Source organism: Neoarius graeffei, chromosome 2, assembly GCF_027579695.1.
Source record: "Neoarius graeffei isolate fNeoGra1 chromosome 2, fNeoGra1.pri, whole genome shotgun sequence".
Taxonomy (NCBI): Eukaryota; Metazoa; Chordata; class Actinopteri; order Siluriformes; family Ariidae; genus Neoarius; species Neoarius graeffei.
In genome coordinates this window covers 88,335,595-88,623,952 of record NC_083570.1, presented here as the reverse complement: position 1 = coordinate 88,623,952, position 288,358 = coordinate 88,335,595, and the positions used below count along the sequence as shown (strand labels likewise).

Sequence of the window (288,358 nt, the reverse complement as noted above, 5' to 3'; positions counted from 1 at the left end):
GGATGTAAGTGCAGGAAGAGTGTTTACTAGCAATACACAAACTAAACTGAAAGCAAACATGGCTAGAAACAAGCGTGACCATGATGATACTTCACAAAGCCTCTGTGTCCTTATATGTGCATGTTGATTGTGCTCAAATCAGCATCAGGTGTTTCCCATAACGACTGGGTTCTGTGAGCGAGCATGGCCGCTCGAGCGTGCGAAAGCGTGACAGTCGAGCGTTCGTCTGCTGTGTGACCATGACTTTTAGCTCACCCGTCTATCGCCATGCGTTGCCGCCAAAACGCCTCATTTCCCACCGATAATCCATTGCAAAGCATCGCGAGCTGTAGTGTGACCATAACTTAACCAGCAAGCCAGAGGCAACAGCAGCAAGGAAAACCTCCCCGAGACAACATGAAGGGAAATTCATTCAAAAAGGAAACCTTCCTATTCTGGGAGGCACCAGATAGAGGGATTTTAGTCATTACAGTAGACAGTCATTTCGGGTCAGGGGCTGCGGTTCAGTGATTAAGGTTCTGGGCTACTGATCAGAAAGTCGCGAGTTCAAATCCCAGCCCCACCAAGCTTCCACGGCTGGACACTTGTACAAAGCTTTTAATCCGCTCTGCTTCAGGGACACCATATCATTTCACCTGGAGCTCTGACCACAGTTTCTTAACAAGCTGGGATGTCTGAAGTACTCTATGTGGAATATGCAGTCATGAAGGTCTTTGTCAATGTCAATAGAGAAAAGGCAAACAGCACTACACAAGCCTCAAAATATGATCATAGTATGAAAAAAAAAAAAACACCTGGGTTGAGCATAACACCATCATTATGATTACAAGAGCAGTTCTTAGTGGATACAAACCGACAGCATCCCGGCGAGACTATGCACTGAAGCAGGAATGGAAGTCTGAGGCATACACTGTTTTTGAGAAGTGATAGGAAAAGGTTGCATCATGTAGGGACGACGCCTCACACAGGGCACCAATAATGTTGGGGCGGTGCTGTAAAGTTGGTCCATTATTAAATATTAGGCATATGTGATGAATAAATGGTGGTACAAATTTATGACCATTTGAATCATGGGAATTAAAAAAAAAAAAAAAAAATCGTGATCATCAGGCCCACTTGGAAAAGTCACTTCATTTTTCCAAGCTGCAATTACATTTGGACAGCAGAGGGTGCAATAACACCCCCTTTTTTTTTGCGGTCTGGTTTCCATCAAATCATACGCTCTGATCGGCTTGCGAGCGGTCCGGAATCCTACGATCCAGACCCCGGCTACGGACCTTTAGCGACTCACTCGTTCACAACAACAACATAGTAGCAATTTTTTCGCATTTCTCAGTGTAACAGCATTAATTTTACAGCATGGATAGCGATAACTGACAGTCTTCACAGCGAAAGTGAGTTTTACTACGCTGAGGAAGATGAAATAAAAGAAAACATTTTCAGGAGAAAGCCGAGTAGCAGGTTTGTTTTAAATATGGTTTCCCTTTCGGGCGCTCTCGTTTTCTGTTAGAATTTGGTAAAGAAAAAAATAAATATATTATTTACCAGCTTAAGGTCGGTCCGTATGGTGAAATACCGTGACCTCGGCCTTGAATACTGACCTCGGCCCAGAGGTCCTCGCTCAGTACTTTCAAGACCTCGGTCACGGTATTTCACCATACCGACCTCCCAGCTGGGAAATAACATATTTCTTTCCAATGTATGTGACACAACAGCGCTAATGCCATGAAAACGCAAAAAACACAAAAACAAAACCCAAACAATAGATCCAAAATGAGAAAAAGCTGCTGTGCGACTGACTAAAACTAGATCCAACAAGAAATGGGAGCTCTCTTCACAGACTGATGAAAGCTAAAGGAAAGAGATGCAAATGGAGGTAGGTGATTTATGCTTAAAGGAACAGTCCACCGTACTTCCATAATGAAATATGCTCTTATCTGAATTGAGACGAGCTGCTCCGTACCTCTCCGAGCTTTGCGCGACCTCCCAGTCAGTCAGACGCAGTCAGACGCGCTGTCACTCCTGTTAGCAATGTAGCTAGGCTCAGTATGGCCAATGGTATTTTTTGGGGCTGTAGTTAGATGCGACCAAACTCTTCCGCGTTTTTCCTGTTTACATAGGTTTATATGACCAGTGATATGAAAAGTTCAGTTACACAAATTGAAACGTAGGGATTTTCTATGCTATGGAAAGTGCGCACTATAATGACAGGCGTACTAACACCTTCTGCGCGCTTCGGCAGCGCATTGATATCTGAGCTCCGCATCAATGCGCTGCCGAAGCGCGCAGAAGGTGTTAGTACGCCTGTCATTATAGTGCGGACTTTCCATATGAACCTATGTAAACAGGAAAAACGCGGAAGAGTTTGGTTGCATCTAACTACAGCCCCAAAAAATACCGTTGGCCATACTGAGCCTAGCTACATTGCTAACAGGAGTGACAGCGCGTCTGACTGCGTCTGACTGCGTCTGACTGACTGGGAGGTCGCGCAAAGCTCGGAGAGGTACGGAGCAGCTCGTCTCAATTCAGATAAGAGCATATTTCATTATGGAAGTACGGTGGACTGTTCCTTTAAGCCTGACTACAGCCTTCAGAAATATTCATAAAAAAAAAAAGTTTAAAACATCATATCTTTATTTTTAATGAAAGGAATTTTAGTTAATAGGCTTATTTTACTCCAACCTTTAAAAATGCAAGTTATAATTGTTGATAATTTAAAAAAATGAAACCAAAATGAATATCTACCGTATTTTCCGGGCGATAAGGCGCACCGGATTATATGGCGCACTGTGAATTAACGTGTCTATGTTCACACATAAGGCGCACCGGATTGTAAGGCGCATAAAGCAAAACAACACAGTCCGGTAAATCAAACTTTATTCCACTCAGTTGTAACAACAAATACCGGTACAGAAAAATACACTCACTCACTTATTGATTCATTCATTCACTCACTTATTGATTCATTATATTACAGTACACAAATGTACTATAATATAATGATGCACAGTACGTATTACGTATAAAAAGTGGCAGGGGTAAGCGTACTAAATACTGTTCTCTGATTGGTTTATTGCTCAGGGGTCCTGTTACGGGGCCGATCAGGTAGTGACACAGCGTACCGTAATGCTCCGAATATCCATTGAGCGGAGCAGCTTCGTTGCTTACCAAAGTCGTACTTACACATTTCGACAAATTTTTGAGTGCATTGTACCACATAAGGCGTGCTGGATTATAAGGCCCACTGTCAATTTTTAAGAAAATTTAAGGATTTTAAGTGCGTCTTATAGTCCCAAAAATATGGTAAATTTTTTTCTTCATTTAATTCTTTTTCCAAAAATATCATAGGAAAATTGAATCGTGAACCTGACATCATGAATCAAAAAATCAATCATGAATCGGGTGAATCATTACATCCCTATTAATTACATTTCTTAAATTTCTCCTTCATTAAAAAGCCAATTTTTAAGCTGCGCAATTAACGAGGCTGGTTATTTAATGAGACAGTTCCGCACCTACAGATTTTTTTTTTTCCCCCAACTAATGGACAGGACCCTGTGCAATTGTCTGCATCCTTAGCAGTTTGCAATGTCGGTGTCAATTTATGTTCACATTAGCTTAAGGATCTAACTAAACTTAAGCTCTGCAGCAACTGGCTGCACATCCCCAACTGCACTCAACACCCCACTGACCTGAATACTGCACCTCATCACGCTGACCGAGAGAAACGTATGGAAAGAGACAAACGAAGAGAATGATAGACTGATGGATAGAAAACAAAAAGAGAAAGGGATGAAAATCAGAGAACGAGTATGACAAAATGAAAGGTAAAGAAGCGGAGTGAAGTTGCAGTCACTCGGCTGTCAGAGCTAAAGCGGCTCTACATTAGAGCACGGCCGAGAACGTGTGTTTCACTCAGCCGCTCTAAAATCGGCCTACATTATTCATATTCATCTAGTGCACACTGGGCTGAACGCAGGTGGAGAATGAGGGGTTTAAATGAAGCATAGATCTTCACCCATGACAACAAGACTCACTTTAGCACTTAGTCAGAGTGCATATTCATCAGAGGTGGATAAAATACCCGACTTCATTACTTAAGTCAAAGTACAGATCCCGCTGGTCAAACGTTACTCCGGTACAAGAGAAAGTTGTAGTCAATTTTTTTTTTTTTTTACTTAAGTACTGAAGTACTTGCTTTTAAAAATACTCAAGTATTAAAAGTACATTTTCTGTCAACGCATCGTTGTATTATTGCCACAACGCTTACAAAACCTCATGCCGCTACCAAAGACAGAAATGTGAATTCACAAAATGAACGCATGCTGTGCATCATGGCGGCTTAACATTAAGCTAGCTAGTCAGTGAAACTCCACCTGACATGCTAGCAAACTCTTTTCAAACTCAAAATCATATTGGGTCGCTAACGCTACTAGAAAAGAAAGATTTCTACATCGTTTATTTGGCAAGATTATGCTAAAACATATTTCTGAAAGGACTTCAGATAAGTTAACGTTATTCATGTTTTTACATGCTAGCTAACAGCGTCCAAGTTAACTAGCTGTGTGTTAACGTTAGCCGTGGACAAGGCTACGGCAACTTATTGAGCAAATCCATAGAAAGTCATGTGACTAACCAGACTATACAGCTATTGCAACTTTATCGCTAGCTCTAAAAGCACAGACAACTTCGTTGCAAGCTTTCTCTTGGAATAAAACGTTTACAGACCTCAATATGCTTCCGCAGGTTGGACGGTGAGTTTTTGTAGGCCGTGACGTGGTTCGTTTTCGGCAAACAAAGCAAACATTTAAAACGAAACGAATCTTTAATCCTTTCAGAAAACTGAAACATGGGTTCTAGGTATAGACCCCTTGCACTGACGTCACCCGAAACCGGAAGTAAACAAACCCTGCGCCATATTGGAAGACCAACAAACTCGTGATTAGGGGGAAATAATGGCAGCGCGCGGTATGTGAACCGACGAGGCACTTGGTTCATCAAAAATCTACAATGGTAAACTTTTGTGCTGTGTTAGGGTGTTCTAACAAAGCTGATGGGAAAGGTGAAAAGAAGTCTTTCTTCAGAATACCAGCTGTGATTGAGACACAAGGCGAGCAAACCAAGGAGCTTTCTGCCAGGAGACAGAGTATTTAGCTGCTTTATGCAGAGCGGACCTGAATACTTCAAGTCTACAACAGTACAGAATATGTTCGGACCATTTTGTTACTGGTAAGTCACTAGGCTAGAGTGTTGTAGAACATTTTTTGAAATGTCTACTGAATAAAAACATCCTTAATTTTATCACATTTATGTTATACATTTCATTTCTTTCTTTTGTTTTAATTTTCCTCCCTCCATCCCTCTTTGGATTTTAAATATAGTTTTTCCCCATGTCCAAATAATTCAAAGATATATAAATAAAAACAGATAAGTAGTAAATTAAAAATAAATTACGAAATAAAAAAATCAATAACAGCATGAATACAGATTGCAATAGTGGTCAAGTGCTATAATTGTTTTAACATGATAGTGGAGAATTTCATTTAATCTGCACTGATTATTATATGAATGTTTACAATGTCTGGGTAGCAAACAGATGGCAGAATTGGTGTCAGGCCCTCCTTATGTTTCCATTCTCCCTTGCCGCGAGTCTTATCATATGGGTCAAACCCATCAATCACAGCCAGTTTCTCCACATACCGTGCCCTTTCTGCAGCTGGTAATGTACTCACATAACCCGAATTATCAGCCATCGTGTCACTTCACTCTCGCTCGTAGTTTGTTTTATATTGAGTATGTATGCATGTATGTACTTGGTCTTCCAATATGGCGCCCTAACAAAATCTCGCGGTACGGTGACGTCACGCGGTAGCCCTCTATAGCCATGAGTGCATGCGTTCTCCAGAAGAACCGCCTCCTTCCATTCTGCCATCAACTGATCGTGTTAAATAACGCTGCTGAGAAATCATTGATCTTGATTTTATCCAGTCTATGGATGTGACGTGACCCTAGTGACTACTGATGGGCTGCCTCAGTGTCACCTGCGAAAAAAACAATCACTTTTTAGAAAAGAGAAAACGTCCACTTTCAAAGCCGCTTCATCGTAACGAGGACCTTGATAGAAACGTAGTGGAGTGAGAAGTACGATACCTGCCTTTCAAATGTTAAAGCCAGAAGTTTCAAAAAAAAAAAAAAATTAAAGTACAGATACTCAAGTAAACATACTTCGTTACTGTCCACCTCTGGTATTCATCGAGTGGTGGGATGACAGTAGAATTCACTAGATTGCATCATGTTCATTAACGGGACATGATGAATGCTGCACGGGGAAAACGGTGTCCAAACAAACCCCAAACAACATTCTGATAAACTGAAACCTTGTTTAGGGTTTGATCAGGTTATAGTAAAGCAGATTACGAAACAAACCGTACATTTGGGTTTTCTGTTTGAGTAATCATGACGTACTGGATTGGCAGCATGTTCATCCTTTAAGACAGAAATGTAATTCTTTAGCAGCCGTACTGGCAAGCTGCTGCATCGTCCCTTCACCGTTTGACCAAGTGTACACTTGTTTCAGAATTCGCATCGAATAAATATCAAATAATGAAGTTTATTTTCACTGACTAACTCCGTGAGGTAGCCAGTGATGAGCAATATGGTAATATCGATACAAATGTCATTATGTTTGATGTCGGTGCCTATTAGTTCATTTAATACCTACAGTTGTGCCGTCTCCATCGAGCGCGTTAATGAAACACATGCATCAAAACCCTCCACCTCAACCACAAGACGCACACCCTCCCCACTAATGTCAGAGCGAGAGGGAGAGAGAAAACGAGGACTGCGAGAACAAAGACTCTGAGTGGGCGTTAAAAAAAAAAAGAAAGAAAGAAAGATGACAAGATGAAGATGGACTGACAGAGACAGATGCCTGCTGAGACCGAGAGAGATGAAGCACGGAAAAAGTAAAACAGATGAAGAAATGAAAAGAGGAGAAATAAAAGGCCAATAAGAAGATGGTGAAAACGGCAGAGATGAAGTGAAGGGAGGGTTAAGATTAGAGAGACCCAGAAAGCAATGAAATGTGAAAGCAGAGGAGGAGGGAGCGAAAGGGTGCGAGTGCTTCAGCACCAGCAGGCAGATTAGAGCTCGAGGCAAAACAACCGTAGGCAACGAGTGCCCTCGATACACGCGCGCACCAAAAAACAAAAAATCATTAAAAAATGACTACGACAGACGGCAGATCAGCGTGCGTCTTCTAACCAGTTCTGCTCGCGTGAACATGTAACCGAGTCTGTAAGCAGCCTGAAACGTTCAGAATTGGCAACCTTTTGTCACAAATGTTAACCCGGTCTGGGCGATGGAGGAGTTAATCAGCTGCGCATGGTGCTTATGGAGTTATCTGGCTGTCCGAAGTGATCACAAATGCAATCACGAGATTGTAATTTGATGCCTCACAAACCCATAATCAAATTCGTAAATCCGCAACTGGGTTTTACAATCCTCGGTTTCCGACACGCTTTACAATGTTTATGATGCAATTACCAATCTCAATTTACACACTGACAACAGGCAGGTGAAACAGTCTGGCTTGGGATGGGGGATTTAAAAAAAAAAAAAAAAAAAAGGAGTACGAATGAGACTCTTAAATATACAACACTAAATACGAGTGGTCTCAGTTTGTCTGCATTTTTATGAATGCCCAAACGGCTGGTGCTTGTTAATATTTAATATCATAAGCAAAACTAATAGCTGATATAAAACCTGGAGTCATGAGGGTGCCATGACAGCAGTGTGTCCTAAACACGGACAATCTTAACGTCCGGTTAAATAATTCATAATGGCGATGTTTGTGGTCCTCTATCTGCTGATTGATTCATAAGCCACCTGTGGGTGAAGATCTATCTTTATACGGTAAGAAGAGTCTACAGTATGTACACCGCCGAGTTCAGAGCATGGCTGAGTAGAGCCGTGGCTTGTACGCCACATGTATTTAATTTTTTATTATTTGTTTTGCAGGAGTGAAGAGAACGGGATCCATTTTCACCGCAAGCTGTCTCCTGGACATTTCCTTTTAAATTCACTTGCATCACTTTCCAACACTCTTTCCCCTCTTCTGAGGCCATATGGTACAACATCTAAGGAGAGGAGCAGTGTTTTCTTTTAGTTATGTAATACTTGCTCAAGTGAAAATGCTGGAGGAAAAAAAAAAAAAAATGAATAAAGTGTCACTCTTTCAACTTAAAAAGTGAAACCCAAAGGACAAACTGAATGTGTGAATAATTTTTCTGTTACAAGTCACAGAATTACAAATAACCGTTATGGACTTTCTGCAAAATAAATTGCATTGCATATACAATATGTATACTGTTCCTACTTATTCAGGTGACATTGGGCATACCTAACAACCTGGGTCCCCCCCAAATCCGTCCCTCTGAGTTACATGTCGGTCCTCGGACCTGCCTGATCCATCCTGGTGCCCTGTGTCTGGTTGGAGTCTCATCGCGTCGCTCCTGTGGAGGACGGCCCCGTGTGGACAGGTGGGGGTCGCGCCTGGAGGACGCTCTGGACTCTTGCAGTGGTGCTTTTGTGGCTGGGGACTGCAGCTGACTTTAGGACTGCGGTTGTCATGAACGGTTTTGTGCTCGGGTTTCCGTCATCAACGAAGCTGACTTCATGTTAAAACTGTTAATGTTATAGTCATGCTGTCTGTTGTTGCCCAGATGAGGATGGGTTCCCTTTTGAGCCTGGTTCCTCTCGAGGTTTCTTCCTCATGTCGTCTGAGGGAGTTTTTCCTTGCCACCGTCGCCACAGGCATGCTCATTGGGGATAGATTTAGCTCATGTTTTAAGTCGTTCGAATTTTGTAAAGCTGCTTTGCGACAATGTTTATTGCTAAAAGCGCGATACAAATAAATTGCATTCATGATCACCTTTAGTAGGAACATACAGACTATGTCCACGCCACTCAAAAAAAAAAAATTTTAAATTACATCTTACACACAATTATTCCACCCAATCTCATCATACGAGCTCACAGTACACCTCGTCAACGATAAGCCATGTACGATGCGATTAAGTTGAATAATTATGATATCCACATTCACTGGATTTTAAGAAAAGGAGCATTTTTATTGTTAGCAAATGTGATAAAAACTTTATATAAAACGTCTGACAATCATTTCCGTTTGCGCAGACTTCTTAAAAACCTATCGATGGCTGCACGAATTAACTTTTTTTTTTTTGTAGAAAGTGCTGTCCTGCTGAGGTATAGAATAGCTTTAGACATTTATTTAATTCTTCCTTGGACATTTCAGTTATGTAATTTTCAAACCAGTCTTAAAAAAAAAAAAATTTAATGCTTAAAAATGAAGAATGTAAACAAAACGGTGGAATGACGGTACAAATTTGTGAAAAATGTTAGAATTTTTAAAACACGTTCTTACCATCAAGACGACGACGACTTTGTCACATGCACACTCAAGCACAGTGAAATTCGTCCTCTGTGTTGAACCCATCTGAAGCAGTGAACGCGCGCACAGACCCACAGCAGTGGGCAGCTACGCTACAGCACCTGGGGAACAGTTGGGGGTTGGGTGTCTTGCTCAAAGGCACTTCAGCCCAAGCCCATGTTATCCTAATGCTTTCATTCCGTATTTTGTTGCGTTCTTGTATTTTTCGAGGCTTTGCTTTTGAGTTTTCATTTCGTCCTTGGCTGGTTCAGCAAAATGCTCCACCATTTTCTTTTCCTCTACTCACAGTATATGAGCCGATATCCTAGTAGCAGCCAATCAGAGCACGCCATTGTCCATATCCAGTGAATATGGATATAGCTCATGTTTCTTTCTGGCTGAATATTCCTTATTTAATTTATATTAAAAAAAAAAGTGTGCCATATTTCCACAATTTAACCAAGGAGTCATTTAGAAGTGTGTGAAAAACAGAGAAACTAAGTATTCTTGACCTGCAAGTGACGTCAAAGCAAAACAAACCCGGATGTCAGCCATGCTGGTGGAGATACAAATGCGGGGTCAAGCTACATTCCATACAAAACAGTCACATGTGCGCAACTCTTTATTTTTCCACTGTTTAAGCGTTCTTTTAGCTCTGCCATATCTTTGTGCTGTATATGGTTGTGGTCACAACAGTACTCGTGACCGTGGCACGTTCCGATTTTTTAGAATTCCGTCCGTGATTCGGAAAAAGGGCGAGGAAACCGAGGCTTAGTGCGGAGAGGAGACGAGCACGGCCGAACAACAACGGCAGGGCTGATCTAACAGAGGCTAAAACCAGAACAGCTCGTGTTTGCAGAAATCATTTTATCTCAGGTGAGATTCAAAAGCTCTCTCAATAAGATCATGGAAGAATTTTATTTCGTGTTGCTAGAATTTTGCTATAAAACGAGTTCACTTGCCGTGGTTCATTCAGTTGTTATAATTTTAGCACGTGTATTACCATTTCGCTTCTAGGAGCGCCAGCAAAATTATACGACAAACAATCCAGACTGGGCATGCACTCAGAACACGGGCAATGTTTCATCCAAGGTCGGACTTGATTCTTCGCCAGCTGAACTAGATAGAACACGATATCTGGGTACTCGATGGTTGGTAGAAGCGTCTTCAGAAAAGTCTGACTTTTTAAAATATGGGTCAAAACCACACATATCCATCTTCTCTAATGCCGCTTTTCCACTACAAACACGGCTGAGTCGGGCTGAGCCGTGCCGTGCTGAGTCGGGCTGAGTCGAGCTGAGCGGGGCTGTTGGAGTTGCATTTCGACTACAACCGCGCTGAACCGTGCTGGCTGGAAGTGGGTGGACACATCAGGTGGAGTTAGCGAAAGTGGGTGGACGTCACGTGATGTCGTTAAGCAGCGCAAACAGTGACATCAGTGATCTTTTAAGCGGTAGTCTCACGACCCGGATAGTAAACAATAAACATGGAGGACATGGAGTCGTTAGTGTTGCTGGTCTTGGTGCTGTGGCTTGTTGTCACCGACAACGCCAACAGATACTGGCAAGAGCGTATAGATGAGGCGAGGCGCATACGGCTTCAGAAATTCTCGTAATTCTTCTTCTTCCGGGTTTACGGTGTTTACAGATCCCAGCGTGCTCGCGGGGCGTGTGTGGGTGAGTGAGGACACTCCTCCTCACCAATCAGTGCACAGGGGAGTGTCTGCTCACGCCCCCAGCCTCACTCAGCTCGGTTTGGCTCGCTTCAGCCCCACTCCAAAACCGTGTGAGTTTTGGGTGCTAAGCAGGGCTGAAGCGAGCTGAGTCGTGCTGTTTTGAGATAGTCGAAACGCGAGCCGTGTCGGGCTGAAGTGAGCTGAAAAAGGGTAGTGGAAAAGGGCCATTTGTATCAAATCTTCGCTGGACCGTTCAAATCGTGGTAAGAGTGAGAAAATTCAGCACTGTTTACAGACACGCTTTCAACGGCTGCCATCCGAGTTGCTTTGTATATCCACCATCATGGTGGACGCTCATGACGTAGCACGTTTTGATCACGTGGTTGCATCTATAAAGGAATGTTACATTCATGTAAATCGTCTCGAACAGGCATTTACTGCAACCCTGCTATACATTTTTCACTTATATTAAATATTTATAATTCGTTGATGCTTGCACCAAAAACGTCTAACGACTTGCGTTTAGAAAATAAAAGGATCCGATTCAAAAACACATGTATATATTAAAATCAAGATATAGTTGGTAAAAAGTATAGGACACGCAACAAAGCAGCAAGCGTCCCAACCGAGACCGTCCTTATCCACCTGAGTCAACCTGGCTTCATAATCAGTCAGTGAGATGAACCAGGTCCGTGAGAGTCGGGAAACACCACACTACTGCATACGGCAAAGCGGGAGCGTAAAAGCAGACGTCACTTTTCAATCTCGTTTATAAAGGTTTATTCTATCCTTCTCGTTTTTTAATCACTACTCTGTAGACACATAAACCAGCAGCTCTGTCATGTTGTGGGTGATTTCGTTGCCATGGTTTGATTGCCCTTAGAAGAAAGACAGCATGACTGCAAAGTGATTCTGCCTGATCACCATCTCTACCCTGATTGAAGCAGTCTCTGTGAGAAAGACCCCACTCCACCGCACACGTCTCAGTGAATGGCTCGAGTATAAATATACATCATACGCATTGGCTTTCTAGCTACCAGGGTCTCGTTTAGCCACCTTGCGTACACATAGCTCTGTGCAATTCCAGCGTATATACTAGTGCATCTCAAAAAATTAGAATACCATGAAAAAGTTCCTTTTTTCATAATTTAATTCAAAAAGGTAAACTTGCATATATTCTATATTCATTACATGTAAAGTGAAATATTTAAAGCCTTTTTTGTTTTAATTTTGATGATTATGGCTTATAGCTCATGAAAATCAGAAATCCAGTATCTCAAATTATTAGAATATTCCCTAAGCTCAATCAGAAAAAGGATTTACAATACAGAAATGTCCAACTTCTGAAAAGTATATTCATTTATACACTCAATACTTGGTTGGGGCTCCTTTACCATGAATTACTGTATCAATGCGGTGTGGCATGGAGGTGATCAGTCTGTGGCACTGCTGAGGTGTTATTGAAGCCCAGGTTGCTTTGATAGCGGCCTTCAGCGCATCTGTATTTTTGGGTCGGGTGTTTCATCTTCCTCTTGACAATACCCCATAGATTCTCTATGGGGTTCAGGTCAGGCAAGGTGGCTGGCCAATCAAACACAGTAATATCATGGTCAGCAAACCATTTGGTAGTAGTTTTGGCACTGTGGGTAGGTGCTAAGTCCTGCTGGAAAAGGAAATCAGCATCTCCAAAAAGCTCGTCAGCAGATGGAAGCATGCAGTGCTCTAAAATCTCCTGGTAGATGGCTGTGTTAACTTTGGACTTGATAAAATACAGTGGACCAACACCAGCAGATGACATGGCACCCCAAATCATCACAGACTGTGGAAACTTCACACTGGGCTTCAAATACCTTGGATTCTGTGCCTCTCCACTCTTCCTCCAGACTCTAGAACCGTGATTTCCAAATTAAATGCAAAATGTACTTTCATCTGAAAAGAGGACTTTGGACCACTGAGCAACAGTCCATTTCTTTCTCTCCTTAGCCCAGATAAGACACTTCTGACATTGTCTCTGGCTCAGGAGTAGCTTGATATTAGGAATGCGAAAGTTGTATCCCCTTTCTTGAAGATGTCTGTTCGTGATGGGTCTTGATACACTGACACCAGCCTCAGTCCACTCCTTGTGAAGCTCTCCCAAGTTCTTGAATCAACTTTTCTTGACAATCTTCTCAAGACTGCGGCCATCCCTGTTGCTTGTGCACCTTTTCCAGCCACCCTTTTCAGCAATGACCTTTTGTGGCTTACCCTCCTTGTGGAGGGCATCAGTGATCACCTTCTGGACAACAGTCAAGTCAGCAGTCTTCCCCATGATTGTGGTTGTGTGTACTGAACTAGACCGAGAGATACACTGTGTTCATACTGTTTTACTCAAACTCCAAATGAAATATTCTAATATTTTGAGATGGTTTTTTTTTACGTTTTTGTACTGTATGCCATACTGATTAAAATAGAAAAATGCTTGAAACATTTTAGTTTATGTGTAATGAGTCTATAACATATAACTTTCACTTTCTTAAATAACTGATGGAAAATATTGAACTTTGTCACAATATTCAAATTTTTTGAGATGCACTAGTACACATTTCTATGCACAGAATGCGATTTTTCACATTATTCTGACGCCTGAGGATGTGTGTCTATGCAGAACTACTCCTCAATGCACACACACAAAGCCCTAGTGGTAGAAAAACGTAATCAGTAATAAACTGATTATGATGCGCTCCCATCCAGCTTACTGTCAATCATGTCTGCGTAATTGACAGCAATTATTGACTGCGGTGCTCACAACAAAGTGCAGACAGGTGTGACAGAGGAAATGTAAAGCAAAATCATAAAAGGCACTGTAGGGCATTCAAACACTGATTGGATGATGTCTTGGTTAAAGATCGGGCTCACGCAGCTTTGCACAGGGAACATCTTTTTAAAGCCAGCAGGAAACTTTTTGCTGAGAGTGACTCAGTATTTCATTTGCAATGTTTGTTGTTTCATCAGCAATTCATTTCGCTTTTAGAGAGGCCAACGAAACAGCAATGACACCCGTGTGCAAGCGCAAGTCCACGTTTCAACACCAAACTGGAGACAGGTCTGGCATCTCCCAATTAACTGTGAGCCGAATAACACCACATCTTACACGCATTCATGGTAGTCACATCCTACTACTACTGCAACATTTCATGTCATTAGGGAGCTCTTAATGTCTTGACGTTCTGATCGTTTCAAGAGTCTGTAATATGACTCGGGGTCCTGTGGCAAAAGACACCATTAGCTGCAGGACCAAGACCGTCTGTGCATGGTGAAGAGCCACACCCTGCCCGAGGTGACCCTGCTATGCTGACTTGACTCAGACTGTCCTGTCAGGAAACTGTACACTCTAGGGGAGCATACACCCCGAGAAAAGAAAAAAAAAGCCAGGTGCTGAAGACCCTGCCTGTGATGACTGACTATACTTCCTACACAAAGTGTCTTCTTTCCTCCAGTGACTGGTGTAACAGCTTAATCGTGGCTTCAAACAGAACTCGTTCTATTGGTTCTCCCAATGTTCCAGTGGCGTGGCATTGGGAGTGGTCCAAATCCACCTTATGAAAAGATCAAATGGACACAACCAACAGCTCTAGGACTCAAGCTCCAAACTTATCCTAAGCGTATAAGCTGCTGTTCTGGGACCTGGAGAGTGAGGACGCAGACGTCCTCACCTTACATTCCTTGACATGCTTTACAGGGACACCGAACTTGACAGATGTTGCTGAGATAGAGAGCCTGACGCTAGACAGATGTGTGGAGCGGTGTAAAACAGCATCTCAGATGATGAAGCCACCCTAAGTCCAGCGGTAAGTCATTAGTTTACCATATACAGTATGGTGATTTGGAGGCGTTCATCCATCCATCCATCATCCGCAGAAGCTGCAGCCTATCCCAGCTGACTATGGGTGAGAGGCGGGGTACATCCCGGACAAGTCACCAGATCATCGCAGGGCTGACATGTACGGTAGAGACAAACAACCATTTCACACTCACGGTCAATTTAGAGCCACCAATTAGCCTAACCTGCATGTCTTTGGACTGTAGGGGGGGAACCCAGAGGAAACCCATGTAGACACGGGGAGAACATGCAAACTCTACACAGAAAGACCCTCACGGGCTGCTGGGCTCAAACTCAGGACCTTCTTGCTGTGAGGCGACACTGCTAACCACAACACCATTGTGTCGCCCCGGAGGGTGTTCAATTAAGAACATATTGGATTTACCAAATGTCCATTGTGTAGAGCTGAGCTTATACACATGGTCATGTTTTCTTGTGTGTACTGAAGGTTCTTACATACACGCACAGACGCGAGGGAACAGAATTGTGGACAGATGCATTAGACAGCACTCTCCACCACTATCATTTTAAAAGTGCATACCCTGGACCAATTTCGTTTTTTTTTTTTATATGAAAGTACGTCCCTTTACACACTCATCCAGAAGGGTAATTTTGCACAAGGCCGTCTGTCTACAGCAGAAAAAAATAAAACACGTCTGGAAAAATCCCAAGGGAGTCTGGAGCCAGATTCGTGACGTCACGTGCGGAAGCGCCAGCAGGCTGCGCGAGCTTTGCACGGTTTCAGTGCACAGCCTGTGTAGACCAAGCGCTCCCATTTCTCTCTCATTGTCCGGTCTTTTGGGAAACGATGAGTACTAATCCCATCGAGATTGGTGTTGCTACACCCTCCTACGATACATCTGTTAACCATTTTAATAATTACGCGATGACGTTGAAGAAATTTGCAGAAAACCACCAGGTCGTTTTCTCATAAACAAACCAGCGCTTACGTAGGATTCGGAAGGAGGCGTCCCGCACGCGACGTCACGAAAATCAACGTTTCCCAGGAAATCCAAACGCCAAGTTTTTTCAGAGGCGGACCAATTCACCTCAAATGGCTTGATTTCTGGTACTGCGCAAGGTAAAAAAAAATGCAGAACGTGACCGATATTTGACCAAAGTTTAACATAAAATAGGAGAATTGCACTGATCTTGCTCCTGAATTTAACCCCAAGAGGGAATACTGTCTGGAAGAACCTGTTCATCCCTCCCTGACTCTTCTGGAGGCTCATGGTGGCCAAACACCTTCAAAGTTGCTTAATAATACTTTTTTTTTTCCCCCTTTCATGTGTGACCTGTAGCTTTCTGTATACATAACCTCTGCCTTTTATTCTAAAGCCAATTTTGGTTTAAAAAAAAAAAAAACACATACAAAAACTAAAGTTTTAAAGTTTTTAGCTCAGTCTGATTGAGACAGACAGGACAGAAGGCTTAGGATTCATGGTGTGAAGGAAGGGGAGGATTGTGGCAGGGCCTGCAAGCTGAGGATAAATGTTTAATTACACATTAATAAAAACCGTATCATTAGACACAGCTCCTGTCTGCCTGTCTGAGACGTACACACACACACAAACACGCTTACTTGTGTAATGATCCCCCCCCACACAGAGAGACAAAAGCACATGGCTTGCTTCACTAATTCAAAAAGACAAACCCATTAATGTGCACCACCAGAAATAAAGCCATCACAGAGGCACCCAGCGCAGCGGCTTTGTGTCTGTAACCGGTGACTGCAGCTACCAGGAGAATGATGGACACAGTGAGCAAAAGAGAGATAATGAAAGAGAGAGAGCCATATCAATTGTGGGGGGTGGGGAACGAGGACGAGGAGGGAGGGAAAGAGAAAGTTGCCTGGTGGAGTGAGAGAGATAGCTGAGTAGATCTAATTCTGTGCGCGTGTGAAAGGTTTGGAGCCTGAGGGCTGGATATAATGAGACTCGCTGAGCAAAAGTACGATACCTCACACACAGCCTTTACACACTAGCCTGGAAAATTCTCTCCTCCATTCTCTCTCTCTCCCTCTCACACACACAATTAAACAGCCGTCACTGGCAGCTGACCATCACTGTACGTCAGGTTTACCCATTACCTGAAGCCGAAATACCCACTTTACACAATAATCCCAACCACAAACACATACAAGCATAGAGTCGGTCACAGTTAGCGCTTTCCCATCAGCAAGGTGCCGGTGGCGTTCAGGAAACCGACAACCCTTTTTCAAAGCCAGTCCATGTTCAAAAGGCCAAACCGTCGGATAACCGTACTCGTGTGCGAGAGCGTAATATTAGGGGCATTAAAATAAACCATGGAGAGTTTTACCTCTGGCTTTGACAACACATTGTACCAAATCCAGGCACAAATCCTTTAAGCTTCTACCATATACATCACAGAAACATTGTCCCAGACGATGATTATGTACGAGATAAGAGAGATTGCTTTTAGCGGTTTATTCTCAGTGCATCACTGCACAAATCAGCTTGGAACAGAAAGAAACTGAGCCGTTCGCGTCAAAGCAAACTCGCCGACAAAATCTCTCCCTACTATTAATCCATTGTTTGTAGAGCTGCTGTCCTTCGGATAATCAATAAAATGCTCTAAACTCCTCACGTCAGCCGCATTACGGAGTCAATTTTAGTAAAACAGAACTCGTGGTGGAAAAGCATGGAACTGTTGCTGGAGCCAAAGGAGAGGGGGAGGAGGAAAAAAAAAGCACTAATAATCAGCTTTATTAAAACTCCAAAATCTGTACGCAGGATCAAAACGAAAAGAAAGATGGCTGCTACAAGGATTAGTCCAACCTGATTACAGAACAAAATCCTAATTAATGCAGATTAGCAGGATTACGAGCACAAAGTGACGACCTTGTTGTCCAGCCCAAACACAGACGCTCGCGGTGTCTGAAATCACTCGCTGCTTGTTATATAATGGACTCTATAGAGAGTTCGCCATTTTGTAGTGCTGTCCGAGAGAATTATTACACCCTATATATAGTGGACTCTCAGTATCCTACAATGCATCGTGAAAAGTAGTGTACAACCGAGGGTCACTAAGCAATATATACCATCACGCATTGCGGCTGCACTGAAAGAAAAGCTGCAAAAGCAGTTTCGGAAGGACCGTTAAGTATTTATTAACTATTGCAGTAGTTTGTTTTTCCTTAGGACAACAGGCCTGAGACAAATTTATAAATTGTGGTGTGAAAACAGCAGTAATACTGTCGTGCGCTGGGGTGAATGAACGGAGGAAGAAACACGTTATAAAACAGACATTCAAGTACAATTTAAAATGGTAAGGGAAGAGAAAATAAGCTAAAACAGAATAAGACAGATAAAATACAAGAATAAAAGTTCTAGTCCAGAGCGAGGAATTAATCAAAAGCCTCAAATTTGGTTTAATAAAAGGCAGCGGCGAAGAAGAAAGGATTCAGCCTTGATTTAAAAGAACTGAAAGATGCAGCAGACACAGAGTACTTTGTATTGATTAATGTGGGACATACGCTCAGTATAATATGGATTTATCACAAAAACGCATGCACGTATTTATTATTTTTGAAAACCCGCCAGCCGACTGATCTGGCACGTTTTAATTGTGCAACAGAGTCATCTATATCCCCCGCCCTGTATGCCAACTATATACGAAGTTTCAAAATATTACTTGTCACATTTTTCAAGTTGTGCTGCAGTAAAACCAACCAACCAACCCTACCTCTTTACACTGATCTCAACAGCCCATGGCATAAACCCACCGGACCTTTGGTCCAGGTGAGCTAAAAATTAACATTTATCACATTCCTGAGTATCAAAAGGCACATATACATTACTTAAACAACACGTACACCAACTTTCAAGACCATACCACTCATAGTTTTCAAGATCTGCTCCGGAAACACAACCTACGCCTGAAGCCTCGGTCACAACCGGCCGTACATGCTCCTACGGCCGGTCTACGTGCAAAAAACGCAAGAAATAGACAGAGGGCGTGCGTGTGACGTGCTGATTTTCAAGTCGTAGACTGGCCGCAGAGGTTCGTCATGTCAAACAAACTCTACGGGCGCTTACGTTTTTTTCAGGTTGCAAGACAAACTTAGGGCCAACGTGCGTCTTTCTCCACGAACAAAAAAAACGCAGCGATTTGGGAAACGCCAAAAATCGCACGGCCAAAAAATCGTACGTCCGGTTGTGACCTAGGCTTAAGACTAACCTGAGAGACTAAGTCTGAAATTGTTTCCATGGAAACATGGAAAAGTTTAAATTTCTTAAAATGACGAGGCACATCTGCATCACCTCGTTAACATGTATACCAAGTTTCAAATCCGTATCGTGAATAGTTCTGGATGTATGCTCCGGAAACAAACATTGCTGTTAGAAAACAGATTTTGACTTCGTTTCCAGAGCATACATCCAAAACTATTCATGATGCGGATTTGAAACTTGGTATACATGTTAACGAGGTGATGCAGATGTGCCTTTTAGAAACTGGCTCGTCCATCTGTCTGTCTGTCCGTCCGTCCGTCCGTCCATCTGGTCACGTTTTCGTTTCTGGGCCATACCTTTAAAACTACTGAAGATACCTTCATGAAACTGTGTATACATATCAAGCAACATGTGGAAAAAAAAAGTCTTTCAAATTTTTACATACAAAATAGATTTGTAGTGAAAAAAAATAGATGGTGTAGTGGTTAGCGCTGTCGCCTCACAGCAAGAAGGTCCGGGTTCGAGCCCCGTGGCCGGCGAGGGCCTTTCTGTGTGGAGTTTGCATGTTCTCCCCGTGTCCGCGTGGGTTTCCTCCGGGTGCTCCGGTTTCCCCCACAGTCCAAAGACATGCAGGTTAGGTTAACTGGTGACTCTAAATTGACCGTAGGTGTGAATGTGAGTGTGAATGGTTGTCTGTGTCTCTGTGTCAGCCCTGCGATGACCTGGCGACTTGTCCAGGGTGTACCCCGCCTTTCGCCCGTAGTCAGCTGGGATAGGCTCCAGCTTGCCTGTGACCCTGTAGAACAGGATAAAGCGGCTACAGATAATGAGATGAGAATGAGATAGATTTTGACTTCGTTTCTATGTAAAAAAAAAATGTGAAAAATCGTGACCGGACAGACAGCCGGAACCCGTTTCTACAGTATATCCCCTGCCAAACTTTGTTTGGGCGGGGGATAATAACGGCATGACGGAGTAGCGTCCGAAAGTGTTTTTTTTTTCTTCCCATTTTACCAATGAGCTCACTATATAGTCCTCCTATATAGAATTCCCTAGACAGTGAGTAGTGAATGAGCGAGTGATTTTGGACACAGCTACTGAGAGACTTCAGCTCTGTATCCCATGTGTGCCAGCAGTTGGGGCTATATGATGAGCTGGATAATGACTCAGGGTAAAACGTGCACTCCGAAGTACTGACTCCGAAGGGAAACCCGTGGCACTGAAGTGTGTCATACAAAGTATCCTGGGTCGGGATATTTTCTCATGTCTCAGTGATGCTGGGACAAGACAGCGGGAGTGATGATGCACACGCGGAGCTCTCCAGTGGCCAGAACTGTAACCAGGCTGAATGAGTTATATGCCAAAAAGAGCTGTGTGTGGAGAGGTGATCTTGGTCATTAAAGGGCTGATGGCATGTTTTTGACATCTTTGGCGATGTTTTATAACATAAAAAGTAATTCCCGATGATCCATATATTGATTCACAAAGGCGCCTATTTTACAAGTTATGATAAAAAACGCGGCTATTTGGGCAAATTTGATGGGGCTGCAGCACCCAGGAGACGAATGAGGAGGAGGGGCTATATGACGTCAGCGAAAGAATCTTCCTCCTAACTTACCAGTTTGTTGTTGATGCGAGAGGTGTTCAGTTTATTATTATTATCAGGCTTTCGTCTAAATGGGGGAACAGGGGCGCTGCGCCCTCTTACTCTCGGCGTGCGCCCCCTTACCGACTCCGTGAAAACATCCCAGCAACACTACGTGACAATGTGTCTGATCATCAAATACGTTATAATTGCTCCAAAAATATTCCAATCATAGTAGATACACCGCCAGACGGTGCAAAAACAATCCGAATTGGCGTTTTCCAGACTGAGGCGCCATGTTGTTTAGTTGTTTACTTGTCGCGGCTGCTCTCGCGAGATTTGACATGGGTTACATACAAGGTCGGCTGACTTGTAGAGCGAGATTTCTCGAGACTGAATGACCTTTCACCCACCGGCGCGGGAGCTTTTGACAGAAGTAGTTCGCGAGTTGTTTTTGTTGACACTTGGGCATTTAAAGATGTCATCCCGCGGCACGAAGCGGAAGAAAGCCAAAGACTGTCCGGGGCAGAAGAAGATTACTTCTTTCTTTTGCAATGCTGACAGACAATTTGTTACAATTTCCCTCTCAGATAGCCTCAGAATGTCCCATTGGAGCCTCAATTTTTCAAAGGCTTCGCATGGCGGGGGGGACAACCGGCACCATCTCCCCCCCCCGCTATGGTGAGCGCCCTCATACTAAATTTTTCTAGAAAAAGCCCTGTTAGTATTATTAATATATATATATATTATGCCTTCGCGTTGTGTTGCCGGCTTTTGCTCCAAAACCCACAAGGATGGGGTAAGTTTATTCAAGTTTCCCAGAGATCCCGAGCTGCATGCGAAGTGGGTGAAGCAAGTCAGGCGCACTCGTGACAAGTGGGAGCCCTCACCAACATCCGTCCTGTGCTCTGAACACTTCGATTTGGATTGTTTTGACACCCTTCCCAGCTTAAAAGAATCTCTTGGGTGTTCAGTTCAGCACAAACGTGTGCTGCTACCATCAGCAGTGCCTACAGTATTCCGGAGGGGGTCTACTAGTAGCTATGCCGGATCCAGCAGTCGCCTGGGACAAGCCGACTCCTCCAAACACAGTCCAACTGTCAGAACATGTGTTGAGAAACGAGATAAGATAAAGGTACGTAGAGCTATAGAGTGCTCCGACATGATGCTAAAAATAGTAACCATGCGGTCTGCGCGGCCATCTTGGAAGTGACTCGCTCCAGAGCGCTCATAGAGTACACATCATAGAGTACACATTCATGATAATCATAAATGTAATCATAAAGTCGGCGTGATATCAGTCTTGTGAAAGCTTGCACTGTCTTCGATGGTGTTGGATGGTTTGTTTACGTCGTCTTAGTACTAATACAAAAAAACCTGATCTATGGGTATGGGCATCATATCGCCTAGTCTTCCTCCTCACTTGCTGGTTTGTTGATGTGACAGATTTGTAGTAGCAGTTGTAGTATTTTGCCTTTGCATTGTGGTCTCTTATTGCCAAGTTGAAAGAATTTGTTTCTCAAAGCAAACACTGAGGGAAAGCTAACTTAGCCAGACAAGTAGGCTACAGATTGTCATTTGCTTACGCTGATGTAGGTTATCAAATATTTTGCTTCATTCAAGGATAAAACTAAGAAGCCATAAACTAGAAGACGTGCCTGCCAATATTATCCTAAATGTATCACGGATCAGGCATAGTCGTAAGCTTATTATGTTAGCCGTTTGCATGCTCCATTAGGAACTATGTATTCAGTGTAGCATACGGCTTACATGATATAAGCAATGTTTCAGACCTGTTTACCCCAAATTTGCCCTGTCAGTAGTCTTGGAGTATCTTGTCAGTAGTTTTGGTAAGCTGTCAGTAGGAATTTTACTGGGGTCCAATCTATGTATTGTATCGAAGACAAAAAGTAGAAAGCAGCCTATTAGATAACAGTACTTGTTCAAGTTGAAAGTAAGTGATCGATTACATGAACAAAATTTTAAAAATTTAAATCTAGCACTGGTCTTATTTTTTCTGTCAAGTTAAGCACCTGTGAGAACCAAAAAGCAAACCCATGTAAGATTCTAGATCTGCTCCATAATCCTCATATTACCAAGCCTAGACTCTAAGGTCTACTTGTTGACTCCTCATACATTTCATTATTTCAGTATCTCTGAAATAACCAGAAGACTAGCAGTAATACTTATTTAGGATGCTACAATAAGAAAAAATATTTCAGAGACCATAAGGCATGGCCACAGATCGTGATAGGAGTCTTTATATTTTTGCGATGACTTCTGGTATTTCTTTGCAGGACTACTAATAATGCCAATCGGCCTTTCACTTCGCGGCCGCCATGATTGTGTGCTCAGAAACCAAAGTTGAAACAATGGAACCTTCCCACAATGCAACGTACGGTAAACGTGGCTTAAACGTGATTAAACATGGCCGCGCCCATGACTATACGATCGATGTTCGATTCCCACAATAAATATGATTATAAAGTAAGTCATGAACAGGGTTTTTTCTAGAAAAATTTAGTATGAGGGCGCTCACCATGGCGAGGGAGCGAAGCGGGGGGGGGGGAATGGTGCCGGTTGTCCCCCCCGTCGTGCAAAGCCTTTGAAAAATGCTCCAATGGGACATTCTGAGGCTATCTGAGAGGGAAATTGTAACAAATTGTCTGTCAGCATTGCAAAAGAAAGAAGTAATCTTCTTCTGCCCCGGACAGTCTTTGGCTTTCTTCCGCTTCGTGCCGCGGGATGACATCTTTAAATGCCCAAGTGTCAACAAAAACAACTCGCAAACTACTTCTGTCAAAAGCTCCCGCGCCGGTGGGTGAAAGGTCATTCAGTCTCGAGAAATCTCGCTCTACAAGTCAGCCGACCTTGTATGTAACCCATGTCAAATCTCGCGAGAGCAGCCGCGACAAGTAAACAACTAAACAACATGGCGCCTCAGTCTGGAAAACGCCAATTCGGATTGTTTTTGCACCGTCTGGCGGTGTATCTACTATGATTGGAATATTTTTGGAGCAATTATAACGTATTTGATGATCAGACACATTGTCACGTAGTGTTGCTGGGATGTTTTCACGGAGTCGGTAAGGGGGCGCACGCCGAGAGTAAGAGGGCGCAGCGCCCCTGTTCCCCCGTTTAGACGAAAGCCTGATGAAACATTTGGCAACATTTCGGCCATAAATTGTAGTTTTTGGACAAGAATTCGTAGTCCGTATTTTGTTTTGAAAAATCGTAGGAACTATGGACAAATCGTAGGAGTAAACAGGTCTGGTGTTTACACATGCAAGACGACAATACACAATATTAAAATATTGATTCCGTAACATTTTGAACAAATACGGGTGGACCTACCAATCCTTGTTATCCAACCTTGTGGTGTTCAATGCTGGGCTGTCTGCCTGTCCGCTGTCTATCTCGGAGTCGGAGTCGCTCTCAGATTGCACAGTAACAGGTTCAAACCTGTACAGTTGGATGCACCCGTGTTCGTCATCACTTGATTCTTCCGATCTATCCCACTCAACACAATTCTAGACTCCCAGAAGAGGAAGAGCTAGAGAGTTCACCGGCGTTTTCATGCGCCATTTCCATTGAGTAGACAGCCAGTGAACCGCAGCGTGTTCTTCCGCTGACGTCACAACATGGCCGCGAGCCACGGACCCAGTTTTCTTGTTGGATATTCGCGTAACAACAGCTTCTTTTCACGTAATTATAACAGAAATCTAACATGTTTGCCATGTTGTATAGTTTATTTAAGAAATTTCATAGAGTCATGTTCATGTCATCAGCACTTTAAAGCTCATCTCAAGTTTATTGACAGGACCCAAGATCTACAGTCCGCACGGATTTTTTTTTTTTTTTAAAAGATTCATAAAATTAAACGAAGATGCTCTAAATCAGAAACCCACACACATCAGGGGTGTCATTCCTCCTGCTGGGCAATTTGTTAAAAGAAGTTTGGCCAAATATTTAATATCCTAGTTGATCGATTACATTTGGGGTGAAGGGAAAAGAGCAAAAATTTCATTTCGGACCATACCATTCATTTTTAAAATCCCTTAACTTCACAAACATCATCTTTCTCCATCAGCCTGTGCACGGATCACAGACGAACCTGCCTTTTTTATTCCGAAAACCCATCTTCTGCTAGATTTTTTTCGACTCTCTTCATACCTCATTCTTCCCTTTACTGTCTTTCCCCACAGCCAGTAACTGAGAGGATGTCAGACTGATGGACAGATGCATTAACATGCTTTATTCACTCCCCATCTTTCTCTCGATACATCACTGAAGACTTGTTCATGTTCAGCTCCGAGTGGCATGCAGTATTCAGCACGTCTCTGTGGACACATCTCACAGCAGGTGTGTGGGGGGAAATGCTCTAGAACACCTATGCACATATACCTGAATCCTATTAACGTGTGCATGCAGCTATGTGTAAAAAGTCTGCATCCCCCGTGGACCCAAAGTAGACAGGAGAAGGGGGGGGAAAAAAAAAAAAAAAACAGAGGGGGGAAAAAGCGCACCTCAAGCTTACATAAGAAAACAAAATCAAAAGTAAAAAATGAAACGGGTCTATTTTGATACAAGACACTAATCTGACAAAGAAAAAACAATTGTTAAAAACTTTGCCATAACCCTTTCAGTCTCCCCAGACCCAATTTGGAAAAAAAGCACTGTGGACTGGCTGGCTGAGCTATAACAGATGTGTCCAGAATAAAATGGACAAAAAAAAAAAAAACCCAACAACGATGTGCCAAAAATATGGTAGCGTTAGAACAGAGATGTCAGGAAGAATTTTGATTACGACAAATATTCCAATTGTAAAAAGACCATAAAGCTGCTCTGGGGACACGGAAGAGGTTGGAGGTTGTTCAAGTCAAAGGGTGAACAGAAAAAGTTTTCAGAGAAGATACAGAATGAGATGTAAACTGGGCAACTGGCAAATGTTTTCACGTTCACGAATAAACAGTTTCTTAAATCTTTGTTAGTTTTCTTCAGACTTAAAGTGTACACTCAGGACTGATTCGGAGCTCATTTGGTAGAGAAGCTCAATCTCAGGTTGGTTTTTTTTTGGGGGGGTGTGGAGTGAAGTTTTCCCCAATTTAGTCTGGGCGTTTCCCACCTACTAGCTAACTGTCCTTTCTCAAGGCTGATGTATACTTCTGCACAGAATCTATATTATTCGATCCACATTTACCGGATATGAGCAATCACGTGCTCTGATCGGCTACTCCACTACTAGGCTATCAGCTCATATACCATGGGTAGAGGAAAAACAAAATGGCAGCGCACGTTGCTGAACCAACTGAGGATGAAATACAAACGCTACTCGAAAACAAAACCCCAAAGACTTTTCAAGTATTTAAAAGAAACAAATAGCTAAAAGAATATTAAGCTGTGTTCACATATATACCGGTACGATAGTATTGATGCAAAGTATACCGGTACAGTTTAGTGCATCTGTCCACACTAGCGAGAAATGTTTGCGGTTTTCTTTCACGGTAGTTGAAATGCGCGCACGTGAAATGTTTCCGTGGTTACCGAGTAACTTCCTTCCGAGAATATGGCGGATGAAACGACATGTGTGCGCTTTTTGTTGTCAGTGTACAGTCTGTATTTCTGGTGGTCATTTATTCAGTCGAATCGTATAAAACGCGCGAGGCAGTTGAGAAAGAAACAAAGAAAACGAATCTCCGGTCTTCACTATTTTATTCAGCGAAGACATCGATTGAGGTGTGGGACTTTGCGCATGCGCATTATATTTGTATCGATACAGAGCCGCTTCATCTGTCCACACTACAGCGAAGCGCTACAGTACCGATACTGTACCGGTACGAAACCCATACATTTGTGGGTTTCGTACCGATACAGTTATACTGCTACAGTACCGGTATAGTTGCTAGTGTGGACAGGTGTTGCGGTACGAAAGTAGTATCGTATCGGTACAAAATCCCTAGTGTGGACAGGGTATTAGTCGTGTCCCCATCCCCCAAATATCTCCTGTTCCACACTCCACCCCAGTCGGTGGCGGTAATGCACCTTGAAGAGTTGATTTGCCAACCACCAAAAAGCCCTAAAGAAGGAGGAGAAAAAAAAAAAAAAAAAAAAAAAAGTATTTCATGGTAAGAACTTACCTTTTTTTTGGGGGGGGGGCAAGAATTATTATTATGGCATTTTTACACAAATTGCTACTGTCATTTCGCCGGTTTGTTTACATTCCAAGCGGAAATCCTTTTGTACAAAGTTTTTATTTATCGAATTTGCAAAAAATAAAAGTGCTGTTTCTCAAAATCCAGTAAATGTGGATATAATAAAACAAATTATTCCACTCACTCAATTGCGTTGTACATGGCTTATAGCAAACTCGGCGCTATGCCCTCGTCGGCTATCAGCTCACGTACGACTCGATTTCGTGGAATAACTTAAATGTGGGTATGGCGGAGACGAGCACCTCCCCAGAACCGTAACTACACATCATGGCGCTGCAGATCACAACAACTCTGATGGGTCCGCATGGCAGCACTGGAATTCCTCCTATGGTATGTATTTTCGGCTGCTCCTTCATCTATCGAGTGAGGGGCTCTATAGCAACCGTAGATTATAAGTGCCAGTTTAATCCTGCAGGATCGCACACTTCTCTCTCTCTCTGTCTTCGAACAGTGTCAGTGGTGCAAACCATAACTCAATAAAAACAAATAAATAAATAAAGCATCCATCAGTAACTGAAAGAACCGTGGATTAAAACACTAATTACACTGAAGTGCTTCGAGCTGCTCATCCTGCTGAATACAGACGAGTTAAAAAACTTCAGAAAAGCTTTCAGTGAGAATTCACTTGGTTTATAATTCATCATACAAGCCTTTTTTCCACCAGTAACTTTGTTTCAAAACATTTTGTCCATGTTATTTTGTTTATTATTTCTACAATGAAACACCAAAGTTTCTTTTTTTTCCCCCTCGCTCTTCAAGGTCAGTAAAGTCTGGTGTCTCATGTGACAGCGCCTCCTAGAGACAGGCTTGTAGTACTCGAGTCTAACTTCATCTCATTTCATTACCTCTAGCCACTTTATCCTGTTCTACAGGGTCGCAGGCAAGCTGGAGCCTATCCCAGCTGACTACGGGCGAAAGGCGGGGTACACCCTGGACAAGTCGCCAGGTCATCACAGGGCTGACACATAGACACAGACAACCATTCACACTCACATTCACACCTACGCTCAATTTAGAGTCACCAGTTAACCTAACCTGCATGTCTTTGGACTGTGGGGGAAACCGGAGCACCCGGAGGAAACCCACGCGGACACGGGGAGAACATGCAAACTCCACACAGAAAGGCCCTCGCCGGCCACGGGGCTCGAACCCAGGACCTTCTTGCTGTGAGGCGACAGCGCTAACCACTACACCACCGTGCCGCCCGAGTCCAACTTATGCCTCAATTTTAAGGACTTGAGCACTGAGGACTCGGACTCATACATTAACTGCATTCAGACTCATAAATCGGAGGCGAGGATGGGGATTTTTTCTTGTAACGTGGTATAATAATTTGGCATAAGATATTTATATCTACATTAACTTTTATACTAACTTCATGCGGGCGGCACGGTGGTGTAGTGGTTAGCGTTGTGGCCTCACAGCAAGAAGGTCCGGGTTCGAGCCCCGTGGCCGGCGAGGGCCTTTCTGTGCAGAGTTTGCATGTTCTCCCCGTGTCCGCGTGGGTTTCCTCCGGGTGCTCCGGTTTCCCCCACAGTCCAAAGACATGCAGGTTAGGTTAACTGGTGACTCTAAATTGACCGTAGGTGTGAATGTGAGTGTGAATGGTTGTCTGTGTCTATGTGTCAGCCCTGTGATGACCTGGCGACTTGTCCAGGGTGTACCCCGCCTTTCGCCCGTAGTCAGCTGGGATAGGCTCCAGCTTGCCTGCGACCCTGTAGAACAGGATAAAGCGGCTACAGATAATGAGAATGAGACTAACTTCATGCAAGAGAATGCACATTCACCTGTTCATACGCCTTGTTCAGGAACAAGCTAACATTAATGGTGCTAAAATGCCTGGAGAGAAGCCCCTAGTATTGTCTGCTTTGCTTTACAGACTCCTCATGCAGTGGGGGGGGGGGGGGGGGGGGGGAATGCACTGTTGTGTGTTCCATATGTAGACGAACTATTGAGGAGACGACAGGGACGACCTCGAACTTCAATCGTCATTTGGCAAGACTCCGCCCAGAGAAGGAAGTGACACACTATGTTCATTGCTCTGTTGATAGTGGGCGGGGCTTGCTGAGCGATGAACAAGCTCGTCATCTGTAGCCTGTTCACTAAAACGGGGCAGTCGAGCAGGAACGTTCGTCCAACAGTAGCAGAGACGCTTTCACATAAAGGCAGCAACAGCCACCGTCAAATGGTGCGGTTGGGGTCTTGTCCTCAGACTCGAAGTTTAATGACTCGACTACAACACTGCCTCGAGGACATGCACACCTTGCATGCAAGTATAAATACTTCACCCTGTGAAAGCATCTATGCACGAGTATAAACTGGCCTTCACACAACAGCGACCGCCTGGGGAGAGGAGGGCAAACGTGCTTCCTCCGAGACACATGAAGCCAACCTCTGCGACCTTTCAAAATCGCTTCTCATGCTGTATCTCAGGGCAGCGTGACTCCGAGGAAAGCATTATCCACCCTCTCCTGCACACACAAGCTCACAGATGTCTGTGATTGACAATATGCCATCCCTCCCATCCACAGAGCATCGCCAGTTTAGCTCCCTTGGCTCCAGGACATGAATAGCTGTTGTCATGATTCATTGTCAGGAATTGAATTCGCAACAGGGAGAAAGCTCTTCTGTTGTACCACTTGGGAGCCTCATAATCTGAGGTTTGCTTTCCCATTAAAGGATCCTTTCTGAACCGAGGATCGATTGAACAATTCCGTGTCACTTCTGTACATGCAAATTTGCGAAACTGTGCATTCGTCTGTGTGGTTTGCATTTGAATGCTTTTTGCTCAAATCGATAAGGCGCTTTGTCTCCATAACAACTCCTTTCCAACAATCATGAAACAACGTGACGAGGTGAAAATCATGATCATCTTCACGCGTCTTCCAGTACGTCTGGAGCAAATCTCACACCAGTGTTTGCTGGAAAGGACCAGAACCAGTTTCCAACAAATGGAACTGGTCCAAGAAGGTTTCATCTCATCTCATTATCTGTAGCCGCTTTATCCTGTTCTACAGGGTCGCAGGCAAGCTGGAGCCTATCCCAGCTGACTACGGGCGAAAGGCGGGGTACACCCTGGACAAGTCGCCAGGTCATCACAGGGCTGACACAGACACAGACAACCATTCACACTCACATTCACACCTACGCTCAATTTAGCCCATGTTTACATTAGACCGTATCAGCGGATCATCAGATTAACGTTTTTAAAACGATTAGCGTGCACACAGCAACACCAACACACGGATACGCTCGGCTCCGCAGGCATCCTGCGCTCCAAATCACTCCGCCCTGAACAGCGAGTGCCCTCTGGAGGGTGCGCACTCCGGCCCTGCGCAGCTCACAGAGCGCGCGAGTGTAGTGCACGAGCAGTGATTCGGGACTGAGCCGCTGTGTGCATATCACTTACCACTTGCAAGTGGAAGGATGGCAAGCCTAAAGACAATCATAACTACACAATGGGCAGTATTTGCATCAGTATTTGCAGTATTTTCATACTTTTATACTCTTTAATGAAAGGTGATACAAGGCGGAAGTCCGCGCCGTTTTTCAGCAGTCGCGTCACATGACCAACGCCAGCGAATCAGGAAGGTGGATGTCACAGTGACGTTGTCCAATGAGACGCCAGCTAGAGCTCAGCACAGCGTATCCGCGTATTCTCAATGTTTACACAGCACCGGACCAGACACGATCTGGATTGAATACGTGGACGCTGGCGGATTCCCGTTTCCCGGCGGTTTAATGTAAACGGACAGTGCATCCGCGAAGAAAACGAGAGATACGGTCTAATGTAAACGTAGCCTTAGAGTCACCAGTTAACCTAACCTGCATGTCTTTGGACTGTGGGGGAAACCGGAGCACCCGGAGGAAACCCACGCGGACACGGGGAGAACATGCAAACTCCGCACAGAAAGGCCCTCGCCGGCCACGGGGCTCGAACCCGGACCTTCTTGCTGTGAGGCGACAGCGCTAACCACTACACCACCGTGCCACCCCCAAGAAGGTTTTTAAAAAAAAAAAAAAAGTCCCCGAAGGGGGATGCAAACTTTTGCACTCACTTCTTACACAGCCTGATTACAGGCAATCCAAATGAAGTTTAGAACATATTAAAAAAATAAACCGCTTAATAATCTTTCAAACAGAAGAATAAATCAAGTAACCTTTTGAATTCAATAACTTTTCAATAAGAACATCTGCATGCAGGCCTGCACGTGTTCTCGTCGCTGTGAGGGAAGAGTTCGTATTAGGTGTTTTAAAACATTCATGTGGTGAAGGGGGAATGACGAGAGCAGAATGATGAAAAACATCAGTTAACCTGACAGCATCTGTGTGAGAAACTCATATCCTCTGCTCTCTCCTTCTCCACCCCGACTGTCGTCATGGTGTTTAAACTCTCTCCGGTGAGTATGTGGGATGGGAAATATGACTAAGGAGAGATAAAGGAATGAACTGTCTGCTGGTTTGTTGATTGCACTCGCTCTTTATTCTGCTCCGTCGCTCTGAGTCTGTGTGCAGGTGGAAGTCAAGTCCCAAATGCGCAGGAACAATCGCAATCAGGCTGCTGCCACGGCAACGCACATCACACACCAATGAGTGGTGAGCCATGCTCTTACATCCACTGGCAGGCTCTCTCTCTCTCTCTCTCTCTCTCTCTCCCCCCCCATATCACTCCATCACCACCCCCTCTGATCTCTCAACCTCTTCTTCAGCATCGTACTCATTTATCACTTTAATACCACTGGTGCATCTGATGCACCAAAGACCTTTTTTTCCCTCGTTTTATAATCACCAAAGTTGTTTTGAAGGTTCTACGGTGCCATTATTTTCTTTCAGTTAATGATGTACTTTAACGGGCTGAAAAGGACAAAGGTGACTCGAGCTGGGCGATACGATTGGATGATATCGATACTGTGATGATTTGGGTCATAATACACTTCTCGGAAACACTGACTATCACAATACATTTTTATTCTTTTTTTTATTATTATTTAAGAATTGCAACCTGACTGGAAGTAGCTGATGTGATCTTAAAACCGATGTTAATCTCATCTCATCTCATTATCTGTAGCCGCTTTATCCTGTTCTACAGGGTCGCAGGCAAGCTGGAGCCTATCCCAGCGGACTACGGGCAAAAGGCGGGGTACACCCTGGACAAGTCGCCAGGTCATCACAGGGCTGACACATAGACACAGACAACCATTCACACTCACATTCACACCTACGCTCAATTTAGAGTCACCAGTTAACCTAACCTGCATGTCTTTGGACTGTGGGGGAAACCGGAGCACCCGGAGGAAACCCACGCGGACACGGGGAGAACATGCAAACTCCGCACAGAAAGGCCCTCGCCGACCACGGGGCTCGAACCCAGGACCTGTGAGGCGACAGTGCCAACCACTACACCATCGTGCCGCTGCGATGTTAAACTTTTGTACATAATCTTTAAAGGTCCACTAAAGTGACAACGTCGAATTTTTTCCACTATGCATCTGAAACAGTGCATTAATGAGACGCGACCCTGACTTACGGACAAACCCGAACTCTTGACCTGTAAAACGAGGCTGAAACCATGCGTTATATTACACTTGTACGGAAAAAGGCGGAACTATTGCCGGAAACACCCGAGCTGCTTTCTGAATGGTTTCCGTAAAGTGTGACGTCACTCACAGTACACACAGCCATGTTTGAGAGAAGAGAAAAGAGCGAGGATCATTTGCATCTGTATTTAGGTTTATTTGAGGTAATGGTTGGATCCAGGTGTTGTGTGAGAGTGGAGTGTAGAATATCCCAGCCAGGTTAAAGGTTTCTCTCCTCCCCTTTTTTTAAATTTTTTACGTTCGTTAATCCAGTGGTGCCACCACTTCCTACAGGGATGTGATTGGCCAAGGACCAAAAAAGCAGGAAAATATATAGACCCATAATGCGACACGGCAGCAGTGTGGTGTGGTATAATCAGACAGTTTCAGAGAACTTTACCCATGAGGTGTTATAATGACTCAGCACCCCGTTAATGGCCAAATGGAATTCAAGGTGAGCAGTTTAACTCCGCACAGAAAGGCCCTCGCCGGCCACGCGACTCGAACCCAGGACCTTCTTGCTGTGAGGCGACAGTGCTAACCACTACACCACCGTGCAGTCTAATAATAATAATTATTATTATTATTATATAATATCATATAATTATCATCATGATTATGAACAGGCCAAATCCCAAACGGCTCCTGGTTGAAGACGGAGTGCACTTTTTATACTTTCTATAGGGCGGTTTTGGAGAGAACTGGGGGGCATTTGGGATTCAGTTAATTATTATTATTATTATTAACAAAAGAGCAGCTAGCTGCGGCTGAATCCCAAATGCCTCCCAGCTCTCTCCAAAACCGCCCTATAGAAAGTATAAAAAGGCTTCTCCAGTAGTGCACTCCGTCTCCAACCAGGAGCCGTTTGGGATTCGGCCTGTTCATACGCATGCGTAATAGCGCTCGTTTATAGATGTGTTACTAACTTACTACAATTTCCAGTGAATTCAAACTGGGACACACTTTAAAACTACTACCTGGAAAACAAAACTGTTGATGAATTAACAAACTGATTAATTCCGAACTTCACTCGTGTGTACTTATGTAAAGTATTAAATTAGTTTGCAAGCTAACAGTGTAATGTGTTTCTACATCCAGGCTGCTTTAGCGCGCGCGCACACACACAGCCAACATGGACTGAGAGAGGAACCCCACACACACACACACACTCAGACACTCACCCTGAAGTTTCTTCACCTCATCTTCACTCATGTAAACGTTGACCCTCGGGTGGTTGTTATGGCTGTTGGTGCTCGCTGGGTCTGGCGACGCACAGGGCCGCCTGGAGCAGCAGGAGCAGCACGCAGCCCCCGAGTGTCCTGAGGGCTGGAAGCGGCCGAGCGCGGAACTCCGTCCGGCGACCCTCAGCGCCCCGCGCCGCCTCTTTTTGCCCCAGCATCGCACCTTCACTCTTCCCTCACACTGCTTTAGCAAACCCTCAGGCTCTACCCTCATCCAAAACTTGAGTGGCCTCCGGTGGGCAGCATTCCTATAGTAGGTGTTGATAACGACGCTCACAAAAACCCCGCTCCGTCTCCAGCCTGTTGTCCGGTGCTTCCTGGCCGAGCTAACCGTAACGCTAACGACGCCAGCTAGCTAGCTAATTTTGTTCAAGTCTTCAAGACTCGGGTCACATAAAGGTTACTCTCGCGTTATGCATAATGGGCTTTTTTTTTTATTATTACTGGTACCGCTTAACCTAGGGTAGGTTATTATGCGCACGCGTGGCTCATTCAAGTTGCCTATGGATAATGTGGTCCTACCCCCGCCCCCCAAAAAAAACAAAACAAATTTGCATGATTCACGAGGGTCGCATTTTCATGCCTAAAAATCCGGAATTCCGGAAAAATCCGGAAGAATCACATCCTCGTTCCTACCACTACGCTCTCGACTCATTCATAAAAACCTTCATCAAGACGTCACCAGGCTAGCCGACCGTAATTACCGTGGTAGACAGTCCAACCCACATGGCAACGCAGAAAGAGGGTAAACAAACACTGAGGATAGGATAGTGTTTCTTTACCCCCTTTCTGCATTGCCGTGGGGGTTGGACTGTCTACCACGGTAATTACGGTCGGCTAGCCTGGTGACGTCTTGCAAGTTTTTTACAAATGAGTCGAGAGGGTAGTGGTAGGAAGTGGTGGCACCCCTGGATTAACGAACGTAAGGGGGGGGGGGGGGGGGGGGGGGGGGCCTTTAACCTGGCTGGGATATTCTAAGCTACACTCCCACACAAAACTTGGATCCAACTATTACCTTAAATAATCTTAAAAAAAAAAAATAAATACGGATGCAAACGATCCTCACTGTTCTTTCCTCTCAAACATAGCCATGTGTACCGACAGTGGCATCACCTTTCGGGAGCTCACGAACATTTCCGATCAATGGAGCAGCGATGGCGTGTAAAATATGCGAAAGTAATTGGCTAACTAAAAGCTGTTTATCATAAACAAACAGTCAGAAAATGGGCTCTTGTGTGGTTGAAAACAACTATTTGCTTGTTTAAAATAAGAAAAACAGGTAGGGTAATTATCTTAGTTGGCCTTTAAAGCTGTATTTGCTTTCTCTTCCAGTAGTACATTTGTTTTATCTATATAAATAAAGTTCAATATAAATGCTCTAGGCGGCACGGTGGTGTAGTGGTTAGCGCTGTCACCTCACAGCAAGAAGGTCCGGGTTCGAGCCCCGTGGCCGGCGAGGGCCTTTCTGTGCGGAGTTTGCATGTTCTCCCCGTGTCCGCGTGGGTTTCCTCCGGGTGCTCCGGTTTCCCCCACAGTCCAAAGACATGCAGGTTAGGTTAACTGGTGACTCTAAATTGAGCGTAGGTGTGAATGTGAGTGTGAATGGTTGTCTGTGTCTATGTGTCAGCCCTGTGATGACCTGGCGACTTGTCCAGGGTGTACCCCGCCTTTCGCCCATAGTCAGCTGGGATAGGCTCCAGCTTGCCTGCGACCCTGTAGAACAGGATAAAGCGGCTAGAGATAATGAGATGAGATGAGATAAATGCTCTAATTAATAATAAACAAATGTATTACCATTTCTAAGTTTTGTTTTAAAGCAACACTACTGTACTGCTGGCAAACTTCTAGATCGATCGCAGAAATGTCAGCCGGAGGAGTTTAAGAGGTTCGGAGGAGTAGTTTTGAGCCGCAACACGTACAACAGGCTGGTAAAAAGCAGACTCGGATTTAAATTCAGAACCCACTCGCGTGGATGTCAACATGCTAAAAGCTAGCAGGTTAGTCCTTTAGATACCTCAGTCTTTGGTGGAATCCAATAATTCTGCTTCTCCTGAGACTCGTCTTTAGTTCTCTAGTTGCACACTTGTGTATGTACACGCACACAGTACCAGTCAAAAAGTTTGTACACCCCTACTCATTCATAGGTTTTTCTGTATTGTGACTATTTTCTACACTGTAGAACAACACTGAAGACATCAAAACTATGAAATAACGCATGGATCATGTATGGAATGTTTCTCATATTTTAGATTCTTCAAAAAGTAGCCACCATTTACCTTGAGGACACTTTGCACACTATTGGCATTATCTTAACCAGCTTCATGAGGTAGTCACCTGCCCTGTGTCTGAAATCGCTCACTCGTTCGCTACTCCCTATATACAGTAGGGAATTACTATATAGAGGACTATACTGTACAGCGAGCTCATTGGTAAAATGCTTTCGGACACTCGTCCGTCGCGCTGGTGTTTACGTCATTACTGTCGCCCAATTAAAACGTGCCAGGGTTTTCAAAATAATAAATACGTGCATGTATGTATTTTTGTGATAAATCCATATTATACTGAGCACATGTCCCACATTAATAAATACAAAAGTACTTTGTGTCTGCTGCATCTTTCAGTTCTTTTAAATCAAGGCTGAATCCTTTCTTCTTCGCCGCTGCCTTTTATTAAACCAAATTTGAGACGTTTGATTTGATTTCTTTCAGCGCGACCGCAATGCATGATGGGATATACTGCTTTGGTTAGTGACCATCGGTTGTACACTACTTTGAGTGCACTATATAGGGTGTAAATAATCCTCACCATTATTTCGGACAGCACTACGAAAAGGTGACTTCGCTATATAGTGCCCTATGTAGTGAGTAGGGAGCGATTTCGGACACAGGGCTGGAATGCTTTTCAGTTAACACGTGTGCCTTGTCAAAAGTTAATTAGTGCAATTCTTGCCTTCTTAATGTGTTTGAGATCAAACAGTAAAATAGCCCTATTCCACAACTGTAGTAATCAATACTGTCAAGAACCGCTCAGCTAAGGCCAAGTTTACATTAGACCGTATCTGTCTCGTTTTCTTCGCGGATGCACTGTCCGTTTACATTAAACCGCCTGGAAACGGGAATCCGCCAGGGTCCACGTATTCAATCCAGATCGTGTCAGCTCCGGTGCTGTGTAAACATTGAGAATACGCGAATACGCTGTGCTGAGCTCTAGCTGGCGTCGTCATTGGACAACGTCACTGTGACATCCACCTTCCTGATTCGCTGGCGTTGGTCATGTGACGCGACTGCTGAAAAACGGCGCGGACTTCCTCCTTGTATCACCTTTCATTAAAGAGTATAAAAGTATGAAAATACTGCAAATACTGATGCAAATACTGCCCATTGTGTAGTTATGATTGTCTTTAGGCTTGCCATCCTTCCACTTGCAAGTGGTAAGTGACTTGCGCACAGCGGCTCAGTCCCGAATCACAGCTCATGCGCTTCACTCGCGCGCTCTGTGAGCTGCGCAGGGCCGGAGTGCGCACCCTCCAGAGGGCACTCGCTGTTCAGGGCGGAGTGATTTGGAGCGCAGCCGCTGAGGAGGAAGCGATGAGCCGCACTGACACATTTCAACTTGCGTGCCGAATTAGTCATGTGATTAGCGTATCCGTGTATTGGCGTTGCTGTGTCCACGCTAATCATTTTTAAAAACGTTAATCTGATGATCCGCTGATACGGTCTAATGTAAACCCCACCTAAGTAAAGAGAAACGTCATCCATCATTACTTTAAGACAGTTGAGTATACACAGGTGCGATGATGGAACTGCCCTGTGCCATCACCAGTTGATCTGCCACCTGTCCTGGGGAGTTTCGGCCCTCTTACGATAAAGACTCCTTCGAGGTGGGGCGCCAGCAGTGCAAAACGGAGGGCACCACTTCCCGCTGAGGAGCTAAAAGATGATTATTTACTGTGCATCAAATTTTCTGCTCCTACAGCTGGTAATAACTCCTTTAGCGTCCATTCTCACACCAAGTAGATCATCTTCAATAAAAGGCGGGGGGGAAATAAAAAAAGTTATTTTGCAACCGTGTGATTTATGCTAATGGTGTAAGTGGTACAGGACAGTGTGCTTGTGAAGAATCTCAATGATGCTACGAAGGATTTGCATACAGTATGTTGAGAATTCTGGTGACAGAATGATACACTGAAGTAAACAACAACAACAACAAGCATAAAACTGTACATTTGCCAAGGGGGGGGGGACGCAGGAGACTGCTGTAGGAAAAAAAAAAAAAAATCAAATGTTAGTTTATGCAGGAAAGCCAGGAATTATTTCTGAGATTTGTTTATCAGAGTATTTTAATCGGGTTTATGATTAAAGGGATCGAATGAGAAAACACCAACCCTAATATGATCCAGCATCTCATCTCATTATCTGTAGCCGCTTTATCCTGTTCTACAGGGTCGCAGGCAAGCTGGAGCCTATCCCAGCTGACTACGGGCGAAAGGCGGGGTACACCCTGGACAAGTCGCCAGGTCATCACAGGGCCGACACACAGACACAGACAACCATTCACACTCACATTCACACCTACGGTCAATTTAGAGTCACCAGTTAACCTAACCTGCATGTCTTTGGACTGTGGGGGAAACCGGAGCACCCGGAGGAAACCCACGCGGACACGGGGAGAACATGCAAACTCCGCACAGAAAGTCCCTCGCCGGCCATGGGGCTCGAACCCGGACCTTCTTGCTGTGAGGCGACAGCGCTAACCACTTCACCACAGTGCCGCCATCTACTATATATTAAAATACAAAATAACGATAGCTTGTTTCAGGTACTGAAGCTAGTGTGTTTGTTTGGGGTTTTTTTTGGGTGGGGTGGGGGCGGGGGCGTCTGGTATTTCCCTAGCCCAAATCAGATCTCGGACCTTAAACCAATTCTCTCACCCATCATCGAGGAAGAAAGGAGGAGTGAGAATATTCCAGAGCACGTTGTAGAAAGCAGTCGAGACAGCATGTAATAAACTTTCTACACCGGGCAAGTCAAACACCAGAGACGCCACCGCGTCAGGGGGAGACAGCGGGGAAGAGCAGGATCGAGAAAAAGAGACATGCAGCATCTATAATTAAGAAGATATGGAGTTCAGGTTGTGGAAATAAATGTTAAAAAAAAGTGTGGTTCGATAGAACATGAAGGCAGGGGATATATATTAGTCCCTTCATCTCGCTTTCCCTCGCAGATGAACTGCTCTTGTATTTTTAATTCAACCTCCAGAATTAAAAATTAAAAATGCAGAGCTCATAGAAGAGGAAGGAAAGCAGTGTGTAGCTGTGCAGCCAAACACCAGCAGATACCACCGTGTCTCTGGGGTTTGACAAAAGTAGCTGAAAATGGACAAAATGAACACATTTTTTTGGGTTTTTTTTTTTAAGGGGATTGAGCAAAGTCAAGACTAGGTGGAAAACTTGGCTTGGATCTCTGGGTGTGTGAGAGAGATGAGAGATGAGAAATGTACTGAAATTATAGTCACCAAATGTTTATGCAAAAGAGCAAAATGAGAAAATTCTGAGAGTCCATTTATAATGCATCACCACGAAGTCTTGCTGTCAGAGTACTGCAGTCTCTCAATTCTTGCAGTCAGAAAGATGAAGTTTGAGATATCTTCAGCTAAATAGAGAGTGTCGATTTCTCCCGTAGTCAAACTGTCACATGGTGTAGTAGACGCGCCGCCCTGCTGTGAGATACACTGCCTGATTCTATTATTTTGCACACAGATCAGTTTTCATCCATCCTCCACCCTGTGGGGCATCGCAGACTTAGAAAGTGACTATTTTGAGCAACGTTTTTCAATCTTCTATTTCCGCTAAGCTCACCACAGTCAGTCAGGTTGGTGCTTCACATGGAATCAGAGTGCGTCTTCTGACTGACAGGAGAAACTTGATCTGACTTCAAGATGTACACAATATCCAAGGCCTTAAAGTGCATGTTCTGGACCAATTTCTTTTTTTTTTATATATATTAGTGCTGTCAAAAATGTCGCGTTATTAACGCGTTAACTTGACTCAATTTTAACGGCGATAATTTTTTTATCGCGAGATTAACGCTCTGTGACATGATGCCACGCCCCGCACAGCCAGAGTCCTCTGCCCTCCCCCGAAGAGCTACGGTGCTCGGTTTAGGTTTCGTTTTCCCATCGGCGGCTCCAGCCCCACTTTGCAGTGGCTGTGACAAGACGTGTTATGCTCTGCAATATAATTAAAAAAAAAAACCACCATTGGTACAACCAGTGTTCGAACTATGCCGATATTTTCGGGGTCCCTTTTTTCCCCTTGGGGGGGTGCTTGCGCTTGTCTCAGAGCGCGGCTCTCCATCGTGCGCTCACTTCGGATATGCAAACGCTTCCCGTTACACACGATTGCTATGTCAATAAACATCATTTTGCCAATATTTTAGAGACCCCCAACATTTCCCAAATCATGTTTTCAAGGGATCTCATGTCTGTTTCAGGGGATCTCGGATCCCCCGAGTACCCCCGTAGTTCAAACGGTGAGCAAGCCCATTCACTGTTTTATGCTGATAAGAGAATTACATGGTTTTTCATGTGACAAAAATGTGCGATTAAATTGCGATTAATCGCGAGTTAACTATGACAGTCGCGACAATCGCGATTAAATATTTTAATCGCTTGACAGCACTAATATATATATGTATGAAAGTATGTCCCTTTACACACTCATCCAGAAGGGTAATTTTGCACAAGGCCGTCTGTCTACAGCAGAAAAAAATAAACTAACAAAACGCGTCTGGAAAAATCCCAAGTGAGTCTGGAACCAGATTCGTGACGTCACCTGCGGAAGCGCCAGCAGGCTGCGCGAGCTTTGCACGGTTTCAGTGCACAGCCTGTGTAGACCAAGCGCTCCCATTTCTCTCTCATTGTCCGGTCTTTTGGGAAACGATGAGTACTAATCCCATCAAGATTGGTGTTGCTACCCCCTCCTACGATACATCTGTTAACCATTTTAATAATTACGCGATGACGTTGAAGAAACTTGCAGAAAACCACCAGGTCGTTTTCTCATAAACAAACCAGCGCTGACGTAGGATTCAGAAGGAGGCGTCCCGCACGCGACGTCACCAAAATCAATGTTTGCCGGGAAATCCAAACGCCAAGTTTTTTCAGAGGCGGACCAATTCGCCTTAAATGGCTTGATTTCAACCGAATTTTTCTGGTATTGCGCAAGGTTAAAAAAATTGCACAAAATGTGACAGATATTTGACCAAAGTTTAATATAAAATAGGAGAATTACATCGATCTCGCTCCTGAATTTACCCGTGATATGCACTTTAATGCAGGGACAGAAAAAGGTTAAGATTAACTAGACGACATGGTCATCACTATCCCCCGCCACGAGCATTTTATGAAGACCTCTTAACACTTGCGCCCTTATCAGCCCATTGCTTTAATATTGACTTATGTCGCCGTAAGTGCTAGGACAGCTTCATAAAACGCTACCCAGCTTTATTCAGTAGTATGAGCATGCAAACTTTCACTGATGGAGTTTCTGAGAAAACTTGCCCAGATCAAGTCCACTTATACAAACTCCAATAACCAAATCAAGGACCATAACTCTGAAAATAAATTTTTTTGTAAATGATTTTCAAACTCAACTTGGATCATGAACAGTATGTGCACAAAAAGTGTAATTGATGTAGCTTATATAGTTTGAGAAAACTTTGGACAAACAGAGTCTATCTGGACAAAGGCCAACAGCATAAATCAAGGGCCATAGCTCTGAAAATAATTTTTTCTTGTAAATGATTTTCAAACTCAACTTAGATCATGAATAGTAATGCGAGTATGCAAAGTTTCACTGATGACGTTTCTGAGAAAACTTGGCCAGACTGAAAATGACGGATGGAAGGACGGAGGGACTCTATTCCTAGCCTATATCCCCCTGCGCAGCTCATGGCAGGGAATAATAAATATAATGCAATTTCTCAGGCAGACTAAAAACCAGGGGTGGAAAATATTCACTCAATACTAATATCGGTAGCAACCTCTCTCTCATTTCTTTGCAATCAAATCTCTGAAATCAATACCCATCACCAGCTCATATTCTAGTTAGGTTAGAGACTGAATTAGTTAGTGCCCCAATATCAAACCGCCTTTCTGACTTATAACTTTATTTATTTATAAAGCGCATTTATATGTAGTACTCTAAAGTGCTTGACAAAATACTAAAAGATCCTACGGAGGGGAGAAGAAAACAAAACGCCACATTATTTTTTATACATCTCAAAAATAAAAAATAAAGCTACATATTATACAAAATTCCGAAAATAAACTAAAACAAGAGTGCTCGGAGAGCACAATATCCCCTGCTGGCAACTATACTATACCATAACTCTGGTAAAATGTGACTGAATTGAAAGAAATTACAATATGCCTTTTACCAACATATAACAAAGAATCCTGCCAAGTTTTGTGAAATTCCTCCAAAAATTGCGAGAGGAGTTGATTTCAGAATGCGAGTACCCTTCCTGGGACGGTTGGACGGACATCGCCACGACTTTCCGAAAGACACACGACATCATCTTGCCAGCCAGTAATTCTAAATATTCTTACTAAAGAGATGTGTCTAAAGGGGTGTTCACACGGCAACTTTTACTCCGGTGTAGCACCGAGGCTGCCCCGGTAGAGCGGTCACACGGTACAAAGTTATACCGGTGCAAATCTCACCCTGCTCGGGAGGTGGTTTAAGAAATGTACTCCGGAGTAAATGCTAGTTTGCGGGGCAGCACCGATATAAAATGGGCCGTCTGAACGCTACAGGGGTAGACTCGCTACGCGGGAGGAGAGTTGATTACATACGGGCATTGCATAATTTGCATCCTGGTATTTTGCGCTTCCAAAATGGCGAATATCAACAACAACAGAACTGCGTGTCTTCCAGTGTTGCCAGATTGGGCGGTTTTAAGTGCATTTTGGCGGATTTGAACATATTTTGGGCTGGAAAACGTCAGCAGTATCTGGCAACACTGGTGTCTTCATCCACGCTGTTTTCCCGGCGCTTGGTGATGCCATGACAACCGGGAAAAGGAAGTACATTTTCACGCATGCGCATATTTCATTTCCGCATTATTACTATCGTATAGCACGGTCGCAAAAACTGCCGTGTGAACGCAAGTGGGGCTGCACCGGTGCTAACACGCTTCTCTCTAGTAAGCAGGGTTGTGACGTGTGAACGCTCCACAGAATTTACACCGGTGTAAGATATATCGCAACAAAATACATCGGTGCAGCATCGATGCAAATATGTGCCGTGTGAACACCCCTTACGTGTTTCTTAAATAACTTAGTTTCAAAATGAAGAACATCCGGTAGTTCATTCCAAAGTGTTGGCGATGAGTAACTAAAACTTCGACCACCAAATGTCGTGCCTCTTTACATTCGGAGCTTTGAGGTCGTTCTTGCCGTCAGCTCTAGTGCCCTTGTTACAGCGCTTGTAAAGAAGTTCCATAAGGTAAGTGGGAGCAAAGCCATGGATGCGCTTGAAAGTTAATAAGATGATCTTGAATTCAACATCTTTAATGCAGTTTACGCAGGGCCAGGGTTATATGTTCATACTTCTTAGTCCCTGTTCCCAACCTTGTAGCAGCCTTCTGAACAGAAGACAGGCTCTTTAGTGTAGAATCTGGCAATCCACAGAAAACCGCATTGCAAAAGTCCACCTTTCATATAATTGAGTGAACCATTGTCTTCACAACAACTTCTGTTATGCATCTCCTGATTTTGAACATGATGTGAAGTTTCTAGAAACATCCTTTCACTATATTGCAGATGTGATTTTCCAAACACATGGTACCGTCAAGCTCTACTCCCAGGAGGGTAACTGAATTAGAGGTCAAGGCTGATTCAGGTCCGATCTTTAATGGTGGCAAGTCAATATCAGGACAGCGTGTGCCATTCAAGATGATGATCTCAGTTTTGTCGTCATTTAATTTGAGCATGTTGCCAGTCATCCGTGACGTAATATCACTGACAAGATGTTCCATCTTAGACGCAGTGACCAAGTTGTTATTTCTCTTAAAGGCCATATAAAGTTGACGATCATCAGCGTATAAATGAAAGTCAACCCCATGATTATGTGCCAAGTCTGCAAGAGACAATATGTATAACAAACGAGTTGGGGCCCAGCACTGAACCCTGAGGGATGCCATATCTAAAGTTTCTGGCTAAGACAAGTCTCAAGTTAAATACAACTTGTATACCTCAAATATCCTTAAAATGTACTTCAAACAGGAAGAAAACGATTGAAGAAAAGCCATTTTAAACCTCTGACTTTGATTCTGTTTGGATCAATTCTAAACTCTAATCAGGTCATCAGTAGTCTGGTTAACACCAGACCATATCACAAGTGAGATATGGTCTGGAATCCGCCTATTGAATTTCTCGTAGGGGAGGTGTGGTTTACGATTGTCAACGGCCGTTTATTGGACGTTGCGAATGTCTATCATTTGTCGTATACGTAGCCCATGGCCAATCATGGCAGTTGTACCCGGTGACGTAGTTAGAGCGACGAAGAAGCAACTCTTGATAGCATTTTCCTGCTCTGGACCAAGCTGTGCCGCAGAAATCCCGAGATCGCCTGCCTCCTTTACCTGGTCTTCCACCAAGGCAGTCAGTGGCGAGACTACCGCAACGACCGGGGTTTGGCTAAACCCCATCTGCTGAGCCACTAAGGGGGCTAGTTGGTAAATGAGACTTTTACCAAACCCTGTCGGGAGCAAGGCAAAGGCATCTGTCTTCGTGTCAACGAAAGACTAACGCCAAACGCTGTTCTTTTTTTTTAAAACAAACTTTCGCTCTAAACTATTCAGAACAGTGTGTAAAGCTTGACCGAAAGTTTGGTTCGTATCGCTCGCCGCCATGTTAAATGTGATCCGTAAACAGTCCCAAATAAACTACAAGCTTCCGTTTGTCGAGTAGTACACGTCACCGTCTTTCCACCCCTCCCCACTCTCTGATTGGCTCCCTAACTCAGGCGAGCCTTTAGACCATAGTTTCCCATGCTGTCTTTTCAGATCGGAACGATTGTGCAAAGCAGCATGGGATTTCCCAGGCTAGGTCATCAGCAGTGATGGGAATAAGGGCGTTAGAAATAAACGGCGTTACTAACGGCGTTACTTTTTTTAGTAACGAGTAATCTAACTAATTACTTTTTACATCGTTATAACGCCGTTCCCGTTACTTACAATAAAATACTATGCGTTACTTTATTAAAGCTGTTCTCATCTGGCACGCTGCTCGCTCAGCCTTTCTTTACTCTGCTTTAGTGTGGGGCGGGGAGACACGAGACAACGGCACAGTAAGCCAATCAGAGTAGATTTGGACAACATATGTAGGTAGGCCACGCCTACTGCACTACTGCGCGCTGTTTCAATCGGAAGACCCAGCGATGGCGAGCGGTCAGCCCAGCACTGCGCTTTCACACTGGAAATACAGCCATTACTTTTCATTACTTGAAATAAAAGGCAAGAGTGTTTACGTGCAATGCACATTATGTCGAGGAACAAAGCGTTTGTCCTCGTCAGTGGCCAGTAATTAGTAACATAATTTTAATAACTGCAAAAATATATTACATTTGATAGATGTCTTATCTCACATTGTCCCACAAAAATATTAATATAGTGTAGATAATGTTACTAACTGGTTCTGTTAAGTGTCCATTTCAGTCATTAAACACATTTAACATTCACTTTTATTATGATTACACTAATTGAATTTGATTTTTTTTTTGAGGGGGAACAAAATGTAACGGAATAATTACTTTCCCTGGTAATTAGTTACTTTTATGACAAAGTAACTCCGTTACTAACTCAGTTACTTTTTGGGAAAAGTAACTAGTAACTATAACTAATTACTTTTTGAAAGTAACGTGCCCAACACTGTGATCGCTCCATATAAAGCTGACAGATGTTCAACCACTCATTCTTGAGATCCTGTGCTAACAGGAATCTCTGACAAATTCACAGGCAACCTGAAAGCCTTGTACCCGGAGACATAAAAACAGGAAGACAGTGTGCAAAATACAAAAAGTGAGACAGGCAGACAAAATCGGGGAAAACGGTGGAAGGAAAAAAAACAGCACAATTTCATGCAACAGCAGGGAAACGGTGAGAAATTAACTGTAGCTGCAGGGAAACAAGAGGCTAGAGATGCTAAAAACACACACACACACACACACACGCTTTTCAATTTGACGTCACTGTAGCACGCGCACACAAAATCCAGTGCCTGTAAAGGGCAAAAATTACAGGCAGAAGCAAATGGAAATCACTTTAAATACCGCATGTGCCTAATGTGTGTTTCAAAGGGCACCGAAGCGGAGTTTCTGGGAGTAGAGTTCAGCTCTGAGGACAGATCCGCTCCACTTACCTTCCTCACCAACACACTCCGGCTTTACAGAACGCATCTACCTTAAATCACTCTACGACAGCCCAAACGCTGCTCTCTAATTTGACCCATCCATTAAAGAGCGTCGTGAGCACAGGACTGACTTTTTTTCCCCCCTATATTAGAAAACCAACAGTCAGAGTGAAACTTTTTTTTTTTTTTAAATAGCGTTCCCTCAATCTTAGAAAGTTTTGAGTTTTCCTGACTGGAGACAAGATGCAAAAGTTGTTTTGGGTTAACTTCAAACGTGTCTTTAAGAAATCATCGGTTTGCAATACCCTGTCTCGTTACATTTGGGAAAGGGTTAGCTGTACCGTTATGAGCTTATAATTGCATTTTGTCTGTTTTGCCCTAAAGAGGCTTTCTCACACTACAATTACAGATGAAAAAGAGAAAAAGTAATAAAATAATACAAATACATCTGGGAATGAAGAAAAATAAAGTATGCTGGCAGCTTTCGGCAACAAAAGCTCTAATTTCTCTGAAAATGTAAATTGGTTTAACTGTGCTCGTGAGAGAGAGAGAGAGAGAGAGAGAGAGAGAGAGAGAGAGAAACTATGCATGAAGCGACTGCACCATATCTTGGTTATATCAAATAGAAAACCATCCCATAATACTAAAGCCGCATCCTTTACTTATATTCCTCTAATCGTTTCACTTTCCTCTCTCTCTCTCTCTGCTTTAATTGCAGGAGTATCAGCACTACAGAGAAGCCGTGAATCCCCCTCTCTTCCTGCGATAAGAAAGCGCAGAGCGAGTGAGGCGAGGCGAGGCGAGGCGAGGCAAAGGGCTGTTAATGCTGCTATCTTGGCACTGGTTTCTTTGAAGAAGCATCCCCCTCTCTCCCTCTTCACGCTCTTATCGGTGGCATCAAAGCGCAGGCCATGAGAGAAGCTATGGTGAGCTTAAAGCCCACAGGAGTACCGTGGTGCAGCTAATGCTCTTGAAATAATAATTAAAAACAATCTCATCATCAAAGAGAGCCGAGGCGAGGCCTAATCAGCTCCACGTTTCATGTTTGTGCCGCTTCCTGACATGAGACGCACACGTTCCATCTTCACTCTGTTCGGTTTCTTCAGTTCTTTCTCTGTGCCGCTTTCTACAACATACTCCATAGACGCGACATGCGTCCTGTCATAATTACTCCGACGCCCAAAAGCATTCTATATGGCGAGTGACACGCACAGTAAATAACATTCGTGTTGAGACTGATCTGTAGGTAGGTCACATCCCCACACAAGCATTTACACTCGCTTTTATGTTCTCTTCGCTCTCCCTTTCCCTCTCTCCGAGCCGTGGCAGCTATAATGGAGCAGTAATGTAAACCATAGTGCAGCTCTATGATTAGAAGCTCAGCTTTGCTCGGTGCCCTTAACGCCATTTCACTAAATCCCTATTAAATATCTCCCCCCTTCTTTTCTCTTCCTCTCCTCCGCCTCTTTAATGGTAATGAGCATTTAAATGGTAATGGACCCTCTCTCTCTCTCCCTGTGTGTGTGTGTGTGTAACTTGTTTAAAAACGTGACTAGTTCAGCAGATAAAGTTCAGATTAAAACGGCTGAGCTGCTGTAATGCATGGAAGGCTCGAGTGTTCGTTCTGAATTTGCATGTAAACGAGAGCTGGAATAGGAGCGCGGCAGTGGTACAAAAGCGCAGCCTGTTTGGGTAAATAATCTGTTGCGTTTGGCAGCGGCGCCGAGGCAAGCCAACAGATGTGTTTGAGTGTGATAAAGAGGAAATGAATGCAAAGAGACATGCTCAAACCAACGTGCTCCACAATGCTCAGAGAGAGAGAGAGAGAGAGAGAGAGAGAAAGATGAACAACCACCGAGCACAGCAAAACACTTAAAATTACTGTCAGAGCAAACTTCACCTCTTAGAGAGATGGGAATATATAAACAGCCACTCCTTATTATACTGAAATGAACAGCTCCTCATTTATATTTGGTCTGTACTTCACTATGCAAACGCATGCAAATTTACAAGTTTAAACAAGACTTTATAATCAAGTCAAGCTTAGATCTCAAAATCCTACAGTACAGGCACATTACAACAACCACCAAAAAAAAAAAAAGTCTCAGTGGTGCAAAAGAAAAGGAGGGATGTAATGAAAATGGAATTCAAAGCCATGGGGGTTTAAAAAAAAAAAAAATCCACTGTAGACTACGGAAGAGCAACGGAAAAGCTGAAGTAGATGGATAACTGGGTGGCCTCACCGACCTGTGCATTAACCTCACAAAAATAAGACAAAATAACAGACAATGTTGAAGGAGGACAGAGGTTTCTACGGAAGCCGCGAGAGGCCCTTCATATAATCTTTTTTTATTCTCCTTGTTATCCCGAGATAACGACATAATTAATTCAGGATCTCGAGAAAACACCACAACTAATTCGAGATCTCGAGAAAACAAAACCATTGTTTCGAGATCTCGAGAAAACAAAACTATTTCATGATCTCAGCTGGATCACTGTATCTCCGTCGGTAGAGACGAAGCCGGGCCAGTCTTCTGCGGAGGTGCCGTGGACTCATTTTGAAATTATCCCTTATTAAAAGGCTTAATGCAATCTCTCCCTGTGTCAACCCCTGATCAAAATATTGCCTTATTAGGTGATCCAGACATTCTAATGACCAAAGTTGCGTCTATACAGAATGAGAAACAGCCCCAAAGTCAGCATATCACAAGTCTCTTGGCGCACCTGAATGAACCATTTCTCAGCTGTTTACTCGAGATCATGAAATAATTGTTTTGTTTTCTCGAGATCTCGAATTAGCTGTGTTGTTTTCTCGAGATCCTGAATTAATTATGTCGTTATCTCGGAATAATGGTTTTGTTTTCTCGAGATCTCGAATTAGTTGTGTTGTTTTCTCGAGATCCTGAATTAATTATGTCGTTATCTCGGAATAACGGTTTTGTTTTCTCGAGATCTCGAATTAGCTGTGTTGTTTTCTCGAGATCCTGAATTAATTATGTCGTTATCTCGGAATAACGGTTTTTTCTTCTCGAGATCTCGAATTAGTTGTGTTGTTTTCTCGAGATCCTGAATTAATTATGTCGTTATCTCGGAATAACGGTTTTTTCTTCTCGAGATCTCGAATTAGTTGTGTTGTTTTCTCGAGATCCTGAATTAATTATGTCGTTATCTCGGAATAACGGTTTTGTTTTCTCGAGATCTCGAATTAGTTGTGTTGTTTTCTCGAGATCCTGAATTATGTTATCATCTCGGGATAACAAGGTTAATAAAAAAAAAAAAAAAAAAAGGATTATATGAAGGGCCTCTCTCGGCTTCCGTAGGTTTCTGTCCAAGTGCGATATGATTAATTCACAAGCAGGACTGTGTACGACAAAAAGCTCCCTTTATCTTTTCTGGTTCTGCTGAGCGCGCACGCACACGCCCCTCTCTAACCGGGCGATTCTTCACACATGCATGCACGTGCTTAGAAAAACTCCCAAAGAGCTTCAAGATAGCTCATGCACGTAATGAGAACAGCCCAGTTCTCTTTTGTACGTTTACTTAGTTTGAAATATTCCAAATCTAATCAAAGAAAAAACACAAAATACCCAACAAAAGAAACATGCCTCAGTGCCCACACTGCATGAAACTACTGTCGAGTCGAAACTCATTTCCTCCTCCCAAAGCAAACATAGCGGTTCACACTCCAAAAACAATGACTGCAATTTATTACTCCATAAGCTGTTTACACGTAGATTTTATAACCCGTCTCTGGAGAAGGAAATAATACACAAACCAACATAGGACGAAATGAATCGAAACACCGAGCGTAACGCTCGTCGCCCTGTATTCCTCCCTTTTTGCCCACCATCAGCAAGCAAATGTTCTGCGATGAACCTCAATGGCTTCCATCATGTTCAGATGGGAATAGCAAAGACGTGCATGCACACAGACAGCTGGCAGAGCAGAGAGGGAATAAATTACAAAAAGTGCAAGGAAGGATGAGAGCAGAAATCTAACACATGGGAAATCATTAAATTCCTGAGATTCACTTCACATTTCTTCCCAATGTCTGGTTTTTGAAACTAAAAAGCATTTCGTATGTCCCATTTGGTAAAATAATATGAGCCATTAAAGTGGTGCCCGTGTGATGAATAGCAAAATCTAGGGAAAGAAAATCAACGGGGGGGGGGGGGGGGGAGACTTCAGGGTGTGAGGCAGACAGATGGATACCTGTAGATAAACAAGCTTAAAGAAGCCATTTTAAAGTTTCAGCACAAGATAGCAGTGTGTTCTGAAAGGTCTGCTAGAGTAGAAGCACCGAGTCTGGACTGGTCATAAAGACACGCATGTGTGTCAAGTCAAGTTTATTTGTATAGCACTTTTAACAATAAGCATTGTCGCAAAGCAGCTCTCGTGTGTGTGTGTGTGTTGAGGGGAGTCACACAGCTGGGTATATGCAGTTCAGACTCCGTCACGAATATTAAAAATGGCCTCAATGAGGCCGTAGCTCATACCGGCCACTGCTGTTGTGTGCGAGTTTGAAATCTGATCAATCCTGTGAGAGGAGTAGCGATTTTTGTGAAATTGCATATGACCCCTACGTAGCCGCAGCCATGGCAGGTGGCGCCACCTGGTGAACAATTCTTGTTAGAATATGTCTTTAGAGTCTTCTGGGCGAGTTCCAGTGAAAACATCCTAGCAGTTTACGAACAGTAGTGTTTGGTGTGATGAGTCACCCAAAAATTTAAAAACGCCCATAAAAATGTTAAATACGACAGGTGGCGCCACCATCTTGACAATTTTTATGCATCCCAACCCGGGGAACATTCCATAGGAGTTTGATCAAAATCTGATCACTCCTGTAGGAGTAGCAGCGATTTTTGTCAACTTGCCCGTGACCCCTCTGTAGGCTCATCCATGGTAGGTGGCGCCACCTGGTGAACAACTCTGGCTGGTATAATGTCTTTGGAGTCCTCTGGGTGAGTTTCAGTGAAAACATCCGGGCAGTTTCCGAAGAGCATCGCTTAAGCCTAGGTCACAACCGGCCGTACGTGCTCCTACGGCCGATCTACGTGCAAAAAATGCAAGAAACGCACGGAGGGCGCGCGTGTGACGTGCTGATTTTCGAGCCGTAGACTGGCCGCAGAGGTTCTTCGTCATGTCAAACAAACTCTACGGGCGCTTACGTTTTTTTCAGGTTGCAAGACAAACTTATGGCCAACGTGCGTCTTTCTCCACGAACAAAAAAAACGTAGCGATTTGGGAAATGCCAAAAATCGCACGGCCAAAAAAAATCGTACGTCCGGTTGTGACCTAGGCTTTAAATGTGACGAGTCACCCAAAAATTTCAGACGCCCATAAAATTGTCAATATGACCGGTGGCACCACAATCTTGGCAACTTTTATGCACATCCACCGGGGGAACATTGAGAGTTTGATTGAAATCTGATCAATCCTGTAGGAGGAGTAGTGATTTTTCCAAGTTGTGGATGGACAACAACAGATGACACGCGATCGCTTAAGCTTATCCGGCCTGGCCTACAGCTGGATGAGCTAAAAATCAGAGTAAACAGTATGTTTAATGAAGACTGATGAGATTTTATGAGTAAATATACTACACATAAAACTTTATAGAGGCAATTAGTTACAAAAAAAAAAACACACTGTGTGCTAAAGCAAATACAAAAAGACTAGAAGCCAAGTCCTTGGGAAAACCAAAAAAAAAACAAAAACCAGTTCATTATAATGGAAAGTGTCGTCTTGCACAAATGCGTATGTGGGAAGAAGGTAACAGCGTTACCCATTTGTGTAACAAAATACTAAACTGAAGATCATCTCCTCCTCCATTCCCACGTTGTTAAAGGAGTCCATGTAGGGGGGGAAGGGGAAAAAAAAAAAAAACACTTTCACAAAATAGAGGCAGAAAATTCAGAACTGAGAGGAGACTATATAGGTGTTGATAAACTGCAAGACTACACTCGCAGATCTATATGATTACTGACCTGCAAGGAGAACAAAAGGAACCTTTTCAGACAGACAAATGCTGATGTATTGTTGGAGGACATGCCCACGTGACTGCACAAGACCAAATACTAAATTACTCTGTGTGTGAGGTACTGCAAATACAACCCCGATTCCAAAAAAGTTGGGACAAAGTACAAATTGAAAATAAAAACGGAATGCAATAATTTACAAATCTCAAAAACTGATATTGTATTCACAATAGAACATAGACAACATATCAAATGTCGAAAGTGAGACATTTTGAAATTTCATGCCAAATATTGGCTCATTTGAAATTTCATGACAGCAACACATCTCAAAAAAGTTGGGACAGGGGCAATAAGAGGCTGGAAAAGTTAAAGGAACAAAAAAGGAACCAAATTGCAACTCATTAGGTCAATTGGCAATAGGTCATTAACATGACTGGGTATAAAAAGAGCATCTTGGAGTGGCAGCGGCTCTCAGAAGTAAAGATGGGAAGAGGATCACCAATCCCCCTAATTCTGCGCCGACAAATAGTGGAGCAATATCAGAAAGGAGTTCGACAGTGTAAAATTGCAAAGAGTTTGAACATATCATCATCTACAGTGCATAATATCATCAAAAGATTCAGAGAATCTGGAAGAATCTCTGCGCGTAAGGGTCAAGGCTGGAAAACCATACTGGGTGCCTGTGATCTTCGGGCCCTTAGACGGCACTGCATCACATACAGGCATGCTTCTGTATTGGAAATCACAAAATGGGCTCAGGAATATTTCCAGAGAACATTATCTGTGAACACAATTCACCGTGCCATCCGCCGTTGCCAGCTAAAACTCTATAGTTCAAAGAAGAAGCCGTATCTAAACATGATCCAGAAGCGCAGACGTCTTCTCTGGGCCAAGGCTCATTTAAAATGGACTGTGGCAAAGTGGAAAACTGTTCTGTGGTCAGACGAATCAAAATTTGAAGTTCTTTATGGAAATCAGGGACGCCGTGTCATTCGGACTAAAGAGGAGAAGGACGACCCAAGTTGTACTGCATCAATTACAGCATCATGGCTGCATAGAAGAAGGGTCCGGGTACTGAACTGGCCAGCCTGCGGTCCAGATCTTTCACCCATAGAAAACATTTGGCGCATCATAAAACGGAAGATACAACAAAAAAGACCTAAGACAGTTGAGCAACTAGAATCCTACATTAGACAAGAATGGGTTAACATTCCTATCCCTAAACTTGAGCAACTTGTCTCCTCAGTCCCCAGGCGTTTACAGACTGTTGTAAAGAGAAAAGGGGATGTCTCACAGTGGTAAACATGGCCTTGTCCCAACTTTTTTGAGATGTGGTGTTGTCATGAAATTTAAAAATCACCTAATTTTTCTCTTTAAATGATACATTTTCTCAGTTTAAACATTTGATATGTCATCTATGTTCTATTCTGAATAAAATATGGAATTTTGAAACTTCCACATCATTGCATTCCGTTTTTATTTACAGTACAATTTGTACTTTGTCCCAACTTTTTTGGAATCGGGGTTGTAATACACAGTGTATTATTAATGAATTCTTGCTATAAAAATCTCTGTGTAGTGACTTCTGCAGGGAAATCTAGACATATTGTGCATCATGACAGGAGTTTCGTGTTTAGGATAAGACTGCATTGAACTCAACAGAAAAACTAGCGGATATTAAAACCCATGAAGCCAGACACCAGATCTTTTCAACCTGCTCATCGTGTCACAGGGCAGTTGAAGACATTTGGAGGAAAGTGGCCAGACACCCACAACTGGCTGATATCACTCTGACATGAAACAAAGTAATGCCATCACCTCCACCCAGGGAACACAGACAGTGTTGTTTCTCTTGAAGTGCCTGGCTGTGGCATCGCCCCTGACTCAAACTCTTGAAGGAAACATGTGTTCAACATCAACCTTCAACATCCCTGGACAGTCGCTGCAGTGTGACACGACAGAGCTAAATAATGGATGAGAACTGGAGAACAACAAAATTGGGAATGAAACGGTTTCATACAAAACGTCAAGAGAACACGCGGCAAATTGAAGGTTTATCCAAGTTCACTGACAAATAACATCACTCCACTGATCACACACTTTCAGCTAAAGACTGGTTATAACCATGTCTTCTCGTACATTTACCTGACACTTTCATCAAAAGTGACTTACCATTAAGGCCGGATACAACTGAGCAGTTGAGGGCGAAGGGCTTTGCTCAAGGGCCCACCAGAGGTAAGCTTTATGGTACTGGGATTTGAACTCGAAAGCTTTCAATCCATATCCTAGTAGCTTAATGCCTTAACCACTGAGCTACGACTACAACCATGTTTTAGTGCAACACAGTGATATTCAGGTGGTGCAGAAGTAACAGCCATTATTATTAAACAAGAGTGCTTCGAGAGCAAAATATCCCTCGCTGGCAACCATGCCATAACTCTGGTAAAATGTGACTGAATTGAACAAATTTGCAATATGCGTATTACCGACAAAGTATCCTGTCAAGTTTCGTGAAATTCCTCCAAAGATTGTCAGAGTTGATGATTTTAGAAAGCGAGCACCCTTCCCAGGACGGATAGATGGACATCGTCACGACATAATCCCCCTTCGGCATAATCCCCCTTCGGGCCTTTCAGCCAGTGGGGGGTAAAATTGTGAGGGAAGTTGATTTCAGAAAGCAAGCACACCTTGATGAAATTGCCAAAGTACAAGTTTGTTAATAATCAAGGGCATAACTCTGGGAAAATCTGCCCAAATTAAACAAAATTTTAATATGCGTATAACAAAGCCTTCTGCCAAGTCTGGTGAAATTCCTCCACAAATTGTGAGAGGAGCTGATTTCAGAAGAACGTACAGCCTCATGAAATTGTCAAAGTTAAATCAATCAAGGGTCAAAACTCTGGGAAAATTTTCACAAACTAAATTAAATCACAATGTGCGTATTACCGTCATACAACAAGGCCTTTTGCGAAGCTTCAAGAAATTCGTCCAAAAATTGAGAGAGGGGTTGATGTCAGAAGGCGAGCACACCTTCGTGAAAGTGTACAAGGTTGTTAATCAAGGGCCACAACTCTGGGAAAATACAACCGAACTGAACAAAATATGTGTATTACCGACATCTAACAATGCCTTTTGCCAAGTTTGGCGAAATTCCTCCAAAAATTGTGAGAGGAGTTGATTTCAGAAGGTGAACACCCTTCCCAGGATGGACGGACAGACATCGCCATGACAATCCCCCTTCGGTCCTTTCGGCCAGCGGGGGGTCAAAAATAAGTTTGGTACAAACTTGGACACAAGTGTGACCCACCCTCACACCAGGCTTAGGATGATTGATGACAGGACTGTATCAGGAATCACTGATGGATTCCAACTATTGCTCTGGCTATTAAGATAGATTTTAAAAATATCTGTTGAAAAACTTGACGCTCAACAAAATTAAGCGTGCTCTCTCTCGTAACAGGTTTCCTTTTGGCCAGTTTTGTATCCTATATGAACCTTAATAACCTGCTGTCCGACATCGTTCTCTGATGCATCCTAGCTTACTGTGTCAGATAAAACATTTTCGCTCTCAAAACATGAGCGGAGATTTAAATTAAGAAAACAGCATGTTTATCAGGGTTACTTCACTATACGACAATTCAGTGGTCATCTCTGCTGCTGTCCAGCACAGAGCACATGCACTTTAGTGGATCATCTCATCTCATTATCTGTAGCCGCTTTATCCTGTTCTACAGGGTCGCAGGCAAGCTGGAGCCTATCCCAGCTGACTACGGGCGAAAGGCGGGGTACACCCTGGACAAGTCGCCAGGTCATCACAGGGCTGACACATAGACACAGACAACCATTCACACTCACATTCACACCTACGGTCAATTTAGAGTCACCAGTTAACCTAACCTGCATGTCTTTGGACTGTGGGGGAAACCGGAGCACCCGGAGGAAACCCACGCGGACACGGGGAGAACATGCAAACTCCGTACAGAAAGGCCCTCGCCGGCCACGGGGCTCGAACCCGGACCTTCTTGCTGTGAGGCGACAGCGCTAACCTTTAGTGGATCATTTTATTTAGATTTTATAACAAATTTACAGCGAATAACTCATCACCTTTATTTAAAGTCTTGACTTCAGATTTTAGCTAAAAAATATATATATCTGGCTAAACGCTAATGCTAACGACTGCAGCTACAGCCAACTTGTAACTAGCTTCCGATTTTGTAATGATGTCATGTGTACATGACATGCCCACTTCTTGTCCCCTCTCACAGCCACAGGCGATACTACCGTTACTCAGTGATGGTTAGAAGGCACAAGAGTACAATGCTATATTAGACATGATCTCACAAGCCTATCTCTCAGAAACACACACACACGCACACTAGGGTGCATCAGTTGCCCTCACTTTCATAAAATCTGATGCATTTTTGTTTGGGTGTTCCTTTTCACCAATAAAGACATCCTGTAAAATTTTTTGACCATATTCAAAAGTCTAATGGTGGCACCATGAGGTTCATTTTTTGCCAAAAAACGCTTATTTTATGTTTTCGCGTAAGGTTTGAATCACAATGTTGGACTCCATTTATTGATTTCTTGTGACCCAGAGATCATGTTAAAGGTCCCATGGCATGAAATTTTCACTTTCTGAGGTTTTTTAACGTTAAAATGAGTTCCTCTGACCTTCTTAAGTCACCCCAGTGGCTAGAAATTTCATAATGTGTAAACCAAACTATGCCCAATATTTGAGAATGGCGCGTCAAAACGGCGTGTTGATAAGCTCTTCCCTTTACTACGTCAGCAAGGGAGATGATCCCCACGCCCCCCCTCTGGATTCCCACCCACCGTATGGATTGCCCGCCCAGTTGTAGTGAGGAGACCATAGAGGACACAACAACATGGCATCACCTAAGCGAGTGAAACATGGAAGTTGTGCTGTACATGGATGTGACAACACAGAAAGGAGTCTGTTTTTACTGCCGACGGGAGAGCCCCTGAAGACGCAGTGGCTTAATTTTATTTACTTCAATAATACGCCGTCGAGTCTACCCAAGACGGTGTATGTTTGTTGGAAGCATTTTCCTGAGGAATGTTTCCACAACTTGGGACAGTACAGGGCAGGTTTTGCACATCAACCGTCACTGAAGCCTGGGTCCGTACCAAGCATCCCTGCCGCATCAGCAACAAACACCGAACAAGTAAGTGTATAACTGGTCGTTTTGCCGTGTTTTAAAATCGGTGCGTTAGCCTAGCAATGGCTACATTAGCTGTGCAGCTAACCGCTTCCTGCAGTTAGCCAGGTAATCTGCGCTACAAAACTAAAGAGCATGCAGCATGCTCTGTTAAACTGAGTTTAGTCTGGAAATTGACTAACTTATGAGCTTATGTTTGACTATTGCTCCGCAATGCATGTCTTCTGTTGGATAAGCGATATGTTGCTGTAGTTGCTGCTTCTATCCTCTTTGGTTATGGAGTGCATGTTCAAGCCTAGGGTATTATACGTTCGTAAAGTACCACTCCGAACACTCTCACTCTCTGTGTCACGTTGAGTTTACGAAAGGAGTCCGAGGGAGAACGGGGTTTTGTCTTAGCAGCGTGGCTACAGGCGCTGATAGTAGCGAGTATGTGTGCGCGCAGCTTGGTCAAGCCCCTCCCCCCATGGCCCGCCCCCACCCTCTACCCTTCCCCACCTCCTGCTTCTCATTAGCAAAACGACGCACTGGGAAAAGCGCTGAAATGGGGCTTTCTCCCAGGAGGCTATATTTACGTGCCGAGGGTTCATTTCGAGAAAGGCTGCGGATATAACATCCGGAAGCCTCCACGAGCCCGTTTAAAGCATCAACAAACCACCATGCCATGGGACCTTTAAGAACCTTTGCAAGGGATTGAGAAGCATTAATGTGATTCATAATACATTTGTATTGTTTAAAAGTAGTTGAACAATGATTCAATGAACAGCTAAAACTCAAACTGTGCTTGATAATATATTTAGAATATGGACTAAAAATGTGGATCCAAGATACTTGGCATACTCTATAAGGTGCCATAGGGTGTTTTCACACGGTCCCTTTCAGCCATCTAACCGAACTCAGATCGATGACTCAGCATTTTTTGCGCATATGTGAACACTCCAACCGTACCCAGACCCCTTTAAAGCGAACCGAACTGAGACCACCTCAGGAGGTGGTCTCAGTACGGTTCGCTAAAAATCAACGGTACGGTTCGCCTAATCTGCGCATTGTGAACAAAAAGCGCACCGGGTTCACTTCGCCTTTTTCACTGTAGTTTAACCTTCTTCATTTGCCGTAGTTGGTCACGTGACTGTAGCAGGGAAACTCAACTTCCTTTTGGAACTTAACACAGCCGCTGGAATAAATTTATTTTCCTTAATCCGCACTATTTTGATCAAAGAATACAGCAGGGCAAGCATGACAGCAGACATTTTGATTCAAGAGAAAATTACCCAGAATTCTGTGCACTGGGGGTCTGAGGGCTCTAGAGGACCTGGTGTGAACAGAAAGAGGACTGAGGCCCCATCAAAGCTTAACTGGACCAGAAAGAGAACCCAGTCCTCTTTGTAATAAATTCACAGTGTGAACACAAAAAGAACCGAGTTCTTTGTTGGTCCACTTTTTGGTCCACTTAAAGAGGACCGAGTCTGGTTCCTTTAAAGGGGACCAGGTGTGAAAACACCCATAATGCTTCATGAAAAGTGATCGAAATTGTCATAAAATAGCAGCTTTTTCCATAACTTTGAGCTCCCAGTGTGTTTTCTTACCGAAAGGAACATAAAAACAGAAATGCATCATGATTGGAGGAACTTTTCAGTTTTAGGGGGCAACTGATGCACCCTAACACACACAGTTATGTGGTGCCTGAGTTTTATTCCTGTTAAAGAATCTACATATAAAACTGACAGCAAACCAGAACATCAAAGAAAGTAAAAGCTAATTGCCGTCACCCAGGAAGGATCTATGCTTCGTTATTTGGCATTGAACTTCAAAATCAACGTAAAACGGATGTGACCGCTTCAGAATTTAAAAATGGGAGAGAAAAAGAAAAATCAAATAAATTCATTCAACACATTTATTGAGCAGTCATCGCCGACTGTCGCAGTCAGCCGCATGCGCTCAAGTCCGCCGCATGTGCCTACACCGCCAGCATGAACTGAACGTGAAAGTCTGGCTTTCCTGAAACATCAATTTGAGCAGCGTTTTATTTGTGTACATGCTTTGACCAAATTCCTCAGCTTTGGCAAGCGTACATAATTCAGTCATTAAATGTGAACATGAACAGATATTCAGAGCCTGTACTTTAATTCTTGTTTAATTGCTGACTGCATGCTTTAATTTGCCATTACATCTTTTTAATTGTTTTTGCTATTTTGGCTGATATCATTTCTGTACTGGTATCTGTAATTATGAACATTAATTTAAAAAAAGACTCAATTCTTCTGTTACAAAGCACTCCTGTTGTGGATGGTACCGCATACTTTTTTTTTTTTCTCCAAGATTTTAATTTCTCAATTATAGATTTCTAAGTCTCACTCCTTCAATTAATTTCATGTGAATCCTGCAGACTTGTACCCAAGAACTGCTGCTGTAATAATCATGGCGAGTCCCCTCAGGCAACTACCGTACAAAAGCATGTCACACACTGTAACCGAGCGTAATTCTGCTGTGGATTCAAGACCCGTGTCCCTCTTAAGCTGATCAACGAACGTCAGGAACTGTTCTCTTTGCGAGGCCCGACCGTGCTTTGGCTTCCAGAGCACCAATGATTTTGCCGAGATATCTTCATGTCTTATGCAGCGGCCAGCTAATTTAAGCCTTCGGGCTTAATTTTAGACGAGAGCTTGGCTGGGTTTCCATAGAGAACTGAATTTCTAATCAAGTCTCTTCACGTCACACTCAGGACTATTCGCAGCATTCTGGTAGAACATCCATCCAGTCTGCCTTCCTGGTCTGTAGTTAGGGTCCAAGCTTCGCAGCCATACAGTAAGACTGATTCGACTGTGACAACGAACAGGCGACGTTTCAGCTCAGGCATGGAAGATTTCCAGATCTGCTTCAGGTTATAAACAACTATACAGGCTTGAGCCTTTCTGACTCTGATGTCTTTTTCAGACAAACTTGTGCATGACCAAAGATACTTAAAATCAACAAATCTCAAGAGTCGAACTCTCAAAGGTATTGCTGGGTTTCAGTCATGTGACTTTTCTCAGCTATTTTACCAGAAGTGAAATAGCTGGTGGTCTAAACGGCTGCCATAGCACAAATAACTAGCGATGACTTATCAGAGTACGCTCGTAATCTAGAAGCCACTGCTGGCTTTAGATCTATTCAGAAGATTGCTATGTGCAATGGAATCGACCCCTACAGTCTGGGAAAGAAGGATTTGTCATACGATCTCGAAAACTACCCTTCAGTCGAGTTCCCCGACATCTCGAACTATCTGGTGTTGCAGACGTCCTTCTACACTGCAAAACAGATGAAAGCGTGGAAGAGTATGGAGGCTTACAACTTTTTTGTACGTGGCTGGGTAAAGGACCTCGCTATCAAGTCGCTGCCGAATGAATCCTGTATTGTTTTTGCCCATGTAAGCATGTTTTGTTTTCTTTAAGCTTTTCGTTTGCGTCTTTACAACAAAGCGCTCCAAGTTGAAGTGCAAACAAACAGTTGGCTTGATTCTCGCTTGCATTCGCATTCACAAAGATCATCAGAAACCCCTTTAAAGACCTGGATCTTAGTTAAACAAGACGGAGAAGTGATCACGGCGCATTGTAACTGTACGGCTGAGGAAGGATTTTGTCACGACCTTCATGCATATGGACTTTGAGGAGGAAACAAAGAAACAGCTGGGGACTTTGGCGCTTCGTGACTAAAAAAAAAGTACCATAAAATAACACACAGCAAGAAAAGTATTTGGAAAACACTAAAGGCCAATTTATGCTGACAACCCAGTCCTCGCAGATGGCGTCGCAGATGGCGTCTGCGAAGCCCCCCCCCCCCCCTTCGCAGACGCTCTGCGCGCACCTCCCAAAAATTGTGACCACCGCAGACAGTGTCGCAGACAAGAGGGCTCTGATTGGTCCCCTCTACATCCGCTGTACACGCACTTCCGCTTCCCTACTTTCCCGGTTTGGTTTGTTTTCACGACCGCCATTTTTAAAAACACGAGCGAAGATGGAGCAGCACGAAGAGCGGTTGATCGAGGAAGTGAGGAAGTACGTACATCTATACGACTCCAGTTCTAGTCATTATAAGTAACCGGAGGATAAACACTCCACTAACCACACCCACCAACTACTCCTAGCGATTTCGCGACTTCGCGCCCCCTTGCGTCGTGGCGGTGAATAACATCGCGCACGCCTATTACTTCCCGCTCAACGATAAATTACAACTGTCTGCGAAAAGCTATCTGCGAAAGCCTTGTCGCAAGAGCATGCAGAGGCCTTAAGGATGTAGCTGAGAGGGAAATACAAACCTTTCATCAAGTGATCACTGCAAACTCGAGCATGCTTTGACTCGGCTCCCTTCGATTTCAGTCAGAGGTTCAAAAGCCACCTTTCTCCACGTCTTTTTGTGAAATCCTGTTTGTTCACCCTTTTTTTTTTTTATTAGTTCACGCTGAACCCCGAAGAAACTTATCAGTTTCACGGTTTGATCGATTCGAACAACCTAAAACAACGCAAGCGTAAGGCATTTTTCATGCGAGCAATGCAGCTTCTCCGTACAAACGCTTCATCAACTGAGCTTTGGTAGACCACCAGCTAAAGTTCTGAATAACTAATGAGGCGGATGTGACGTCACATGAAACCCAGCAACATATTGCAAAACTACTGGTCAGGTCTAGTCTGGCTAACGCGACTTCAAAGCTCTGCGAGCATTTGGTCTGGCAAAGATATTAAGCCCAACCGTTTCCCAAAGTGCGTGGTTGACCCGCCTCCCTGAAATGCCTCGGTTTGCTACTAGTCGAAGCCAGAAAAGGCTGTGACGAAGCTTAAACCAATCACATCACTCTTTCCTCTGACGTATGTGACGCGACGGAAACTGCTTGAGTAACAGGAAGAAGATAAATACCTCCAGGGCTGCTCTTTGCTCCGTTTTCAATGAGAACTTCCCGTTGAATGCTTTCAATACAGCATCTACCGCTGTGTCAAAGGCTTGCCGCTGCTCCATGTTCGTAATGTTTCTAGTGAATGAAGCGCTTCCGGCATAGATTCTGTAAACAATCTATGGCTTCCGGTCGCAGTTCTACCATGTCAGTGCCTTGAACACGCCTCTACCCAGGGCCGTTGGAGATGCTCAAAGTTGATTGGCTCCCGATTTTTCAGGAGCTTGGAAGAGCTGGAGATAGCTTGCCTTGCCAGACTAAGCTCGCAACAGGCCCTCGTGTTGCGTCACACTTAGGATGGGCGGGCCCAGGCTAGGTCAGGTCACAGATTGTTACCAGTAGCAGAAATACCAACGGGACCCAGTATAACCTGCCGCATGGACGGGTGGTCGGCATCTAAACCAGCTCCCCCGCTAGCTGGACGAAAAACAAGACCGGTCCAAGTTTGTATGAGCTCCCTGTGAGCGAACGGCCATCGTGCAAAACCTAAGGATGGGTAGCAGTGGCGACCCCCAGCCGACATTAGCTACAGAAAGGCCGTAATAATAAAGAGTGCTGGGTATTCATCTCAAACTTCCTATTTACAATATACTCAGACAGAGCATCCTTTCAACAAACTTAGTACTATTCGTCTTTAAAGATTCCCTTTCAAGTCTGATTCGCCTCAAAGTTTCCTCCTCACATCGACGCTGAGTTTTTCCTTCCCAGAATCATCTCTGGTTTGCCTGTTAATGAACAAAACCTACATCTGTATTTCTGTAAAGCTGTTTTGTGACCATGCCTATCGTTAAAAGTACTATACACATCAAATTGAACGGATATGGCTGTGCGCCAAATGCTTTAAGTATAATTAGAGAACATAGCTATAGTTTAATGTGGTATCGGTATCAAGGTCAAATAATAAGGGGGAGGAAAAAAAAAAAAAGGAAGTGCCACGTTTCACTTGTTCCTGGGCAGAAATGAGCCAGATGAAGCAGAAAGATGTTAAGTGCAGGAGCAGCCACATGGCACGGCATGCAGCTCACCACCGTATTTCATTCAGCAAGTGTCTCTCCGAGTCTCCGAGGAACAGAATGGAATAAGAAATTAGACAGCAACAGATGGCAAAGGGGTGACAGGCAACAGCTAAAGCCCTAGACGCTACTGTACGTATGGATACTGAGGATATAAATATGCAAGGGTAATAGACAGAGATGTGTGTACCAGTGGTGGAAGTGTGCACGTGTGTGCGCTAACGTACGAACGTGACGTGATTTAGTGAAAGTCCCTGTGGTGCTGGTCACTAAGGTAATGAAGTACACTGCTAGATGCATCACAGAAGCAGTGCGTCTCTGTGTACACGCACGCATAAGCGGAGGTGAGGGGCTGGGCCGAGTCGGCTGGCTGAACGAGTTCCGTGGAGAGCTGCGAGTCTCAGAGGAGAGCTGAAGAGCAGGCTGGCAGAAGAAGTGAGAGCATTAAAGAATGCTCGTCATAATGAGATACAGCAGCATCAAACACACGCGTGCGGCTTTCCGTCTCCATACTCTGCGTTAATATCCTCCCCGTCTCCTTCTCGCTCTATGGATCATGCTGGCTAATTGGGCTGTGGTAGGTGTAGACTTCAAACAGCAACTGACTCACTAACAGTCTACTGGCATCCTGCATCAAAATGGAAACTCGCAGGAAAGTGAGGCGAGGAAACAAGTCTACATGTTTATAAAAAAAATTAAAAAAAAAAACGCATTTTTGAGTCAGAATTCACTTATCAATTGGAGCAGCTCAGGTCAGAACTGCTTAAAAAGGGGAAAAAAAAAAAGTCTCCAGTTACAAGACAGTGCTCACAGTTACAATAAAAACCTAAAGCGGAAAAAGAATGACCTATTGAACACAAGTATACCGTTGAGGTTGGATCCTTATTCCACGCTTGTGCATAATAAATTACAGATCGTTTTTCTCATCTTGTCTCATTATCTCTAGCCGCTTTATCCTGTTCTACAGGGTCGCAGGCAAGCTGGAGCCTATCCCAGCTGAGTACGGGCGAAAGGCGGGGTACACCCTGGACAAGTCGCCAGGTCATCACAGGGCGACACAGACACAGACAACCATTCACACCTTGTTAGGACTGGGGACTGTTTTGGCCTCTAGAGGCCGCTGTTATTGCTTTATCTTGTCATGTTTGTTTTGGCCTCTAAAGGCCGCCACTGCTTCTGTGTTTGTTGTGACAGCCTTTGTTTTCATGTGCTTTTTGCCTCACCTGTTCTTCTATTCCTGCCCCGCCTAGTTTCTAATTACCCTGTGTATAAATACTTCCTCAGTTTGGTCCCTAGTCACGGAGTCTTTGTGCTGTTATGTTATCACCTGAGATCTCTGTTCCAAGTTCCTTGCCTTTGTCTTTGTGGTCTTTTGTACTTTGTTTTCTTGCGGACATTTTGGACTTTGTGTTTACCATTTTGGGATCTTCTGAGCATTTGGATTTTTGCCTTTTTTCTTTTCTTATCTTCGGCTTTTTGTTTTGACTTTGAACTTTTGGATTTGTTATTTTTTTCGTATATCTTCTGAGCGTTTGGATTATACTTTTGTTTTTGCCTGGGATTTTGTATATTGTAAATAAACTTTTTTCTACTCTACTTTCGCCTCACTCCTCTGCACTTGAGTCATTCCCCTGGTGGCCTAGTGGGGGTTTGCTGGATCACGACACCAGCGACCCGGGTTCGGTCCCCAGCAAAACCCTAACACACCTACGGTCAATTTAGAGTCACCAGTTAACCTAACCTGCATGTCTTTGGACTGTGGGGGAAACCGGAGCACCCGGAGGAAACCCACGCGGACACGGGGAGAACATGCAAACTCCGCACAGAAAGGCCCTCGCCGGCCACGGGGCTCGAACCTGGACCTTCTTGCTGTGAGGCGACAGCGCTAACCACTACACCACCGTGCCGCCCCAGATCGTTTTTAAAAAGAGAAATGATTATGCAGGGGTGGGGGGGTCCACCTATGGAAAGGCTGCAGGGAGTAACCCGAGCATCATGACTCAATCAGGTGCCCTGGAGCCACGAGTCAGCAACAAGACCCACACCCCACTGTAGACAATATTTACACTGTATTATTCCCTCTGGAACCCTTTGCATCCCAGCTACTCATTACCACCACGGCTTCCTCAGTCTGCATTCTTGATCAAAATGAGAGAATTTTAAATATTGTAACTATTTGATTAAATACGTAAATAGTTTGTTGCCGACACTGCTGCAATCCATTTTATTTTTGTATTGTGACCATTTTCCTACATTGTAGAATAATACTGGAGATAACAAAACTATGAAATTGTGTGGTAAACAAGTGTGTTTCATATTTTAGAGATTATAGGGGTGTTCACACGGCACATATTTGCATCGATGCTGCACCGATGTATTTTGTTGCGATATATCTTACACCGGTGTAAATTTTGTGGAGCGTTCACACGTCACAAACCTGCGTACTAGAGAGAAGCGTGTTAGCACCGGTGCAGCCCCACTTGCGTTCACACGGCAGTTTTTGCGACCGTGCTATACGATAGTAATAATGCGGAAATGAAATATGCGCATGCGTGAAAATGTACTTCCTTTTCCCGCCTTGTTTGTGATTGATATATCGAAAAACCATGGTTTATACTTCTCCAGACAAACTTTCTACGTTGTGGTCTATCAGACACCGTAAAAAGGTAAAAGAGAGAAAGGAAAGGTTGCGCAAGTACAAGAGAGCACGAAAACAACGCATTCTACAATTCATTCGGCAACAAATCATGGCCATGTGGACGGTTGTCATGGCATCACCAAGCGCCGGGAAAACAACGTGGATGAAGACGCGTATGCAATGCCCGTATGTAATCAACTCTCCTCCCGCGTAGCGAGTCTACCCCTGTAGCGTTCAGACGTCCCATTTTATATCGGTGCTGCCCCGCAAACTAGCATTTACTCCGGAGTACATTTCTTAAACCACCTCCCGAGCAGGGTTAGATTTGCACCGGTTTAAGCGGCTTTCAGGGGCGACACCGGTATAACTTTGTACCGTGTGAACGCTCTACCGGGGCAGCCCCGGTGCTACACCGGAGTAAAAGTTGGTGTGTGAACACCCCTTCTGAAGAGCATTGCCAGCGTTTATGTTGACTCTTTACACACGATTGACATCATCTTCACCGGCTTCATGAGGTAGTCATCTGGAATGCCTCGTCAGAAGTTCATCCATGTACAGGGTCGCGGGCAAACTGGAGCCTATCCCAGCTGACTATGGGCGAGATGCGGGGTACACCCTGGACAAGGCACCAGATCATCGCAGGGCTGACGCACAACCATTCACACCTACGGTCAATTTAGAGCCACCACTAGGGTGGTCCCGAAACGTATGGGGAAAATTTTCTTTTTTACCAAAACATTCCGACCACCCTACCATTTTTTTTTTTACATAGGCTAAAAGAAGGCAACAAGCAAAATTTCAGAAAAATTGGTTAATATTTAGAGGTGCCACACGAGGTTGCAAATCGGGTTAAGCCATTAACATTAGCTGGTGCGTAGACTGTTGCAGAGAAGATCTCAAACCCCCCAAAACTCTCAGTTCTAGAGGGAATATGCCACTTCTATGAAAAAGAAGAGGCAGGAAGAGTTTATAGACTGATAGAAGGTTAACTTTCATGCACTAAGGGGTTCTTAAACAATGAGCACTGATCGTAATATGCTGATGAAGTTGTGAATGTTTTTCAGATGGCTAGCAACAGTAATACAAGTAGTACCAGTGGTGCAAAGCACAAAACCTGAAAGGACAATTATGTTTGGTTAATTGGTCCCACTTCCAAGGGACTGTCTGGGAGAAAGCTTCCTTCTGCTCGGGAAGTCCTTAGTGTGTCCTTTTATCTCCACAAGATACCAGAATACCGAAGGGTTTAGAAAATCACAGACAAGTAATACTTTGAACACAGGAAGTTATATTACTGTATTGTTTGTATTAATATGAAACAGTTAATAAGCCATATTATTTTATATTGTGTCTTGAGTGAAAACTTTAATGGCTTTGTGGCACCTCTAAACATTGTTCAATCTTAACCAAATTTTGCACAAACTTCTTTTAGGCAATGTAAAAAAAAAGTAAGGTGGTCGTAACAAACTCCTTAAAAAAAAAAAATATGTTGGGACCACCCTAGCCACCACTTAGCCTAACCTACATGTCTTTGGAGCGTGGGAGGAAACCCATGCAAACTCCACACAGAAAGGACCCCGTCAGCCACTGGGTTCGAACCCAGAACCTTCTTGCTGTGAGGCAACAGTGCTAACCACTACACCACCGTGCTGCCCTTTGTCAAATTAGTGCAATTTCTCGCCACTTTAATGCAATTGAGATCAAACAGTAAATAATAATTAAAAAAAAGAAAGTAAATAGCCCTATTCCACAACTGCAGTAATCCATATTTATGTCAAGAACTGCTCAGCCAGGCAAAGAGAAACAACATCCATCATTACTTTAAAAGACATGAAGTGTCTGAATTAATAAAAGTAAAGGAAAAACTATTGAATTAGAAGGGTGCCCAAACTTTTGACTGGTACTATATACGGATGTAAATGGAAAAAAAATATATTTTCAAAGCTTTGTGTGTTGTTCATGGTACACAAAAAACTGCTGAGATTCCAAAACTGTGTTACAAGATATACACGTTTGTTGGTCTTTAAAGGAGATACGCAGAACCATGGCCTCACTTTCGTTTATAAATGCCTTGGGACCTCAAGAATGGCAGAGGAATAGTTTTAAGCGTTAACACTAAATCTAATGGTAATTTTTACGATCAAAATGATTCATACAGGTAGCGGTCTGAGTGAATGACCTTGACATCTGTGATGTCACAGCAGGAAGTCTATTGGTCTCATCGCAATTTCCGCGATACTAAAAACACAGCGCTAACTTCAAGCTCATTTACCGCCATGCCACGTGGATGTGTTGCTGGTGGGTGCAGCGACACGACAGAAGGTGGATTTACGTTGCATTCATGACCCAAGAATGTTCAAACTGCAAAGATTTGGAAGTATTTTGCGAGAAGTTCACGGGCACATTGGGCGCCTACGACGTGGTCTCTCCTCTGCTCTGCACATTTTACTGAAGACTCGTACGAGACCTCTGATCTGTTGGAGCGCTGGCTATAAGCCCGTACTGAAAGAGGGTGCAGTATCAACAATTAAAGAAAAAGAAAGCTACAAGAGAAGGAAAGCAAGTTCAGTTGCACCAGTCCTCCCGGAGTGTGAGCCGAGGGTTGTTGCTAAAACCCGGGACGGGACAGGACATCATCACTCGGGCAGTGACCTCCCTGCGGTTGTTGCTAAAACCGGTGATGTCCCATCCCAGGTTTTAGTAATTGCCTGAGCCGCCGAGCAGTAATGGCGGAGTACTCAGCATGGAGAAAATGGAGAATGAGTGGACCAGCCGTCTGATTTCTCCGCTGGATATGCTCGCCTCAGCAGCAATATCTCGCCCTTACGTGGAAGAAGCGAACGAACTGAGAACTGAACAAACAACTGAAGGTCAGATCGTTTTAAAAACAATCGGCCTTCAAGAAGCGAGAACACAGACGGGTAAGAAGCGACTCATTTGGATACAAAACCAACACCACTTCTTGTTTACCTGCGTTTAGATTAATACATGTAACTTGTATTGCGTGTTTAAGTTACCGGTATAAAATTATTTAATCTGCTTCAGAATGTGATTGTCTCAGTTCATCTGATTATTTAATTAGCCTTTTACGTTTTATCAGTGAAAATGCATGCATGTACATGTCTGTTGCATAAGTAATAACACCCATCCTGTTTTAATGAAAGTCAACCCACAATCAATGAAGTCAAATCAGTGTTAGTTGAGCAAGTCGGTAACGGCATTTCTTCTTACTTTCACCATCAATTTTTTTTTTTTAAATATATGATTTTGATCTATAGCTGTAAAAGGCCTCAGCCTTAAAACCGGTTCCTGTTGTATCGTCACGCGCTCAGGGCTGGCTGGCTCAGCGGGGCAGCTCGAACGCCAACTTTGCGGTCGATTTTAACTCTCAAAAATATACATTTTTTTATTCCCATTTATGCAGCATACAAGAGTCAAGGATGGAGATACTATCCACTCAGAAATGCATTTAAAAATAAAGGTTCTGTGTATCTCCTTTAAAGTTAGTAAAACAAGGTGGGCTGCGATTTTAATAATTAAATTCAATTGCAACTCATAAGGGTGTTGATTTCTTAACTGTACATTTCATTGCTCCCTTTAGTTCAATAGTTTGCTTCACCAGGCCTAAAATGCGACTTTTTACATGAATTTTAATAAAATTGCTCTCAAAAATATTGTTGCATGTATATTCATCTGTACATACACAAGCGCTGTGCTTTTGCGGTAGATTTTCATGAACGTATTGCCTATAAATATCCAAGGACAATAGCCTATTAACTCCATACCCCACATAATTCTTCATGCATACTTTATAATACTACACAGAAAGTAAAAGAGAATATACTTCACAATATTCAGCAGGAATTTGCAGGACATAATGGGCTACAAACTGGTCAGAACAACAAAGCAATTTATGAGAGATGAAAATTTGACCCCAGTGTCCTCCCTTTGTACAGGCCGATTGTGACCAGGCCATATAGCAGTTATACTGTACAAGTCACTTCATCGCCCGCTGTTTTTTGCTCGTCATGTTACCAAGGAAAAAAAAAAAGGCACAAAATCCTGCCCTACTCCAGAAAACTTGCTACGAAGTATTGACACTGGAGACTGTGTTCATAAATGTTAAATAAATGTCTCCTTCTAGAACCCTTCACCATATCAACAATTCTGAAGTTGTCTTTCTAAAATGAAAACTATTAATCCATTTATTAGGTTTAGAAAGGCATATAAGGATGTATTGTGCAACAATAAATCATGATGACAAAATATATACTATCCACTCAAATTTATTTAAAAATAAAGGTTCTGTGCATCTCCTTTAAACTGTACGGCACGGTTACGCTGGATGCATCCCCCGATCCAATTTTTGTCAGCTTTCATGCCAGTCTCCATTTCACCAAAGTGAAAACCATCAATGAGCAGTCCGAAGTGAACGGGTTGGTTCAGAGAAGTTCACTGCCTCAGTCTCTTAATCATACACGTCTGTTAAGCAGGAAATCATTGCCATCAGTCCATTTTTCAGTAGCGAATCTTCTCTGCAAGTCTCCTGACGCGCACACATCCAATATGTTCAACTACACGACCTGCATATCAACGTTAAGCTTGTTCAGCTCATCGGACACACATGCAGGTCCCCTAATCCGTGTTGCACGCTTGAAGTGTGCAGAAAATCATTTGCGAGACAGAAGAAAACTGTGGAAAAGCAGGACCATTTCAGCACAAAGCTGAAAATTCTTTTCAAAGGTCACAGCTTAATGAAATTTACAATCTTAATAACGGAAACCGACACTTCATTCAAATCAGCAGGGGCTTCTCTGTGATAAACATGCTACTACAATATTACGTGCCACTTGCCATCTTCGAGTCGGTCATTGCCTGAGCGGTCTGAGTTTGCGCTGATGGACCCAAAGATGACTTTTTGATCTTCGGAATCCATTCAGCATCTCAAAAATTAATGCGATTGTCTGTAGCATACAAAAACGACCAAAATAATAAAAGGCAAAAGTTGGGCAATGCACATGACTGTCCATTTCTCAGCCTATCTACTCTCTGTGCCAAGCAACACGTATGGCAATTACTGCTTTACTCTTGAGCTTTTGCAGCAGTTTTGAATTATGCAATCATGCCTTTGGAAAAAAAAAATTTTAAATAAAAAATAGGTACCCTATGGGTGCATGTGGCTACTGCTTATAAATAAAACTGTTTTCTGATACCATGTCCATACAGCAAATATAGCATATAAGGGTCCGTCTCAGAAACTGGTCTCTCATTTGGGACATTATGGTCAAAAAATAAATTTTCTAATTTTTTTTGCATTTACCGAACACTCAATGTTTAATAAGAATAAAGACAGTATCTTGCTTTATCTGGCCTCCACTGTGGAAAATCTTTTTGATTACGATTCAAATGCTTTTGTAAAATTGATTTCCATATAAAATAACTCCATCATGAAGAATTAAAGCCCCTCCTTCACAGATGAGTGAAAATATTGAATAAATTTCCTCTTTCTGATTGCTTGGGTTAAAAATGCCAAGTTATGATGACTGAATTGATTATTCACTTAAATATGAATAATGAGATACATTTTGGGTATTTGATATGGCGAAATACAGTAGGACGCAATGGAAAAATCAAGAACGCACCGGAAAGATGAGAATAACGGTGGTGGTAAAAGAACAGCGACTGTACCGGCTGAAGGTCGCGCGGGTCTCTGCTGCGGCGCGCGAGCATAGGGACGTCACTACCGCACCGGACGGAGCGCGAGGGGGCGGGGGCGGGGCAAAATGACTGGCCGTGGATTCTATCAAAAGTTCGATCTAAATTGACCATGGTTGCAAAATATTGGCCAAGAATACATAAACACTACGAAATATGAAAGTAAGATGAAAAAGAAACGTTCTATTGCCTTATACTGCAAGACTAAAACAAAATAAAACTGTCAAAACTCACCTTTTCAGCGATAACGTCCGAACAGATCACCCGCGTAACAGAGAGACCGCAAATGGAAGGACAGTCAACTTTTAACTGTCGGAGTGGAAAATTCCATTCTACACATGCAAATTGTTAATGTGTGTCCTTCCCCGCACACAAATAACACGCTACGGTAAAAAATAGACCACAACTCATTTTATAGCTCAGAAATTCATACAGGACCAGCTACCATCGTAACATATTCTGTAAGAAACAGATTCTATACCTAACTTTCAGCTTTCGTTTTAAAAAACAAAATCGCAGATTTATAACTAAATTTTTATACGGCGTAGTGATTTTAAGTTACTACTTTTGGTGAGGTAGTGACCTTGACCCTGAGGCTTTCCGTTTAGATCAAAACACATGATCGTATCGGTTTTGGGTATGTGGAAAATGGAGTTACAACGATGATCAAATATTTTGCATGATGTTTTATTACGGTTATGATTATTCTGTGAGCGCACCAATCCTTAGGTGTATAAAGTTACAACTTAAAATACAATTAGTGATAACTGTAGACTTTTCAGTGGACTACAACCTTTTTAAGTGAATGCGATGTAGTCAAACGTTTATCATGTCTGAGATCAAGCCGCCATTTTTCCACAAATTTGCAGAATTTTCGCCAAATTCTGAATAGAGTATTCACATCAAAGATTTAGTTTTATCTGTATTATTTCTTTCAGCATTTTATTTCAAATTAAAACCAACATCACCATTCAAAACCGTATAGTTTATTGACTGAGTATACAACCCCAATTCAAAAAACGTTGGGACGCTGTGTAAACTGTAAATAAAAACAGAATGTGAAGATTTGCAATATCATGGAAAGCCTATATTTCACTGAAAATAGTACAAAGATGATGTCAAATGCTGAAACTGAGAAACTTTGGTTTTTTGAAAAATATATGCTCATTCTGAAGTCGTCAGCAACACAAAAAAGTTGGGACAGGTGCATGTTTACCACTGTGTTGCATCACCTCTACTTTTAACAACACTAAACTTTTAGGAACTGAGGAGACCAATTGCTGTAGTTTTGAAAGAGAAATGTTGTCTCATTCTTGCCTGATATTCAATTTCAGTTGCTCAACAGTTCAGGGTTTCCTTTGTCATAATTTTGTGCTTCATAATGCGCCAAATGTTTTAAATGGGATGCAAGTCTGGACTGCAGGCAGGCCAGTTTAGCACCCAGACTCTTTTACTCCAGAGCCCTGCAGTTTTAATATGTGCAGAAAACAGTTTGGCATTGTCTTGCTGAAAGAAGGAACGCCTTCCCTGAAAACAATTTTGTCTGGATGGCAGCATATTGCTCTGAAACGTGTATATATCATTCAGCATGAATGATGCCTTCCCAGATGTACGAGCTACCCATGCCATGTGCACTAATGCACCCTCATACCATCACAGATGCTGGCTTTTGAACTGTGCACTGATAAGCTGGATGGTCCCTCTCCTCTTTAGCCTGGAGGACATGGTGTCCATAATTTCTAAAAAGAATTTCTACTTTTGATTCGTCAGACCTCAGGACAATTTTCCACTTTGCCTCAGTCCATTGCAAAAGAGCTCGGGCCCAGAGAAGGTGGCGGTGTTTCTGGATATTGTTTATATTTGGTTTTAACTTGCATTTGTGGATGCAGTAATGAACTGTTTTCACAGATGATGGTTTTCTGAAGTGTTCCTGAGCCATCCAGTGATTTCCACTACAGACATGTGTCTGCTTTTAATGCAGTGTCTCCTGAGGGCCTGAAGATCACAGGCATCCAATGTCAGTTTTCAGCCTTGTCTCTTGCATACAGAGATTTCTCCAGATTCTCTGAATCTTTTAATGATATTATGTACCATAGATGATGTGATTCCCAAATTCTTTGCAGTTTTACATTGAGGAACATTATTCTTAAATTATTGCACTGTTTTCCCACGCAGTCTTTTACAGAGCAGTGAACCCCTCCCCATCTTTACTTCTGAGAGACTCCATTTCTCTGGGATGCTCTTTTTATACCAAATCATGTTAATGACCTGTTGCCAAGTAACCAATTTTTTTTTTTAAGCATTACACAACTTTTTCAGTCTTTTGTTGTCTCTGTCCCAACTTTCTGGAAATGTGTTGCTGACATCAAATTCAAAATGAGCATATATTTTTCAAAAAACAATAAAATGCATCAGTTTCAACATTTGATATGTTGTCTTTGTACTATTTTCAATGAAATACAGGGTTTCCATGATTTGCAAATCTTCACATTCTGTTTTTATTTATGTTGTACAGTGTCCCAACTTTTTTGGAATTGGGGTTGTATTTAGTGGGGTACCCCCACAGTACCCAGTTTCTGAGACAGACCCACACACACACACACGTCATCAATTATACTCGCCTCATCTCTTGCAAGTATCACCAAGCTGTGAGCAGCATCCGGGCTTTGTTCAAAATACAGCGCTGTGAACTGTATCCATTTTCAAAATAGTAAGAAAGCACTTGTTCATGAATCGTCTTAGAAGCATTATTTAATACTAATAAGCATTAAAATAAAATTTAAGCGAATAGCAGAAGTTTGACCAATTATACTTTTAGTTTTCATGAAGGAGCTGATTTATTCCCACATGGGACTTCTGTAATTGCAAACCGAGCGGATCGCTCAAAAGATTCCAACAGTCTTCGCTGCCTTCGAGTTTTTGTTGAATGGCTGGAATTCTCGGCGTAAATATCTGCCAGAAAGCTCAAAAACAACTTACAAAACCTTTCAGAAGGACCAAACAAAAGCTGTGATCATCAAAAGGTACACTTTCTGAAAATAAACACCACTTGCTTGATATTGAAATCGGTAGCCTTGGCGAACCGCGAGGAGAACTTCGTTTATCTTTATATCTGCCGATTATCTTCTGGTATGATGAAGTTATAACGAGGTTTCTCTTATTTCGTTTCTGGCTCGGATTGGCTCTGAAGTTTATCAAGAAGTAGAACGGGTAATCGAACTTGATCAGGATAAGTGCTGATTGGTTACGAAGTTTTGCTATTGTTACACCCATTCTTACACCACGATGACATAGTGGCTCCGCCTCTACGAGGCAATAGCCATAAAAAAATTTGATTGGATTTAAGGCCAGGCTTTCATGATTCGTTTCCAAACGTCTTCAAGAAAGCTGCTCCAGACAGACACTTTCTGTGGTGCCACTATCTGTATATGTACTGTAAATCTGAATTTCACATACTTCTCCCTGATGATCTGTGCTTGAGCATCTCTCTTTTACTGACAACATACCTACTGCCATTAAGTTCTAAATGTGATCATGCTTTTAGCCCAGAGGTGGGCAAACTACGGCCCGCAGGCCACATCCGGCCCGTTGGCGTTTTTAATCCGGCCCGCGGAAGACAATCATATAAACGCGATTGAGCAGATCGATAAACTATAAGCGTCAGTGTTATCACGTAGACAGGTGTTCTAGAGATCCGTCTTTCCAGTCAGTCGTATTCACGCGAGATTACATTTGCTGAGTGGTGCAGCGCGTGCCATGGAAGGCATTCTGGCACCCGTGCCACTCATGATCTCGAGAACACAGGATAAAACTTTACAATGAGTGGTCCTAAAAAAAGAAAAGTGGACAGTGAGTGCAGGGTGTTCAATAAAGAATGGACAACTAAATTTTTTTTGCTGAAGTCCGATCAAAGGCTGTATGCCTTATTTGCAAAGAAACCGTTGCAGTTTTAAAGGAATATAACATCAAACGGCACTTTCCCTTCAAGCATGCTAATTATGCTAACAACCAGTCAGCGCAAGCACGGACGAATACAGCTCAGCGGTTGCTGAGTGAATGTGAGTATTAACACTTTCGCTTTTTAAAACTATGTTGGAGCTGTAATAAGATGGTAGTCACATGTTTACAGACATAATAATATAAAAAGTATAACTCTTAGTAATTTTGGTTGTCGTGGGTGGCTGCTGTAGTGCTGGTGTTTGTTTTTAAGTACCGTGTGCTTTTGGGTGTCTGCTCCGCCCCTCATTTATGTCCCTGTCTGCTATTATAGGTGTATTATGAGCAGCTGACCTTGCTTCTGCTTGTATCTGTTCCTGGACTTTTGCCTGTGGAGGTTATTCTGATCTATGAGAGGCCTTTTGGAATATGAAAACCTGTTTGGAACCTGTGTTTTGATTTTTTGAGGACTGGAAATATTTCAGTGAGTGACTTTGAACCTGAAAACCAGTTTGGAGTTTTTTTGCTTTCTTGAGCCGTTTTGTTTGATTTTGTGGGCTGGATAGATCCAGTGCCAAACCACTGAACTGCAAATATGTTGGCATGGTGTGGTACCCAAACTGTTGAACTGCAAACATGTTGGCATGGCGTGGTACCCAAACTGTTGAACTGCAAACATTTTGGAATGGTGTGGTACCCAAACTGTTGAACTGCAAACATGTTGGCATGGTGTGGTACCCAAACTGTTGAACTGCAAACATGTTGGCATGGTGTGGTACCCAAACTGTTGAACTGCAAACATTTTGGAATGGTGTGGTACCCAAACTGTTGAACTGCAAACATGTTGGCATGGTGTGGTACCCAAACTGTTGAACTGCAAACATGTTGGCATGGTGTGGTACCCAAACTGTTGAACTGCAAACATTGTGGAATGGTGTGGTACCTCTCCTACTAATGGTGGTTGGTTGTACTAGCAGGCTGGAAGTGGATGGTTAAAAAAAAAAAAAAAAACCTCAGGTGTAAATCTACGAGTTCAGTGAAATGTACAAAAATGATATGTACTGATACGTAATTTAGTTCAATTTAATGATATGCAATTTAGTTGTATGTATAAAATGATACAAATATACAAATACACTGGCATCCTACTCATCCTGGCAGCTCAAAGATGTAATTTAAGAATTAAGTGTGCTACTTTTCTTACTGTCACGTGTGTGTGTGTGTATTACTTTTCTGGATGGATCCAGTGCCAATCTATTGAACTGCAAACATTTTTCTGCTCTGCCTTTGTTGACTGAGAACTAAAATAAATGTCAATCTGATCTGCATTTGGGTCTCTGTCAGTGAAGGCCTTACAATAACACTAAAGCTTTTCCGGTTTATGTTCGATATGTATGAATTTGGTGTTGGCCCGGCCCGCCCGGCAAATTTCAAAAGTCAATGTGGCCCCTGAGCCAAGAAGTTTGCCCACCCCTGTTTTAGCCCATCGACTAAGTATCATTTGGTTAGCTTACAAGTAAAATGTTATTTAAATTTAAACGGCCACATGCTAACAAGTATGATTTGATATGATGCATTCAGCAATTTAAAATCACAGGGGTTGGGGGGCACGGTATTTCTAAAAATAAAAACCCTGCTGCAGGGCAGTCAATGAAATCAGCAATAAGCCCTGCGACCTCACTGGTGACATCGACCCATAACCCTGCCATCAGCATGCACAGAGACAGACAGGAGGACAAAGGGACAAGGAGAAGCGAGAGGTCGGATTTGGCTGGCGGTTGTGTCCTTTCACTTGGCAGGGTAGGAACAGATGACCGAAGGAGAGCAAAAGCGAGGTCACGAAAGCCTGACAGAAAAGATCAGCAAAATGCAAAATACCACTAACACACACACACACACACACACACACAAACACACACATTGTTTTTATAGGCAGGATTGGACAGATGGAGAATATGAAAAGGGCAGCATTCATTTACAGACAGATATCAGAAAAGGTTATCCTGCATCAAGCCAGACAGATGAATGAATGCACACACTCATGGCTCAGATGGTCCAAGACAGCTGACAGATATGACATTTCAAGCCTTCAAACTTTTCACACACAAAAAAAATCCCACAGCCATGTCGGTGTGTGAGCATATAGTTGGCAAACACTCCCTCGTTAAGCTGGAGGATATTGCATACTGAATCAGGCACATAAATATGGAGGAGACGGGGACATGAAATTCTGACAGGACACACACACACAGACAATGGAGGGGGGGGGGGGGGGAGAGAGAGCGCGAGAGGAGAGAGCAGAATAAGAACACGAAGGAGAGAGGTGATAGAGGTGACGATGTATGCAGGGGAAGACGGCTCTGACTGCAGAAGCTTCTCTCACACACATCCCACAGGGACATATATGACAGTAGTTTGACACTCGGTAGACTTGCACAGAGGACAAAGACACACACACACACACACCTCAAAAAGGTCATGCTCATATTAAATTCAGTATGAGAGGAGTTTTGCATATAAAGTCCAAAGAAGTACGATGGCTATTCTACAGAGATGAGCACCACACACACACACACACAACCAGGCACACAGTCGCCTCTCCCCCCAAAATCTCTGGATAGCAATGAGCTTTCTCTCTGTCCTTCTACTCATCCACCTCTCAGCATTCATCCATTTTTATCAACATGCATCCCTCCGCTCCTGAAATGCTGGGTTTCAGTCACGTGACTTTTCTTAGCGGTTTTACCGGAAGTGAAATAGCTGGTGGTCTAAACTGCTGCCGTAGCGCAAACAACTAGCGATGACTTAGAGTACGCTCGTAATCTAGAAGCCACTGCTGGCTTTAGATATATTCAGAAGATTGCTATGTGCAATGGAATCGACCCCTACAGTCTGGGGTGGTGTTTACATTAGACCGTATCAGCGGATCATCAGATTAACGTTTTTAAAACGATTAGTGTGCACACAGCAACACCAATACACGATTCGCGTGCACACAGCAACGCCAATACACGGATACGCTCGGCTCCGCAGGCATCCTGCGCTCCAAATCACTCCGCCCTGAACAGCGAGTGCCCTCTGGAGGGTGCGCACTCCGGCCCTGCGCAGCTCACAGAGCGCGCGAGTGAAGTGCACGAGCAGTGATTCGGGACTGAGCCACTGTGTGTGTGATCCCAGCGCATATCACTTACCACTTGCAAGTGGAAGGATGGCAAGCCTAAAGACAATCATAACTACACAATGGGCAGTATTTGCATCAGTATTTGCAGTATTTTCATACTTTTATACTCTTTAATGAAAGGTGATACAAGGCGGAAGTCCGCGCCGTTTTTCAGCAGTCGCGTCACATGACCAACGCCAGCGAATCAGGAAGGTGGATGTCACAGTGACGTTGTCCAATGACGACGCCAGCTAGAGCTCAGCACAGCGTATCCGCGTATTCTCAATGTTTACACAGCACCGGACTAGACACGATCTAGATTGAATACGTGGATGCTAGCGGATTCCCGTTTCCCGGCGGTTTAATGTAAACGGACAGTGCATCCGCGAAGAAAACGAGACAGATACAGTCCAATGTAAACTTGGCCTGGGAAAGAAGGATTTGTCATACGGTCTCGAAAACTACCCTTCAGTCGAGTTCCCCGACATCTCGAACTATCTGGTGTTGCAGACGTCCTTCTACACCGCAAAACAGATGAAAGCGTGGAAGAGTATGGAGGCTTACAACTTTTTTGTATGTGGCTGGGTAAAGGACCTCGCTATCAAGCTGCTGCCAATGAATCCTGGATTGTTTTTGCCCGTGTAGACTACTGTTCAAAAGTTTGGGGTCACCCAGACAATTTTGTGTTTTCCATGAAAAGTCACACTTTTATTTCCCACCATAAGTTGTAAAATGAATAGAAAATATAGTCAAGCCATTTTTCTGGCCATTTTGAGCATTTAATCGACCCCACAAATGTGATGCTCCAGAAACTCAATCTGCTCAAAGGAAGGTCAGTTTTATAGCTTCTCTAAAGAGCTCAACTGTTTTCAGCTGTGCTAACATGATTGTACAAGGGTTTTCTAATCATCCATTAGCCTTCTGAGGCAATGAGCAAACACATTGTACCATTAGAACACTGGAGTGAGAGTTGCTGGAAATGGGCCTCTATACACCTATGGAGATATTGCACCAAAAACCAGACATTTGCAGCTAGAATAGTCATTTAGCACATTAGCAATGTATAGAGTGCATTTCTGATTAGTTTAAAGTGAAAAGAACAGTGCTTTTCTTTCAAAAAGAAGGACGTTTCAAAGTGACCCCAAACTTTTGAACGGTAGTGTACCGTAAGTACGTTTAAGCTTTTCGTTTGCGTCTTTACAACGAAGCGCTGCAAGTTGAAGTGTAAACAAAGAACAGTTGGCTTGATTCTCACTTGTGTTGGCTCTTATCTCTCGGGTAAATCATTCACAAAGATCATCAGAAACCCCTTTAAAGACCTGGATCTTAGTTAAACAAGACGGAGAAGTGATCACGGCGCATTGTAACTGTACGGCTGGGGAAGGATTTTGTCACGACCTTCATGCATATGGACTTTGTGAGGAGTAAACAAAGAAACAGCTGGGGACTTTAGCACTTCATGACTAAAAAAATAAATTAATTTTTAAAAAAGTACCGTAAAATAACATGGCAAGAAAAGTACTTGGAGAACACCAAGGACGTAGCTGAGAGGGAAATACAAACCTTTCATCAAGTGATCAGTGCAAACTCGAGCATGCTTCGACTCGGCTCCCTTCAATTTCACCGAGAGGTTCAAAAGCCACCTTTCTCCACGTCTTTTTGTGAAATCCTGTTTGCTCACCTTTTTTTTTTATTAGTTCATGGGGAACCCTGAAGAAACTTATCAGTTTCACGGTTTGATCGATTCGAACAACCTAAAACAACGCAAGCGTAAGGCGTTTTTCATGTGAGCAATGCAGCTTCTCCGTACAAACGCTTCATCAACTGAGCTTTGGTAGACCACCAGCTAAAGTTCTGAATAACTAATGAGGCGGCTGTGACGTCACGTGAAACCCAGCGATACACCCTCCGTCCCAACACGCATCCCTCTGCTCCCGAATATACCCTCTTTCTTCGCATGCATCCCTCAATCCATCCACTTCAGTACCTATCCCTCCAACCCTGAATCCACCCGCCTCTCTCGGATGGCATAATATAGACAAAGTGCTGGATGTAATGGAGTTTGAGCAACTTTCCATCTTTTAAACACTGCTCTGATCACTGCTTAAAGTAAAGGTAAAGGATAGGATTTATTGTGCAACCCTACATCTCAGTATTCATCCATCAACTTCAGCATCCATCTATCAGTTTCAGCATTCCGGCATATACACATCCATTTCAGCATCCATCCACCCATTTCAACATCCATCCTGCTTAGCATCTACCCATCCATCACAGAAAAACGTGACTCTTACTGCAGAGAGTGCTCGAAAACCACACACACAGAGACAGCACTTACCTTTTGAGGCTGTGTAGGTGGGGTCAACAACATGTGGGAGAGAGAAAGATAAAAAAAACAAAAAACAAACATGAGCTGGTGCTAGTGATCGATCTATTCATTCATGGAGAAAACTGAGCATGAACACAGTAACACACTGCAGTTACAGCACTCACGCTTGGGCTGGGAGGAGAACGCCAGAGCAAGTCTGGAGAAAAGCTCGTTACTCTCAAAGCGGTCTTCTTTCGATTTCACCCAGAAACTGTTCTCTGAAAGGTCCTCAGCTTTAATCTTCAACACAAAAATAAAGCAGTCAGTTCATCCATCCATCCATCCATCCATCCATCCCTCCCTCCCATTCAAGCAATCCATCCATCCAAACAGTGAAAGACTGGATTACAGAGCCTCCAGTCGCATATCCGAACACTAATCTTGTTTTTGGACCGAGTGCACACACTTTGCTTGGGTTTAAACGTTAGAGCTCGAGAAGGTTGTGAACATTTTTTTTTTTTTTTAATAGTGACTGTGGAAGATCTGCCAATGCACAAACTGGCAACTACAAGAGCACATTCTCGGAAAGGTAAAGTGGCACTCGTCTTTTTGGTCTGATTATTAAACCAAACATATCAAAAATATTCAGCGATGTGATCATTTTATTGAGTAATCACATTATTAATTTAAAAAAAAAAAAAATTACATATCTACCAAGTCACAAACCGCAGTTGTCTTGGACACGAGTGGTGTGCGAATTGTTATGACTGTCTTCTTGATAAAAACCGAGCTACTTCCCTACTGATCAGAGTTTCAGCAGTTTGGTTGAATTTTGTGTTTTTGCCCTGTTGTTAGTTAGTACACCAAGTGGTTTGCATGTAGACACGGGTTATAACATCAACAAAACTGACTTCATATTAAAACTGTTAATGTTATGGTCATGTTGTCTGTTGTTGCCCAAATGAGGATGGGTTCCCTTTTGAGTCTGGTTCCTCTCGAGGTTTCTTCCTCATGTCGTCTGAGGGAGTTTTTCCTTGCCACTCGTATTCTTCATACGAACTACAGTACATCCGGGACATCAAGTGACAAATTTGGGTACTTTTTGTCCGTGAATGTGTCTATATAATAATAAAAAAAATCGCAAGCTGGCTTAAAGATATGAACTTTATTTTCTCATGTTGAAAAACTCGTCTTTCAGACAAAAAACACATTGTGGATCCGAGTGACGTACTGTATTTTCCGATATTTCACTCCGATGAGGTCACTCCGAACGTTTTCCTGCTGACTAGATGCGCGTAGTCAAAGACTACGTTCAGACTGCACCCTGAAACGACCCATATCCGATTTTTTTGCCCATATGCGACCTGTATCCAATTTGTTATTGACGATCTGAACGACACAGATCCGATTTTTTCACATGCGACCCAGGCTGCTTGGATATGTGGTCCTAAATCTGATGTATATCCGATATTTTCACATGCAACTGCAGTCTGACCGGACAGGCCGCATTCATGCGACCTACACGTCATCAACAAGAGACAAACGTCACTATTCTGCGTTGGCTAATCCCGCCTCAAACACCATTTGTACAGTTTTCAGAATTTAAATAGACTTTTATAGAATTGATCAAGCTAATGGTGGATTTGGTAGGGACCTGGATGTTGATCTGTTAGCCTGATTAAATAAAACAGTTTCTGTAACTGATTTATAACTTAAACCATCCTGTATTACAAGATTATAAGATTGTTCTGGAAATTTCCAGTAATTTGACACCTTCGGTCTCATTAGTCTGCTGCCCACATTAATCAGATTATTGTGTGAGTTCCGCCGCCGCCACAAAAACCGCATCGACAGGTACCGCCTCATCTGCAGAATTCAGCTGCCTATAAACAATCTAAATAAATATTTATAAAAATGTAGAAAAAGTTTATTAATATGACGAAATAAATGTGTGCAAATTATTAAGCCTGAATTAAGAGTTTGGTAATACAGCGGCCGTATTCCAAATGACTGCCTACTGAAGCTCGAGTGCACTATATAGAGTTTAAAAATCCATTACTTCCTAGTAACATGTAGTTCACTTATATAGAAATTAGAGAGACATTTAGGAGTCAACCCTCGTTACCAGGCTACACATTTTCATTTCAGTTCAGAAACAAAAACACACACGAGACCTCACACTTTAACACTAACCAGATAATTAAACAAACAAACAAACAAAAAAAAGAAATCATTAAACTTGGAGTGCGCTTTTTTTTGTTTACGTATTACGTAGATGTGCTTATTACGTGTCAATTTGCGCATGCGGGACACTTTTGGGTCGTTTTCCGTTCATATTGGAGATCGCATACAAGTCTCATATAATTGGTAATGTGAACGGCCTAACAAAAAAATCGGATTTCACAACAAATCGGATATGGGTCGTTTCAGGTTGCAGTCTGAACGTAGTGAAAATGGCGAACCGGTTCAAAATTAATATCCTTTTGATTAACTTGCGCGTTTTTTTTTTTTTGTGGATGTGGCTACATAATATAAAGAAACATTACACGGTGGCGCAAAGATATGAAGTTTATCTTCTCATGTTGGAAATATTTCACTCGTTTGCTTGGCTCACTTGAATATATTCACCACTCAGAGAGAAAACTTCACATCTTCGCACCACCATGTAATATCTTCTCTCTCATTCACATACAACACACAAACACCCCCCACAATGACTAAGTTAGATTAGTAGTGGAGTGACTTAATAAAATAATAAAAATAATAATAATAATAATAATATTTTATGCTATATTCCATCACAACGGGGTGTGCGATGGTTTGTTTGAAGGGGAAGGGAGAGAGAGGATTGTGCCTTTCCTTGTTTCTTACTAAAAGAGGTGGACAGCCCAACTGTCTGATCTACCGCCCCATTTATCTGAAACGCGGAGTATGAACTTGCCAGACGGCCAAATACTTACGCATCGCAACTTTAAATCAATATGGGGGATTACAGCGGAGACTAAACTGTATTTTTTTTTAAAAGCCTTTAAAACGATGCAGAAAGGTAAACCATGTAGTGTTGAATCCTCAAGTAGTATTACATCATATATAAACTCGCATCCTATGACTGTGTTTCTGAAACGGCAGAGCCCGAGTTCACCAACAATTTACTCTGAACGTGCAATATATTGCAGCAAACAAGATCAGTGCTGTTGTAGCTGCTCGAAAATCCTTTCTTGCTGCAGAAATAATAACTGCCCTGCCAGCTGCAGCGATTCCCAATTAGGGGTTTAATGGATTATCACGAGTGAATGCTTTATCACCAACGACATGCTATTTTAGCTCGAATGAGTTTCCCCTTTCAGAAAGACACAGCGCCCCTGAAACTTGGTCCACGCTACATGAACACAACTTTAAGTCAATTAATCTCTGCTGGCGGCAGGGTGAACCGTCAGAGCTGCTGAAGGCCTCTGAGGAGCGCGCGCTGCCGCTGCACAGGCCGCTTTTCAACAGCAATAATACACAGCCTCATGCCAACAACCACCATCCGAGAGAAAACGAATACGCAAACATGAATAGGGAAGGATTACGGAATAGGAGAAAAGATGATGGAAGGTGGAACTGGGAAAAGAAAAAGAGGAGAATGAAACTCGTTAAAATTGACCCTGAATTTACCCGCACCAAGGACCAAAATGACAAAAGGTTCAAGGAGAAGGCAAGACCTATTATTTCCCCATCGTTTTTATAGTTTTTTAGTTTAGGCCCTTAGCCTACAGATGAGCATAGGCCATCGACGACCCTCCGCCAATGAACTCGGTTCTGGGCTTCTTTTGCTGCTTCACTCCAGGTGATCCCATGCTGTCTCAGTTCTGCTTCAGTGTCTCGCCTCCAGCTGTTTCTGGGTCTGCCACGTTTTCTCTTCCCCTGCGGGTTCCAAGTCAGGGCCTGGCGTGTGGTGCTGGATGATTCCTTCCTGAGTGTGTGCCCTATCCAGCCCCACTTCCTTCGCAGAATCTGCTTGGCCACTGATTCCTGTCCCGCCCTTTGCCACAGGTCTTCATTTCTGACTTTGTCAGGCCAGCGTATCTTGAATATCCGCCTCAGACAGGTGTTCAAAAATGTCTGGATCTTCCGCAGCATAATTTTTGTAGTCCGCCAAGTCTCAAGCATAAAGCAGAACCGATTTTACATTGGAGTTGAAAATGCGGAGCTTGGTCTTCATGGTGATCTCCTTAGAAGTCCAGATGTTCTTCAGCATGACAAAGGCTCCTCTCGCCTTTCCGATTCTAACAGTGACGTCACGGTCGGTGCCTCCCAGATGGTCAATCACACTTCCAAGCTATACAAAGGTCTCTACCTCTTTGATAGGGTCTCTGATAGTTTTTATCCTTCACCATTTTTCCATCCATCTTTCTCTCATTTCACTCTTGGTAATGCTTTCTTCACCCGTTTCATTCTATCCTATTAAATCAGCACCAACACATTTCTCCTTTTTGAACTGGTACTAGAAAGCCGGATTGAACAAAATTAAATTTGAATAATACGCATGTAATATAAGGAAAGGTATAATATTAGAAAAACGGACATAACGAAACAAGAAAGACTTCAGAAAGGAGGTAGAGACTTCTCTGATCCTAATTTCTCATTACTTTGCTTGCTGATCACCGAGTGGGAGCATTAGCATTTGAGAGTGTATGTGCACGCGTGTTTTAGGGAGTGTAGGATTGGGAAAAGCTGCGGATGAGAGAAAGAGCAAAAGAGAAAAAAAAAAAGGTGTTAATTTAAATTACAAAAGAATAATGTCCTTTCTAGCAGCAATTTAATTATCTTTCACAGCCACAGTTAAAAGAAGCAGGCTTATTAAAAAGCAATTTCACTGACATCCTCGTCAAAGAGCTCTCACCACGAGAAGAAAGCAAGAGAGGAAGCGAGAGTGAGACAGACACACTCATGAAGTCGACTGCAGCCATTAAAGAGTAGCTTTAGGCTAATAGAGGAGACAGAACCGTTTTGATGTTTTAAGTCCTTCTGAGGGCGAGGGAAAGTGAGAAAATGAAGTGAGGGAGGAGAAGAAACAGATGAACAAATAGTCACAAGTAATCCAAATGCAGGTAAAACGCTATTAGGCTCCCTGTACTTCGGCAACACACACCGGCAGTTTTAGTTGCCTGGAAACCTCACCTTTGGTTGCTTGGAAACCTAACCCTTCAAATAATTTACCACAAGTGGACTCTAGGCAAGTTCTAGTGACATCTCCGTGTAACAAAAGCAAACAGGATGTACCCGAGTGCAATCTGGAGTGCCTCGACCAAGGGTCTGAATGCATATGTACAACCCCAATTCCATAAATTTGGGACACTGTAAAACGTAAATGAAAAACAGAAGGACAACTTAGAAATAATGGAAACCAGATATTTCATTGAAAATAGTTCAAAGACAACGTATCAAATGCTGAAGCTGAGAAATTTCATTTCATATACATATCTCTCACTGTGTTGCATCACCTCTACTTTTAACACACTAAACTTTTGGGAACTGAGGAGACCAATTGCTGTAGTTTTAAAAAGAGAAATGTTGTCCCATTCTTGCTTGATATACAATTTCAGTTGCTCAACAGTTCAGGGTCTCCTTTGTCGTATTTTGTGCTTCATAATGCGCCAAATGTTTTAAACGGGAGACCCGTCTGGACTGCAGGCAGGCCAGTTTAGCACCCGGACTCTTTTTTGTATTGTCTTGCTGAAAGAAGGAAGAACTTCCCTGAAAACGATTGTGTCTGGATGGCAGCATATTGCTCTGAAACGTGTATCTATCATTCAGCATTAATGATGCCTTCCCAGATGTACAAGCTACCCATGTCATGTGCACTAATGCACCCTCATACCATCACAGATGCTGGCTTTTGAACTGTACACTGAGAACAAGCCGGATGGTCCCTCTCCTCTTTAGCCTGGAGGACATGGTGTCCATGATTTCTAAAAAGAATTTCTACTTTTGATTCATCAGACCTTAGGACAAATTTTCCACTTCGCCTCAGTCCATTGCAAAAGAGTTCTGGCCCAGAGAAGGTGGCGGTGTTTCTGTATATTGTTTATTTGTGGTTTAACTTCCATTTGTGGATGCAGTAATGAACTGTTTTCACAGATGATGGTTTTCTGAAGTGTTCCTGAGCCATACAGTGATTTCCACTACAGACATGTGTCTGCTTTTAATGCAGTGTCTCCTGAGGGCCTGAAGATCACAGGCATCCAATGTCAGTTTTCAGCCTTGTCTCTTGCATACAGAGATTTCTCCAGATTCTCTGAATCTTTTCACGATATTATGTACCATAGATGATGTGATCCCCAAATTCTTTGCAATTTTACATTGAGGAACGTTATTCTTAAATTGTTGCACTGTTTGCCCACGCAGTCTTTCACAGAGCAGTGAACCCCTCCCCAGCTTTACTTCTGAGAGACTCCACCTCTCTGGGATGCCCTTTTTTAAATCCAATCATGTTACTGACTTGTTGCCAATTAACCAAATTAGTTTTTTTTTTTTAAGCATTACACAACTTTTTCAGTCTTGTCCCTGTTCCAACTTTTCTAAAATATGTTGCTGACATCAAGTCCAACATGAGCATATATTTTTCAAAAACAATAAAATCTCAGTTTCAACATTTGATGTCGGTGTACTATTCTCAGTGAAGTATAGGGTTTCCATTATTTATAAATGATCACATTCTGTTTTTAATTTAGTTTACACAGCATCCCAAATTTATGGACTTGGGGTTGTATTTTCAACATGAGAAGATAAAACTTCATATATTCACACCATGTAATTTTCTTTATATGGACACATTCCCCCCCCCCCCCCCACACACACACACAAGCTAACGAGGAAAAAAATACCCAAGTTAATCAACAGAATTTTAATTCTGAATCACCATTTTGACAAAACGCGTCTAGTCAGCAGGAAAACACTAGAAGTGACGTCGTTGGAGTGAAATGTGTCACTCTGAGCCGCGATGCATTTTGTATGAAAAATGCAGTGTGATCTGTCTCACAGTATTGGTTCTCCATGTCCTGGATGTAGCGTTTCACTAAAATGACAAATCTGAAGTCTTGGTGCTATAAATAAATCACATTCTGGCAGGAGATCAATTCCTAGAAATTCATCATGTGGCTAAGTGATTTCATTGCAACTCTTGTGTATCATTTTGACATAGGAACCAAAGTCAAAGACGTTGTCTTCTTACAATAAATGTTTTTGGGAACTCAATGCTGGCGTCATCTGCCAGTCAGCCGTATCCTTTGGCTCTCACTGGTAGTCACCTCAAAGCTGAGAGCTGTTTAACTACATACCCGTCATGTCAGTCGAGATTATTTCACCTATCATTGCAACGTTATTGAATTTCATTGACATCACGTGGTTACTCATCGCCACAAAATGCGTTTTCTGTGTATGCCCCTTAACAGTGGACTGCGGTCGCGTCATCTACCAACAATAGTCTCACTTCTCAAACTCACCTTACTCCAGTTAGCCCTCTTAAGCTGCACCTCTGGTTTGTACTCTTTCTTGGGCTGCAGGCCAAATGGTAGTTGCACTGGAGCAGCCCAGGCTCCAAACCCTCCTGGTGGTGGTGGGGGCATACCAGGAGCACCGAATAACGGAGGTGGTGGTGGCATACCAGGAACACCAGGTAATGGAGGTGGTGGAGGGGGCATACCAGGAGCACCAGGTAATGGAGGTGGTGGAGGGGGCATACCAGGAGCACCAGGTAATGGAGGTGGTGGAGGGGGCATGCCTGCTTGGCCAGGCAGAGGTGGTGGCGGTGGGGGCATGCCTGCTTGGCCAGGCAGAGGCGGAGGTGGAGGCGGCATGCTTGCTTGGCCAGGTAGAGGCGGTGGTGGTGGTGGTGGTGGAGGGGGCATGCCTGCTTGGCCAGGCAGAGGCGGTGGTGGTGGGGGCAAGCTTGCTTGGCCAGGCAGAGGCGGTGGTGGGTGGGGTAACGAGGCTGGTGCTGATGGGTCAATGGAGGTTGGCACGGGCACCTTGCTGATTTGTGTCTTGGCTTCCTCAAGATCCTTAGAAAGTTTTTCGATCTGAGAGAGAGAGAGAGAGAGAGAGAGAGAGAGAGAGAGAGAGAGAGAGAGAGAGAGATACCGTACACTGATCATTTCTCATTAGGTTTGCAAAATTAAATGCATTTAGGTCTCCCCCCCCAAAATTTCCTTGATTAAATCAAAAAAAGTTTGACTGTGATATCAGTACTCGGGTAAAGGTCACTGGTTCTTTTTACTGACTCTGTTACATTAAATCACAAGATCTCCACTGATGCATTTAATATTTCAAAGACGTATCCAATTAATTTAACGAAAGAGCATTCATAACACAAAGATTTACAGATGTAGTTTAATACACACACACACACGTTCAAAAGTTTGGGGTCACCCAGACAATTTTGTGTTTTCCATGAAAAGTCACACTTTTATTTCCCACCATAAGTTGTAAAATGAATAGAAAATATAGTCGAGACATTTTTCTGGCCATTTTGAGCATTTAATCGACCCCACAAATGTGATGCTCCAGAAACTCAATCTGCTCAAAGGAAGGTCAGTTTTATAGCTTCTCTAAAGAGCTCAACTGTTTTCAGCTGTGCTAACATGATTGTACAAGGGTTTTCTAATCATCCATTAGCCTTCTGAGGCAATGAGCAAATACATTGTACCATTAGAACACTGGAGTGAGAGTTGCTGGAAATGGGCCTCTATACACCTATGGAGATATTGCACCAAAAACCACACATTTGCAGCTAGAATAGTCATTTACCACATTAGCAATGTATAGAGTGCATTTCTGATTAGTTTAAAGTGATCTTCATTGAAAAGAACAGTGCTTTTCTTTCAAAAAGAAGGACATTTCAAAGTGACCCCAAACTTTTGAACGGTAGTGTATATATGCTTAGAATGTAGAATAAGAAGGAATCACCAACAATTTTAAACCAATTTAAAAAGGCACAATGATAAAATGCAGTAAAACTATTGGTGTTCCTAAATGGAATAACTATTAATGAAAAAAGCACACACCCCCACGTGCACACAATCTTGGTTTGAATACTCAGCAAATTATTGCCATTATGGCGAACAATTGAGTCATTATGTACAGTCCTGAATCTAAAACGAATAAAGAGCAACAAACTAGAAAACAGGAACGCAACACTGTCCTTCAATAACTTCTCTCATAATCCCTGTCCAATTTTAGATCTAACTGGAATGCCAGAGGCACAAACCAAAATATATATATTTCCAAGTTCCAAATATAGTTCAAGGTCAAAGTTGAGTTGACGCAAATTACCAAGTGATATGGATTACACAGTCGCACTGTCGTCAGGCGAAGTTCTCTCAAAGAAGCAGGGTTTACTCAAGCCCCTGGGACAAATAATGAGGTTAGACAGGGAAAGAGGGAGAAAAGGAGAGGCAGCAGATGTAGAAAGGTCAGAGCTGAAATTGAAGAGAGATGAGCAGGGTATAAATCCATGTCTAATTAAAAGGATCATTTAATTATCCAGAACTCGACACAGCTCATTAAAAATGACCAGTCTGCTAATTTCACATCAGGGAAACAGGAAGCCTGATGGAAAAGAGGAGGAAGTGCAAGACAGAAGAGTCAGACATTTCTCACTCCGATTAGCCCGAGTATCTGAAGCGCAACAATTCCACTGATGCTGCAAAACCCAAAGTGTGTGTGTGTTGGTGTGCGTGCGTGCGCGCATGTGCAGGTGTGTGATTCGACAATGACAATGTTTGACGGTTGTTTCTCTGTTCCACATTAAAAGCAGGTTGAGGTGGCAGGCTATGTTTAGCTCAGCAAGTTTCTCCCTCACTCCGTCTGGCTCTGTCACATCTGTCTGTACTTTGTCTATAGTCATCTCCGCCTCCGCGTTTCTCCTCTCATCCACTAACTTCTTTACTTTTGCTGACTGCTGCTTTTCTCCTATTCCCATCAACTTTAATTATTCCTTTAACACACAAACTCGCTGCTTGGAGGAGTGTACTGTCTGGGGGCGCCACCCCCATCAACAGGCAGGTTTCCATGGAGATGCCAGAATCCTTTGAGGAAGTCAAAAGTTCAAGAGCTTACTGTATGTATTTTTATATATATATGAGTGATTCCACACTTATGGGTACTGAAATGGGGACATGAACTTATTTTTAAAAATTCACCTAAAACCATTTATTTTTTTTACCATCAGGTCACAAAACATGTAATCTTTAATGAATGATATGTTAAAAGATAACTTTAATTTTCTGAGATGTAATAAAAACATATTTATATGCCAAAGTCAGAACGTAACAGAAGTGTTGTGGACATATATATTCTCAATTTTAACAATGTAGAATTACTTTTTGAAACATAGGAAGGTGATGTTTTAGCAAATATAATTAATAAACATGTGTAGTAGAATAAACATACACATTCTTTCAATAAGATTAACATGGTATATAGCTAGATTGTAATTAATTTGTAACAGACGCGAGATGGACAATCGTAACAGAAGTAATGGAACAGACATCATTTTGGAACTCATAGGCTTGACTTTGGCATATAAATATGTTTTTATTACATCTCAGAAAATTAAAGTTATCTTTTAACATATCATTCATTAAAGATTACATGTTTTGTGACCTGATGGTAAAAAAAGAAATGGTTTTAGGTGAATAAGTTCATGTCCCCATTTCAGTACCCATAAGCGTGGAATCACTCATATATATATATATATATATATATATATATATATATATATACATACACACACACACACACACACACTGTATAAACACAGTAATGTGCAAAAGTCTTAGGCACATGCGTGTTTAAAAAAAACAAATGCTGTAGACCAAAAATGGCTTTAAAAAAAATGAAAGGTTTCAAAAAAAAAAAAATTTAATTGAAAAAAAAAACACCCTATAAACAGCAGTAAGCCATAATAAATGAAACGGTCAATATTTGGTGCGAAGCGACTTTTTTTTTTAAAGCAGTCATCTCCGGTACAATCCATGCAGTTTTTATAAGGAAATGAGCTATAGGTTTTATTGAGCATCTTGCAGAACCAACCACAGTTCAGGACACTTCGTCAACACTTGCTTCTTAATTTTACAGCAAAACCCAGTAGCCTTCATTATGCTTTCTTTAGTCATCTGAAAAGTGCTCTCTGAGGTGACATGCTGCTCAGAAACAAACTAAGATTTAATTTTGTGCTGGAAAACAAACATTTGGAGCTCTCAAATGTTTTTGTGCTGACTCGATAACGTAGAAGTCATAAAATAGAAAACTGATAAAGTTTGGATAGGGGAAAAAAAAAAAAAACAGTACCTCAGATTTTTGCACCGTACTCTATATATAAAAACTATTTTTCAACCATTGCTAATCAAGATCTAAAAACAATATAAATTGTGATTTCAGAGATTTGTTTCACACTGGTAGACATCAAATTCTCATATCATCTCATTATCTGTAGCTGCTTTATCCTGTTCTACAGGGTTGCAGGCAAGCTGGAGCCTATCCCAGCTGACTACGGGCGAAAGGCGGGGTACACCCTGGACAAGTCGCCAGGTCATCACAGGGCTGACACATAGACACAGACAACCATTCACACTCACATTCACACCTACGCTCAATTTAGGGCCCGTTTACACGAGGACGCTGTCGGGTAAAAACGACTAAATATTTTATCGGAAGTGCCTTTCGTCTACACGGGGACGGCGTTTCCGAGGCTGAAAAATGGAAAAAATTGAAAACGCCTTCCAGAGTGGATAAGTTAAAAACAGCCCCCGTTGCATATCCGTCTAAACTACCCAATACGCCAAACTCTGCTCGGATCTGCTCACGTCGGGTACGCGTTTACGTCATACATGTGTCATATACTGTACATGCCAGCCCGGGAAGTAAGAAAGTAAGTAAAAAAGTAAGAGCATGTCTGATTACATCGATCCAACGGACCTTCAAGCTGCTCTGGCAGCTTTAATAAACGTCCAGGAGTCCTTCGAACATCTATACCGAATCTGCACATATACCGTTAATGAACAGAGGCGGGTATAGTATGCTCTTACTTTTTTACTTACTTACCATAGCCAGAGTAGTCAAAGTTTTCGCGGCGCAGATGTGCAGATCAGACAATACGGAAGACGTTGCGCATGCGTGCAGACATAGCGGAGGTCTTTCACAGCACCACCTAGCCGCCTGGCATGCACATCCAATTGAATTCCACACGTTTATGCGTCACCGTATAGACGCAGATTTCCTCCTTGAAAACGGTCATGTAGACGCGGAAAAAAGTGAGAATGAAAACGGACTTTTGCGTTTTTGTTTCAGACCGTCCCCGTGTAAAGTGGGCCTTAGAGTCACCAGTTAGCCTAACCTGCATGTCTTTGGACTGTGGGGGAAACCGGAGCACCCGGAGGAAACCCACGCGGACACGGGGAGAACATGCAAACTCCACACAGAAAGGCCCTCGCCGGCCACGGGGCTCAAACCCGGACCTTCTTGCTGTGAGGCGACAGCGCTAACCACTACACCGCCGTGCCGCTCCAAAACATTTTAGATTGGCATAAATATAAACCTGTCATTTAAAAGTACTGCTGGCACGACTGACCGAGCTGCTGTTTTTAAAAAAAGAAAAAGGAATCAAATCAACACCTTCATCCTGACACCCTTCTACTGCAGTGGCTCTGCTCACCCTCCAGGTCGTCCGGATCATTCCTTTGGCTGGGAGTTTTCTACCTGTGAGACTCACTGACTCGGACTGTGGATGGTTTCACACCGATAGCAAAAAGATTTGCACTTCCAAAGCATCAGTTTCATCTTTCCACAAAGCCTGACCCTTTCTTTAGTGGATAACCTCTCCTGTAACCTTTGTACCCAAGAACTTCTGCTGTAATTTTAAAGACTAGGATGCCCAGACTGAAGAAGCAATCTCCATCTTAATTTATACAAAGCTTCACGAGCTATGCAAATAAAGCTGAACAGAATCGGGCAAGTCAGAATTTGAGAATTCAGTGGCGCTGTGGTCCAACACACTTCATGCAAACTGGCTGACTGGGACAACGCTCAATTTCACACGTGTTTATTTCCGTCCTTAAAGCAGAATAATTTTTAAAAAGCATTTACAAAACATACTTCCACAGGATGGGGCGGCACGGTGGTGTAGTGGTTAGCGCGGTCACCTCACAGCAAGAAGGTCCGGGTTCGAGCCCCGTGGCCGGCGAGGGCCTTTCTGTGCGGAGTTTGCATGTTCTCCCCGTGGGTTTCCTCCGGGTGCTCCGGTTTCCCCCACAGTCCAAAGACATGCAGGTTAGGTTAACTGGTGACTCTAAATTGAGCGTAGGTGTGAATGTGAGTGTGAATGGTTGTCTGTGTCTATGTGTCAGCCCTGTGATGACCTGGCGACTTGTCCAGGGTGTACCCCGCCTTTCGCCCGTAGTCAGCTGGGATAGGCTCCAGCTTGCCTGCGACAGGATAAAGCGGCTAGAGATAACGAGATGAGGTGAGACTTCCACAGGATTTGGCTTTTGTGAAAAGAATGAACGCGTCACAAAAATGCTCTACTGCAGTTATAAAAAGCTTCAGCATTCGTTTGTGTTTTCAGTTCAATGTCTGGTCACCTGCTTACTCTTGAGCAGGAACTGAAAAAGGTTTCTAAAAGTACAGCTCAGAAACTAAAATAGGTGCTGGTTCCCTTTTTGCCTGCCCACTTCATTATTTCACAGATTCTTCCCCCTCCCAGCACTCAGTTCTTGGACTCGGGTAGAAATGTACCTAATGTTCTTTTAAAAAAAAAAAAAATTCCTGGATTGCAGAAAAAGTTCTCACTGTGCGTCACACAAGCTCTACTCATTGATTACTATGACACGTCTCTTTTCCCTTCCATTCTTCTATCTTTCAGTTATTTTCACTTATAACCTTATCACAAAAGTGCTTCATATATTTTTCTCGCATACAAGTACAGGGTTTTTAAGGCAATAAATCATTCCCTGTGCATGCCCTTTAAAGATAAACCCCATCTTCTTTAAGGGAAAAAAAAAAAAAATCAATATGTACAAGTCCCATTACCGTACCAGGCTTGCGTGCTTATTTATTTATTTCTAAAGCCTGCACTTCTGAGCTCCCTACTGCCATGGTCTATTTTAGTCAACGCTGCCATGATTCAGTGCCGTGTTGTTTGTAGAGATGAACCCTTTGTTAACAGTCACAATCTTGTTCAATCTGCCAGGCCTGGAAAATATCCACGTACTTCATTATAAAGACAAATGTTCATTGTGGCATACTTCTATGTAGCTTTTTTTTAATCTAAAATCATTGCCACCTTTAAAAGCTACTCTTCACCAGAGAAGCAATATGGACACAATTATAAATTAGCCAGACATAAAAATATTGCAAATAAAGAAGTTTGAGAGACGCAATGAAATTTTCCTTCGTGTAATGAAATTTAAAAAAGACGCTTTCTGAAATAATGGCATGAAACCTTGTGTATAAAATAATTACTCAATTAAACGGTACATCACAGAACGACATCAACATTAAATCAAATCAGAATTTGCCTTTGCTATTACGACTGCATAAATCTACACTACCGTTCACAAGTTTGGGGTCACTTTCACTACGTTCACACTGCAAGGCTTAATGCTCAATTCTGATTTTTTTGTGAAATCCGATTTTTTTGTGAGGTCGTTCACATTAACAAATATATGCGACTTGTATGTGATCCTCAGTATGAACGAAAAGCGACCTAAAAGTGTTCCGCATGCGCATTGCAGGATACGACGACGTCACACGCAGTGAGCATGGCCAGTGTTTACGGAAGTAACCTAAAGTTTCCTGTGTATGACAGTAGCCAGCATGGAGTACCTGGCGATGATGCAGTTGTTGTTGCGACGGAGCCAGAACATGCACAATAGCCTGATGTTAAGGAGGAGGTTGAGAAGGAAGAGAGCAAGGGTTTTGGCTCAGGCGTTCTGCGGGGTAGTGACTGCAACCTCCGTTCAAAGGAACGTGTGGGTGCGGAGTCGCATTGATGTCATGCGCCATGTTGTTGTAACTTTGAGAGACCCGCCGCCTACTTCAGCGCAGAATAGTGACGTTTGTGGCTTGTTGATGACGTGTAAGTCGGATGAATGCGACCTGGCGGTTCAGACTGAAGTCGCATATGAAAAGATCGGATAGGAATCGGAATTAGGACCACATATCCAAACGGCCTGGGTCGGATTTGAAAAAATCGGATCTGTGTCGTTCATATTGTCAATAAAAGATCGGATACAGATCACATATGGGCGAAAAGATCGGATTTGAGTCACTTCAGCCTGCAGTGTGAACGTACAGTAGTGTTTGAAATGTCCTTCTTTTTGAAAGAAAAGCACTGTTCTTTTCACTTTAAACTAATCAGAAATGCACTCTATACATTGCTAATGTGGTAAATGACTATTCTAGCTGCAAATGTGTGGTTTTTGGTGCAATATCTCCATAGGTGTATAGAGGCCCATTTCCAGCAACTCTCACTCCAGTGTTCTAATGGTACAATGTGTTTGCTCATTGCCTCAGAAGGCTAATGGATGATTAGAAAACCCTTGTACAATCATGTTAGCACAGCTGAAAACAGTTGAGCTCTTTAGAGAAGCTATAAAACTGACCTTCCTTTGAGCAGATTGAGTTTCTGGAGCATCACATTTGTGGGGTCGATTAAATGCTCAAAATGGCCAGAAAAATGTCTCGACTATATTTTCGATTCATTTTACAACTTATGGTGGGAAATAAAAGTGACTTTTCATGGAAAACACAAAATTGTCTGGGTGACCCCAAACTTTTGAACGGTAGCGTACAGTAATTTCAAAATCCTAACTGGTACTCTGTTGGACAGTTTCCTAAAGAAATCAGCAAATCGGTTCAGAATTATTGGAGAACGGCTCTTCTCTCTCTATATGTGAAGTCCGGGACAGCCTTGATGATGTTTATAAAAGGCAGGATATTACTGAACAGTGTATTATTTAGCAAAATAAATAAATAAATAACCTCTGAAATTAAATAAACGATTGATAGTTTAGTTAGCTCAAGTCCTGGGAAGGGCAAAGGGCTACAAGTTCTCTCCATCTTCCTCTGTCAGCTGCAAGAGACTCTACTGAACTCAAATGTTACATCTGTTGAGATCTTCTTCAAATATGGCTCTCCATGTCTTTTTTTTTTTTTAAGACGTCCTCTCAGGCGGTTTTCCACGTCATGGAGTCCAGTTTCCGATGGTCTGCTGTCTGGAAGTCTTAAAATATGGCCAGCAAAGCACAGCCTGCATTCTATGGCAATGTCATCCAAGTTGCTCGGTGTGGTCTGTCCAGTGTATACCTAGAATTTTTTGAAGGCACCGTCTATGAACCATTTAACTTCTGAACCATTTTTGCTGTCACTTTCCAAGTTTCAGCAGCATAGACTGCTGTAGGTACGACTATCGCAAGATACAGGCCAACTTTGGTAGAGATACCAAATGACCACACTGACTGTAGCTGGTTAAAAGCTGTGGTTGCTTTACCAGATGGGCACTTTAGGTCTATCTCTGCATCTCCATCTTTTGAAAAGGTGCTCCCTAGAAATGTGAACTGGTCTACTTCAACTGGTGTTCCATCTACAACCCCGATTCCAAAAAAGTTGGGACAAAGTACAAATTGTCAATAAAAACAGAATGCAATGATGTGGAAGTTTCAAAATTCCATATTTTATTCAGAATAGAACATAGATGACGTATCAAATGTTTAAACTGAGAAAATGCATCATTTAAAGAGAAAAATTAGGTGATTTTAAATTTCATGACAGCATCACATCTCAAAAAAGTTGGGACAAGGCCATGTTTACCACTGTGAGACATCCCCTTTTCTCTTTACAACAGTCTGTAAACGTCTGGGGACTGAGGAGACAAGTTGCTCAAGTTTAGGGATAGGAATGTTAACCCATTCTTGTCTAATGTAGGATTCTAGTTGCTCAACTGTCTTAGGTCTTTTTTGTCGTGTCTTCCATTTTATGATGCGCCAAATATTTTCTATGGGTGAAAGATCTGGACTGCAGGCTGGCCAGTTCAGTACCCGGACCCTTCTTCTACGCAGCCATGATGCTGTAATTGATGCAGTATGTGGTTTGGCATTGTCATGTTGGAAAATGCAAGGTCTTCCCTGAAAGAGACGTCGTCTGGATGGGAGCATATGTTGCTCTAGAACCTGGATATACCTTTCAGCATTGATGGTGTCTTTCCAGATGTGTAAGCTGCCCATGCCACACGCACTAATGCAACCCCATACCATCAGAGATGCAGGCTTCTGAACTGAGCGCTGATAACAACTTGGGTCGTCCTTCTCCTCTTTAGTCCGAATGACACGGCGTCCCTGATTTCCATAAAGAACTTCAAATTTTGATTCGTCTGGCCACAGAACAGTTTTCCACTTTGCCACAGTCCATTTTAAATTAGCCTTGGCCCAGAGAAGACGTCTGCACTTCTGGATCATGTTTAGATACGGCTTCTTCTTTGAACTATAGAGTTTTAGCTGGCAACGGCGGATGGCACGGTGAATTGTGTTCACAGATAATGTTCTCTGGAAATATTCCTGAGCCCATTTTGTGATTTCCAATACAGAAGCATGCCTGTATGTGATGCAGTGCCATCTAAGGGCCCGAAGATCACGGGCACCCAGTATGGTTTTCCGGCCTTGATTCTTACGCACAGAGATTCTTCCAGATTCTCTGAATCTTTTGATGATATTATGCACTGTAGATGATGATATGTTCAAACTCTTTGCAATTTTACACTGTCAAACTCCTTTCTGATATTGCTCCACTATTTGTCGGTGCAGAATTAGGGGGATTGGTGATCCTCTTCCCATCTTTACTTCTGAGAGCCGCTGCCACTCCAAGATGCTCTTTTTATACCCAGTCATGTTAATGACCTATTGCCAATTGACCTAATGAGTTGCAATTTGGTCCTCCAGCTGTTCCTTTTTTGTACCTTTAACTTTTCCAGCCTCTTATTGCCCCTGTCCCAACATTTTTTGAGATGTGTTGCTGTCATCAAATTTCAAATGAGCCAATATTTGGCATGAAATTTCAAAATCTCACTTTCGACATTTGATATGTTGTCTATGTTCTATTGTGAATACAATATCAGTTTTTGAGATTTGTAAATTACTGCATTCCGTTTTTGTTTACAATTTGTACTTTGTCCCAACTTTTTTGGAATCGGGGTTGTATTAATATAGGCGCATCTTCATTTGTACCGATCTTCTCGACTTTTTTTTCCTACACTCTGCCGTTGCTGGTCTCAAGTCCAGTTGAGAAAACAGGAGGGATGGGCGTGAGGCCAGTAACCTCACCCTGTACTACAGAATCTACAAGAAACAAATGATTGAAGACATTTCTTATGATGTTTGGTGTGTCAGTCCTGACACACTTCCACTGATGTGGCTCTTCTCAGTCCACTGTATTTGCCCGATTCATCCTGATGCTTGAAATCTGCTTGTAGCTTCTGCATTTGTGACTCATCGTCTGCTGTTGTGGAAGATCCTACACAAAAACCCTAAAGCTCTACACTTCCCAACCAGTTTATTCCCAAGTCTCACCTTAGCCTTAAATGATCATAAACTCCTGCTGGAATCATGAAGACGATGATCCTCATATACTAAACATCCTTTCAATCTGCTGAATACTGTTTGGCTTTAGAATACACAACTGTGGAAAAGTAATGTGTTATAGTCTCGCTATCTGATGTCACCCAGAAGACAATGGGCTTCTCTCAAGCATTCCTCCTCATGTCGTCTCAGAGGATTCCTTTGCCACTCTTGCCTCAGACTTGCTCAGTCATGATCTAAATCTAAAGGCTCTTTGTGATCATGTCTACTGTTAATAAACAAATTCTAATCAATTTATCTTTTTTTTTTAAAACCGGCATGTAAGGAAAAAAAACAACAAAAAACCCAGTACTGTGCGAGTCTTGGGCTCCCTTTTTTTTTAAAATTATAAGCTTTGTCTCATCTCATTTCCTGTAGCCGCTTTATCCTGTTCTACAGGGTCGCAGGCAAGCTGGAGCCTATCCCAGCTGACTACGGGCGAAAGGCGGGGTACACCCTGGACAAGTCGCCAGGTCATCACAGGGCTGACACATACACGATGTTCACACTGCAGGGCTTAATGCTCAATTCCGATTTTTTTTGTGAAATCCGATTTTTTTGTGAGGTCGTTCACATTAACAAATATATGCGACTTGTATGTGATCCTCAGTATGAATGAAAAGCGATCTAAAAGTGTTCCGCATGCGCATTGCAGGATACGACGACGTCACACGCAGTGAGCATGGCCAGTGTTTACGGAAGTAACCTAAAGTTTCCTGTGTATGACAGTAGCCAGCATGGAGTACCTGGCGATGATGCAGTTGTTGTTGCGACGGAGCCAGAACATGCACAATAGCCTGATGTTAAGGAGGAGGTTGAGAAGGAAGAGGGCAAGGGTTTTGGCTCAGGCGTTCTGCGGGGTAGTGACTGCAACCTCCGTTCAAAGGAACATCAAAGCCATGTTGTTGTAACTTTTTTTGAGAGACCCGCCGCCTACTTCAGCGCAGAATAGTGACGTTTGTGGCTTGTTGATGACGTGTAAGTCGGATGAATGCGACCTGGCGGTTCAGACTGAAGTCGCATATGAAAAGATCGGATAGGGATCGGAATTAGGACCACATATCCAAACGGCCTGGGTCGGATTTGAAAAAAATCGGATCTGTGTCGTTCATATTGTCAATAAAAGATCGGATACAGGTCACATATGGGCGAAAAGATCGGATTTGAGTCACTTCAGCCTGCAGTGTGAACGTAGTGATAGACGCAGACAACCATTCACACTCACATTCACACCTTCGGTCAATTTAGAGTCACCAGTTAACCTAACCTGCATGTCTTTGGACTGTGGGGGAAACCGGAGCACCCGGAGGAAACCCACGCGGACACGGGGAGAACATGCAAACTCCGCACAGAAAGGCCCTCGCCGGCCACGGGGCTCGAACCCGGACCTTCTTGCTGTGAGGCGACAGCGCTAACCACTACACCACCGTGCCGCCTATATGCTTTGTCGTCATATATATATTTATTTTATGATTTCTTAATTATCAAATTAGCACAAAAACACACCGTAGATTCCCAAACATCAGTTTTCCAGCACAAAGTTAAACGTTACAGAAAAACGTTTGTCAGTTAAAAAAAAAAAAAGGCTCCTGGGTTTTGCTGTAAAATTAAGAAGCAAATATGACAAAGTGTCCAGAAGAACTGGTGACCGCTTCTGCGGGATGCTCGGTAAAACCAACAGCTCATTTTTCCTTATAAAACTACACTCACTGTACCAGAGACCATTTTATTTTTTAAAGCAAAGGGGGGTTTCACACCAAACACTGGCTTTGTTTCATTTATTAGCTCATTCGGCCGACCGGCGATGAGCTTACCCCATCATGCGTTGACCGTCTACGTTTCATGAAAATCGCTTGTTCTCTCTTGATTCTTCACTGATTTTTATTCTTTTTGGCAGGAAGGTACAGTAGGTCTGCCTGGGGTGCATATGGCTTCTACCCAAATTTGCAATTAATAACGAAGACACTGAGTAATTAAGCCCTCGTGAGCAGTTTTTCCACACAAATCGCTTCTTCTCAGATTTTGATTCTTTCTGGCTTGAAGGTAGGGGTGCATAACACTTCTACCCAGATTTGCTTAATTACAATTATTAATGAAGTCATGGACTAATTAAGCCTTAAGAAGTTCAACAAAAATCGCTGCTTCTCTGTCAGTTCCTCGCCGTTTTGGATTCTTTCTGGCAAATAGGTCGGTATTCCTAGGGTGGATATCGCTTCTATATATAGCTTGCAACATTCACTGCACAAGACGGCCCACTTTAGATCATTCCTTTTGGACTAGACAGGGCCGGAGTGAGCGATGCAGTCATGACAGGCTCGTTACTGTTTACTGCCCTTTATAATGTTTTATTAATACAGAAACATGTAATTTCATTATTTTTGAAGACATCTTTGCTTTACAGCAATTTTTTTTTTTTGCACAGCTCTGTATACACTGAAATAAGGTGCCTAAGGGGTTTTGTGCTCGGTGTATGCCGTCAGCTGTCTGGACCTAGAAAGGGTCAATTTTCTGGTAATTGAACAGAGCTGCTTTCATGTCTGAATTAGTTTCTGTTTTGTCCTCGGATCAAAGCACTGACTCGGTCTTGAATGACTTTAAAGAATGGCTCGTTATTGTGGTTTATTTCAGACCGTGTTAGAATATTGACGTTCTGATATTCAGAAATGAAGCACCGACTATTGTATGGATCGAGCCTGAAAATGATGGTTATTGATAAGAGAATGAAAACTCGAACAAAACCGCTGACGGAATATCAGCCTGTTGTTAGTTGGTGGTGTGGTGCAGCATACAGATGAACCAGTTGAATACAGTGGCCTGTTAATTCCACAAGGCTCCACGAGATGTGAACTCGATGCGAATTTCGTACCTGTTCTTTGAGTTGGCCGATTTCTCCATGCAGCCCTTGATTCTCCTTCTCTTTGTCCACTTTCTCGTTTCCGAGGGCTTCTTTCTCGGCACTGAGATCTTGGACTTTCTGTTCATAATCGCTCTCCATCTTCTTAAACTCCACCTGCAGCTCATGGCGTGCAGTCAATTCTGCATCCAGCTACAACACAAAAAACACAGTCAGTTTAAGAGTTGCGTTGGAAGAATTTATCGTGACCGATAGATAGATACACTACCGTTCAAAAGTTTGGGGTCACCCAGACAATTTTGTGTTTTCCATGAAAAGTCGCACTTTTATTTCCCACCATAAGTTGTAAAATGAATAGAAAATATAGTCAAGCCATTTTTCTGGCCATTTTGAGCATTTAATCGACCCCACAAATGTGATGCTCCAGAAACTCAATCTGCTCAAAGGAAGGTCAGTTTTATAGCTTCTCTAAAGAGCTCAACTGTTTTCAGCTGTGCTAACATGATTGTACAAGGGTTTTCTAATCATCCATTAGCCTTCTGAGGCAATGAGCAAACACATTGTACCATTAGAACACTGGAGTGAGAGTTGCTGGAAATGGGCCTCTATACACCTATGGAGATATTGCACCAAAAACCAGACATTTGCAGCTAGAATAGTCATTTACCACATTAGCAATGTATAGAGTGGATTTCTGATTAGTTTAAAGTGATCTTCATTGAAAAGAACAGTGCTTTTCTTTCAAAAAGAAGGACATTTCAAAGTGACCCCAAACTTTTGAACGGTAGTGTAGATCACAGTTGTCGTTCAGCATCCAGGCAGCTCTCAGCCATATGGCTGTGTGCATGCTAGAATACACCGAGCTCAACAAGCCATGTTGAAAAGTGCTGAATATGGACTGCAGTCACAGGCAACGTGAAATGTCTGCTGGAATCCGCAGCACCCGCGACATGGGTCAGCAGCAACTTGATGCATCTGACAAGCTACGTGTTCATGCTGCATCTGTCTGCCATGAAATATGAAACCGAGCAGACAGAACAATGTGGAAAGCAGTGAAGCTTCCAGGCCTTTTTACCTCCTGTCACAGCGTTTTACCAATCTCTCCCGCTGTATCCCACCATTCTGGAGGTTGAGTGCGTTTGATAAATTGCTCCTTTCACTCAGAGATGCTAACTAAAGGGGGAAAAAAAAAAGTCTGTTTTTAAAAAAACACATTAAGCAATGGGCCTTAGCAAAAACTAGTAGACTAATATTGTTGGATTTCTGTTTCGGCAATTGTCGTGTCAAACGTGGAAAGTAAATTACTTTCTCAGGCGATTTTTTTCAGCTGACTCCTACCTTACTCCATCCAGTAACGGATGTGTATATTGCCTGTCGACATGGCAGAGTGTTTACTTATAACCAGTAACATTAAGCACTCCCCCCCCCCCCAAACCACTCATGGCAGTCAGTGAAAACCTGATGGAAGAGATGACCATTAGAGAAAATAAATACGGCTGTCTATCTCTAATCTGATAAGGACCATACGGAACATACTGATAAATGTACACGGCCCACCAACACTAAAACCTCATTCCAACCGCATGCTGGAGGAAGAGATATATTAACGCAAGACTAATTTGCTGCCTCTGGACCTGGACAACTTGCAATTACCTAGGCAGCAATGAATTATGATTTGTATCAGGAACTCCTTAAACATACTGTCAGTGTATTTATGTACATGTATATATATGAAAGATTCTTGAATGGATGGAAGAGCCTTGTAAGATGTCAGTGACCCAAATCATGAATAAATATATGAAAGCTGATATTTTAGAATAAACGGGTCAAAAATTCTGTCCTCAATACCTTTGAGATGCTATAGCATGATCGGTTTTAAGCTGGGATTTCCTTTGTATAGAGGAATACGCTGATCACTGTGCTTGATCAAAGCAGCTACAGTCAGAAATCAGGGTACAGGAGGAGTCCATTTCAGTCCCCCAAGGTACAATCTACCGTACACTAATGTTAGCCTGGGCCCGCCCATCCCAAGTGTGACTCAACACGAGGGACTGTTGCGAGCTTAGTCTGGCAAGGCAAGCTATCTCCAGCTCTTCTAAGCTCCCGAAAAATCGGGAGCCAATCAACTTTGAGCATCTCCAACGGCCCTGGGTAGAGGCGTGTTCAAGGCACTGACGTAGTAGAACTGCGACCGGAAGCCATAGATCGTTTCCAGAATCTATGCCGGAAGCGCTTCATTCACTAGAAACATTACGAACATGGAGCAGCGGCAAGCCTTTGACACAGCGGTAGATGCTGTATTGAAAGCATTCAACAGGAAGTTCTCACTGAAAACGGAGCAAAGAGCAGCCCTGGAGGTATTTATCTTCTTCCTGTTACTCAAGCAGTTTCCGTGGCGTCACATACGTCAGAGGAAAGAGTGATGTGATTGGTTTAAGCTTCGTCACAGCCTTTTCTGGCTTCGACCAGTAGCAAACTGAGGCATTTCAGGGAGGCGGGTCAACCACGCCTTTGGGAAACGGTTGGGCTTAATATCTTTGCCAGACCAAATGCTCGCAGAGCTTTGAAGTTGCGTTAGCCAGACTACACTAATGTACCCCTAGAGCTCATTACTGGTCCTTACGGTAACTGTGTGTACCTTTTTAGGGACAAAAAGGTACACATGTTCCCAAGTACTATCTAAAGGGTATAAATAAGTACCTTAGAGGGTACTGCCTGAATGACAAGCTGTTGTACCTCTAAAAGGTACAATAACGTTTGAGTGTGTGCATAAAGAGCGGTTCTCAGATGGTTTCATTAAATACATCTTGGCATAAACCATCTGTTCAGTAGACTTAAGACTGTCTAGTCGCTATTATGACTGGCTTTTACGATGAAATCTTTGCTACACAGCAACACATCCCAGAAACTATACCTACACCTGAGTGACTTGCATTACATTTAGCAGATGCTCTTATCCAGGGCGATGTACAACACACCCAGAGCAACCTGGGGAGCAGTTGGAGGTTAGATGCCTTGCTCAAAGGCACTTCAGCCATTCCTGCTGGTCCAGGGAATCAAACCAGTGACCTTTTGGTCCCAAAGCTGCTTCTCTAACCATTCGGCCATGGCTTCACCATAACTTGAGCTATAGGCAACCTTTTTTTTTTTTTTTGAAAGACTCTCTCCGCATTGAATTTCTAAACTAAAAAAGCATGGATTTGATAAACTAGTCTCCTAACGAAATTGACACAGTTTCTGGGTTCGGGGGAACCCACCTGTCCTGCTGGAACATCTGTGGAGGACATTGGAGATATCTACCTATTCGGAACCATGATTACCAGACTTTTGCTGATTGGATTAGGCATTGCCCTGGTATATCGAGGAAATCAGACAATGGTGACAGCTGTTCAAAGCCCCACAAAGCTGCCCGATATGATTGAGCGGTGGGCAAAGCTGTCAGCACTCAGACTGTGGCAGAACTTGAACCACAACATGGTTGTCATCTTGGAGACGCTTTCGGCTTTGCAAGGAATATGTATTTAGGAGACCAAATGGACAGATATGGACAGACATGGACGAGTGGTGTGGACGTGTAAAGACTGCATCTGTTCGAAAGACCAAACAATCGCTATATCTTCTCAACATTCGGCTCCCTGAACAGCACCGGCCTCGATCAAGGCCGTTGCTGGGACAACATTTCCCCCAGAAGGTCACTGCTGGGAGACACTCTCGCATTCTTCGTATTCCTTCCCCAATTTTCCGCAGTCGCCGTTTTTCACCCCCAGTGTGACAAGCGGGTGCGTGACCAGCGCCGCTTGCATGGCTGCAGGAGCGGACGGCTGCTTACTTGCGCTGGGTTACCTCTACCTCCTCCCCTCCTACCCCCTTTCCCCCCACCCCTGATTGCACCTTCCTTCCCCCCTTTCCACCCTCAAGTCCCATGTTTTAAAGTGTACTTGTGTTATTGTGTGCTTGTGTGGAGGTTTTTAAATGCTCCCACACTACTCCTGATTAGGAGCATAGTGGGGGGGGGTCCTCATGTTACTACTGTGTTTCTTTTCTTTTATCCCTGTCCTGTTCCCCCTCTGTAAGGACAGGTTGATGGTCAATTTCACTGGTAACAGTGACAATAAAGGGTTCATTCATTAATTCATTCATAAAGAGGAGTCTTTCCTGAGGTGCTCACTGCAATATTAGGCCTACAAGTGCTTTGAACTTTCCTTGCTGTAAGACTGGCATGGTGCTGCATCAAGATACACTAACAGTAGAATAAAGCCAACTTCGAAAATGACCCACTGTCCAAAGGTAATGTGGCAAAAACGTATCATCTTGAAAGAAAACTCTATTGGACCACTTCAAACTGCTAGTTGAATGTAAGCTAGGGCCTCCTGTCTCATTGCAGACGGGATTTCTCCAGACAAGTGGTGCTGAATCCCTCAAAAAAAAAAAAGGAACGCTTAAAATCAATGTCAAAAGTGAGCCACTTCTCACCATCTCATGTACAGCGAGTGCAGTGAAGACCGTGCCAAATGGCACCAAGAGTGAATGTGATCGACTTAAAACACAGCATAAACAAGCCTGTGAGGAACGCCAAGGTAGTAGTCCTGTCAGAAAAACAGCACACTCTTCATAAGAAAAATATCTGAAAGCAGTCTTAGGAGAGATTCTCAAACAATACAAAAAGTCTACACAAATTTAAAAAAAGCCTTGCATGCACTGCCAAGTCGAAAACGTTGACACATGCTTTTGGACTACAGGGGTCGTCACCTGGAGAACCGTGATCCAGCAGAGTATTTCAGTGGATCAAACCAGGCATGTGAAAAATACCTGAACAGAACTGATCAGGCTGCACAGTGCACATTTACGCAGCAGGTGTTTGAGAAAATCTGTCAACTGGCCCTAAAGTGTAATAGTTAATGTCAGCTGGATAACATTTGTGCTTTTTTTTTGGCATTTGTGATGTTTAAGGTTTACCGATTACACTGGGGAACAATTTGAAAAAAATTTCTGTTGAGTTAGATTTTTATGCTGATTAAAACTAAAATTGGCATGCTGATTCCAAAATTGCAGTCAGTTTTTTTCTAGCACGTCAAGTTTTTTCTCCACAGCTTACCCTCCAGATAAGCAAAATTCCACTGTAGTAAGACTATTTGAAGGTCATGGAAGAACGTTATCAGGGTAGATGGGATGTACATATTGTTGGAGCATCAAACGCGATAGTCCTCAAGTTGAACACTCCAGAAAGAGCTATAAGCATAAATTTTTACCTTAACTACTTGCACGGGCGGCACGGTGGTGTAGTGGTTAGCACGGTCGCCTCACAGCAAGAAGGTTCCGGGTTTGAACCCAGCGGCCGGTGAGGGCCTTTCTGTCTGAGGCCCGTGTCTGTGTGGGTTTCCTCCGGGTGCTCCGGTTTCCCCCACAGTCCAAAGACATGCAGTTAGGTTGATGTGGGGCTGCCTTGGGCTGAGGTGCCCTTGAGCGAGGTACCGAACCCCTGACTGTTCCCCGGGCGCTCTGGTGTGGCTGCCCACTGCTCTGGGTGTGTGTGTGTTCACTGCTTCAGATGGGTTAAATGCAGAGGATGAATTTCACTGTGCTTGAAGTGTGCATGTGACAAATAAAGGTTTCTTCTTGCACACAATTATAATTACAGTAGCCATATCCTTTGTAAAAACATGTGTTAAATAAACATTGCAGCCATGCCTGTTTCTTTCATATTTCATTGTATGTCAATATTTGTAAATTTTTATAAAACAAGCACATATCTGTTAAGTACAGTATTTTTCATATTTTTTAAGAAAATGGGGATCCTATAGTTCAAAAACTTGACGTGATGGAGAAGAACTGAGATCAGTTTTGGATTCCGCACCCAAAAATTAGTTAAAAACAGCTGTCAGACCTAACTCAACAAAAATTGTGTTCCCCAGTATTATTCTACTCTTGAAAGTAGGCATGGTTTCGGAATGTGTGGAATTTTCTTCAGGTTTGCTTCAGTTTTTTTTTATTTTCTCTCTCATACATCTGACTGTTTGTTGACATATCTCTTCCCTCCTCTCCTCTCATCGCATTCTTGTTACCTCACCCCAGGACAGAGTCCACCAGAGGGCAAGGTATTGTTTTCGGCCAGGTTTCTTTGTGTTTTTTTTTTTTTGGAAACGATATTACAGGAGAACGGCTCGATGAATCTTCATGAAACTTCCGGGATAGATGGATATTGGTCTCAAATAGAACCGCCAACATTTTGAGGGTCATCCGGTCAAGGTCACCAAAAAGGTCAAAAAATCGTTTTGGTTGTGTCTACTGCCTCATATAGAAGCGCTAGCCACCATCATCGTGCTGGAACAATTTAAGAATGTAACAGTCACTCACTGCGCATACACGTGTTCCGATTAAAATGGCCGGTGAGCGTATACAATTTGGTTCACCATTCGAAATAAATGGACTAGAGTAAAGAAACTGCTTTCAGACATGTTTATGCTTATTACAGAAGGAAAGTGCGTTCCACTGAGCTCTAGCGCCGGGCCAGTTCCGGGAAATAAGAGTGTATGTATTTCAGATGCTTTCTGTTAAATAATTTAATATTGTCTTCTTTTTTTATAATTTTTATTTTCTCTGCATGTTTTAAATTTACTTTAATTTTAACTTTATTCTATTTTATTCTTTATTCTATTCTGCTTGTTTTTTTCTCCTCCTATTTCTACTTTATTTTAGTATTTTATTTCTACTATTGTTTAAATTCCTATTATTTTCTTTTAATTCTTTTAATTAATTTAGAATAAAAATAAAATTATTTTATGTAATTTTATTTCTCTATTGTTTACTGTTTTTGTTTTTACTTCTGTAAAGCACATTGAACTGCCATTGTGTATGAAATGTGCTATATAAATAAACTTGCCTTGCCTATGTCAGCCTCGGTTCGGAGGCTTCAGTTTCAAAAACTGCAAGAGGTAAGAGTAGAATAATATAAAAGTACATTCTCTGATTTTTAAATTACGCTTCATTTTTGTGGCTACTGCCTCACAGGGTAAAAAAAAAAAAAAGTTAAAAATTATATATGCGCATACATGTCAACCTTTGGTCAATCAAACCTGTATAACCAACCTCCAAAATCCGTATTTCCCTTATAAAATCCGTATAAGATGGAAATTAAAATAATTTACCTAAAATTTGAATGATAATTAACAATGATATATCCCAGTTACTTTTTTATTCAATATTAATAACAATAAACCTTCAGAATGAACACAAAGCTCCAATGTTTGACAAAAACACAAAGTGTTATCAGCGTAGTTACGAAGGAAATACTTCGTTGCTTGGAGACAGGTTTCACCGAGCGGCTATTATGCGCGAGACTTCATATTAGCTACAAAGTCAGAAAAATCTGTTCATAAAATTACGTTATAATGACCAAATACAATGAAAAGTATTTTTCCAGTCTCACCTGTGAAAGGTAATCCCATGTGATCTCGTTTGGACGGTAAACCTGTTGGTACAGGTAAACGCAGCACATGAATGAGGCATCTTTATTCTCGGCTACTGTCTAGACGCTATACCAGAGACGGCTGAAGAATCTCCACTTTGCCACATCCAATATGGCGGCGAGGATGACGTACGATTCTACGCAGAAGGCGGCGTCTATGTTTATATGTCTATGACTTCCTGGTTGGCGGGATTCTTGCAATGCGGTGTGCGCATGATCAAAAGTGGAATGAAGTCTCGCTACCACAAGATAACACGCGATTTCATAAGACTCTTTACTGGCTGTCTGTGGTGTACAGTACATTTGTAAATGTTATGCGCTCTTTTATCATCGTGGGAATTGATTACATCTCTAAATAAATATTGAAGTTTTTTTAAAGAATCCGTATAACTTTATTTATACGCCCGTATACTACGTTTATTGAATCAAATCCGTATAAAATACGGACATTTCGTATAGGTTGACATGTATGTATATGCTATATTTACTGTATATGTGGTATCAGAAAATTTTATTTATAAGCAGTAGCCACATGTACCCATAGGGTACCTTTTTTTTTTTTCCTTTCATGATATCTTCCTTCATATTCATCGTAAGTGCTACTGGGCGAGATTTGTTTTGCCCGTCAACACTTGTTTTTGTTTTGTTGTTTTCGGATATCCGCTGCGATATCTTTTTGTTGCTCTGATCCCTGTGTCGCACTCTTCGGCCCTGTCTTTGCTTTTCTTCTTTTTTTGAACTTGGGGAAACTGTATACTCGTGATTTTGCTGGTAATATATTTTTTTTGTCTTCTGCTCTCTCCATTTTATCTTTTCAACATTAGAAGTTGTGACAATCTCCTTTGTGTTACTCATTTTAAAATTAATATTTAATGCATGTCAGGCCACACTGCTATCATGTTGTGAAATGAAATGGAACGCAACTCGGCGCAGCACTGTCGGACTTTGATCAAGCGCGGGATTTTCTCATTAAACCTTTAATATTGATGAAAAGCGCTCTGCATGAGACCAGGGAAGGTTCTCCAGTCTTCCAGGACAATTTCGGGAACGAACAGAGAGAGAACTTTAGTGAAACGTTGCTTCATTTGGCTTTGGACTGGATTATTTATGCGAGTGTAATCGGATCACTACGCTTCAATAAATACAAAGCAAGACAGCAAGAAAGTTTCCAAAACTGTTCATTGATCCTTTTGCCATTTTTGATACCCAGAACTCTACAAATTTGAGGAGAACTGAGTTGTTCAGGGAACAAATCATCATGTTACAATATTTTCACACTCGGTATGTAACACCATCCGAGATATGGACCGAAATATAGGAACGTGATGAGTTTTGATTGAAATAGAGGTGTATTAAACTGGCTTCTGAAATAAATACTTGGTCATAACTCGATTGTTTAACATTCTGGAAATAATGTTCTACATTTTCGTAATTGTGATAATGAACTTTCCTTGGACTAGTTGACTTGCTTCTGGACCTTCGCCTAGCTAGCGGCTCGGTTTAATAGTTTTCTTGTTCCCTCAAAAACTTACAGAAAGTTCAGTTTTAACATTATTATATTCAAACTGGCATTGTTGCATTTTGAAAATAGCATAACTGGAAAGAAAATAAGTTTCTTCAGCGCATGTAAATGCGATTTTACGCGTTACGAACATTTTTTACATAACCTAATAATCCAGGATTCTGCGTTATGTTCAAATTACGATCTTCACATTTTATAAATAAAGAGTGATCATTTCTATATTAGACTGCCAAGTTCTCTCTTATTCTGTGAAATGTTTTAGTGCGTACATGCAATTTTGAATGAGTAGCATTAAACGTACATGGTGATTGGGCTACAAGTCGCCAACATATTAAGTCATGCATTTAAGTAAATTAATATATAATTTAGCTTACGGAGAAAGAATTTGCTCAGGCTTTTTTTTTTTTTAATTTCTCTCTGATCAGCTCAGAAGTGAAGACCTCATGAATGCTTTTAAATAAAAAGTTGACAGAGAAAACTGTTCACAGATTACTGGACAGAGAAGTGTGTGTTTGAAGCACTTCTATGAAACAAAACACACCCACTTCAAACTGTCATTTACAGCTACGAACTTGGAGGTCAAGCATTAAAATATGATCATGGTCATCATTCAGCCACATTAGCAGCTTATCCAGATCTTTATAAACAAGGATGTATTTGGACCTTCAAAGTATTACTTGGATACAGACGACAGTAGTGACTCATCCAAAGCCCTTATAGGCAAGTCTTGTTCCTTGGTAGCTATCTTGTTAACACGCACAGGTTAACCAGATCACGCGCCTATCTGAACGAATGGAGAGACAGCAATTGCTACGATGTCGCCATCCTTCTACGAATGCACAACTGTACGTTTTCATCAATGCAACAACATGATTGGCTTAACACGTTTCCTGGCTTGACAGAAGATCGGCTATTTGGGGAGAGGGATGGGATACGGCCATACAAACACCATCTTTGGCATTATGGATTTCTCCTCTCGATTTCTATTCTTAAAGTGGGATGTCTGCTCCCTTATCTCAGCATACATGTCAACCTATACGGATTGTCCGGAAATTATACGGATTTTAGCTCATTTCAAGGGCGTACAAACAAAGTCTTACGGATTTTCAGTATTTTCTGACCTAAATTTATTTTGTGTATCTTACTTGAACATCGTCAGCTGATCGTCGCAAAAACATACAAAAGCTCGATTTATAGACAAAGACCAGCGTGTATGCAGGGGCAGATAACCCAGACTATGTGAAACCGGATGTTTATTCCTCAAGCCTCGTGCAGTATCGCGACTGCGAAACTTCGCTCGTTCCGGTCATGCGCACGATCTGCATTTAAACGCGCCAAACGGTCATTGTTCGAACGATTTCCTCATTGTGCAGAGCGACATTGTTTACACCTGAGAGATTTTGAATAGCGTCTGCTGAGTGAAAGAATGGGAACACCGAGAAAGAAAATGAGATACGGCGGGCGGTATCTTCCTGAATGGAAGGAGACATTTAATGGCATCATTGTTCAGGCGAAAAATGAGGAGTACGCGCACTGCACAGTTTGTGTGCGAGATATAAAAGTTGCGGCGTCTGGAGTTTACGACGTGAGGGAACACATGAGGTCCAAACTACATCAGCGAAATTTGCACCAGAAGCAGAATCAGCCGCAAATGACAATGTTTGCAAAGCCTAAGACCGATGATCAACCAACAAGTGTAATAAGAGCAGAAGTTACGATCTGTAACTTTATTGCTCAGCACAATTTGCCGCTAGCCGTTGTGGACCACCTGACAGAACTGTTGCCGCGAATTTGCACGGACAGTACGATTGCGAAATCTATCAGCTGTAGGTGCACCAAAACAATGCAAATAATCAAAAAGCGCTTGGCCCCCGAAGCTACACGACCGATCATCCAGCACTGCCGGACGTCGCCATTTTCCTTGATGATCGACGAATCCAATGACAAAAAGACGGACAAGCGACTGGCCGTTTTGGTGCGGATCTTCAACATAAACAGAGGGGCGAAGTCAAGAATCATAGACATGCCCGTGTGCAATATCGGCATGGGCGAGGCGATTTTTGACATGCTGGACGAAGTTCTCAGGCAAGTTATATTTACTTAAGTTTGGTGCGATTCAAAGGCTATAAGGATTTTATGGATTTCTTCCTCCGATACTACAGGTGGACGCCCAAAGGGGTTGACATGTATGTCTCGGACTCATCTTCCTTCTTGCTTTAAATGTGTTCCCTGACTGCATCCATTGATCGATCATCATCATCTGTGGTGTATGTGGGAGAAGATTCTATGTAAATATGATATTTGACTTGCGTGCTCATATCCCCTACCTAAATCCTTTGCACTCAAAATGACAGCGCCGTGTGAACACATACAAACGAATGAACTGGCTTGTGATGTGTGTTCAAGTCTGTGCAGTGTGACTGACTCCAGCAGTGCACGTGAAGAGAATTTGAGAAATCTGTTCTGCATTCTGACCAGGAAGACATTTCTGAGATTGTTTTAGCAGCCTCCGAAATTGTCCGACCTCTGCTCGAGAACGTCGGAGAGGTCGCAGACGAGAAGCAAGATGATTAAATCCCTCATTCCGCCGACAAGGTTTCAGTGCTGCTTCACAGAACCAGCAAATTGATGGAGAGAACCGCTTTGAGAACTTTATCCGGCATCATCTGTACACAGCACAAAGAAGTCACTGTAGAGAACTCGTACGAGCATAACTAATACTTTTTACTGCTCTTCGCGCGCAACCTTTCTTCTTAATAGCAAGTGGCGACGCAAGAACGAACCGGTCATGTTTTCATCATGACGAGCAACAATTACATTCAGATTTTCATCCAGTTTTATTTCAAATTTGGTATAATCTAAAAAGTCAAGCAACGAATCCAATCGATTGGCTGGACTGAATCCTATAGCGCAAGAGAGCAAACATTTCTTGTTCCCCACCCGCAGCTTTACTTCCTGTTTACTGTCTGGCATGCAAAAATGGAAGAATAAACATGGTTTCATCTAGTCATATACAACCTCTCATTAAAATGTGCATCAGGATATCTATACCACTTTGCACGTGGATTGGTGACACCCCAGAGAGGCCCAAGACAACATTTTCGATTTTCCAAAACATGGGATTAGTGCTAATCCAACACACTATTCATTTCCCATAGGCTACATGCTCACGCTAACACACTGCGCACTGCCTCGGCAGGGGATCCCCTCCCCGACTCGCCCGAGTTTCGATTGTACGGGACCTTGCAATCAGCGCTCCTCGCCAGAGACTTCCGCTAGGGATGAGTCTACGTCACTGAAGAGACGCAGGGAGCAATATGTCATTTTGACAGAACGCAGTGAAAACATATGCGATCACACGTGTCTGCTCAACCCAATGCCAGGCAGTTGTATGACCAAACGCTAAGACCAACACAGCCCCTGTGAAAAGCACCATTCAGAGGAAATCAGGTTCATGGGCAATAACTACTAGTTACAAAGAAAAACAAGTGTTGCCAGGCAAAACAAACCTCGCCCGGTAGCACTTATGATGAATATGAAGGAAGAGATCACGAAAAAAAAATAGGTACATGTGGCTACTGCTTATAAATAAAATTCTGATCCCATGTCCATACAGTAAATATAGCAGTGATGCCCAACCACTGTGCCACGGCACATTAATGTGCCGTGAGAGATCATCAGGTGTACCGTGGGAAATTATCCTATTTCACTTAATTGTTCCGAAAATTATTATTTATTTACTGCAAATAATTTGTCTTCGTTCGTCTATGCCAGCGACGTATCGTGACAGGCAGAACAATTAAATACTCTTCCACTAGATGGCAACAGGTCGCTAATTAACCTGTGTATCTACCTGTTGCCATTCAAACAATAGAATTAGTAATGCTTCGGGGGTGACAGCGGTGATAGCGATGGATAAATATTTGAAAAGAAAAAGTACACAATCCAAACTGGGTCCTGCAGAAAATTCTGACCCAGATGAAGGCCCTAGTATGAGTAGAGGTCAGAAGAAAGCACAAAAAAAAAAAAAAAAGTGATTTTCCACAACCTATCTATGCGAGCTGGGCTTTTCAAGCATGACTGCTATAAAAACTAAAAAAAAAAAAAGGAGAGTGACTCAGAGCTGTTGAGGAAGATCTTCGTGTGTGTCTTTCTTCAATTCCTGCGAGTATATCAGCTTTGTGTTCAACTAAACAGGCCAAGGTTTCACAATGAGTAAATTGAGACTAGATGATCATATTTCATATACTTTTTGTGACATTTTTGTTTGCGTGGGATTTTTCGAATGTAAAATATGTGCCGTGGCTCAAGAAAGGTTGGGAAACACTGAAATATAGCATATATTTTTACTCTGTGAAGCAGTAGCCACAAAAATGAAGCGTAATCCAAACACGAACAATTTTTTTTTTTAAATCACAGAAGTAAAATATACCAAGGGTCTGTACTTTATATTATTCTACTCTTACAGTTTTTGAAACTGAAGCCTCCGAACCGAGGCTGACATACACACGCTGTCGCCATGACCCAAACTCTTATTTCCCGGAAATGGCCCGGCGCTAGAGCTCAGTGGAACGGACTTTCCCTCTGTAATCAGCATAAACATGTCTGAAAGAGATTTCTTTAGTCTAGTCCATTTATTTATTATAATAAAATCACAGACATTATCGTCAATGGGGTTTAAAAGTGGGCGTGGTCAAAACCTCTTCCTTTGCGTATGAAAATGAACCAAGAAGCCATCCAATGACAGCAAAGCGCATGCAAATGAGGCAAGTAGTGATCTAATCAGCGTGTTTGTGGGAGGAGTCTTTCCGAGGAAGCGCTCCTGCAGTCTTTCTTTTCTAACCTTACCTTTTTGATCACTGTGACCTTGACTGGATGACCTTGAAAATGCTGGAGGTTCTATCTGAGACCAATGCCCATCTATCCTGGAAGTTTCATGAAGGTTGATCCAGCCGTTTTCCAGTAACATCGTTAACAAAAACAGTGAAACCTGACTGAAAACACCGCCTCACCCCCTGGTGGACTCCATCCCGGGCGAGGTAACAAAGCTTGGAAGGAAGTAGCAGAGATTGCTGATGCCTTTGGTCGGAGTGCAGAGCTAGTAGAGTTGGTCTGCTCTGCTAATATGCTAATACGGCTAATTAGAAGCCCGTTATGTAATCAAATTTTTTTTTTCAAGTGATTTGCATGAATTGCATATTTAGCTTTTGGTGACAATTTGGCTAATAACCCTAGTCTATTTTCAGGGTAAATTTCACTATGTTTATCTCATCTCATTATCTCTAGCCGCTTTATCCTGTTCTACAGAGTCGCAGGCAAGCTGGAGCCTATCCCAGCTGACTACGGGCGAAAGGCGGGGTACACCCTGGACAAGTCGCCAAGTCATCACAGGGCTGACACATAGACACAGACAACCATTCACACTCACATTCACACCTACGGTCAATTTAGAGTCACCAGTTAACCTAACCTGCATGTCTTTGGACTGTGGGGGAAACCGGAGCACCCGGAGGAAACCCACGCGGACACGGGGAGAACATGCAAACTCCGCACAGAAAGGCCCTCGCCGGCCACTGGGCTCGAACCCAGGACCTTCTTGCTGTGAGGCGACAGCGCTAACCACTACACCACTGTACCGCCCCCTAATGCTTCCTATTGAATTAATTCACTGCAACTTCCTGTGAAAGGTTTCTTCTTTTGTGAACCACTGACTCATGGTTTCAATAGGGTTCTTTCTTCTGTCGTGTATTAACAAACGTGGTCATGGAGTTATCTTAAATCAGCGAATGACTACGGACCTCTGATACGGGCAGTTCAAGACTACAGTGCGGAAATTTTCCCACCTGAAAAAGGCAGGGACGGCTTGCCCTCGGCGCTGTGGATATACAGCACAGTGCCGTCGCTTTGTCAGTGGGAAATGGCTATTACTGATGCTAAAATGAGAATTCCTGAAAAGAGGACCTTCACATTTTGGTCCAGTTCATTGCAGACTTCCTGTAATTTTATATTTATTTCAGTTCCCCTCCCCTTCGCCATCTCTCCCTCTTGCATCCATACGGACGGACAGAAAGGCACCAACAATTTCTGGGGACACTGACAAGGATGTGTTTGCAACCTAGACATGTAATTATGTGGCATCAGTGGAAACTGAAAGGTCTCTCTCTCTCTCACACGCGTGCGCGGTCTCTCTACATGTGCTGGTAATGAGGGTCTGTTTCTCTCCTCTCCTACTTCGCTACACAGCTATTACTCCAAATTAGACAGAGAGGAACAAGGAAGAGAGGCAGAGAAAGAGTAAACACTTGTGTGACAGCCTCCTGATGGGGGTCATACTCCCCATACGCGCGCACACAAATTGGTCAGCGGGCATTTCCTTATGCCCTGATGGAAAAATTGCTGTATATGGAGATTGCTTTCAAACACACACACGGATAATTGTGGAGTGTGTGTGTGAGTGAGTGCGAGTGTGAGAGAGAGTGTCTTGCTGGGAGGGATTAGGAGAAAGCCTGTCAAAGAGGAGGAAGAGGAAATCTCCTGTCTGCTCCCATCTCCTCTCACAAATTACACATCTGCCAGCTGACAGTGTGTGCGTGCGTGCGTGCGCACACATTTCTCAGGTGATGTGCAAGTGTTGAGAAAGTTCGATTATATGAAACCCAGAATGGTTGAATAGTGGGTGTGTGACCTTGGGAAAGGGAGAGGAGCGGTGTCTGAGAATGTGCATGAGCGTGTCTGGGTTTACCTTTTTCTCCAGCTCCGTGGCCTTGGCCTCACTGATCTCTACTTTTGTTTTATCCACCATGTTATCTAGAAAGAGAGCGAGAGAGAGAGAGAGTGTGTGAGTGAGGTGGGTGGAGATACACACACACACACACACACACACACACGTGTGTGTGTCACATTTATCTGGCTGTGAGGATAAAGTGCCCTTCACTGTGATGAGCCTGTGTCTCCTCTGATTCGTGCTCTGATTACTGAGCAACCTAATTAAAAGCCCATCCTTGGTTCTCTTTCACACACACTTTCACAGTCAAAACTAAAACTCAATCTAAATTCCATCCCAACCATGTATAAAGAACCAAGCTAAGAAATCATAGTAATCCTAAAGGAATTTTCTAGAATCAATTCAATCTCGCACGTGTGCAGCGCGTGTGATTATCCTAGACAAGAACTGACATTTCCCTGAACCGCAAAAAGAAAAAAAAAAATCTGTTTACTCTGAACTTATAATGAAAAAAAAAAACAAGACCTCATTCTTCCTTTCAAAGAAGGCTTCTATGGTGAATAAACATCAGCTTCCACCTGATAAATACCACAAGACCTTCAGGAAAGTTACCGGTGAAATGACTTAATATACAGCTCCAGTACAACTGTGCTCGGACATTCAACCATGTCTGTTGCTTCATAAGACCTTGATTGCTGTGTCGAGTTCATATTACCCGAGCCCTATTTAGACGGGATTAGTTTTACGTGGAGAGTGTATTTATTATCGGATTTCAATTCTATCAGAACTCGGTCATGCCAGTAGTTATTTTGAACTCCTTAGCCATGCATCTGGTGAGCTTAGGCTGGATTCAACCTTCTACACAATGACCGTGGGAGAAAAAACCCAGGTAGAGTATATCCCGTCAGAAATTACACATCAGTGAAGGTTCCACGATATCATGTGGGAAAAGAACTTTCGCACTTTTTAAGTGTCGACACTCTGAAAGAGAGTCTCTCCCTCGCGCCTCTAAATAAATAAATTATTTTATTTTAAAAAAAGTTGTTCACGTTTAACTTGACAGATACAAGTTTGGAAATCCAAGTCTGAACAGCATTATAATTAACCCTATGAACCCTAGTCTATTTTCAGGGTAAATTTCACTATGTTTATCTCATCTCATCTCATCTCATTATCTCTAGCCGCTTTATCCTGTTCTACAGGGTCGCAGGCAAGCTGGAGCCTATCCCAGCTGACTATGGGCGAAAGGCGGGGTACACCCTGGACAAGTCACCAGGTCATCACAGGGCTGACACATAGACACAGACAACCATTCACACTCACATTCACACCTACGCTCAATTTAGAGTCACCAGTTAACCTAACCTGCATGTCTTTGGACTGTGGGGGAAACCGGAGCACCCGGAGGAAACCCACGCGGACACGGGGAGAACATGCAAACTCCGCACAGAAAGGCCCTTGCCAGCCACGGGGCTCGAACCCAGGACCTTCTTGCTGTGAGGCGACAGCGCTAACCACTACACCACCGTGCCGCCCTTTAATTTAATTTAAAATAAAAATAGCCTCAATGAGGCTGTAGCTCATACCAGCCAAGACACCCATAAAATCGTAAATGACGGGTGGCGCCACCATCTTGACAACTTTTATCCACACCCACCTGGGGAACATCGTATGTGCGTTTGATCGAAATCCGGTAGGAGAAGCAGCAAATTTTGTAAACTGATAGACGATGCGGGATTGCATAAACTCAATCCAGCCTGGCCTGTAGCCAGATGAGCTAAAAATCGTATCCTGGTCATTATAAGGTCTAGCCATACATGCTGCGTTTTTTTTATTTCCCCCCCAGTCTAAGCTATCCAGATCTTCCATCACTTGATACAATAATTCATATAGTGCCTTTCACCAAGCCAAGGACAGAGTAATACCACTGCAGAAAGAGAAACATAAAATCAACCAAAAGAAACCACCAGTAGGAGACACAGAAAACAAAACGACAACTTGCATGAGCATAAAGATAACAGGCTAGCTTAAAGCGTTGAAAGACAGAACTGTTCGTGATCAGGACAGGAGGGATAGCAGAGGAAAGAAAAGGATGGGAGATCATTTTTTAGTTTGGGAAGAGATGTACAATCCAAAGATGCCGAGGAAAAGAATTCCACAGCTTGGAGTACTTGAATATTGCTTATATTTAACAGTTATTCCACGGAATTGAGTCGTACATGAGCTGAAAGTCGATGAGGCGCGTTGCATTGAGTTGGCTATAAGCCAGGTAACACTGAAATTGAGTGGAATAACTTTTATTCTATCCACATTTCACTGGATTTTAAGAAATGGAGCCTTTTTTTCCCTTCCAAATTCAATAAATAAAAGCTTTGTACAAAACGTCTGACCGAATCATTTCCGCTTAGAATATAAAACTGGCGAAATGACAGTAACAGTTTATGAAAAATCGTTTGAGTGTTTATTTCGTCCTCGGCTGGTTCAACAACATGCTCCACCATTTTTCCTTCTTCAGGGTGTTTTTTTTTTTTTTAAGAGGTTGGCAAACCCACTTAAAAAGGTGCATTACCGCTACCGACTGGGCTGAAGTATGGAACGAGGGGAGACAATTCCTTTAGCCATTTCGGTTTCTTTTAAATACTTGATAAAGCGATATATCTGACTTCGTGCGCGCCGCCATTTTGTTTTCTCCTACTCGCGGATATGAGCTGATTAGTCTATTCGTAGAGGAGCCAATCAGTGTGCGATTGCTCATATCCAGTGCATGTGGGTAGAATAATAGCCTTTATGTAAGCAGTTACAACAGAGGATGTTCTTTCTTAGGAAACTCAAAGATTTTAGATTAGACTGCAGTATTCTCCAACTGTTTTATAAATCACTTTTACAGAGTATTTTATCATTTGGGCTAATCTATGGAAATATGCACGTACGGGACCACAAAAAATTGCAGCGCATCATTAAATCAGCCAGCCGGGTTATTGGTGTGGACCAGACATCTGCAGTCGAGCTCTACAATGAGCTTATTTTAAGAAAGATGGATCAAATTTTAACTGACCCAACACATCCTCTGTTCCCAAAGTTTTTAAGAAGCACCAGGTCTAATAACAGATTTCTGCAGAGGCCAATCAGGACAGCGAGGTACCACAAATCATTTGTACCCACAGCAATAAGACTATACAATAACAAACCAAAAACATCTGTTGCACTTTAGTTCACTCATCTGTACAAATTTCCTTTTATGCATTTTATTTATTTTATGTAGCGCACAGTTTTTATCTCGTTTTTATCTTACATCACACCTTTCATCACAGATTTTCACTACGTTCAGACTGCAACCTGAAACGACCCATATCCGATTTGTTGTGAAATCCGATTTTTTTTCGTTAGGCCGTTCACATTACCAATTATATGAGACTTGTATGCGATCTCCAATATGAACGGAAAACGACCCAAAAGTGTCCCGCATGCGCAAACTGACACGTAATAAGCACATCTACGTAATACGTAAACAAAAAAAAAAAAGCGCACTCTTCAAGTTTGCAAGTAAAGCATGGAGATGAGGCGAGACCTGGCGATGTGGTTTTTGCGGCGGCGGCGGAACTCGCACAATAATCTGATTAATGTGGGCAGCAGACTAATGAGACCGAAGGTGTCAAATTACCGGAAATTTCCAGAACAATCTTATAATCTTGTAATACAGGATGGTTTAAGTTATAAATCAGTTATAGAAACTTTTATTTAATCAGGCTAACAGATCAACATCCAGGTCCCTACCAAATCCACCATTAGCTTGAGCAATTCTATAAAAGTCTATTTAAATTCTGAAAACTGTACAAATGGTGTTGTTTTCCACCAAAGAGGCGGGATTAGCCAACGCAGAATAGTGACGTTTGTCTCTTGTTGATGACGTGTAGGTCGCATGAATGCGACCTGTCCGGTCAGACTGCAGTCGCATGTGAAAATATCGGATATGCATCGGATTTAGGACCACATATCCAAGCAGCCTGGGTCGCATGTGAAAAAATCGGATCTGTGTTGTTCAGATTGTCAATAACAAATCGGATACAGGTCGCATATAGGCAAAAAAAAAAAAATCGGATATGGGTCGTTTCAGGGTGCAGTCTGAACATAGTCTTATTTTAATGTGGTATGTCTATTGTCTGTCTGTCTATGTGTCTTTGGTATGTTTTGAGCAGATGTGCAATATGGACCACTTGAGTTTCCCCCTGGGGGATAATAAAGTTGCCCTTGACCTCACATCAAGGAGAAGAGGGAAAAGAAAAAAGGATTGCGTCTTATGAAGCTAAAGTTAACATGTACCATATCTCGCCAAGAACTGCTGGCAGTAGTGAAAGCTTTCCCTAGTTGCATAGGGCAAACTGTCTAGAATCTGGCGATATCAGAACCGTGATGGTGCGATACTCTATGGCTTAGCAATTTGCAAAAAACGTGCTTACTGTCTAACAGAAACGGAGGTCATGGATTTATTTGCTGTGATTACGTGACCATGCTTTGCCACACACAAACTTTTAGTGTCATCAGAAAGGCTACATCCTGCCGTTTATTTAGTTATGCGCTGCGAAACGTAAGGACTTCGTGACTTATGCCCCTTTTCCACCAAAGCAGTTCCAGGGCTGGTTCGGGGCCAGTGCTTAGTTTGGAACCGGGTTTTCTGTTTCCACTGACAAAGAACTGGCTCTGGGGCCAGAAAAACCAGTTCCAGGCTAGCACAAACTCTCTGCTGGGCCAGAGGAAAGAACCGCTTACGTCAGCGGGGGGGTGGAGTTGTTAAGACCAACAACAATAACAAGACCGCAAAAGATCGCCATTTTTAAGCGACGAGAAGCCGCAGCTGTACAAACGCAAAGTCATATATTATTATTATTATTGTTATTGCTGTTGCTGCTTCTTCCGTGTTGTTTTTGCTTCAATGTTCGCGCCAAGGTTTATGCAAATGTAGCGACGTAACTGACGTATACAGCGACGTAACTGACGTGGCTTCCCTTAGCACCGTGAGCTATGGAAAAGCAAACTGGTTCTCAGCTGGCTCGCAAGTTGAACGAGTTGTGAACCAGCACCGGCCCCGAACCAGCCCTGGAACTGATTTGGTGGAAAAGGGAGGCGGGTCAACCACGCGCTTTGGGAAACGGTTGGGCTTAATATCTTTGCCAGACCAAATGCTCGCAGAGCTTTGAAGTCGCGTTAGCCAGACTAGAGGGGTGTAGTCCCCATGTCCATATGGTCTTTGTGTCCTGCTTTGTCCTCAGTTTCTATCTTTATCTTTAAGTTTCCTAAAGCCTCGGTCACAACCGGCTGTACGTGCTCCTACGGCCGGTCTACATGCAAGAAACGCACGGAGGGCGCGCGTGTGATGTGACGTGCTGATTTTCGAGCCGCAGACCGGCCGCAGAGGTTCTTTGTCATGTCAAACTCTACGGGCGCTTACGTTTTTTCAGGTTGCAAGACAAACTTACGGCCAACATGCGTCTTTCTCCACGAACAAAAAAACGCAGCGATTTGGGAAACGCCAAAAAATCGTACGTCCGGTTGTGACCTAGGCTTAAGAAAGGACCGTCAGTCCCGAGATTTTTGCTGGTTTCTTAGCCAAGAAACAGGAGTGTGAAAATGGGTGAAGAAATTCGGAAAGATTTCTTCGCAAAAAAGTTCCATCTGTTTTCATTAAGTGATTGCTTGGGTGTGGAGAAAGACTGTATAAATAGGAGTAGCATCACCGCAAAGCCCCAGTTCGCTCCGTGATACAGGGTCCAGATCAACACAACGAGGAGTTCAAACAAGAGGAACGGGTGTGGAGATGGACAGAGAGCTGTACGCGCATTATGATTAAATTTGATGCAGGTTCGAAGTGATTTTCCACACAAAACGCTTTATTTCACAGATAAGCAGCCGGCATTGCTGGAAAGGTTACTTCGCACCGCTTCATACGATGCACGCGTCAAATCACTGAAATGAACGCTGAGCGGTTCGACCGAGAAGAAGGGATGTGAATTTGGGTCGAAGGGTTAAAGCGGTCGACTCCTATTTGTGAGCTGTGGATATTTTGCACGCTTGATTCCTGTTACAAGGAGAAACTCTTGTTTGTAGTAAATCACACGTACACAACAGACAGAAATGAAATGCCTTCATGTTACAAGTCCCACACTGAAGCGTCTACTTCTTGCCCTCATAGATCACATTCGGGTGGCAGTGTTCCAAATGACTGGAGAGAAAGGGAAAAAAATAAATCTGAAACAGCCTGAAGAAGTGATGGAGCTGTGGATTGCCTTGTAAGTTAAAGGCCAACAAGAATAGCTTATGAGCAAATATGATAATACAGGAGCGCAGGTGGCAACGAGAGCCTGAGGCAGAGACGATGTGTAGGAGATGCCCATTTGCCATTTCATGCGTGCACGCACACACAATCGGAACAAAAGGATTGCAAAGCAGAAGGAAGAAAACAAAACGGAAATATGCTAGATGATAGAAAACAACCAAAACCAGCAAAAATCTTGGGACTGACGGTCCTTTCTTAAGCCTAGGTCACAACCAGACGTACGATTTTTTTTGGCGTTTCCCAAATCGCTGCGTTTTTTTGTTCGTGGAGAAAGACGCACGTTGGCCGTAAGTTTGTCTTGCAACCTGAAAAAAACGTAAGCGCCCGTAGAGTTTGACATGACAAAGAACCTCTGCGGCCGGTCTGCGGCTCGAAAATCAGCACGTCACATCACACGCGTGCCCTCCGTGCGTTTCTTGCACGTAGACCGGCCGTAGGAGCACGTACAGCCGGTTGTGACCGAGGCTTTAGGAAACTTAAAGATAAAGATAGAAACTGAGGACAAAGCAGGACACAAAGACCATATGGACATGGGGACTACACCCCCCTAGTCTGGCTAACGCGACTTCAAAGCTCTGCGAGCATTTGGTCTGGCAAAGATATTAAGCCCAACCGTTTCCCAAAGCGCGTGGTTGACCCGTCTCCCTGAAATGCCTCAGTTTGCTACTGGTCGAAGCCAGAAAAGGCTGTGACGAAGCTTAAACCAATCACATCACTCTTTCCTCTGACGTATGTGACGCGACGGGGCTAACTGGTAGATTAAACTCTTACCGAAGCCGGTCGGGAGCAAGGCGAAAACGGCCTTCCTTTCAATAAATACCTCCAGGGCTGCTCTTTGCTCCGTTTTCAATGAGAACTTGCTCCATGTTCGTAATGTTTCTAGTGAATGAAGCGCTTCCGGCATAGATTCTATGGCTTCAAACAATCTATGGCTTCCGGTCGCAGTTCTACTACGTCACTGCCTTGAACACGCCTCTACCCAGGGCCGTTGGAGATGCTCAAAGTTGATTGGCTCCCGATTTTTCGGGAGCTTGGAAGAGCTGGAGATAGCTTGCCTTGCCAGACTAAAGGCCAATTTATGCTGACAACCCAGTCCTCGCAGACGGCGTCATAGATAGTGTCTGCGTAGCCCCCCCCCACCTTCGCAGACGCTCTGCACGCACCTCCCAAACATTGTGACCACCGCAGAAGCCTCGCAGACAGCATCGCAGACAAGAGGGCTCTGATTGGTCCACTCTACATCCGCTGTGCACGCACTTTCGCTTCCCTACTTTCCCGGTTTGTTTTGTTTTCACAACCGGCATTTTTAAAAACACGAGCGAAGATGGAGCAGCACGAAGAGCGGTTGATCGAGGAAGTACGTACATCTATACGACTCCAGTTCTAGTCATTATAAGTAACCAGAGGATAAACACTCCACTAACCACACCCACCAACTACTCCTAGCGACTTCGCGCCCCCTTGCGTTGTGGCGGTGAATAACATCGCGCACGCCTATAACTCCCCGCTCAACGATAAATTACAACTGTCTGCGAAAAGCTATCTGCGAAAGCCTTGTCGCAAGAGCATGCAGAGGCCCTAAGCTCGCAACAGGCCCTCGTGTTGCGTCACGCTTAGGATGGGCGGGCCCAGGCTAACACCCCCCGCCTTTGGGCTTTTTTTTTTTTTTTTTTTTAACTTTTTAGTAATACAAAATAGGACAAGAGATAAATAAGAGAAAAAGAAAGAGGCAAAAAAAACCCTATAAATCCAGCAGTGTTTAGAGTTTAAAGGAAATCTTTAAATAACTCAAGCAGGGCAGAATTAGGCTGCTCTCCTTTGGCTATAAGAGGACAGAAGAAAAAAAAAAAGAGCAGCACATTTATGAAAGAGTTTAAAATATCCCCGAAGCGTACAACCCTAGAGAACAGCATGAGCACAAGCGCACACATACTGTACAGACCACAGTTAAAAGCACACACCTAGTTTCTCTTTTACAGAGTGCTCTCAGACTGGCAGGTTTTTCCTCCTAACTGCTGATATTGAAAAAGCTCTGCTAACGCATCATAACAGTAAGGCTGGGCAATTTCACCGTGTGGTCAGAGAGACGAGATAAACTCGTGGTATTTGAGCAATCAGGGTATTAAAATCCATGTTGTGACAAGTGTGCATCAGAACAGAAGAGGATCGGAACAAAGGGGGCGTGGCGTAAACAGCTTGACATGATATGGGAACTACGGAAGCCGCGAGAGACCCTTCATATCTTTTTTTATTCACCTTGTTATCCTGAGATAACGACATAATTAATTCAGGATCTCGAGAAAACAACACAACTAATTCGAGATCTCGAGAAAACAGCTGAGATTTCTAGCAGAGCTGCGCCCCCTGTGGGTCAGACAACGAAGACTTAGAAATTGGCGGACTGGATCACTGTATCTCCGTCGGTAGAGGCGAAGCCGGGCCAGTCTTCTGCGGAGGTGCCGCGGACTCATTTTGAAATTATCCCTTATTAAAAGACTTAATGCAATCTCTCCCTGTGTCAACCCCTGATCAAAATATTGCCTTATTAGGTGATCCAGACATTCTAATGACCAAAGTTGCGTCTATACAGAATGAGAAACAGCCCCAAAGTCAGCATATCACAAGTCTCTTGGCGCACCTGAATGAACCATTTCTCAGCTGTTTACTCGAGATCATGAAATAACAGTTTTGTTTTCTCGAGATCTCGAATTAGTTGTGTTGTTTTCTCGAGATCCTGAATTAATTATGTCGTTATCTCAGGATAACAAAGTGAATTAAAAAAAAAAAAAAAAGGATTATATGAAGGGCCTCTCTCAGCTTCCGTAGGGAACGATTTTTTTTTTTTTTAAAGACGCGAAGCACAATCGTGCTGCTCTCTGCACCAAACTGCCAGGCATGGATCGTCTCATTGATTTGCGGCAGACGGAGGGTATAATAAATCCCCAAACAGTCATTTCAGTGTCTGAATACCGGTACAGCCACCTCAAATGGTGCACAGATTAAGATACAAGTCAGTCTGCCTCCTGCAAGTCTCAGAGAGTACTTAAAGCAAAGTGGCTCAAAACGACCATGTCAAGAAGATAAACATTACGTGGTTTACCCATCAGGTGGAAAATATATCCAAAGTGCCTTCCCACGCCATTTGGCGCATAGGGCGGCACCGATCTCCGTTTCCGTAGCCCTCGGCCTCTCGCCTACTACTGTACATAGCTAGGGTTACAGTGGGGGGGGGCTAGTCCTCTTGACTCCCCACTCGCATCTGTATTGCAGCGTGCCTTGCCAGACGGCAGCAGGTACCATTTTTATGATGGTCTTTGGTATGACCCGACCGTGAGTAGAACTCCTGATCGAGACACGGACGCGCTAACCACCAGGCCAACTCGCGGTTAAAACGTATATCTAACATGCAAATAAAATATTGTTTCTAACCGCAGGGATGAGAATGGGACATTTAAAAAAAAAAAAAAAAACTCTGAAATGTCTGCCAACTTTCCCACATTATATATGAATGTTTTCAAATTCAATGACGTTTAAAAACTTTAAGATAACAAATCCCTACAGATATAATTTTATATATATGAGAGTGATTCCACGCTTATGGGTACTGAAATGGGGACATGAACTTATTCACCTAAAACCATTTCTTTTTTTACCATCAGGTCACAAAACATGTAATCTTTAATGAATGATATGTTAAAAGATAACTTTAATTTTCTGAGATGTAATAAAAACATATTTATATGCCAAAGTCAAGCCTATGAGTTCCAAAATGATGTCTGTTCCATTACTTCTGTTACGATTGTCCATCTCGCGTCTGTTACAAATTAATTACAATCTAGCTCTATACCATGTTAATCTTATTGAAAGAATGTGTATGTTTATTCTACTACACATGTTTATTAATTATATTTGCTAAAACATCACCTTCCTATGTTTCAAAAAGTAATTCTACATTGTTAAAATTGAGAATATATATGTCCACAACACTTCTGTTACGTTCTGACTTTGGCATATAAATATGTTTTTATTACATCTCAGAAAATTAAAGTTATCTTTTAACATATCATTCATTAAAGATTACATGTTTTGTGACCTGATGGTAAAAAAAGAAATGGTTTTAGGTGAATTTTTAAAAATAAGTTCATGTCCCCATTTCAGTACCCATAAGCGTGGAATCACTCATATATATATATATATATATATATCTTGAGCGATAATGGAGGTAACCGTAATGATATATTAGATTCCTCCTGACTCTATCTTTGACAATTTAAGTAAAACGTACCTTTGTGCTTTTTTGTTCTGATGTGCTCCTGGATGTTTCTAGCTCCTCTGTTTCTATAATTGATCATATCTGAGCACAGAATACACAGAACCTTTCCCGGCACGGCCACTTTTCGGATATGTTCCGTCAGGCACGTCGTCACAGTTTGTGTCCCTATCTGCACGGTAACGCTACTGTCGAGCCATGCCCATCGGAAACAGTTCTTTATCCCGTCCGATTTATCGATTTCCCTGGCATGATCCTCATTTTTGCGGTCCAAAACTTTCGCCATATTGGCGAAGTAACTTTGAAAACTAACCAAAATAACTAGAACTTAAGAAGTGATCAAAACCGTGTACGTATAAGCTTATTTCTCCACGAATTGTAGAAGTGAGATGAAACTAGCGCCAAAACGTTGCCGGAAATCGTAGTTAGCATAAATATTGAAGAAAGCAATGACGATTTCCGTTATCACAGCTGCAACTAATTTTGCGATGAGCGTTGCCGAAAGATGCTGGCAGGCGGGCGGGCGGGCGGTCCTGCCTGCTTGTGCCACCACAAGCCTCGCCTCGCGCCGACCCCTACCCCCCCGAAATTTTCTCAACGGATTTACATGTTTCACAAAAATGACATTTTCAGCGGGAAAAACTCGGAATTCCGCAAATCCGCGGAAATTTCTCATCCCTGTAACCGAGCTTCTCTGGTTTAACACATCTTAACTGTATCCTCATCGGTGTCTTTTCTTTTAAACTGAACATTTTATTGTAGGGTGCGTCTTCTGTTACGGTGCTTGTATTTACCGTAACTTTTTGCCCCCTATCTCGGCCAGGACTCCCTGGCAGAAGAGATATTGTCGCTCAATGGGACCTTCCTGGAAAAATAAAGGCTAAATAAATAAACTGGCTAGATTGTGTCCATTCCGTGCTTTTTGATTTGCAAGTAATGACACTTCCCACTCTATGATAAACGTAGTGATTCATGTGGTGATGAATGCATTTGAGGAGACGTGGGCGGGCACATCTGCCTCCCATTCATTCCCACGTATCGGATCATCACTGAGGGGGTGGATTGAGGAGTGCTTGCTGTCTGAATGGAAACAAAATCGGGCACATTTCAGGAAAAACGAACAGATAGTAGCTCTTGGATCATTTCTACCTGGGATTTGAATTAAAACAAGTTCGGATATCAGAGTAATAATCGAAAGCATTCAAGTTCGTGGTACTGCCAACACGTCGCAGCTTTCCAACCCTTTTCCTCTCAGCTTGGAGTGTGTGTGTGTTCTCAGCTGTAAGCTGGATAAACGAATGAATAAAAGTGTAAATTTCATGAGCACTGGAAAGACTTTTCTCTGGTGTCCTCTTAACCTTGAATGCTCGGTGCTGCCACCGTGTGGAGAGAGCTACATGTGCTCGAGTGAGTGAGAAATGTGCATTACCAATGAGTGCTTCGATGTCCAGTTGCAGGTTTCTACATTTGAAATCGGGATCGCAGCCATTCCTGTGGAGCACGATCTGCGCTATACACTCGTCCATCAACTTGTAGTACTGGGGCCTGCGACAACACCAAGACAGGGAGAGAGAAAAGACAATACTTTTAATATGGTCCAAGAGCAACCTTGAGAGACAGTCGGATCACGGCCCGGAGACAACGTACAGAAGCCATTATTAAAGAAAGACAGACAGTAATGAGTGAATTAATCAATAAAGAAATAGAAAGCATTCTGGCTTTGACCTTGAGCTCGCTAAGAGAACATGAGCGCGGACAAACCCGGCACAGGCCTGAAGTTTATACACACACGGAGTATACAGCGCACAGAACTGTTGTGCCTGGACCTTCATTTAACAGTGTCAGGTGTGCGTCTTTTTCCACCTCTCCCATCTTTCCACACAGTCTAACACATCTCGGTCTCTGTGCGTGCGTGCGCGCATGCGTGCGTCCTGATGGTCAGATATTTGATGGGCTTGCAGACGTACTCCATTTGTGGGGAGCCTGGCATCATGACCTGGTGTGAAAATAATTCAATACTTTCATTTTACGCTGAGCAGTTTCTCTCTCTCAACTTTATTTGGTATCGGCCTTTCTATTTTTTTTTTTCCTGTCCATGTCTCCCCCTCCCTACTTTCACTCGTTTCTTTGGTGGAGCAAGAGAGACATCTACTGACCGTTTTTTGTTACAAATCTCCCCATTGTCTAGGAAAGTGTACAATATCTAGTATTGTAAATTGAAAAAAAAAAAATCTCTCTTCCACTGACCTTTTTCTCTTTCTAGCACCCCAATTTTTTCCTTTCATTACAACCACTTTGCTACAGCCTTACATTCCTGCCATTTTACATCCTTTTCGCTTCTACTACCGATCCTTCAAAATTGTGTTGGGTTATGGCATTGTGCAAAATACAAACCTGGCGAGAGAGAAAGAAATTGGACTGGGTGAGAAGAATGACACGGAGAGAGAAAGAAAACATAATGGAGACTGAAGTATAAAGTGTCGAAGGTGAAACTCGTCAAACAATGTGTGTATTCACATTTTGCGAGTGTGAAGAATCGTCTATGCTGTTTAACCCTCACTCGTTTGCCACAAACCTTTAGGCGTGCGTGCGTGGGCGCGCACACACACATACGCCCCCAGCCCCCACCCCCTACCACCTGGACGGACAGAGATGCTTCAATTTCCTGCCTGTCAGATCACATCAAGCTGACGAGGAAAAAGCAACAAGTCTGACAACCTAAAACCATTTACCCCTCTCTCCATATCCTTCACTGCCTCGTGCTCACATAATAATCCTCCTCGAAAATCATCATTTTAGCTTTCTGCCTCTTTACGCCCCTTCGCTTTAAAGCAGTCTCGAGTGAAAAATCGTGCGAGTGACACGTCTATGAATCGGAATTCTATTTCAACCTGTAATGCACTGAGTGAAGATGTCTATAAATACAGAGCCAGACACATTTCATCTGCTTACACAACTTCGAGTGTGTGTGTGTGTGGTGTTTGCATGTGCACAGTACAGCTAACAAAAAAGCAAAAAAAAAACCACCTTCTTTAAATCATGTAGGTGTGTTAATTGTTACATGGCACAGTTACCTTTCGAGATGCATTTATAAACGGTCACCGATGGCAACTGCACAAGCCTCCCATTAGACATCAATCAAGCTTTGTCCCTTTCATTTCCTCTCCTCGCTCAGTACATCGATTCCATTTTTCCCCACTCATCTCCTCGCTCAGACAGGCTGCAAGTCTCGCAAATCGCGCGGCGACGAGACCATTCTGCGCCGACGCTTATTCAAAAAGTTGTGCTTTGTGGAAAGCACAGAGCTATATAATTAAAGCCTACATGTTTTCTTTTACGTTGCTCCAGCTTCTTTCATCCAACCATTTACTTTGCACTCCTTCGTGAGGCTAAGTGCAGACTGAAAGCAAGCTCATTTTCTGAAATGCTATTCTGTTTCTTTTTCAGCAAGCGTGGAGAAGAAAAGTGCAAAAGATTACAGGATTGCCAAGTCTGAAGAACTGGGACCTGAAAACGTTTAGCTGGTCTCAAGCTGATGCAAATTACAGCAGCTGTCTGATGATAAATAAAGCCTGGCGTACGGTTCACTTTAGTCTGGCAGAATATTAGTTATATTGGGTTTCTACAGACTGGGAAAATAATAAGCAAACATGTTCTTGCAGAGGGTGGCATGGTGGTGTAGTGGTTAGCGCTGTCGCCTCACAGCAAGAAGGTCTGGGTTCGAGCCCTGTGGTCGGCGAGGGCCTTTCTGTGTGGAGTTTGCATGTTCTCCCCGTGTCCGCGTGGGTTTCCTCCGGGTGCTCCGGTTTCCCCCACAGTCCAAAGACATGCAGGTTAGGTTAACTGGTGACTCTAAATTGAGCGTAGGTGTGAATGTGAGTGTGAATGGTTGTCTGTGTCTATGTGTCAGCCCTGTGATGACCTGGTGACTTGTCCAGGGTGTACCCCGCCTTTCGCCCGTAGTCAGCTGGGATAGGCTCCAGCTTGCCTGTGACCCTGTAGAACAGGATAAAGCGGCTACAGATAATGAGATGAGATTTCAACATGTAGGGCTTAATTTTGTTAGCGTTAAATAAGCATTGCTTGTACAGTAACGTTATGTCGTTACAACGCTGACCCACTTTTAACGTGCCGAGTACCGACTGTAGCCGCGAACAAATGCTAATTAGCTTGCTGTCGAGTTTTTCCTTTGTCGAGCTTTAAGCGTAAGGTCATGGATGTTCCTACTGCTTGTTCCTGCCATATGATACGTGCTGTTCTCTGTTCATAGCCACTTTTTTAATCTCTGCAGTTAGCATTGTTTTGTTACTAGCATTGTACGCTTCTTTTTGCTGTTTAACCGAAGTGTAACTGCTGCCATCCTGACGAGATCACCATCGCAAGAGATTTTCTCTCACTGTTTTTGGCGTCATTACAACATTAACATTTACTTTTATTCATTTTCATATACATGCTAGTATATGTTCCATTTACAGTCAAACATTTTGACGTACTCCAGGCTCAATTCTGATTAATCAAAAATCTGCGTAGTAGTACAGTCTGAAGATGCTCTTGCACATTCGGCGTCAATTGAACAAAAATGATGGGAGGATATAGGTTTAATAAGTTTTACAATTTTTGAAGTGAGTGATGGATTGATTAGTTTAGATGTGTTCAATATTTTCTTATCTTCAGACATAACAGTGTAGGTGTTTCTTTACCTGCTTGATAGTTTCGACTGAGACTCCAATCTTCCTCAGAAGAGTCATTAGTCCTTAAATTAAATTCATTATAGACGTGAACGTAAAATCATTGTTTTATTTTATGGCCTTCGTGCCCTCAAAAAATTGACAGCACAAAAGGCCAAGTGGCCCTGCCCCTAAAATGACAAAATTCCAGGCCTGATATCCACCATCGTGGCGGACGCTCAGGACGTACTGCATTTTGATCACGTGGTTGCAAGTCATCTATAGGTGTCCTAGATACACTACCGTTCAAAAGTTTGGGGTCACCCAGACAATTTAGTGTTTTCCATGAAAAGTCACACTTTTATTTCCCACCATAAGTTGTAAAATGAATCGAAAATATAGTCGAGACATTTTTCTGGCCATTTTGAGCATTTAATCGACCCCACAAATGTGATGCTCCAGAAACTCAATCTGCTCAAAGGAAGGTCAGTTTTATAGCTTCTCTAAAGAGCTCAACTGTTTTCAGCTGTGCTAACATGATTGTACAAGGGTTTTCTAATCATCCATTAGCCTTCTGAGGCAATGAGCAAACACATTGTACCATTAGAACACTGGAGTGAGAGTTGCTGGAAATGGGCCTCTATGGACCCTTTTCACGTGACGTCACGACAAACGCGGCCGCCATTTTGGACGTGTACTACCAGTAGTTTACCACAGCCAACATTGAGGAACGGCAGCAAAGAAAGTTTTTACTTTCAGCAAGACTTCCATCATGCCACTATATTGTTGTGCACCTGGATGTAGTAACCATCAACAAACAAGGCAAGGGTTATCATTTTATCGGATCCCGACGGAGAAGATGGATAGCGGCCATTAACAGGAAAGATTGGCAGCCCTCGGCATACCAGCGCTTGTGTAATGACCACTTTGTTGGAGGTAAGACGAATAAAATTAGCCAGAAAAGGCATTACATTGCTGTTAACATTCTGTGGCGGCGAGTGTGTAACCAAATAGGTTAAAATAACTCATTGTAACCTCTTTGTTCTTCTGTAGTAGCTATTGTTGACTAGCTAATGTCAACAACATAGTAGCTAGTATGTTACTGTAGCAATGTTAACGTTCAGTCATTTGGATGACTGTTAAAACCTTTCAGTCTCAAGTTTTTCCTTTACTGTATTTACTAGTTTACTGTAATTATGATCCGGCAGCTATTTACACCGGATCCAACGTCCGAGGTTCCAGAGCGTGCTCCGGCTTGCTCCCCCTCAAATTAAGCAGCGCGCTCTGGCTTGCTCCCGGAGTGCTCCAGCCGAGGTTCCGGAGCACGCTCCGGCTTGCTCCCCCTCAAATTAAGCAGCACGCTTCGGAAGCCGGAGCGCGCTGCTTAATTTGAGGGGGAGCAAGCCGGAGTGCGCTGCTTAATTTGAGGGGGAGCAAGCTGGAGCGTACGTGAGTGAACAATCCTGGTGAAAGCAGGTAAACGTCGTTCTCTAAGCCTGCTAACCTCAATTTTTGCAAAATACCTCTCCCTCTGCTCGCCCTGTAAATGCCCTACGTCGCTGGATAGTGAAGGTGTTTTCTGCATCTCGCTCCTTTTTCTTTTATGTTTTTCGTTTGTCGCCTTCCTCGCATTCAAACCGATTCGAGCCGAAGTCCACTACATGTCCAAAATGGTGGTCGCGTTTACGAAGGTCACGTGACTGAAAAGGGTCTATACACCTATGGAGATATTGCACCAAAAACCAGACATTTGCAGCTAGAATAGTCGTTTACCACATTAGCAATGTATAGAGTGGATTTCTGATTAGTTTCTGAAAGAACAGTGCTTTTCTTTCAAAAAGAAGGACATTTCAAAGTGACCCCAAACTTTTGAACGGTAGTGTATACAAGTGTCCTTCACAGTAAAATAGCTCGTTGCTATGAATTTTCAGCTCGGTGCATGTTAAACTGAACTGCCGTTAAATAAGTACACCGTTAGCATCAGTTTACTGTATTTATTATACAGTGACTGGCAATTAGGCAGTCATTTTAAACATCGCTTGCTGGCTTTGCTCTCGTGTGACGATCAAGGACATGAATGCAGTTAATAAAAGGATTATACTGAAGCTGCGTTGTTATTCTTCTACCTGTTCACCACCTCCTGCTGCTGTTTTAGAACACACGCCAGTGAAGACGTTCCAGAAATGCTTTCAGTGAGACTTAACTTGGTGTATAAGTGATCGCATAACATTTCTTTGCCTCCCCCAGCACTTTTCAAAGCAAAATCATGCCTCTGATGCGTTTTTTTTACCATTACTCTCACAGTGAAATTCCTACTGTGTTTTTTTTTTTAACTCAAGACTCTACGCGAAGATTTTATTCTATGCGAGTGTCTGTGCACAAAGTTTTGACTCGCGTATACACGCTTTCAAAGGCATAAAATCAACTCTTACACCTCCTTTCATCGACCTTCTGGCTGATCGCTGAACCACAGAAAGAAGCAGTGCATTTTCACAGGCAAATATGATCATGGAAAGATAAAATCAGATCAACTTCAAATGGGACACCTGCTAAAAATCAGTACAGGACTGGCATTTAATTGCACTTCAGACAATGACGGAGGAAAACACTTGGGGTACATTTAACGGGACTTCTGCTCCTAGTTGAAATACACGTCCCTGAAGCGAGGTGGCAGAGTCATTGCTTTTTATATCAAGTATTTTGTGCAGGTGAAGCAGCATGGTGAAACACATTGCTTAATTTTCAGCTGGTTGGTCAGCTTGTTTATGTGTCACACAGATCCGTTGTTCACAACATTTGTTAATCAAATAAGTCGTGGCGCTACTTCCTGGTGACACAGCACACGCCCCAAGTCTAACACCACCACCACAATGTTTTGGAAGATACACTAAAAGACTTATCTAAGAGTTTAGACTTTTCTCTAAAAAGATATACTTTTTAAAGCAGATATGCAGAACCTTTCTTTTTAAATACATTTCTGAGTGGATAGTACCTCCATCCTTGACTCTTGTATGCTGCATAAATGGGAATAAATATAAATATCCAAGTTAAAATCGACCGCAAAGTCGGCGTTCGAGCTGCCCCGCTGAGCCAGCCAGCCCCGAGTGCGTGACGTCACAGCAGGAACCGGTTTTAAGGCCGAGGCCTTTTACAGCTAGAGACCAAAGTCATATGTTAAAAAAAACAATTGATGGTGAAAGTAAGAAGAAATCCCGTTATCGACTTGCTCAACTAACACTGATTTGACTTCATTGACTGTGGGTTGACTCTCATTAAAACAGGATGGGCGTTATAACTTATGCAACAGACATGTACACGCATGCATTTTCACTGATAAAACGTAAAAGGCTAATTAAATACAACCCCGATTCCAAAAAAGTTGGGACAAAGTACAAATTGTAAATAAAAACGTAATGCAATGATGTGGAAGTTTCGAAATTCCATATTTGATTCAGAATAGAACATAGATGACATATCAAATGTTTAAACTGAGAAAATGTATCATTTAAAGAGAAAAATTAGGTGATTTTAAATTTCATGACAACAACACATCTCAAAAAAGTTGGGACAAGGCCATGTTTACCACTGTGAGACATCCCCTTTTCTCTTTACAACAGTCTGTAAACGTCTGGGGACTGAGGAGACAAGTTGCTCAAGTTTAGGGATAGGAATGTTAACCCATTCTTGTCTAATGTAGGATTCTAGTTGCTCAACTGTCTTAGGTCTTTTTTGTCGTATCTTCCGTTTTATGATGCGCCAAATGTTTTCTATGGGTGAAAGATCTGGACTGCAGGCTGGCCAGTTCAGTACCCGGACCCTTCTTCTACGCAGCCATGATGCTGTAATTGATGCAGTATGTGATTTGGCATTGTCATGTTGGAAAATGCAAGGTCTTCCCTGAAAGAGACGTCGTCTGGATGGGAGCATATGTTGCTCTAGAACCTGGATATACCTTTCAGCATTGATGGTGTCTTTCCAGATGTGTAAGCTGCCCATGCCACACGCACTAATGCAACCCCATACCATCAGAGATGCAGGCTTCTGAACTGAGCGCTGATGACAATTCGGGTCGTCCTTCTCCTCTTTAGTCCGAATGACACGGCGTCCCTGATTTCCATAAAGAACTTCAAATTTTGATTCGTCTGACCACAGAACAGTTTTCCACTTTGCCACAGTCCATTTTAAATGAGCCTTGGCCCAGAGAAGACGTCTGCGCTTCTGGATCATGTTTAGATACGGCTTCTTCTTTGAACTATAGAGTTTTAGCTGGCAACGGCGGATAGCACGGTGAATTGTGTTCACAGATAATGTTCTCTGGAAATATTCCTGAGCCCATTTTGTGATTTCCAATACAGAAGCATGCCTGTATGTGATGCAGTGCCGTCTAAGGGCCCGAAGATCACGGGCACCCAGTATGGTTTTCCGGCCTTGACCCTTACGCACAGAGATTCTTCCAGATTCTCTGAATCTTTTGATGATATTATGCACTGTAGATGATATGTTCAAACTCTTTGCAATTTTACACTGTCGAACTCCTTTCTGATATTGCTCCACTATTTGTCGGCGCAGAATTAGGGGGATTGGTGATCCTCTTCCCATCTTTACTTCTGAGAGCCGCTGCCACTCCAAGATGCTCTTTTTATACCCAGTCATGTTAATGACCTATTGCCAATTGACCTAATGAGTTGCAATTTGGTCCTCCAGCTGTTCCTTTTTTGTACCTTTAACTTTTCCAGCCTCTTATTGCCCCGTCCCAACTTTTTTGAGATGTGTTGCTGTCATGAAATTTCAAATGAGCCAATATTTGGCATGAAATTTCAAAATGTCTCACTTTCGACATTTGATATGTTGTCTATGTTCTATTGTGAATACAATATCAGTTTTTGAGATTTGTAAATTATTGCATTCCGTTTTTATTTACAATTTGTACTTTGTCCCAACTTTTTTGGAATCGGGGTTGTAATCAGATGAACGGAGACAATCACATTCGGAGGCAAATTAAATAATCTTATACCGGTAACTTAAACACAATACAAGTTACATGTATTAATCTAAATACAGGTAAACAACGAGTGGTGTTGGTTTTGTATCCAAATGAGTCGCTTCTTACCCGTCTGTGCTCTCGCTTCTTGAAGGCCGATTGTTTCAAACACAATCTGACTTTCAGTTGTTCGTACAGTTCTCCGTTCATTCGCTTCTTCCACGTAAGGGCGAGATATTGCTGCTGAGGCGAGCATATCCAGCGGAGAAATCAGACGGCTGGTCCACTCATTCTCCATTTTCTCCATACTGAGTACTCCGCCATTACTGCTCGGCTCAGGCAATTACTAAAACCCGGGACGTCACCGGTTTTAGCAACAACTGCGGGGAGGTCACTGCCCGAACGATAATGTCCTGTCCCGTCCCGGGTTTTAGCAACAACCCTCGGCTCACACTCCAGGAGAACTGGTGCAACTGAACTTACTTTCCTTCTCTTGTAGCTTTCTTTTCCTTTAATTGTTGATACTGCACCCTCTTTCAGTACGGGCTTATAGCCAACGCTCCAACAGATCAGAGGTCTCGTACGAGTCTTCAATAAAATGTGCAGAGCAGAGGAGAGACCACGTCGTAGGCGCCCAATGTGCCCATGAACTTCTTGCAAAACGCTTCCAAATCTTTGCAGTTTGAACATTCTTGAGTCATTAATGCAACATAAATCCACCTTCTGTCATGTTGCTGCACCCACCAGCAACACATCTATGTGGCATGGCGATAAATTAGCTCAAAATGGAGGATCGGAGCTGCAGTCAGCTCTGTGTTTTAGTATAGCGGAAATGGCGATGAGAACGATAGGCTTCCTGCTGTGATGTTACGAACGTCAAGGTCATTCACTCAGACCGCTACCTATATAAATCATTTTAATAGTAAAAATTACTATATATTAGATTTATTGTTAACGCTTAAAACTATTCCTGTGCCATTCTTGAGGTCTCAAGGCATTTATAAACAAAAAGCGAGGCCATGGTTCTGCATATCTGCTTTAAAATATCGAACTAACAAACAAGCCATTTTAGAATTAACAAAAATGTACATGAGCACTTGCGTCAAAAAAGTTTGACTCCCCACCACCACAGTGCAGTGCGCGTGCGCGCACACACACAATGCTGCAAGTTGAAGGAGAACGTCGAAGGATATTTGGTCATGTCGACTGCACATGTACTATAACATTCCCCCATCTCCTCCTCACACTGCTCACACAGCTCTCAAGGTCACAGAGTAGTAGTTACAAAGTAAGGAGTCAGAGATCGTACCTAATCAAGTAGTCATTGCGCACCAGCAGCAGGTGCTGCATGAGGGACAGGAAGTAGCCTTCAGCCTTGGAATCCTTCACAGTGTTCAGCAATATCTGGAACACCTCCGATACGTCAGTAAACGTGCTGTTAAGGAAGGCACCAATGCAGGATAAAAACAAACCAGATATCCAAACATCAATAATTATAAACCCATGTCCTCTATTAGGAATGGAATGTACTCGCAATGTTCCCAAATGCACTGATTATTTTTACATTAATGAGTTTTGTGGCGATTGGAGAAAATTACAGGCAGATCAGGGCATCAGTAGTTTTCTATGCGCCACCTGTTGGCTCCAGGTTCCGAAAAATAAATAACTTCTCAGTGGTGTATAAGCAGATCATTAAATTCAAAACAAACAGTAATAATGCAGGATGAATAAATGCTTTATCACATTAGTTTTAAAAAAAAAAAATTTCTTTTTTAGCTTTTTTTTGGAACCCTTGAGACACCTGGTGGTTAATCCAGGAACTACACGAAGACTTAATTGTGCTGCACTTTCACTACACAATAAACAAGGACTGGCTCAAAACAGGAAAGTACGGAAGCCCAGAGAGGCCCTTCATATAATCCTTTTTTTATTCACCTTGTTATCCCGAGATAACGACATAATTAATTCAGGATCTCGAGAAAACAACACAACTAATTCGAGATCTCGAGAAAACAAGCCAATTATTCCGTGATCTCGAGAAAACATAGGGTGACCATTTCCATAACACCAAAAAGGAGGACATTATTTGGATGGGGGGTCTGGGGGCCCTCCCCCAGAAAATTTTGTATTTCTTAGATGCAATTTCCTGCATTCTAATCAATTTTAGGGTGAATAATGGCAAATCCCATCTGATTCATAGCCCTCAAATTTTTATGTAAACCACAGTGGCAAGATTGAGAATGGATTATTTTTATGCAAGTCACTCAAGTTTGGTGAAATCAACATCGCAATTTTGTAGGGTTAAAGATTATGATTGTGGGGAAAAAAAGAGTAAGGTCAAAGCATTCATAGTATTTATTATAATTCATGTATTAGCTCTTAATTGGCTAGAACACCATATTTGTATTTATTAAAAACATTGTGGAGTAACAAACCACTGAAATTAAACTTAAGGTAGATATAGTAGATGTGCATTTGCACTGTCATCCATATCCTAACAAGTTAAGTTGTGAGCAGCTGGTCTACCGGACAGACTCGTGTTTCCAAGTCCCAGCCAGGGCCAGGGGGGCGGGGCACTAGGCACGCGCCAGGAAGATCATCAAAGGATAGAGCGCAACGCGTTCTAGAACGCAACGCCTCGCGGTGCGGAGTTCGCATTGCATGCCAAAAAACATCGAGCCATAGACTCTTTATTGTAGATTACTAGTGTGCAGCACAGATCTGCAGTTTCCCTACAAAACGTTATTCTAGAACTCTGCTCTTCCAGTCTGGCAAGTCGATATTATATAATTCCGCTCATCGTCTCTAAAAGGAGGACAAATGTGCGTCCGGCTTGATGCTGCGCCGGACAAGACATTGAAAAGCCGGACGTCTGGCCACCCTAAGAAAACAAGACAATTATTCCGTCATCTCGAGAAAACAAAATTATTTCATGATCGCGGACTCATTTTGAAATGATCCCTTATTAAAAGCCTTAATGCAATCTCTCCCTGTGTCAACCCCTGATCAAAATATTGCCTTATTAGGTGATCCAGACATTCTAATGACCAAAGTTGCGTCTATACAGAATGAGAAACAGCCCCAAAGTCAGCATATCACAAGTCTCTTGGCGCACCTGAATGAACCATTTCTCAGCTGTTTACTCGAGATCATGGAATAACGGTTTTGTTTTCTCGAGATCTCGAATTAGTTGTGTTGTTTTCTCAAGATCCTGAATTAATCATGTCGTTCTCTCAGGATAACAAGGTGAATTTAAAAAAAAAAAAAAAAAAAAGGATTATATGAAGGGCCTCTCTCGGCTTCCGTAGGAAAGAATGAAACTTGGGGTACTATTTTTTCAGCAACATGAGAAAAATCGTGTCGCAGTGACACTTGAGAACAACCGCATAATTACAGAGCAGAACATGGAAAAAGCCTCTGTACTGTATGTCAAGGAGTATCGGCTTTCTGGATAATCAGGGCGTATTGCATGCATTACTGACTGAAGATCTGCTAATAAAAGTTTCATTTTTGTCAACGATATGGTACGACGAGGACAGAGAATAAACTGCTCATGAAAAGAAATTTAAATAAAATTGTAAACGCTCGTTCAATGCAAATAAAACCCGTGTAGTCACATCCCATCTGATGTGTTTATGCTGGTATGGTTCAATTTAATTCCGGCTCATTTTGAAGGCCCTCACCGTACAGTATCCTGTCCATTTATCTACCTTTTTTCTGTTTGTCTGTTACATATGATGCACGTAACCAGTCAGTAAGTACCGTAACAGTGCTCCTAGCCCACCCCTCAGTGCCCTGTTAGCACCAATCTTCAAGTGCCAAAAACCTGAAGCCTCCATTACTGGTCCGGATGCGGGAAGGAAAAGGGAGTGTGGGGGGGGACGACGCTCACAATTCCACTATCATGATACCAGAAGCTGCAATCATTTGTCCAGTTCAAAAAGCCTGGTGTGATCTCCTGGCTTATAACCTATGACCTTTCGGAAGGATATTCCATCTCCATGCGTACATCATCAAGACGGGAACGCAGGTCTTCCGAGTCCTCTTCAGCCTGCTCATCAAAGACCTGCAGCTGCACGCGGAGCTCTTCGTTTTCTATATTCCTCACGTCCTGCTCTCACACACAAGCAGTTTGAGATTTAAAAGGAGCTATACGTATGAACACGAGAATATATTATATTCATACAAAACTTTTTTTGAATGTAGGAAAAAAAAAAAACACATTAAGACTAGTTAAGTATGAAATGCAGACTAGCTATATAAAAAAGGTACAGTGATGGTTATACTGGCCAGCAGCACCTAGAATACCATTAAAACCCAAGACTGCTAGTCTAATTTGCATATTAATACATATTCATAAATCCTGGCCTTTCCAACGAGATGTGATCTTAAGCCATTTTAATATTGTATTAAAGGGCCCATGGCATGGTGGTTTATTGATGCTTTAAACGGGCTCGTGGAGGTTTCCGGATGTTATATCCGCAGCCTTTCTCGAAATGAACCCTCGGCACGTAGATATAGCCTCCTGGGAGAAAGCCCCATTTCAGCGCTTTTCCCAGTGCGTCGTTTTGCTAATGAGAAGCAGGAGGCGGGGAAGGGTAGAGGGTGGGGGCGGGTCTTATCATTAATATTCATGACATGTAAACGTGTTACCTCTGATTGGCTAACAGCACTGTGACGCTACCTCCAGTGGGTCAGAACAAGCGGATGTGGGTGTCTTACTATGGCGAGAGAGAAGGAACAAACCGCGAAGGGAAAAATACCGTGCGCTGACGTCATTAAGGTGCGACGCGAGGAAATAAAATAAATTCAACAAATGTTTGGGTTTTTACTGAACAAACAAACAAATAAAATGAACGAGTGACTTAAAAAAAAGAATGTGGGTGTCTTTGTAAAAACTGTTTTGATTGGCTATTATAACAGAGCATGCTGCATGCTTTTTGGTTTTGTAGCGCAGAGTACCTGGCTAACTGCAGGAAGCGGTTAGCTGCACAGCTCATGTAGCCATTGCAAGGCTAACGTGGCACCGATTTTAAAACACGGCAAAACGACTTAACAGTTATACACTTACTTGTTCGGTGTTTGTGGCTGATGCGGCAGGGATGCTTGGTACGGACCCAGGCTTCAGTGACAGTTCATGTGCAAAACCTGCCCGGTACTGTCCCAAGTTGTGAAAACATTCATCAGGAAAATGCTTCCGACAAACATACACCGTCTTAGGTAGACTCGACGGCGTATTATTGGAGTAAATAAAATTAAGCCACTGCGTCTTCAGGGGCTCTCCCGTCGCCAGTAAAAACAGACTCCTTTCTGTGTTGTCACATCCATGTACAGCGCAACTTCCATGTTTGGTGGCAACTTTTGAGCTGGGCGGGCAATCCATACAGTGGGTGGGAATCCAGAGGGGGGGCATGGGGATCATCTCCCTTGCTGACGTAGGCAAGGGAAGAGTTTATCAACGCGGCGTTTTGACGCGCCATTCTCAAATGTTGGGCATAGTTTGGTTTACACATTATGAAATTTCTAGCCACTGGGGTGACTTAAGAAGGTCAGAGGAACTCATTTTAACGTTAAAAAACCTCAGAAAGTGAAAATTTCATGCCATGGGACCTTTAAAAAACATCCAGTATAGATTATTTTAAAACACTTTCAACAAGCGAGTCATATGGCTTCACACAGACACTTGAGTGTACATACAATACTGGTGTTAAGTCTCAAACCAAGAGGAATGAGTCAGTTAAACTCACAGCAAGTAGATCCCTCAGGCCCAGTCTCATGAGCTCAGAGCGTATATGAATTCTGAAGTCGAGCTCCTCTCCTCTGCTGATCAGAGCATTGATGAGCTGCATACAGCCTCCCTGAACACACACAGACAAGTGAGACAGGCACAGATCGTAACTCTCAGAGGCTCACACAGCAGCAACTGAAACTCAAGTTGACTCTCCAAAAGAAAACTTAAAAAAAGTAGGCTGCATAAATCTTTGACTTCATTACACCTGCTCTGTAGTTCTCTCTCATTAAAGCACGCGCGCGTGTGTGTGTGTGTGTGTGTGTGTGTGTTACCTTGAGAGCAATATTGGACTTGTGCATTCCAGACAGCAGTGGCTGAAATCTCTCAACATCCCTCTCCTCAGCCAGGGCAGTGATCGACTCCAGCACTCGCTCATGACTGCAATACAAGTCAGGCATGCACACTTTACAATTCAAGGCCTTCTCCACAAACGCAGACATTTATAATATTGATACACTGACAAAAAATATCACCAACGTTCTACTAAAAGTACTGGTGTCCTTTCAACTTTTCAACACTTCTATTGCCCAGTATCAGAATTTTAAGCAAATACTTAAATATATTTGCTTTGAAATTACAACCCCGATTCCAAAAAAGTTGGGACAAAAAGTACAAATTGTAAATAAAAACGGAATGCAATGATGTGGAAGTTTCAAAATTCCATATTTTATTCAGAATAGAACACAGATGACGTATCAAATGTTTAAACTGAGAAAATGTATCATTTAAAGAGAAAAATTAGGTGATTTTAAATTTCATGACAACAACACATCTCAAAAAAGTTGGTACAAGGCCATGTTTACCACTGTGAGACATCCCCTTTTCTCTTTACAACAGTCTGTAAACGTCTGGGGACTGAGGAGACAAGTTGCTCAAGTTTAGGGATAGGAATGTTAACCCATTCTTGTCTAATGTAGGATTCTAGTTGCTCAACTGTCTTAGGTCTTTTCTGTCATATTGATGCGCCAAATGTTTTCTATGGGTGAAAGATCTGGACTGCAGGCTGGCCAGTTCAGTACCCGGACCCTTCTTCTACGCAGCCATGATGCTGTAATTGATGCAGTATGTGGTTTGCCATTATCATGTTGGAAAATGCAAGGTCTTCCCTGAAGGAGACGTCGTCTGGATGGGAGCATATGTTGCTCTAGAACCTGGATATACCTTTCAGCATTGATGGTGTCTTTCCAGATGTGTAAGCTGCCCATGCCACACGCACTAATGCAACCCCATACCATCAGAGATGCAGGCTTCTGAACTGAGCGCTGATGATAACTTGGGTCGTCCTTCTCCTCTTTAGTCCGAATGACACGGCATCCCTGATTTCCATAAAGAACTTCACATTTTGATTCGTCTGGCCACAGAACAGTTTTCCACTTTGCCACAGTCCATTTTAAATGAGCCTTGGCCCAGAGAAGACGTCTGCGCTTCTGGATCGTGTTTAGATATGGCTTCTTCTTTGAACTATAGAGTTTTAGCTGGCAACGGCGGATGGCACGGTGAATTGTGTTCACAGATAATGTTCTCTGGAAATATTCCTGAGCCCATTTTGTGATTTCCAATACAGAAGCATGCCTGTATGTGATGCAGTGCCGTCTAAGGGCCCGAAGATCACTGGCACCCAGTATGGTTTTCCGGCCTTGACCCTTACGCACAGAGATTCTTCCAGATTCTCTGAATCTTTTGATGATATTATGCACTGTAGATGATGATATGTTCAAACTCTTTGCAATTTTACACTGTCGAACTCCTTTCTGATATTGCTCCACTATTTGTCGGTGCAGAATTAGGGGGATTGGTGATCCTCTTCCCATCTTTACTTCTGAGAGCCGCTGCCACTCCAAGATGCTCTTTTTATACCCAGTCATGTTAATGACCTATTGCCAATTGACCTAATGAGTTGCAATTTGGTCCTCCAGCTGTTCCTTTTTTGTACCTTTAACTTTTCCAGCCTCTTATTGCCCCTGTCCCAACTTTTTTCAGATGTGTTGCTGTCATGAAATTTCAAATGAACCAATATTTGGCATGAAATTTCAAAATGTCTCACTTTCGACATTTGATATGCTGTCTATGTTCTATTGTGAATACAATATCAGTTTTTGAGATTTGTAAATTATTGCATTCCGTTTTTATTTACAATTTGTACTTTGTCCCAACTTTTTGGGAATCGGGGTTGTACATAACATTTTGATGCATCTTAGCCCTTAACTACAAAACTGCATTTTACTAGTTTAAAGGTCTGTGACGCATCATAATCACGATAGTGTGATTAGGCATGTAACAGTATTTATTTTTAGCGCGGTCCAAATCCTGCGCTCTGATTGGCTGGCGAGCAGGTCCGTATCCTACGATACGGACCCCAGTTACGGACCCTGGTTACAGACCTCTGGCGACTCGCTCGTTCACAACAGCAAACATAGTAGCAATTTGTGTCAACATTTATTTTCGCATTTCTCAGCATAATAGCATTAATAACAGCATGGATAGCGATAACGACAGTGTTCAGAGCGAAAGCGAGTTTTACTACCCTGAGGAAGAAGAAATAAAAGAAAACATTTCAGGAGAAAGCTAAAAACCTCTAACTTGCTAACGCCAAGCAAAAACATGGCTGAATCCTGAATGACTCCTATTTGTATAAATAGGGGACTACATAGGCGGCAAAATGTAGTTTTTTTCCTGCCATGGAAGTGCACTTGTATACCGAGGAGGAAGCAATTTGCATTACAGTCGTGAATGAGGATTCAAAATGGCGGCTCGGCCTGGTTTTCCCTTTCGGGTGCTCTCGTTTTCTGTTAGAATTTGGTAAAGAAAAAAATAAATATATTATTTACCAGCTTAAGGTCAGTCCGCATGGTGAAATACCGTGACCGAGGCCTTGAATACTGACCTCGGCCCAGAGAGCCTCGCTCAGTACTTTCAAGACTTCGGTCACGGTATTTCACGATACGGACCTCCCAGCTGGTAAACTACATTTATATCGTCCAATAATAAATCACAACACACATGATGTTTTGAACTGATATTTTATATATAAAATCATGATTATCAGGTTGTAACACATCTTAGTTTCTCCTAGCTGTAAACTGTGTTATTTAGACAGAGGGCACAAAAATCACAGGAAGGCATGTGACTTCACCCTAGGCAGAAGTAACACAGCGCTAATGCCCAAGAGAAAAACCAGACCTAAAATGGAAAAGAGCTGTTGTGTGATTGTACAAACAGATTTAACAAGAAATCTGAGCTCTCTTTTTACAGACTGCTCAAAGCTAAAGAAAAGAAAAAAAGCTGATTGAGGTAGTACAAATGTTTATAAGAAGTTTAAGAAAAAGCCTATTTGTTAACAGTTTTTCCATTTTTAATTAAAGGAATATATTTTATTCCAAAAGTTCACAAATTCAGGGAAATAATTAGTTGTTTATTAAGAAAAGGAAATATTCCTTTTGTTAAAAATTATTTACAGTAAGCTGATAAAGAAAAGGAAAATAAAATGTGGTTTTTGGGAATACATTTTTAATCATGGGCAAATTTAATTCTGAACCCAATACTGTGAAATCAATCAAAGTGAATTGTTACATGCCTACAATTGGTGCATCATGGGTATTACTGTACTTCAATAACACTTAACACTGCTGCTTAGATCATGTAGTTGGTTAGATGATAAAATACTTTTTTTTTTTTTAAACTGAGTAAGCAATAACTGAAGTCAATCTTTTTTTACAATGTGGCACTTGCTTCAGAAAAACTGAATATTGTAATTTACAACTGTGTTTTGGTCTGTATTAGCCTCCCCATTATAGTAAACACATATGTGGTATCCATACACATGCATACAGACCCGCAGAGACACTTACAGGTTTTCAGGGTGCTCGAGAATGCAGATGGCGGACAGCAGCTTGACAGCATCCACCATCATATGAGGGACGCGGGGATTTATGGCTCGGACCAGGAGAGGAATGCCATCAGTCGACGCCAACATGGCTTTCAAACCGTACTGAAAAACACAACAGCATGACTGTCCAACACCATTCAAAATTTATACATGTAACGCAAATGGCTTCATCCAGCACGCAAGGCATGCCCTGTAGAAGTGCACTGACCTTCGCCCTTACACGCTGAAATACGGATGTGCATTTCAAATTTATACAGAGCACCATAACTCATTTCATTGAATTTCTTAAGTTGAAATGATCTACAACTTGTAAATATACACTACCGTTCAAAAGTTTGGGGTCACTTTGAAACGTCCTTATTTTTGAAAGAAAAGCACTGTTCTTTTCAATGAAGATCACTTTAAACTAATCAGAAATCCACTCTATACATTGCTAATGTGCTAAATGACTATTCTAGCTGCAAATGTGTGGTTTTTGGTGCAATATCTCCATAGGTGTATAGAGGCCCATTTCCAGCAACTCTCACTCCAGTGTTCTAATGGTACAATGTGTTTGCTCATTGCCTCAGAAGGCTAATGGAGGATTAGAAAACCCTTGTACAATCATGTTAGCACAGCTGAAAACAGTTGAGCTCTTTAGAGAAGCTATAAAACTGACCTTCCTTTGAGCAGATTGAGGCTACATCCACACGACAACGGCAACGAGATTTTTTTTTTAGCGGGTAAAAAAAAAAAAATCGCGTCCACATGGGCAACGGATCAGTAAAATATCAGGTCCATATTGCAACGCAACGCTTGCTGAAAACGATGCAATACACATGCCACACCACTACATGCGCTGTAAGACGGTCCCATCGGAGACACCAGAACAATAGAAGTAGTAGGACGCATGCGCATGTAACGGGTTTATTTTTTTCCACTTGCCATTGTGTGTAGTGGTGGGGAAATTCTGCGCTGGCCCTTTAAAAGCGCAGGTAGTTATGGGAACGAGGCGCTGGCCTCTTTCAGTTCGTTTTGGAAATGTAAGCGCCAATGCCACTGGACGTTTGCAGCCCGTCCTCAGCAGTGTATTTGTGTCTCATTTCTTCAGAATAAAAAGACTGGTGAACAACACAACGCAACGTCTGTTACACGCATAAACCCCTTCTTCTACCCAGTGTGAAGCACTCACAGGAACAAGCACATAACAACAAGAAGATGGCTGCGACTACGCGAGGAAATCGTGCCTTCTGTGTGTACAAATTAGTTTTATTAGTGTGCATAGTTTTATATAACTTAATTTTCTTATTGTGTGTGAACATTTTGAAAAGCAGTCTTATCCAATAAAAAAAAAAAAAGAAATTCAAGAAATGGTTCAGTTACTTGTTTATTTAAAAGAAAAGCTGTATACAAAAGTGAATGCAATGCAGTGGTTCATACAAAACAGTCTGTTGAAGGGTCTTCTGAGCCTTTTCCCCTCTGCCTCCATTATAGTCAGGTAACTGTTGCTTTGTGTGGAAGGCTGGACTTTCTGTTCATCAAAGCAGGTGGAAATTGTCTGTCTGGCAGGTCAGTCAGGTTAATGTGTAAACAATTTCAATTTCTGTTGTTACGAATGATGCGCAAGAGTGCTGCTTGTTCTAGTCATGTGGTTGTGACGTCATCGTAAACAAACCCGTTCTACTCATCCAGACGACTTCGCAACGGCTCCGTTGCCAGATTTTTTCCACTCTGGAACCCGTTCTCAAAAGATTGCGTTTTGGGGCACCCAAAACGCCGGTGCCGTGTGGACGCCAGGCCGAAACGATAAACAATTTTATCAGATTCACCTGAATCCGTTGCCGTGTGGACAGCGAGTTTCTGGAGCATCACATTTGTGGGGTCGATTAAATGCTCAAAATGGCCAGAAAAATGTCTTGACTATATTTTCTATTCATTTTACAACTTATGGTGGGAATGTTTTCATGGAAAACACAAAATTGTCTGGGTGACCCCAAACTTTTGAACGGTAGTGTAATTTAAAAAGAATGCTTTAATAAATACATCTCAAATGTGGGCTACCTAGAACAAATACACACCAAATATATATTAAGCAATTTTCTATATTGATTTATAAAAAAAAAACACCAGTTTGAGTAATCACTAAGTAATAATTTAGAAAATTGTGCCACAGTGGCACAAATTACTGAAATATAAATGAAGAAATGCGCAAAATGCGCACTGATGGGAAACCTGCCAGCTAACTGCACTGATTTCTGACTGGGGTTTTGAAGTGCAGGACCATAAATTCTGCCTCATACACAGCCTATACATTCATACAGCAAGTGTCCACGCTGCGAGCCGAAGGGTCGCAGTGCATCAGTTACAGACTCTGCAATCCACCCACCAAGCAGCGAGTTTATCCTCTCACCTTGTTGTTCATGAAGGCTTTGAGGCAGCGAATGATCTCATGTTGGCACTTCACTCCAACACCAGAGTTCCTGTAAAGGAGGAAATCACCAATGAACATCAGTAACAGTATGGCCGCAGTGGCAGTGACATTAAAAGCAGAGGATTAAAGGAGAACTGAAGCCATTTTTATTTCTTAACGTGTTATTCAATTACGGTTTCGGTTTTATTGACGTTATATCGTGACTCGTATTGGCATATTACACTTAGTTGTGTTGAATGTAATTCGTTTGGTCCACGGCAGGTGTCGCTTATCCGCGCGACCTTCACGAGACTTCAAACGTGAAGTGTCAGCGCTACCATTTTGAAAACTGTTTACACAGCGGCCAGATCGCCATGTCATTCCGATTTAGATTATACTGCAAAAAATAAAAATCTTAGGAAGTTTGTCTATTTTCAAGTCAAAACATCTAGCCACCCTTATTATAAGACATAATTGCCCAACAAGCAAAACCTCATTTAGCTAGAAAGGCTAGTTTTTAGACAGTTCATCTTGAAAATCTTGTAGAGACAAAATGTCTTGAAAAAGTCTTATTTGGAGCACCTTTGAAAATAAAACAAGGGTTTTTTTTAAAACAAGTAAGTACATTTTGGACATTTGTCAAAGGCGGTTCATCTTGTTTCAAGAAAAAAAAAGTATGCTTGTTTTGGGAATTAATGAACTTTACTGAAATCTTTGACTCTTGCCCCCAAAATGCACTGTTGCTTTGGCGTTGTGTAAGCACTAAGTCAAAATGCGTAGACTTTTTTTTTTTTGGTGCCTGAGGTCCTGGGGAAGTGGAATCTTAAGAGATGTTTTAATGTTTGAATGTTGAAATGGGGAAAAAAAAAAAAAAAAAAACTTGTTGCAATGCTACACGTGTCATCAACTTGATTCAAGATCGTCTCTGGTCTCGTATCTAGAGTAATTTTACTAATTACAGGTCACAAAAGGAGAATCTTTTAAGCTAGCAATGCTTGGTTGCAGAATTTAACAATCCTAATATTAGTATATTTATCTTAAATTTAGTTTTCACTGCTAAGACTGTGTCATGAATTTAAGTGAAATACCCTTAAAATGAAATAAATAAAAATGACTTGAAAGGCTAAATGTAAGAAGTACGATCTTGTTATAAAAGCTATTTTGATCATTTTGAGTTAATCAGATCTCACAGAATAAGTTCCCCAATCTTATTTTGGAATTATTTCATCTAAAAACAGGTTCGATTTTTCATCTTGCTTTAAGAAATCTTACCAAGTCAAAATTTGACTAGTTCCATTGGCAGATTTTTTTTTCCACCTGATTCAAGCAAAATATGCGTTGTTTTAATCTTTTATTTCTTATTTTTGAAAGGCCATTTTTTGCAGTGTAAATTTCGAGATTTGCCAGCTTCATCAGTGATGGCATGTCAGTCCTGCGCGCTGTAGCGCGTGCACCTGAAGGCGCGCCTCGGGCTGCGCGCGCTGAGTGGACTCCAGTACGCATGCCGTGAACAAGGCACACGCGAGCTCAATTAAGGAACTGTGTTTGCCTATTTAAGGACTGTGCTGATGCATCGAAGTATTACGATATATGCATGCACGCATTACCGAGCCTTTCTACCCGTTGTCTTGATTTCCTGTTTCTCGTTCTGGTCCTCGCTTAGCCTTTGATGTACTGTTTGCGCCTCGACCGACCCTTTTGCCTGTATTCTCGTTTTTGGATTGTTTGCCTGTGTGTGTGTGTGTGTGTGTGTGTGTGTCTATATATATATATATATATATATATATATATATATATATAGATATATATATATAGATATATATATATAGATATAGATAGATATATATATATAGATATAGATATATAGATAGATAGATAGATAGATAGATAGATAGATAGATAGTCTCACTCGTTATAGGGAGGGAAAGTAATCTCATCACCCCCTACTGGACGCGTTCCAACCTCTATGGCAAAATGAATGGGAATATCTTTTCAAAAAATTACATTTCGGGTTACACTTCAAAGTTAAGACAATGGCTTCCATATGTTGTGCATGTCGGGCAGCTCTATCGATCCTGGTGATCATACTTTATTTTTTCCACCGATTTGAATTGTTTTGAATGTTTCTTAAACTGGCGGCACGGTGGTGTAGTGGTTAGCACTGTTGCCTCACAGCAAGAAGGTCCGGGTTCGAGCCCCGTGGCCGGCGAGGGCCTTTCTGTGCGGAGTTTGCATGTTCTCCCCGTGTCCGCGTGGGTTTCCTCCGGGTGCTCCGGTTAAAATGGAAAGAACCTAAATGGTCTGAAGGTTCAGAGGGATATTTGCACTTTGTAAACAGTTTTAATGAGCCCTTACTTAATGAATTCTGTATAATTTGAGCTTTGAGACACTAATTTCCATGGAAGCATGTTTTTTTGGCCCCCCCAAAAAAAAAAAAAAGATCTGAAATGTTTGGCGGTGTTGGCAAAGGCAGCAATGTTTGTGGATATTTGTGCTCATATCTACAAAACTGGGGCGGCACGGTGGTGTAGTGGTTAGCGCTGTCGCCTCACAGCAAGAAGGTCTGGGTTCGAGCCCCGTGGCCGGCGAGGGCCTTTCTGTGCGGAGTTTGCATGTTCTCCCCGTGTCCGCGTGGGTTTCCTCCGGTTGCCCCCACAGTCCAAAGACATGCAGGTTAGGTTAACTGGTGGCTCTAAATTGAGCGTAGGTGTGAATGTGAGTGTGAATGGTTGTCTGTGTGTCAGCCCTGTGATGACCTGGCGACTTGTCCAGGGTGTACCCCGCCTTTCGCCCGTAGTCAGCTGGGATAGGCTCCAGCTTGCCTGCGACCCTGTAGAACAGGATAAAGCGGCTACAGATAATGAGATGAGATGAGGTTTCTTAAGCTGATCAAAAAGACTCCACGGACCCGACGTCGCCGCAAGTCTAGCGCCTTTCCAAATCTGTAGCAGGTAGCGGCCGGTGAGTAGCCTACATCAACATGCCGATTTGTATAGCGTGGTTGGCGGAGTATTTCTGTACCAATAAGAAATGCATCCCTCGTGGGGATAACCATTACAGATCAGGGCGTGTAGTCAACTGCCGCTATTCACAGGGAGAGCTGTCAGCACTCGTAAGGGCTAGTATGAAGAACAAAACTTATCAAGCCTACTGCTGACGTAATATGAGCGACTCTGACTAGACAGTTTGGTTGTCGTCCGTTTCTGACAGGTTAGGCGCAATTTCAATCTTTTAAAAGACAGCGAAATTTCACCTGATACTTTCACAGTTAGTAGATAATCCCAACATATACAACAGGTTTTTTGGCGGTGTACAAGTTCCACGTCATAACTTCGTGGGATTTTTTTTTTACAAATCGGGTCTATGGGATTTTCAATAGTATGGCTCTCGGCTTAGAAACGCTACGTTTCACTTTCCCTCCCTATACATCCTGCACTTTAGTAAACTGTATACTTCTGCACATACATCCGCCTCCCTCGCGTACGTGACATGGAGATTATTCCATACGATTTTGAACCAACTGAGAGGAGTTGGAAAGATGACAGGATAAGGACGAGTCCGTCGCGCTGGTATTTGCGTCATTGCTGTCGCGCAATTAAAACGTGCCAGATCAGGCGCCTAGTGGGTTTTCAAAATAATAAATACTTGCATTTATTTTTTTCATGGTCCGGTTTCCATCAAATCGTGCGCTCTGATTGGCTCGCAAGCGGCCCTGAATCCTACGATCCAGACCCTGGTTACGGACCTTTGGCGACTCGCTCATTCACAACAACAAACATGGTAGCAATTTTGTGTCAACATTTATTTTCGCATCTCTCAGTATAACAGCATTAATTTTACAGCATGGATTGCGATAACGATAGTGCTCACAGCGAAAGCGCCTGGTTTTGTGTCGCCTAGATCAAGTTTTTTTATTTTTGGAAAATTCCGAGCTGACATAGCTTGCCAAACAGGTTTTTGACGAGCTTGTAGCAGGTTTGTTCTAAATATGTTTTCCCTTTCGGGCTCTGATTTTCTGTTAGAATTTGGTAAACATTATTTATTTTTTTCTTTACCAGCTTAAAGTCGGTCCGTATCGTGAGATACCGTGACCTCGGCCTTGAAAATACTGACCGAGGCCTCTAGGTCACAATATTTCACGATACAGACCTCCCAGCTGGTAAATAATATATATTTATTTTTTTCGCGGTCTGGTTTCCATCAAATCCTGCACTCTGATTGGCTGGCGAGCGGACCCCGGTTACAGACCTCTGGCGACTCGCTCGTTCACAACAACAAACATAGTAGCAATTTGTGTCAACATTTATTTTCGCATTTCTCAGGAGAATAGCATTAATTTTACAGCATGGATAGCGATAACGACAGTGTTCACAGCGAAAGCGAGTTTTACTACCCTGAGGAAGAAGAAATAAAAGAAAACATTTCAGGAGAAAGCTAAAAACCCGTAACTGTTGCCAACGCCGAGCAAAAACATGGCTGAATCCTGAATGACTCCTATTTGTATAAATAGGGGACTACATAGGCGGCAAAATGTAGTTTTTTTCCTGCCATGGAAGTGCACTTGTATACCGAGGAGGAAGCAATTTGCATAACAGCCGTGAATGAGGATTCAAAATGGCGGCTCGGTTTTCCCTTTCGGCGCTCTCGTTTTCTGTTAGAATTTGGTAAAGAAAAAATAAATATATTATTTACCAGCTTAAGGTCGGTCCGTATGGTGAAATACCGTGACCTCGGCCTTAAATACTGACCTCAGCCCAGAGGGCCTCGCTCAGTACTCTCAAGACTTCGGTCACGGTATTTCACTATACGGACCTCCCAGCTGGGAAATAACATATGTATTTTTGTGATAAATACATATTATACTCAGCGCATTTCCTACATAATCCTCACTAAGGTTTTGAACAGCACTACAAAATGGCGTCTGCACTATATAGTGCCTTATATAGTGAGTAGGGAGCGATTTCGGACACGGGGAAAACTTCCGGCTTGATTATGTCAGCGTTCGAAAGAGGGCGCGTGCGTCTTTTGACAACGTTGGCAGACGTCGGTCACTTTGATTTCCGCTGTACGTTTTACTTCTGTCCTATGAAGTCTCGCACAGGACTCGGCGAATCTCTTGCTCTGACATATGGACTGATATATTTCAAACACTCATAACTTTGCTATAGCAGTGACAAAATAGCTGTCAGAAATACATTTGTATATTTAATAAAATGAAAGAAATAGAATTTTGACAAAAAATTTGCCTTCAGTTCCCCTTTAAACGCATAATACAACTGCAGTGTTTGCTATTTTTGATTCTTAAAACGTTTGCACTGTAATGTCTGCAATGAAAAAACATTTTGCTCAACATTAAGGATGCACACTGATCCTGATTTTTTGATTTCCTGCAAAATCTCAAGATCAGAGCTTTATGTTTTGGCTGATATCCAACTCCACTCGGACACCACCATGCTCACTGCCAGCATGCGTGTAACGTCACATGACACAGATGGTCTTAAAAATCAGGTTGCAATCTCACTTGCGGTATAATGCCTAATCTGTCTCAGTTGTCCTAACGCACATTCACAGAATAAAACACATCAGCAAACTGGATCAGAAAAAAAAAAAAAAGTTTTATTTTATATTCGCATGACCCTGGGTTTCGGTCTGCCTTCTCAGCACGTTCAAACCCTAGTTCGCATTCATATGACCCTGTTGTACATAATTACACTAACAGACGTGTGTGTGCATGTATGTAGGGGTGTCTTACGGGTACTCCTCTCTCTCATCCTGGAGCTTCTTGAGGAAGGTGAGCAACAAAATCAAACCCTCTTCTCCAAACGCCTGCACCCAGCTGTGACACACACACAGAGTTAACATGCTTATACCTCATAAGACACGCATGTCTCCATGTCTGCGAGCGAGTGTTACCTGACAGGATTGTTATTAAGAGAGATACGCAGAGACTCGAGGCAGCCAAGCAGCTGTGTGTCTCTGGGTTCAGTTCTCAACTCTTGGATATACATCACAGCAGACTTTGTGCTCTCCTTCTGGCTCTGACCCTGCACACACATATACGCACACTTTAAATGCTCATTCCAATCAGTAAATATCCTTACAGCGTAAACCTCACTGCCCATAAGCTCTCAAACAAATCACATATCCATATTAGCATGACAAATGACACAATCCATGTCACTTACCGTGTGTGTGTGTGTACACAAAATAAAATCAGATTTTGGCAATAATGTGCAATCTCGGTGTCTGAATCAGTCAATGGCCTCATTATAGGCAATGAAGTATACATTTTAATGTCATGATGTGGAAGAATCATTCCTTTTTAAATAAAGCAGCTTTTAAATAGTTGAACGATTTCATCAACTCAAGTGTTAGAGTTTTAACTCAAGAGAAGCAGTGATGCCCAACCACTGTGCCGCGGCACATTAGTGTGCCGTGAGAGATCATCAGGTGTACCGTTATCCAGTTTCACTTAATTGTTCAGAAAATTATTTATTTACTGCAAATAATTTGTCTTCGTTCGTCTCTGCCAGCGACGTATCGTGACAGGCAGAACAATTAAATACTCTTCCACTAGATGGCAGCAGGTAGCTAATTAACCTGTGTATCTACCTGTTGCCATTCAAACAATAGAATTAGTAATGCTTCGGGTGTGACAGCGGTGATAGCGATGGATAAATATTTGAAAAGAAAAAGTACACAATCCAAACTGGGTCTTGGAGAAAATTCTGACCCAGATGAAGGCCCTAGTATGAGTCGAGGTCAGAAGAAAGCAAAAAAGGTGATTTTTCACAACCTATCTATGCAAGCTGGGCTTTTCAAGCGTGACTGCTATAAAAACTAAAAAAGGAGAGTGACTCAGAGCTGTTGAAGATCTTCGTGTGTGTCTTATCAGCTTTGTGTTCAACTCAACAGGCCCAGGTTTCACACCAAGTAAGTAAATTGAGACTAGATGATCATTATATTTCATTATATATACACTTTTTGTGACATTTTTGTTTGGTGGCATGCCGTGGGATTTTTTGAATGTAAAATATGTGCCGTGGCTCAAGAAAGGTTGGGAAACACTGGTGTAGTGAACTCTTCCTCTTCACCTGCAGTGCACTGTTCCACCACAAGGGGTCTCCAGAGCACAGGCTGAGATTCACTGGCCTAAAAGTTGCCCTCAGGAAGAGGCTTGTGTGTGTGTGTGTGTGTGTGTGTGTGTGTGTGTGTGTGTGTGTGTGTGTGTGTGTGTGTGTGTGGGGTGGAGGCTTACAGCTGTAGATGTGTGTAGATACTGAGAGACCATCTCTCTCTTTATAGTGATGTCCTTCTGTCTCAGTGGCACTTGCTTCTCCTCATTCAAATTCATGTCCACCTGGAGAGAGAGAAAGCAAGCGCACAGATGAAGGACATCCTGATTAAAAAGGTCAATTGTGCACAGTTTTGCATACAATCTGGTAAATTATACTGACACACCAGATACAGTGGTGCTTGAAAGTTTGTGAACCCTTTAGAATTTTCTATATTTCTGCATAAATATGACCTAAAACATCATCAGATTTTCACACAAGTCCTAAAAGTAGATAAAGAGAACCCAGTTAAACAAATGAGACAAAAATATTATACTTGGTCATTTATTTATTGAGGAAAATGATCCAATATTACATATCTGTGAGTGGCAAAAGTATGTGAACCTTTGCTTTCAGTATCTGGTGTGACCCCCTTGTGCAGCAATAACTGCAACTAAACGTTTCTGGTAACTGTTGATCAGTCCTGCACACCGGCTTGGAGGAATTTTAGCCCGTTCCTCCGTACAGAACAGCTTCAACTCTGGGATGTTGGTGGGTTTCCTCACATGAACTGCTCGCTTCAGGTCCTTCCACAACATTTCCATTGGATTAAGGTCAGGAATTTGACTTGGCCATTCCAAAACATTAACTTTATTCTTCTTTAACCATTCTTTGGTAGAACGAATTGTGTGCTTAGGGTCGTTGTCTTGCTGCATGACCCACCTTCTCTTGAGATTCAGTTCATGGACAGATGTCCTGACATTTTCCTTTAGAATTCACTGGTATAATTTAGAATTCATTGTTCCATCAATGATGGCGAGCCGTCCTGGCCCAGATGCAGCAAAACAGGCCCCAAACCACGATACTACCACCACCATGTTTCACAGATGGGATAAGGTTCTTATGCTGGAATGCAGTGTTTTCTCCAAACATAACGCTTCTCATTTAAACCAAAAAGTTCTATTTTGGTCTCATCTGTCCACAAAACATTTTTCCAATAGCCTTCTGGTTTGTCCATGTGATCTTTAGCAAACTGCAGACGAGCAGCAATGTTCTTTTTGGAGAGCAGTGGCTTTCTCCTTGCAACCCTACCATGCACACCATTGTTGTTCAGTGTTCTCCTGATGGTGGACTAATGAACATTAACCAATGTGAGAGAGGCCTTCAGTTGCTTAGAAGTTGCCTTGGTCTTGGAGTGATCTTTGTTGGTCGACCACTCCTGGGGAGGGTAACAATGGTCTTGAATTTCCTCCATTTGTACACAATCCGTCTGACTGTGGATTGGTGGAGTCCAAACTCTTTAGAGATGGTTTTGTAACCTTTTCCAGCCTGATGAGCATCAACAACGCTTTTTCTGAGGTCCTCAGAAATCTCCTTTGTTCGTATCATGATACACTTCCACAAACGTGTAGTGAAGATCAGACTTTGATAGATCCCTGTTCTTTAAATAAAACAGGGTGCCCACTCACACCTGATTGTCGTCCCAGTGATTGAAAACACCTGACTCTAATTTCACCTTCAAATTAACTGCTAATCCTAGAGGCTCACATACTTTTGCCACTCACAGATATGTAATATTGGATCATTTTCCTCAATAAATAAATTACCAAGTATAATATGTTTGTCTCATTTGTTTAACAGGGTTCTCTTTATCTACTTTTAGGACTTGTGTGAAAATCTGATGATGTTTTAGGTCATATTTATGCAGAAATATAGAAAATTCTAAAGGGTTCACAAACTTTCAAGCACTACTAAGTTTAATCTGTTTTCTTCACACCCGAAGGCTGTCATATTGACGGAATCCAAGTTGAAAAAAAAAAAAGAAGATATATGCATGATATTAAATGCAAGTAGGTGGCAGTTTGGTGTGATACTTTTTCCTGTGACAGAAGCTTAAATGTTCTATTCGGATTAAAGGACATACTCATTCTGTGTGCATGTAGTCTTATTATCCATATATAATAAAACGGAAGTATTATGAGACTCCTGTGCTCGAGTCTTAAATGTTTAAGAAGTTTTCTAATTGAGACAAAAGTCACCTGATATATAAAAACAAGGCCAAGAAAACAAAAAGCCTTAACGTTTATATTAACACATTTACGATCCTCCTTAGTTTTCTCAGCGGTTTATGTAGCATTAACATGTGGTGTAGTCTAATGTTCACGCGGTCTGCACCTGCATAAAACGAGAGGCTCATTAGTATTCCAAATGTATGCGACTCAAGTGTTTTACGTAATTCAATTTCAAACGCCATTTTAAGTAACTTTGACAGCCACCTCTCTCACACACAGCTAGACCCACTCTCTCACCAGCATCTGTTCGAAGAGCTCCAGGATGTAGTCATCGCTGTGTTCCTGCAGCATGCTGGCCTGGGATGGGACCTCGTACAGCACAGCAGAGGAGTGTCTCTGACTTGTCGCGCCCGACTTCTCCTTCTCCTTCTTCATCCGCATGCTTGTGAAGCGCTCCAGCTGCACAGAGTGAACAGCCAAAGGTCAGCGTGAGGGTACGTAACCGAGTTCTCTCCAGAAAGAGAGAGGGGTCACTGGGTGTGGAACCCAACATCTGCAATGACCGCGTTCTCTAACACAAAGCACACGCTACACAAGGACGACATCGCAGCTGAACGTGCACTGGAGTGAAGCGTCACCCCACCTGTAGTGGGCGTTAGGCTCAACCTATAGCCATACAAAATAATCATCCATTTCTAATAAATCATAAGGGGTGTTCACACGGCAACTTTTACTCCGGTGTAGCACCGGGGCTGCCCCGGTAGAGCGTTCACACGGTACAAAGTTATACCGGTGTCGCCCCTGAAAGCTGCTTAAACCGGTGCAAATCTAATCCTGCTCGGGAGGTGGTTTAAGAAATTTACTCCGGAGTAAATGCTAGTTTGCGGGGCAGCACCGATATACAATGGGATGTCTGAACGCTACAGGGGTAGACTCGCTACGCGTGAGGAGAGTTGATTACATACGGGCATTGCATAATTTGCATCCTGGTATTTTGCGCTTCCAAAACGGCGAATATCAACAACGACAGAGCTGCGTGTCTTCCAGTGTTGCCAGATTGGGCGGTTTTAAGTGCATTTTGGCGGATTTGAACATATTTTGGGCTGGAAAACGTCAGCAGTATCTGGCAACACTGGTGTCTTCATCCATGTTGTTTTCCCGGCGCTTGGTGATGCCATGACAACCGGGAAAAGGAAGTACATTTTCACGCATGCGTATATTTCATTTCCGCATTATTACTATCGTATAGCACGGTCGCAAAAACTGCCGTGTGAACGCAAGTGGGGCTGCACCGGTGCTAACACGCTTCTCTCTAGTAAGCAGGTTTGTGACGGGTGAACGCTCCACAAAATTTACACCGCTGTAAGATACATCGCAACAAAATACATCGGTGCAGCATCGATGCAAATATGTGCCATGTGAACACCCCTTTAGTGTTAAGCTATGCAACGTATAAATTTAGTAAATAATATATTTATTCATGTTCAGCTTTCTTTTAGCTGATAGTTTCCAGTCTCTCCATATAGTTTTACACCTGGCACAAAAATATTAAACCAGTCAAGACATCTAGCGTCTCGAGTTGGCTTCTGAAGCTAATAAATAAGAGAAAACATGTCACCTTCAGCACAGAATACCCAAATCATAATACACACTCAAAAAGATCAGAGATCATTTATGCGTTACTATCTAAAATATTTCTACATGCCCAATCGTGCCCACTTTGGCCACACCCCCAACCTGAATCTGATGGCAACTCCGCCTTCAAGATGGCAGCTACTACAGTTTTCCTTGCTCCGTTATGCATTTTTGCTCAGACGTATTTAACGGGCTCTTTCCACAAGAACGCAGATGCAGACTTGTGGTAAATGACTTCCGTTAAGCTTTACACGTGACGCGTTTACAAAAGAAACATGGCTATGATTACCACCATCTTCACTCACAAAGGAGAGATTCTGGTGCATCTAGAACTGTTAGAGGCTCCACAATAAACGAAGGAAAGAATTCAGTCGCAGATATCAGGGTATGGTAAGATAAGTGGCTCGATATTTACTCATGCTCTTTGGATAGACATTTCAGATTTCCATCAATTGTCTTTAAAAAAAAAAAAAGATTACATTCTGGACAGGTGAAGTTGTTAGCTGCCTGTATTTCTAGTTAAAGCTATACTGCCTTCCAGATTTTAAGTGTAGGTCATAAAAAGAATTTTCCCGACACCCAATTATTTCTGTTTAGTGGACCGAAAGCTGCAGAATTCGAATCACAGACTTCAAATTTTATTCTTTTTTTAATAAATAGCACAATTAATGAATTTAGGGCCACGTGGCCCGAAATCCTCTGCTATTTTTTCCTGCTTCACCGTGACACAGTACAAGATACTACGTCATGTATCGCGTGGTGGGCTTTCCCCGTTTGCACAAGGCATTTGTGGGATACAAATTTGAAACCGGAGAGGGAAATGGAGGACGTGAGTGAGCGTGCGAGCGAGAAAAGACAACGCAGGACCAAACTAATAAATATCGGCGGTCAGCGAGCACCTCGGTGGGATCAGCTGTTCGTTTAGCGACAGAACGATGGAACGGTCAGTGCATGGTCAAAGGTAAACCTGCGCATGCGCACACAGACTTCCTCTGCCTGCTCGACTGCGCCAAGCGAGCGATTTCATGCACGTCATTTGCTCCGGAATCCCCTCGAATTAAATTACTTCCCAGCCACAGAATGGCTTTTTTTTAAATTACAGAAATAAAAACATACCACAATGACCAAAGTTCAGCGGGAACAAAATTTCACCGATTTTACGAAATCGAAAGGCCGTCTACTTTTATTGAGAGCCTAGTGGTGAAAAAGAGGTGTTTATTTGTTGTATCAAATGTACTGTAGTCAACAGCAAGACTTAATTTTATACGCCATATTCTTTATATCATTTCATTTTAGGGCTGTACGATATATTGAATATACTCGATATATCGCCGAAAATTCTGTGCGCGATACATAAAATTATTATATCGTAACTATCGAGTATTTTATGGTCATCTTCCGACTTGCATTCGTTTCGTGTTTGTTTAAAACATCTCTCTGTCCCTCAGGCAGTAACGTGAGAGGCTGCCTAAGGGTAAAGAAAACAATAACGTCACGCACTCGCCAACCAATTCCGGGCGACATCTCGGTGCTGAAAGGAACTTCCGGGAAGATTTTCTAGTTTCGGTTGTGTTGCCAGATTGGGCGGTTTTAAATGCGTTTTGGTGGGTTTTGAACATATTTTGGGCTGGAAAACGTCAGCAGTATCTGGCAACACTGCCGGCGGGAAGATTTTCTGGTTCCGGTTTACAGCGCTGACTCAGTTCGTGCAATCGCTGGTGTTGCGTAGGCTACCGTGTAAGCTCTGGCAATTTCAGCGACAAATTAAAAATGGAAGCGGACGAATTGGTTCCTAAAAGAACGAGTAAGGGGTCAGTCATCTGGCATTTTTTGGATATCGCGAGGAGGACGTGGAACAGCAAATGCCAGTTTGTAAAGTGTGCAAAAAAAACCCTGTCATCACGAAAGGCAGCAGCCGGAATTCTACACATCTGAGAGGCAGAGCCAGAAAACATTCAGTTCAAAAGTGTGCAAAGAGAGAAATGATGTTTTGCAGATCTCTCTTCTCTCCCTCAATCTCTCTCTCTATTGTGAATGTTCCAGTGGTTCTCAGTAGTCAGGTTAATAGCTTGGAGATCTATTTTTTTTTAATAATTTAATGAAAGAGCACTTTTCTTATTTAGGCTAAATGTCTTTCTCAGTGTTGAGCTGCACTTTATTGATTCGAGCTCTGAGCAGCTCTGTATTGTTTTGCCCCTTTGTTGCAATTTTCAAGATTGTTTTTGCAGTTTGTGCCACATCTTTGTTGAATAAAAATAGTCTTATTTCAATTCAATTGTGATTAATCACCAACATGAAAATGTAAAATGTGTTGTTGAAAACCACCTGTAAAGTTAACCAAGAATGTTATTTAATCTGCAGGGATTGTAGTGAAAACAGTAAAGAGTAAAAGTTAGATTTCATGGGGTCCTTTAGAGGAGATTTAAATATATCGAGATATATATCGTATATCGTGAAATGGAGAAAATGTATCGGGATATTCATTTTTTCCCATATCGCACAGCCCTATTTCATTTATATTATAACTGCTGCAGCAAAAGTCTTACTCTTTGACTCGGCTATTGGTGTAGTTACCAGAAACGTGTATCGTAAACGGCACATTGAGATTACTGAACAACCCAATGCAGTCTGAGGAGTGTGTGAAATGATCCACTTTAGCACGGTGTAAACTGGAGGCGACAAGTTTCCTTTAGTTGTTGGCTACATTAGCCTTGTAACGCCACAAAATACGCGTCTTGGTTGATCAGCCATATCTGAAGTAGCCTAAAGGGAAAATTCTGCTTTGCACCAAACGACTACTTTAAAAAGTAAAAGTCTGGCACGGAGCAACCAGTAAGCGTCACTGCAGGCCATCAGACCTCAGCGCGCAGAATCGGACTCTACACTCGGCAACGCGCATTACTGAAATAACATTTTATGTAAAACGTGGGTACCTAAATACAACTTGAATCTCAAAACATCACAAACTGCACACGCAACACTTTAGCAAACTGAACCACAGCATAAGCACACACACACACACACACCTCTACTAATATCACTGAGGTGTAGCCAAGTATAGAGGTGCATTCTGAAAGAAAATGCGAAAAGAAATCTGTTCTATTGCTAACAACCATGCAAAGAAAAGTCAGTTCAGCATTTTTTTTTTTTTATAAAGGAATACTCCAGGGTTTCAATCAAAACTCTCTCCCACTTCTATAGTGCAAGTCGGATTATTTAAAAATCACACTTAAAATGGAAAGAACCTAAATGGTCTGAAGGTTCAGAGGGATATTTGCACTTTGTAAACAGTTTTAATGAGCCCTTACTTAATGAATTCTGTATAATTTGAGCTTTGAGACACTAATTTCCATGGAAGCATGTTTTATTGGCCCAAAAAAAAAAAAAAAAGATCTGAAATGTTTGGCGGTGTTGGCAAAGGCAGCAATGTTTGTGGATATTTGTGCTCATATCTACAAAACTGGGGAAGCACGGTGGTGTAGTGGTTAGCGCTGTCGCCTCACAGCAAGAAGGTCCGGGTTCGAGCCCCGTGGCCGGCGAGGGCCTTTCTGTGTGGAGTTTGCATGTTCTCCCCGTGTCCGCGTGGGTTTCCTCCGGGTGCTCCGGTTTCCCCCACAGTCCAAAGACATGCAGGTTAGGTTAACTGGTGACTCTAAATTGACCGTAGGTGTGAATGTGAGTGTGAATGGTTGTCTGTGTCTATGTGTCAGCCCTGTGATGACCTGGCGACTTGTCCAGGGTGTACCCCGCCTTTCGCCCATAGTCAGCTGGGATAGGCTCCAGCTTGCCTGCGACCCTGTAGAACAGGATAAAGCGGCTAGAGATGATGAGATAATGAGATGAGATCTACAAAACTACCAGTCAAACGTAGCAGATAATTTGGCTGTCAACATGCAAAAAGTTGCAAAAAAAAAAAAAAGGCATAAAAACGTTGAGGGGAAAAATGAGGCATACCAGTTTTAATCACACGGCATCATTTTATCGCCTGCCTCTGTTACAATAAACACGCCAGTGGGTGAAGCAGGACATCTGTGTGTTGTGCTGAAATCTTTATGCCCCTCCATATGGACACGCACGGCTTTAACTCCACCAGCTGATCTCACTAATCACTCCTGTTTCTGGGCATGTAACAATTCACAATTCAATTTTGGGGGGAAAAATTTTTGAAAAAAGTTAAATATGGGGGAAAGAAAAAAAAAAAAAGTTTATTACCAAAACAATGCAACATTTTTGGTCCTCTATCAACCTAAATATTCATCTCATCTCATTATCTCTAGCCGCTTTATCCTTCTACAGGGTCGCAGGCAAGCTGGAGCCTATCCCAGCTGACTACGGGCGAAAGGCGGGGTACACCCTGGACAAGTCGCCAGGTCATCACAGGGCTGACACATAGACACAGACAACCATTCACACTCACGGTCAATTAAGGCCTCTGCATGCTCTTGCAACAAGGCTTTCGCAGATAGCTTTTCGCAGACAGTTGTAATTTATCGTTGAGCGGGGAGTAATAGGCGGGTGCGATGTTATTCACCGCCACAACGCAAGGGGGCGCGAAGTTGCGAAATCGCTAGGAGTAGTTGGTGGGTGTGGTTAGTGGAGTGTTTATCCTCCGGTTACTTATAATGACTAGAACTGGAGTCGTATAGATGTACGTACTTCCTCACTTCCTCGATCAACCGCTCTTCGTGCTGCTCCATCTTCGCTCGTGTTTTTAAAAATGCCGGTCGTGAAAACAAACCAAACCGGGAAAGTAGGGAAGCGGAAGTGCGTGTACAGCGGATGTAGAGTGGACCAATCAGAGCCCTCTTGTCTGCGACGCTGTCTGCGAGGCTTCTGCGGTGGTCACAATTTTTGGGAGGTGCGCGCAGAGCGTCTGCGAATGTGGGGGGGCTACGCAGACGCTGTCTGCGACGCCATCTGCGAGGACTGCGTTGTCAGCATAAATTGGCCTTTAGAGTCACCAGTTAATCTAACCTGCATGTCTTTGGACTGTGGGGGAAACCGGAGCACCCGGAGGAAACCCACGCGGACACGGGGAGAACATGCAAACTCCGCACAGAAAGGCCCTCGCCGGCCACGGGGCTCGAACCCGGACCTTCTTGCTGTGAGGCGACAGCGCTACCGCCTATCTAAATATTCCTTTAGTTAAATTTAAAAAAAAAAATTGAACAAGCTACATTCAGAAGTCTGCAAACTCAATTCAGAGCTTGCATTATGCTCAACAAGTTGATGGAAACCAAACTTCTCACGTCTGACTCATTGTAAAAGAAATTAATAAGAGCTCCGGTCTCAGAGCCAACTTGTGCTGCTATGAATTCGCATGATACAATCCTTATTTTAAATGCTAATTCGAGGCTAAACGTTGAGCTCACGTATTCAAAAGTGGGAGAGAGAGGTTGTAAAACAAGAGTATTCCTTTCAAACAAACACTGACTGGCCTGAACATGCACAGGGAGAGGTATTGTCGCTGAGTGAGGAGATAAAAGCACTCTTTCGATTGCATTATCATTATTAAAAGGTAGATGTTCCTAATCTTCCAGAATGCAGCTTAAACACCTGGTGGTTCACGGGGCCTCACGACAAACACAGGCATGTTTCAACACATGAAGCAGTGCTGCGAGACACTGCACACACACACACGATGCTGAGGTAAAGGGTTGGGGGTGAAAGGGCAAGAGAGGAGGAGATTGTGATGATGGTACAAGTCACACGTGCTGTTACATGTGGGGACACAGTGTGAGTGGAGTTAGCCAAGCGACACACAAAACGGTACATGTATGCACGTGTACAGGGTGGGAGCACACGGATTTATCCACCTACCTCATCAGGAAAGAGTCGTTTGAAGGTCTGTATAAAGGAGGGGGAGAAAGGGAAAAGACCAAAAAATAATCATTTATCCTTAACATTACATCATTGAACCAAACATCAGAGGAAATTAACGATCGATAATAGTTGCCTCACTGCTCTATCAACAAGACATTTAGCATACATGATCAGCACCAACTGAAGACGGAAAGACGAGCAGGAAGATCGAGAAATTAAAAATGCGATATATTAACCTGTCACAAGAGGGCAGAGCAGCACACGTGATAACAGGCTCACTTGTATCCTATAATGTTGTCCTGATAGAAATAACCCCAACTGTGCAGCTGGACTGAGCACCGTGACGTGTAAACGTACAGTACGGTGTGGTTTAGGCCCGTGTCCACTGAACACGTTTCCTACTTCGATAAGAGCGCTAACTTTTTACTGCCTCCAAAAAATAAAAAGCCCACCCCGCAACCCACACTGTGCTTATTGAGGCTTATCCGCTTAAAAGTTCATTATAGAGAACATCTTTTTACAATTTACTCCAGGAGCAACACAGTACTTACTGTATTTACCAAAACATGTGAATGACAACATGACGGATTCATATACCGCATCAGAACATTGTGCATTTAATACATCTCTGTTCATAACATCGCTACATCGTGTGGAAAACAAACAGGTGAAGTGATGGCTCTAAATTATCCGTGTGTGTGTGTGTGTGTGTGTGAGCGAGCGAGTGAGAGAGAGAGAATGCTGACTGGGACAGACTTTCATCTCATCCGGGATTCACGCTTTGCATTTCTGGGATTTCTCCAGATCCCTGTGACCCTGACCAGCAGAAAGGTAATTATTCAGCAATGGAATTACAGTCACAAAAAAAAAAAAAAAAATCCCACATTTTGTTAAGTTATGGTACTCAAAATAATGGTATTAAATAAAAATTTCACACTGTATGCGGTCTTTTGACCCTAAAAAAGCGGCTGCGTTTCAACTCCGAATGCAAAATCTTCATCTCGTCTCATTATCTCTAGCCGCTTTATCCTGTTCTACAGGGTCGCAGGCGAGCTGGAGCCTATCCCAGCTGACTACGGGCGAAAGGCGGGGTACACCCTGGACAAGTCGCCAGGTCATCACAGGGCTGACACATAGACACAGACAACCATTCACACTCACATTCACACCTACGGTCAATTTAGAGTCACCAGTTAACCTAACCTGCATGTCTTTGGACTGTGGGGGAAACCGGAGCACCCGGAGGAAACCCAAGTGGACGCGGGGAGAACATGCAAACTCCGCACAGAAAGGCCCTCGTCGGCCACGGGGCTCGAACCCGGACCTTCTTGCTGTGAGGCGACAGTACTAACCACTACACCACCATGCCGCCCATGCAAAATCTTTTACGAGGAGGAGGGAAAAGAAAAAAAAAAAAAAAAACACCCCTCCTCGAACTGCCACCTTACTGTGGTGGAGGGGTGTGCGCTTGAATGATCCTAGGAGCTATGTTGTCGGGGGGCATTACGCCCCTGTTAGGGTTTCCCAAGGCAGACAGGTCCTCAGTGACAGGCCAGACCAAGAGCAGTTCACCAAAACCCCTTATGGAAATTAAAAATAAATACTTAATAAAGGACTGTGATGTCGCCCGGTATGGCGCAGACAGGGTCCCACCCTGGAGCCAGGCCCAGGATTGGGGTTCGTATGCGAGCACCTGGTGGCCGGGCCTTTGCCCACAGGGCCCGGCCGGGCTCAGCCCGAAGCGGTGACGTGGGCCCGACCTACTGTGGGTTCACCACCCACAGAGGTAGCCGTAGGGGGCCGGTGAAGTGTGGATTGGGCAGCAGTCGAAGGCAGGGGCCTCGACGACCTGATCCCGGAATACAGCGGCGAGCTGTTGGGACATGGATGCTTCCCTTGGGGGGGGGGGGGGAAGACCCAGGACACGCTGGAGGGACTATGTCTCTCGGCCAGCCTGGGAACGCCTCGGTGTTCTTCCCGAGGAGCTGGCCGAGGTGTCTAGGGACAGGAAAGTTTGGGCTTCCATGCTCAGACTGCTGCCTCCGCGACCCGGCCCCGGATAAGCGGATGAAAGTGAAATGAGATGAGAAGTCAGTAACGGAATTACATCAGAAAAAACTGAACTTATTTCTTCAAATTTCACACCAAGATTTCTCTGAAGCAACATCGCTATCATCGAGCTGATGATTTTTCAATATGGTTTTCAGTACACTTTGCCTTGGATTCCATACTTCAGCAATATCACTGAGCTGACAAGTTCTTGCTTCTCTGCTGAAGAACTGCCCCATTATTCCCCCTTCTCTAAATATCCATTCTTTAACTTGTACAGCTATTCAAGGAGTAAAATCAGGCAGAAGGCAATTCAGTTCTAGTTATTAATGCTAATTATAATGGATGAAATTTATAATGTATTTAAAAGGAGTACCTGCATTACATCAGCTTTGTTTTGCCGTTTAAAAACAGACATGCTTTTTGCACTCTACCCAGGGTAAAACACTTCTCGTACACCCCACATGTTGGGCAGTTTAAGTAAACTTGGTTGGAGACTTTCATTGACCAACACTCCTGTGTACATGCTCACAGGAACACACCCTGTTAAATCCCCACAACTCGCTGGCACACACTCGCAGTCCTCCATTAACAGTCGGTCTGGCAAACATTCCCCAAATACACACGACAGCCACAGCCCTGAAAGCTGCACTGGTTTCTCTACCACACACACCGCTCTATTGGCCCTTACCCACTGCACGGTACCGGTTTGACTCAACTCGCTTTTTGCGTCAGTAGTTCGTTTTTCACTACAGCTGGTTGTCATAGCGACGCCGCATGAAACTGCTGTGACGTCATCTTCAATGCAACATGCAGGAACATTATTAGTAATAAATACTACTACTACTAGCACGCATGTTGGAGTATGTGCACATGAAACTGGTCAAGACAAAGTTGCCACAATTCACATTTTGTCATGAATAAATAAATAAATAAAAAGCCAGCATTGTCAGGACATAAGGGGTGTTCACACGGCACATATTTGCATCGATGCTGCACCGATGTATTTTGTTGCGATGTATCTTACACGGGTGTAAATTCTGTGGAGCGTTCACACGTCACAACCCTGCTTACTAGAGAGAAGCGTGTCAGCACCGGTGCAGCCCCACTTGCGTTCACACGGCAGTTTTTGCGACCGTGCTATACGATAGTAATAATGCGGAAATGAAATATGCGCATGCGTGAAAATGTACTTCCTTTTCCCGGTTGTCATGGCATCACCAAGTGCCGGGAAAACAACGTGGATGAAGACACCAGTGTTGCCAGATACTGCTGACGTTTTCCAGCCCAAAATATGTTCAAATCCGCCAAAATGCACTTAAAACCGCCCAATCTGGCAACACTGGAAGACACGCAGTTCTGTTGTTGTTGATATTCGCCATTTTGGAAGCGCAAAATACCAGGATGCAAATTATGCAATGCCCGTATGTAATCAACTCTCCTCACGCATAGCGAGTCTACCCCTGTAGCGTTCAGACGCCCCATTTTATATCGGTGCTGCCCCGCAAACTAGCATTTACTCCGGAGTACATTTCTTAAACCACCTCCCGAGCAGGGTTATATTTGCACCGGTTTAAGCAGCTTTCAGGGGCTACACCGGTATAACTTTGTACCGTGTGAACGCTCTACCGGGGCAGCCCCGGTGCTACACCGGAGTAAAAGTTGCCGTGTGAACACCCCTAATAATAACGGCATAAAAAATGCCATCGGTTTACAAGCAGCAAAAAAAGCCAGGCTGTATATGCCGTTAGAAACCGGGGTAACAGCAGGAGTCCATTTCTGTACCCCATGGTACAGTCTACGCTAATGTACCCCTTAGGGCTCATCACTGGACCTCAAGGTAACCATGTGTACCCTTTTCAGATCAACAAGGTACGTCATGTTCCTAAGTGGTATATAAAGGGTACAAATAAATCCCTTCGCGGGTACTGCCTCAGTGACCAGCCAGCCATGGACTGTAACGGATTTGCTTATTTAGTAATTTTAATACAGAATTTACTTTGAAATTATAATCAAACACTCCAAGGCCCCCCCTAAAAAAAAAAAAATCGGATCTGCGCGATTCAGCCGTGAAAAAGGCGGCATCCGCCAAAAGGCGTGCTGTGAATATATAAAGTTGTATATATCAGACAGCCTTTAAAGTTTGATGAAGTCAGTTTCAGGCTTTGGCAGTTTCAGGCTTTGGCAGCCCTGCATAGTCACTTGAAAATGCATCTTTGTCCACTTCGTAGGGGTCAAATCCCCCAATCAAGGCCAGTTTGGCTGCATACCGTTGTCGTGAGATGTCGTCTAATGTATCTATATACTTCTGTTTGCTTGATTTTGCTGACATTGATCTTTATTTTAGAAAACTTACTATATAACTTCATAAATTCGTCTGAGATAACGTAGCCGGTAATGGCGATGGTCCGTTTTGCTTGCCCCGCAAGATGGCGGCTGGAGGGCGTTCCCCGGAATGCCGTGACGTCAGTGAAAACTATCTATTCCTCAAGGTACAATAACGTACTCCATTTTCTGAGAGCATATGCTAAAAGGGTGCATTAGTGAACATGGGTTTGCGTCCCTGCTTGGCATATTTTATTTGGGAGATATTTTACTGCAAGTAAAGGATTTAAAATTAGCCAGCCTGTACTGATCTTTGGCCTAACCCTCTGTTGGTTAAAAATAAAGCTGTGTGTTGAACAAGGTTTTGTAGTAAATCAAAAACATCACGGCATGACATTGAAGCAGATTTAGCTTACTGAAAGTCTGGGTCTCGAACGGTTTCTTATGAAGGCAGAAGCCTTTGGTCGGAGGCTCGCTTTAATACGTTTCTGACCAAAAGCAGATGACGACATGTACACATCAGTTTTCAGAACAGAGAGTTCAGGCAGAATATCAGGACAGGCTGGTCAACTTTAAATCATTTACTTGCAGCTTATAAAACATGCCGAGTGGGGGACAGGAACCCATATTCTCCTGTTGAAATCCCTGTGCCTTCAACATTTTAACGAATGCAGCCTGGCTTTTTTTTTGCTGCTCGTAAACTGATAACAGCATAAAAAGCGTCACCGTTATGTCCTGACGGTTTGGGCGCAGCTTTTTTACAGCGTTTTTTCATTTGCTTGTTTAACAAAACGTGTCGAACTGTGGCGCCTTCGGCTTTACGTAACATCATCTCACACGCGCGTGCGTGCACGATCAGTTCCGTATAATAAAACAATAAGATTGGAGAGTTTGTTCAGGATGTCCTGTGTTGCACAATGACGACGCAGTGATTAAATTCTCTCTGACCAATCAGTAGCCTGCACTGTTTTCACATCACCATATGATCTCAGCTCAACGGAGGGGATACCAAAAAAGAGCAAGCACCGGATTCCAGGTATGATTCCCAACTAGGGCCTGATGGAAAACCAGAAAAGGTGAGTCGAGTAGAGCCGAGCTGGTACCGTGCAGTGGAAAAGGGCCACATCAAAGCTTCAGTCATTAGCATTATGTAGCACTCTTATGGTCCAGCGTACCTGTACTTAACACCAACGTGTCATGCTAGTGTCGGTTTCAACTGCATGTCCTAATGAGCAGCCGCATTTAGTACAATTACATCATATCAAAACTCAAATTCAATCCAAATTGCTTAAAACAACTACTTCTGGCTGCTCCTGATTAGGGGTCGCCACGGCGGATCTTTCGTCTCCATTGCTCCCAGTCTTCAGCATTCTTCTCTACCACTTTCATGTCCTCTCTCACCACATCCATGTATCTCCTCTTTGGCCTTCCTCGTTTTCGTTTGCCTGGCAGCTCCATCCTCAACATTCTCCTTCCCACATGCTCTGCATCTCTTCTCAGGATGTGCCCCTACCATCTCAGTCTCATCTCTCTGAGCTTAATTCCCAAGCTCTCTACATGTGCTGTCCCTCTGATGTGCTCGTTCCTTATCCTGTCCAACCTCCCATCGCAAACCTTAACAGCCTCAACTCCGCCACCTCCAACTTTGCCTCCTGTCTCTTCGTTAAGGGTACGGTCTCCAATCCATACATCACAGCTGGTCTCACTACTGTCTTATACATCTTACCTTTCACTTTTGCTGGGGCTTTCCTATCACAAATGACTCCCGAAATCCTTCTCCAACTGCTCCACCCTGCCTGCGCTCTCTTTTGCCCCTTTTCCACCAAAGCAGTTCCAGGGCTGGTTTGGGGCCAGTGCTTAGTTTGGAACCGGGTTTTCTGTTTCCACTGACAAAGAACTGGCTCTGGGGCCAGAAAAACCGGTTCCAGGCTAGCACCAACTCTCTGCTGGGCCAGAGGAAAGAACCACTTATGTCAGCGGGGGGGCAGAGTTGTTAAGACCAACAACAACAACGAGCGTGAAAGGTCGCCATTTTTAAGCGACGAGAAGCCACAGCTGTACAAACGCGAAGTCATCCATTATTATTGTTGTTGCTGCTGCTGCTTCCGTGTTGTTTTTGCTTCGATGTTCGCGCCAAAGTTTATGCAAACGTAGCGACGTAACTGACGTGGCTTCCCTTAGCACCGCGAGCTATGGAAAAGCAAACTGGTTCTCAGCTGGCTCGCAAGTTGAACGAGTTGTGAACCAGCACTGGCCCCGAACCAGCCCTGGAACTGATTTGGTGGAAAAGGGGTATTTCTCACCTCACTATCGCAGCCCCCATTTTCCTGCAGTGACCCCATGGAACTTGAATTTCACCAAATTGCTGTGTGAGCCACATCCAATAAATAACTCCAATGAATTGAACTGAAACCAACACTCACGTTTCTGACTTCTGGGTTTTTTAAAATATTATTCCGACCACCAATATCTCAATATTTTTCATCAAAACAACTAGTTATGGCGGCACGGTGGTGTAGTGGTTAGCGCTGTCGCCTCACAGCAAGAAGGTCCGGGTTCGAGCCCCGTGGCCGGCGAGGGCCTTTCTGTGTGGAGTTTGCATGTTCTCCCCGTGTCCGCGTGGGTTTCCTCCGGGTGCTCCGGTTTCCCCCACAGTCCAAAGACATGCAGGTTAGGTTAACTGGTGACTCTAAATTGACCGTAGGTGTGAATGTGAGTGTGAATGGTTGGCTGTGTCTATGTGTCAGCCCTGTGATGACCTGGCGACTTGTCCAGGGTGTACCCCGCCTTTCGCCCGTAGTCAGCTGGGATAGGCTCCAGCTTGCCTGTGACCCTGTAGAACAGGATAAAGCAGCTAGAGATAATGAGATGAGACAACTAGTTATATTCTAAATGGTCATTTACATGACTCAGTTTGATTTGAAAAAAATAAGTAGGTAAAGCTATGAAAACTCACTTCAAAATCTTCCATGAATCATAACGTCAAAACTAGCAGACGGAAAAATTTTGCTGAGTATTTCATCAGAAACCAACCGGGGGGGGGCACAAGCCTGACCGCTTTCCCATGACTCAAAAGTCACCAGCAGTTTCCCGACATCACACAGAGAGTGAACTCTGTTGTACCAACTTCAACCTGCCGTTACTCCCAAAGCACTGAACAGATCTTAACCAGATACATTTCTTTGGAAAGCAGAGATTAAAAACTTGTTAATGACAGTATTCAAGTGTTAAGCAATGATAGATTTGGAAACTTAAAGCATATACGCAGAGCCATGGCCTCACTTTCGTTTATAAATGCCTTGAGACCTCAAGAATAGCACAGGAATTGTTTTAAAGCATCAACAATACTAATTTTTATGATTAAAATGATTCATATAGGTAGCGGTCTGAGTGAATGACCTTGATGTCCGTGACGTCACAGCAGGAAGTCTATCGGTCTCATCGTCATTTCCGCTATACTAAAACACAGAGCTGACTGCAACTCTGATCCTCCATTTTGAGCTAATTTATCGCCGTGCCACATAGATGTGTTGCTGGTGGGTGTAGGAACATGACAGAAGGTGGATTTACGTTGCGTTCATGACCCAAGAATGTTCAAACTGCAAAGATTTGGACGCGTTTTGTGAGAAGTTCACAGGCACATTGGGCGCCTACAAAGTGGTCTCTCCTCTGCTCTGCACATTTTACTGAAGACTCATACGAGACCTCTGATCTGTTGAGGAGCGTTGGCTATAAGCCCGTATTGAAAGAGGGTGCAGTACCAACAATTAAATAAAACTACAAGAAAAGGAAAGTCTTTCATTTATTTATTTTAAAAGGAAAGTGAGTTTTAGTTGCACTAGTTCTACTAGAGTGAGCTGAGGGTTGGTAAAACCCAGGATGGAACAGGACGTATCGCTCGGGCAGTGACCTCCCCGCGGTTGTTGCTAAAACTGGTGACATTCCATCCTGGGTTTTAGTAATTGCCTGAGCCGAGCAGTAATGGCGGAGTACTCAGTATGGAGAACGAGTGGAGCAGCCGTCTGATTTCTAACTGGATATCGCTGCCATCTCACCCTCACATGGAAGAAGCGAATGAACGGAGAACTGAACGAACAACTGAAAGCCAGATTGTTTCAAAACAAAATCGGCCACAAGGTCGGCCTTCAAGAAGCGAGAACACAGACGGGTAAGCTCCGACTCTCGAAAGAAAGAAAGAAAGAAAGAAAGCAAGAAAGAAAGAGAGAAAGAAAGAAAGAAAGAGAGAAAGAAAGAGAGAGAAAGAAAGAGAGAGAGAAAGAAAGAAAGAGAGAAAGAAAAAGAGAGAAAGAGAGAGAAAGAAAGAAAGAGAGAGAGAAAGAAAGAGAGAGAGAAAGAAAGAGAGAGAGAAAGAAAGAGAGAGAGAAAGAAAGAGAGAGAGAGAAAGAGAGAGAGAAAAAGACAGACCACACCCTTGTTTACCTGCATTTAGATTAATACATGTAGCTTGTATTGTGTGTTTAAGTTACCGGTATAAGATTATTTAATTTGCTTCAGAATGTGATCGTCTCAGTTCATCTGATTATTTAATTAGCCTTTTATGTTTTATCAGTGAAAATGCATGCGTGTACATGTCTGTTGCATAAGTTATAACACCCATCCTGTTTTAATGAGCGTCAACCCACAATCAAATCAGTCTCAGTTGAGCAAGTCGGTAGCGGGATTTCTTACTTTCACCATATTTTATTTATTTATATGACTTTGGTCTATAGGTCACGTGGGATCGACGAGAAAGATGGCTGCGTAGTTTGAGTTGTCCTAAGCCCCATCGAAATTAATCCAAAATAATCCGTCATTTCTCCGCGATTTTTGAAGCATTTTGTTAACCCAGTATTCAGTATTAACCTTTCAGTCTGTACGGCGCCTTACATGTGAAAGAATGTCCTCAACGTCCAAATATTTTAAGCCCACACGAGGGAAGAGGGCAGCTGCTACAGAAACTGATGGAGCTAGCCCGCCGCCGGATTCCACACAGAAAGCTAACTTGGAAAGCATCCTTGCCGAAGTGAGTAAAGTGAGCTCAACGCTCCAAAAAAATGACTTTGGTCTATAGCTGTAAAAGGCCTCGGCCTTAAAACCGGTTCCCGCTGTGGCGTCACGCACTCAGGGCTGGCTGGCTCAGCGGGGCAGCTCGAACGCCAACTTTGCGGTCGATTTTAACTCTCAAAAATACACATTTTTTAATTTCCCCATTTATGCAGCATACAAGAGTCAAGGATGGAGATACTATCCACTCGGAAATGCATTTAAAAATAAAAGGTTCTGCGTATCTCCTTTAAATGAGCGTCTGCATGCACAATTTTCACAGCACGGCCAGCGAGCGTCTGATCTGCCGACATCTAGGTTTTAATCGAGGAATTAATCAAACAGTTAATCTGATACATCAACAGCTCATAAACATGAAAAGCATGCAAGTGGTTTTAACTACAGCTGAACACCACCTCAATACTGCTGTTTAAATATTTGTAAGAACGCAATATTGTTGCCATTATAATCAACCACAGATAGCGCAGAGATAGATCCGAAACTAAATAGTGGAATAACTCGGGACACATTTCTTTACTGTGAAAACAAGTTTGGGCAATACGATTCAACCCTTTTATGCAAATTTAAAATAGCAAAATGTCCGAAATTTTAAAAGAAAGCAAAAAAAAAAAAGCCAGAATGCTCAGGGGGAAAAGAATGTTTTTACGCCTGGCTGATAGATAAGTGATGGAAACACTTTAAAAAAAAAAAATGCTGATCGAGGAAACATGAGACAAGTCACATGATTGTGGATACACCCAAATATAAACATGGTCAAGGGACACACACACACAACCATGAACCTGACAAAGATCATGAGAGAGGAAGGAAGGAAGGAATGAACACACACTGAATGTTAAACCTGTCTGTTATGCTGCTGTTTTGACACCCATTGTTTTCTGACATGTCAAGTCTGGCGGTTTTCCACCATCTCCCTCCATTCGCTCTTCAATTCCTCTCCACCAGCCAGCGTTCAAACAAATTCAATCTTCAACACTCAGTGCGTTTACATGCGCATCCAAATCGAGCTGCTGTCGGTAATCGAGCTAAGGGTCCCAGCAGGGGTGCCAGAGAAATCCAATCCTACATGCACACAAGGAAATCGAGCTATTGTGTGAGGTACATTGTGCACCTGAGCCACAAGTGGCGCTACACGCCCCATCGTGTTGGTACACTTCCGGTTGTCGTCATGAAGAAGAGCTATTCAAGAGTGTAAACAAATGGCCCTTTTCCACTACCCTTTTTCAGCTCACTTCAGCTCGCTTCAGCCCGACACGGCTCGCGTTTCGACTACCAAAAACCAGCACGACTCAGCTCGTTTCAGCCCTGCTTAGCCCCTAAAACTCGCACCGTTTTGGAGTGGGGCTGAAGCGAGCCAAAGCGAGCCGACTGAGGCTGGAGGCGTGAGCAGACACTCCCCTGTGCACTGATTGGCGAGGAGGCGTGTCCTCACATGCCCACACACGCCCCGCGAGTGCGCTGGGATCTGTAAACACCGCAAACCCGGAAGAAGAAGAATTACGAATTACGAGAATTTCTGAAGCCTTATGCGCCTCGCCTCATCTATACGCTCTTGCCAGTATCTGTTGGCGTTGTCGGTGACAACAAGCCACAGCACCAAGACCAGCAGCACTAACGACTCCATGTTTATTGTTTACTATCCGGGTCGTGAGACTACCGCTGAAAAGCTCACTGAATCAGTGACATACAGAGCATCGTGGACGAGTTCGCGGAGCGCAAGGCTCGCCGTATGCCCTTCAAATAATGCGCGCAGTAGGCTATTGATGTTTTATTATGAGCCATGTACAGTATGTCGCCTAATGTTTTTTTGTTTCTGAGTTACATGTTCGTTTGAAGGACTTAATGTACAAAATAACATAGTTGCACCCCGTAGTGTTGAAATTGGTAAACACAGTGCATTCAGTGAGGTTTGCACCGCCCTCCTTTTATTTCTGACTCTTCCTGTCACCACTCTGAGCGCTCATTCGTATGCCCTTCAAATAATGTGCGCAGTATAGGCTATTGATGTTTTATTATGAGCCATGTACAGTATCCTAATGTTTTTTGTTTCTGAGTTACATGTTCGTTTGAAGGACTTGATGTACTAAATAACATAGTTGCACCCGGTAGTGTTGAAATTGGTAAACACCGCAGTTGCGGACATTTTGTAGCCTAAAATGATGTTATGATAAGCTTTAATAAAGGGCCCGGTCATTTGCCCCGCCCCCGGCCCGGCTCTGACTTGTTCCGCCACTGTCACTGATGTCACTGTTTGCGCTGCTTAACGACATCACATGACGTCCACCCACTTTCGCTAACTCCACCCAATGTGTCCACCCACTACCAGCCAGCACGGTTCAGCGCGGTTGTAGTCGAAATGCAACTTCAATAGCCCCGCTCAGCCCGACTCAGCTCGACTCGGCACGGCTCAGCCGCGTTTGTAGTGGAAAAGCGGCAAAAGTCATCAGTTCCGTGTTCACAAGAAGAACGACGACGAGGACAGCAACATCGAGATGAAATATATATTAGTGCTGTAAAAAATGTCACATTATTAACGCGTTAACTTGACTCAATTTTAACGGCGATAATTTTTTTATCGCGAGATTAACGCTCTGTGACATGATGTAGGTTTTTCATAAGCTTTTGAAACTGCCAGGAACTTGGAACAGAGACTTTGCTTAGAAAAACGATAGCAGCTAGACTATAATGCCCCGCCCCGCACAGCCAGAGTCCTCTGCCCTCCCCCGAAGAGCCACGGTGCTCGGCTTAGGTTTCGTTTTCCCATCGGCGGCTCCAGGCCGACTTTGCAGTGGCTGTGACAAGACGTGTTATGCTCTGCAATAAATTAAAAAAAAAAAAAACATTGGTACAACCAGTGTTCGAACTATGCCAATATTTTCGGGGGGTCTCTTTTTTCCCCTTGGGGGGGGGGGGGGGGGGGGGGGGGGGGGTGTGCTTGCGCTTGTCTCAGAGCGCGGCTCTCCATCGCGCGCTCACTTCGGATATGCAAATGCTTCCCGTTACACACGATTGCTATGTCAATAAACATCATTTTGCCAATATTTTAGAGACCCCCCAACATTTCCCAGACCATGTTTACAAGGGATCTCATGTCTGTTTCAGGGGATCTCGGATCCCCCGAGTACCCCCGTAGTTCGAACGGTGAGCAAGCCCATTCACTGTTTTATGCTGATAAGAGAATTACAATGGTTTTTCATGTGACAAAAATGTGCGATTAAATTGCGATTAATCGCGAGTTAACTATGACAGTCGCGACATTAATCACGATTAAATATTTTAATCGCTTGACAGCACTAATATATATTCATATTCATTTAACTCCGTAAGCTGAATGAGCATGAACTCCATCTCCTCATTGCTCCAGAAGTGCACGTTTCTACTACTGTTGTCATGCCGACCGAGGCTGTTGCGTTTCCCACTTGTGGTCTCGTCACTTCCGGAAGGGGCAGTGCTGAAGTAAGTAGCTCGACTACGTAGCTCGATAGGGTTTACATGCACTAAGTAGCTCGGCTACAAATCGCATAATCTAGGTCGCGTAGCTCGATTACGAGAAATCCAGTTGGGTTCGATTTCAGCCGAGCTAAGGCGTTTCCATGGCATTTAGAACTTCGATTTCAGTCGAGCTACGGCAGAAATTCGATTTTCTCTATGTGCATGTAAACGCTCTGAGTGACTTGAGTTATAAAGTTCTTCACACGTTCTCAGGTCTTCAGAAGCATGCGTGTGAGAGAATCAGGTGTATAATATGGGTGTAAACTAGGGCTGCGTACCCAAACGTAACATCAGGTACCGGTACAGAGGTTTAGGTACAGGTCCGGACCTGTACCTGAACAATTTGACAAATTCTTCTGAACTTCTTTAATAATGACAGAAACATTAATAAACTGTTGACAACTTGTATCTTTATTCAAAGAAAACCGAACATAACTAGGCTTCCTACCTCACTTCTCAGTCTCACACTTGGTTAACTTGGGACAAAAAGTCACAAGTTGTCTCACAGCGAGAAGTGACTACACTAGAGTACTACAGACTACGCGCAGTCCGCGGCCTTTAACTTGCGCGGCAAAATTGCACAAAAGCAGCAAAGACTGCCGATGCCAGCAAAGGAAAAACGGCTGACCTGATTGAGTCTTTTTGACCAATCAGAACGCTGGATCAGCCAAGCTCTCACAATGTCTCGTGAGACTGTGGCGAGAGGATTTCAAATCAAAGATGGCTCCGATTTCAAGTTTCAGCGCGGCATTTTACGTCTTTTCCCGTGCTAAATTTTCGTCTTTGTGGTAGGATTTACGCATCTTCAGGTCACAAAATAAACAGATACTTGGTGTAAATTTATATAATCGGTACAGTACCGGTACTTCATGATCCGGTATTTTGGACCTGTACTGAATCGATTTTCACGGTACAGTACCGGTACACAACCCTAGTGTAAAACTATAAATACAATAATAATCATTCGGTGTGTGTTGTTGCTGCAGACATTTAATCAAAGGTTACCCATCCCTTATTAATCTACACAGACTCGGGTTTTTTCCTTATTTAAAACTGAAACACGGTGTGTGTGTGTGTGTGTGTGTGTGTGTGTGTGTGTGTGTGTGTGTGTGTGGTTCATGCTACTTCCAGCCTCTGCAGTGTTTGTCCTTGGCCGAGCTCTTAGAGAAGCAGTGTGCTGTGAAAAGCAATCTAATCGTGTCCATGGAGCAAAACAACAATTTCCACTTACTATGCAACTAAACGCACATTCAGATCGACTGCTCGTCTCAAAGCTTTACCGCCAGATGCAGAAGTATTAGCACCCTTGGTAAAGACGGCAAATCAAATGGGTATAAAAATATATGTCTGTGGTTAATAAACAAAAGTATATTTGAACACAATTATTGGCACCCCTGTATTCTGTACTTCGTGCAACCTCCTTAAAAGCACCAAGTCTTTTCCTAGAAGGCTTGAGGAGCGCCAGAGCCCAAGACCATTGCTCATTAGCGATATCTCTCCAGGGCCCTAAATGCTCCACTGTGCATGCGACTCTAACTCACCCCCATGTTTTCAGTGTGGTTTGTGTCAGGGGACCAGGAGGGCCCTGTCAAAAGCTGGATTGTGGGGTCATTGAACTATTTTTGTACAGATTTGGATTAGGGCTGGGCGATATGAGAAAAAATTATATCACGATATATTTTTTCAAATTTTTCGATAACGATATATATCACGATATAAATCAAATCACCATTTTTGTATTTTCTTTAATTTTCTGCTCAAAATATGAACATTACAAATTAGTAGTTCCTTCCTAATTAACAAAAATAGCTTAACAAGCCTTCAAGTTTCACAGAACCAAAACAAACTGGATGCACATTCTTCAGTGTTTCCCCCAGCACTTTCCAGGCAAGGCGGCCGCCCTGGGTAACTCGACCGCCCGCCCTAGCAAGGTTCCAAGAAAAAAAAAAAAAATGCGTCCAAAAAAAAAAACCGAAGTGGTAATGCATTTCAGCGCAGGGACTGACAGCTAGACTAAACTGCGGCACCTAGTGGTTGGATATATTACTACGCCATATGTCCTCGAGGCCATATTTACAAACATTTTAATTTTAAATTCAACGGTTCAGCGGGAAAGTCGAGACGTTGCCATTATCGTCGGTGGAATAAGAAGGTAAGTTGTATTTGTAACTGCTCATCTAAACGGTGCATTTGCACTGTTACAGTGAAATTTAATTTTCATGTACTAATATAAGTAAGATAATATAATATAATTATATAGCCTAATGCTATATAATGTTCATGTGCTAATATAAGTAGGCCTAATATAAATGTATTAAGGTAGGCAATATAAATTATGGCTGTAGGCTACATTCGTGGGACCCTTCCGTTATTTTTGTTGGTCCACCCAACAATAAAACATCTGGAGCTGAGGTTCCAGCAAGTTGGGATACTTGCAGCATTCAGTGTTTTGGGTCCAAGAAGGCAAGACAATGCTGCTGACTTAGATCACCTGATGATGCTTGCCAAGCAGTTCAGCAGCATCAATGAGAGTCAACTTCTGCAGGAGTGGCAGGCATTTCAGGTCCTTGTCACGTCGGGCATTCTGAAAGTGAGTCATTACCTTAAATTAACCCTAAGTAATCAACAATTTTAAGGATTCTTGGTGTAACTCACTTTTTTCTACTCCATCAGGAAAAGTCCCAATTGGAGGTCCTAACAGCAATGGCGTCAGGGTATGAAGAGCTGCACCTCCTCTACCCAAACCTCTCCCTCCTCAGTGCCATCGCCCTCACAATTCCAGTGTCAAGCGTAAATTGCGAGAGAGACTTTTCAGCGATGAACAGGGTGAGTTTCATCATTCATACACATCTTAAAATCACGATGTTAGATGACTACTGAGTTAAATATCTTATATTCATTTCTCTCTGTGTGTAGATCAAAACAGACCTGCGAAGTAGGCTGCAGGGTGACAGCCTCACAGCCTGCATGACGATTAGCATAAATGGCCCACCAGTAGGGCAGTTCAATTACAGCAGAGCACTGGAGCTGTTTTTTGAAAAACCCAGAAGGATGGCCTGCAAGGACAAGACTTGCAAGATGTGCCATAAGTAGCCTAGTAAATGTTGCACTCTATGTTGTTTCTAACCGTTTTTCCCTTATGTAAATGACCTGCACTTTTTGTTACTTTTTTCTTGCTGCTGTACTGAGAGCACTTTCATTGGCCAGGAAACCATTTTACCTCAGTTTTTGTAAGTAGTTGTGACATTTAATTTCAATAAATACCTATTTTACAGTTCTACACAGCTTTGTTATTATTGTAGTACTACTACCCCCCCCAGGACTATCTGTGCAACGTGTGACGCGTTACGGCCCGACAACCCCCCCCCCCCGGACCACTATCCGTGCCGCGCGTGATGCCCACCGAAGACTCACCACCTTGACTAAGCAATTTTCTGCGGGAAACACTGTTCTTTTTGTTCAAATGAATAAATTGAAACTGAAAAATAAAAACTATATACCATTGTTAATCATTTGTGCAAATTCTAGCAGCTTTCAAATAAACATAAAAGACATATTGACGTGTAAACCTTATGCTGCAAGGAGAAAAAAAGTGCAATCCTGTACGTCAGTGTGTTTAAGGTTTTGTGTAACACTTTGTTGTATGTCTGATTTTAAATATCCAAAATACCTCCACACAACTGAAGATCTCTGGCCCTTCTTTTCAACGATGTCCTCCAGGGCAGTGCTCTGACTTTCCTGTTCAGAACTCCGGTCAGTCGGCTTCTCGCTCATTTTTATAATCGCTTTGTTTCACGCTTTGTTGGAGAAATGCCGCGCTCCTGCAAACTTCACCACAGCCATGCTGTGTGTTGCTGCTACACGTGTGTGTGTTTGTGTGTGCACGCAACCTAACTTGACGTGGCTCTCTTCCAACTGATTGGTTACGTGCGGTACTGTTTAGTTATGATTGGCTATTCGCGTGTCTGTCAAAACTTCGGATGAAGTAATTTTATTGAAGGCGTAGGCTTATCGTAGGCATATCGTACGTGTCTAATTTCTAATCGTAGAGATTTTATATCGTGAATAACATCGTAATCGTAAAATCGCCCAGCCCTAATTTGGATGCATGTCGTCCATCGTTGTCCTACTTGAAGATCTTGGAAGAACTTCTTGGTAGAGACAGTCAAGTTTTCTAATCTCTCATTCCTTCATGGAGTCCATGACACCGAGCATCTTAAAGTGCATATCACGGGTAAATTCAGAAGCGAGATCGATGTAATTCTCCTATTTTATATTAAACTTTGGTCAAATATCTGTCACATTCTGCATTCTCTGCAATTTTTTTCCTTGCGCAATACCAGAAAAATTCAGTTGAAATCAAGCCATTTGAGATGAATTGGTCCGCCTCTGAAAAAACTTGGCATTTGGATTTCCCGGGAAACATTGATTTTGGTGACGTCGTGTGCGGGATGCCTCCCTCTGAATCCTACGTCAGCGCTGGTTTGTTTATGAGAAAACGACCTGGTGGTTTTCTGCAAATTTCTTCAACGTTATCGCGTAATTATTAAAATGCTTAAAGTGCCATTCCACCATTGGATGTATTCTTTGGCATAAAATACAATATATTTTATGACAACATGACTAGACAGAGAAATCTTTTAGCTTCAAAATGATATATCAAACAATTTTTTGACAACAAGTATATTAATTTTGCGACCAAAGTCACCTACCCTTTTAATTTCCACGCAGTAGTGAAACGTGATGTCATCGGCAGGTTCCCCTTCTTGTGTACCACGTCACGTGTGACGTGGCACAGATTATCAGCAATGGCGGATAGAACGCGATTTCCACTTGTCGATTGCTGTGCCGATATTCGTCTCCTTTGGGCATCACTTGCTATTTTCCTTCCCTTCTTTTCCGAAGCTGACAATCGCGTTCTATCCGCCATTGCTGATAATCTGTGCCACGTCACACGTGACGTAGTACACAAGAAGGGGAACCTGCCGACGACATCACGTTTCACTACCGCGCGGAAATTAAAAGGGTAGGTGACTTTGGTCGCAAAATTAATATACTTGTCGTTGTCAAAAAATTATGTTTGATATATCATTTTGAAGCTAAAAGATTTCTCTGTCTAGTCACGTTGTCATAAAATATATTGTATTTTATGCCAAAGAATACATCCAATGGTGGAATGGCACTTTAACAGATGTACCGTAGGAGGGTGTAGCAACACCAATCTTGATGTGATTAGTACTCATCGTTTCCCAAAAGACCGGACAATGAGAGAGAAACGGGAGCGCTTGGTCTACACAGGCTGTGCACTGAAACCGTGCAAAGCTCTTGCAGCCTGCTGGCGCTTCCGCAGGTGACGTCACGAATCTGGCTCCAGACTCCCTTGGGATTTTTCCAGACGCGTTTTGTTAGTTTATTTTTTTCTGCTGTAGACAGACGGCCTTGTGCAAAATTACCCTTCTGGATGAGTGTGTAAAGGGACATACTTTCATATAAAAAAAAAAAAAAAAGAAAGAAATTGGTCCTAGTGGGGATTTGTTTCTTTTCTCTATAACCATCCTTCTTTGGCTGTGAATGCTGAAGATTCCCTAAAAACGCATGTATGATTTTCTAAGGCGGTCAATAACTGATGAATGTGGTATTGTGGTGGTGAGGGGTTTGCTTAGGTTGTTTGTTTGCCAAAACCATTTTTCATAACCTTGTCTTTTACTAATCTTCACAAAGGGTATAAAATGCATCTAAATGTAATCTCAGATAAAAAAAAAAAAAGGACAAAGCAACTTCCTTGTAACGCACAGGCAATTTCAGAAAGGACGATATAAACAGGAAAAAACAAACAAACGAGAGAAAAGTGAGGTCATTCCTCCAGCCACCAGAGTAACATCACTGACCGACCTAAACTACTCCACACAGATTATCACCCGATTAGCCTCCACCTCAAGGGCGCACACACCCCATATGAGAGAGCGAGCGAGCACAAACATTCATTTTTCTACATGAAGGGTTTGCATTATTGCGCTGATGCTAAAGAGCCAATTACATGCCTGAAAGACGACTCCGTGGAGACGGCAAGAGACTACGAGGCAATATAGCGAACTCTCCAGCTCCATTATTCACAGAGAGTTGGGGAAAGCTCAGCTGAGCAACAAACGGCAGATCAGACGCACAAAATGATCACACAGGAAACACCATGTGTGTGTGAGGCAGTAAAGAAGCTGCTGTTAACGTATCTGAAAGCTGCAGTATCTATAAAGAGAAGCGTTCCAAGTGCTATATTTACGATACGCACTGCTGAATCATTATGTCATCAGAATAAATTCCTTCAGGCCGACTGAAGCATTTGTAAAATACCACAAATGTGTATTATACAGTGAAACGAACATACAAAGCCTTCAACATACTTCAGTTTCATGTCAAAAGAAATATGAAGAACTAAATAAGGATATTTTAGAAAATTAGAGGAGGGGTTTCTGGCTTCTTGTGGATTACTGAAAATGAAGCTTTTTCAAAAACACCCTCCTGGGCAGAGAAATAAAATTCCACTTGAATGTTTTTGAAAACTCTGTCGCAGTATCTGTGCGTGCACACCCATTACGGTTTTGGGTGCGTGCGTTTTAACTCCTTTATCAGCCCTGATGATTATGTTGTTGCCATGTGGTCTGTAATTTCCAGAGGTGGACAGTAATGAAGCACATTTACGGTACTTGAGTACTGTACTTAAAGTGCATACCCTGGACCAATTCGTTGTGTTTTTTTTAATATGAAAGTATGTCCCTTTACACACTCATCCAGAAGGGTAATTTTGCACAAGGCCGTCTGTCTACAGCAGAAAAAAATAAAACAACAAAACGCGTCTGGAAAAATCCCAAGGGAGTCTGGAGCCAGATTCGTGACGTCACCTGCGGAAGCGCCAGCAGGCTGCGCGAGCTTTGCACGGTTTCAGTGCACAGCCTGTGTAGACCAAGCGCTCCCATTTCTCTCTCATTGTCCGGTCTTTTGGGAAACGATGAGTACTAATCCCATCAAGATTGGTGTTGCTACACCCTCCTACGATACATCTGTTAACCATTTTAATAATTACGCGATAACGTTGAAGAAATTTGCAGAAAACCACCAGGTCGTTTTCTCATAAATAAACCAGCGCTGACGTAGGATTCAGAGGGAGGCGTCCCGCACGCGACGTCACCAAAATCAATGTTTGCCGGGAAATCCAAACGCCAAGTTTTTTCAGAGGCGGACCAAGTCGCCTCAAATGGCTTGATTTCAACTGAATTTTTCTGGTATTGCGCAAGGTAAAAAAAATTTGCACAAAATGTGACAGATATTTGACCAAAGTTTAAGATAAAATTAGCCTGGCAAGCCAGACTAAACGTGAATATTTATGGTGCGTTCATGTGCTATGGGAATTATGGTAAATACCAAACGCCGACATGGAAAGCACACATGAACGCCCCCTCGTGGTATTTTCCACTGGGCAACTCGTAGAAAATTTTGATACACGAGTTGCCGAGATGAGATGAACTTTAACCTTTTCAACATGGCGGCGAGCGGTACAAAACTAGCTTATGAACCAAGAAAGAAGTGGTTTTCACCTACGGAAAGCTGACTCTCACCTTTTAAACAAGTCATGTTATGTATATTATATAATTATAATATGTATATTATAGCCTAATACAAAATATTCTGTGGCTGTCCAAAGAACGCCAACAATGATCTAGATACTGGCTACTCTCATTGTGGCTACAGCCAAATTTCCAAAAACTGCGTGGCATTCAATGTGTTAAGAAAATCTCTACTTGTCATGATCAGGAAATATTCAGCATTTTTTGACTTTTGATAACTCATATTCCTGCTGCAGCTGATGAACAAGGCAATCTATAATTGTTTTAGCCAAATAACAGGCCTGATTCTAAATCCACCATCTTTAATTTGTCAACAACAACAAAAGCATGTGAACACAACACACTGGTAAATACCACTTCCCAACTGGAAAATATCATCTTCCCATAGCACATGAACGCAGCATTAGTCTGGCCTCGCTCGTAGACATTTCCAAAGGGGGTGGGAGGAACAACCCGCTGTCTTTCAAACTGTCTCTGTGCGTATAGGCCAACGCTCTGACCAATCAGCGCAACAGTGACTGACATAGTCAGAGCGACAGAAAGCAGTGGGGGAGGCCTTGAAATAAATTATTTTTCAAAACGCGTATTAATTAATAAACAGGTTCTAGATATTAAGAAGTTTGGAGATAATGACCACAAGTTTGGAGTCTGTACCACATACACATTTCTTTCCAAGTGTTTTTCAAGGGTTTGCTTAAACTGTTTTTGAGTTTTTATTTAGTGGTGTTTGGTGAAATAATTTCCCTTAAATTTAAAATAACGGGAAAATAAGAAACAATCAAAAAGTAATGTTTCAAAGCTGTGTATTAATTCTTCGTACTGCACAAACTAGCCCCATCCTTTTGGCTACGAGCGGAGCCAGCTGGTAGATCAGACTTTTGCCATAGCCGGTCGGCAAAACAGCGAAAACGTCCTTCTTGAAAAGGAATGAGCGGAGAGCCTCTTCCTGCTCATGCTTCAACGAAAACTCCAAGTCTAATTCTTCTAAAACTGATTCCAAAGCGGAGTCAAACGCGCGCTGTTCACTAGCCGTAGCCATCTTTCCTGCTGTGCTTTCTCCAGCGTCGCGCAGCTTTGTCGTCACTCCTGCAAAAGCCCGCCCAAAGAATCCAAACAAAAACCTTGCGTTGTGATTGGCGGGCACGATTTGATGCCCGGGGTGTTTTTGTTTATATGGTGCGAGGCTAGACCCATTCGCTAGGCAAAAAATATTTTTGGCCGCTAGGCGGGTGGGTCTAGTTTACTAGGCTAAGATAAAATAGGAGAATTACATCGATCTCGCTCCTGAATTTACCCGTGATATGCACTTTAAGTACACCGAGTATCTGTACTTTACTTTTTTTTTTTTGAAACTTATGACTTTAACTTCACTGCATTTGAAAGACAAAAAAATATCGGACTCGTCACTCCATGACATGTCCATCAATGTCCTCATTACTTTTTTCTTTTCTCAAACATGATTGGCTTTCTCAGGTGTCACCTGCAAAAATAAATAAATAAAATCACGAGGGTCACGTCACATCCATAGACCGTATAAAATCAAGTTCAGTGATTTCTCAGCAGCGTTATATGAACACGATCAGCTGATGGCAGAATGGAAGGAGGCGGCTCTTCTGGGGAATGCGCGCACACCCATGGCCATACCTTAAACCTATATTTCAGGTCACGGCCTACAAAAACTCGCTGTCCAACCTGCAGAACCACATTGAGGTGTGTAAACGTATTATTTCAACAGAAAGCTTGCAATTAAGTTGTCTGTGCTTTTCGAGCCAGTGATAACGTTGCAATAGCTATGCAGTCTGGTTAGTCACATGACTTTCTGTGGATTTGCCCGCCAAGTTGCCGTAGCCTTGTCCACGGCTAACGTTTACACACAGCTCGTTAACTTGGACACTCTTAGTTAGCATGTAAAAACATGAATAACGCGAACATGAATAACGTTAACTTATCTGAAGTGCTTTCAGAAACATGTTTCAGCATAATCTCGCCAAATAAATGGAAATGTAGAAATCTGTGTTTAAAGGTGTTATGTAGAAATCTGTGTTTAAAGGTGTTTATTCTACAGGTTCTACAAGATAGTCAGTAAACATCTTTAACATCTGCAGAACATCCAAGGACGACGCATCCAGGCTGGACAAACTGATCAGGCGGGCCGGCTCTGTGGTCGGCATGAAGCTGGACTCTCTGGTGACGGTGGCAGAGAAGAGGACTATGGACAAACTACTGAACATCATGGACGATGCCAGTCACCCTCTGCACACCGTCATCAGCAACCAGAGGAGGCAGAACGCTCCTTCCCAAGTGCAGGACGAACAGACTCAAAAACTCCTTTGTCCCTCACACCATCAGACTGTACAACTCCTCTCTGGGGGGTAGCAGGAGGACAGAGGACGGGAAGGAGCAGTAGCCTAGCCTAACAATAAGCAATACCGGACAATGTGCAATACCTCTCTTGCTGGACTCCCCCCATATCTTATTCTTTTTAATATTTGGAAATGTAAATACTTAATTTAATTTATCTAGAAGTTCTCGATTTTCTATTTATCCTGTAATGATGCTGCTGGAATTTTCATTTCCCTGAGGGAACCCTCCCAAAGGGATCAATAAAGTTCCATCTAATCTAATCTAAGGGCCCGTTTACACGAGGACGCTGTCGGGTAAAAACGACTAAATATTTTATCGGAAGTGCCTTTCGTCTACACGGGGACGGCGTTTCCGAGGCTGAAAAACGGAAAAAATTGAAAACGCCTTCCAGAGTGGATAAGTTAAAAACAGCCCCCGTTGCATATCCGTCTAAACTACCCAATACGCGAAAACTCTGCTCGGATCTGCTCACGTCGGGTACGCGTTTATGTCATACATGTGTCATATACAGTACATGCCAGCCCGGGAAGTAAGAAAGTAAGTAAAAAAGTAAGAGCATGTCTGATTACATCGATCCAACGGACCTTCAAGCTGCTCTGGCAGCTTTAATAAACGTCCAGGAGTCCTTCGAACATCTATACCGAATCTGCACATATACCGTTAATGAACAGAGGCGGGTATAGTATGCTCTTACTTTTTTACTTACTTACCATAGCCAGCGTAGTCAAAGTTTTCGCAGCGCAGATGTGCAGATCAGACAAGACGGAAGACGTTGCGCATGCGTGCAGACATAGCGGAGGTCTTTCACAGCACCACCTAGCCGCCTGGCATGCACATCCAATTAAATTCCACACGTTTATGCGTCACCGTATAGACGCAGATTTCCTCCTTGAAAACGGTCGTGTAGACGCGGAAAAAAGTGAGAACGAAAACGGACTTGTGTTTTTGTTTCAGACCGTCCCCGTGTAAAGTGGGCCTAAATCCAGTCGGTTATTTCAGAGGCATGAGGTTTTGTAAGCGTTGTGGCAATAATACAACGCCGCGTTGACAGAAAATTTACTTTTAATACTTAAGTATTTTTAAAAGCAAGTACTTCAGTACTTTAATTGAAGCAAAAATTTGACTGGACAGCTTTCTCTTGTATCTGTACTTTGACTTAAGTAATGAAGTCGGGTACTTTGTCCACCTCTGGTAACTTCTAATAACTAAAATTCACTTTGTTTCACCGTCACGTGAAGGTGCCAGAATAATGCCGCTTTTCCACTACAAACGCGGCTGAGTCGGGCTGAGCCGTGCCGTGCTGAGTCGAGCTGAGCGGGGCTGTTGGAGTTGCATTTCGACTACAACCGCGCTGAACCGTGCTGGCTGGAAGTGGGTGGACACATTGGGTGGAGTTAGCGAAAGTGGGTGGACGTCACGTGATGTCATTAGGCGGCGCAAACGGTGACATCAGTGACCTTTTAAGCGGTAGTCCCACGACCCGGATAGTAAACAATAAACATGGAGGACATGGAGTCGTTAGTGTTGCTGGTCTTGGTGCTGTGGCTTGTTGTCACCGACAACGCCAACAGATACTGGCAAGAGCGTATAGATGAGGCGAGGCGCATAAGGCTTCAGAAATTCTCGTAATTCGTAATTCTTCTTCTTCCGGGTTTACGGTGTTTACAGATCCCAGCGTGCTCGCGGGGCGTGTGAGGACACGCCTCCTCACCAATCAGTGCACAGGGGAGTGTCTGCTCACACCCCTAGCCCCACTCGGCTCGGTTTGGCTCGCTTCAGCCCCACTCCAAAACCGTGCGAGTTTTGGGTGCTGAGCAGGGCTGAAGCGAGCTGAGTCGTGCTGCTCTGAGGTAGTCGAAACGCGAGCCGTGTCGGGCTGAAGTGAGCTGAAGCGAGCTGAAAAAGGGTAGTGGAAAAGGGCCATAAGACCCGTGTCCTGCTCCTGAAACTTCCGCTCACGTGGCACAAACCACAATGAGATTTTGGAGAACAGCCGGGCAGACGCTTCAGATATTTATGTACAGTATTCTTTGAAGCAATAGCTCCGGCAGATCATAAATCAACCCACACATATGAATCCCTGAATCAACAGACTTCACGGTTTACGAAACGCTATCAAATGCCTGGTGTGCTCATATAAGGGTTTTCAGGTTTATTTATTTCGCATTTCATACGGAAATATTTTCAAAAACACTTTGTGTGGGCCTGGAATCTCCTGAGAAAAGCGGAGAGGTAAAAACTATGCTTTCAAAAAATAATAATAATCCCAACACATTTGGACGGGGCCTTAAACATCGAAGTTTCAGCATCAGGAACAAAACTTCTCCCATTAGAGAATTATTAATGGAGAGAGAGAGAGAGAGAGAGAGAGAGAGAGAGAGAGAGAGAGAGATTTATTAATTCTGTCACTATAGAAATATTTAACATCTGACCCTAGTTGTTCGTTCAGGTCAGGAACAGTACAATATTATTGCCGTCTACAATTAATACAAGGAAACTAGTGACTGGAGTCAATAATTAATCCTTGTTGCAATCCTATTACAAGTACATACATACATACAATACGGGGGGTGTGAATTAAATTAAACGACCTCTCATTTAAGAAAAAGCCGAGATCATTCACATACTCCACGGTTGACCAGCCCCAAGGTCTTTTAGTGAAAGGAACTCCAATCTCCGTAGCAGATGTACTGACTGCTCTCACACACTCACTGAAGATGTTCCTGCTCACAAGTGCTTATGTCGAAGTGAATGTTTAAAAGGTGACTGATAGCTGTGGAATGTCTCGGTGTGAAACTGGCATGTATCCGGGCTAATCAGGGCTCTTTCACAGGCAGCAGCAGTCAGACAGCTTCCAGCTGCAGAGCATCAACCTTCAGCGGTGTTAACCCTGGGCCAGGTTCATTCCCTCGCCGGCATGCAGACGGCTGTCTGTTGGTGCGAGTGCATGTGTGTGTTGAGGTGATGTCAGGAGTCACGGCAGGACAGGCACGCCCTTGTGAGCGGTAGGCCACTTCCTGTGCAAAGTTCTTACAGGAAGTTTCATTCTCTCACACAATTTACAGCATCAACCAACAGCTGCTTTGTAGAAGAGTTACAGCCTTTTGAACAGGAACACAGTCTGCTGCAGCCAGACAACAAAATACTAAAGTGTGTCCCTGAAATAAATAAATAAAAAGGTTTCTATAAATTTCACAATTCAAATAAAACACGTGCGTGAGCACACACGCATGCTCAGAAGGTCAAGTGTCCAGACTTTCAGCCAAACACTCAGTGCGTTTACATGCATCGAGCTATTGTGTGAGGTACGTTGTGCACCCAAGCCACAGGTGGCGCTACACGCCCCATCGTGTTGGTACACTTCCGGTTGTCGTCATGAAGAAGAGCTATTCAAGCGTATAAACAAAGTTATCAGTTCCGTATTCACAAGAAGAACGATGACAAGGACAGCAACATCGAGATATATTTTATATATATTTCAACTCCGTAAGCTGAATGAGCATGAACTCTATCTCCTCATTGCTCCAGAAGTGCACGTTTCTACTACTGTTGTCATGCCGACCGAGGCTGTTGCGTTTCCCGCTTGTGGTCTCGTCACTTCCGGAAGGGGCGGTGCTGAAGTAAGTAGCTCGACTACGTAGCTCGATAGGGTTTACATGCACTAAGTAGCTCGGCTACAATCGCATAATCTAGGTCGCGTAGCTCGATTACGAGAAATCCAGTTCGGTTCAATTTCAGCCGAGCTAAGGTGTTTCCATGGCATTTAGAACTTCGATTTCAGACGAGCTACGGCAGAAATTCGATTTTCTCTATGTGCATGTAAACGCACTGAGTGTACACATGCTGTCAAAGACAGTAAGAGTAGAGAATAAGGACAGTCGATGAATACATTTCTCCTCTATCAAGAAGAGAACTCACTCATTCGTGTTAGCGTGTATTAACGCAATATCTAAGGTTCCAAGCATGTGACATATTGGAGTGAATAATATTAGATCCCACACTTTGGCCTAGTTAACTGGGTTTCCAGACCAAAACAAACAAACAAAAAAAACAATAAACAAAAAACCCATGAGTGTTTCACTTGTTGTGCATTCGCTATATATTAACAAGAAAAACAGACTCCACAATCCACCCAAACCCTGATGGATTACACTGAAGTCCATTATTTCCTACTTGAATGTTGGGTTTCATTAAGATCATACTATAGAAGGAATCCGATTTTTCACAGAGTTCTTGTCCTTTGCTTGGGTGGGGGGAATTGTGGCAAAAAACACACCCTGACATTCTCAAAAACTTTCAGAAGAACGGAGTAAACTTTCCAGAGTAACTTTTCTGGACTTGCACAAGAACCTTCACAGTTTCACTTTGTCTTTATAGTCCGAAACGTCACTTGTTAAAAAGAAGCGTGTGAATGGGTGGTGTGGTGAGTAACTCTGCTGGACTGCAGTAATATACGAGAGACACGGTGGGGGACAGAAAAGGGAAGGAGAGAGAGAGAGAGGAGGACATAAGGGGGGGAGAGAGAGAGAGGAGGACATAAGGGGGGGGGAGAGAGAGAGGAGGACATAAGGGGGGGAGAGAGAGAGGAGGACATAAGGGGGGGGAGAGAGAGAGAGGAGGACATAAGGGGGGGGAGAGAGAGAGGAGGACATAAGGGGGGGGAGAGAGAGAGGAGGACATAAGGGGGGGGAGAGAGAGAGGAGGACATAAGGGGGGGGAGAGAGAGAGGAGGACATAAGGGGGGGAGAGAGAGAGGAGGACATAAGGGGGGGGAGAGAGAGAGGAGGACATAAGGGGGGGAGAGAGAGAGGAGGACATAAGGGGGGGAGAGAGAGAGGAGGACATAAGGGGGGGAGAGAGAGAGGAGGACATAAGGGGGGGAGAGAGAGGACATAAGGGGGGGGGGAGAGGGAGAGGAGGACATAAGGGGGGGGAGAGAGAGAGGAGGACATAAGGGGGGGGAGAGAGAGGAGGACATAAGGGGGGGGAGAGAGAGGAGGACATAAGGGGGGGGAGAGAGAGAAGGACATAAGGGGGGGGAGAGAGAGAGGAGGACATAAGGGGGGGAGAGAGAGAGGAGGACATAAGGGGGGGAGGGAGAGAGGAGGACATAAGGGGGGGAGAGAGAGGAGGACATAAGGGGGGAGAGAGGAGGACATAAGGGGGGAGGGAGAGAGGAGGACATAAGGGGGGGAGAGAGAGGAGGACATAAGGGGGGAGGGAGAGAGGAGGACATAAGGGGGAGAGAGGAGGACATAAGGGGGGAGAGAGAGGAGGACATAAGGGGGAGAGAGGAGGACATAAGGGGGGAGAGAGGAGGACATAAGGGGGGAGAGAGGAGGACATAAGGGGGGAGAGAGGGGAGGACATAAGGGGGGGAGAGAGAGGAGGACATAAGGGGGGGAGAGAGAGAGGAGGACATAAGGGGGGGAGGGAGAGAGGAGGACATAAGGGGGGGAGAGAGAGGAGGACATAAGGGGGGAGAGAGAGAGGAGGACATAAGGGGGGAGAGAGAGAGGAGGACATAAGGGGGGGAGAGAGAGAGGAGGACATAAGGGGGGGAGGGAGAGAGGAGGACATAAGGGGGGGAGAGAGAGGAGGACATAAGGGGGGAGAGAGGAGGACATAAGGGGGGAGAGAGAGGAGGACATAAGGGGGAGAGAGGAGGACATAAGGGGGGAGAGAGAGGAGGACATAAGGGGGAGAGAGGAGGACATAAGGGGGGAGAGAGGAGGACATAAGGGGGGAGAGAGGAGGACATAAGGGGGGAGAGAGGGGAGGACATAAGGGGGGGAGAGAGAGGAGGACATAAGGGGGGGAGGGAGAGAGGAGGACATAAGGGGGGGAGAGAGAGGAGGACATAAGGGGGGAGAGAGAGAGGAGGACATAAGGGGGGAGAGAGAGAGGAGGACATAAGGGGGGAGAGAGAGAGGAGGACATAAGGGGGAGAGAGAGAGGAGGACATAAGGGGGGAGAGAGAGAGGAGGACATAAGGGGGGAGAGAGAGAGGAGGACAAGGGGGAGAGAAGGACAAGGGGGAGAGAAGGACAAGGGGGAGAGAAGGACAAGGGGGGGAGAGAGAGAAGGACAAGGGGGGGGAGAGAGAGAAGGACAAGTGGGGGGAGAGAGAGAAGGACAAGGGGGGGAGAGAGAGAAGGACAAGTGGGGGGAGAGAGAGAAGGACATAAGGGGGGAGAGAGAGAAGGACATAAGGGGGGAGAGGGGGAGAGAGAGAAGGACATAAGGGGGGAGAGAGAGAGAGAGAAGGACAAGGGGGGAGAGAGAGAGAGAGAGAGAGAAGGACAAGGGGGGAGAGAGAGAGAGAGAGAGAGAGAGAGAGGAGGACATAAGGGGGGGAGAGAGAGAGAGAGAGAGAAGGACCAAAGGGAAGGGGAAAGAGAGAAGGGAGAAAGGGAGGGAGCAGCTTTGCAGGCTGACAGCTTGCACATAATTGCACCAGGTGTGTGTGTGTGTGTGTGTGTGTGTGTGTGTGTGTGTGTGTGTGAGTGAGAGAGAGAGAGAGAGAGAGAGAGAGAGAGAGCGCATGTTTAAAGATCCTCTCTCCCTCTCTGCACGTCCCTAGTATTCTCCGTTTTTTCTGAACACCTTCCCAACACCGCACCGCACGCCTCAGGAGCCAAAGCGCACCATCCAACAGTGAAGTGCATCGATGAACCTCAGATTGAAGAGAGATATGAAAGGTTTGTGTATCAAACTCAAACTTCCTGTTACCCCAGCGACCTGCTTTCCCCAGTCCCCACACAGGTTGCTAATGAGGTTGCCATGACAACAAGCACCAAACTAACACATCTGTCTTGATTGTGTACATGTGGGGCAGAGTGCATTCCACACCCACTGACTGTACACACGTCTGTCACGACAGGAAGCCCAATCAGGAGTCCGAGCAGAATGACAAGTCATTCATAGCTGAACCTAACCGAGGATCTCATCACAACGACTGCCTTCAACGCACGGCACACGGTCTGAAGTCCTGAGAGGAGAGTGTCTCCACCCGGGGCCGTTATCTCTGCCCATCAACATCAGGCCCCTGTCTGTCTGTCTGTCTGTCTGTCTGAATGAGGAGAGAAGTGTAACTGCACTTTCTATGACCACTGGAGCATAAAACCTGCATGCATGAAAATCACCAGCCTAACCTGACTAAAGCATTTACGCTTTGCCGCAAAGTAAAGTTGAAAAAGCTTTTTCTCCCCACAGGTTATACTTCCACTACACATGCACGAGGTGGATACGTCCTCGCGACAACCTGCGCAGCTGTACACGCGCATCAGTGCAAAACGACTGCCTTTAAACCCTTTCCCAGTTCGGCAGATGATGGGTATTTTTGGTAGGAGAGGAGCGGGATGTGTGCATACAACCACCATCGCTGGTGTTACAGACTTTACCCACAGATTTCTATTCTGGATTCTTAAAGTGGTTCCTTTCTTCCCTGATAACATCTCTGCTCTTTCTGAAACATGTTCACGTGAACGCTGATACAAATCACTCTGCTCAATGCGGGGTCTCTCTCTCTCACACTCATTCTGCCACCATCACTCTGTCTCTATCTCTCTCCCACTGTCCATCTCTCCATGTTGCTTTAGCATCCTCCATTACCCCGTTCCCATTCGCAGCAAAAACCGTACATTCTGTTATTATGCTGTAATTGTCTCCTGTGGGAATGGGACCAAAAACAGCAAGGTCAAAACATTAAACGCCCCCTGCTGACCGATTAACATTTACAGAAACTCTTTTGTTGAATCTCCAGTGGGAATCCGAACCATCAGATTTGTGTGTTCTGACCGGTCATCGTGATGTAAATTGTGATACTGAATGATGGCGTAGGAGACGTTCTCAATGTGCAACAACCGGCAGCAAACAAACAAACACACCAGCCGATACAGCAGGAGCACCGTGTCGACACGTTCCAAGATCGACCACAGACAGGAGTGAACCATATATAAGGGTGTATTCAGACCAGGATAGTTCGATAGTTCACTTGCTTTGGTCCGAACCAAATGTTTTTTTTTTATTTTGGTGCAGTTCGCTTTCACACTGTACATTTTAGTAAGCAGACCAAAATCTGTCAACAAAGCCACGCGCCCTGAGGTCGTTCAGCTATTGGTCAGAGACGACACGCGCACAAAGCGTTAAAGGAACAGTCCACCGTACTTCCATAAAAAAAAAAAATCCCTCCCTCCCGACTGAAAATTTTTTTGCTCACCCGGTGGACAGGAAACGGATTTTTTTTTTTTAAAGGACGGCCTGAAAGAAAACGCGATTCCTGAAAGCGCTAAAGACGTTACTAGAGTTTGGTCTAAAACTATTCAAAGGTAAGGTGGAAGTGCAATTTATTTTATCCATTTCGAAACAAAAAGTATTTTACGTGACTCGGCATAGATAAGCGACAAGCCTGTGCGAGTCCTTTTTACGCTGCCTTTGAAGTTTGAAATAAAAGACTTTTTTTTTTAATTTAATAAATAAACAAACAAACACCTGTGTATTTATACTAAAAGTGTTATCCACCTCAGGCTCCATGAATATAGACTTCGCCTCGGTTATTATTCACGTCGCCTCTGGTGAATAATTAGATTACGTTACAGGCATTGAGCAGACGCTCTTATCCAAAGCGACGTACAGCCTACCCGGAGCAGCCTGGGGATTGGGCGTCTTGTTCAAGGACACTTCAGCCATTCCTGCTGGTCCAGGGAATCAAACCAGCGACCTTTTGGTTCCAAAGCTGCTTCTCGAACCATTAGGCCATGGCTTCTCCATGATTGTTAAATAAAAGTTAACAATATCAGCGGTCTCAAAAGTAGCCGGTCACTGGTGGCAAATCGCCGGCTATGGCTTGTTATGCCGCCGGCTATTGTCAGTTGAGTCACAAAATTTAATATTAAATATTTCTGACAGCAAAAAAAAGTTGTGAACGTAAATTACGTCCACTATGTCACGTATGTCCGTTGCCGCGTCAACTGTGTTTACATCCTCGACACGAGTGCAGCCATTACTGCCGCCTGTGTTGCCAGATTGCGCGTTTTCCCGCCCTATTTGGGCGGTTTTAAGCGCATTTTGGCAGGTTTTGAACATATTTTGGGCTGTAAAACATCAGCAGTATCTGGCAATATATTTTTTTACTTAATACAAGAAATTAATGGATGCCAACGTTTTTGCCAAAATGGTATTTTATTGTCCATTGTTTAGGCAGCTTCAGCATCATACTGTGAGATTCTGTTCAAATTGTTTTTTTTCTTCTATGAAGCCTGAGCCATTTATTTTATTAGTTTATAATTATTGTTTAATTTAGTCTTCAGGAGAGACTGCCTGCACACAGTACTAGTATTAATAGTTTTTTTTTCTTACATGAAAGCTGAGGCATTTATATTCTATTTTAAGGTAACTTCATGTTGTGCTGTGAGGTTCTCTGCACTTTAACTTTTGAACCAACAGGAGCATTTGGATAAGTAAAGCCTATTTTTATGCATGTTTGTAGTCCTGGTCATCTTTTATATTGGTAAAGTTGTTTATAGGACCATTTCTCAGTGTCTGTTTTTTTAATCAATAGTTTTTCAGTAATAACTTAATATTTAACATATCACTCAATTTTAAACAACCCCCGCGCCTCCCCCGTAGTCTCCAAAATTTCTGTGGGAAACATCGGCGTGCGTAACAACGCTAATCAAGCTTAAGCTAGACGACCCGCCTCAAATACCCGTCCCGGGTAAATGTTATCCCAATTTTAGATGGCCTGTTCCAAACCATCCTGCCCCATGAAAAATTCATACTTGCATATCTCTCTCTCATATATATATATATATATATATATATATATATATATATATATATATATATATATCCATCCATCCATGCACGCTTTGTGTGCATTATGTCTGCCGCTGGCAGACATTTTACCATTTTGTACTCTGCTGTAAATTATTTGTACCCTGCTATTCTCCCAAACTTTGAAGCCCCTGCAATATACGATAATCATAAGTTATGGGAATGTGGTCGGTGTCTCTCTTCCTCATGAACAGGATTGTGACATTTCCACTTAATATCATCATTACGGTTGAGGCACAGAGACAGATGCAGGCACGGAAACCTTTTATTTACACAGGAGAGTCAAAGCAACAAAACAGCCATGCATGAAAACAGTAGAAGTGAGGAACACAACACGCTTCAGCATGGAAAATAAAGACAAAAGCAAGACAAACAAACAAAACTGGGGTTTTAAATAAGGCAAGTGATAAGTGGAAAAAAAAAAAAAAAGCACGTGTGTGGTTAATACTATCTATAAGCAGGGTGTGTAGGATCATGCTTGAGCGAGTCGGCAGATACAGTGGTCCCATTGGATAAGCACTCAAAAAAAAAAAAAAAAAGGGTCAAATAGCCTTTTCTTGAACCACAATTTTCAGAAACAGGAAGAGAACGCCGATGATGCAGCTTGACTCATACCATGCTGCTAACTAGCTCATGTCTCCGCCAGGGCTTGTCCCAACAATGGACTTGCCGCCTCATTAATTATACTGAGATTAAATTTGGTTTCATCTGAAGCTCAAACAAGTACACCTAAAAATGCAATTTTCTTAGAATGAGGAAAAGTGCTTATAAAATGTGACAACACTGGGAATGTCCATATCACCACAGCAGAACAGGTTCGAGTCAATTGGCGGTAAAGCCCACAATGTTTTACGATAATACTTGATTTATACTCACAAAATTAAAACAATGAACAATAATAGATTTATTACAGAGCGCAGCAAAATCCACAGGATGTCCAACACTGCGTTTAAACAGGAAAAGGAAGTTGAGTCACACTAGTCAAGCAGTTTGGTTATTACCAAATCACACTGCACAAGTGAGAGTCTCGTGTGCATATGAGAGAGAGAGAGAGAGAGAGAGAGAGAGAGAGAGAACGCATGCAGCATTGCACACCCAGTCATCATTTGCATTGGACGGTACAGCTCGCTCAACTAAGAACAGGGCTAATCACCATCTCCACACAACTTTTTTTTTTTTAATATAACAACCAGCAGCTTACATTAAGTCACAGAAGTACTCCTTGTCTTTCTTTCAAATTTATTCAAATTGTGATATCACGACACCATGTCGTCATTTTCTAGCCAGGGTTCGGAAAACCCAAAGTTCAAATCCCATTTGTGTCCAAACTAAAAGCTAGACTCGTATGAAATTGCCTGAGCAATCAGAAGCAGGCCTGCCATTTTCTCCACAGAGCTCAGTGACCTTCCACAAGGCACACATTTTAGAAGGAAATTACGTTTAGATCCTATAGAGTCAAATGATATGGGATAGAATTATATCCCACGTACATCATAGAATATATAAACAGAAATGCATATATCGCGCACAGGGCGGCACGGTGGTGTAGTGGTTAGCGCTGTCGCCTCACAGCAAGAAGGTCCGGGTTCGAGCCCCGTGGCCGGCGAGGGCCTTTCTGTGTGGAGTTTGCATGTTCTCCCCGTGTCCGCGTGGGTTTCCTCCGGGTGCTCCGGTTTCCCCCACAGTCCAAAGACATGCAGGTTAGGTTAACTGGTGACTCTAAATTGACCGTAGGTGTGAATGTGAGTGTGAATGGTTGTCTGTGTGTATTTGCCCTTTTCCACTACCGTTTTTCAGCTCACTTCAGCCCGACACGGCTCGCGTTTCGACTACCTCAGAGCGGCGCGACTCAGCTCGCTTCAGCCCTGCTTAGCCCCTAAAACTCGCACGGTTTTGGAGTGGGGCTGAAGCGAGCCAAACCGAGCCGAGTGAGGCTGGGGGCGTGAGCAGACACTCCCCTGTGCACTGATTGGTGAGGAGGAGTGTCCTCACACGCCCACACACGCCCCGCGAGCACGCTGGGATCTGTAAACACCGCAAACCCGGAAGAAGAAGAATTACGAATTACGAGAATTTCTGAAGCCTTATGCGCCTCGCCTCATCTATACGCTCTTGCCAGTATCTGTTGGCGTTGTCGGTGACGACAAGCCACAGCACCAAGACCAGCAACACTAACGACTCCATGTCCTCCATGTTTATTGTTTACTATCTGGGTTGTGAGACTACCGCTTAAAAGATCACTGATGTCACTGTTTGCGCCGCTTAACGACATCACGTGACGTCCACCCACTTTCGCTAACTCCACCCAATGTGTCCACCCACTTCCAGCCAGCACGGTTCAGCGCGGTTGTAGTCGAAATGCAACTCCAACAGCCCCGCTCAGCCCGACTCAGCACGGCACGGCTCAGCCCGACTCAGCCCAACTCAGCACGGCACGGCTCAGCCGTGTTGGTAGTGGAAAAGCGGCATTAGAAACCAGCTCTTCCCTTATTGCTGTTTCTTCCACGGTTTCTTGATGTTGTGTTCTAGAAACGGCACTAAAACTTCGCTTCGAAACCACAAAATGCAACTTTGATGGAAAAAAATATATAATAAATTGCTAACCTGTCTTCACGTCAAAAGGAGGAGGAAAGTTTTGCTTGTTTTGACACGGCGAATTATTAACAAGAGGAAATACTCGTAATTCGCAACTAAAAAGACTGCAGCTCCACTGGCAGCTTCAACATGCTTTCTAGTGCGATTGGGTTGCGCTTGCGTAGAACGGTGTCAGTCCTGCGCGCCTTAGCACGTGCGCCTTGGGCACACACGCCTGACGAGCTCCAGCACGCGCGCCGTTAAAGAACACCTGTCTTTAATCAACGAACTATGTTTGGGCTATTTAAGGACTGCGCCCATGCAAGGACGATGCGAAGTATTACGCTGCGTCTAGGAACGCGAAAAATCCGAAAAATACATTTCTCCATTCGGGAAACCGGAGATTTAAGAGTTTTGTCAAATATCCGGATTTCTGGGTAAATCTGGAAGACTTTCATCTATAATAATAAATTAAGAAATGGCCAACGCTCATCCTCATAAGCTCCTGGTTACACAATTGCACTTTTTGACTCTGTCGTATACAGTTGTAGAAGGGAAATTAATTATAAATAACACTATCCGGTGTCACCCAGATGAGATGAGGATGGGTTCCCTTTTGAGTCTGGCTCCTCAAGGTTTCCTCCTCATGCCATGCTGGAGTTTCTCCTCGTCACCGTCACCTCTGGCTTGCTCATGAGGGAAAATTTTAGAATTAAATTTATATCAGGAATTGATACATTTCTTTAAAAGCTGCTTTGGGCCAACATCCAGTGTTAAAGGTGCTATACAAACAACTGCATTAGACACAGAGGGTGTAAACGATGTAGAGCAGTCAGAGTGAAAGTCTCTTATAGTGCAAAAGGAAGCTGGAGTTAGGTGTGGTGGACTTTTCTTTCTGAACATTTACTTGCTCTGTAATTTCATGGGAAGCTAGTGAATGATAGTCAGCGGATTATCCTCACTGTCGAGCTGTTACCCAGCTCGAGAACTTACTATAGCTGGATACAGATTAACTGGAGGTGTTTGGGGTCATTAAGCTTGACATACAGGAGTACAGAAAAACACCATTACTGTAAGAATGAATCAGCTGGGGTTTTCTTCTCTCCCGTGATCTCCCCTGTGCATGATGGGGATTTTTATTTTGGCATGTTCATGAATAAAATGCACAGATTAGATAGAGTGGTATTATTCTATCCACGTTCACTGGATATGAGCAATCGCATGCTCCGATTAGCCTAGTAGTAGAGCCGCCATCAGCTCACATTCTTAGGTTTCAGTCACGTGACTTTTCTTAGCGGTTTTACCGGAAGTGAAATAGCTGGTGGTCTAAACTGCTGCCGTAGTGCAAACAATTAGCGATGACTTAGAGTACGCTCGTAATCTAGAAGCCACTGCTGGCTTTAGATCTATTCAGAAGATTGCTATGTGCAATGGAATCGACCCCTACAGTCTGGGAAAGAAGGATTTGCCATACGATCTCGAAAACTACCCTTCAGTCGAGTTCCCCGACATCTCCAACTATCTGGTGTTGCAGACGTCCTTCTACACCGCAAAACAGATGAAAGCGTGGAAGAGTATGGAGGCTTATGACTTTTTTTGTATGTGGCTGGGTAAAGGACCTCGTTATCAAGTCGCTGCCGAATGAATCCTGTATTGTTTTGCCCGTGTATTTTTTTATTTTTTTTTTAAAGCTTTTTCATTTGCATCTTTACAACGAAGCACAAACAAAACAGTTGGCTTGATTCTCCCTTGTGTTGGCTCTTATCTCTCAGGTAAATCATTCACAAAGATCATCAGAAACCCCTTTAAAGACCTGGATCTTAGTTAAACAAGACGGAGAAGTGATCAGGCCATCCTTAAAAAAAATCCGTTTCCTGTCCACCGGGTGGGCAAAAAAAAAAAAAAAAAAACTTTCAGTCGGGAGGGAGGGATTTTTTTTTTTAATGGATGGATAAGAAATCGCAATGCTGTGTTTGCTTTTTCTTTCAGTACTTTATTACAAAAGCAGACACATTTAATAAAATGACAGTTTAATCAACTGAAACTTGTACAAAAACTTTAAGTTAGCATTTTAAATGCTGACTGCAACATTTGCAAAGCTTTTACAAAAGGTACTTAAAATGTCCGACACATGGACTTTTTGTAGTTCTAAATCGAGCGTTAGGCCTCGGTCGGATGAAATTACACTATTAAAATGATCACTGAATGATTTTTTTTCTGAATCTTTACTATTTTGTTGTTCGCTAGAATACCATTTTGCGATTTCACACTTCAGCAAATGTTTGAAAACTCCGGATCTGCTTCCTTCATGGTGGCTACCATTTTTTTGTGCCGCACGGCGCATGCGCAGAGCTGATTCGACAGGGCTTTCCACAAGCGCCGGCTGCGGCTATACAATTAAGTCCAGCCGGCTACTTTAATGACTATTTTTGTAGCCCACAGGCTCTAAATATTAATTTTCGATTTTAATAAAATTAAATGTTTATCTAACGGACTGACAATAATGTCAAACTGAACCGTTGATCAAGGGAGAGTAACTCATCCGCGCCCCGACATGCGGTGTGCGCGCGCACTCGGCTGCGTGAATGTGTCATGCACCGAAAATAAGAGATTTACAAGCCAGGAACGCCTCATGATGCAATACGCAAGAAAAGAAAGAAGATTTACTGCCATTTTACTTTGTATTTGAGTAAAGTGAATAAATAAATGGTCTGTGGAAAATGCATTTAATCCTGGGAACTGCATGCACAGGAGTTTATTTTGTGTTTACCCCCCCCCGGCTGGCTACTTATTTGTCATGGCTGGCTAGTATGAGGCTTAGTGGAAAGCCCTGGGAATGCGTAAATGTCAAGTTCGATTTTAGATTTACAAACCCGAAAAAAATGTCGAAAAACCGGCGTTAAAAAAAAAATTTCACCCGCACAAACGGCACTCACCCGGCCGGTGGACCGGAAACAGAACATTTTTTTAATAATGGCCTCACGGCGGATTGTAACTGTACGGCTGGGGAAGGATTTTGTCACGACCTTCATGCATATGGACTTTGAGAGGAGGAAACAAAGAAATAGCTGGGAACTTTAGCGCTTCGTGACTTAAAAAAAAAAACCACACACAACACAGCAAGAAAAGTAGTTGGAAAACACTCAGGACGTAGCTGAGAGGGAAATACAAACCTTTCACCAAGTGATCACTGCAAACTCGAGCATGCTTCGACTCGGCTCCCTTCGATTTCACTGAGAGGTTCAAAAGCCACCTTTCTCCACGTCTTTTTGTGAATGAACACAGGATTTCACCTTTTTTTTATTATTATTAGTTCACGGGGAACCCTGAAGAAACTTGCCAGTTTCACAGTTTGATGGATTCGAACAACCTAAAACAACGCCAGCGTAAGGCATTTTTCATGCGAGCAATGCAGCTTCTCCGTACAAACGCTGTCAACTGAGCTTTGGTAGACCACCAGCTAAAGTTCTGAATAACTAATGAGGCGGATGTGACGTTACGTGAAACCCAAGAAAACTGAGTGTATAAAAAAAAAAAAAACCTCTACTCAAAAACAAAACCCCAAAAAATACAAAAAAGAGCAACAAAATATGGAAAGAAAGTCTCTCTTTTTTTTTTAGTTTTCAAGAATTCTAGCATTTTTCCACAAAATTACTACCGCCAGTTTGCTTTCATTCTTCTTCATCTTTAAGCATTAAATTTTTTTTCGAATTTGCAAAAAATAAAAAGGCTCCGTTTCTCAAAATCCAGCAAACGTGGATATAATAAAACAATTATTCCACTCAATCTCGTCGTTCATGGCTTACAGCCGACAAGGCTCATGTACGACTCAATTTTGTGGAATAATTGTTAATTCGATGATAATAGCAGCTGTCCCATAACTCAGGCTTGTAAAGTAGTTGAAGAAAAAAAAAAGCCACTGCTAAGGATGAGTAACAGCCATGTCCTGGAATGAAGACATCTTCAGGTCTGTGGTTGTCACCAAAGCAACGGTCACATGTTGCAACTGCACAAGCGTGACAACAAATAACTGTGTACGTGTCACACTTGAATGACAGTTGAAGGAAGGAAGCATATTTTCAGCCTTGCTGCTGAAATGTTTGCAGTTTCACGACGCTGTTAACACACAACTTTTTGTCCCGTCACTGAGTCGGCCTGTTCTCGGAGCTCAGAGGAACAAAGACTACTTATTTCTGTAAAAACCCACAAGATCACTCAGCCTCACAAATGGATGAACACACGCTCAATATTCTGCAGCCATATGTTTCCGAGACAAAAGTGCTCTTGTAAGGTTGAGCCCTCGTATCTACACACACACACACACACACACACACACACACAGTGTGCCCGCGTTCTGCTTCTTCTATCAACATTCGGACTTTGCAAAAGGTCACACGGAAAGCTGTTAAATCAGAATTTGGTTGATTCAGTCAGCTGAGCTGAGCGCCCACCGACGCCTATACACACACACACTTCAGAACAGAATTTCACACAAACACTGAACGTGTGGCGTTGCATGCGGTTCTTTCCTCACCAGACAGGTTTGACGACTGCATTCCACCTGCTATGAGGTAAACGATACCTCTCTACAATACAACAAAAGGCACATCATCTCGTCTCATTATCTCTAGCCGCTTTATCCTGTTCTACAGGGTCGCAGGCAAGCTGGAGCCTATCCCAGCTGACTACGGGCGAAAGGCGGGGTACACCCTGGACAAGTCGCCAGGTCATCACAGGACTGACACATAGACACAGACAACCATTCACACTCACATTCACACCTACGCTCAATTTAGAGTCACCAGTTAACCTAACCTGCATGTCTTTGGACTGTGGGGGAAACCGGAGCACCCGGAGGAAACCCACGCGGACACGGGGAGAACATGCAAACTCCGCACAGAAAGGCCCTCGCCGGCCACGGGGCTCGAACCCGGACCTTCTTGCTGTGAGGCGACAGCGCTAACCACTACAACACCGTGCCGCCCAAAAGGCACGTCATTTTGCTTAAAAAATAAATAAATAAATAAATAAATAAATAAAAAGTGCAGAGCTCTCCCTTTCTTGTTAACAAACGCAGAAAACAGAAAGACTGAATTCACCTCCAGCATATAGTCCCTCCACTTACACAACGGGGGGGAATCGATCAGCTCAAATCAGGGTGAAATTTAACAACCTTCGAGCGCATGACCCAGAGGAAACGAGTGCAAACTGCTCTTTCTACTGCAAAGAAATGACCACAACGAAGCAGAGCAAGCCTCAGCGCCAGGCACTGCCTGACCAAGACGCTTGGGCAGAAATATTTTAGTGAGTTAGGCCCGTTCGGGCACACCTATGGTTGGCTTCTTTAAGCACAAAAACGATTCGAGTGAGTACAGTACAAAAAAGACGTATTAACCAGCATCCTCGCCTCTCCAGTGATCGCCGTTTTGGTTTTTATGCCTCCGCCACCTTAAGGCGCAGGAGGCATTATGTTTTCGGGTTGTCCGTCCGTCCGTCCCGAAACCTTGTGAAAGCGATCTCAAAGGCTAATGAAAGGAATTTCACCAAACTTTCACCATTTGTGCGCTTTGGGACAAACATGAACTGATTAGATTTTGATGTTAAAAGGTCACAGGTCAAGATTACTGTGAGGTCAGATGTCAATCCCCAAATCACAACTTGAGGCGTGTAGTCTACCAGGTGGAGGCATCCCCGTCGACGTCAAGTTCTATCTAGTTTTCTTCCTGATTTGTAACGATGATTCCGATTGGCTCACTTCAGGCACGCATTTGTTATAGTTCGAGACTGGACTATTGTAACGCCCTGCATGTTGGCCTCAGCCAGTCTTCAATTTTACGTCTTCAACTTGTACAGAACGCTGCGGCTCGATTTTTAACAAGCATGTCTAGACGTGAACACATTACTCCTGTGTTGTCGTCACTCCATTGGCTTCCAGTCCGTTTTAGAATTGATTTTAAACTTCTGTTGTTTGTTTTTAATGCCATCAATGGCCTGGCTACCTCTTACCTGTTAGTCTGGCTAACGCAACTTCAAAGCTCTGCAAGCATTTGGTGGCATAGATATTAAGCCCAACCGTTTCCCAAAGCGCGTGGTTGACCCGCCTCCCTGAAATGCCTGTTTGCTACTGGTCGAAGCCAGAAAAGGCTGTGACGAAGCTTAAACCAATCACATCACTCTTTCCTCTGACGTATGTGACGCGACGGAAACTGCTTGAGTAACAGGAAGAAGATAAATACCTCCAGGGCTGCTCTTTGCTCCGTTTTCAATGAGAACTTCCCGTTGAATGCTTTCAATACAGCATCTACCGCTGTGTCAAAGGCTTGCCGCTGCTCCATGTTCGTAATGTTTCTAGTGAATGAAGCGCTTCCGGCATAGATTCTGTAAACAATCTATGGCTTCCGGTCGCAGTTCTACTACGTCACTGCCTTGAGCACGCCTCTACCCAGGGCCGTTGGAGATGCTCAAAGTTGATTGGCTCCTGATTTTTCGGGAGCTTGGAAGAGCTGGAGATAGCTTGCCTTGCCAGACTAAGCTCGCAACAGGCCCTCGTGTTGCATCACACTTAGGATGGGCGGGCCCAGGCTACTTACCTGTCTGAGATTTTAACTGTTCGTGATCATGGTAGGGCCCTGTGTTCTTCGGGTCAGCTTCTGTTAGAAGTCCCAAGGTCGAGATATAAACAGTGGGGTGATCGTTCTTTTGCTGTCGCTGCTCCCAGACTGTGGAACAATCTGCCCCCCGACATTCGCACCACTATTGATCCCGGCCTTTTTAAATCAAAAGTTGAAGACCTACTTTTTTAGATTGGCGTACAATCCTGACTAGGGGAGTCTTGTTTTCGAGGGGTGCTTCGTTTCATCCGTTTTATTTCATGTACTTCTGAAAGGCTTCTGGTAATCTGCAGCACGGTGGCGCCTTCCACAGTCAAAACCTGTGTTTTGGTGTTCTGTTTTATAGCTTCGATGTAAAGCACTTTGGGTACCTTTTGGTTATTGTAAAGGGCTATATAAATAAAATTTGATTGATTGATTTGTGCTTTTCATCACTACGAGTGGTCACTGGTGCCCTCTATGTTTTCCCAGGTTGACTTCAGGACGTCCACATACATGTGTAAAAAAGCCAGTGGTACGTACCTTCGGTGAATGAAGACATGCTTTTGTGTCTCAAATAGTAAACCACACTATAAAGGTTGTTTTATTTCCTCCTAAACACAATGGCAAACTGAACGTTAAGACAGTTACGGCAGTACAGACTCCGGTTTTATCACATTTTTAGTTTTATAATTCAGCTTTGCAATATTGCGAGTCATTATTGCAGGCAAAACAAAGCATTTTGTGTCCTGAACTCTGTATACAAAGACGTATTATGTACTTGTACTGTATGCAAGTCTTATACATACACTACCGTTCAAAAGTTTGGGGTCACCCAGACAATTTTGTGTTTTCCATGAAAAGTCACACTTTTATTTCCCACCATAAGTTGTAAAATGAATAGAAAATATAGTCGAGACATTTTTCTGGCCATTTTGAGCATTTAATCGACCCCACAAATGTGATGCTCCAGAAACTCAATCTGCTCAAAGGAAGGTCAGTTTTATAGCTTCTCTAAAGAGCTCAACTGTTTTCAGCTGTGCTAACATGATTGTACAAGGGTTTTCTAATCATCCATTAGCCTTCTGAGGCAATGAGCAAACACATTGTACCATTAGAACACTGGAGTGAGAGTTGCTGGAAATGGGCCTCTATGGACCCTTTCACGTGACGTCACGACAAACGCGGCCGCCATTTTGGACATGTACTACCAGTAGTTTACCACAGCCAGCATTGAGGAACAGCAGCAAAGAAAGAAAGTGTTTATTTTCAGCAAGACTTCCATCATGCCACTATATTGTTGTGCACCTGGATGTAGTAACCATCAACAAACAAGGCAAGGGTTATCATTTTATCGGATCCCGGTAGATGCTGACCGACGGAGAAGATGGATAGCGGCATACCAGCGCTTGTGTAGTGACCACTTTGTTGGAGGTAAGACAAATAAAATTAGCCAGAAAAGGCATTACATTGCTGTTAACATTCCATTCTAGTTTACTGTATTTATGATCTGGCAGCTATTTACACCGGATCCAGTGTAAATAGCCACCGGAGCCGGCGGCCGCGGAGCCGGCGCGCGCGCGCTCGCGGCCCGGCCGGACGTTGGCTCCGGCAGCTATTTACACTGGATCCGGTGTAAATAGCTGCCAGATCATAATTACAGTAAACTAGTAAATACAGTTTTCTGCATCTCGCTCCTTTTTCTTTTCCTTTTCCTTTTTTATGCATTCAAACCGATTTGAGCCGAAGTCCACTACATGTCCAAAATGGCGGTCGCGTTTACGAAGGTCACGTGACTGAAAAGGGTCCATACACCTATGGAGATATTGCACCAAAAACCAGACATTTGCAGCTAGAATAGTCATTTACCACATTAGCAATGTATAGAGTGGATTTCTGATTAGTTTAAAGTGATCTTCATTGAAAAGAACAGTGCTTTTCTTTCAAAAAGAAGGACGTTTCAAAGTGACCCCAAACTTTTGAACGGTAGTGTATGATATTGATTTATGTTTCATGTTTTCAGGGCTTGTCTTGTTCTGTTGCGCATATATATATTTTCAGGGCTTGTCTTGTTCTGTTGCACGCATATATATATATATATATTTTTTTTTTTAAACAGCTCAATTATACCCCTAGAAAACAAAACATCGGTATTGCCTTGAACCGTGTACTTGAAAACTTGTTGAAATACGACAATTTTAGGGCAAAAACTTGAGGCCATTTGCCCTGCAGGACAAAAAGGTGTCAAGAGTTAACGCTGAGGCCTGGAGAGCGCCGAGATTAAAAAGCAGTTACAATGACGATGCACATTTCATTTCTGCCTGCACGACTAAAACCATCTCAAACGCAGACAAGCGTCATCAGGAATTGTGTGCACGAAGCAGAGACGTGTTTCTTAGCAGCACACTGATGAGGCACAAACCTCGAACCTGAAAGCATGAAGGGAAGAAACCAGGCGACGGCCTCAGAATGGATGAGGTTTCATGGAACACTTATTATGATTATCATCATCTAAAGCCTAGGTCACAACCGGACGAACGATTTTTTTGGCCATGCGATTTTTGGAGTTTCCCCCAAATCGCTGCATTTTGGGGTTTTTTTTGTTCATGGAGAAAGACGCACGTTGGCTATAAGTTTGTCTTGCAACCTGAAAAAAAACCGTAAGTGCCCGTAGAGTTTGTTTGACATGACAAAGAACCTCTGCGGCCGGTCTACGGCTCGAAAATCAGCACGTCGCACGCGTGCGTTTCTTGCGTCTTTTGCACGTAGACCGGGCGTAGGAGCACGTACGGCCGGTTGTGACCGAGGTTTAAATGGTAGACTATAAACCACAGGTGTAGATACTTCACAGTTTATGTCCAGATTATTTTTGGCTTGCTCTGATTCAATGGGAATGTAGCAGCACTGATTTAGTGCAGTATGGATGAAGGAATAGAAGAAAAAAAAAACGAACATTATGATTTTAAATATTTAGACAACACTTAGTTCCTGTCCACTGATGCGATTGGTCGAGCAGCATTCCAAGAGTGCTGATATTTAGTCCAACAGCACTGGGAGGTTTCACTGCGTGCGTCACTCCGCTCCTCTGTGATCGCCACGTACAATTCTGGATTGTTCACTACAGTAGCGAGGAATGGGAAGCCAATCTCACCAGAGGCACTTTTAACAGGACTCGAGAAGTCACCGTGAGCCAGCAAGCTGAGGTGCGTTAAAGTGATCCTCCTTTGGGATCCATTTCCATTAGGGTTGGTTCAGTACCAATATTTTGGGGTCAGCACAGTACATGGCAAGGTAGAACAGTAACAGTACTAGCTTGGTAACAATGCAATGAATGAATGAACAGAATCATACAAACTGATGCAATTTATAAACATCCAAAGTCGTATTGTTTAAAACCCTGCATTAAAGGAGTGAAAACGCCGACTTCCTGCTTCTGTCTGTGGGCGATAGGTGGAGAAACAAGGATTTGTAAGCAGGCAAACATCTGACTCAACCCTGTGTCTGAAATCACTCTCATTCACTACTCACTACACAGAGAACTCATTGGTAAAATGGGAAAAACAAACAAACACTTGACACTACTCCGCTGTGGCGTTATTTACATCGTTACTGTCGCACAATTAAAACGTGCCAGATTACTCAGCTGGTGGGTTTTCAAAATAATAAATCCATTGATTTTTTTCGCAGTCCGGTTTCCATCAAATCCTGCGCTCTGATTGGCTGGCGAGCGGGTCTGTATCCTACGGTACGGACCCCGGTTACGGACCTCTGGCGACTCGCTCGTTCACAACAACAAACATAGTAGAACTTGTCAACATTTATTTTTTTTTTTATAAGATTTATTTAAAAGATTATCAAAAATCTTATAAATGTTTGCCAGCATTTCTCAGGAGAATAGCATTAATTTTACAGCATGGATAGCGATAACGACAGTGTTCACAGCCAAAGCGAGTTTTACTACCCTGAGGAAGAAGAAATAAAAGTAAACATTTCAGGAGAAAGCTAAAAACCTGTACAGTAACTGTTGCTAATGCCGAGCAAAAACATGGCTGAATCCTGAATGACTCCTATTTGTATAAATAGGGGACTACATAGGCGGCAAAATGTAGTTTTTTTCCTGCCATGGAAGTGCACTTGTATACCGAGGAGGAAGCCATTTGCATTACAGCCGTGAATGAGGATTCAAAATGGTGGCTCGGCTCGGTTTTCCCTTTCGGGCGCTCTCGTTTTCTGTTAGAATTTGATAAAGAAAAAAATAAATATTATTTACCAGCTTAAGGTCGGTCCGTATGGTGAAATACCGTGACTTCGGCCTTGAATACTGACCTCGGCCCAGAGGGCCTCGCTCAGTACTCTCAAGACCTCGGTCACGGTATTTCACCATACAGACCTCCCAGCTGGTAAAGTCTGCTGCATCTTTCAGTTCTTTTAAATCAAGGCTGAATCCTTTCTTCTTTGCCGCTGCCTTTTATTAAATCAAATTTGAGGCTTTTGATTTGATTTCTTTCAGTGTGACCGCAATGCACGATGGGATATATTGCTCGGTTAGTGACCATCTGTTGTACACTACTTTTCATGATGCATTGTGGGAACTTCGAGTGCGCTATATAGGGTGTAATCTTCACTATACATTCAGAAAGCACTACAAAATGGCATCCTCACTATATAGTGCCCTGTATAGTGAGTAAGGAGTGATTTGGGACACATCAAATTATATCCGTCATCTTGTTGTTATTCTTTCATTCCCAAACTCATTAAGGAGTAGCCTGCTAAGTAGGCTAAGGCTACATCCACACTTTTAGTTTTAAAATGAAAACCCTCTCCATCCAGATGACCATTTCTGATACGGTGCTAAAACAATCTCCATCCATACTAACACACATCACATCACGTAACTGTTCATGTACACCGAGCATGCATGTGCTGGTATAAACAGATGATGCTGGGTGTGTGTGTGTTTGGTTTTATTTCCTGGGAAAGGGTTATATGATAATGTGATGACTGATAAAACTCAAAATCAGGCAGATAACGTGGGTGGGTGTCTGCGTAATTGTTTCCAAACATCCCTGTTTTCGCTCATTTCCACTAAAACACTACGCAGGGAGTTTTCAAACTGAAGTGAGGCCAGGAGGATTTCTACAAGTCTCTGTTTTAGGGGTTTGGAAACTCTGGAGTGGTGTGGGCGGCAGGCGTGAAAACGTAGCAAAAAGTGATTTGTTTTAAAACTTAAAAAAAAAAAAAAAAAACACCACACATTAATGTGGACGTAGCCTAAGGAGACAAACAGCAGCCTTAGTGCCATCCTGGCTGCCCATTAGCTCCATATAACATCAGGTCAGATAAACTTGCGTTACAAATGGGCTAGCCTGTTAGCTAGACTATTGCTAGCCATTTAAAAGGGTATATAAATCAATTTGTCTATGAGTGTATATTTATAATTAAAGATCGCCAAAAGAAAAATGAAAAAACATGGTAAAGGAGATGGATTAAGCAATTTCAGACAAGAGGGAGTGCTCTTATACTCGGCCTGTGCTGATGTTCAGTACAACAGCACGACCCCAGAGTGTGAGTTTTTACACAATAGTTTCAAAAACAAGAAATTAATATTGGCAAAGTGAAATTCTGGACACAATATGGCCAAATATCCTTTTTTTTTGGCTCCACAAGAGGAAACCGATCCTGAAGAAGCCACACTCGCTTTAAAAGCACCTCGGCTATCTGGCTCACACGGATTTGTACGTTCCTGTTAAAAGGGACTTCCGGTAAAACGGGACCCTTCTTCCTTTTCATCTGACAAGCATTCATATTTTAAAGTTATATTCCTGAAAAATATTTGCCATGACCGCTGATGTTGCTAACACTGTTGTAGTAACCATTTCAAACTAGGAAGTGGAGTTTTACGCGCAGGGAGAGAGAGAGAGAGAGAGAGAGAGAGAGAGAGAGAGAGAGAGAGAGAAAGAAAGAAAGAAAGAAAGAAAGAAAGGAGAGAAAGAGAAAGGAGAGAGAAAGAGAGAAAGGAGAGAGAGAGAAAAAGAGAAGAAAAAAAGAAAGAAAGAAAGAAAAAAAGAAGAGAAAGAAAGAAAGGAAAGAGAGAAAGAAAAAGAAAGAAGAGAAAGAAAGAAAGGAGAGAGAGAGAAAAAAAGAAAGAAAGGAGAGAGAAAGAGAAAAAGAAAGGAGAGAGAAAGAGAAAAAGAGAGAAAAAGGAGAGAGAAAAAGGAGAGAGAAAGAGAAAAAGAAAGGAGAGAGAAAAAGAAAGAAAGAAAGGAGAGAGAGAAAAAGAAAAGAGAAAAGGAGAGAAAGAAAGAAAGAAAGAAAGAAAGAAAGAAAGAAAGAAAGGAGAGAGAAAGAAAGAAAAAGAAAGGAGAAAGAAAGAAAGGAGAGAAGAAAGAAAGAAAGAAAAGAAAGGAGAGAGAAAGAAAGAAAAAGAAAGGAGAAAGAAAGAAAGGAGAGAAAAAGAAAGAAAGAAAGAAAGAAAGAAAGAAAGGAGAGAAAAAGAAAGGAGAGAAAAAGAAAGAAAGAAAGAAAGAAAGAAAGAAAGAAAGAAAGAAAGAAAGAAAGAAAGAAAGAAAGAAAGAAAGAGAAAAGGAAAGCACAACTTTAGTCATCACACACTTGTGAAATTTCCTCTCTGCATTTAACCCATCTGAAGCAGTGAGCGCACACACATACCCAGAGCAGTGGGCAGCCATGCTAACAGCGCCCGGGGAGCAGTTGGGAGTTCGGTGTGTCGCTCAAGGGCACCTCAGCCCAAGGCCATCCCATATTAACCTAACCACATGTCTTTGGACTGTGGGGGAAACCGGAGCACCCGGAGGAAACCCACGCAGACACGGGGAGAACATGCAAACTCCACACAGAAAGGCCCTCGTCGGCCACGGGGCTCGAACCCGGACCTTCTTGCTGTGAGGCGACAGCGCTAACCACTACACCACCGTGCTGCCTGTAAATGAAACACCCCAGTGCAATATCAGCACCCTTGGACCGTCTCTCGTTCAATCAAATTAGTGAACGAACAGTTGTATAACATCCGTTACAAAACAGAGCGTTAATAACCGCACTAATACACTATTCTGCTGTAATAAGGTCCACAAGAGCCATGTGTAGTCATTTCAAAGCTGGAGTGTTGAAAAGCAATTACTCCAAAGAGCTCTTCTAAACCGTCATTAGCATAATAACTGAAAGGACCTTTAGCTTGTGGTTTACCACTTTACAAATTCTTGTTGATCTATTGGGCAATTATGAATTGCTGAGAGAGGCAGTTTAGGGTCATATTTATGCTCCGTTTCCACATAACGATTAATTCCACATCGCTGAGTAGCTTCTTTGCTAATTGTCAGAGTGGACACTAGCAGACCAACTTCCCCGACCTCGGATGATCCTTCAAAGGACACTATTGTGTTCAACATCATCTCTATCTGCTGAAACTGACAAAAGAAACACTGCGCTCATAATTTTTTGGAAGTTAATAAATGTTTAGGAAAAAACAAACAGTTTTGTAGAACTTTTTTTTATAAACTACTCAGTCAACAATAGGGGTGTTCACACGGCACATATTTGCATCGATGCTGCACTGATGTATTTTGTTGCGATGTATCTTACACCGGTGTAAATTCTGTGGAGCGTTCACACGTCACAAACCTGCTTACTAGAGAGAAGCGTGTTAGCACCGGTGCAGCCCCACTTGCGTTCACACGGCAGTTTTTGCGACCGTGCTATACGATAGTAATAATGCGGAAATGAAATATGCGCATGCGTGAAAATGTACTTCCTTTTCCCGGTTGTCATGGCATCACCAAGCGCCGGGAAAACAACGTGGATGAAGACACCAGTGTTGCCAGATACTGCTGACGTTTTCCAGCCCAAAATATGTTCAAATCCGCCAAAATGCACTTAAAACCACCCAATCTGGCAACACTGGAAGACACGCAGCTCTGTTGTTGTTGATATTCGCTATTTTGGAAGCGTAAAATACCAGGATGCAAATTATGCAATGCCCGTATGTAATCAACTCTCCTCACGTGTAGCGAGTCTACCCCTGTAGCGTTCAGACGCCCCATTTTATATCGGTGCTACCCCGCAAACTAGCATTTACTCCGGAGTAAATTTCTTAAACCACCTCCCGAGCAGGATTAGATTTGCACCGGTTTAAGCAGCTTTCAGGGGCGACACCGGTATAACTTTGTACTGTGTGAACGCTCTACCGGGGCAGCACCGGGGCTACACCGGAGTAAAAGTTGCCGTGTGAACACCCCTATAGTCTGGCCAATTCTCGCATTATATTATATGCACATTTTCCATTTGAAATATTTACAGACAAAATTCAAACAAACAGCCTCAGACTCTCATTAGAAGAAATTTTAGGCTCCTGAGCAAAAAGTTCTGGATGGATTTTACATCCCTCCTCTGCCCCGTGGTGATCAGGGTGACTCTCGGCAATCCCAGGTCAATGAGCTAACTGAATGTATGCAGAAGAGGGTAGACAGCACGACACTTCACACCCTGCTGTCGTCTATAAAATAGGTGAAGTGACCGTCTTCACACCTCTTAGAGGAAGAACGTGCTGGCCTTAGCGGTTTTGAGATACAGGAGAAGAAATAAAATGGCCTTAAGTAAACTGGTGTGTTCATTCTTGGCAACAGTTTGAAAGTATCTATAGAACAGCAAGGCAGCACAGCTCCACTGTTCCTGAGCTCACGTTACTGTGGGTGTTGAGAATCGCACGGTTTCCCCACGTCCATGGGCATTTCCTCTGGGCTCTCTGCTTTCTTCCCACCTCCAAAACACATGCCAACAGGTGGACTGGCTATCCTAAATCACCGCAAGGAGTGAAAGTGCATGTGGATGGAGCCCTGCGATGGACTGGCATCCCACCCGAGGGGCATTTCTTCCTGAGAATCACACCCAGTGTCCCTGGGACAGACACTGGATCCATCACAACCCTGGCCAGGACAAAATTCATAATGAACATAAAGATTACCAAATGAGAAATCTGGAAATGTGTGAAAAATCTCCGTTACGTTAACTAGTCATTAATAATAATAAATTAAATCTCTTGCAAAACAAGGTGTTGCCAGGCAAAACAAACCCGCCCACAGCACTTATTTTATACCTAATGTTGATAATAGTAATATTTCTCAATCAACAGCTATCAGGTTCTAGTCCTAGGACAAACCATGACCTTGAGTTTGACCTTTCAAGATCACTCAAGGTCACTCAAGGTCAAAGATCATGGTGCCAAATGAAAGGCCATATGGGACTTCCTATATGCTCATAATAGTAAACATCTGTCTATCAGCAACCGTTTTTGAGGTATAACGGAAAGTTATTTTGACCTTGACCCCCCACCGCTACAGAGAATGTCCAAGCTATCCCATCATGCAGCATATGATTGGAAGCAGAATTGAAAAGATGCACATTTTGGTTTGAAGTCAAAATGATGAATTTGAAAAAAGTTATCGCAAAAAAAATAAATAAATAAAAAATAGATTGACCTTTCCACCGACCTTGACCTGATCACAAAATTTAATAAGGTAATTTACAGACCATTGCCCACCTACCCTGAAAATTTGAAGTCAATTGGTGTCGTTATAACCCTTTGAAAACCCATGACCTTGAGTTTGACCTTTCAAGGTCACTCAAGGTCAAAGATCATGGTGCTAAATGAAAGGCCATATGGGACTTCCTACAGTATATGCTCATAACAGTAAACATCTGTCTATCAGCAACCGTTTTTGAGGTATAACGGAAAGTTATTTTGACCTTGACCCCCCCCCCCAACCTTTGACCCCCAACCGCTACAGAGAATGTCCAAGCTATCCCATCATGCAGCATACGGTTGGAAGCAGAATTGAAAAGATGCACATTTTGGTTTGAAGTCAAAATGATGAATTTGAAGAAAGTTATCGCCCCCCCCCCCAAAAAAAAAAAAAAATAGATTGACCTTTCCACCAACCTTGACCTGATCACAAAATTTAATAAGGTAATTTACGGATCACTGCCCACCTACCCTGAAAATTTGAAGTCAATTGGTGTCGTTATAACCCTTTGAAAACCCATGACCTTGAGTTTGACCTTTCAAGGTCACTCAAGGTCAAAGCTCATGGTGCTAAATGAGAGCCCATATAGGACTTCCTACAAGTCGACAATGGTAAATATCTGGCTATTATGAACCACTTTAAAAGTTATAGCCCTTTGAAAACCATTACCTTGAGTTTGACCTTTCAAGGGTCACTCAAGGTCAAAGATTGGTGCCAAACGATCTTAGAGTTCTTATATGCTCATAATAGTAAACATCTGTCCATCAGCAACCATTTGAGTTATAACGGAAAATGTTATTTTGACCGACGACCTTGACACCCCCCCACTATGGTAAACATCTGTATGGATTTATTTTAGGGGTGGGACATTAACGCGTTAATTAAGATTAATTAATTTCAAACAAATTAATTTGTTAAAAATATTAACGCATTTTATCGCAGTTTGCATGCCAAACAACCCGGAACTGTTGTTAGTGCACCGTGTTATGGTGCGACAAATATACCAACGCACACAGTTCCAGTTCCAGCAATGGAGCTTGAAAGCGCGCCGGGTCTGCTGGACGGTAAATTTATTTTCAAAAAAACGACCCGGTGGAACTGTTGATAAAACCACAGTTTATTGCAAACTGTGCAGAAAGGAGTTTGCTCATCACAGAAGCTCGTCAACTTTACGGTACCATTTAAATGCCGAGCACGTCACCGAGTTTACTGAAACAGCTGCAGCTCGAGGTAGCAGTTCTGGTCAGCAGTGCAAACTCGAAGAAATGGCTGGATTCCAGAAGAAAATGAGCAGGGCAACGTCGGAAAATTTAACGAACACGCTGGCCAAGTGGATTGCCCTGGACTGCAGACCGCTATCGGTGGTAGAAGACAAGGGTCTACGAGATGTATTGCAGATTGCGGCGTGTGATCCGGAAGGTAACAACTAAAATGGTTCGTAAAATGGCACTGAACCTTTAGTCTCTTCAATTTTGGACAGGGACCTTACCTTTGTTTACTGTTGCAAAATGAAATGCAATTTATTGTTTACAGCCATTAAATGAGCTTGAATCTAAAAATCATGTCTGTGTATTATTTCAACTCTTCACATATTATTTAGTTAAATAAAATAAGTGTTGCTTTTGGGGCAAATATGGTAGTGCGATTAATTAAGATTAATTAATTACAAAGCCTGTAATTAGATTATTTTTTTTAATCTAGTCCCACCCCTAATTTATTTATTTATATTTATTTATAGCATTCCCATATAGTGGAAAATGTTATTTTGACCAAAAGGTTGACCTTTCCTTTCCAGTGACATTGACCTTTCACCTTGACCTGATTACCTCCAAAATCTAGTCAGGTAATCTACGGACCATTGCCCACCTGCTCTGAAAATTTGAAGTCAATCTGTGCAACCGTCTAGACGCTAGATTGTTAACAGACAGACACACAAACAAACCGCACCGATTACAATCCGTCGCGGGCGAGGTAACAAACACCGAACAAAAAAAAAAAAAAAAAGCCTACAAAAGTAGTGATGTGATGATTCAAACTTCTCATCTCATCTCATTATCTCTAGCCGCTTTATCCTGTTCTACAGGGTCGCAGGCGAGCTGGAGCCTATCCCAGCTGACTACAGGCGAAAGGCGGGGTACACCCCGGACCAGGGATGGCAAAAACTAAAAAAAATCTTGACCGACCACCGAGCCTCATTAGCCGGTTAACCTATGAGTTTAAACAGGGATGCAAACTGCACGCCTTTTTCACGGCTCGTGCAGATCCATTTTTTTTTTTTTGGGGGGGGGGCGTTGGAGTGTCTGAATAATTTCATCAGAGTAAATTCTGTATTAAAATTACTACATAAGCAAATGCCGTTACAGTCCATGAAAAAGCCGTGAAAAAGTCGGCATCTGCGCCTTTAGTTTGTGTGGAGAGATATGATCTGCAATAACATGCGTTGTTGGCTACAGACCGAAACATATTTTCAGAATGCACTGGCCAAGGCAGGACGAAACTCCATGTGCCTTCTAATAATAATTAAAAAAAAACAATAGTAATTTGTAAGCTAAAAAGCCTGTGTCTACACTTTTTTTCTTTCGCCGAGTGGCAGCTGTCTTCAACTGGGGCAGGACATGACTGAATGGGTGTTTCTGATTTGTCAGCTGTCGTCCTTAAACCCATGGCATGCTCCAAGCGTTTACAACACAGAATTCCAGGTTCTCCGCTCCAAAATCGGCAGCTTCAAAACGATTGATTTTTTTTTTTTCACCGACAACCAAAAAAAAAAATTAACCGGTTGACGTTGATTTGGTCAACCACCGGTCAAACGGTCATCGGTTAACGTCCCTACCCTGGACAAGTCGCCAGGTCATCACAGGGCTGACACATAGACACAGACAACCATTCACACTCACATTCACACCTACGGTCAATTTAGAGTCACCAGTTAACCTAACCTGCATGTCTTTGGACTGTGGGGGAAACCGGAGCACCCGGAGGAAACCCACGCGGACAACATGCAAACTCCGCACAGAAAGGCCCTCGTCGGCCCCGGGGCTCGAACCCGGACCTTCTTGCTGTGAGGCGACAGCGCTAACCACTACACCACCGTGCCGCCCCAAATAACACGTTAATTAAGAAATAAAGCAAGTTTAAAAATGACTTCAGTTCCCCTTTAAACAGCATGGAACAGGAGTGAGTGTGTTTGATGGGTCCAATTCATTCTCCTCAGTGTTCCTTTTTTTAGAGATGAGAGTAAACAAACAGCAGCACTGGTACTGCTAATGTGAGCGCGCACACACACTGTTCACCTGCTGAACTGTGTAGGACATCAGTAGATTAGTGGTAATATGCGAGAGTCAAACTGCATGACTGACGAGCTAATCCCGCCTAATCCACTGCTGAATAACACCCCCCAGTAAAATGTGACGTCCACATCTTATACAGATAACTGCATTAGTTCTTAGACAGAAACCATGGCACATGGAAATCTCTCCCTCTCTCTCTCTCACACCCCAGGAGGGAAGATAATCCACTAAACTGAGCAGAACAAATTGCACTCCAGGGCTTAGAGTCTACATCAGAGGCTAATGTCAATAACGCACACAAACATCATCCCAGCGTCTACTACAGCTGCATAATTTAGCACTTTTTTTTTTTTTTTTAAACTCCTATAAATATTTGGGCTCCTCAACAGATTCAACACAACTGATGATGGCCATGATGATACTTATGAGAGTACAGTGATCTCTAATTGTCTGTTAGATACCAATAATATTTAATACTTCAAAGTAAAATAAGATCGTGTTCATGTCTGACCAAACACCGCTGGTCTCTGATACGCCTTTTCGACCAAATCAGTTCCAGGGCTGGTTCAGGGCCGGTGCTGGTGCTGGTTCACAACTCGTTCAACTTGCGAGCCAGCTGAGAACCAGTTTGCTTTTCCATAGCTCACGGTCCTAAGGGAAGCCATGTCATTACATCGCTGTATACGTCAGTTATGTCGCTACGTTTGCATAAACCTTGGCGCGAATATCAAAGCAAAAACAACAACACGGAAGAAGCAGCAACAACAACAACAATAATAATAATAATAATAATAATGGCTGACTTCGCGTTTGTACAGCTGCTGCTTCTCATTGCTTAAAAATGGCGATCTTTCGCGGTCTTGTTATTGTTGTTGGTCTTAACAACTCTGCCCCCCGCTGACGTAAGCGGTTCTTTCCTCTGGCCCAGCAGAGAGTTGGTGCTAGCCCGGAACCGGTTTTTCTGGCCCCAGAGCCAGTTCTTTGTCAGTGGAAACAGAAAACCCGGTTCCAAACTAAGCACTGGCCCCGAACCAGCCCTGGAACTGCTTTGGTGGAAAGGAGGGAAAACTGTTGGTTCCTCATGAATTTGCCTGTCTTCTGTGAAACACACAACACCTCCAAAACAGGAAGTTATTTGGTCCCGAAGGGCTACTGATTCGCTCACTCCTGGAATACTAAAACCCTGAATACTGGCAAACGCCGACATCCTCACGTTAACCCAGCGGACTCTCTGGAAGCTTCTGATGATAAAGCCGGCACTGTGAAACGTCACCACGTGACGCGAGCAAGCTTAGAGACAGACATGTTTACCTACAAGATCCATGTCAAAATGCCAAATCTAATCCGGTACTGCTGCAGTATTTCAGGCTGACGTTAGACCAGATACAGATACTGAAGTACAGGATTAGTGCGCTCCTAATTAGTAGACGAGCTTACACAGACCCACTATAGCCACAACTACACACTAAGGAAATCAAGTGACTAACTGATCCATCCTTTCTTAACTGCTAATTCAGTCAACTGATTAAATCAGAAAGCCGTCGTAATTAAAAATAAAATCTTGTTCCTATGAAATGTTCAATAATCGTGAAATCTGCATGATTGAGCAAAAATGTGGTGAGAATTTTTAGTTATTATGAGTCATACAGGAAGAATACCTGAGGTACACATGAACGAGTGGACGATAAAGCAGCGAGACAGTAAATCAGCCAGGTTGCTTTCGTCAGAACGGCAGCCCCTGGACTCTCTTACTCTGCAAGTAAGAGGTTACCACTAAAGCTGATGTATATTCATTCATTCAAGCTCGAAACACTACTCCGTTACACCGAAAACCCCGTTTCGGTCTCCCTGCCCTTCCTCCATCGCTTTATCTGTTGCGGCAGTCAGGCAGAAAGTGAGGAGGGGGCTGAAAAAGAACCAGGGGAGACGGGCATCTGGAGCAGACAGGTAATGAGAACAGGGTTATGGCACAACAGGGGCCCGAGTACGTCAGACAGAGAGAGAAAATAAAAATCCAAGTAAAGGGCAATTTCCTGTAGTTTGGGCTGACATGCATGAGGTGTAACGTTTCTAAAAATAAGTGCGGCAATAATACAGCAGGGGAGCGACCTTCAGCTTACAAAAAGAGCTGTACAGAACATTACTCTCAAACTCGTTCTTGCCTTAATCGCAGTACAACAGAACGATCTGTATCCCACCGATACACAAAAACACATGAACGATCATTTCTGGCATCGAAATGCAATAAACAATAAAACTGGGTGAGCGAATTCACATCAAGTTTAACTCAAACCTAATTATGTTCCTTAACAGAGAGCCTGGAAAACAGGATCGCTTTTTCCTTTTTAAAAAGCCTGTAACTATGGAATATTTATTTATTTATGGAAAACAGAAATCATAAAAATGAAACCGCCAATCTGCTAATTGTTGCTGCAGGAGTTTTTTTTTTTTTTTAATTAAATCCATTAGCTAGCTCACTGGGCATGTAAAAACCCCAGCCTCATAAGTTGGTTTGCCCGGAAACCTAATTGACGAGGCTGATGGAATAATGTTCGGCCTGCTAGTTGCACGTACAGGAAATAAACCGCATTCCTGTGGAGAAGACGACTGTGCAGCAACATCATTATTCGCTACTAACAAACTAACTAATACAGCACATAAAACGAGTCACCAAAGGGATGGCCGAAGTTTCACTCATGAGCTGTGATGTTCCAGCATCACACAAAAGATATTATTTGAGTCTACACTCACCAGCCACTTTAATAGGAACCTGCTCTTGATTGGCAGGAGTGGAACCCAATGCGGTCTTCTGCTGTTGCGTGCGGAGATGCTTTTCTGCTCATCACGGTTATAAACATGTTATTTACCAGCTGGGAGGTCCGTATCGTGAAATACCGTGACCGAGGTCTTGAAAGTACTGAGCGAGGCCCTCTGAGCCGAAGTCACGGTATTTCACCATACGGACCGACCTTAAGCTGGTAAATAATATATTTATTTTTTTCTTTCCCAAATTCTAACAGAAAACGAGAGCGCCCGAAAGGGAAAACTGAGCCGAGCCGCCATTTTGAATCCTCATTCACGGCTGTAATGCAAATGGCTTCCTCCTCGGTATACAAGTGCACTTCCATGGCAGGAAAAAAGCTACATTTTGCCACCTATGTAGTCCCCTATTTATACAAATAGGAGTCATTCAGGATTCAGCCATGTTTTTGCTCGGCGTTAGCAACAGTTCGAGGTTTTTAGCTTTCTCCTGAAATGTTTTCTTTCATTTCTTCTTCCTCAGGGTAGTAAAACTCGCTTTCGCTGTGAAGACTGTCGTTAATCGTTATCCATGCTGTAAAATTAATGCTATTCTCCTGAGAAATGCTGGCAAACATTTTAGATTTTTGATAATCTTATAAATAAATCTTATAAAAAAGAAGATGTGTTGACAAAAATTGCTACTATGTTTGTTGTTGTGAACGAGCGAGTCGCCAGAGGTCCATAACCGGTCCGTACGATACAGACCCGCTCGCCAGCCAGTCAGAGCGCAGGATTTGATGGAAGCCACACCGTGCAAAAGAGTTGCTACATCCTTCCTGGCAGTTCAAACCAATCTGTCCGTTTTCCTCTGATCTCTATCAACAAATCGTTTCCACCCACAGAACAGTCATTCACTTGATGCTTTTTCTTTTTCGCACCATTCTGTGTAAACTCCAGAGACGGCTGTGTGTGAAAACCCCAGGAGATCAGCAGTTTCTGAAATACTCAAACCAGTCCATCTGGCTCAAACCAACACCCATGCCACAGTGAAAGAAAGTCACACTGTGAGATCACAATTTTCCCCATCCTGATGTTTGAAGTGAACATTAACTGAAGCTCTTGATTTGTATCTGCATGATGTTATGCATCGTGCTGCTGTCAACGGATCGGCTGATTACAGAACTGCATCAAACTGCAGGTGTATGGGGGTTCCTAATAAAGTGGCCAGTGTGTATCGATAGCATCGTTATTTTCCCTTAATATTTTCTTCACCGTTTATACGACTGCCTCTCACTATTTTTTTTTTTTAAAGAGTCCCTGATTCGGAGATGATCTGCAAGCTCAAGAATACACCCAAGCTGTATAAAATCACACATCAACAGGATGACATTTTGGTAGATGTGTGTAGTGCAGCAGGTGGTGACTGCAGCATTCAGAACACGCATGCGTGTTCGTTACACCCCATTCGCATCCTGCCACATTAATCCTGTCTGAGCTGCCTCTGGGGTTGTTTTTAGTACAGGAGCTGGACTACCTGTCCAATGAACACACTGCAACACCTCTACATGCACATGCATGTACACACACACACTCCAGAAATAACACATTCATCAAAAAGAATTTCAAGTGAAAGCAAAGCTGTGTACCAGACTTAAAAAAAGAAATGATCTCACTTCCTGATGAGCACCAGATTAGCTGAGCTCCAGTCAGATAAACACTGCATTCACAGCAATCAGAAAGTCCAGCCATTAACACCGCAACAAGCAGCACACACTGAACAAAAGAAACCAAAAGCACCGAAGTTGTGAGGTCAAAAGGCGACAGTGATCGATGCAACCCGTCCCCTCTCACACTCTACTGACTGGAATATTCACACAAAAACGAGGCTTTCACTTGGAACGCAACCAGAAACGTGTTGCTTAGTGATAAGCTTTTCCCGCATTGCAAAAAGTCACAGGGACGGGTAGGACAAAGTGGCAGAGTGTACCAGGAGAACAAAAATCGAATAATTAATCCATGGTTTAAATTGTGGTGGCTGCATTTTAATAAAAGCTGAAATGATTGAACTGCGACCCGGAAAAGCACGAAGTTAATTTAAAGCAATAAAAGAAAATTGGATTATTTTGTGATCATTAACAACAAAAAAAAAAGATGGAAGTAGCAAAAATATATTTCAGAGAAACAGCTATTTATCATCTCTGACAGGCCAGCTGCTTCACACTGTTCAAGTGCACATCACGGGTAAATTCAGGAGCGAGATCGATGTAATTCTCCTATTTTATATTAAACTTGTCAAATATCCGTCACATTTTGTGCAATGTTTTTTATCTTGCGCAATACCAGAAAAATTCAGTTGAAATCAAGCCATTTGAGGCGAATTGGTCCGCCTCTGAAAAAACTTGGCGTTTGGATTTCCCGGCAAACATTGATTTTGGTGACGTCGCGTGCGGGACGCCTCCCTCTGAATCCTACGCCAGCGCTGGTTTGTTTGAGAAAACAACCTGGTGGTTTTCTGCAAATTTCTTCAACGTTATCGCGTAATTATTAAAATGGCTAACAGATGTATCGTAGGAGGGTGTAGCAACACCAATCTTGATGGGATTAGTACTCATCGTTTCCCAAAAGACCGGACAATGAGAGAGAAATGGGAGCGCTTGGTCTACACAGGCTGTGCACTGAAACCGTGCAAAGCTCGCGCAGCCTGCTGGCGCTTCCGCAGGTGACGTCACGAATCTGGCTCCAGACTCCCTTGGGATTTTTCCAGACGCGTTTTGTTATTTTATTTTTTTCTGCTGTAGACAGACGGCCTTGTGCAAAATTACCCTTCTGGATGAGTGTGTAAAGGGACATACTTTCATATAAAAAAAAAAAAATTTGGTCCAGGATATGCACTTTAAGGTTTTGCTGAGAGCTGAGCAAGGTCAGTTAGGAGGTTAAGGAAAAGAGGAAAACAAAATTAGTTAGACAGACAGACAGACAGACAGACAGACAGACGCATCGCAATTCTCACTCTAAATACACATTACCTTAAATCATCAAATTTAAAAATAAATTATACATTTTTTTTTTTGGTCCACACCATCACGTAAATCACTTCACAGTTCCAACTGGAGTTGGAGATCTTCTACTGTTCCTGCTAATCAGAGAATCCTCGACCAAGTGGTGAAGTCTGTGCTGGGGTGTCCTGATCCAGGTCATTCAACACTGACCATCTGCTCTTATTCTATCCACATTCACTGGATATTGGCGACTCTACTACTAGGCCATCAGCTCATATACCATGAGTAGAGAAAAACAAAATGGCGGAGCGTGTTGCTGAACCAACCGAGGACGAAATAAAAACTCTACTTGAAAACAAAACCCCAAAAAATACAAAGACAACAAAATATGGAATAAAAGTATTTGATGGTAAGAACATATCTTTATTTTTCAAGAAGTATTGCGTTTTTCACAAATTGCTGCTGCCATTTCGCCAATTTGTTTATATTCTAAGCGGAAATGATTTTGTTGGACATTTTGTATAAAAGTGATCTAATTTGCAAATAATGCTTTGTTTCTCAAAATCCAGTGACTGTAGATAGAATAAGACAGTTATTGCACTCACTCAATCTCGTCGTGCGGGTCTTTTAGCCAACTCAACGCTCTGTGCCTCGTTGGCCATCAGCTCATGTCCGATTCGATTTTGTGGAATAACTGCTAATTATTTTTTTCGCGGTGCGGTTTCCATCAAATCCTGCGCTCTGATTGGCTGGTGAGCGGGTCTGTATCCTCCGATACGGACCCCAGTTACGGACCCCTGGCGACTCACTCGTTCACAGCAACAAACATAGTAGCATTTTTTTGTCAACATTTATCTTTTTTTTTTTTTAGAAGATTTATTTATAAGATTATCAAAAATCTTATAAATTTTTGCCAGCATTTCTCAGGAGAATAGCATTAATTTTACAGCATGGATAGCGATAACGACAGTGTTCACAGCGAAAGCGAGTTTTACTACCCTGAGGAAGAAGAAATAAAAGAAAACATTTCAGGAGAAAGCTAAAAACCTCGAACTTGCTAACAGTTTGATCTCATTAGTTAATGAGGCCCATTTTGAACCATGTTATCCTAATACACAACAGGCTTTCGTCTAAACGGGGGAACAGGGGCGCTGCGCCCTCTTACTCTCGGCGTGCGCCCCCTTACCGACTCCGTGAAAACATCCCAGCAACACTACGTGACAATGTGTCTGATCATCAAATACGTTATAATTGCTCCAAAAATATTCCAATCATAGTAGATACACCGCCAGACGGTGCAAAAACAATCCGAATTGGCGTTTTCCAGACTGAGGCGCCATGTTGTTTACTTGTCGCGGCTGCTCTCGCGAGATTTGACATGGGTTACATACAAGGTCGGCTGACTTGTAGAGCGAGATTTCTCGAGACTGAATGACCTTTCACCCACCGGCGCGGGAGCTTTTGACAGAAGTAGTTCGTGAGTTGTTTTGACACTTGGGCATTTAAAGATGGCATCCCGCGGCACGAAGCGGAAGAAAGCCAAAGACTGTCCGGGGCAGAAGAAGATTACTTCTTTCTTTTGCAATGTTGACAGACAATTTGTTACAATTTCCCTCTCAGATAGCCTCAGAATGTCCCATTGGAGCATTTTTCAAAGGCTTTGCGGGGGGGGGGGGCAACCGGCACCATCTCCCCCCGCTTCACTCCCTCGCCATGGTGAGTGCCCTCATACTAAATTTTTCTAGAAAAAACCCTGCATAATATTACATTAGGTAAAAACTTTAAACCAGTACAATCTCTTCTTCAAAGTTTCACCAAATGGCTTTATTTATGTAATATAAAAGGTCATAAATATAAAGGTATAACTTTGGTCGAGCAAAAACATGGATGAATTCTGAATGACTCCTATTTGTATAAAAATTGGGGACTACATAGGCGGCAAAATGTAGTTTTTTCCCTGCCATGGAAGTGCACTTGTATACCGAGGAGGAAGCCATTTGCATTACAGCTGTGAATGAGGATTCAAAATGGCGGCTCGGCTCGGCTTTCCCTTTCGGGCGCTCTCGTTTTCTGTTAGAATTTGGGAAAGAAAAAAATCTATTATTTACCAGCTTAAGGTCGGTCCGTATGGTGAAATACCGTGACTTCGGCCTTGAATACTGACCTCGGCCCAGAGGGCCTCACTCAGTACTTTCAAGACCTCGGTCACGCTATTTCACGATACGGACCTCCCAGCTGGGAAATAACACACACACAAAATGTATATATAAAAACACACACCCACAGAGTCCCAAGCCAGTACTTGTTTTTTCCTAGATGACAGTTACATAGTTCACACTTCAATTACATAACGATTAAAATCTGTCCTACACACACACACGCGCTTGACAATTGAATAGCGCTGCAATAGATTGGGGGGGGGGGGGGGGGTTGCATTCAAGCATACACAATGTTTTTGGTTTTTGTTAACAAAAAAGTATGTATTTTATATACCACTTCTCACAATTCCACTTAGTGCAGTATTGGTTTTCATTTGTTTCACAAAATAAGTAAGCAAACTATGATACGCTAGCCCTTGTACCATAGGTGGTCATTAATCCTTAATAAAGCTCCACTTGGGCAGCGTCTGAAACGCAGTGTCGAGACGGTAGGGTGGACTGTGGCTCCAAAACCTGGCAAAACCCTTTACTCTTCATCACAGTGAAGGGCTGGTCATCCAAAGAGATGAATTCAGCTACCCTCTGTGTAATCTTTTTGGCCTCGTCTCTGTCTCGAGGAAATTTCTTTCTCCTTTAAAAGCATCCTCCAGTGTGTGCTGCTTTGGTGCAGCCTTTGCCCGAGTTACCTGCATGAACTCGCCCGCTGTGTATTTTTTTTTTTTTTAGGTGCCGTATCAAACTGGCAGTACCGAACGCACCTCTGTTACCATCCTCTCGCAAAATGCTCACACTGGACTGCTTCTGCTTTCCGATAGGCTCTACAGCTAGGGGTCACATGCTTGGATACCACATAGCAACACCATACTGGAGAGCAAGCTTTCCAGTAAACAAAACCCTCAACAAGGTCAAGCACAAAAGTTTCAGCCATTTATAACACTTAATACCTTTCCTCTTCTAGAAGAATTGCCAAAGTAAAGTAGTTTCCCCAGTTTACTTTAGGCTCATTTTTACAGGAAGATTTTATCGTGAAGACTTTCAAAAGGACGACGTTTGGCTGCAAAGATCCAAACAACATGGGAACTTCGTTAGATATGTACACAAAACATTGTAAAAGCACTTCTTTTAATTCTAATAGCTCAAAGCAGCTCCATGATAAAAGAGTCGTCAAGGTACACAGTTGTTTTTGTAAGGTTTGGCTACATCTTGAAGATACAAACGAACAAGATTACCGTGACAATAAAACACATACGTACAGTGCATCAATGGCTCATTGATTATTTCATGTGACATGCTCTCGCTCTCTCTTTAGCCGCTTTATCCTGTTCTACAGGGTCGCAGGCAAGCTGGAGCCTATCCCAGCTGACTACGGGTGAAAGGCGGGGTACACCCTGGACAAGTCGCCAGGTCATCACAGGGCTGACACATAGACACAGACAACCATTCACACTCACATTCACACCTACGGTCAATTTAGAGTCACCAGTTAACCTAACCTGCATGTCTTTGGACTGTGGGGGAAACCGGAGCACCCGGAGGAAACCCACGCGGACACGGGGAGAACATGCAAACTCCGCATAGAAAGGCCCTCGCTGGCCACAGGGCTCGAACCCAGAAGTCTGGCTAACGCGACTTCAAAGCTCTGTGAGCATTTGGTCTGGCAAAGATATTAAGCCCAACCGTTTCCCAAAGTGCGTGGTTGACCCGCCTCCCTGAAATGCCTCAGTTTGCTACTGGTCGAAACCAGAAAAGGCTGTGACGAAGCTTAAACCAATCACATCACTCTTTCCTCTGACGTATGTGACGCGACGGAAACTGCTTGAGTAACAGGAAGAAGATAAATACCTCCAGGGCTGCTCTTTGCTCCGTTTTCAATGAGAACTTCCCGTTGAATGCTTTCAATACAGCATCTACCGCTGTGTCAAAGGCTTGCCGCTGCTCCATGTTCGTAATGTTTCTAGTGAATGAAGCGCTTCCGGCATAGATTCTGGAAACGATCTATGGCTTCCGGTCGCAGTTCTACTACGTCAGTGCCTTGAACACGCCTCTACCCAGGGCCGTTGGAGATGCTCAAAGTTGATTGGCTCCCGATTTTTCAGGAGCTTTGAAGAGCTGGAGATAGCTTGCCTTGCCAGACTAAGCTCGCAACAGGCCCTCGTGTTGCGTCACGCTTAGGATGGGCAGGCCCAGGCTACGAACCCAGACCTTCTTGCTGTGAGGCGACAGCGCTAACCACTACACCACCGTGCTGCCCTATGTGACATGCTATTCATTTTTAATTCATTCAGAAAAGCAACCTTAAGACAGCCAGAATTGTGTTGCTATGGCAACAGGATTGTTTATTAGTATCTGTGTCAGTACTGCATATGCATTGTCTACCGGAGTTAGAGTTAAACTTCATAAAGGTCTGTCAATTCGTCCATTTTATTGCCAGTTAAAAAAAAATTAATGTTTAATCCCCACCTGCATGGTTACAGAAAACTTCTGATTAGGTTTTTTTTAAGAATTCGAAGCCTGCGCGTGTGTGCGCGCGCGCGCGTGTCTCTCTCTCACACACACACGATAAAGAGGAAAGAGCTGAGAGGACGACGGAAGCCGAGCTTTGGGTTATCGCGGTAATATTGTTTACATCTTCAAGATGGAGCCAAACCTTACAAAAACGATACACCTTGAAAACGTATTACTGGGCTGCTTTGAGCTGTTAGAATTCAAACGAGTGCTTTTACAAGTTTTTGGGGGTTTTTTTTGGATGTACATACCTTGCAAAGTCCCCATGTCGTCTGGCTGCAAAAGATCTTAACGCCGTCCCTGAAAGGTCAATTCCTTTGCGATAATTTTTTTCTCCCCTGTAAAAAGGAGTCTAAATTAAACTTAGAAAACTGCACTGATAATTCTTCTAGAAAAGGAAAGATATGAAGTGTTCTAAACCGCTGAAACTTTTGCTCCTGACCTTGTTGAGGGTTCTGTTTACCTAAAGGCTTGCTCTCCAGTATGGCATTGCTATGCGGTATCCAAGCCCGTGACCGCTAACTGCGGAGAGCCTGCTAAAAATATTTCCACACTGAAGATTTTCTTAGCCGTGTCCTGCCACAAATCACGCTCTCCATTTACACCTGTGGGAGAGCGGATGTAAAACGAAAGGACTGAGCTCAATCAACCCGACACGGGTCAGGTTAAAACTGCCTTGCGCGGCCCCGATAACCATCCCTGAATATCAGCTCGGGACGTCTCTGTTCTGTACACAATTCACAGAAAGCGTGAAATGAATTAGCAGTTCAGTGACAGCTCAACACAAACTATTGACACCTCTGAAGTTGAAAATGAAAACCTTCCGTGATGCTCCAAAAAAAAAAAAAAAATTCTTTATTCATTAAACGTAACAAAACGTTATAACTGAAGATTAGGGCTGGAACTGTGTGATGATGTAATCAATCACGTCAATTTGCGTGGAATGGTGTTGCTGAGTCACACTGTATACACTACCGTTCAAAAGTTTGGGGTCACTTTGAAACGTCCTTATTTTTGAAAGAAAAGCACTGTTCTTTTCACTTTAAACTAATCAGAAATCCACTCTATACATTGCTAATGTGGTAAATGACTATTCTAGCTGCTGGTTTTTGGTGCAATATCTCCATAGGTGTATAGAGGCCCATTTCCAGCAACTCTCACTCCAGTGTTCTAATGGTACAATGTGTTTGCTCATTGCCTCAGAAGGCTAATGGATGATTAGAAAACCCTTGTACAATCATGTTAGCACAGCTGAAAACAGTTGAGCTCTTTAGAGAAGCTATAAAACTGACCTTCCTTTGAGCAGATTGAGTTTCTGGAGCATCACATTATTTTGTGGGGTCGATTAAATGCTCAAAATGGCCAGAAAAATGTCTTGACTATATTTTCTATTCATTTTACAACTTATGGTGGGAAATAAAAGTGTGACTTTTCATGGAAAACACAAAATTGTCTGGGTGACCCCAAACTTTTGAACGGTAGTGTACATTCATCCCCAGTTATCACGGCTCCTGATCTTGGGAATGCTGAAAATCAGACTTTCCCAAAACGCCCAGATCCAAATCATCCAAACTCTGGGAAATATTTTTTATATATAAAAACAGAAACCTAAGAACATTGTGCGCCGCACACTTTGTAAAACTGAACTGGTGCAGCAGAACTGCAATGCACAAACATCTCAAAAGAACGCATGGGGCTCTCGGACCTCAAAACGACGAGCCGGCAGCGGACGCATTTATCACAGTGAGTTTTGGTTGCTATCAGTGAGCGGGAGTCAGCCATCGGTGTGTCCTGTTCTTTTCTGAAACCTGACAGATCTCAACAACAGACTCTCCAGAGCAGATACTAATAGCTAGTAGAGTTGCTCCAGCTACTGGTAATTTACCGTTACCGGTAAATTTGACATCTGAAACGACACTCATCATTTCACAAATTTCAGTTAACATGACTGCATTTCACCCCCCCTTTCAGGATTTTTTTTCCCCCCTCGTTTCACTACATTCTCAGAGACTCAGATTGTTGGCGTGCCCGCGTCTAAGACACACCATTTCGAATAATGAACGCATTGTCGAGAGGGGCAGGGGCCAATATGGACGCGAGCATTTTATACCCTACTTGGAACGTTTCGTGGCGTATTACTTGACTTCATGGTCTCAATATCGAAAATCTTGCACAAATATGCAACTTCCAACATAATTATCTGGATATTCAACAGATTTCAGCAGCGGATGAATTTGTTTTGACCGCCGCCATATTGAATATACGTCGGACCCGTTCGTGTATTTACGCCGCCCTGTTTGTAGCGTCCCAAGCGAGTAAAACCTGATCCAAGTCTTTCGCTAGGTGGCGTCTTACGGTCCATGTACGAATATTCGAAAGAGACGAGAAAACATGGATAAGAAAAAAAAAGAAAAATACATCTATTTTGTCATTCTTCGGCAGAAAGAGTACATTCACCTGAAAAAACTGACACCCCTGATACCCAAGGTAATTAGTCATACTAGATTTACAACAACTACTACTGCAACATCAACTACTACAACAGCAACCGCTACTACCACCACCACTGGTGACGACTACTACCACCACTGGTGACTACTACTACAGACCTACACCAAACTGAAAACAAGCTAATAAAATAAAATTAATGATAAATAAATGAATAAATAAATACATTTATTCTCGCTTCGCTCACTAGGTTCGCTTCAACTGAAGGATAAATCACTGGGCCCCCCGTTGTAGAAATGGGCCCCTGTTTTTTCCCCCGGAGGGGCCCTGTGGGCCCCTTGACCTGCAAAACAATCCAAGTCTCTGCATTCTGAAATGTGCCTTAGCCAAGACTGGGAAGACACCAGTCTGAGTAATAATTTATGCACCTCACCACGCTACTGTATTAAACGTACTTTCACGTCAACTACTGCACAGAGCTTTATAAATGATCTCCCAGAGCTGTCAACTTTGATTGGGTCACTGTCAGCCCCTGCAGAACTCGATCAGGCAACTGAATGCTTAGAGTCAACATTCCGCCATACTTTAGATAATGTAGCTCCTCTAAAAAGGAAAATGGTCAGAGACAAAAAATTAGCACCCTGGTATAATGATGACACTCGCACATTAAAACAGACCACTCGAAAATTGGAACGTAAATGGCGTCAAACAAAATTGGTAGTGTTCAAACTGGCGTGGAAGGAGAGCTTCCTGAAGTATAAAAAAGCTCTTAGTGCTGCGAGATCAACATATCTCTCCTCCCTAATAGAAGATAACAAAAATAATCCTAGATTCCTATTTAATACTGTAGCAAAATTAACCAGGAATAAGTCCACTATCAACACATGCACACCTGCAGTATGTAGTAGCAACGACTTCATGAATTTTTTTAATGACAAAATTGAGAATATCCGACAAAAAATTCAAACTACTAATTTAAGGTTAGACAATGAAAGTGACCTGGTAGTTAACAATATAACTGTATCAGATCATCAGTTAGAATGTTTTACTCCCCTAAAAGAAACTGAATTACTCTCATTAATCTCTACATCAAAAGCCTCAACTTGCGTACTAGATCCCTTACCGACACATCTATTCAAACAGATAATGCCTGGAGTAATTGAACCGCTTCTAAAAATAATAAATTCTTCTCTTATGATTGGCTATGTACCCAAATCCTTTAAACTAGCAGTTATCAAACCCCGATTAAAAAACCTGACCTTGATCCCTGTCAGCTGTCCAATTATCGGCCAATATCAAACCTCCCCTTTATCTCCAAGATCCTTGAAAAAGCTGTGGCACAGCAGTTATGCTCATATTTACATAGGAATAACATCCATGAAATGTATCAGTCAGGATTTAGACCTCATCATAGCACAGAGATAGCACTGGTTAAAGTAGTAAACGACCTACTGTTGGCGTCTGATCAGGGCTGTGTCTCGCTACTTGTGTTGCTTGACCTTAGTGCAGCATTTGATACCATTGATCATTCCATTCTTCTGGATAGACTAGAAAATGTTGTGGGAGTTAAGGGAATGGCCCTCTCCTGGCTCAGGTCTTATCTAACTGATCGTTATCAGTATGTCGATATAAATGGTGATATTTCTAGACGTACCGAGGTAAAGTTTGGTGTTCCACAAGGTTCTGTCTTGGGTCCACTGCTTTTTTCTCTATATATGTTACCTCTGGGCGATATTATTCGTAAACATTGTATTAGTTTCCACTGTTATGCTGATGACACACAGTTGTATGTCTCTGCAAAACCTGATGAGAGACACCAGCTTAATAGAATTGAGGAATGTGTTAAGGACATTAGACACTGGATGCTCGTTAATTTCCTTCTGCTTAACTCTGACAAGACTGAAGTACTTGTGCTAGGACCACATACAGCTAGAAGTAAGTTTTCTGATTACACAGTAACTCTGGATGGCCTTTCTGTTTCTTCACGTGCAGCAGTAAAAGACCTCGGAGTGATTATTGACCCCAGTCTTTCATTCGAAACTCACATTGATAACATCACCCGGATAGCTTTCTTTCATCTCAGAAATATTGCAAAGATAAGAAATTTAATGTCATTGCATGATGCAGAAAAACTAGTCCATGCTTTCGTTACCTCCAGGTTGGATTATTGTAATGCCTTACTGTCTGGATGTTCCAATAAGTGCATAAACAAGCTCCAGTTAGTTCAAAATGCCGCAGCAAGAGTCCTTACTAGAACTAGAAAATATGACCACATCACGCCTGTCTTATCCACACTGCATTGGCTCCCAATCAAATTTCGTATTGATTATAAAATACTACTATTGACCTTTAAAGCACTAAATGGTCTCGCACCACAGTACCTGAGTGAACTTCTGCTCCTCTATGACCCGCCACGCCTACTTAGATCAAAAGGTGCAGGCTATCTGCTGGTACCTCGTATATTGAAGGCTACATCAGGGGGCAGAGCCTTTTCTTACAAAGCCCCACTGTTATGGAACAGCCTTCCAAGTAATATTCGGGAATCAGACACAGTCTCAGCATTTAAGTCTAGGCTGAAAACATATCTGTTTAGTCAAGCCTTTTGTTAATGGTGTTTATGAGGTAAAGGAGTAGATCTGGAGGGTCCTCAGACATAGAGTGTTTTGGTAGACTGGGATGTATGGATGCTGTCAGTCCCCACTCGCTTGCTCACTCGAGTTTGTTGACGGTGCAGTGGCTGGCTGCTTTATGTCCTGGGGCTCCCTCATGCCTGTGTTACCTTCTGGCTCTCTCCTTTTAGTTATGCTGTCATAGTTAGTTGCCGGAGTCCCTGCTTGTACTCGGTGCAATATGTATACTGTTCCTACTTATTCAGGTGACATTGGGCATACCTAACCACCTGTGTTTTCTTTCTCCCCCCCCCCCCAAATCTGTCCCTCTGAGTTACATGGAGTCAACAGGAAATCTTTTGGTGGAGACGGTGGGGACCTCGACTGGCTATCGTAGCCTGCAGGGAATCGGCCGTCAGACATTCTGTCGCATGTCCCAGACCCGGTGAAATGTAACTGAATTGTCTTGGCCAGGCCTAAGAGTCCCATCTGCATCTCATCATTGCTGAGGAGTGTGCTCCCATCACCCAATCAAGCATCCAGCCAGAGCAGGTCATGATATATTTTTTACCATATTAACATGCCATTGTGCGTCATGCCTGATGTAAAGACTCTCGTCTCTGCGAGCCTACCACACAGATTTAATACTTGTCATTTTTAGGGCATACCTAACAACGTGTTTTCTTTCTCTCTCCCCCCCCCCCCATCTGTCCCTCTGAGTTACATGTTGATCCTGGGATTGAGATGCTGGCCTCTTCTGCCCCTCGGACCTGCTTGATCCATCCTGGTGCCCTGTGTCTGGTCGGAGTTTTATCGCCCCACTCCTGTGAAGGACGGCCCCATGAGGACAGTTGAGGGTTATACCTGTTAAAACTGTTAATATTATAGTCAGGCTGTCTGTTGTTGCCCAAATGAGGATGGGTTCCCTTTTGAGTCTGGTTCCTCTCGAGGTTTCTTCCTCATGTCGTCTGAGGGAGTTTTTCCTTGCCACCGTCGCCACAGGCTTGCTCATTGGGGATAGATAAGGGATAAAATTAGCTCATGTTTTTAAGTCGTTCAAATTCTGTAAAGCTGCTTTGCGACAATGTTTATTGTTAAAAGCGCTGTACAAATAAACTTGATTTGATTTGATTTGAAGACACTGGATTTGTGAACTGCTGAGTGAACTAGTGACATTAGATTGCTGAAACTGGTCATGAAACGAGGCTCTCGGTGAAATATGGTGATGTTTTGCTTTCAGGGCAAGTGACAGTGGAGAGGTGGAGTCCTCTTCTACACCAGTGTGTAAACAGTGCCTCCAGTCACGCGTGGAGGGAGGAGACGATACGTCTAACCTGATGAAACATTTGATCCACATGCTGTACATACCAATTTGTACAAAGAATTCCAGGAACAAAAGGTGGGCATGATCACAAACTGAAAATAAGACTGTCTAAAAGATAGGTACTGAACTTTGTCCATGGCTAGCGTCAATATTTTCAGTCCTGAATCTCACTAATGGACTCTCCCGCTTATAACGCAAGTTTAAATCAGGCCCCTTTTCCACCAAAGCAGTTCCAGGGCTGGTTCGGGGCCAGTGCTTAGTTTGGAACCGGGTTTTCTGTTTCCACTGACAAAGAACTGGCTCTGGGGCCAGAAAAACCGGTTCCAGGCTAGCACCAACTCTCTGCTGGGCCAGAGGAAAGAACCGCTTACGTCAGCGGGGGGGGCGGAGTTGTTAAGACCAACAACAATAAGACTGCGAAAGGTCGCCATTTTTAAGCGAAGAGAAGCCGCAGCTGTACAAACGCGAAGTCATCCATTATTATTATTATTGTTGCTTCTTCAGTGTTGTTTTTGCTTCGATATTCGCGCCAAGGTTTATGCAAACGTAGCGACGTAACTGACGTCTACAGCGACGTAATGACGTGGCTTCCCTTAGCACTGCGAGCTATGGAAAAGCAAACTGGTTCTCAGCTGGCTCGCAAGTTGAACGAGTTGTGAACCAGCACCGGCTCCGAACCAGCCCTGGAACTGCTTTGGTGGAAAAGGGGTAACAGACCTGACGCTACACGGAGCTAACGGACAGCCAGCTGCTAAGATGCTAAGGCTGCCATTATTCTCCATAGGCTACGTCCACATTAGTGCGTTTTAGTTTTAGGCTACGTTTACACCTGGCAAGGACGGCACGGTGGTGTAGCGGTTAGCACCGTCGCCTCACAGCAAGAAGGTTCTGGGTTCGAGCCCAGTGGCCGACGGGGGCCTTCCTGTGTGGAGTTTGCATGTTCTCCCCGTGTCTCCAGGTGCTCACCCATGACACAAAATTCAGCCCAATTTCACTGGAATCTGAGAGTGTGAAATCCCTCCAGTGTATATTACAAGCCTTCGATATGACAATCCGGCTTCATCACATTAATTGAACAAAGTTTTAAAATGCAGAACACAACAAGTTACATGCTTTTTTTCCTCCTCCTTTTTTTAAACTCAAGCCTGATCATGCTTTGTTCGGTCAGACAGTTAAGCGCTTGTGATGGGCTGCATCATGGAAACTTCACTCCACTGGTGCCCTATCTGGCCTGGAGGAGTTGATCACAGGGACCATCTGCATGTTCAAAATATCGGTAGTGTGTTTGTTTGTTTTAACACATTTCCTCAGGTGATAAAACTCTTGCATGTGTACAGCAATAAAATTTCCACAGGAGGAGCGAGTATCTAGTGGGTTGTATTTTATAGGAACCCTGATCTTTGCATTGCATGGTCATATCATCGTGCTCCGATCGCAACGTGGCGTCCAAACAGTTGAAGAGGCAATGGAGTAAAGACGACACATGTTCCAAAATTTCCAGCAACAAACTGAAGAAAAAAATAATAATCATGCCGAATGAGAGAAACATTCATTTTGCAACTTGGGAAGTGTTTCATATCCGGGGAGAATCGCTGATCTGCGTGATATGAGACTCAATATGGCAAGGAGCAGTCAAATGTCTTTTTCCAACAAGATGTGACAACTACGTCGAATTTTATTTCTCATCTCTAGCCGCTTTATCCTGTTCTACAGGGTTGCAGGCAAGCTGGAGCCTATCCCAGCTGACTACGGGCGAAAGGCGGGGTACACCCTGAACAAGTCGCCAGGTCATCACAGGGCTGACACATAGACACAGACAACCATTCACACTCACATTCACACCTACGCTCAATTTAGAGTCACCAGTTAACCTAACCTGCATGTCTTTGGACTGTGGGGGAAACCGGAGCACCCGGAGGAAACCCACGCGGACACGGGGAGAACATGCAAACTCCGCACAGAAAGGCCCTCGCCGGCCCCGGGGCTCGAACCCGGACCTTCTTGCTGTGAGGCGACAGCGCTAACCACTACACCACTGTGCCACCCCCAAAATTTTTTTTTTTTTTAATTTTGTAGTGATTTTAGACTTGAAGTATTGCTTTTTTTTTTTTTAATTGTAAAGCACTATAGAGTGTACATATAAATAGCGCTATATGCATGTAATAAATTATTAAAATCACGGCTGTGAACGGAGCATGGACATGTGGATCTTGATTGGATTAAAGTGATCAGATGACTAATGAGTCTGAAAAACAATTTTTTTTTTTTTTGGTGGAAGAGAAAACCCCACGTGTGAAACCTATGTACATTTAAACCTGCCCAGACAGGGCTTTAGCCAACTTTAATAAAGCACAGCAATCTCTCAGGTGGTTATACTTCAGGCCTCAATATTAACTTCAGACACCTTTTACCCTGCAGGGCAAATGGCCTCAAATATTTTGCCCCCCTTGAATTTCCTTTTGCCCTACAATTCCGCAGTATTTCGGCAAGTACACGGCTCAAGACAATACTCATATTTTTTCTCGAGGTATAATTAAGTTATTTCGACAAAAGTGCATATTTTTAAAAAAAAAAAAAACACTTTTCTGCAACAGAACAGGACAAACCCTGAAAACATGAAACAAATCTATGTAAGACATATGGTACGAGTACATCATACATCTTTTTATATAGAGAGTTTAGGACACAAAACGCTTCGTTTTGCCAATAACAATGACTAGCAATATTGCAAAGATGAATTATAAAACTTAAAAAAAAAAAAAAAAAAAAAAAAAGAGAGTCTGTACTGCCGTATCGTTCAAGCTTGCCATTGCATTTAGAAGGAAATTAAAGCAACCCGTCTTCCTCATCTACATCAGCTTCCTGTGCATCATCTGCAAATTGTGGGCGCCGCTCACGCTGTAGTGATGAAAAGCACAAATGCGCACACGCGCCTGGAGCGGGCTAATCAGAATCGCCGTTAAAAATCGGGAAGATATAAACCCAAAATGGCGATCGCAGGGGAGGAGAGGATGCTGGTTAATACGTCTTGTTTTTTATTATGTACTCACTCGAAAATCATTTTTGTGTTGAAAGAAGCAGGCTATAGGTGTGCCCGAACGGGCCTAACTCGCTAAAATATTTCTGCCCGAGCGTCTTGGTTGGGCAAATCGGGCAACGCCTGGCGTCAAGGCTTGTACTTAATTCAGGAATAAATCGTGCTTAACTGTCCAGCCCAAGTGTTCATCCTTACTTAATCCCTGTTAAAACTGATTTAAATCCCTATTTCTGAAGAAGCCTTTGTCACATGCACAGTGAAATTCATCCTCTGCATTTAACCCGTCTGAAGCAGTAAGCACATGCACACACACGCGCGAGCAATGAGCGCACACACATACCCAGAGCAGTGGGCATCCATGCTACAGCACCCGGGGAGCAGTTGGCGGTTAGGTGCATTGGTCAAGGGCACTTCAGCCCAACCTCAGGCCATGGCTGCCCCATGTTAACCTAACCTGCATGTCTTTGGACTGTGGGGGAAACCGGAGCACCTGGAGGAAACCCACGTGGACATGGGGAGAACATGCAAACTCTGCACAGAAAGGCCCTCGCCGGCCACGGGGCTCGAAGTCAAGTTTATTTGTATCGCGCTTTTAACAATAAACATTGTCGCAAAGCAGCTTTACAGAATTTGAACAACTTAAAACATGAGTTAATTTTATCCCTAATCTATCCCCAATGAGCAAGCCTGTGGCGACGGTGGCAAGGAAAAACTCCCTCAGACGACATGAGGAAGAAACCTCGAGAGGAACCAGACTCAAAAGGGAACCCATCCTCATCTGGGCAACAACAGATAACATGACTATAACATTAACAGTCCTAACATAAAGTCAGCTTCGTTGATGCTATAAACCCCCCACCGATGGAAACCCGAGCGCAAAACCGTTCACGCCAACTGCAGTCCCAAAGTCAGCAAGTCAACTGCAGTCCCCAGCCATAAAAGCATTACTGTAAGAGTCCAGAGCGTCCTCCAGGCGCGACCCCCAACTGTCCACATGGGGCCGCCCTCCACAGGAGCGATGCGATGAGACTCCAACCAGACACAGGGCACCAGGATGGATCAGGCAGGTCCGAGGAGCACAAGAGGTCAGCATCTCCATCCCAGGACCGACATGCAACTCAGAGGGACAGATTTTTTTTTTTTTTTTTTTTTTGGGGGGGGGGGGGACCCAGAACCTTCTTGCTGTGATGTGACTGTGCTAACCACCACACCACCTGAAGGTCCAGAAGGTCAAGGTGGATGCATTCTCAGTAGAAAAAACACACACGATATTAAAATCAGCTGCAGCTAACTTCCCCACAGATCAACAAATCCATCTAGTTTGACAGTACAGACTCAACAAGAGCGCCAGACTTCATTTCGGATATCTATTTTTGTTCTCATTTAAAACATTATGCAGAAAATTCAGATAAAATAAGGACAAAAGCACAAGTTGGAGTTTCACTTCTGCATCCAGGAGACAAATTGCATCCGCTTTTCACGCTTATTACGTTTACCGTGTAGGCCATTTTGAAAGGCACGTCTAATGTGCAAGGACAGAGTCTTTTTGCGAGTACGAGAACAGCTGAAAGTGGAAGCTGTAAATCTGGCTGCTGTGTCGTGCGTGTTCTCTCTCTCTCTCCACCTAGCTACACCTTTTACTGTAACCACTAGGAAGTAACAGCAAAAAATCAGAACACAAACACAGCACGACAATCTCAGCCCTCCTCCGTCTCTTCACTCCTCTTCCAGCTTCTTTACTCAATCCCTTTTGTAACTCTGGAACGTTGGCCGACTTCACTACGAATTACTTAACCAAACTACAAAGCAGCACCTGACTAACAGTAATGGGAAAGAACAATCCACTCCAGATCATTTTTCTTCTCTCCCTCCTTCACGTTGGATCTTGTCCTAGTTTCTCTCAACCAGCTTTGAACACAGTCAAGTACGTGAACCTTGTTCATTTCCACGAACTGTCATAGGTGTAAACTCTGTTTTATTTGCAGCTGAACCAGCGAGGGCGTATGATAAAGCCTGATTTGAGGCTGTTCTCAATAAAAACAAACATCATTTTCATGATTTAGAACCACAACTGTGTGACCATTTCCATTTCAGGAAGCAACAGACCCCCAAACAGGTTAAACATTGGATCAAAGAAAGGAGAGAAAAAAAAATCTTTAAAATTAGTCAACAATGCATAACTAAACCTGAGCAATATCTAAAAACTATTGTTCTCTCCAAAGTCACTGGATATGAGCAATCGCATGCTCTGATTGGCTACTCTACTACCAGGATATTAGCTCATATAGACCCCTTTCACATGACGTCACCGCGCCGCGAGATTTTGTTAGGGCGCCATATTGGAAGACCAAGTACATGCACTCACAATATAAAACAAAGTACGAGCGAGAGTGAAGTGACACGATGGCTGATAATTCGGGTTATGTGAGTACATTACCAGCTGCAGAAAGGGCACGGTATGTGGAGAAACTGGCTGTGATTGATGGGTTTGACCCATATGATAAGACTCGCGGCAAGGGAGAATGGAAACATAAGGAGGACCGGACACCAATTCTGCCATCTGTTTGCCACCCAGACATTGTAAACTATTTGTTGTTTACACCCAGTGCCTACACTCAGTGTTCGAACTATGCCGATATTTTCGGGGGGTCCCTTTTTTTCCCTTGGGTGTGTGTGTGCTTGCGCTTGTCTCGGAGCGCGGATCTCCAAACACATGAGAAACCTCTCTTACGCACATATCACGCGGACTCCACACCTCCACACACACACATCACGTCTGAAGTCATAACTCATCAGGGGAAATCGTGTCTGCATTGGCATGTTCAAAAAACCTCGCGTCAACAATGATACCACACGCAAGAAAAAAAAAAAACAGTCAGGCTACTCAACAACCAACCTGGCAGCAGCGAGCAAGCCCCAAACCATCCTAAATTATTATTATTATTAAATTGTAGAAGTCTGGGAGGCTTGCTCCTCATACAGTTATCAACTTGGGGCCACTTAAGCATGTTTTAAATCTGAATTTCTTGCGTTTGCTTACCTCAGTGTCCGCAGATCATGCACAGACTTATCCATTATATCCACAGTTTTTTGCCAAGTCTCACACAGGTTTCTTTCAAGTCTACTGTTGGGCCAATAAATCAAATAAAACAGCTCAGATGTGTTTGTTTAAGTCGTTTGCCACTCCACTTTATTCTCGTGGGTTCACATACCGCTGCCGTTGTTATTTCCCCCTAATCACAAGTTTGTTGGTCTTCCAATATGGCGCAGGGTCTGTTTACTTCCGGTTTCGGGTGACGTCAGTGAAAGGGGTCTATACCGTAAGTAGAGAAAAACAAAATGGCGGAGCGTGTTGCTGAACCAACCGAGGACGACATAAAAACTCTACATGAAAACAAAACCCCAAAAAAATACAAAAGTAAAAGCAACAAAATATGGAATAAAAAGTATTTGATGGTAAGAACATAGCTTATAAATAATAAACTAAAAACTCTACTTGAAAACAACCCCCCCCCCCCCCCCCCCCCCCAAAAAAAAAGAGGGGGAAAAAAAAAATCGAATTAGTAGTATTTGATGGCAAGAATGTCTCTTTTTTCAAGAATTAAAACCTTTCACAAATTGCGAGTGTCATTTCGCAGCTTTGTTTACATTCTAAGCGGAAATTATTTCGTCTGACGTCTTGTATAAAAAGTATTTATCGAATTTGCAAAAAAAAAAAAAAAAAATGCTCCGTTTCTCAAAATCCAGCAAATGTAGATAGAATAAAACAGTTATTCCACTCAACCTCGTTGTACGTGGCTCGTAGCCAAATCTGTGCTACGCACCGCTTCGGCTTTCAGCTCACGTACGACTTGATTTCGTGGAATAACTTAATTATTCTACTCATCTGCAAAAAGTTCGCTGATGCAGAATTACTCATTTCAGCAGTACATACGGTAAACCTGTTATTAGTCTTTAGGTGATAACTCATCAGTTGGACCCAGAAAAAGGGTTTCTCATTTTACACAACTTTAGTAAAACATTGGTAGACTGGTACTGTTGAGAAAAAGGATGTGTGAGGGAGGGAGTGATTTATTTATTTATTTATTTTAAATGCCACGCCAGCACCTGAGGCAAAACATGACAGAGTTTTCATGGAAGACATGTATTACTTCATCAATAAAAAGAAATAAAATTGCATAAAACAAATGAACAACCAAATGAGCTGCTTTAAAAAACGTGTGACGGAAACTAACACTTTTGGTGGTGGCACCTTCTTAAAATCATCATCCAAGGTATTTTGCGAGTAAAAAAAAAAGTTCTTATGTGGCGTTTAGCCCAGGGCAACACAGTAAAACACGCTTGATTGCCAACGACTTGCAAAAAAAAAAAAAAAAAAACCCGGGTGAGCCTTGTACGCCCAATCCGACACCTGGTGTAGGCTACACCGCTCGGTTATGTCCATTTTGGAAAGACGATAAAGGTCTCTTTTTAGAAAACCGCGGTTAATTCTGTGCAATTTATTTTCAGGACATTTATCCCATTCAGTCTGCCACATCTCTAAACTAAAGGACGCCAGCGCAGGTCTGAGGTCCGAGGTGGAGATTGTGCATTCGGCGATTTCTCCAGAGAGGGCTGTTGAGAAAAAGTAGTAGTGCAGAGACACTTGCTGCAACTCAGTGAAGTAAAACCAGGATTGAATCTCTCAGACTACAGATCAGTGCACAGAGCACTTTCACAAAAAAAAAGTAAGAAATCAAAAAGAGAGTTCCCATTTTTAGATAATAAATACAGCGTTGAAGGATTAAAACCTCAAAGTTCTCCCATCCACAACTAAACATACATCCGCTCACACTAAACAATACAGTATGTACTGCACCAGAGTGTTTGACACACACAATCTGGTTCATTTGACTGGTGTGACCGCTGTGTACCACATCCGGACACGGTTCAGCAGGACTTGTGCACAGTGTGCTCACTAGCTGCACAGAACTCATCTCATCTCATTATCTCTAGCCGCTTTATCCTGTTCTACAGGGTCGCAGGCGAGCTGGAGCCTATCCCAGCTGACTACGGGCGAAAGGCGAGGTACACCCTGGACAAGTCGCCAGGTCATCACAGGGCTGACACATAGACACAGACAACCATTCACACTCACATTCACACCTACGGTCAATTTAGAGTCACCAGTTAACCTAACCTGCATGTCTTTGGACTGTGGGGGAAACCGGAGCACCCGGAGGAAACCCACGCGGACACGGGGAGAACATGCAAACTCCACACAGAAAGGCCCTCGCCGGTCACGGGGCTCGAACCTGGACCTTCTTGCTGTGAGGCGACAGCGCTAACCACTACACCACTGTGCCGCCCATGAGACAAGCTGCTTTTTAAAAATCTTATCTTTAATAAGAGAGGGGGGAAAAAAAGGCATGCGTGAGAATGGCTGTATATAGCTGCTATGACACAAATGATGACAGGAACCAAGTTTTTTTGACATTCCATAACATTTAACTAACTTTGGCATATTTATTAAAAGAAATGCCAGCATTTGCAAACTGTTCTGGTACACGAGGTAATTTAAAAAAAAAAAAAAAAAAAAAGGCCAAAGCTGCTGTTGGAGGAAAATCGTTTCATAACTTCGGCGTGTTAACAGTGATGCAGATTGCGTCTGGCTATATTGCACTACCCTGCTGTTGATTATTTTCCTAGAACAGCACACCCTGTCACATTTTATTCTTCACATCAATATGTTACGTGACAGTCGGCTCGAAGTGGTTTCTTCTTTTCTAATGTCAGTTGTCAGAACCACAAAGGCTTTGATCATGAATTCAAAACGCAAGCGTGTTAGAGAAAGATAGCGAATGGAACACGGGGGGATGAGCCGAGTAAACAAGGACGCATGAACTTTGCCCTGGAACGGTAAAAAGCATAGCCTCAGGCACCGTGTGTAGAAACTCCAAACTGTCATCTCAGATACTTCTGACACATTCAGCTGCTTCCCAAATACACAGCAGTCGTGTCAGATTCCACGCTGCACCATCCACGGCATCTCTGCCAACGAGATTCCAGTCACATCTGACTGGCACAGCGCATATATCACACTATATTGCCAAAAGTATTTGCTCACCCATCCAATTTATCGGAATCAGGTGTTCCGATCACTTCCATGGCCGCAGGTGTATAAACTCAAGCACCTCGGCATGCAGACTGTTTTTCCAGTTTGGAGCTGGCCCTTCCTCTTCCAACATGACTGTGCACCAGTGCACAAAGCAAGGTCCATAAAGACATGGATGACGGAGTCCGGTGTGGATGAACTTGACTGGCCTGCACAGAGTCCTGACCTCAACCCGATAGAACACCTTTGGGATGAATCTGAGAGCCAGGCCTTCTCGTCCAACATCAGCGTGTGACCTCACAAATCCGCTTCTGGAAGAACGGTCAAAAATTCCCATAAACACACTGCTAAACCTTGTGGACAGCCTTCCCAGAAGAGTTGAAGCTGTTCTAGCTGCAAAGGGTGGACCGATGAACCCTATAGATTAGGAATGGGATGTCACTTAAGCTCATATGTGAGTCAAGGCAGGTGAGCGAATACTTTTGGCAATATAGTGTATTTCAATACTGAAGGTTTAACTTGTTATATTCCTTCATCATCAGCCAGCCATTTCAAACCCTTTATATTAATATCCCTCTTCAAAAGGTGATAAAACTAAACTGGAAAGACAGGAACCCAAGACTAGTCACACTACAGCTCGCGAAGACTTGATGAAAAATTGATAGCATCGCCACCAATCGTATGATACACGGCGAATGTCCTCCGAGCTTCGCAAGTTGTTTTTTGGTGTTTCTCCGCCTCATGAGTGGCCAAAAAACGGCAGGAAAATTTTCAACGTATGCACTGAAACTTGGTGGCACGGTTTTCCATCGACAAACTAAGCGACAAATCGCTGGGTTTCATGTGACGTCACATTCGCCTCGTTAGTTATTCAGAACTTTAGCTGGTGGTCTACCAAAGCTCAGTTGATGAAGCGTTTGTACGGAGGTGGTGCATTGCTAGCTGCAAAGGGTGGGCCGACGTCATATTGAACCCTATGGATTAGGAATGGGATGTCACTTAAGCTCATATGTGAGTCAAGGCAGGTGAGCAAATACTTTTGGCAATATATATATATCACATTGTCACGTGGTGTTGCTGGGATGTTTTCACCGAGTCGGTAAGGGGGGCGCACGCCGAGAGTAAGAGGGCGCAGCGCCCCTGTTCCCCCGTTTAGACGAAAGCCTGTATATATATCTGAGGCATTTGCTTGTTCGTGTTTTCCAAACGTCTGTCTCTCTGGATGCACCGCTCTTAAACCAGTGTATTTATTTTGCACTCAATGCACATTCAAGTATTTACATCCGTGCACTGAGCACTTGCTCGACTGGGTTACAGAAAATGACTTTCAGACAGACAGTGCGCTACTGTGACGATATTTTCAGAGACAGCTTCTGCTTCTTTCTATTCCAGCTCTCCCCCCATTAACGTCCAATCACTCACTCATGCACTGCTCTAATCTCAGAGTGAAGCTTGACCATGACAGTGACCGACTACTAAACCAACTTCGCTGGCTGTCGGCCAACAACATCTCATTTGCAAACGATGTTCCTCCATCATTCTCACAATCCTCTGGTACAGGAGTCGCTACAGAAAATTAATGGAATAGGAGCTGCAGCATTTTTTTTTTTTTTAAATGAGGATCTGGCATAAAATTATTACAACTCACATGATGGGGGGTGGCACGGTGGTGTAGTGGTTAGCGCTGTCGCCTCACAATAAGAAGGCCCGGGTTCGAGCCCCGTGGCCGGCGAGGGCCTTTCTGTGCGGAGTTTGCATGTTCTCCCCGTGTCCGCGTGGGTTTGCTCCGGTTTCCCCCACAGTCCAAAGACATGCAGGTTAGGTTAACTGGTGACTCTAAATTGACCGTAGGTGTGAATGTGAGTGTGAATGGTTGTCTGTCTCTGTGTCAGCCCTGTGATGACCTGGCGACTTGTCCAGGGTGTACCCCGCCTTTCGCCCGTAGTCAGCTGGGATAGGCTCCAGCTTGCCTGCGACCCTGTAGAACAGGATAAAGCGGCTACAGATAATGAGATGAGATGTTTTTGGTAAGGACAAAACAAACAAGCGAATTGCTGGGTTGCACCCGACGTCACATCCGCCTCAGATATGCAAGACGTGAAGTGTTGATCAGCTCAGCTCACTGTTCACAAAGTGTTACCATCACTGGAGCGCCTTGCTAGTCGTTAAAATTCCCCACGCTTGCGTTGTTTTGCGCTGCTTGAATCAAAGAAACCATGAAACTGAAAAGTTCCTTCCAGGTTCCCCGTGAAGTGATAAAGGTTGAATGAGCAAAGGATTTTACCAAAAGACGACGAGAAAGGCGGCTCTTGAACCTTTCAGTGCGATGGAAGGGAGCCGAGTCGAAGAACTGCAGTGATCACTCTGTGAAAGGTTCATCAATTCCTTTGATAGTTCGTTTGGATTCGCAAATCACTTCATTTTCTGTCATTTCGTAATGTTTTGAAGTTCAGGAGACGTGCTACACGTGTCGTCAACTTGATTCAAGATAGTCTCTGGTCTCGTATCTAGAGTAATTTTACTAATTACAGGTCATAAAAGGAGAATCTTTTAAGCTAGCAATGCTTAGTTGTAGAATTTAACAATCCTAATATTAGTATATTTATCTTAAATTCAGTTTTTACTGCTAAGACTGTGTCATGAATTTAAGTGAAATACCCTTAAAATGAAATAAACAAAAATGACTTGAAAGGCTAAATGTAAGAAGTACGATCTTGTTATAAGAACTATTTTGATTATTTTGAGTGAATCAGATCTCACAGAATAAGTTCCCCAATCTTATTTTGGAATTATTTCATCTAAAAACAGGTTCGATTTTTCATCTTACTTTAAGAAATCTTACCAAGTCAAAATTTGACTAGTTCCATTGGCAGATTTTTTTTTTCCACCTGATTCAAGCAAATATGCTTTGTTTTAATCTTTTATTTCTTATTTTTGAAAGGCCATTTTTTGCAGTGTAGTAGCTGCACAATACATTTAGTGCACTGCAAAAAATGATCTCTTGTTGAGAGAAAATATCTTTAATATGCATACCTGCAAACTCATGAGGGTTGAAAAAGGTGACAAACTACCGGTAACCCCCCCCCCGGCCCCGTTAAACAGCGTGCGATCAAGGAAAATAAAGGGAAAAGACAACATTTAAAACAAAGACAAGATTTATTCATTTTTAGCTTTGCAATTTGGGCGGCACGGTGGTGTAGTGGTTAGTGCTGTCGCCTCACAATAAGAAGGTCCGGGTTCGAGCCCCGTGGCCGGCGAGGGCCTTTCTGTGTGGAGTTTGCATGTTCTCCCCGTGTCCGCGTGGGTTTCCTCCGGGTGCTCCGGTTTCCCCCACAGTCCAAAGACATGCAGGTTAGGTTAACTGGTGACTCTAAATTGACCGTAGGTGTGAATGTGAGTGTGAATGGTTGTCTGTGTCTATGTGTCAGCCCTGCGATGACCTGGCGACTTGTCCAGGGTGTACCCCGCCTTTCGCCCGTAGTCAGCTGGGATAGGCTCCAGCTTGCCTGCGACCCTGTAGAAGGATAAAGCGGCTAGAGATAATGAATGAATGAAGTATAAAAAGTAAAATTTGAATTAAAAAAAGTAATTTTTGAAGTGTGACACTGGAAACTTTCTTCAGCAAACCAGTTTATTTTTTAGACCTTTTGGCCCGAACAAGCCGTTCAAGGGCACGTTTATGCTGCTCTGCCATGTGCCTCTTTCGCGCCATGCTATCCTTCTTCACCACCTCTGCCCCATTACCAGCAGCACTGGTAGATGGCTGGACACCAAATTCAGCCCTCCTTTCCTTCAGTGCTGCCAAATTCATGGTGTGAGTGTGTGAGTGAGAGAGAGAGAATCTCTCTCTCACTCACACTCTCTCTCTCTCACAACCAACTGGTTCTCTGAATATAACCGAGATCAACATATTACGTTATAATTGACAATCCCACCAATAGTTTCACATAAAAATGATTTCTCTTACCCAAAACACGCGTTTATAGATCCTTATGTTCAACAAAAAAAATGACTTTATTCAAACTGATTTGACTTTTTGTTTCAGCCCACAGAAACATCTTCTGTGTCGCGCGTTCGGTTCAAACGTAACAGTCCCGCCCCTTGCGTCATAAAAACGCGACTCACAGACCACCAAATCACAGGTACCAAAAAAACCACCCTAAAGCCTCTTTAAATCGCACTCATCGTAACACGGCTTTCTCCGCATACTAAAAATGTTTTTCCGTCTCCAGATGTAATATAGAGTTCCGGAAAAAATCAGAAAATATGATTCCGTGAGCTATTTTCAAGACTCAGTGTCCCGTTCTGCATTGCGTTTGGATGATCTCTGCCATCCTCCTATACACACCCGTATTCAAGAAAACCCCGCCTCTGTTCAGTTACAATTCGCGGATACTGTCCAGCGTTCTGTAAGACTATTGGCTCGTTGGAATGTCTTCCAATCAGAGAGACGTTTGAAGTATGAAGAAGGCGGAAATGGTCTGAATGTGGGTGTGAGGAGTAAAGTAGTAGTAGTACTTTGAAGTAGTAGTACATTGAAACCAAATGTTCGGCAACGTAGCCTCACGCACCCCCCCCCCCAAAAAAAAAAAAAAACCACACACAACTCTTCGGATCTACGCAAGTGACCAATTTTGGGATCAAAACGGCAAATTTCGCCGAAAGGTGACTAGTTTGCAGGTATGAATATGGGTGAATTTATCCATTATTTCTTATTAGAAGTTTACTAGAACTCAAATATAAGATTATTTAGCTTACTTTGAGACGTTTTTACTAATTTCAAGCCTTAAATTTTCTTATTCTATTGGCAGATAATTTTGCTTCTTTCTAGAATTGAATGCTTAAAATGAGCAAAATTATCTGCCAATAGAATAAGAAAATTTAAGGCTTGAAATTAGTAAAAACGTCTCAAAGTAAGCTAAATAATCTTGCATTTGAGTTCTAGTAAACTTCTAATAAGAAATAATGGATAAATTCACCCATATTAAAGAGATTTTCTCTCAACAAGAGATCATTTTTCGCAGTGTAGAGAACACCATGCGCGTGATGGTTTTCATCTCGTTTACAGTGAAAATGCCTTCTCCCGAGCAAGCCTGCGCTTACAGACTAGTCATGGTAACATATCTGACAACAGCTTTAAAGAACGGAAAATTATCAAAAACGCATTCTAGATAATTCCGTAATCCACATATGAAGCATGAGGTCCAGGTTTAGCAAGTGAGAGCAGACTCTATACTGTTTACAGTACAACAGAAAGACTGAGTCACACAGGAAGCTCTCACTGCACCCTCACTACTCGCTTCCATCAGTCTGCTATAACCCACAAGCTTCGAGATGAAGCAGGATGGAGGAGATGCGCATGACTCTCACCAAGCAGAGTTTGAAAATCACTGATTTCTGGCTCATGTCTACTCTCAGCCAAGAGAGGCCAGCGTTTCTTAGAAGTGGATTTACGACTGCAAAAACGTGCTCGTTAAAAGCTGGGAGTAAAAAAAAAAAAAAAAAGTGCTGCAAAAAGTTGTGAGCTCTCAACTGTGAGGAGGAGTTTATCCTTGGAGCACATCTTGAGCATTCGGTATGACGGCTGCGTCGCTGTTAATTGGTTAACCACATCCCATTTCCGCCGTCAGTCAGAGCCAATACGCTAAGCAGTCACGGCATACACAAGTCGTCAGTTTCCTAAGGCAAAAATATTTATGGGAAGTTACAAAAAATAACCCACAGTGAATAAGCTGCAGTGTCAAGGAAAACAGACAAGAGTGCTCCAAGAGCACAATATTCCCCCGCTGGCAACTATGCCATAACTCCTGGCAAAATGCGACTGAATTCAATGAAATTGCAATATATGCGTATTACTGACAAAAAAAATCCTGCCAAGTTTCGTGAAATTCCTCCAAAAATTGTGAGAGGAGTTGATTTCAGAAAGCGAGTACCCTTCCCAGGATGGACAGACATCACCACGACTGATGCTGCGTTCATGTGCTATGGGAAGATGATATTTTCCAGTTGGGAAGTGGTACTTACCAGTGTGTTGTGTTCACATGCTTTTGTTGTTGTTGTTGACAAATTCAAGATGGTGGACCAGATTCAAGTTTGCAATAGTTAGTTAGCTATCGTTAGCAATAGCGTCTGCTCTGGATAGGTAAAAACAAACCATAACACATTTTTAAAGGAAACGGATTTCTAACGTATTATATTACACTTGTTAATGACGCAACATTGCATAGACACCAAAAACTACCCACTAGTACTAGTAAAAAAAAAAAAAAAAAAACAACTTTAGTAGCGTTCAATGCTTAACATTCAAGTGTCTTGTACCGCTCGCCGCCATGTTGAAAAGGTTAAAGTTCATCTCATCTCGGCAACTCGTGTATCAAAATTTTCTACGAGTTGCCCAGTGGAAAATATCACAAGAGGGGGCGTTCATGTGTGCTTTCCATGTCGGCGTTTGGTATTTACCATAATTCCCATAGCACATGAACGCAGCAATAATCCCCCTTCGGGCCTTTCGGCCAGTGGGGGTAAAATTGTGAGGGAAGTTGATTTCAGAAAGCAAGCACACCTCAATGAAATTGCCAAAGTACAAGTTTGTTAATGATCAGGGCATAACTCTGGGAAAATCTGCCCAAATTAAACGAAATTTCAATATGCGTATAACTGTCGTATAACAAAGCTTTCTGCCAAGTTTGGTGTAATTCCTCCACAAATTGTGAGAGCAGTTGATTTCAGAAGAGCGTACACCCTCATGAAATTGTCAAAGCGCAAGTTATTTAATCAAGGGTTGAAACTCTGGGAAAATTTTTTCACAAACGAAATTAAATCGCAATATGCGTATTACCGTCAGATAACAAGGCCTTTTGCCAAGCTTCGAGAAATTCGTCCAAAAACCGTGCGAGGAGTTGATGTCAGAAGGCGAGCACACCTTCATGAAAGCGTGAAAGTACAAGGTTGTCAATCAAGGGCCACGACTCTGGGAAAATGCAACTGAATTGAACAAAATTACAATACGCGTACTAACGACATACATCAAGTTTTGTGAAATTCCTCCAAAAATTCTGAGAGGAGTTGATTTCAGAAGGAAAAACACTCATGAAATTGTCAATCAAGGGCTGTAACTCTGGTAAAATGCGACTGAATTGAACGAAATTACAATATGCCTATTACCGGCATATAACAAAGAATCCTGCCTAGTTTCATGAAACTCCTTCAAAAATTGTGAGAGGGGTTGATTTCAGAAGGTGAGCACCCTTCCCGGGACGAACAGATGGACGTCGCTACGACATTATCCCCCTTTGGGCCTTTCGGCCAGCGGGGGATAAAAACACCACTTCCATCAAACTGTTAAAGATTCTCCGTATTTCATACGGGCTGGGTTTGTGTTTTGCAATTTTCCCCCGTTTATAGATCGTCCTCTCTTCCAAATACAACCTGTACCTGGAGCGAAATAAAGACAGGACAGATTACAGAGGAGATTCTGGTTCGATCTGAAGACTTGTAATAAGAACACCCTTTGCCTTGAGATGATCCTCTTACCCAGTTATCCTGCGCACCACACACGAGTATGAGAAAACATGGCACGTGCTAATGATTATTTCTGCGTATATAAATACAGAGTGGATTAAAACCCCTATGTATCTTTTATCAGAACTGGTTTGGCCACATGCAGACAGAGGCGGCCTCACTGGGTGAGATTTTTCAGCCTATGATCAGTCACTCCAGCAGGTGAGGAAATGCCGAGTAATCAGCCAAGAACAGAAGTCGTTTTATAACCAAAATGTGCACTTATGCATAGATAATTCACACATGGCTGTTGAACAGGAGTACACGCAGAGCATCTGAAACAGCCGCGCCTCTCAGGGCCTCTGCATGCTCTTGCGACAAGGCTTTCGCAGATAGCTTTTCGCAGACAGTTGTAATTTATCGTTGAGCGGGGAGTAATAGGCGTGCGCGATGTTATTCACCGCCACAACACAAGGGGGCGCGAAGTCGCGAAATCGCTAGGAGTAGTTGGTGGGTGTGGTTAGTGGAGTGTTTATCCTCCGGTTACTTATAATGACTAGAACTGGAGTCGTATAGATGTACGTACTTCCTCACTTCCTCGATCAACCGCTCTTCGTGCTGCTCCATCTTCGCTCGTGTTTTTAAAAATGCCGGTCGTGAAAACAAAACAAACCGGGAAAGTAGGGAAGCGGAAGTGCGTGTACAGCGGATGTAGAGTGGACCAATCAGAGCCCTCTTGTCTGCAAGGCTTCTGCGGTGGTCACAATTTTTGGGAGGTGCGCGCAGAGCGTCTGCGAGGGGGGGGGGCTACACAGACGCCTTCTGCGACACCATCTGCGAGGACTGCGTTGTCCGCATAAATTGGCCTTCAGCAATTACTGCAGTGCTCCTTAAAGCCCTGCTGGAGAAGAGATTTCATTACTAGCAAGTGCTATGATTTAATAAAGAAAACATTTATCAGCTCTACAGCGAGTGCAATACACAATCTTCCCGCTCTCGCTCGCTCTCTTTCTCTCTCTCTCTCACACACTCGCACAAAACCTGACATCATCTTTACTAGTGTACGACCATGTGCAGGCATGTGTTCATGACAATAACATCCCAACAAATTACTTGTTGGTGGTAACATGGTATGAAAAACTCCAGTAGGTAGGCAGGAAAAAAAAAAAGGTTTTTTTGCCCCTTCAAGATCACCAGGTATTTGCGGAGATAATTTTTTCAGACAGCCCGTATAAAACCCGCACGTTACATACATTACAAGTCTTGCAACAGTGGAATTCATTTTCCATTAAATAATTTTATTTGACATGCAAATCTGATGCTTTAGAAAAATTCAATATCTGACACAGAATAAGTTCATAACTTTAGGTTAAGTATCAAAATGCCACACCAACATGTGACACACAACACAAAGTCCGATATCTAAATCAAACCCTCCATTTAATAAGTCAGGAACTATAGATCTGCACTGAACAACTAATCTTTTGAGCACTACATAGTGCTAGAAAAAAATATATATCGGACACAGAAATATATATATATATATATATATATATATATATATATATATATATATATATTTTTTTTTTTTTTTTTTTTTAATATTATATATATATATATATATATATAAATAAAAACTTTAAAGTATCAAATGTCACAAATTTATAACCTACAACATGACACTGTAATATTTGCAAAAAACAATACTGAAGTGCAGCAGTGCAGTTACCTTCCAGCCAGTGTAGTGTTAAGGGGTGTTCATACGGCACATAATTATTTGCATCGATGCTGCACCGATGTATTTTGTTGCGATATATCTTACACCGGTGTAAATTCTGTGGAGCGTTCACACGTCACAACCCTGCTTACTAGAGAGAAGCGTGTTAGCACCGGTGCAGCCCCACTTGCGTTCACACGGCAATTTTTGCGACCGTGCTATACGATAGTAATAATGCGGAAATGAAATATGCGCATGCGTGAAAATGTACTTCCTTTTCCCGGTTGTCATGGCATCACCAAGCACTGGGAAAACAACGTGGATGAAGACACCAGCGTTGCCAGATACTGCTGACGTTTTCCAGCCCAAAATATGTTCAAATCCGCCAAAATGCACTTAAAACCGCCCAATCTGGCAACACTGGAAGACACGCAGTTCTGTTGTTGATATTCGCCATTTTGGAAGCCAAAATACCAGGATGCAAATTATGCAATGCCCGTATGTAATCAACTCTCCTCCCGCGTAGCGAGTCTACCCCTGTAGCGTTCAGACGCCCCATTTTATATCGGTGCTGCCCCGCAAACTAGCATTTACTCCGGAGTACATTTCTTAAACCACCTCCCGAGCAGGGTGAGATTTGCACCGGTTTAAGCAGCTTTCAGGGGCGACACCGGTATAACTTTGTACCATGTGAACGCTCTACCGGCGCAGCCCCGGTGCTACACCGGAGTAAAAGTTGCCGTGTGAACACCCCTTTAGTGAAGGCCAATGCTAGCGCAGTCAAGCTGAATATTATTTTCCCTGTGTAATTTACTTAGTTACTTTTAAAATCAACATCGACAACTACACACAACGGCGCGACCTGGCAGCCAAAATTCTCTCAAAATCTTCTGCTTTTAAATGAAGCAAACCTCGCAGCCATGTTTGTTTACAAACAGTCACAGTCACTTGCTAGTGCAGAAGTTTTACATCTCCGACGTCTCTTTTCCAGTTTTTTCATGTCCGTTGGTATGTTTTTCTCTTGTAAATACACATGAATATATAATGAAGTTTTGCGAGCTATTTGGGTGTTCAAGGCATCTTCGGTTTCAGTTTTTAATTTATTTATTTTGTGCTTAATCCTAGCAGTAGCACTTGATTAGCCTCATCTATCTTTCCCGGCAGACAAAGAAATGATTGTGCGCATGCACAGCAGAAAAGCTGTCATTGGATCTTCGCATGAGCTCCGGTGTGTGTCATGTTGTCCTGACAACATGCAATATAACAACAATATTGCACGCTCATTCTCCATTGGGTAGAATGGTGTAATACATGAAGGATAAGCAATATAATATTGCATGCCATCAATAAACCCACTAGAAGGGAGCAGAATACATGGTTTTATTCCATGGAAAAAGTGGCCCATATGTATAATCATCGATATTTGCTGAACTTGAGGTGGATAATTATTTTAGCACAAATACACCAGTGGATGGATGGGTATATTTTTTCCCCCAATATGATTTATCATACAGAGTCACAAAAAAAAAAAAAAAAAAAATTTGCAATAGATAAGCCACAATTCCACCTGACCTTTGAATAGTTTTAGACCAAACGTCGTAGCATCTTTAGTGCTTTTAGGAACAACATTTTCTTTCATGATTTGTAATTCTTCCTCACTTATGAGAACTGTGACGAAGTGATTGGCCGCCATTTTGCCAAGTCGCTCGAGGTGACTGCTCAAGAGATTCGGACCATTTCTCGATAATCAGGATGTGCGATTTTCCATACTGCAAACGTATTTTGGACGTATTTTGCGAGAAGTTCACGGGCACATTGGGCGCCTACGAAGTGGTCTCTCCTCTGCACATTTTACTGAAGACTCGTACGAGACCTCTGATCTGTTGGAGCGTTGGCTATAAGCCTGTACTGAAAGAGGGTGCAGTACCAACAATTAAAGGAAAGCAAGTTCAGTTGCATCAGTTCTCCCAGAGCGTGAGCCGAGGGTTGTTGCTAAAACCCGGGACAGAACAGGACGTATCGCTCGGGCAGTGACCTCCTCGCGGCTGTTGCTAAAACCGGTGACGTCCCGTCCCAGGTTTTAGTAATTGCCTGAGCCGAGCAGTAATGACGGAGTACTCAATATGGACAAAATGGAGAATGAGTGGACCAGCCGTCTGATTTCTCCGCTGGATATGCTCGCCTCAGCAGCAATATCTCGCCCTTACGTGGAAGAAGCGAACGAACGGAGAACTGAACGAACAACTGAGAGTCAGATCGTTTCAAAAACAAATCGGCCACAAGATCAGCCTTCAAGAAGCGAGAACACAGATGGGTAAGAAGCGACTCATTTGTTTACCTGCATTTAGATTAATACATGTAACTTGTATTGTGTGTTTAAGTTAGCGGTATAAGATTATTTAATTTGCTTCAGAATGTGATTGTCTCAGTTCATCTGATTATTTAATTAGCCTTTTACATTTTATCAGTGAAAACGCATGCGTGTACATGTCTGTTGCATAAGTTATAACACCTATCCTGTTTTAATGAGAGTCAACCCACAATCAATGAAGTCAAATCAGTCTTAGTTGAGCAAGTCGGTAACGGCATTTCTTCTTACTTTCACCATAATTTTTAAATATATGACTTTAGCCTATAGCTGTAAAAGGCCTCGGCTTTAAAGGAACAGTCCACCGTATTTCCATAATGAAATATGCTCTTATCTGAATTGAGACGAGCTGCTCCGTACCTCTCCGAGCTTTGCGCGACCTCCCAGTCAGTCAGACGCAGTCAGACGCGCTGTCACTCCTGTTAGCAATGTAGCTAGGCTCAGTATGGCCAATGGTATTTTTTGGGGCTGTAGTTAGATGCGACCAAACTCTTCCGCGTTTTTCCTGTTTACATAGGTTTATATGACCAGTGATATGAAACAAGTTCAGTTACACAAATTGAAACGTAGGGATTTTCTATGCTATGGAAAGTGCGCACTATAATGACAGGCGTACTAACACCTTCTGCGCGCTTCGGCAGCGCATTGATATCTGAGCTCCGTGTCAATGCGCTGCCGAAGCGCGCAGAAGGTGTTAGTACGCCTGTCATTATAGTGCGCACTTTCCATAGCATAGAAAATCCCTACGTTTCAATTTGTGTAACTGAACTTGTTTCATGTCACTGGTCATATAAACCTATGTAAACAGGAAAAACGCGGAAGAGTTTGGTCGCATCTAACTACAGCCCCAAAAAATACCGTTGGCCATGCTGAGCCTAGCTACATTGCTAACAGGAGTGACAGCGCGTCTGACTGCGTCTGACTGACTGGGAGGTCGCGCAAAGCTCGGAGAGGTACGGAGCAGCTCGTCTCAATTCAGATAAGAGCATATTTCATTATGGAAGTACGGTGGACTGTTCCTTTAAAGCTGGTTCCCGCTGTGACGTCACGCACTCAGGGCTGGCTGGCTCAGCAGGGCAGCTCAAACGCCAACTTTGCGGTCGATTTTAACTCTCAAAAAAAACCTCTCTCTCTTCCCGTTTATGCAGCATACAAGAGTCAAGGATGGATAAATTATCCACTCAGAAATGTATTTAAAAATAAAGGTTCGGCATACCTCCTTTAACTATATCCATGTCAATGAGGCCAAACATGAACCACTCATCTAACATCAGCGAAGTGTGGACATTTAATAAATAAATAAATAAATAAATAAATAAAAATATTGCACAACTCAGAATTTCACCCAAGAACCCAACCCATCAAATCTTGGCTTCTGGGGCAGTAAAATATTCCCTTCAATATGTCCTACATGTCAATACCATCATAGAGAAGATTCGTGAACTTAAAGATGCCTCAATACATTATCCACGAGGTCTATAAATTAAACATAGAGGTCAAATTGTGCCAGCAGCTGTCGCTAACGTTCAGCCGTTACACCCGCGAGAGCCGTCCTGGCTACGGCGACCTGGAAAGACTCCACTTTCAGTTCATACAAAACGCTCAGCTCCTTACAAAACAAACTAACTCATAATACAAAATATTAACTGACGAGAATGCATCGAGCCTCAAGACACCGCTGGTTTGTTTACTTTTGAAACCATTTTCCAAATATCTGGATTGAAAAGACATTTAAATCACATGGAAATTTTGACCCAGTTTGTCGCTCTGTTACCTGAGACTAGTCTTTTCTTGTGTAGTCTATAGACTGGTTCATAACTATTATCTTGCACGAGCACTCTGCACTGAAATGCTAAAGCCGTCCAAACATTCAGCAGTCTTTCACGTTCTGCTGTCTGAGATTTACAGCCCGAGAGATGGACTGTTGTTCTGATATACAGAACAGCTTGCATCACACACCACCAAAAAAAAAAAAAAAGCAGCTCCAAATACGTTCTGAGTCACCGGTTTGACATGAAAAATTCAAATATTGACAAGTTGGTATTATTTTTTACTTTGGTTAACGGCCAGTGGGATTTAATCCGAAGTTCCTCTCTATTTAGAGAGAGCAAAGCAGCAGCACATTAGCTCTTTAGTCTGTTCAGCTAAACATAGCTGCAGCCTTCACACCAATACTGCAGTCAATGTCTGATCACGTCAACCTTGGCGACGGCGGACGCACCGAGTCGAGTCTCTGCTGTAACTCAGAACAGCTGCGCTGCATCCTGTAACCTCGAGTCCAGCGTTTGCACCACCGCCTCCATGTCGGAGCTCTCATTAACATAACCGAACTGAAAATCGTCAATAAAAAACAAAAAGCTCTTGCTGTTTTGTTTTTAGGAGAAAAACCTGACATTTACAATTTATATTGGGCCATTATTAAAAAAAAATGTTCTGTTTCCGGTCCACCGGCCGGGTGAGTGCCGTTTGTGCGGTTGAAATTTTTTTTTTTAATGCCGTTTTTTTTTTTACATTTTTTCGGGTTCGTAAATCTAAAATCAAACTTGACATTTATGCATTCCCAGGGCTTTCCACTAAGGCTGGGCATACACTGTGCGATTTTTTCAATCGCGGTATTTAGCTGCTGCTCACACTGTACGAGTGAATCGCAGGGGTAAACAGCACGCAGCTTACAATTCCTGTTCTCACGCTATACGATCCGATGCTCGGATGCGATCTGACTGCTCACACTGTACTTCCATACTTCCAGATTCTTGTATCCGGAACTGCAATGTGAATAGTGTTGTGACGTTCGCGAACGAACCGATTCTTTTGAACGGCTCCTAGGCATGAACGATGAGAACCGAGTCTCGAGCTGGGGGAGCCGTTCTTTCTGTCGTTCTTTTTCTGTACTGTGTTTCAGATAGTTTATAATGTTGTTGTGCTATATTAATGATAATATTGTGGGAAAACTACTTTGCACGGACGTTCATTTAATTTATTCTATCGTCATTTTGTTTGTTCTATTTTTGTGTATTTTATTTATTTGTCTGTTTGTCTAGTTGTATCTATTTTGTATCTCAGACTTAAATATTTTTGTAAAACAAGTGTTTTTCTATAAAATATTCGTGTGTTCTTGATAACCATGTTCTTGAGTGGGTTCTTTTTTTTTTTTTTACAGAAAAGCCGTTCTATTCATTGAAGCCCTCATTGTTTTTTAATGGTTATTTATGAGCGTTTAGGGGTTACAATAATGTAAGTCTAGGTTGCTTTATATAAAAGGTATGTCCAGAAATATTGATGTCACTGTCTAAGCAGAGGGATCTGGCTTCTTTAGACGCTGTCTTCTTAAAACTGAATAAATATTTTTTTTAAAAAGAGCCAAACGAGCCAGTCTTTTGAACGGCTCTTTTCAAAGAATGGATCACAAAGATGCGGATCCCATCAAAGAGCCATAAATCCCATCTCTAAACGTGAAGAGGAGGAGGAGACCGGAAGTGCTGCTCAGTGTTTGTTTTCTCTCCCGTATCTGTGTTCGCGCATGTGTAGTGTGACAGGTTGAGGTAAATTGGCTCGTGACACTGCTTCAACAGTGCGATAGCCTCACGATGGGCGACCAGGATTTCAAACATGTTTGATTTTCATCCGATCGATCGGGAGGAGGTTGTGAGGTGTTAATCGCTTGTCATTACCCCATGTATACTACACAATCCGAGACGCACGACTGAGCCAAAAATTGGCCCGATCTCCAAAATAGTCGCACGAGTGAAAATCGTGTCAAAATCGGGCCAAAAATCGCACAGTGTATGCCCAGCCTAAGGCTCATACTAGCCAGCCATGATAAATACCGGTAAGTAGCCAGCCGGGGGGGGGGGGTTAAACACAAAATAAACTCCTGTGCATGCAGTTCCCAGGATTAAATGTATTTTCCACAGACCATTTATTTATTCACTTTACTCAAATACAAAGTAAAATGGCAGTAAATCATCTTTCTTTTCTTGCGTATTGCATCATGAGGCGTTCCTGGCTTGTAAATCTCTTTTCGGTGCATGACACATTCACGCAGCTGAGCATGCTATGAATTAACAACAACGACGGTCTGCAGTGGGGCGACACAATTACACACTCAGCGAACATTTCTCCATTTGTGTATGACGGTCTGCAGTGGCGGCTACACAAACGCTCAGCAAACATTTCTCCATTTGTGTATGAAAATACACTCCAACCACTCAGTTTGGGTTCATTTACAACCAACGGTGTCTTTTGATGCCAGCACGTAATTGAACTAGAGAAGACTGGTTTACCGGAGACAAAATAAGCGTCCTCTCTGCTTCTGTTCCCTCCGACACACTACTGCCTCCACCGAGTGCGCGCGCACTCTGAACTGAATCAGCTCTGCGCATGCGCCGTGCGGCACAAAAAAATGTCAGCCACCATGAAGGAAGCAGATCCGGAGTTTTCAAACATTTGCTTAAGTGTGAAATCGCAAAATGGTATTCTAGCGAACAACAAAATAGTAAAGATTCAGAAAAACAAGTCAGTGATCATTTTAATAGTGTAATTTCATCCGAACGAGGCCTAACGCTCGATTTAGAACTACAAAAAGTCCGTGTGTCGGACATTTGAAGTACCTTTGTAAAAGTTTTGCAAATGTTGCAGTCAGCATTTAAAATGCTAACAAAGTTTTTGTACAAGTTTCAGTTGATTAAACAGTCATATTTTATTAAATGTGTCTGCTTTTGTAATAAAAAAGTACTGAAAGTAAAAGCAAACACAGCATTGCGATTTCTTATCCATCCATTAAAAAAAAAATAAAAAAATCCCTCCCTCCCGACTGAAAGTTTTTTTGCTCACCCGGTGGACAGGAAACGGATTTTTTTTAAGGATGGCCCTGAAGATCATTGAAGTTTCCTTTTGTATTATACAGCACTGTACTTGTGCTAACAAGAACAACGGCCTTGTAAGTGCAGCACACAACTGCTAACTTCTCACTGGAAAAGACTTCACCACCACATTACAAATACACTATATTGCCAAAAGTATTTGCTCACCCATCCAAATTATCGGAATCAGGTGTTCCGATCACTTCCATGGCCACAGGTGTATAAACTCAAGCACCTCGGCATGCAGACTGTTTTTCCAGTTTGGAGCTGCCCCTTCCTCTTCCAACATGACTGTGCACCAGTGCACAAAGCAAGGTCCATAAAGACATGGATGACAGAGTCCGGTGTGGATGAACTTGACTGGCCTGCACAGAGTCCTGACCTCAACCCGATAGAACACCTTTGGGATGAATCTGAGAGCCAGGCCTTCTCGTCCAACATCAGCGTGTGACCTCACAAATCCGCTTCTGGAAGAACGGTCAAAAATTCCCATAAACACACTGCTAAACCTTGTGGACAGCCTTCCCAGAAGAGTTGAAGCTGTTCTAGCTGCAAAGGGTGGACCGACGTCATACTGAACCCTATGGATTAGGAATGGGATGTCACTTAAGCTCATATGTGAGTCAAGGCAGGTGAGCGAATACTTTTGGCAATATAGTGTATTTCAATACTGAATGTATTTCAGGGTGGAGGTTCAACTTTAGTTACATTCCTTCATCAGCCAGCCATTTCAAACCCTTTATATTAATATCCCTCTTCAAAAGGTGATAAAACTAAACTGGAAAGACAGGAACCCAAGACTAGTCACACTACAGCTCGCGAAGACCTGATGAAAAATTGATAGCATCGCCACCAATCGTATGATACATGGCGAATGTCCTCCGAGCTTCGCAAGTTGTTTTTTGGTGTTTCTCCGCCTCATGAGTGGCCAAAAAACGTCAGGAAAATTTTCAACGTATGCACTGAAACTTGGTGGCACGGTTTTCCATCGACAAACTAATGGTGATGATACACGGGGCAACTTTTTGGGCAATGTTGCTGGGCAATTGCGTTTTGACTCTTTTCTATTGAGATTGGGCAACATTGTTTCTTTCTGAATGGTTTTGATAATCTCTGGCAACTTTCTGAGATAAGCCAATCAGAACGCGAGTATCAAGTCATGTGACCTCCGGTGAGGTTCGGATCAGAAATTTCAAACAAATATGGCGGCCGCTCAGTGTCAGTGGAGTGAAGAGATGGAGAGACTCCTCATCTGTTTTTACGCCGGTAAGTTATTTTAATATTCTATATGGAGGAATTTACCTCACCAAAGCTCTAAAAAACAACAGGACAGCTTGATTAAATGGTCACAGCAAAAATTAAGACATCGATTTTTTTTAGCTAACTGTAAACTGCCGTTGCTAACTGTTGTTGCCCATTGTTAGTTGCCCTGAAAAGTTGCCCTGTGTCTCACCTAGTTGCCCGTTGCCAGCAACATTGCTCGGCAACACTGCCCGAAAAGTTGCCCCGTGTATCATCACCATTAGTGACAAATCGCTGGGTTTCATGTGACGTCACATCTGCCTCATTAGTTATTCAGAACTTTAGCTGGTGGTCTACCAAAGCTCAGTTGATGAAGCGTTTGTACGGAGAAGCTGCATTGCTCACATGAAAAACGCCTTACGCTTGCGTTGTTTTAGGTTGTTCGAATTGATCAAACCGTGAAACTGATAAGTTTCTTCAGGGTTCCCCATGAACTAATAAAGGGTGAACAAACAGGATTTCACAAAAAGACGTGGAGAAAGGTGGCTTTTGAACCTCTCAGTGAAATCGAAGGGAGCCGAGTCGAAGCATGCTCGAGTTTGCACTGATCACTTGGTGAAAGGTTTGTTTCTCTCTCTCAGCTACGTCCTTAGTGTTTTCCAACTACTTTTCTTGCTACGTGTCGTTATTTTACGGTACTTTTGTAGTCACGAAGCGCTAAAGTCCCCAGCTGTTTCTTTGTTTACTCCTCACAAAGTCCATATGCATGAAGGTCGTAACAAAATCCTTCCCCAGCCGTACAGTTACAATGCGCCGTGATCACTTCTCCGTCTTGTTTAACTAAGATCCAGGTCTTTAAAGGGGTTTCTGATGATCTTTGTGAATGATTTACCTGAGAGATAAGAGCCAACACAAGTGAGAATCAAGCAAACTGTTTGTTTATACTTTAACTTTCAGCACTTTGTTGTAAAGATGTGAATGAAAAGCTTTTTTTTTTTAATAATTTAAAAAACAAAAAAAATTAAAGGATTCATTCGGCAGCGACTTGATAGCGAGGTTCTTTACCCAGCCACATACAAAAAAAGTTGTAAGCCTCCATACTCTTCCACGCTTTCATCTGTTTTGCGGTGTAGAAGGACGTCTGCAACACCAGATAGTTCGAGATGTCGGGGAACTCGACTGAAGGGTAGTTTTCGAGATCGTATGACAAATCCTTCTTTCCCAGACTGTAGGGGTCGATTCCATTGCACATAGCAATCTTCTGAATATATCTAAAGCCAGCAGTGGCTTCTACATTACGAGCATGCTCAGATAAGTCATCGCTAGTTGTTTGCACTACGGCAGCCGTTTTGGTTTGCTAGACCACCGGAAGTGAAATCGCCAAGAGAAAAAAAAAGTGTCACATGACTGAAACCCAAGAATACTGGCAGATGGGTTTGGGAATGTTTCCAGAAGCTTGGGGAAATGTTGCCATCAAACACCTCATTTTCATCAATCACCCATCGCAAAGCATCGTGAGTTGCAGTGCGACCGTAGCCTTAATTTGCCAACAAAAACATGGCCAATGCACGCACTGAAATTTTTCGGGATGTTTTTGGCCACTCACGAGGCGGAGCCGTGAATCATATGATTAGTGGCGATGCTGCCAATATTTCATCGCCAAGTATTCGCAAACCCATCGCGAGCTGTAGTGTGATCAGGGCCTCAAGTATACAGCCTCACCATGACCTCCAATGTAGGACATATCACTAACAAATGATACGTTGAGAGTTATGGTCTCTGGAAAGTGATGTCAAAGGGTTTTAAAAAATAATAATAAACTGCAATAACAACCGAATTATTTTGGGTAGAGTTTTACCCAGAAATGCAATGGAAAAAGCTGTGGGGATCCCCCCCCCAGCCACACAGGAAAGGAAGTATTCTCCAGCACTCCATTCAGCTTCATCCCACAGGAAACATCTGCTTCACAAACAGGCAGAAAGATGGAGCATGTCTAATGTTTACAACTCCGAGAGGATAGGTTTCCTTACTACGCCATGTCAAATGCCAGGTGTGTTTGAGACTCTATGGTAACCTTTTGCTGGCTGAAGATCAGTTTTCTCCAGAAGGGGAGATAGTATAACAAGTTGAGCGCTGTCATCCAGAGGCTCAATACTGTGGTGGTGTTATTTTTAGCCCCGCCTGACTCACCGCTCCCAGAGTCTGACGTAATGGAATTCCCTCAAAATTCACCACTAATGTGAGCTTCTCTGAGGTTTACGACTGACTCGGCCTGCATCTGGACGTTAAGCTGAACCGAGCCAAATTATTCATACCGCTGCGGAATTTGTGAACAGGACGGGCGGCAACTTCAAGTCTAGCGCTCAAACTTCACTTCAGTGGCTTTTCAAGAAGAAATAAATAAAGCGGTTGGACCGGTGATCGGAACAATTTCTCAGGATATCCATGTCCTATTGTTACATCTCTTCCAAACTGCATGTCAAATGAATAAGTTAACTGATCGCCTGTAAGGCTACAAGGGGGAGATCTGATATTAAAATGAGCTCATTTTACTGGAGAAACAGCACTAGGCAGCTGAACAAACGCATTCAGTGATGTCCCTGGCACTTTTTCAGGTGGGATAAGGGCCTCTGCATGCTCTTGCGACAAGGCTTTCGCAGATAGCTTTTCGCAGACAGTTGTAATTTATCGTTGAGCGGGGAGTAATAGGCGTGCGCGATGTTATTCACCGCCACAACGCAAGGGGGCGCGAAGTCGCTAGGAGTAGTTGATGGGTGTGGTTAGTGGAGTGTTTATCCTCCGGTTACTTATAATGACTAGAACTGGAGTCGTATAGATGTACGTTAGGGCTGGGTATCACCAGATACCTCACGATACGATACTATGGCGATATTTTGCCCACGATAACGATAATATCACGGTACAGCAATTCTGCGATAATCGATATATTGCAAGAAATTTCAACCACATCACGATATCTGTGTCACTGAAGAAAATCAGAATTTATTGACCACTGTAAAATTACATTTCACATACATAACTACACACTCTTGCCAGACATATATTTGTCTCTATTCCACTGCTGGCAAAACCAAGAGTTGCTTCACTACAACATACAGAAAATTCCCATTTCTGTGCTAGTATTATCAACTTTTCTGTAAGCATGGACACATCAGTGCTGCTTAACAAGCAGAATCAAATTGTTTTATGAAAACTTAAAACTTGCACTGCAGACTGCACATTTCAGTGCTAACACTAATATCAATTTGTTCTTTGTAAACTTGAGAACATATACCGGAGAACATTTAACTTGTGCTTATTTTGCAGGAACAACACACTGTCTGAAACACATTGAAAAGTGCAGTGGGCATCTTAATTTAATTGGAGCGAAACAGGTTTTGCAAAGTGCATTCTCTTTGTCCGGCTCACTGTTTTTTTTTTTCTCCTTTCCTTTGGAATCCAAAGTGCCTCCAAACATCTGCCTTAAAGTTCGGCGGCGTCTCTAGGTTTATGTTAACAGCCATGCTTGCCTGTTTTTTTTCCCTCACTGCAACCGCCGGGGAAAAAAGAGAAGACGAAGAGTGCCTTGCAGTGAGGGAGCGGCACAGCGACACCTCGCGGAGCGGAGGTGCGGAAGTCATACTGGATTTACAACCCGTCTGAAACATGATTTTATTATTTGAAAAAATATCGATATTCAAATTGAGTATCGATATTGAATCGGAAGACAAAGTATCGCGATATATCGCCGTATCGATATTTTTGCACACCCCTAATGTACGTACTTCCTCAATCAATCGCTCTTCGTGCTGCTCCATCTTCGCTCGTGTTTTTAAAAATGCCGGTCGTGAAAACAAAAATCAGGAAAGTAGGGAAGCGGAAGTGCGTGTACAGCGGATGTAGAGTGGACCAATCAGAGCCCTCGTCTGCGACGCTGTCTGCGAGGCTTCTGCGGTGGTCACAATTTTTGGGAGGCGCGCGCAGAGCATCTGCGAAGGTGGGGGGGCTACGCACATGCTATCTGCGACACCGTCTGCGAGGACTGGGTTGTCAGCATAAATTGGCCTTAAGTTGACTACCAGCTTTCTATTTATAATTGCCTGAAGCAAGATTCAGAAAGCTGTTAATTTCAGGGTCATGAGCATCTTTTCTCCCCTGTCCAACAACCAGAGAAAAGAAAATCTCCGATATTAACGTGTAACCACGATAAGCTATTTTTATGGTGGGATGCATCTTGCTCGAGAGTGCACTACTCATCCCTGAATCATACCACAGGAGCTACACACATCAGCCAAGGATGCGATCAGGCTAACTGAGGTTCAGACAGGCAGTTCAAATCCAGCTTCTCTGATCTGAGCAGGAAAGGTTTTTGCAGGTCCCATCCACATATTTGGAATTATTTTTATTATTGGTTCCATTTTGGCCTCCTGTCGACGTTAAGACACCCTTGAAACGTGGTGCTAGGACTCTGTTCATCATGGCTGCTGACCAGATCTGTGATTTCTTATCTGACAACACGTTTGCAAGTTAATTCCACGTTGCTTCAGAGATGCCAGAATATGATGGATGCTGGACAACTCACAAATCCACGTCTGAAACTTTTTAATAAGGCCTGAGAGAACCCTCCAGGTATCCGGTGGTTTATTCCCCAGTGTCTTTGCGTGGTTTAGCCACATGTTTAAATGTGAATAAAATTAATCAAATTATATGATCGATCATTCTACATTTAAAGAGAAAAAATAAATTGTTAAGTTTGAACTTTTTGACTGGATTTTTCATTTGATTTAGGGAAACAAAATTCAAGTAGTTGAAGAAACTTTGACTAGCGAGCTGAATCAAATCACGGGTTTGCATGTTTAAATCTATACAGCTCAACGGAACAGTTTCAAATAGAGATGAAAGTGGAGCAAAGGAAAAAACCCTGAAGTTTTGAAAGTCAAACTAAGATTTTTTTTTTTTTTTTTTTGGGGGGGGGGGGGGGGGGGGGGGGACATCCCCCGAAAATATTTTAATAACATAACACGCAAAACGCTGCATTCTAGTGCATTTTAGTACTTGTTTTAGTGAAAATAAGTTATAACTTTTAAGCCTTTTTCTTTCATGTACATTAATGATTAACATGTCAAAAATATCTAATGTAATTCCCTGAGTTAATGAGTAATTTTCAGGAGTGCGTTTAGAAAACGCGGTGATTTTCCTGCCACACACTTCATTACTTTGAAAAAAATCAGACAGTTGAAGGTAAACTCAGCAAAATCCCAAAACAGTGCTGTTAAAGTAAAGGTCTGTTAGAGTTTCTAAAGCTTTCAGGTTTCAGTGTTGGGGACGTTGAGCCTCGTTTATCAATCTTTTAGTCGAGTTGTGCGTTTGCAGAAGCTAAAGTGAACTAAAAAGCTCCAATTCAGATTTATGCGAGTTGAAGCCAATTGTTTACATTAGTTTGTATTGTCTGTAAATTTAAACACGCCAATGAATACCACATTTCTCATGTAAATCAGGGGCGTGGCTAGGATTTTTCGTGTGCGTCACACACTGACTGGCAGCCTGAGTGCATTATGTAACAAAAATTAATTCCCATTGCTAGTTTTAGGCAGCTTAGAAACCAGCTCTTCCATTATTGCTGTTTCTTCCACGGTTTCTTGATGTGTTCTAGAAACGGCACTAAAACTTCGCTTCGAAACTACAAAATGCAACTTTGATGGAAAAAAATATATAATAAATTGCTGACCTGTCTTCACGTCAAAAGGAGGAAAGTTTTGCTTGTTTTGACATGGCGAATTATTAACACAAGAGGAAATACTTGTAATTCGCAACTAAAAAGACTGCAGCTCCACTGGCAGCTTCAACACGCTTTCTAGTGCGATTGGGTTGCGCTTGCGTAGAACGGTGTCAGTCCTGCTCGCCTTAGCACGTGCGCCTTGGGCACACACGCCTAACGAGCTCCGGCACGCGCGCCGTTAACAAAGAACACCTGTCTTTAATCAACGAACTATGTTTGGGCTATTTAAGGACTGCGCCCATGCAAGGACGATGCGAAGTATTACGCTGCGTCTAGGAACGCGAAAAATCCAAAAAATACATTTCTCCATTCGGGAAACCGGAGATTTTCAAGGAGTTTTGTCAAATATCTGGATTTCCGGGTAAATCCGGAAGACTTTCATTCCTGTTCAAAGGACTTTCTAAAGACGCGATCATCATTCGAAAACGTTATGGTTCGTCAGTCATGATCCAGTATGATGTGGGGTTTCTACAAAGAAGTTACAGTAAAAAAAAAATAACTAAAAATTTAAAACAAATAAAGGATATCTATTTCTTTTTTTTACTCTATTTACTCACAGAAACACAGCTCGGGCTTCCTATTGTCAGATGTTCACGGTCACGGCAATACGGCTGCCAATCAATATTTATACAATTTGTGACCATTCTAAAAAAAAGTTCTCATAAAATGACTTATTGGTGTCTTAGAAGGTAAAATTACAAATCAAACTTAGTTCAATTCAATGACTGGGCTAAACCATGTGAACGTAAGCTATTTAGCATGTAAGCGGTCATGGCAATATGGCTGCGGGCTATATCATTTCTGACCCTTAACTCTAAAAACTGAGAAATTACTGTTATTGGTGTCTTAGAAGGCAAAATTATTATATCAAACTTGGTTCAGTTCAATGATGGGACTAAAACACCTGAAGATGGGGCTCATACACTGGGGGCTAAACCACACGCCGTATTCAAGTCTAACCTTAAAGTGCACATCACGGGTAAATTCAGGAGTGAGATCGATGTAATTCTCCTATTTTATATTAAACTTTGGTCAAATATCTGTCACATTTTGTACAATTTTTTTATCTTGCGCAATACCAGAAAAATTCAGTTGAAGTCGAGCCATTTGAGGCGAATTGGTCCGCCTCTGAAGAAACTTGGTGTTTGGATTTCCCGGCAAACATTGATTTTGGTGACGTCGCGTGCGGGACGCCTCCCTCTGAATCCTACGTCAGCGCTGGTTTGTTTATGAGAAAACGACCTGGTGGTTTTCTGCAAATTTCTTCAACGTTATCACGTAATTATTAAAATGGTTAACAGATGTATCGTAGGAGGGTGTAGCAACACCAATCTTGATGGGATTAGTACTCATCGTTTCCCAAAAGACCGGACAATGAGAGAGAAATGGGAGCGCTTGGTCTACACAGGCTGTGCACTGAAACCGTGCAAAGCTCGCGCAGCCTGCTGGCGCTTCCGCAGGTGACGTCACGAATCTGGCTCCAGACTCCCTCGGGATTTTTCCAGACGCGTTTTATTTTATTTTTTTCTGCTGTAGACAGATGGCCTTGTGCAAAATTACCTTTCTGGATGAGTGTGTAAAGGGACATACTTTCATATAAAAAAAAAAAAAATGCTCCAGGATATGCACTTTAAGCAGAAAACTGAAGAACCACTGGAGTCGTAGACTTATCATCTGCTAATGCACACTGAAGCAGCAATTTTGGCCACTGAGAACACATTTATAAATTTAAAAAAAAAAAAAAAAAAGAAGCGCTCTCCAGTGCTGCGGTGTGAATGGTGAGAACATTAGCCTGTGGGTTTCACAAATCGTCACATGACCCAAACTCAATCCTGAGATAATTTGACTTCTCTCTATGCTGTCTGGCATTTATTTTTAGCAACTGTAGTGTGTGTGTATAATACAAATGCTGCATTCCTGCCAACAGTACCAAAGATTGTATATTTCCTGCTGCATGACCGACCCGTGTGCCACTACTGTGTACTTAAACATGCACAATCATTTTCGTGACACTCAGCTAGCACAAATACAAAACTTTTATACAAAAAGCAAAAACACCAATGTGAACGAAAAGCTTGGGTGTATTAGTGTGGACACGGCCTACGACTGTAGAGAAACTACATTTAACAACAAGGCTCGCTAGATCATTGGGGAAGCCGTGGCCTTGAGGTTAGAGAAGTAGCTCTGGGACCAAAAGGTCACCAGTTCAATTCCCTGGACCAGCAGGAATAGATGACGTGCCCTTGAGTAAGACACCAAACCCCCAACTGCTCCCTGGGTGGGGTGTAACAGGGTCCTGTTGTACATCATGTCTGCTAAATGCCTGTAATGTACGTGCAAATCATTAAAACCAGATTAACTAAATAAATACGAGTGAGGGTAAGGGGGAGCGGGAGTTGGACAGATGGATCGGGGCAGCGTCAGCAGTGATGCGGAAGCTAAACTGGTCTGTTGCGGTAAAGAGAGAGCTGAGCCAAAAGGTAAAGCTGTCAATTTACTGGTCCATCTACGTTCCCACTCTCACCTATGGTCACGCGCTATGGGTAGTGACTGAAAGAACGAGATTGTGGATACAAGTGGTAGAAATGAGTTTTCTCCGCAGGGTGGCTGGGCTCTCCCTTAGAGACAGGGTGAGAAGCTTGGTCACTCGGGAAAGACCTGGAGTAGAACTGCTGCTCCTCCACATCGAAAGGAGTCAGCTGAGGTGGTTCAGGCACCTTGTTAGGATGCTCCCTGGACACCTCCCAAGGGAGGTTCTCTCTCACACACCTCTCTCTCTCTCTCTCTCACACACACACACACACACACACACCTCTTACTTCCTCGTTAGCCAAGCCGGGGCATGTAGGAGAGATTTCTACACAACTATCAAAACCTGCCCTTAAAAATAAATTAAAAATAATAACTCGCTCGCTTTTTAACAGGTTTGAGAAAACCTCAAAGCTTTTGTTCCACAGAGTGGAGTGTGTCAGTGGTGATCAGTGAGTGCGCTGTGTCAGTGGTGATCAGTGAGTGCGCTGTGTCAGTGGTGATCAGTGAGTGCGCTGTGTCAGTGGTGATCAGTGAGTGCGCTGTGTCAGTGGTGATCAGTGAGTGCGCTGTGTCAGTGGTGATCAGTGAGTGCGCTGTGTCAGTGGTGATCAGTGAGTGCGCTGTGTCAGTGGTGATCAGTGAGTGCGCTGTGTCAGTGGTGATCAGTGAGTGCGCTGTGTCAGTGGTGATCAGTGAGTGCGCTGTGTCAGTGGTGATCAGTGAGTGCGCTGTGTCAGTGGTGATCAGTGAGTGCGCTGTGTCAGTGGTGATCAGTGAGTGCGCTGTGTCAGTGGTGATCAGTGAGTGCGCTGTGTCAGTGGTGATCAGTGAGTGCGCTGTGTCAGTGGTGATCAGTGAGTGCGCTGTGTCAGTGGTGATCAGTGAGTGCGCTGTGTCAGTAGGGATCAGTAGTTATTAGTGAGTGCGCTGTGTCAGTAGTGATTAGTGAGTGCGCTGTGTCAGTGGTGATCAGTGAGTGCGCTGTGTCAGTAGTGATCAGTGAGTGCGCTGTGTCAGTAGTGATCAGTGAGTGCGCTGTGTCAGTAGGGATCAGTAGTTATTAGTGAGTGCGCTGTGTCAGTAGTGATTAGTGAGTGCGCTGTGTCAGTGTTGATCAGTGTTGATCAGTGAGGCGCTGTGTCAGTAGTGATCAGTGAGTGCGCTGTGTCAGTAGTGATCAGTGAGTGCGCTGTGTCAGTAGTGATCAGTGAGTGCGCTGTGTCAGTAGTGATCAGTGAGTGCGCTGTGTCAGTAGTGATCAGTGAGTGCGCTGTGTCAGTAGTGATCAGTGAGTGCGCTGTGTCAGTAGTGATCAGTGAGTGCGCTGTGTCAGTAGGGATCAGTAGTTATTAGTGAGTGCGCTGTGTCAGTAGTGATTAGTGAGTGCGCTGTGTCAGTGGTGATCAGTGAGTGCGCTGTGTCAGTAGTGATCAGTGAGTGCGCTGTGTCAGTAGTGATCAGTGAGTGCGCTGTGTCAGTAGGGATCAGTAGTTATTAGTGAGTGCGCTGTGTCAGTAGTGATTAGTGAGTGCGCTGTGTCAGTGTTGATCAGTGTTGATCAGTGAGGCGCTGTGTCAGTAGTGATCAGTGAGTGCGCTGTGTCAGTAGTGATCAGTGAGTGCGCTGTGTCAGTAGTGATCAGTGGTGATCAGTGAGGCGCTGTGTCAGTAGTGATCAGTAGTGATTAGTGTGTGTGCTGTGTCAGTAGCGATTAGTGAGTGTGCTGTGTCAGTAGTGATCAATAGCGATTAGTGAGTGTGCTGTGTCAGTAGTGATCAATAGCGATTAGTGAGTGTGCTGTGTCAGTAGTGATCAATAGCGATTAGTGAGTGTGCTGTGTCAGTAGTGATCAATAGCGATTAGTGAGTGTGCTGTGTCAGTGGTGATCAGTGAGTGCGCTGTCTCGGTGATCAGTAGTGATTAGTGAGTGTGCTGTGTCAGTAGTGATCAGTGGTGATCAGTGAGTGCGCTGTGTCAGTAGTGATCAGTGGTGATCAGTGAGGTGCTGTGTCAGTAGTGATCAGTGGTGATCAGTGAGTGCGCTGTGTCAGTAGTGATCAGTGAGTGCGCTGTGTCAGTAGTGATCAGTGAGTGCGCTGTGTCAGTAGTGATCAGTGAGTGCGCTGTGTCAGTAGTGATCAGTGAGTGCGCTGTGTCAGTAGTGATCAGTGAGTGCGCTGTGTCAGTAGTGATCAGTGAGTGCGCTGTGTCAGTAGTGATCAGTGAGTGCGCTGTGTCAGTAGTGATCAGTGAGTGCGCTGTGTCAGTAGGGATCAGTAGTTATTAGTGAGTGCGCTGTGTCAGTAGTGATTAGTGAGTGCGCTGTGTCAGTAGTGATCAGTGGTGATCAGTAGTGATCAGTGAGTGTGCTGTGTCAGTAGTGATCAGTAGTGATTAGTGAGTGCGCTGTGTCAGTAGTGATCAGTGAGTGTGCTGTGTCAGTAGTGATCAGTAGTGATTAGTGAGTGCGCTGTGTCAGTGGTGATCAGTGAGTGCGCTGTGTCAGTAGTGATCAGTGAGTGCGCTGTGTCAGTAGTGATCAGTGAGTGCGCTGTGTCAGTAGGGATCAGTAGTTATTAGTGAGTGCGCTGTGTCAGTAGTGATTAGTGAGTGCGCTGTGTCAGTGTTGATCAGTGTTGATCAGTGAGGCGCTGTGTCAGTAGTGATCAGTGAGTGCGCTGTGTCAGTAGTGATCAGTGAGTGCGCTGTGTCAGTAGTGATCAGTGAGTGCGCTGTGTCAGTAGTGATCAGTGAGTGCGCTGTGTCAGTAGTGATCAGTGAGTGCGCTGTGTCAGTAGTGATCAGTGAGTGCGCTGTGTCAGTAGTGATCAGTGAGTGCGCTGTGTCAGTAGTGATCAGTGAGTGCGCTGTGTCAGTAGTGATCAGTGAGTGCGCTGTGTCAGTAGGGATCAGTAGTTATTAGTGAGTGCGCTGTGTCAGTAGTGATTAGTGAGTGCGCTGTGTCAGTGGTGATCAGTGAGTGCGCTGTGTCAGTAGTGATCAGTGAGTGCGCTGTGTCAGTAGTGATCAGTGAGTGCGCTGTGTCAGTAGGGATCAGTAGTTATTAGTGAGTGCGCTGTGTCAGTAGTGATTAGTGAGTGCGCTGTGTCAGTGTTGATCAGTGTTGATCAGTGAGTGCGCTGTGTCAGTAGTGATCAGTGAGTGCGCTGTGTCAGTAGTGATCAGTGAGTGCGCTGTGTCAGTAGTGATCAGTGGTGATCAGTGAGGCGCTGTGTCAGTAGTGATCAGTAGTGATTAGTGTGTGTGCTGTGTCAGTAGCGATTAGTGAGTGTGCTGTGTCAGTAGTGATCAATAGCGATTAGTGAGTGTGCTGTGTCAGTAGTGATCAATAGCGATTAGTGAGTGTGCTGTGTCAGTAGTGATCAATAGCGATTAGTGAGTGTGCTGTGTCAGTAGTGATCAATAGCGATTAGTGAGTGTGCTGTGTCAGTGGTGATCAGTGAGTGCGCTGTCTCGGTGATCAGTAGTGATTAGTGAGTGTGCTGTGTCAGTAGTGATCAGTGGTGATCAGTGAGTGCGCTGTGTCAGTAGTGATCAGTGGTGATCAGTGAGGTGCTGTGTCAGTAGTGATCAGTGGTGATCAGTGAGTGCGCTGTGTCAGTAGTGATCAGTGAGTGCGCTGTGTCAGTAGTGATCAGTGAGTGCGCTGTGTCAGTAGTGATCAGTGAGTGCGCTGTGTCAGTAGTGATCAGTGAGTGCGCTGTGTCAGTAGTGATCAGTGAGTGCGCTGTGTCAGTAGTGATCAGTGAGTGCGCTGTGTCAGTAGTGATCAGTGAGTGCGCTGTGTCAGTAGTGATCAGTGAGTGCGCTGTGTCAGTAGGGATCAGTAGTTATTAGTGAGTGCGCTGTGTCAGTAGTGATTAGTGAGTGCGCTGTGTCAGTAGTGATCAGTGGTGATCAGTAGTGATCAGTGAGTGTGCTGTGTCAGTAGTGATCAGTAGTGATTAGTGAGTGCGCTGTGTCAGTAGTGATCAGTGAGTGTGCTGTGTCAGTAGTGATCAGTAGTGATTAGTGAGTGCGCTGTGTCAGTAGTGATCAGTAGTGATTAGTGAGTGCGCTGTGTCAGTTTGCTGCCTGTTGAAGCGGCGCTTTCACTTCTACAGCAGCAGTCAGTTGGCAAGCAGCTCGTTTCCCTTTCACTCTATTAAAGGCGCTTTAAAGCCTGTTCAGCAGAGTAAACAGTCAGTGAGTCTCAGAGTGAAGTTTACTCACAAATTTCTTTTTCCCTTCTCCTTCTCCGTCGTAGCTCTTCTTGGGCTTCTTGTCCTTGCCGCTTTTTGAAGCGGCGGCGCTGGGAGCAGCCGCGGAGTTTCCCCAGTTAGCGGAGTCCATGACTGACTCTAATCCACAAACAGCTCTCAGCAGAGCCTGGCGGGATTCGACACTGGCTGGAGCGCGGAGTTTAGGCCGGGTTTAGTTTAGCTGCGGCCCCTCCCTCTCTCTCTCCCTCTCTCTCTCTCCCTCTCTGTGTGTGTTAGCTCACTCTCCCACCGGCCCGACAAAACCGAGGGAAATTTGAAAGCCAAATCCCTAAAAACTTCTCTTATTCGAAACCGGTCAGGTCCACGGTTTTAGCGGTACCATCTACCCCGAATCCCCGCACAGACCGGGTCAGTAACTCCCGGGTTTAGTCGCGCAGACTCGGCGCGCGCTACTCACTCACTCCCTCCCGCCCCGGGCTTTCCCCGCGCGCGCACACACCCGCTGTGTGCTCGAGCTGCTCGGAGTCGCGCGCCGAAATCTCTCCGTTTCCTGAATGCCGTGAGCAGCAGCAGCAGCGCGGGCCGCTTCCCTCAGTCCCGCCGCTTCCCTCAGTCCGCCGCTTCCCTCAGTCCCGCCGCTTCCCTCAGTCCCGCCGCTTCCCTCAGTCCGCCGCTTCCCTCAGTCCGCCGCTTCCCTCAGTCCGCCGCCGTCCGCTCCCTCAGTCCGCCGCGTCCCTCAGTCCCGCCGCTTCCCTCAGTCCGCCGCGTCCCTCAGTCCTCCCGGTAGCGCTCTCACTTCTCGCCTTTCCGCGCACACTTGTGTCCCAGCCAGCGCGAGTTCACTTCCCCAAGCCGCGCTGTTTACACGCGAACCCAGCGCTCCACTTCCTGTCTTGAGTGCAGGTTAGCGCGAGGACGCGCTGCCGGAAGAAAGGGCGGGGCCACATGCGCACGAGCAGCTCACCTGAACCTCCTATGTTGGGCAGGCCTTCTCAAGCTTCAACTGTGATTGATAGATCCATTCATCCATCCATCCCACTGACCCCCTCAGCACTGATTCATTTCATCCATCCATCCATCCCACTGACCCCCTCAGCACTGATTCATTTCATCCATCCATCCATCCCACTGACCCCCTCAGCACTGATTCATTTCATCCATCCATCCATCCCACTGACCCCCTCAGCACTGATTCATTTCATCCATCCATCCATCCATCCCACTGACCCCCTCAGCACTGATTCATTTCATCCATCCATCCATCCATCCCACTGACCCCCTCAGCACTGATTCATTTCATCCATCCATCCATCCCACTGACCCCTCAGCACTGATTCATTTCATCCATCCAGCCCACTGACCCCCTCAGCACTGATTCATTTCATCCATCCATCCATCCATCCATCCATCCCACTGACCCCCTCAGCACTGATTCATTTCATCCATCTATCCATCCAGCCCACTGACCCCCTCAGCACTGATTCATTTCATCCATCCATCCATCCATCCCACTGACCCCCTCAGCACTGATTCATTTCATCCATCCATCCATCCATCCCACTGACCCCCTCAGCACTGATTCATTTCATCCATCCATCCATCCCACTGACCCCTCAGCACTGATTCATTTCATCCATCCAGCCCACTGACCCCCTCAGCACTGATTCATTTCATCCATCCATCCATCCATCCATCCATCCCACTGACCCCCTCAGCACTGATTCATTTCATCCATCTATCCATCCAGCCCACTGACCCCCTCAGCACTGATTCATTTCATCCATCCATCCATCCATCCATCCAGCCCACTGACCCCTCAGCACTGATTCATTTCATCCATCCATCCATCCAGCCCACTGACCCCCTCAGCACTGATTCATTTCATCCATCTATCCAGCCAGCCCACTGACCCCCTCAGAACTGATTCATTTCATCCATCCAACCCACTGACCCCCTCAGCACTGATTCATTTCATCCATCCAGCCCACTAACCCCCTCAGCACTGATTCATTTCATCCATCCAGCCCACTGACCCCCTCAGCACTGATTCATTTCATCCATCCATCCCATTGACCCCCTCAGCACTGATTAATTTCATCCATTCATCCATCCATCCCATTGACCCCCTCAATGCTGATTCATTTCATCCATCCATCCATCCATCCCATTGACCCCCCTCAACACTGATTCATTTCATCCATCCATCCAGCCCACTGACCCCCTCAGCACTGATTCATTTCATCCATCCATCCAGCCAGCCCACTGACCCCCTCAGAACTGATTCATTTCATCCATCCAACCCACTGACCCCCTCAGCACTGATTCATTTCATCCATCCAGCCCACTAACCCCCTCAGCACTGATTCATTTCATCCATCCAGCCCACTGACCCCCTCAGCACTGATTCATTTCATCCATCCATCCCATTGACCCCCTCAGCACTGATTAATTTCATCCATTCATCCATCCATCCCATTGACCCCCTCAATGCTGATTCATTTCATCCATCCATCCATCCATCCCATTGACCCCCCTCAACACTGATTCATTTCATCCATCCATCCAGCCCACTGACCCCCTCAGCACTGATTCATTTCATCCATCCATCCAGCCAGCCCACTGACCCCCTCAGAACTGATTCATTTCATCCATCCAACCCACTGACCCCCTCAGCACTGATTCATTTCATCCATCCAGCCCACTAACCCCCTCAGCACTGATTCATTTCATCCATCCAGCCCACTGACCCCCTCAGCACTGATTCATTTCATCCATCCATCCCATTGACCCCCTCAGCACTGATTAATTTCATCCATTCATCCATCCATCCCATTGACCCCCTCAATGCTGATTCATTTCATCCATCCATCCATCCATCCCATTGACCCCCCTCAACACTGATTCATTTCATCCATCCATCCATCCATCCATCCATCCATTATCTGTAGCCACTTATCCTACAGGGTCGCAGGCAAGCTGGAGCCTATCCCAGCTGACTACAGGTGAGAGGCAGTGTACACCCTAGACAAGTCGCCAGGTCATCGCAGGGCTGACACAAACAACCTTGATGTGCGGTCAATTTACAGCCACCAGTTAACCTAACCTGCATGCCTTTGGACTGTGGGGGAAACCGGAGCACCCGGAGGAAACCCACGCAGACACAGGGTGAACATGCAAACTCCACACAGAAAGGCCCCCGTCAGCCGCTGGGCTCGAACCCAGGACCTTCTTGCTGTGAGGCGACAGCGCTAACCACTACACCACCGTGCCACCGATTCATTTCATGGACATCATTTAAATATTTTGTCTGTTTAACCCTAACTCCATCCTCAACATTCTCCTTCCAATATGCTCTGCATCATGGATGATGGAGCTGCCAGGCACACAAAAACGAGGAAGGCCAAAGAGGAGATACATGGATGTGGTGAGAGAGGACATGAAAGTGGCAGGTGTGGTAGAGAAGGATGCGAAAGACATGGAGCAATGGAGATGAAAGATCCACTGTGGCGACCCCTAATTGGGAGCAGCCAAAAGAAAAAGAAGAAAGAAAGAAGTCTGCATTGAGGGGGACGATGCTGCAGTGGTTTACACTGTGACCTCACAGCAAGCAGATCCTGGGTTCAAGCCCAGCGGCCAACGAGAGTCTTTCTGTGTGGAGTTTGCATGTTCTCTCCGTGTCCGCGTGGGTTTCCTCCGGGTGCTCCGGTTTCCCCCACAGTCCAAAGACATGCAGGTTAGGCTAATTGGTGGCTCTAAATTGACCGTAGGTGTGAATGTGAGTGTGAATGGTTGTCTGTGTCTATGTGTCAGCCCTGTGATGACCTGGCGACTTGTCCAGGGTGTACCCCGCCTCTTGCCCATAGTCAGCTGCGATAGGATCCAGCTTGCCTGCGACCCTGGACAGGATAAGCAGCTACAGATAATGGATGGATGAATGTACTTATTTGTTTCACACTTACCTGACATGGTTGCATATTTTGTACTTTATATTGTCTTCTGTACTGTACTGCTATGTGTTACACCATGCTCCTGGAGGAACGACATTTCCCTCATGTAACACAAGCTGGGCAGGACAATCCTGCAGTGGTTCACACTGTCACCTCACAGCAAGCAGGTCTTGAGTTCAAGCCCAGTGGCCGACGAGAGTCTTTCTGAGTGGAGTTTGCATGTTACAAGATACAAGATGCCTTTATTGTTACTATACAAGTACAGTGAGATGTCGTTTGGAACAAGCCAGCAGATGCTCAGTTAAATTTACTAAAGTATAAAAGTATTTATAAAAAGTATAAAAGTACTTCAGTAAAAAGTAATACAAACACAAATATACACCATAAAATTATTGAGATAGAACAGAATTATTGAGGTAATATGCACAAATGAAGGAGTAAGATTATGTGCATGAAGTATTGCACAGAGAAATATTGTACAAGCGTGATAAAGTGCATGAGTATTGCACAGAGAAGAATATTATACAATATGTTCTCCCAGTTCCTGTGTGGGTTTCCTCCAGGTGTTCCGATTTCAACCCACAGTCCAAAGACATGTGGATTAGATCAACTGGCTACTCTAAATTGCCCATAGTTGTGAATGTCTGTCTGTCTCTCTGTGTTTGCTCCATGATAGATTGGTGAATTGTCTAGGGTGTACCCCGCCTCTCGCCCGAGAGAGCTGGGATTGGCTCCATCTCACCCATGACTCTTAATGCATAATCAGCATGGAGAATGAATGCATGCAAGCTTAAGAGGAAAGGGGGCATTAGGCCCTGTTGGGTATTTGGCCCCACTACATTGAAAATGCATGGAATTTATCACCAGCGTGTCAGACATTATTGCAGATTGCTCAGGAGCCAGTTGGAATGTGTGATAACTTTACCCATTAAAATGAAACAGAAATTGAAAGTTGGACTCTTCTCCTGGCGGATTATTTCCTCACACCTGTGAGGATTAGGCTCTACTATTTAAAAAAAAAATTGACTTGTTGGAAAACTGTTGCGCTTTTAACATTGGATTTGATGCATTAATTTGTAATTATGTGTTTGTTTGTTTGTTCTGTTAATAAAGTTACATTCTTTATACCATATCATTTTTTAAAAACAAAAAAGTGTGGTGCATAATGCTCCCCTTTCCCCTATAGAGGACTGATATTAAAAACCCACTTGATTGACTTGACTAGAGCCACAGAGTTTTCCATTCCTGATTTTTCCATGAACACATCAGGTCCAAGTTGACATTGTTTACAGGCTGGTTTTTTCCCCCTCAAGTTCATCATCGTCATCATCAATGGTCCTCGTCAGTTCGATGATGGGGGACCCATGTAGCCCTTTGGTGGTGCTTCTTGCGTCTCTCTTTTGCCATAGACGTCAGCCTGGCTTTGCAGAATTGCTTTCCCTCATAGAGCCGCGATCTCCAGGCCTGGAGGTCCAAGGAAGTTCTAAACCGGGACTGGCTGTCAAATCCAAAGATTTTGAGATCTTCCTTAGCACAGTCTTTCCATCTCTTCCTTGGTCTTCCCCTAGAACATATGCCGTGTCTCAATTTTCCAAACAGCAATCCATCCATCCATTTTCTGCCACTTATCCAGGTCTGGGTCATGGGGGTAGCAGCCTAAGCAGAGCAGCCCAGACTTCCCTCTCCCCGGCCACCTCCACCAGCTCTTCCAGGGGAATACAGAGGCATTCCCAGGCCAGCCGAGAGATGTAATCTCTCCAGCGTGTCCTGGGTCTACCCCGAGGTCTCCTCCCAGTGGCGTATGCCCAGAGACCCTCCCCTGGGAGGTGTCCAGGGGGCATCCTAACAAGGTGCCCGAACCACCTCAACTGACTCCTTTCGATGTGGAGGAGCAGCGGTTCTACTCTGAGTCTCTCACGAATGGCCAAGCTTCTCACCCTTTCCAACCAGCAATTGCTTGGGAATTCTATTGTCATCCATCCAGGATACATGGCCAAGCCATCGGATCCTGTTGCCTCTGAGAATGGTCTCTGTCCTTGTTGTTTTTGCCCGTTGCAGCACTTCAGCGTTGGTCACACGCTGCCACCATTATCCCTCAAGTGACTGAAGTTTGAATCAAATCCATTCAATTCAAGTGACCTGTCTCTTGATAACTCTAAGAACTCAGTAAAAATATATTTTAAGCAATACTTTGCTTATGGTGGGTTTTGATTTTCATCTTTGTAACGAAATTTAAGAAATCAGACACCCCTCAGTTTTGCATCACAGTCCCCACTTTGAAGACCACCACCGAAAAAAAATGGACAGAACCATGTCTGTGGTTTTATTTTGAAATAAAAGACTGACAAAATGCATGTGTAGGCTTCAATTTACTTCATTGTAATTTTAAACATGTAGATCAGCCAAGAAAGTAATTTATACTTTCTTTCATAGTTATCTCCAGAGATGTCCGGTAAGCTTTCAAAGAGAAAAAGACATCAACGCAGTTTGGACTTTGTGGAACCAAATACAACACCACCACCAGTGGTCATGACAAAAGAAATATGCAAAATGGTGTGAAAAATTGAGGCTGGGGTTGATTTCTTTCTAACCAATAACTGACATGTTAGTGAAACATCATCAGGTTGTTCCAGCTTCATGGAGGAAACACATCCTTTTCTTGTCTTGTCTTGGTCCCGTAACCCTACCAGGGGTCATGGGGGCTCTTCTTGAGTAAGTGTTTCACCAGCCTTCTCCACTGTGTGAGATCCTGAGCAATTCTTTGTGTTTCTGCAAAGGTCTTCTTGGTCCATTCAGTGATGTTGTCCACCCACTTTTTTCTCGGTCTGCCCCGCCTCCTTGCTCCATTAACTGTTCCTTGAAGAATAGTCTTTGACAGCTCATGCGATCTCATTATGTGTCCATACTAATTTACCTTTCTTCTTTTCACCGTTGTCAGCAGGTCCTCATATTGTCTCGTGTTGTTTGATGATTTTGCAGATGTCCTCATTTGTGACGTGGTCTGTATACCTTAATCCAAGAATCTTCCTGTAACATTTCATTTCATTTCATTTCTACAGCTTGTATTCTCCTTTCAAGTTCAGTATCCAGGATTCGCATGCATACAGAAAAACGGAGAGTACTAGAGCATGCAGTAGTTTCAATTTGGGTTTAAGGCTGACGTTCTTATCTTTCCAGATAGGTTTTAGTTTGTCTAGGGCTTTAGCTGTTAATGCTGCGCTTGCCAGGACTTCTGTCTTGGAGCCGTTTTCACTGATTATTGCTCCCAGATATTTGAATTTCTTTACAGTCTGAAGTTTGTGGCTGCTAGCTGCGATTTTTATTTTGATTGCTTTTTCAGGCGTGACAAATGTTTATGAATGCATCTGCCTTTTGGCGTGTGTCATATATATATTTTTAAAATTATGCATCAATGAGACTTTGTGATCCAAATCATTGCTCAACCCTTATAGTTTCATTCTCAAATTAACGACAAACATGAGATTCTATCCTCTCTTCTTCACACTCTTGATGTTTCTAAGACAAAATCAAAACACCTGGTCATGTTACTGAGAAACCAGAAAGTGCAAAGTCCTTTCTTCTGAAGCGTTTTCTGAGTTAGGAAATTTACTAACCGTTACAAAGTTTGTCACCTGAGACTCTTTCCATAAATGTTAAATAAACACATCCTTACAGAAAACGTCACCATCTCATCTTATCTCATCTCATCATCTGTAGCCACTTTATCCTGTTCTACAGGGTCGCAGGCAAGCTGGAGCCTATCCCAGCTGACTACGGGCGAAAGGCGGGGTACACCCTGGACAAGTCGCCAGGTCATCACAGGGCTGACACATAGACACAGACAACCATTCACACTCACATTCACACCTACGGCCAATTTAGAGTCACCAGTTAACCTAACCTGCATGTCTTTGGACTGTGGGGGAAACCGGAGCACCCGGAGGAAACCCACGTGGACACGGGGAGAACATGCAAACTCCACACAGAAAGGCCCTCGCCGGCCACGGGGCTCGAACCTGGACCTTCTTGCTGTGAGGCGACAGCGCTAACCACTACACCACCGTGCCACCCAAACGTCACCATGTCAAAGGTAATATATTTTCCTTTTTATATAACAATATATTTTTAATCCATTTTGTAGATCTTCTGTCATTCAAGTCCCTGTAAATGAGTTAATATAGAAATATTAGTAAAAGTATAAGAATGAGCGCACTAATATAAACCTGTGACTTGAACTGCATCTGGCACTACTGACAGAGCTGCTGTTCTAGAAAATTAATCAACACCTTGTACTCAGTCAGATTTCAAATTCAACAGCGCTGTGGTACTGTATAATCGTCTGTCATCCCCATAAAGACATTTTGTTCCTTAACAGCAACCTAATACATCCAGTGCAAACTTCAGGCACTAAACATGTCTGATTAACTCCGATTATATTATGTGGTGTAAGAGGAAAGTTGTGGGAATGTCATTTTTGGCTGAGCCTTTCCTTCTTTCCTTGAAATGATCAGGTAATGTAAATTTCTCCAAGACACTGAGTTTGCACTTATTATAACTGACTATAGAGCAGTTTACGCATATTGCTAGGCCTTCATTAGATCCAAAGTTTTATAAAAGACATCAGATAACACATCCCAGGGGTTGATCACAGCGTGTAGGTGTAAACACTTTTTTTTTTTTTTTGCTAACAGCTCCACCCTGTGTGAAGTCTATGAACAACAGGCTGAGTCTCAGGTTCAAAGGCCAACACCCAACCTTCAATCAATCCAACATTTCACAAACTGTTGTGTAATACAGCAAACAATCAAGGGCAAATTATTAAGGTTTTACAAATTTTTGAAACTGATTAACTAATTGATAAATGTTTAACTCAAATGCTCCTGTAGTTCAAACCATATCTTTCACTTGTATTTTATTCAAGACTGAAGAGTACAACTGCAGTGCTGCTTGAAAGTTTGTGAACCCTTTAGAATTTTCTATATTTCTGCATAAATATGACCTAAAACATCATCAGATTTTCACACAAGTCCTAAAAGTAGATAAAGAGAACCCTGTTAAACAAATTAGACAAAAAATATTATACTTGGTCATTTATTTATTGAGGAAAATGATCCAATATTACATATCTGTGAGTGGCAAAAGTATGTGAACCTTTGCTTTCAGTATCTGGTGTGACCCCCTTGTGCAGCAATAACTGCAACTAAACGTTTCTGGTAACTGTTGATCAGTCCTGCACACCGGCTTGGAGGAATTTTAGTCCATTCCTCCGTACAGAACAGCTTCAACTCTGGGATGTTGGTGGGTTTCCTCACATGAACTGCTCGCTTCAGGTCCTTCCACAACATTTCCATTGGATTAAGGTCAGAACTTTGACTTGGCCATTCCAAAACAGTAACTTTATTCTTCTTTAACCATTCTTTGCTATAATGACTTGTGTGCTTAGGGTCGTTGTCTTGCTGCATGACTCACCTTCTCTTGAGATTCAGTTCATGGGCAGATGTTCTGACATTTTCCTTTAGAATTTGCTGGTCTAATTCAGAATTCATTGTTCCATCAATGATGGCGAGCCGTCCTGGCCCAGATGCAGCAAAACGGGCCCAAACCATGATACTACCACCACCATGTTTCACAGATGGGATAAGGTTCTTATGCTGGAATGCAGTGTTTTCCTTTCTCCAAACATAACGCTTCTCATTTAAACCAAAAAGTTCTATTTTAGTCTCATTCGTCCACAAAACATTTTTCCAATAGCCTTCTGGCTTGTTCACGTGATCTTTAGCAAACTGCAGATGAGCAGCAATGTTCTTTTTGGAGAGCAGTGGCTTTCTCCTTGCAACCCTGCCATGCACACCATTGCTGTTCAGTGTTCTCCTGATGGTGGACTCATGAACATTAACATTAGCCAATGTGAGAGAGACCTTCAGTTGCTTAGAAGTTACCCTGGGGTCCTTTGTGACCTCGCTGACTACTACACGCCTTGCTCTTGGAGTGATCTGTGTTGGTCGACCACTCCTGGGGAGGGTAACAATGGTCTTGAATTTCCTCCATTTGTACACAATCTGTCTGACTGTGGATTGGTGGAATCCAAACTCTTTAGAGATGGTTTTGTAACCTTTTCCAGCCTGATGAGCATCAACAACGCTTTTTCTGAGGTCCTCAGAAATCTCCTTTGTTCATGCCATGATACACTTCCACAAACATG

At 43.3% G+C, this 288,358-nt stretch overlaps 2 protein-coding genes across 2 annotated transcripts; one reads left to right on the top strand and one right to left on the bottom strand.

Annotated features, from left to right (window-relative positions):
• Positions 1–81,178: 81,178 nt before the first annotated feature.
• On the bottom strand, positions 81,179–278,916 carry LOC132870085 (protein diaphanous homolog 1). Its single transcript, XM_060903632.1, has 17 exons — positions 278,220–278,916; positions 167,327–167,353; positions 160,169–160,330; positions 157,844–157,945; positions 156,499–156,629; positions 156,338–156,421; positions 150,586–150,655; positions 148,159–148,298; positions 144,583–144,688; positions 144,267–144,377; positions 142,512–142,630; positions 139,829–139,945; positions 130,301–130,416; positions 118,289–118,353; positions 102,572–102,751; positions 88,543–89,118; positions 81,179–81,355 (listed from the first exon to the last, which is right to left on the bottom strand). The coding sequence occupies exons 1-17, from the start codon at positions 278,337–278,339 to the stop codon at positions 81,179–81,181; spliced, it is 2,403 nt and encodes an 800-aa protein (XP_060759615.1). The 5' UTR covers positions 278,340–278,916.
• On the top strand, positions 182,757–183,526 carry LOC132875600 (zinc finger protein 862-like). The gene is made up of 3 exons (XM_060912499.1): positions 182,757–182,849; positions 182,933–183,085; positions 183,176–183,526. Exons 1-3 carry the CDS (start codon positions 182,757–182,759, stop codon positions 183,350–183,352), a joined length of 423 nt encoding a protein of 140 aa, XP_060768482.1. The 3' UTR covers positions 183,353–183,526.
• Positions 278,917–288,358: the final 9,442 nt, after the last annotated feature.

Coding starts and splice junctions, on each gene's coding strand:
- LOC132870085 (XM_060903632.1), bottom strand. CDS start 278,339: ATGGACTCCGCTAACTGGGGAAACTCCGCGGCTGCTCCCAGCGCCGCC. Junction 142,631..144,266: donor GCCTGAGGGATCTACTTGCT/GTGAGTTTAACT, acceptor GTGTGAGAGCAG/GACGTGAGGAATATAGAAAA. Junction 130,417..139,828: donor CGCAATGACTACTTGATTAG/GTACGATCTCTG, acceptor GTGTTGTCGCAG/GCCCCAGTACTACAAGTTGA.
- LOC132875600 (XM_060912499.1), top strand. CDS start 182,757: ATGCTTGCCAAGCAGTTCAGCAGCATCAATGAGAGTCAACTTCTGCAG. Junction 182,850..182,932: donor TCACGTCGGGCATTCTGAAA/GTGAGTCATTAC, acceptor CTACTCCATCAG/GAAAAGTCCCAATTGGAGGT. Junction 183,086..183,175: donor ACTTTTCAGCGATGAACAGG/GTGAGTTTCATC, acceptor CTCTGTGTGTAG/ATCAAAACAGACCTGCGAAG.